Source organism: Urocampus carinirostris, chromosome 12, assembly GCF_059441175.1.
Source record: "Urocampus carinirostris isolate Australia breed hairy pipefish chromosome 12, RoL_Ucar_1.0, whole genome shotgun sequence".
Taxonomy (NCBI): domain Eukaryota; kingdom Metazoa; phylum Chordata; class Actinopteri; order Syngnathiformes; family Syngnathidae; genus Urocampus; species Urocampus carinirostris.
In genome coordinates, this window is record NC_142360.1 from 34,425,984 (window position 1) to 34,668,144 (window position 242,161).

Genomic DNA, 242,161 nt, shown 5'->3' on the forward strand with positions numbered 1-242,161 from the left:
GTCCTTTTTTGAGAGTTAGTGTTCATATCCTGTGTGGTTTTTTTCTTGTTCAGTTGAAATAAGTTAGTGTTCCGACATATGTGCATGTTTTATTTGGTTAGCGATAATGTTCCTACATATTCAGTGTTGTCTTTCTTTGATATTTTTTTCAGTATCCATGCATACCCTGCATTTTATTCCATGTTTTGTTCAGTTAGAGCTAGTTTGTATTGGTGCCGGGTCTCTTTGTCATGGCATTCTCATTGTTGTTCCCTTCATGTGTAAGTATGTTCACGGTGTCCTCCTCTTTCATGTTTTGTTCATTGTCCCTGTTCTTTTTCTGTTTAGTTAGAGGCCCATCAGATGCTATCTTCTATCTCGTTTTTATTTTGTTCAGTTAGTTTGTGTTTGACCGTGTCCTGTTTTGTCTTATGTTTTGTTATGTTGGAACACTAATGAGCTATAACTTATTTTGTTTGCCTGTTTCATGCTTTGTTCAGTTTTTGTTTAGAAGTTTGGGGCCTGGCAGTATCAGTGTCTTGCTCAACAGCCTAACGGCCATGCGGTCTGATAAAGACAGAAATATAAGCAAGTAAGATCAACAAGTCATTGCCGATTGTGCTAGTCTTGCATCTTCTCCATTCAGCTCTGTTTTGAATAAAATAACTTGTTGCAGACTGAGGCCATAAATCATCGTTTTGTGTAACTGTCTCCGTATTACATAACTGATTGCTTATGGCACTAAGACAAAATTTGCAGCAACCACACAGCAAGACACACTTCGTGTTTGTGTGTTAGCGCTTACTATTGAAACAGACGCATCCCACAAATAACAGACTAGTGAACGCTCTGGTTCCTGGCACCTTGACGAGAGGGCAAGTCAATTAACAATTTTGACATAGCAATTAGTAATGGTGAATTAAATTCTTTATTCTCTTCTTAATTATTTGGTTGTTTTTTTTTGTAACCAAAGAGGACCGGTTCGACATCAGGAGTCCAACAACTAACCCCTGAATTGGACCGAAATATTAACCAACAAACTGGTTCAGAATCGACTAAGACTAGCAATAAGCCCACCTAACTTAGGCATGAGTTAAGTCATGAACTAATAACACAACTGACCTTTCACCTCACCCAAACCTGATGACATGCCAATTGTAGGTGGACCCATATACCGAAAGGCAGGAATCAAGGCAGGTGATGCTAAAATAAGCATCACGTTTAATGTCAAACCGAGGAACAAAGAATCAAACAAGTGGTTATAATACAACAAAAATATTCAAACAAGAAATTAAAAAACAATGGAAAATACCTAAAAACTAGAGGCTGTTGGGTACAGGCAATATCAAGGCTAGGGATATATAGAATGAGGTGAATGTGAGTCTACGCAGGTAAGTGCAGTTCAGCCACTCCCCCTTGGTTGGCAGAACACTTGGGGAAGGTGGCGTGCAGGGTTGGGTTGGGTTACTTTAATTGGATTACTTTCAATTACTTTTGGATTACTCCAATACCAAACATGCTAATTAAAGACAAACTAAATATGAATAAAATGATGACTCACAACACGTGGTAAGCTTTCTCTCCTGGCTTTAATTTCTTTGATCTCCGGCAAAATTAACATAAAATGCGACAGAAACAAAATGAAAATAAATCCAAACAGCTTGCCAACATCATTTTTGCCGTTCTATGTATTCTGTTACTCCCCAAGCCTGCACTAAATTTAGTAATTTTATTCATATTTAGTTTCTTTTGTCTTTATTAGCATATTTGGTTTTGGAGTAATCCAAAAGTAATTAAAAGTAATCAAGTTAAAGTAACCCTACCCAACCCTGGTGGCGTGCCAGATCTGGACAGATGACAGAGTTAAAAAAGACAAACTGTCTGAGCGTCCTACCTAACAAGTTTCTAAACAACTTACAGAAACAAGCTTTGAACATATCCCGTTATCTTACTGAACTTTAGTGTAACAATAATCAAACTGTTCTTGTTGGTGGCTACGGACTCAAGCGCAGATACAATAAGTAAAGATCATTGCAAGGATTTATTTGGGGAACAGGGGCAACAAAAAGCACTCTGTAATGAAGGGGAAAAACGTTCAGCGAAAAAACATGTTTCTGGAAAAATCCCAGCAGGCAGGATCAATAAACACAAACATAGTCCGAAAGCACTCACGCCTGGCAAATTCCAAAGGCACAAGGGAACCGTAAAACAGTCCTTAAGGGAAGTGAGACGATGCAACAATCTGACAGTGTTGGATCAAGTCATTAAGTGTGACTGGTAATCATCATATTCATGTGTGTGATGTCCAGCCACTCCCCCCGGGATTGAGAGAGTGCACCAGATTCTGACACATGCTGAACTGTGTTTTTTTCAACCTCTGAAATCATTTAAATGCAGAAAACAGAACTTCTTGTGGACCAGCAGTTTTGCATCATCCAAGGAAACAGTAATCCTACCCATCCCATAATATTCCTCAGCAACCGTCTGCAAGATCCAAGACTGTGTTAGGCGGACACGATGGCGTCCCGGTCTCCTCCCCCGTACCTCCCCATCCCACCCTGTGTTCTCAGACATCTGGACCTGGTGTAGCTCTGGAGACGGACGTTGGTGCTATGGGAGCTGCCGCGTCTGGACGGGAATATTCTCGAGAGTTTTTCTGACGAGACTTGCACTTCTGCTGCTGGTCAGTGGCTCGTCTTTTTTCGGCTGTCCTGCATGTGTCCTGCATGTTTCTTATTTGCGAGACTGGCTGTGTCCAATGAACCGAGTCCACAACTACGAGACTGCACGTCAAATGGTTCAGTCAAGCATATTGTCAGGTTTGGCCTGGAAGGCGACCCTCTGTCCCTGCTTCCCTAGACATGGAGTATGCAAAGGAATCTTGGATCAATGACTGTAGTGGCTTTACTGTTATCGCTGCATGTTACATACCCTAAACAGTAACCTGGAAATTCTATCCCTTAGCATTAAGTATGACCTAACCCTAAAACTAAACCTAACCTAACCTAGACATAACCCAAATCCTTAAACATGTTAACGCAGGTCAACAGTTAGCCAAACGAGGTTTTCGAAAGCCAGAGAGCTGAGCAACTAGTGACTCCAAACACCTGTAAATAGCACCAGAATAATAAGCAGACATGCTAATGACAGCTGCTACAAAGGAATTATTGTCATCTTTTCAAATGCTAGTTGTCTCAAGGGGTGATTTTAGGTTCAGAGCCTTGGGGGCGCTGAGCAACCTGTGGGTATGAAAGCCTGAACCAGCCGAACCCCGACTGGTTAACCTTATTTGAGGGATCGAGCTCAAAGTAAACCCCAAATTTCCCATTTTATTTCTAAGGAATATGGGTGATTTTCGACAACAATTTCAGGCCAGGTTCGGACCAAAGCTCTTACCTCTAACCCTGAGTGTCTGGTTGTTTTTTTATTTCACTTAAAGTGATTTACGATTATTCAAACTCTTCAGGAGTGTCACTTTCCATTATTGACCATCACATTAAACTTTGTAGTTAGACTACGCCATGTCAGGTTTTTCGTCATTTATTAGTTGTGATTGCGCCAGCAAGGCACGACTACATTGCCAAGTGCTGTAACGACTTCATATTGAGTGGAGTCCCCCCCACAGAACCAAGTAAAAAATGACAGAAACATCTCTCTGAGTTAAAAACCTAATGCCAACTCATAATGCTAACAATTAAGCGCAACCGGTTCTCTACCAACATCTGCCAGATCAATCACAACTCTTACAATTGCCGCGGGAATTGTCTAGTTTCTAATAGAGTACACACACTCACACACACATACAGAAGAAAAAGCATCAAACTTATTAGTCAATGATGCATTCTATTCAACGCTTTATAATTCCACCCTACACTTTATGGAATAAGCTGTTTCGCCTGACCTTGAGGCTTGCAAACCTGTCAATAACTTTATGGTGTTGCACTTGGTCAAGCACAAATTTTTCAATTGCCGTCACAGCCGTGTGCAAGAGTTTGTTTTGACCAGTGGTCCTTCTAAGCCAAGTATGGAGCTGGACAAATCTGAATAACTGCCTTTGGAGTTGGAAACATTGCCATATCCAGGTGATTGTATACTGATAGTGTGTCTTCAATGGCACCAGACGCCCTCTTGCTCTTCAGACCACTTCTGCTGACTCAAATTCAATACCATGATGTCCAGACAGTGTTAGCAACTGAGGCACAGACGAAAAATGGCAGAAGTAAGATTGCAAACATGAATCCCATTAAGCAAGTCCTGATTCAATAGAACATGTTGTTTTTTTGCAGAAAAAAAAACTGTGAATGGTGCTATGAGGATGACCACAGAAATAGCTTACACACACGCAGCAATTAAGCTAGGCTGATCATTTTTGCATTCAATTCAATGCAGCTAAAATGAGGACTAATATCTGTTAATGTGACAAAGTCATGGTATTGGCTGTTAAAATAGTTGTTTAACATAATAACCCTAATACATGGGATCCTCTACAGACACTGCTGCTATGCCACAAGTGATACTAGCCGAGCAAAAGAGGAGCGGGAAGGAAGGCAAGAACGGTGCTATGAATCAAATTGACTGAACCAATTCAAGGCAGTCAAGTAATTTTGGCGCTGCATTGTTCTCATTTTTTGTTTTACTTGTTTTTATTTTTATCTAGCATTTTTCATCATATTCAAGCCTATCCTGTCCTTTATTAAGGAAAACAGTTTGTGGGGCTCTTGGGTTGAATTTACGTCCATGGTTCTATCGTTAGCACATACTGATGCTAATTCACTGATCACAGTCAGCTACATAGAGTGTTAGGTTGAAAAAGTTAATAACAAACAAACTTACTGTTGTTGCTTTTGAACAAAATGAGAACTCAGGGGTGGCAGTGACAGTAGTTTTACAGCAAGAGGTCAATGCCTGAAACAAAAATGGCTTCCACTACATAGACCGCACAGCAGCTATAAAGATGCTTTCAAAATAAAATATCTTCAAGATGGCCTGACTAAAAAATGCGTAGCGCAAAAGATGACCTTTTTACAAACAATAATGAATCAAAAGTATCAATCATAAAATCGAATAGTTTTTGAACAGTCCTGCTGCAGAGGAAGAGTTAGGTAAGTTTAAGGTCAGAGGGGTAAGGGTTTGTGAAAAAGTGGTCCCAATTTAATGGTTTGTGGTCAAGTATTCAGGACCAAATATTTAGACTCTAAAAAAAATGTTAAAACGTTCTGGGTTTGAAATGAGTCAAGAAAAACTCCCTCAATCAGTTATTCTCTAATGACAAGGCCAAGAATATTTGTTTTCAGATAAAGAAACGATTCCTTGATTTAATGTTTACTGATCCAGTGGTCCATAAAAATCCCCTGGCCTGCCTGCCAGCCTGCAGTCAGTGAGCGAGAACGGGAACAGGGATGGGGATAACTGCATACCGCAGATGATTCACATCAGCACTTAGCCACTGGAGTCTTGTTCAACTTTTATGTCTTCAAATAACAACGGTTTCCAGGAAATTCTGTTTTGATTTAAGATGCGGCGGTTCTTGAGTCACAGGATCCTCGGAGCGAGAATGGCCTCAACCTCATCCAGCTTTCTGCTGACCCTGGCTGGACTGCTGGTCCTTGGCCAGATCCCAGAAGGCACTCAAGGGGAGATGCCCACCGAAAGCCCTGAAACAATTCCCGCCAAGACTGACACCAGTGGCTGCCCAGCGGACTGCAGCTGCACGGCTGAAGGTGCGGTGGACTGCGCTGGAGTGGACCTGACTGAGTTTCCCCCGGGAGTGCCAGCAACAACAAGGCAGCTTGCGTTGCAGGTACGCGCATGCGCTGCAGATATCTGCTCGGTTTAAGATCATGGGATGTTGTATCCACCATTATTTTGGCCTGTGCAGCCTTTTGAAACTCTTTGACAAAGAAAAGTGGGACTTGACCTGACTTGTGGGGGCGGGGCTAGTGACCTTTGTCTGTCCACGGCAGAATAACAAAATCGAGGAGATCCGAGTGGAGGACCTGTCCCACCTGCATCTGCTGGAGACCCTCAACCTGCAGAACAACTTGCTCACCACAGAGGGTCAGGACTTTACTATGAAAGGACGACTTCCTGTTCCTCCCTGCCTCCCAAATGACTTGTGAAGTAACAGGCCTTTTTCTTTCAATACTGCGCCAGTTTTTTGTTTCCTGCTTGCCATTTTGGGTTTTGTCCAGGTCTTTTGAGCTTCCTTATATGTCCTGGAGGAGTACACTTCTGGTCTCTGTCTGCTTTGGAGTTGACAGCCAAACAGTGCTAGGGTGCACGACCATCCCTGACTAAAAGCCAATTACACTGGCCTTCAGCTCACCACAACCCGAACAAGCAATACTGTGATGCAAACCAATGAAGTTAAAAAGTTGAAGGCAATGTCTCAATGTTCTCTATCCAGGCCTGGAAGAGGAGGGTTTAGAGATGTTGGAGGAATTGGCTTACCTGTACCTGGCCAACAACCAGGTAGTCACAGTTTCTTTCAATTGATGCGCCTCTGACTTTCTGTTTTGGAGTTCTGGCTTGTACCTCATTTTTTTTTCCAGGTGTGGTTCCTTTTTTGTTGAAAACCTTCTATTTAGGTGTCCTCTTGTCCTTCCAGCTTACCTCAGCACCCAAAGCCTTACCGCCTTCGTTAGTCAGCGCCGACTTTGCCGCCAATCAGCTCACAAAAGTCTTCCCGTACACATTTGGTTACAAACCAAACCTGAAGTACGACTACACTCGTGTGTTTTTTTCCATTTCAGTCCAATTGTTTTCCTGACATCTATCAAATGTTTTTAGGTCCGTCTATCTCCATAACAACAAGTTGACGGACAACGGACTCCCTGACAATATGTTCAATGCTTCCAACAACATTGAGATCCTCACCCTGTCCAGTAACCTCCTGCAGATCGTACCTAAAAACCTGCCTGCCAGCCTGCATCGTCTTCACCTAAAGGTCGGAAACTAACGGATGCTTTTTGTCCCGACCATAGATTGATGTCGCTGCATCTGTCAACAGAGCAACAAACTGGAGAAAATCCCCGCCGGAGCATTGGACAGCTTGGAGAACTTGCGAGAACTTCACCTGCAAAACAACTTCCTGACCAACGAGGGCATAGACAACGAGACCTTCAGGTAGGTGGAGCTCGCAGCACCAGTGTCCACAGATGCTGTCTGATTTCTTGATCTCTCCCAGCCAACTGAACAGCCTGGAGTGCCTGGACTTGTCCAATAACAATCTGACGGTGGTGCCCAAAGGTCTTCCTCGCAACCTGGTGTTGCTGCACCTAGAAAAGAACTCCATCCGCAGCATCCCTGCTGATGCCCTCAACTCAGTGCGCAACCTCGAGTACCTTCTCCTGCACAACAACAAGCTGCGCTCACGCTTCATCCATCCTGCCGCCTTCCAGGTAACCTTCAAATGGCCACTCGGTCCCAGAATCACAATTACCAACCGGTTTATGGCAGACTTGAGACTTGCGTTGGCACCAACTCTTGACTGGTCGCTCTGCCTTCCTCAAGGGCTTGAAGAAACTGCACACGCTCCACATGTACAACAACCACTTAGAGCGCATTCCCAGGGGCCTCCCCCGGCGGGCCAAAACCCTGATGTTGCTCCACAACGCCATCACAGAGATCGGCCGCAATGATCTGTCGCTGGTCTACACGCTGACTGAGCTCAACCTAAACTACAACCAGCTGAGCAATGCCAAACTTCACCGCGACGCCTTCCGCAAGCTTCGCTTCCTGGAGACGCTGCACCTGTCAGGGAACGCCCTGCATGCGCTGCCCGTGGGCCTGCCTCGCAGCCTGAAGGTGCTTGAGGTGAAGAACAACCAGCTGGCTTCTGTACCAGATGGCGCCCTGACTGGCATGGACAAGCTGGAAAAGCTCATCCTCAGCCATAACCAGCTCCGGCTAAACTCTGTCTACCAAGGGGCTTGGATGGAGCTCAGTGTGCTCACGGTAAGTGTCCATGAGAGGCGGCAGGAGACTAGGACTAGAAACGGGGGTAATTGTTGGTCCTAAGACAGGTCAGGCGCCATTCAACCTGAAACGCTTCATTTTTTCTGCTAACCATCTTCGAACAAACCAAAAAAAACGGTTTTATCCGTCTTGCAGACATTGGACCTGTCCAGCAACCTGCTGTCCCACGTCCCATCCGACTTGCCGGAGTCCTTGGAGTACCTGTACCTCGAGAGGAACCGCATCACCAGCATTCCTATCTCCGCCTTTGAGGGCACCCCCAACATCAGAGGAATATTCCTGCGGTAAGGCCGCGCCCACCTCAGGTGGCTTAGCACGGAGATTAGCAGAAACTATTTGCGACTGGGTTTTCCAGGGGGCGCAGAGATGTCTGGCTAATGGGAAAGAGGAACATGGGCAACCATCTAGGATGGGGAGTGTGGGGGTCCAGAACATCATTTTAAAGCTCTCACACGATGACTTGGGAGCTAACATCTCATCTAACATCATCGTTAGCATTTACCCGGTGGAAAAGAAACAAATGTATTGGGACAGCTCGTGCAAGCAGAAGCTAAAGAACTGCATTGATGAAGAGGGCTGCGTCGCAACACTTTTTGTCTGAGGTCAAATCCATTTTTGAACTTCTAACGTGTCTCCAGGTACAACCGCATACCGGCGTCGGCGCTGGATGAGAGCTCGCTGGCCCACCTGAGCCAGCTGCAGGTGCTGGACATCGGCGGCACCGGCGTGGGAGCAAGCACGGGCGAAGACGAAGAGAATGACGAAGAATAACGTGCGAGGACGTTCCATTCCTGGCCTGGTTGTGGAAGGTGGATATTTGCAAAAAAACTATTGCCACATTTTTTGTATATATATTTTTTTTTTTTACAAGCAACCAATCAGAAGATCAAAAAAAGTTGTAGTGAATAAGAGGCGTATAATATTCACTCAAAAAACAGCAGAAAATATTTAAAGACCATTTTTATTTTTTTTAAACAAGAAATATGGATGACGGCTTGTCAAAATGTGAAAAACTGACCAATGGGCAAACAGAAATATGAATATCTTAATCAATGACTGCACACGTTATACAAACAATGCTTGAAGGGGTGTGTTCTACCTTCAGCAGTGTGAATGTGAGCAATGGTCCACAGCAGTACTTTTTTTTTGTTGAAAACACTGATAGCTTAACAAAGTGTACAAGAATAAAAATATTAAACGCACGATACATATGCTTACTTTTCACTAAGCGTAAATGAACATTTCTGCTGATGGGATAATACATTACTTCAAAAATGTTTTTTGCAATGAAATTTTGGATCATATGCAGATGACAGCGATATCATAAAAATTAGCATCAGCTCTCTCTCTCTCTCTCTCTCTCTCTCTCTCTCTCTCTCTCTCTCTCTCTCTCAATTTGCAAAGAACCAGCAGTAGTGTGTTTATTTTCAGACCCTTACTGAGGGCTACCTGATGCCTGCGGGCCCCACCTTGGGGATCCCTGAAAAATGGATTGAACTCAACGGACAAAGCAACGTTTTGGTTGCCATGGATGCATGGCAGGAGTTCATCAATCTCCAGAAATCTTAAGGCAGAATAAACCCGTGATTTTGCTGCTCATAGACCCCAAAACTGGTCCGGTTCCAGTTCTAGTCCCAGTCTAAAGTTCTGCTTGACCTCAGTGGAAACCACAAGAGAGACGTGGACAGCGCACGTCACACGTTGGTCTCTAGGCCATTGGCATCCACCACCCGCCGGTCCTTCTTCTTCTTAGGTTGGCGCGAGGGCATGCGGGGCTTCCGTCGGTCGGGTTCTGGTCGCAAGCCTTCCTCCAGTTGCACCAAACGAGCCACGTCGGGCGGTAGCAGTCGGCAGTTGCCGTTACTGCTCGAGCAGTTTAGGAGTGTCGGTGCCGTGACGCTGATGCCCGGCTGGCTTTCGCAGAGGAGCGGCACCTGCCCAGACCAGAATGACCACAACGAAATAATCAAAACAAACTAGCATTAAAGGGAATCCTTAAACATGCAAAATGTGAGGAAATAAAAATGTTTTTGCATAATTCTATTTACAGTGGGACCTCAGTTATCGCGGTTAATGGGGACCAAAACCACCCGCGATAAGTGAAAATCCGTGAAGTAGCGACGACCCTTCAAAAAGAAAAAAATCTCATCTCATTATCTGCACCGCTTATCCTTTTTAGGGTTGCGTGGGGACTGGAGCCCATCCCAGCCATCTCCGGGCAGTGGGCAGGGGACACCCTGAACTGGTTGCCAGCCAATCGCAGCTGCAAATCACATTAGTTCTCGCAGCTAGCTGCGTTCTTCATCGACGCACGAGCCGAGTGATCCATCGCTAAGAGTCGTACAGCTGGGCGATTTTACGTCCGCCCGGGACGATCGGAGACAAATTCATGACAGGGTTTTTACTTGCGCCGCACTGCGGGTGCCGCTCGGTTGCTCCCACGAGCGAGCCCCTAACCCGCGGCGCGGGTACTTTTGGGCGCGATACGCACGACACCGACACAGTTACGGGGGTCCCGCGCACGTCCGCCGCCTTTCGTCCGCCGCGCGTCGACGCCGGCTGTCGTCGCCGGCTGTCGTCGCCGGCTGTCGTCGCGCCGCGCTACTGGGGTCGTCGAACGAGCGGGCTCCCCCCAGTTACGGGGTAACCCGATCACGCCCGCCGCCTTTTCTCGCGTCGCGCCGTGTGACGCCGCGTCCGCCGAACTCGCTCCGTTGCGCGGCCCGGGAGTGACCCCCGCCGCCCCCCCCATCTCCCAAACCACATTACAGACCGCGAAGCTCTGAAGCCGCGAACGTCGAACCGCGAAGTAGCGAGGTCCCACTGTAATAGGTATATTCCATTCACTCTCCGAATTAATGCATTTTGAAAAGATGTCTTGTCTTTGTCATCCTGACCTATGACGACAGGCACTCTAGCAAGCCTGCCGCGATGCTGTTCTATGTGTTAGTCCAGGGGTGGCGAACACGCGGCTCTAGAGCCGCATGCGGCTCTTCACCAATAAGAATGCGGCTCTTTGCCTCATCATATTTTCTATATACTGTGGCTCTTTGCCTTGTTTCATGTTTAGTTTTTTTTCCTCTCTTAAAACACACTTAAATCCATCAGAGTTAATAACAAATAATAAATAATATTTTGAAATTAATTTGGCAGATTTGTTTTTTTTATGCTGCTCCGGACACTACTGACTGCCAATCATCTGTGTAGGTTACGTCTAATGCGGGTCATTCAGTAATTTTGGCTCTTTGTGTCAAACTTGTTCGCCACCCTTGTGTTAGTCAGATTCAGAATAGTTATTGTAATAGTGGGACTGATAAGCATAACAATTGTGCACAAAATGAAAAAAACATGAAACTTTCATGGTTGGTTCTTGAAAGCATAAGCTTTATTTGAGATGTCTACTAGTTCGACCTCTTGGGTCAGATAGAGGTAACGACCTCCAGAATATGACATTAAATTAGAAAAGTCAAGTCATGTTTATTTGTATAGCCCTTCATCACAAGGAGTCTCGAAGGGCTGCACAGACCACAGATTATTATTATTACTATTATGACACTATCCCTCATGTTGGTTTTAGATCAGGGGATGGTGTCATAATAGTCTGTGGTTTGCAATAATCTGTGGTCTGTTCAGCCCTTTGAGACTCTTTGTGATGAAGGGCTATACAAATAAACATGACTTGACCTGACTCGACTATCCCCCAAAACCTACATAAGGGCAAGTAAAAACTCAAAAACCTCAACATGAAGAAAATGAAGAACTTTGAGAAGGGACATGAGGTAATCCCTCTTCCAGGATGACTAGGCTGCAACGGATGTTGCAATAACAAATAATCCACGAATATTGTCAACATGAAATATAGGTCATTCATAAGCTATAGTACAGTAAGTGTGTTTTAAGCGTAGATTTGAACAGTTCCACTGAGGTTGCAGGTCAAATCTCAGGGGGCAGAGCATTCCACAGCACTGGGGTCCGAATGGAAAACGCTCTTCAACCTGTAGATCATTTCTCGGCTCTTTGGATCACTAGTAGACCATAATTTTCAGAGCGAAGGCTCCGGACAGGAACATAGGGGGAAATTTGAAAGATATGAGGGAGCAAGTCCATGGATGATTTGGTATAATACCAACAGAACCTTAAAATCACATCTTAAGCTAACAGGGAGTCAATGCAGGTTACCCAAAATCAGGGTAATGTGATCAAACTTTGTCTTAGTTAAGGGCCTCGCTGCAGCATTTTGTACCAGCTGCAGGCTCTTAATTTTGGACTTTGGGAGACCGGAGAGTAGTACATTACAGTAATTGAGATGGAAGGTAAGAAGCGCATTAATTATAATCCCTCCATCAGACTGGGACTGGGATTTTTTTCAATGTTGCAAAGATGGAAAATAACTGTTTTAGTAATATTCTTAACGTATTTTGGAAGCACCGATTGGGGTCAAATGTGACACCTAGCTTTTTGACTGAGTCACTCTGGGTGATATTACATTTGTCAATATTCGGGGCGTCATAGCTAGAGATGGACCAATAATTAACATTTCGTTCTTTTCAGGGTTGACATGCAAAAAGTTAAATGGCATCCATCTTTTTATCTCAGTGAGGCAGACCTCCAAATTTCCACAGTTTAGCGGGATGGATTCCTCCATCGGAAGATATAGTTGAGTGTCATCTTCGTAGCAATAGAAACTGATATTTTACTTGCGAATTATATCACTTAACGGAAGCGTGGACATGCTGATAAAGAAGGGGGCCAAGAACTGAACCCTGCGGAAAACCACAGGTAATACTAAAGGGCTCAGATGTCATTTCACCATATTTAACACAATGCGTCCTGTCCGAGAGGCAGGATCTGAATAGACAGATAGATAGATAGATAGATACTTTATTCATCCCCGCAGGGAAATTCACATTTCCAGCAGCATCCCTTCGAGAACAATACAATAATAAAGCAAAAGGAATACAATATACAAATACCCAATGTGACGTGCTAATACCCACTGTAGCGTGTTGTATAGAGTATTTAAATAGTGCTACATAAAAGTACGATAATATGCAATGTAGGGGGTGTGGTTTAATGTGGGCCTTTACTCCGCCGGGTGGAGTTAAAGAGCCTCATGAGATGAGGAAGAAAAGATCTCTTCTGTCTGTCCGTGGTACAAGACAGTGACAGCAGTCCGTCGCTGAAGCTGCTCTTCTGTCTAGATATAATGCTGTGTAGTGGATGTGATGATCTGTCCATGATTGACCGCAGCTTTTTCAGTGCCCGTCTCTCGGCTACTGTTGTCAGGCTGTCGAGTCCTGTGCCCACAACAGAGCTCGCTTTCCTCGCCAGTTTATTGAGAGGAGAGGCATCCTTCTTCATGACGCTGCCTCCCCAACACGCTGCCGCATAGAAGAGGGCGCTTGCCACGACTGTCTCGTAGAATATTTTCAGGAGCTTTTTGCAGATGTTGAAGGAGGCCAGCCTTCTGAGGAAGTAAAGTCGGTTTTGACCTTTCCTACATAGAGCTTCTGTGTTGGCAGTCCAGTCCAGTTTGTTGTCCAGCTGCACACCCAGGTATTTGTAGGTCTGGACAAATTCTACACCTTCTCCTTTGATGGTTACAGGAACCGGGTGAGTTTTAGTTCTCCTGAAGTCCACCACCATCTCCCCGGTCTTGGTGGTGTTCAGGTGCAGGTGGTTTGCGTCGCTCCATTGGACAAAGTCTTTAATCAATTTCCTGTACTCCTCCTCCTGCCCACTTCTGATACATCCCACGATCGCACTCTGAACTATAAGATGATGGTTCCTGAGAGACCTATCCATTTTTCCTGCCGATCTAGTAAGATATTATAGTCCACAGTGTCAAAGGCAGCACTAAGGTCCTGCAGCCGCAACAGTGATGAAGCGCCGGAGTCCATTGCCAGTAGAAGATCATTGGTTACCTTAACCAGGGCTGTTTCAGTAGAGTGATTCACCCTGGATCTTGATTGCATCGATTCAAAAAGATTATTCTCAGATATAAAATCATTCATGCCACTTTTTTTTCAAGTACTTTAGAAAGAAACAGTAGGTTTGACACAGGTCTGTAATGACATAAGTTTTCTGGATCAAGGTTGGATCGTTTAAGTGTAGGTTTAATAACAGCTGACCTAAAAGCCGCTGAAACAACACCTGAGGAGAGTGATATGTTTATAATATTCAGAACTGAAGGTACAAGGACCCCAAAGAGATATTTAATCAGCGAACCCAGAACCAGGTCAAACAGGCAAGTAGCCGGTTTGGCCGTATTCACCACCTGTTTAAGATTATCAAGTGACAGATCACTAAATCGGGAAAGAATCACTGGACAGCCAACATGTTGCGCATCTATGACTTTCAGACCTTTGACATGTGATGTATTTACATGGTCTTTAGAAATCTCTTCCCGTATGCGTTAAATCTTCTTGTTAAAGAAGACCATAAAGTCATGGGCTGAATGGGTGGAACTATCTGGAATAATCTGTTGCCCCGTTAGCAATGATACAGTGTCGAAAAGGATTTGGGGGTTATTCTTTTGTACCGCAATTGCCTTTGAAAAATAGGCTGATTTTGCAGAGGTAAGGGCTTAATTGCCATTATAAGGATACAAAGAAAGCAAATGCAGACTCTCAACAAATTTTCAGCAGTTGTTTTTCAACAGAGCGAACAGGGGAATCCGTGTTTTCAAGGTAAAGTATTCCTGCGCAATGTTGATTATCCACTTTGCCACCCAGAAAGATATTCATTTATGGAACGATTTAGATAAGCCATGTCAAACATTCGACCCACAGGCCAGATTAATTCGGCCGACCACACATTTCTGAGTATGTCAAAAAAGAAGCGACTTGCCACGTAATTTCTCTCAAAAAATATGATATTTAAATTAAATTCAAATCTAATTCTCTCTCTCTAGATGCTATAAATTAGTAAAAAAGCTGACGTTCGTCACTGCGAAAACTTCTATTGTGTATTTCATTATTATTCATTTCAAACCAGTCCGACAATTAAGACAAAAAATACCAAATTTAGTTTGTATAGCGTGGTGAGTTGGTGTAGGTTTAAAACTGATTTCACATAACTGTCAATAGACTAGTTAACACATTCAATGTCAAACGTGAAAATCATTTTTGTACAATTGCTTGTGAATGAATTTGTTTCGTTTAGTAACGAAAACTTATTGACCGTGATCATAAAATGTACCGTAGGCTACTAATGTAGGCTGAATGACAAAGCCTAGTACTGAAAAACAAACCTAAAGACAGGTATTTACAGTAAAGTTAATATCATTTAGCTGATCAAGCCTGCCAGAGAACAGAAAGTCTCGATCCGGCCCTAGAGCCAAATTGAATTTGACGTCCCTGATTTGAATGATGACTTTAAAATGATCCTAATAAACACCAATTTGAAAAATCATATCCTACAGTGGAACCTCGGTTCTCGACCATAATCCGTTCCGTTTCTTTGTACGAAAATCGATTTGTACGATCACCGAAGCCGTTTTTTCCCATTAAAAGTAATGTAAAATTGTTTTAATCCGTTTTAACACCCTGAATGTTTATCTTGAATATTTAACGTAAAGCTAACCCAGGTTAATCGTACGTTCGCGTTAGCGTAATCTTCCGTACGAAAGATATACGCTAACATAAACGTGTAAAAATAAAAAAATCAGGTCGTTTACACGCCATTTAGCACCCGGGTCTCCACAAGTGGTGAGCGGTTAAAGGATAAAGAAAAGAATTTGAATAGGATTTCTTACCGGTCGGCAGAAGCCATGCTGTATTCCTGAAAGAAACTCGCACGCCTTCTTCATATTTTGCTATTATTTCTTTCTTAAATGCAATAATCGTACGCACAACTCCTCTTTTTTCACCTGTAGCAACTTTGCTGCTTGCACCAACCTTCTTCCGAGGCATAATTAGGGGTTAAAACACTCCCTTCACCGCTTTTGAAAAACGAAAACAGAAAAAGAGTGCGCGTTGCCGTGACAACAGTTCTTCACGAGGGGTGGGGGCAATCTACACTCGTACGCCGCTCAGCGTCGCCCCTAGCGTACCGGCGTTCGAACTCCGATTTTTTGAACGAAAAGCGAAGCAAGAATTTCTTGAAATTTTTGGTCGAGTATATGGGTATATGTTATAGGAGTCACTAGCGAAAATCTTTTACCACTATGAACGATACTATTAGTTTGAAATGGCATTTCTTTGTTTTGTGTAAGGGGCTTTTTTTTGTTGTTTTAATTTCAAATATGTCCTTCCTGCATGGAAAAAAAGGAAAAGGGATAGGTACTTAAAAGCTTTGGCTTTAGCTTACTCCCTTAGAGCACATGTATATGTACTATTTTATTGTATTGTACTGCTGTTTTTTTCTGCAAATACTTTATTGTTTCCATTTGTTAATTAATGATTGAAGTTGTTTTTTGTGTGCTGTGCGTAAATAAAACGTCACAAACAATGTTCCCTGTAATTTTCGATGGGTCTGAGCGTTCACACAAAGTCGGTGAGGAAGGCTTGAAACAACAATGAGCAACAGCAATCCCAAGTGTGGCAACTAAGTCATTATCAAACATGTCCAAAACTTGACATCAAGTTACATTTTTAATGCAAAACATTTTTTCACTTTTGAATGAATTGACTAATGTATTATTGCAAAGGTTGTACGGCCTACAAACGTCATTTGTTTTTACAACAATTCTTTCACAAGATTTCCATTTCTTTTTTTCCCTAGTATCTTTTGTGGCATAATACTAACATTTTTGGGGGATTATTTAGTCGGTTGCACGATACACAACTGTATTTAACCACATATCTTAGTGGAAGTACAATGCTGGTTGGTATGATTGGAAATTATTTGAATGCAACACAAACTTTTTCTTATTTTTCCCTGTTTTTTTTTCTACTTTTTTAATTCATTTAAAAAAATCTCATTGTAATTATTTTCCCATGCTGTTACTTTTTTCTTTTTGTTCTTTATTTATTTTTTTCCCTTTGTTTCTATCTTTTCTTTTTTCCTGGCTTTTTTCTGAATTTTTTCCTTTTCTTTCTCTTCCTTTTGTTTCTTTTTTTTCTCTCAGCTTTTCACTACTTTTTCATTTTGGTATTCTTTTTTTTTTATTTCCCCTTCCTTTAAGTCATTTTGTGCATAATTTTACATAATATTTGGTCATATAGGGATGAAAGAAGCAAAAACAACCTGAAGAGCCGTTTAGGACCCGAAAGAGCCGGTTCCTTTTAGTGAGCCGAGCCGAAGAAGCCGGTTCTCGAAAAACTCTACTGACTTTACTCAACTTCGTTCTACTTCGACCTTGACTTCAAAATACCGAATTTAGAACACAGTGTCAGGGGAACCCGTGTATTTTTACCTTCATGCACTGTAACTTTGACTTGATTCACTTTTTAATTAGCAATTTCGAGCCCTGATTTTTGTGAGCTGGCTAGATTTTCTTGTGCGCGGAAAAGCTCTGGGTAGTGCGCAATTGCGCACACACGCAGCTTAGAGGGAACATTGTTCACAAACAAGAAGTAGATGAGAAAGTGGCATATGCAGAAGTGCAAAACTGACCCCGTCACCCTCCTTGACGAAGTCCTTCCTGCAAATGTGTGCCATGATGCCTGTGGCCAGGGCGTCCCCCATCACGTTGACCATGGTGCGGAATCGGTCGCTGGCAAAAGGGGAAGCGGGTGTCACCAGGGAGGCCAGCAGGGGATCTTTGGGGTGACGGACACTTACAGCGCCCAATCCACGGCAATGATTAGGCTGATGTCGTCCGTAGGCAGGCCCACCGAGGTCAGCACGATCACCATGGTGACCAGGCCCGCTTGGGGGATGCCCGCTGCGCCGATGCTGGCCGCTGTTGCCGTGATACTGGGGAAGACGGACGAACAAACGGTCAGCAGGTGGCACGAGCCTGAAGTTTGCACACTTCAGCATCAGACTCTCTACCTCTCCTTCTCCCCCTTCTCTTTTCTCCTCTCTAGCTTCCCTTTCTTTTTCTAAATCACTTCCTTCCCTTCTACATACAGAGACACCTCGCTACTTCGCACTTTGGTTATTGCCGGTTCACTGCTTTATTGATTTTCATCGTGCATTTGGTTCTGCATGCTGATTGGCTAAAAAGAGGAAGATGCTTTCTATCGCCAACCAAGTAGGACCTCTCCACCGCTAAACCTGCTCACAAGCCACATATTTGTCTTTGGTGCTCTTTAGTGGCTCCCTGGCGCTTCTTTAAAAAAGTTAATCAACGAAAAGATAAATGGTTTCTGTAGGACAGAACCGTAAGGTAAATGCAGTTTTCCACAATGTCCACATGATGGGGGAAGGAATCATGTAACGTGGGGTGTATTTGGTCCTTAACTAGTAAAGTTGTGCAATTAAATAGCAAAATTATTTTTAAAATAATAATTGGACAGTACAGAAGTTATTTGGACTGAAAAAACTTTATAACGTACAGTGTTTTTATTTGTTAAATTAATACTTGAGCCTGTCAATTGGGATTTTTCTTTAGTAGTATAATAAGTAAATACATGAATTTAAAAAAATATATACAGTGCAAATTTTCATGTTTCGTCAGGGGGTTCTGCCCCAAATAACCGCAACAACTGAGGTAATGATATCTTAAAAACACTTAAAACCCCTATGATGAAGCCTAAGAACTAGTTTGTAACCCTACCTGGAAAACCTAGGAACACTTTAAACGCCCTACTTAAGCTTAAAAACTAGTTTGAAACACTATCTGGAAACCCTAGAATTGCTTTAAATCCTTCATTAAGCCTGGACAATGGTTTGAAACCCTAGAAAAGGCTCTAACCGTAACACTAACCCTAACTCTAACCCAAACCCTAACCCTTAATTAGGCTGAAAAATTAGTTTGAAGCATTAGCTGGAATCCCTAGAAACACTTTTAAACCCTATCACTTAGCCCTATGAAAAATTTAAATCCCTATCTGTAAACCCTCGAAACAATTTAAAACCCCCAATTAAGTCTAAGTAATAGTTTGAAACTCTATCTAGAAACCCTAGAAACTTTTAAACTCTATTAGGAAGCTTGAAGACTAATTTAAAACCCTATTTGGAAACCCTAAATTGGTTTTAAAACCCTTCATTAAACCTAAAAACTAGTTTAAAACCCTACATGGAAACCCTAGAAACGCTTAAAAACCCAATACTAAGCCTAAAAACTAGTTTAAAAACTAGTTTAAAACCTTAGCTGGAGACCCTAGAAACACTTTAAAATCTTATAATAAAGCCTAAAAACTAATTCAAAACCCTTTCTGGAAATCCGAGAAATGCTTTAAAACCTTCATTAAGCCTAAAAACTAGTTTGAAACCTTAGCTGGAAATCCTAAAAATACCTAGAACCCCGATCATGAAGCCTCAGAACTAGCTTGAAACCTTATCTGGAAACCCTAGGGACACTTTTAACGCCCTATTTAAGCTTAAAAACTAGTTAAAAACTATATCTGGAAACCCTATGAACGCTTTAATCGCACTAGTTTGAAACACTATCTGGAAACCCTAGAGTTGATTTAATATAATAATAATAATAATAATAATTTCCTTGTTTTGTCATTCTGTGTAACAATGTACACAGAACGAAATGTCGATTGCACCTGACCCGTTGTAGCGAGCCGATGCAGCCGCAGCCAACAGAGGGCGCCGCCGACCACTTTTTAAGTCTTAGGAATGACTCGGCCGGGGCGCGAACCACCGACCTCCCAGTCTCAAAGCGGGCGCCTTACCATCTAGGCTACTGAAACCCTTCATTAAGCCTGAACAATGGTTTGAAACCCTACAAAAGGCTCTAACCCTAACCCTAACCGGAACCCTAACTTTAACCATAACCATAACCTAACCCTAAGCCTAACCTTTAACCCTTACCCTAACCCCAACCCTAACCCTAATTAGGCAAAAAAAAGTTTAAAACCCTAGCTGGAATCCCTAGAAATACTTTCAAACCCTATCACTGAGAATTATGAATAATTTGAATCCATATCTGGAAACCCTAGAAACAATTCAAAACCCCCAAATAAGCCTAATTAATAGTTTGAAACTCTACCTGGAAAACCTAGAAACACTTTAAGACCCTATCAGGAAGTCTGAAGACTAATTTACAACCCTATTTGGAAACCCTAAATTGGTTTTAAAACCCTTCATTAAGCCTAAAAACTAGTTTAAAACCCTACCTGTAAACCCTAGAAACTCTTTAAAACCCATTATTATGCCTAAAAACTAGTTTAAAAGCCATGCTGGAAACCCTAGAAATACTTTAAAATCCTATCATAAAGCCTAAAAACTCATTTAAAACCCTTTCTGAAACCCTAGTAATGCTTTAAAACCTTCATTAAGCCTAAAAACTAGTTTGAAACCTTAGCTAGAAAACCTAAAAACACTTAAAATCCCTATCATGAAGCCTAAGAACTAGTTTGAAACACTATCTGGAAACCCTTGAATCCTATCTGGAAACCTTTTCATATAGATAGCCATATCCCCCTAGTGGGAGGTGGCTAGAGTCTTTTCTGATTCTTTCTGGGAGATTGATACAGAGGAGGGGATTCCCAGCCCCCCCCGCTCAACCCAACGGATGTGTTGGGTCATTAGGTGACCAAATCCCCCAATTCCAACCCCTAATGCCGAGCGCTAAGCAAGGAGGCAATGAGTACCAATGGTGTAAGCCTTTGGTATGGCCCGGCCGAGGCTTGAACCAGCAACCTCCAAGTCTCGGAGCGGGCGCCCTACCCCCAAGGCCACCAAGCTGGTTATAAACCCTTTCATAAAACCTAAAAAATTATCTGAAACCCTAGAAAAGGCCCTTACCCTATCCCTAACTGTAACCCTTACCCTAATCATACTATATACCGTCAATTGTGGACTACAGAGTGCATTTGATAGCCGGTGACTAGTTGCCTAGTAAAATAGGAAGAGGGAAATCTCGGTGGGTCGTCATCTACCGACCTGATGGTGATGATCTGTCCGAAGTCAAGCTCGTAGTTGTTGACCTGCGCGATAAAGATGGCGGCTACGGCCTCGTAGAGGGCCGTCCCATCCATGTTGATTGTGGCGCCCACCGGCAGCACGAAGCGGATGATGCGCCTGTCAATGTGGTTGTTCTCCAGGAGGCACTTGAAGGTGATAGGCAATGTGGCCGAGCTGGACAAGGCGGGAGGGTGAGATCACGGCCTCCACCGGTGGCGCTGCACTCACCTGGAGGATGTTGCCAAGGCGATGAGAAGCGCCTGCAGGATCCCGCGGATGTAGACAACGGGACTCTTCTTGGTGATGAGGAAGTACATTGCAGGTAGGATGAAGAGGCCATGCAGTACCAAGCCCAAGACCACCGTCACCGCGTAGAAGCCCAACTTCTTGCCCATGGCTGAAGGGTCGCTCATCTCCAGGATCTTGCCCGCCACCAGGAACACGATCCCGAAGGGGAAGTACCTGCCGGAATCAGGGGAAATGTCCCATTGTCCAATAGTCCCTTTCGAAGGCCACTCTCTATCTTCTCTACGTTTGAAAGACCATCTTGCTTTTGACTTCCTGAGTTGTGTCGTCATGCGAGGAAAAAAGGCACCCTAGCAAGCCGTATTGGTCTACAAGTTAACCAGTCAAGGTCATAAGTGTTTTCAACCAAGATTTGGTAGTTTTTGTGGCGAATGCCAAGGCTTTATGTCGCAGGTGGATAGTAATGGCATAACAAAGGGCGAGCGGCCAAAAAGGGGCTAACTGTCAAAAATATCACGTGGAGACTTAACGGCAGCTAACCGGGATGACCAATGAAAGGCGGAAGCCTGCGTAGAAAAAAGAGAAGCTGGTCAACCAAAAAAAAATCGCAGGGAGCAGCCTGTCACAAGCCAGAAACGGAGACAGGACCCAGTAGCATTCGTTTACTCAGTTTTATTGATAAAGAGGGAGAGCAGGGCTTACTTCCACGATCCGAGGGTCGACGGACACGGGTAACAGGTGGCGGGAACGCGAAAGTGGCACTTCCGTGTCGAGTGAGGATAATCGTAGACTTGCAGGAATACTAGTCGTTAGCTGGGACGGGAGAGCAAGGGCGGTATCGAGTTCAGAAACAAGGTCGGCAACAGGTATCAGGCAGGAAGCGGGGCAAAACAGGTCAGATGTTGGGATGGCAGAACAGGGCAGATTTGGGTCCAGAAACAGGTCGGCAACGGGTATCAGGCAGAGGAAAACAGGGCAGGATAAATGTCTGAAAGTGTGAGCTTGCCTAGCTGGGAGCATCGGTTCGCAACGATCTGACGGCGTCCTCTTGAAAGCCGGGGGTTTAAAAAGAGTCTCTTAGCCAATCTGCTTTCAGGGCTGTTGGCGTCATTTGGGCAGTCACATGTGCCCTGAATCAGCAATCATGACACAGCCAGGCTAATCAGGAACCATCTATGAAATATGGCTACGGTAGCAAACACTAAACCAGCCAGGAATAAACCAAGGGACACAGCAAAATCAATGTTAACACCAGGCATGCAACACGCTGTGTCCAACTAACGAGCACCAACCAGGATCAAACAAAACAGGAACGGCAGGTAATGGGAAACTATCCGGAAAATACTATCCCAACTGCGACACATTGCATAAACACCAGCTAAAAGCCACAATCACCTCCCTTAGAGGAGAAGAAACACAAGGAGTGCACGCTGTAAAGTGACAAGTAAACTTACCAAACTCAGCTTTTGGGGGTTGAAGGATTTTATACAATTTACTATAAAGGATTTTATACGATAAAATACAAGTTTCATTTATCGAGTGCAATGAAGATTTTCACTGAGTGGGCTTCAGGTCACGCCGTTCCAAATGCGGAATGTTTTGGCTGGGGAATTTTGATAACATAACTCTGAGGAAGGACGTCAGGCATTGTTTTGATAAACGCTCGGTGTTGTTTTGAGTTTCTCTAGACATCGAAGCGAGGGGGTGGACCTCACGTGGGGGCTTTCATGGGCACGCCCATAGGAGGAGCCGGCACAACAGCTTGCGGAAAAAACATGGGGAGAGGAAAGAAGGCAGAAGATTGAGAGAGGAGGCTTGGCGGAGACTCGAGCGACACTTATTCGGCTAATTCGTCCATAAATACGATGGAGTCCACTTAGCTAAAATATTTTTAAAAATTAAATCTGCCCCCGTGTGGAAATTCCGGTCTCTTGTCCATATTTTCCCATCAAGAAACGAGCGCGCATTGTTAGGAGAATGCAGGTTGTGTTTGGTTAATGGAGTCAGATAACTCATTCGAACAATTTGGTAAACAATGCATTTATAATATTAAATTCCCAGCAGGGTTGAAGCACGCAACTCTGATAAACCAGGCACAAGGCCCCCAGCGACAGAGTAAGCAAAGTTTCAATTCTACCAAGCAGAAAAACCTGGGAATTGTACTTGATTTTCAACATAGATTTGACAACTATGTTAAAAAAATTGCAGCTGCCAAAGAAAACGTGCGTACATTTTAGACTGATCAGAGATTACCTGCCTTTCCATGCTGCACACACTTTCATGCACTGCATGATCTTCTCACACATAAACTATTGCATCTGCTCCCGGTCACAGGCCGCGGTCACGGTTACTACAATAAAGCCACTACAAATGATTTACAATAGAGAGGTTAAAATTCTTGATAAGAAGTCCATTCATTGTGTGAGTTTGGAGAACCTAAAATATTTTGAGAACATAAATGTGCACAGTTGAAGCTTATTTATAAAAGCTTGCATCAACAGGCACCTCAGGTTCTTAGAGAGAGCATAGTTCCCTTCAGGGCTGTGGGCTCCAGAACCAGAGGAGCTTAGAGCGGGAACTGTCAAGTCCCGAGGCGGAAAACTACTTATGGACAATCAGCTTTTACTGTACATGGAGCTAAAGCGTGGAATTATTTACCCACTGAACTAAAGGAAGAGTCAAACTGTGGCCTTTTTAAACATAAACTTTTTAATCATAGGTCAGATACGTGACCACCTGTAGCCTCTGCAATTGTCCTATTTTATAATATTGTGTTTTTATGTATGTTTTTGTTCTGTAAAAGCCCTTCTGGGGACAGACATTGAGAATTAGCCTTGGCTAAAATGTTATAGTATGTGACATGAGTTTATGGAGCATAGTTTTCCCTTTTAAAATAAACAAAACATAAATGGGCAATATGTAATCGCTGTACACTACAATCTCGGATTGTTTTGGAACTGCCTCACATGTTGTGTTAACAGGATTCGCCAGTTTAAAAGTGTGTTCCTCTATTGACATCACATTTCAAAACAAGGTAGATGGAACAACTTTCAGACTTAATTTCTCAAGTCCCCCGGGGAGTATTTTGCAACACATTCGCATAATTGTGGGGAGGAACCCTACATGATCTGTGCCTAATAGAAAAAAAGATCTTTGGAAATACCTTTAAACCTTCCTCTATGACTGATTAATCCAAATGAAAATCCGAACTCACCAAATGACAATGGCTACAATTTTAAGCACAGCCTCGTTCAGACTCTGGCAGAAGTTGACCAGGGCGCTGCCGTTGGGACCCATCCGGCCTAGCATGATGCCTGCAAGTAGACGGCAACACATTGCAGACGTTTGCATATGTTTGCAGCCAATAAGAGAAAGACAGGAGTGCTACCCATGGTGGCAGAAAAAATGACAATGCCCAGGACGTTCATGCCATCGCTGGTGCCCTCCTTGGTCTTGACCAGCACATCGGGGGGCGGCGTCAGGTCCAGGGAGAAACTCTGGACATCGCTCCCGTTGTCGTCTCGGATTCCGTAGATGAGCGGTCGCCGGGTGACAGATTGGGCCAACATCTCCGCCTTGTTCTGGACCGTGTACTGGCTGCTGGTTCGGTACTGACCAAAAGCAAATGACAATCTCACGTGGTTGAGATTTTCCAGAAGAGTATGAAGGACAAGATGGTGGATGAGATAAACCAATGACAGGAAAATCAATCAACTGGACAATGGACAAGAGTCTGGACAGTTTGCCAATGACAGTTGTGGACCAGATTACTGACATAACCAAAGCAGGACGATGGTTTGTGAAGATGATGACAATAAGGAGAAGTTAGACGATGTGAACCAACGGCATTCAGTCAACAGGAAAGATGATCATTTGGACAGGATCTGGAAAGTTTGCCAAAGACGATTGTGGACCTAAAGACAAGACTGGTGTTTGGTGAAGAAGGTGGACATAGCCAGATGTTTGACAATGTGAATCGATTACATTCAGTCAAGGGACAAAAAAACAATAAACTGGACGGCTGGACAAGATACTGGACGGTCTGCCAAAGACGTTTGTAGGAGCTGATGTCTGACAAAATGGAAGGCGTGAAGTTGATTGGTGAAGATGGTTGCCAAGACGGATGGACAAGATGCTGGACGGTTTCCAAAAGACAATTGTGGACCAGGTGGTTGACAAAACTGAAGACATGATGGTGTTTGGTTAAGAGGGACAACGACCAGATGGTGGACAATGTGAACCAATAATATTCAGTCAACAGGAAAGATGATCAGTTGGACAAAATGCTGGATGGTTTGCCAAAGATGATTGTGGACCTGATGGTTGAGAAACTGAAGACAGGACGGAGGTTGGTGAAGATGATGGACAATGTGGCTCTCAAGAAGTCTGTTTATGTTGTCACCTGTTGGAAGGTCGCCTGCACCAGATTGGCAGGGAACATGTTTCTGCAGGACAGAATCTATTGGTTAGAAACTCAAATATGATTCGATGAAAAGAAAACGCGAGGACTTAAGAAGGACATTGTTTTTGTAAGACACACAAATAAAGCTAGCAGATGACAAAAAATAATGGGATGAAGAACAAGAGTCCCTTAATGGAACTCCCTAGGTCTTAGAAGTTGACTTGAAAACACAACAAAAGTCTCACCGAATGAGGTCCAGCAGAGCATCAGCCGAGCTCATGATTGGCTTGCCGCTGTCCTCAGAATCCTCTTTTTGGGCAGCAATGCCCGGGTGGATGACGGAAACCATGACGATGCCCACAATGACAGCCACGAAGGTGGTCCACAAATAGTAAGACACGGTGATCAGGCCCAGACGGCTGGAGCACTTGGCGTCCAACGCTGCCAGACCTGACATCAAACTGTCCGGAACCAAAGTCAGGGTCGCAAAAATATGGAACGGGGGTCAAATCTGGCCTGAAGGCCACACAGAGTCAACATGATTGTGAAAAAGAATAGAAGTGTATCTATCAATCTATCTATCAGGCCATCAAATGTTTCCAACCGGTCTCGAACCGGGGTCCTAACTGCCTCTAGAGCACAGGTGTCAAACAGGCGGCCCGCGGGCCAGATCAGGCCCGCTAAGGGATTGAATCCGGCCCGTGAGACAACACTCAGAGAAGCGCAAGAGAATAACAAGCTGCAGGTTGAAATATGTCAACTTGATGTTGCCAAAGCCAGGTGCCTCGAACAAAGACACTGTATTTCTTTTTTTTTCTCTCTCTCTCTCTGTCTGTCTCTCTCTTTTCCACCCCTTTTCTCCCACTCTCTGTCTCTGTCTCTTTCACTCTCTGTGTCTTTTTTAACTTCTTTTGCTCTAACTTCCTTTTTTGTCTCTTTTCTCTTCCTCTCTTCTTACCCTTCGCGCTTTCTTTTCTCTTTCTTCTCCTTCTGTCTTTCTATATCTCTGGATTTCTTTCTTCCTCTCGCTTTCTTTTTCCCCTATCTCACGACTTTTTCTCTCCATTGTTTCTCACGCTCTCTCCCCCTCTCTCTCTTTCTTTCTCCTTTTCCCTCCCTCTTTCTCTTATTTCTTTATCTCTCTTTTTCTTTCTCTTTAATTTACTAGTCTGGCCCCCGACAGAACGTTTGTTCTATCGTGTGGCCCCCGAGTTAAAATGAGTTTGACACGCCTGCTCTAGAGAACAGCAGACTTTGACTGGATATGTACCCCCCTTGTATTTTATTTTGACACAAATGAAGGTCACAAAAGGCAGCTTGAAAGCAGGATGGTGGGGAAATGCAACCTGAAAATATCAAATCGAAATGACTAGAACACCTTCGTGTGTGAACTACCGCTCCTTGTCAGCAACCTCAAAGCATTGAGTAAAAATACTGTTAAGGTAGCAAGCAGGGTTGTGCAGGGTTACTTTAACTTGATTACTTTCAATGACTTTTGGATTACTTTAATACCAAATATGCTAATAAAAGACAAGAGAAATTAAATATGAATAAAATTACTAAATTTTGTGCAGGCTTGGGGAGTAACGGAATACATGGAACGGCAAAAATGATGTTGGCAAGCTGTTTGGATTTATTTTAATTTTGTTTCTGTCGCGTTTTATGTTAGTTTTGCCGGAGATCAAAGAGATCAAAGCCAGGAGAGAAAGCTTACCACGTGTTGTGAGTCATAATTTTATTCATATTTAGTTTCTTTTGTCTTTTATTAGCATATTTGGTAATGGAGTAATCCAAAAGTAATTGAAAGTAATCAAGTTAAAGTAACCCTACCCAACCCTGGTAGTAAGTTGGTTACATTCTACCTTTTTGTGACAGCAACTTGTATACGTCAAATAAAAATGACAGCACGATCTTCACACTTCTTCGTGTGTGAGCTAGTGCTCCATGTTGCGACTTCAAAACTTGAGGTAGAAATGCCGGAATGGCCTTCCCGCTCCCTTTGCGTGTGGGCTACTGCTCTGTCTAGGAAACGTGAAGGCATCAAGCTGACCTCATTCTACCTTCGTGTGTGAGCAAATGCTCCTCGTCGGTGATCTAAGGGTAGCAAGTTGGTGGCATTCGGCCTTCACACTTCACACTGCCTTTGCATACCTGTCAACCTCCATGCCCGTACAAACTGTCGTATTTTCCCTTACAAAATACAAAATAATCTTACAATATATTTTTTTTTTCTCAGAATGATGCATGATGGGAAATCCCCAGGTGGCAGACGCATGCGCACAGTAGCATCAAACCGCTTGCTTCGTTTGCAACGAAAAAAACGATACTGTCACAAGCCAGAAATGGAGACAGGACCCAGTAGCGTTCGTTTACTCAGTTTTATTGATAAAAATGGAGAGCAGGGCTTGCTTCCACGATCTGATCGACGGACAAGGGTAGCAGGTGGCGGGAAACGCGGAAGTGGCACTTCCGTGTCGAGCCAGGATAATCGTAGACTGCAGAGATACTGGTTACAAGCCGGGACGGGAGAGCAAGGGCGGTTTCGAGTTCAGAAAAGAGGCCAGCAACAGGTATCAGGCAGGAAACAGGGCAAAACAGATTAGTGGTCGGGATGGCAGATCAGGGCAGAAACGGGGCAGAACAGGTCCAGAAACAGGTCGGCAACAGGTAATCAGGCAGGAGAAAACAGAGCAGGAGATTGTCGGACGGAATGAGCTTGCCTAGCTGGAAGCAAAGGTTCGCAACGATCTGACACTGGTAACAGGGAGCTGGGGGGTTTGAAAAGTGGCAGGGAGCCAATCAGCGACCAGGGCTGTTGGCAGCAGTAATCATGACAGACACCGAGATAGAGCCTACCGCGGCGAACTGGTTCGACTTGATTGATTTGCCGTTTCGTGATAGTCGGTGTATACCGGATGGTACCCATAATTGACAAATTTGCGTTTTTTCGGTACAGATTTTCTTGTACATCGTACACGTCTTGAAATGCATAATAAACGTACTTTGTACGGAAAAAACGTACAGGTTGACAGGTATGCCTTTGTGTAGAACTTGAAAACATTGAATGAAAATTAGGGGATGACCTTTACGCTGCCTTAGTGCGTGGGCTACTTCTTTATGTCGGCAACTTCAAAACATGAGTTGGTAATGACAAGAATGCCTTCAAGCTGCCTTCGTGCGTGAGCTAATGCTCCATGTCGGTGTTGTAAAGGCACGTGAAGGCTATTCTGCCTTCACGCTGCCTTAGTGTGTGAGCTACTGTCCTGGACTGGACTGCCAACACAGAAGCTCTATGTAGGAAAGGGCAAAGCCGACTTTACTTCCTCAGAAGGATGGTGTCCTTCAACATCTGCAAAAAGCTCCTGCAAATGTTCTATGAGACTGTTGTGGCAAGCGCCCTCTTCTATGCGGCAGCGTGTTGGGGAGGCAGCGCCAAGAAGAAGGATGCCTCTTGTCTTAATAAACTGGTGAAGAAAGCGAACTCTGTTGTGGGCACAGAGCTGGACAGCCTGACAACTGTAGCTGAGTGACGGGCACTGAAAAAGCTGCGGTCAATCATGGACAATTCATCACATCCACTACACAGCATCATCTCCAAACGGAAGAGCAGTTTCAGCGACAAACTACTGTCACAGTCTTGCTCCACGGACAGACTGAGGAGATCATTTCTTCCTCATGCCATGAGGCTCTTTAACTCCACCCGGGGGAGTAAAAGCCCACATTAAACCACACCACCACGTTTGCATATTACCCTATTTTTATTACAGTGTGTATTTTATGTAGCACTATCTATCTATCTATCTATCTATCTATCTATCTATCTATCTATCTATCTATCTATCTATCTATCTATCTATCTATCTATCTATCTATCTATCTATCTATCTATCTATCTATCTATCTATCTATCTATCTATCTATCTATCTATCTATCTATGTTGACAACGTGAAGGCAGCTTTACAGTGTGTGGTGTAAATGTCACTTTTTAATCTTGTTTCCGCCCTTGCACAGAACAGAGTTTGAGCACCTGGACACCACCAAAGGCAGGATAAGCATCTTCAGCATCCTCATCAGCAACTCGCCAGGAAACTGGAAATATTTCACTTCCTGTAGGAAGGAGAGAATAGATGAAAAGCAAAATCCTCCTTTTCTTTTTCATCTGGCAAACAAGTTTATTTTTTGTCGCAATGCTGACATGTGAGTTATCTGCCCTTGTGCTATCTAAGGAATGGGTTTGGTGGCAATACGAGGGGAGAAATGGGGGGGATGATGAATGGTCAGTGGGGGGGCAGGAGGCATAATGGACGTGCGGTAAAGAGCTTTTCTGCTGGCTATTAAGCAGCCTCGGCTTACTTTTGCTGCGAGACGGCCGGTGGGATAAGCGGCTGGCCAAAACACGCACACGGTTTCCGATGGTACGGGAAAAAAATATGCATACTGAATATATATATATATATATATATATATATATATATATATATATATATATATATATATATATATATATATATATATATATATATATGAGTTTGTCTGATGTGTCATAGGAAATTGCTCAATTTTATCTTTGCAAGAGAAGAGGACAAAAATATAATGAAATTCGGGGAAAAATGTAAAAAATAAATTAAAATCCTAAAGACCAGCAAAATTATGAATCAAAATAAATAGGTTCTATACGATCCTGAGCCACAAATGTTAAAAAGAACTCTGTACAGTCAAATTAGACCAAAAAAAATAAAAATAATAACAACTGGATAACAACCCTTACGATATCAGACTGTTTGTAACATCCTACATGCCGACATTTCTTGTGTAAATTTTGTGTAAATTATAACTATAATCTTATCCTCCTTGTTTCATAACCTTATCTTCTCTGTTCCTTTATCTTCTTGGGTTTTTTACCTCACTGTGAAAGAGTGAAACTGGAGTGTCATGCCCAATTTCGTTGTCACAATATGTTAACCCATTTTGTAACAATGACAATAAAGGTATATTCTATTCTATTCTATTCTATTGTATTGTATTCTATTCTATTCTATGGATGAAACCCGGTGCTTGAAATTAAATTGTAATCATTTTCGACAGACGCTGTGGTTTGAGATTTTTTTTAAACGAAACAAGTGAGCTTTGGCTCAATGAGGTTGAGAAACAGTCATTGATCAAAAAATGCAAATTTCCTTTTTTTATACCGTAGTTCAACAACCATACAAAAATCTACATTTATTCCTGTATTCTTAAACACAGGGTTGGGTAGGGTTACTTTAACTTGATTACTTTCAATTACTTTTGGATTACTCCAATACCAAATATGCTAATTAAAGACAAAAGAAACTAAATATGAATAAAATTACTACATTTTGTGCAGGCTTGGGGAATACATGGAACGGCAAAAATGATGTTGGCAAGCTGTTTGGATTTATTTTCATTTTGTTTCTGTCGCATTTTATGTTCGTTTTGCCGGAGATCAAAGAGATCAAAGCCAGGAGAGAAAGCTTACCACGTTTTGTGAGTCATAATTTTATTCATATTTAGATTATTTTGTCTTTTATTAGCATATTTGGTATTGGAGTAATCCAAAAGTAACTGAAAGTAATCCAGTTAAAGTAACCCTACCCAACCCTGGTTAAACAGACGCCTACGCATCTTTCTGTAAAAGGGCTCTCCAACATGATACCCTCAGGCCCCGAGTAGCCCTCTAAAGACAGCTATGGATCATTTAGTCATCTACTCATTTAAAAACATACATAATTTGAATATATAAATTAACGAAACAAACTCCTTACTGGACAAAGTGCCTTTAATATGTCAGTAAAGCAAAGGATGCAATGTCATCACTACAAAGTTTGTTTTTCAACAAAAATGTGAAAGACACAAGTGATGCAACGCATATTTTAAAATGCCATACCCAGAATCTCGGAACAAAATCGTTTTTCCATAGAGTTTTGGATCTTGTATCAGTATTATCATGCGCCATAACCTGTCAATGTCCAGGTCCGGCTCATATCTGAACAGCGGGATGACTTTTTACGCCGAAAAAAAACACATTGATGAGATGATGAAGGTGTTGTATCTGAGTCAGATCAGTGGGCTCCTCCTGCTACTGCTAACCATTGAATCCAGTACTGTTTCAAGTTGGAGAGTAAACCCCTACCAAAAATAAGTGGGACGGGCGCTTAAGGATTTTATACATTTTACTATAAAGGATTTTATACGATTAAATACAAGTTACATTTATCGAGTTTTCACCGAGTAGGCTTAAGTTCAATGACGGGTCACGCTGATCCGAATGCGGAATGTTTTGACTAGTTCTGTTGATAACAGGACTCTGACGCAGGACGGCAGGCATTGTTTGGAGAAGTTGTTTTGAGTTTTTCCAGACATTGAAGCGAGGTGGTGGAGCTGTGGAGCCCACGTGGGGGCTTTCCTGGCACGCCCATGGGAGGAGCCGGCACGCCAGCTTGCAGAAAAACCGTGGGCCGAGAAGAGAAGGCGGGAGATCGAGAGAGGAGGCTTGACAGAGACTCGAGCGACACTACTTCGGCTAATTCGGCCATATTGGATGGAGTTCACTTCGTTAAATTGTTTAAGAAATCAAATCTGCCCCCGTGTGGAAATGCTGGTCTCTTGTCCATCTTTTCCATCAAGAAACGAGCGCGCATAGTTAGGTGAATGTAGGTTGTGTTCAGTTAATAGAGTCAGATAACTAATTCGAACAATTTGGTAAACGGTACATTTTAATAATTAAAACCTAACAGCGCCTCCAGGCTGTACAGGTACTTGTCCAAAACACACCACAAGAAGTGATGCCCAGGAGACTAGTGTTTAATGGATCCATGAACTGTTTGTTAGAAAGAGTGAAACAAAATTCGATACCAATTTTTAATAAAATAAAAATTAAGAGCGCACGTTATCCACAAATAAACAGTTAGTTTTTTTTTCTTTTTTTTTGGTTTATGCTGCAGGCCACTAAAAGTTGTAGAGCCACAAATGGCCTCCGATTCCTATTTTGGATACACCAGTGTTACCTAAATTGTAATAAATTTGATATTTATAACGTCACCTGCTCGGAGAGGCGCCGGGTCCTCAGAAAAAATCCCAGCAGGCATCCGACAACAACAGCCAGCACAGACATGATGAGGAGGCCGTTTTGCTTGCAGACGTTCTTGACCCGCAACCAAACGGCCTCCAGGGCCACCGCCATGGTGGAGGCCGCCACCCTCCCCCTGACCTCCCTCAGCACGCCATTCCAAGGGGATGCGAATGCCGACTTTTTGCTGGTGACTTCCTCCGCTTCTACGGCATCCGCCTCGCTATCCTACCGGACCAGTTTTGCTCTAAAGCGCCACTGAAAGGGGGGTAGGTCGTCAGCCAGCATAGACTAATGGGTGAGCGGCGGCATCAAAGGCCCGCCCCTTCGCCTCGCACCCCTCCTCCCCTGCCCCTCTCCTCATCTGCCATCCCCCTCCTCCCCCTAGGCCAGTCCTTGCATGGACAGCTGGCAATCGCGTTGGCGCCGGTTGGCACATCCAATCCTGTTAGGCAGCTTCTGTAGTCAACGCTCTGGAGACGGATTAACGCGGCCTGGCACAAAAATAAGTGAATGAACGAATAATAAAAATATATTCAATTTAAAAAAAGAAAGAAAATAATCATAATAAAGATAAATATATGTAGATTAAAGGAATCTTGTGTATGATTTAGCACCACCTGGTGGTAAAATAAACTTAATTTGAAAAAATAAAAGCATACATCCATCTATTATCTGCACCGCTTATCCTCAGTAGGGTCGCGGGGGTGCTGGAGCCCATCTCAGCTGTTTTCGGGCAGTGAACTAAAGCAATATTGTTTAAAGAACAGGCAAAAATATATGAGCTATATTGAAACATTTTTTTAAATACTTGGCGGTCGAGAAATTAGCATTTATTTGACCTAAGATGATCCTCATCGAGAGGGAGCTGACATGATTAGCAGCCACCGCTACCCTTAAAATCTGTCTTTTCAAAATTATTTTCTTTCTCATCTCATTATCTCATATCATTAGCTGCACCGCTTATCCTCAGTAGGGTCGCGGGGGTGCTGGAGCCCATCCCAGCAATCATCGGGCAGTGGGCAGGGGACACCCTGAACTGGTTGCCAGCCAATCGCAGGGCACACAGGGACAGACAACTCACTCGCTCATTCACACCTAGGGACAATTTGGACCGGCCAATTCACCTGAAATGCATGTTTTTGGAATGTGGGAGGAAACCGGAGTGCCCGGAGGAACCCCACGCAAGCACGGGAGAACATACAAACTCCGCACAGGAAGTCTGGAGCTGGATTTGAACCCACGCAGGAGGTTCCCAAGACATGAACTGTGCCGCACATGCGCGAACCACTGCGCCGCCGTGCTGCCCTATTTTCTTCCTTTCTAAGATAATTTCAATTATTTCTTTTTTTTACAAAAAAAAAGAAAAAAAAACAGATTGTTCCAGTGTAAGATAATTTTTGCTCTTTTAAAGTATTATTTTTGCTATTTCTCCCTTTTCTCGTCTTTTTCATATATTCCTTTTGTTTCTTTTGTTTTTTTCCCTTTTTATTCTTCTTTCACTTTTTTTTCCTGGCGTTTTCTAATTTATTTTCTTTTATACCTTTTCCTTGTTTCTACTTTCTTCCGTTTTCCTCCTTCGCTCTAAAAATGCTGGTCTACTAGTGATCCCAAGAGCCAAGAAGAGATCCGCAGGTTCGAGAGCGGTGCTATGGAATGCTCTTCCCCCTGAGATTCGATCTGCAACCCCAGTGAAAATGTTTAAATCTAAACTTAAAACACACTTCTTTTCTATAGCACAGGGGTAGGGAACCTATGGCTCGGGAGCCATATATGGCTCTTTTCATGAGTACATATGGCTCCGAAATAAAATGGAACTATTGCACATCTCTCTGTGACGTTCCAAAGTCAAGTGATTTCATCCCGATTTTGGTCCATATAAAACTGAAGCAACTTCATGCAGAAATTCTATAAGAAACCATTTAAACTGATAAATAAAAACGCTGGCAAATGACTTTGATTGGGTGAGCAGTACAGGTGGGTGGATCCCTGCACACAGCGCAAGGCACTTCCTTCTCTCTCTCTCGCTCAGTGCAGTCTACATCAAAAGTGAATATGACGATATGCTTATCGTTTGCAGTAATTTGTGACATTTTTACAAAAAGAACTTTGCATGCACATTGTTTTGAACCGTTATTAAGGACAAATTTCATTGCCTCAACACTCTTAACTGAAGGTTGAAGACAAATTGTAAATGGCATATTTGCATTGATTTGGGACACAGGATTTGGCATTATTATCATTTCATACATGTGATTAAATTATCAAATGACACAGTGAAATAAAATGTGCTGAAGAATTAGCTTTTGTCTAGAGAGTGTGTTTGGCTGTTTTTTCAATTTTGATTGAAAATATATGATGTGGCTCTCTCAATTTCTTTTAAAAACATTTTTTGCTTTTATGGCTCTTAGAGTCAAAACGGTTCCTGACCCCTGGAATAATTTATATTTTATGTTGACAATATCTGTGTATTATTTGCCCTCATGTAGGTTTTAGATCATAGTATGGTGTAATAATAGTCTGCAGTTTGGAATAATCTGTGGTCTGTGCAGCCCTTTGAGACTCTTTGTGATTAAGGGCTATACAAATAAACATCACTTGACTTGGCTCGTTTATTAATATAACTTGGACGAGTTTTTCTAAGCACTACGTTATAATTATTCTTTGCCTATTCATCCTGATAGTCTTTCATCTTTGTGGTCTTGAAAGTCTTTATAATACATGTTTTACCCTGGAGTGTCATGTCTAATCTCGTTGCATACACTGTTTCACAAAGCTGGTATAAATGATAATAAAGACAATTGTAATTCTAAATTATTCTAAATCTAATTCTAATCACTCAACTAATTCCACTCAATTCTGGATTACATTGAATTCCAAATTTTGTTGCCTGATATATGAACCAAGTCTCATAGTAATCTTGAAGTAAGTCTTTGAAAATTACAAAGAGTGCAACAATAAGAAATATCGGCCTTTGATGAGAATTTCCTATGAAATTTTTGAGCAAGTGTCCATCTCTACGTCATCCATGACGAAAATCTTATCAATAATGGTGGTGATTTTGTTGACACTCGACAGAGAAACAAAATAATGCATGAGGCAAATATTCTTTTATTTTCCCTTCACTGCTAACTTCTGCAAACTGCACATTTTAATCCATGTCTCATGCACGCACACGCACCCAACACGATAATCCTGCCCATTTTGCCAATATTTCCCCCGGGCAGACCCGAGATTACACGGGATTAGATTAGCAGCAACATGACATGACAGGCTGCACTCGTTCATGTTCCAAAATACACGTGCACTCTCAATTGCGCACACGAAAAAATTCAGGTGGCGAATTCAGCAAGTGGCTACGCAAATTGACGAGGGAGCCAACAATATTGTCCGCCATATTGATTACTACAGGTAGCACAAAAGAAGAGCCGGCTCAAGGCACTTGTGAACTAAGCGGCCATTTAGGGCAAAGGAAGTCCCCTAAGAATATCGAAGTACAGTGCGCTGGGTGGTTTGCGCGCATCCCCACTGTGCAAAGGTAGGGATCAAGTCCAGCTCCTGCAGCCTCCCTGTGTGGAGTTTGCATGTTCTCCCTGTGCTTGTGTGGGTTTTCTCCTGGCATTTATCCTTCAATATATATATATATTGAAGGATTTTATTCATTTCACTATAAAGGATTTTATACGATTAAATACAACTTACATTTATCGAGTGCAATGAAGATTTTCACTGAATGGGCGTCAGGTCACGCTGTTCCAAATGCGGAATGTTTTGGCAGGGGAATTTTGATAACAGGACTTTGACGGGACGGCAGGCGATGTTTGGAGAACAAGGCCCCGATGACGTAGAAACGCTCTGCTGTTATGAGTTTTTCAGACATCGGGACACTCTTCTCCGAGATGGTGGGGCCACATGGGGGCTTTCATTGGCACGCCCATGGGATGAGCCGGCACACCAGCTTGCGGAAAAAAACCTGGGCCGAGGAGAGAAGCAAGAGATCGAGAGAGGAGGCTGGACAGAGATTCAAGCGACATTAATTCGGCTAATACGGCCATATATTCAATGGAGTTCACTTAGTTAAATTGTTTAAGAAATTAAATCTGCCTCCGTGTGCAAATGCCGGTTGATATATATATATATATATATATATATATATATATATATATATATATATATATATATATATATATATATATATATATATATATATATATATATATATATATATATATATATATATACAATAATAATTTACCATTGATCCAGACCCTAACTCTTGCACAGAGGTGGGTAGTAACGAGTTACATTTACCTGAGAACATTTTGGGACAGTTTGTACTTCTAGGTCGGAGTATTTTTAAATCACTCTGCTTTCACTCTTTTGTTTGTTTTTGTTTTTGTTGTTGTTATATCATAACTGTTATTATTAATATTATTACAATTGTTGTTAAATAATTGGTGTATTTAATAGGGAAGATGAAGGGGTAGGGAATATAAGAATTTGCTTCTGACTACCCCTTTTCGAACAAATCATGTAATATTATTTTGCTGTTGAGTTATTGTTTTTGTTCTGTTTTCATTTTAATGTTAAAGTTTTCATTCAATTATTCATTCATTCATAAGTACATTTGTGAAGAAGAAACAGTACTCTTACTCCGCTACATTAGGCTTCATTTGTGCCATTACTTAGTAACTTTAATTTTATGTGTTGCGTTTATTTTGGGGCGCATGTAAGACTTTTTTTGTTTTTTGCTGCTCCTGATGTTGTGATTACCTAACTGGAGCCACCTGAGGTAATCAGCTGGCGTGCTGGAACGCGCTTTCCTGATTAGTGGAAGCTTTCTACTTAAGCTGTCAGCGTCCAGAGATGGACGTTCGAGTGTACTCCTCGTTTCCATGAGTGAGCCTCCAACATTCAAGGTACCCACGATCCCTTTGTGTATTCCAAGCCTGCTTCTCGTTGCCTGACCCTTTTCTGTTACAAGTTTACGACCTACTCTCCCGCCCCGGCCACCGACTTACCTGCTACGTTACTCGTCACGCGTTTCACCACGGAGCTGCCATTCCGTCCAAAGAGACTTTCTGCCACCAAGAGACGACGTCCCAAGCCTGCTCCACCGAACCTTGTCCAAATAAATCCTTTAACTGACGCTATTGGATCCGAGTGCTTGTTCTGGTCTCTGACACCTGATTTTGTCCAATATGGCACTTTTAACATTTTGGGTTGCTGACCCCTGGGCTAGGGCAGCACGGCGGGGCAGTGGTTAGCGCTTGTGCGGCACAGTTCATGTCATGGGAACCTGTCGTGGGTTCAAATCCAGCTCCAGACTTCCTGTGCGGAGTTTGTATGTTCTCCCCGTGCTTACGTGGGTTTCCTCCGGGCACTCTGGTTTCCTCCCACGTTCCAAAAACATGCATTTCAGGTGGATTGGCCGGTTCAAATTCTCCCTAGGTGTGAATGAGCGAATGAGTTGTCTGTCCCTGTGTGCCCTGCGATTGGCTGGCAACCAGTTCAGGGTGTCCCCTGCCCACTGCCCGGAGATGGCTGGGATGGGCTCCAGCCCCCCCGCGACCCTAATAAGGATAAGCGGTACGGCTAATGAGATGAGATGAGATGAGACCCCTGGGCTAGTTTGTTGTTCTGCCTGCAGAGCCTGTTAAAAATAGTACTAGGGCTTTAAATGTGCTAATTGTGGTTAATTTATTATTTACTGTTATAATTTTATTGTTTATTAAAGTACTTAAATTCACCTTGCTTATTTTAACTTCTTTTTAATTAAAATATAATTTATTGTTGATTGGATGAATTTTGATGTCTTTATGATCTGATTGAATAGTTGTTTCAAAAATAAAATAAAAAAATAAAACAGTTACTCAGTACTTGAGTATTTTTTTATCAAGTACTTTTTTTTAGCTTTTACTCAAGTAATTTTTTGAACGACTAATTTTTCTTTCTATTTGAGTAACATAATTCTGAAGTAACAGTACTTTTACTTGAGTAAAATCATACCTGTCAACCTGTACGTTTTTGTCGTACAAAGTACGTTTATTATGCATTTTAAGACGTGTACGACGTACAAGAAAATCGAAGAAAAACGCAAATTTGTCAATTATGGGTACCATCCGGTATACACCGACCAGCACGAAACAGCAAATCAATCAAGTCAAATGAGTTCGCCGCGGAAGCTTCCATCTCGGTATCGGTTTTTTCGTTGCAAACGAAGCGAGCGGTTTGATGTAGTGAAAGGAAGTCCATCTCTTTTTAGAGAACCGGCTTTTTTGGCTCAACTCATTAAAGAGATCCGTCTCTCAAACGGCTCACTTGCTTTGATGCATTATATTATAAAATAATTAGTATGTTGTATAAAGACGTTAAGAAAAAAAGGAAGTAGAAAACCAGAAAATGAAAAAAGACAGGTTTGTGGTTATCCCTTTAATCAGTATATTACCAACAATAATTTAATGCAGAAAATAAAAAAATGTATTATTCGACTTAATTATATTTGCATGTATGTTTTTCCTTCTACAGTGAACGTCCAAGCTACTTCATTTTTGAACATTTTTTTATAATAAACATTATTCATGTCGAGCAACTCAGTATCTCACAACAAAATGTTAATTAACAATATATATGATATAATGAAACACATGTACAATATAACATGTTAAACTACATAAATAAACACGTTTGAAAAAAAATATGGTGTAAGATTAGTTTGTATTTTGTAAGGGAAAATACGACAGTTTGTAAGGGCATGGAGCCGTGGAGGTTGACAGGTATGTTATTTGGATGACTAATTTTTCTTTCTATTTGAGTAATATTATTCTGAAGTAACAATACTTTTACTTGAGTAAAATTTTGGCTACTCTACCCACCTCTGCTCTTGCGGTCCCCATGTTTGATACCCAGATTAGTGCAATACACTCCTGAGCAGAGAGGGCAGTAACGCACTAATTAGATCAACAGACAACAAAATCAACAGGTCGGCTTGCCGACGAGGAAGAACATATCCATGGCGACGTGGGAAGCAAGAATTTAAAATCTTTTTCTGTCACTTTCTTAGTTTATTTTTAAATTCTATGTTCTTAATTTCTTCTTAATTTAGTAAAAATGTGGCGACGAGGTGGGACCAGTGACGCCCTCGACGCAGCTCAGGCGATTCTGGCCGCCAAGAAGAACAAAAAACAGATAACTGGTCCCGATTCGGTAAGTCAGTTTCCAGTTCAGAACCAAAATAATTATTTTGAATGATGAGCTTCCACTTTTTCATAAATGGAAAATGTTTGTGATTAGGTTTTCGCTTTCTTTTTTCCAATGAGAGTGTTGAGGCAAGACACTGAATCCCTAATGCCCCCAATAAGCAGGTCGGCGCCTTGCATGGCTGCATGGCCGCTATTGGTGTGTGAGTGTGTGTGTGAATGGGTAACTGTGAAGCACATTGTAAAGCGCTTTGGGAGGTTTTCATTGACTTGAAAAGCGCTATATAAATGCAGACCATTTACCATTTTTGAGTCATTTTATTTTGACATTATTTTTGTTGTCATCAGGATGCAAAAAACAAAGATGTTCCTCCGGACGGGAGCGATATATCGTCAGAATTAGGGGAATTATCCTCTTCGGAGGGAGAAGACGGAAAAGGAAAATGCTTCCTGAAGAAGCCGCATAACTTAAGGTGTGTAGAAGTGGTCGGGGCTTCCTGCCCTAAAACGTACTCTACATTTTCTTATTGTGTTCTCCATTGTTTTCCTTCTCTCTTTATCTCATTGCCATGCTTTTTTTTGGTCTATTTCCTCTTTTCGAGCCAACAAAATGGGCAAGCATTCAAGCCTAGTCACACGTATTTGTATCGCCTGTATGTCCTAAAGGACTGCACGGGCCACAATTACAGTAAAGCATACCTGTTAACCTCCACGGCTCCATGCCCTTACAAACTGTCGTATTTTCCCTTACAAAATACAAAAAAATCTTACAAACATGTATTTATGTAGTTTAACATGTTATATTGTGCATGTGTTTCGTTATATCATATATATTGTTAATTAACATTTTGTTGTGAGATACTGAGTTGCTCGACATGAATGAGGTTTATTATAAAAAAAAGTTCAAAAATGAAGTAGCTTGGACGTTCACTGTAGAAGGAAAAAATACATGCAAATATAATTAAGTAGAATAATACATGTTCTTATTCAAATTATGAATTCATTTTCTGCCTGTAATTATTGTTGGTAATATACTGATTAAAATTGAATCTTTTCTTCCGGCGCCGTCACGAATGGCAGCCACTCCAGCAGCTCCCGTGTTATTTTCGATTGTTCTCGATTGTTCTCAGCTCAGGGATGCTGCTGGAAATGTGAATTTCCCTTCGGGGATGAACAAAGTATCTATCTATCTATCTATCTATCTATCTAAAGGAATAACCACAAACCTGTCTTTTTTTCATTTTCTCCTTTTATACTTCCTTTTTTTCTTAACTTCTTTATTCAACATCATAATTCGTAATGTAATGCATCAAAGCAAGTGAGCCATTTGAGAGCCGGCTCTCTTTAATGAGTTGAGCCGAAAAAGCCGGTTCTTTAAAAAGAGATGGACTTCCTTTCACTACATAACTACCACATGAAATCCGAGACGGCCGACGCATGCGCACAGTAGTATCAAACCGCTCGCTTTGTTTGCAACGGAAAAAAAACATACCGAGATAGAGGCTACCGCAGCGAACTCGTTTGACTTTGATTTTCATTTTCGTCACAGTCTTTGTGTAACGGATGGTACACATAATTGACAAATTTGCGTTTTTCCGTACAGATTTTCTTGTACGTCGTACACGTCTTGAAATGCATAATAAACGTACTTTGTACGGCAAAAACGTACAGGTTGACAGGTATGGTAATGCACCATGTTGTAATGACAGTTGAGTTTCAAAATGTTACTAATAACACGTTACTGTACTCGTTACCGAAAAAAGTTCCTTTGTAATGTGTTAGTCCCAAAACTGGTCACCATCCACTCTATTCTTCTAATTCTTCTTTAGGCTGACCCTGTCGTCCAAGCAGGACTCAGAAGCGTCCCCTTTGAAGAAGTCCACCCAGATAGAGAGTCGCGTCCTCGGCAGTCGGCAAGAACCGGATCCAGGGAACCGGACCCCAAGCCTGAGTGTCGAAATGTCCTTGGCCTCAGAAGGCCCAAAGAAGACGCTGGGGTCTCAGGAGGAACCCCTAGTGGACCCGGGCCACATGCTAGACAGTGACGAAGAGGAGGTGATGAAGATGCTGGGGGACGGCAAGTCCAGCAGGTCATCCCGTCGGAGTACGCCGGGCCGGGTAGCGCTTCTTTTTCTGGTCCAAAATTGTTTTTTTCAGCATACAACTTAAATAAAGCTTTGATGATTTTAGGCACAGAACATTTAGTCTCGAAGTTGGCCCATCCGTCTTGTTTCCTCTAGAGCTGTGACTCTATGTCACTTTAAAAATGGTGAATCCTATTAACACCATATGTGAGGCAGCTCTGAAACAGACAGTGATTGTAGTAACCAGCCTCTAGTTTCTGCTTTAAGAAATTGGAACTTTGCTTACTGTGTTGCTGGGGGCCTCGTGACTGTTTAATTGGAGTTGTGTACCTGGGGTAAATCTACCTGCCACTGTTACAGCGGGGCGTTCCTTGTTTGCCTTCTCCTCCTTTTAGGTAGGTGATTGTGGCTTTTCATTTGTGTTTTCCTGTCTGTTGCGGTTGGCATAATTTTGTCCGGTTAACTCCCCATTAGCATGCTTTCCGGTTTTGTTTGCTTCCGTTTGACACTCGTTGGCTGCCCACCGTGTGTTGTTTGGCCGGGTAGCCTATTGTTAGCGCTGGTTTTGCTGTGTCCCTTGGTTTGTTCCCTGCCGTCTTCAAGTCAAGTCAAATTTATTTATATAGCCCTTAATCACAAAAATGTCTCAAATGACTGCACAGGATTACAATGACACAATTACCTGATCTTAAATCAACATGCGGGCAAGGAACAACTCAAAAACCTCAGCGTGAGGAAAAAGAGAAACCTTGAGAAGGGACCTCACAAGTGGTATCCCCCTTTCAGGGTGACCAGGGTGAATTACATTTAGCATTACAGTACACAAACATAGTAAACACTTGGTAACATGTTGAAAATTTGTCCGGAAAGTGCATGACAGCAGCGACGCCCCCAGCCTGTAAACTAGTCCATAAAGTCTATGACGGCCACGACGCAGCTTCCCATCTCTGCCAGCTGGTCCATGCAGGCGTTCACATGCTTCAGGTCAAACGCTGGTCCGCTTCGAGTTTATTGCTGTAGCCGTTGCCGCTTTTTGTTGTTAGCCTGGCTGCTCACTGCTTGTATTTTTTTTCCCTCCATTGGCTGTTATTTTTGCCAGTTAGCTCCTTTTTAGCTCTTGCCCTTTGTTGTATACCATTACTGCATCCACCTGCCACCCAATGCCTTGGCATTCTCCACAAAAACTAACAAAACTTCACTACGAACACTCGTAAGCTCTTTGAATAATTAACACCTAAAACCAAATGGCGACTGGCTTGCAAGCATGCTGGTGTTCCTCCGATGACGTCACCTCTCAAGAAGTCAAAGGACAAGACATGCTATCTCTAAAATACATTATCTCGGAAAATAATTTAAACCTACCAATGAAATATATTAAGATTTAATGCAAAAAACATACTATTTCTTCACATTTTGCATGGTTAGGTAATTATAGATACCTTTAAGTGACAATATGTCTATCATAAAACAGTCACATTGTTTTGAGATTCATTTTTATCGATGAATTGTTTCCTCTCATTTTCAACGTTTTCCTTTTTTTCTTCAAATAGATAATCAGCGTGAAAAAAAGCACCCCGCCTTCCATAAACAGTCTCGCCATCTCTTGCTCGGACCATGGAACCTCCCCACCTGGAACACCCCCACGTGGAAGCCCCCCGACTCCCTTGGGGCGTGGCCCTCCCTCTAGCTCCGCAGCCGAGGAGATTCTCTCGCTGGAAGAACTTTTTCCGCTGGGATGTGATCCCGTGTCCTCGCTGGGTAAGTTGCAAATAGACAAAATAAAAAAATGTGGAAAATGACATGCCCCCATAACTGCGACAATAGAGGTAAGATTGGGCCTGAATTAAATCCAGCCTGACCCGATCTGGCCACCGAGTACAAACCAGGCCCAAACCAGCCCGAGCCTGACCAATTAACTTGGGAACCTAGCTTGAAACAAACCCGAGTTTTCATATTTGATTTGTGAGGACTCGGGAGGAGTAAGGAAGGTTAGTTTGGCCAACTCTGCCCACTCCTCTGCGTACATGAGCATGCGTGCTAGGATGCGGATTCTCCACAAAGAAAAAGAAACAAAACAGTGTCCTGGAGAATATTTTTTTTAGTCAGCAAGAGAGAAGCCTGGCCCGAACCCAAACGTAATGATTGATATTTTAGGCCGGATCAGAATTTCGGGTCGTTTTTTTGCTCACGGCTAAAATACTTCTAGGGCAGAATAGCTAGACTAGCAAACAGTCTGTATCCACAGGCTGTGGGGCTATTGAACTCTGCCCTCCCGCTCTCTACTCCTCACCACACACGTTTATGAAAACAATCACACAGCACCGACGAACAAGTGAACTGGTTGCATTGCTACAGTATATCATCTTTATTCAACCAAGTCTGGCACAATTGCACTTAAAAATTAAATTAAAATAAATGTTTTGCATTTTGATAGTGCTTTTCAAGTCACTGAAGACCAAAGCGCCTCACATTTACCCATTCACACACTCACACCAGGAGCTTATCGGCGGATCAGGAGTTCAGTGTCTTGCCAGGGTCACTTTGACATTTAACACAGAGGCTGGGAATTGAAATTGCCACGTCAAGCGCTGTTAGATCCTGACCCCCAAAATAACTTACGACGAGGATGGGATTCGAACCCACGCGTGCAGAGCACAATGGATTAGCAGTCCATCGCCTTAACCACTCGGCCACCTCGTCTACTGTCATAAATTAACACAACTCTGATCTCCTCTCCAAAGTACCCTGGCATCCTAAATATCCTGTAAAATTTTCAGCGGAATTCTGCGTGAGCGTGAAAACATTGGAGGATGGCGATCCCCTCGAATACAGCGGGACGGAAGAAGACGAAATACAAACTCAGGTTCTTGTTTTTTTTGGCACCTGATATTAGAGGGACACAGTGTAATATGGAGCCTTTTTGGTGATTAAAAAGCCTCATTGAAGAAAAATAATACTGTATAATGTTGGGAATTAAATCTCAAAATGTACCGTTTACCAAATAGTTCGAATTAGTTATCTGACTCCATTAACCAAACACAACCTACATTCACCCAGCAATTTATGCGCGCTCGTTTCTTGAGGGAAAAGATGAACAAGAAAGTCGACATTTTCACTCGGGGGCAGATTTAATTTCATCAACAATTTAACTAAGTGAACTCCATCGTAAAGGGCCGAATTTGTGACGTTGGAGTCTGTGTGAAGCCTTCTTCTCAAGTCCTTTACCTTTTTTCCTATTGGCCATCTCCTCCCCGCATAATGGCGTGCCGGCTCCTCCCATGGGCGTGCCAAGGAAGCTCCCCCCTGGGCTTCTACATCTCGTCGAAGAGCGTCGCGATGTCTGGAATACTCAAAACAACACCGAGCGTTTCTACGTCATCAGGGCTTTTCTGCGTCTGGATGTGCTGATTATCTTAATCAGCCTTACATCCCGTTCCCGCCGTTCCTGTAAACAACATTTTCTACCAGGGTGCCCTGACCTCGCACCACAGCCCAGTCAGTGAATATCTTTTACATTAAATGTAATTTGTATTCAATCGTATAAAATCCTTTATAGTCCAATGTATAAAATCTTTCAATAAAAACAAGCAAGTATACATAAACTATTGCATAAACATGCATTTTTTTAAAACTTACTCATGGGTTGAGGTATTTGCGTTTATTTTATGTATCAAGCACCTCACCGACACGGAACTGACATGATTGACATCTTGCTGCTACGGGCAAGCGAAAACTAAAAACATCATAAAAGTCTGGGACAAAAAAATGAAAAAAGGCGCGGTTTGGTCACTTTGAGTCATCGATGATTGCAATCTTCCTCGTGTATCGTTGGCACTCGTTTTTGGTTGGAGCACAAAATACAGCGACATCTAGTGGTCAAATAATACACACTGTCCCTTTAAAATGAAGTACTGGTATATAAAAAGCCGTAACACATTCTTTGTAGGCGCCGGACTACGAAAGCGACTTTGAAAGCACAGACGGGACCGTGACGGGTCACCATGGCAACAGCGACAAGGTTTCACACACACACACACACACACACATAAAGTGGGGGGGACTAAAAAAATTAGCAGAGGGGCGCGGCCAGAAGGGAAAAAGTTATTGATTTATTGCAAGCAGGGATGTCAAACAAGAGACGCTGAGAGAAGTGCAAGAGAAAAACACAGTATTAAATATGTCCAGTGGATGTCACCAAAGCCAGGCTACCCAAGCTACTCACAAAACTGTTGTTGTGTTTCTTGCTCTCCCTTTCTGTGCAGCCCTTTGAGACTTCTTGTGATTAAGGGCGTCACAAATAAAGATGACTTGACTTGAATTACTTTCTTTTTCCCTTTTTCTCCATTTCTCTCTCTCTTTCATTCTCTCAAGTCAAGTCATTTTTACTTTTATAGCCACATGAGGTAATACCCCGTTCCAGGATGGCCAGACTGAACTTTTTTCTCTTTCTCTATGTCTTTGACTTTAAATGTTTCTCTCTTTTCTTTCTCTCCTGTTTTTTCTCTCTCTTTCTCTCTCATTTTTTATCTTGCTCTTTGTCTACCTCTTTCTTTTGCTAGTTGTCTTTTTCTCATTCTTTTTCCCACATCCTCCATCTAATTATCTTGCTCTCTCTGTTTTGCTTTTTCTCTATTTCATCTTCTCCCTCTATTTCTTCCCGTTTTTTGCCATCTTTCTTCTCGTTCTGTCTTTCCTTTCTTTTTTTCTCCCTCTCTCTATCACTTTCTCTCTTGTTCTCTCACCCTTTCTCTTACTCATTCTATCTTTATCTCCCTCTCTCTCTTTTTCTTTTGCTTTCATCTGCTAGTCAAACCCCAGTGAGAATGTTTTTTTCTACCATGTGACCCCTGAGCAAAAATAAGTTTGACACCCATGATATAGCCTTGAATCCCATCTGTTGCTGATGAAGATAAAAATAATTTTAAACAAGGGTTCCATTGCTTATTCCTTCATCTTCTGACATTGTTTGCATGCTATCCTCAAATAAATACGGGCAGCTAGAACTATTTGGGTGCTCTTAGCTAAAGCAAACACTGTTTTTTGACCAAGATTAGATCACATAGTTTCTAAATAACAGAGTTGCTCGACATGAATGAGGTTTATTATAAAAAAAAAGTTCAAAAATAAAGTCGCTTGGACGTTCACTGTAGAAGGAAAAAAATACATGCAAATATAAGTAGAAAAATACATTTTCTTATTCAAAATTTTAATTCATTTTCTGCATTGAATTATTGTTGGTAATATACTGATTAAAGGGATAACCACAAACCTGTCTTTTTTCATTTTCTCCTTTTGTACTTCCTTTTTTTCTTAACTTCTTTATACAACAATAATGATTCGTAATATAATGCATCAAAGCAAGTGAGCCGTTTGAGAGCCGGCTCTCTTTAATGAGTTGAGCCGAAAAAGCCGGTTCTCTAAAAAGAGACGGACTTCCTTTCACTATATAACTACCACATGAAATCCGAGGCGGCAGACGCATGCGCACAGTAGCATCAAACCGCTCGCTTCGTTTGCAACGGAAAAAAAACATACCGAGATAGAGGCTACAGCGGCGAACTTGTTTGACTTGATCGATTTGCCGTTTGGTGATAGTCGGTGTATACCGGATGGCACACAAAATTGACAAATTAGCGTTTTTCCGTACAGATTTTTTCTTGTTCGTCGTACACGTCCTAAAATGCATAATAATGTAATAATGTACGGCAAAAACGTACAGGTTGACAGGTTTGGTTATTTCACCAGTTTGATTTTGACAAAGAGCAGATCACATTCAGTTACTCATTCTTCCCCCTTCTATCATTATTTGTATGCTCTCCCCATTCAAATATGCCAAACTGTAAATGTTTGGTTAAAATGGGTCTCAAATTGTCTTTGAGTCTTCAGAGTGTTCCATGACTTTTTCCTCCCCATTCTGTAATTGATTGCATGCTTTCCTCAATAAAATATGGAACATGCTAGAAATTGTTTTTTTCATCTGATGGATTTTGACACAGATCAGATCACATTGCTCACTTCTTTTCTTTTGTTTCCTCATGCTCACTCTTTTCCTCTCTCTGTCTTTTTAAAACTCTTCTCTCATTCTTTAAATATTTCTCTCGCTCTTTGTCTCTTTCTCTTTCTCATATTTTCTCTCTCTATTTCTCCCTTTATCGCACTATTGTGCTCTCTCTATTTTTCTCACTCTGTTCTCATTTTCCTGTCTATTACCTTCTCTCTCTCTCTTTTACTCTGTCTCCCTTGTCTCATCTTTTTAACCCTCACTCTTTCTTTTTCTCTGTCTTTCTTTTCTTCCTTGCATGGCTGACTCCCGATTGGTGTGTGAGTGTGTGCGCGAATGGGTACGTGTGAAGCACATTGTAAAGCGCTTTGGGATGTCTTCATTGACTCAAAAAGCGCTATAGAAATGCAGATCATTTCATTTCACTCTAAAACCAGGAAGCCTGAAGACTAATTTACAATCCTATTTGAAAACCCTAAATTGGTTTTAAAACCCTTCATAAAGCCTAAAAACTAGTTTAAAACACTACCTGGAAACCCTAGAAACGCTTTAAAACCCATGATTATTCCTAAAAACTAGTTTAAAAGCCATGCTAGAAACCCTAGAAATACTTTAAAATCCTTTCATAAAGCCTAAAAAGTAGTTTAAAACCGTTTCTGAAACCCCAGAAAGGCTTTAAAACCTTCATTAAGCCTAAAAACTAGTTTACCACTTACCATTTAATGCAGGGGTGTCAAACTCATTTGAACTCGGGGGCCACACGATAGAACAAACATTCTGTCGGGGCCGGACTAATAGATCAAATAGAAAGAAAAAGAGAGATAAATAAATAAGAGAATGAGTGAGGGAAAAGGAGCGAGGGTGGGACAAAGAAAGAAAAAGAGAGAGAGGGAAAGAGCGTGTGAAACAAAAGATAAAAAGTCATGAGAGAGGGGGAAGAGAAAGGGAGAGGAAGAAAGAAATTCAAAGAGAAATAGAAAGACAGAAGGAGAGAAAAGAGAAAAGAAAGTGCAAAGGGTATGAAGAGAGAAAGAGAAAAGAGAGAAAAGGAAAAAGGAAATTAGAGCAAAAGAGGTTAAAAGACACAGAGAGAGAAAGAGACAAAGAGCAACAAAGGAATAGAAAAGGAGACACACAGAGAGTAAAAGAGACGGAGACCGAGTGGGAGAAAAGGGGTGGAAAAGAAAGAGAGAGAGAAAAAGAGAGAAATAAATACAAGTACAGTGTCTTTGTGTTGACAAATTTCAACCTTGTTTTTCTCTTGCGCCTCTCTGACTGTTGTCTCGCGGGCCGGATTCAATCCCTTAGCGGGCCTGATCTGGGCCGCGGGCCGCCTGATTGACACCTGTGATTTAATGGGAACCGTAGGGGGAAAATTAAGCATCAGACTGGCCTAATTCTCACAGCAGAGATATTATACATCGACTCTCTCACTCAGGTGTCGGAGCGCTCACCTGGCAGCGATGAAGACAAGGATGTGTCTCCATCGCCCCCCCACGAATGTCTTTTTTCTCCTTCCAGCCAAGAGAACAGAGACGCCACGTCGCCGTCGTCCTCGCTCCGGCAGGCATCCCGCACTTCCTCTTTGCCGCATTTGAAAGAGGCAGCCGCGCAGACAGACGGTGAGGGGTGGGGCCTTTGGCCGGCCACGCCCACTTTGGCCTTCACCGAGCTGAGGCGACAGCTCGTCGAAGTGCGACGCTCTGCCGAAAACAGTCGCAGAGAACGCGACCACGTCGTCCGCAACTTGGGCCCGCCCGCCCACAACTACACCACGCTGCATCACACCTTGCAGGTGAGAAAGGCCCCGCCTCCTACAGAGTCATTAGTTCTGTTGGGAATTAAATATCAAAATGTACCGTTTACCAAATTATTCGAATTAGTTATCTGACTCCATTAACCAAACACAACCTACATTCACACAGCAATTGATGCGCGCTCGTTTCTTGATGGAAAAGATGAACAAGGAAGCCGACATTTTCACACGGGGGCAGATTTTATTTCATTATCAATTCAACCACGTCTTCCCGCAAGATGGTGTGCCGGCTCCTCCCATGGGCGTGCCATTGAAGCCCAACGTGAGCTTCACAATCTCAGAGACGAGCGTCCCGATGTCGGTGGTTCCTCAAAACAACGGAGAGCATTTCTCAAAACAATGCCTGCCGTCCTCCGTCATCAGGGCCTTTCTGCTTTTGGATGTGCTGATTATCTTATGATGTGAAATGAAATGATCTGCATTTATATAGCACTTTTCAAGTCAATGAAGACTCCCCAAAGCGCTTTACAATGTGCTTCACATTTACCCATTCACACACACACACCAATAGCGGCCGTGCAGCCATGCAAGGCGCCAACCTACTTGTTGGGGGCATTAGGCGTTCAGTGTCTTACCCAAGGACACTTATCAGCCTTTTGTCCCGTTCCCGCCATTCCTGTAAATAATATTTCCTACCAGGGTGCCCTGAACATTCACAGGTCATTGAATAAAGGCACAGTGAGTAAATAACTACAGCATTAAACTTAATAAATGTAACTTGTATTCAATTGTATAAAATCCTTTATAGTCAAATGTATAAAATCCTTCAGGTCACTCACTTGCTTTTTTATTTTTTTCCTCCACAGGTCATCAATAAAACCAAGGCAGCGAGAGCCAACGCCGCTCGCACGTGATTTGTGCTCCTGGATGTGGTTTTATGGAATAAAAACTCTACCAGGCCACGGGTCATTATATACTGTACCACACAGAAAGAAAAAAAGTTGCCTTTTTTTGGTTATACTGGATTTATTTGTGTAGACAGACATTTTTTATTTACCCAGAAAAAGCCTAAATGTGGGTGCGCGTGATATATGAGGTTTTTCGGTGGTATATTACAGTACTTGGCCGATATTTTTTGATCAGTTGACAAATTCCGCTGACAAGATTTGCTCGGGCATCGAATGCAACTGGAAACGAACACGGATCACAGTCGTGAGAGTGCAGATGACAAAGGGAAAGTCATTATTACATATGATCTCAATATCACTCTATTTTTTACTCTCAGTGCGACGTTGTCCAACATTTTAATGGAGCATTATGGGAAGGAGTTCAGCCAAAACATAATTAAAAGAAAAGTTTGTGAACCAATGCACTACACAATGAACTTTTTTTTTTAAATGCTCAACGGTCTAAAAATGTTTCATTAATATTTCATGGGGGCAGCACGGCGGCGCAGTGGTTAGCGCATGTGCGGCACAGTTCAAGTCATGGGAACCTCCTGCGTGGGTTCAAATCCAGCTCCAGACTTCCTGTGCGGAGTTTGTATGTTCTCCCCGTGCTTGCATGGGTTTCTCCGGGCACTCCGGTTTCCTCCCACATTCCAAAAACATGCATTTCAGGTGAATTGGCCGGTCCAAATTGTCCCTAGGTGTGAATGAGCGAGTGAGTTTGTCCCCGTGTGTCCTGCAATTGGCTGGCAACCAGTTCAGGGTGTCCACTGCCCGATGATTGCTGGGATGGGCTCCAGCACCCCCGCGACCCTACTGAGGATAAGCGGTGCAGCTAATGAGATGAGATGAGATAATATTTCATGGTGTCAGTCCCCTTTTTAAAATATTGTCATGTTTTGTTGCAAAAGATGTAGTAGTAAGCTAGCACAAATGTCCTTTGAGCTTCCGTCAGGCAATTTATTTCCATGGAGACGATTAAGCTAGTGCTAAAAATATGAGAAACTGTCCCTAAAGTGTTCCACAAATCTAATGCAGTGTAGCCATTTAAAGTGGTATGAAAAAATATGTGAACCCTTTTGAATTCTTCACATTTCTGAATTGAAATATGAAATGTAACGGTTACTTATTCCTCCCCTTTTTGTCATTGTTTGGATGATATCTTCATTCAAATGTGGAAAGATAGAAATTGTTTGGTTGAATACGTTTTAATTGCTTTTTGAGCAACCTTAGATAAAGGGTTCGGTTACTTATTCCTCACACTTCCATCTTTTTTTTGTGTGCATGATATTCTCATTCAATTATGGAAAACTAATTGTTTGGTTAAAATGGTTTTCAATTGTTCTTTGAGTCTCTGTAGGTCAGGGGTGTCAAACTCAGTTATACAGAGGGCCAGAACTTAAACCACACCTTTGGTCGCGAGCCGAACAGGATAGATATTTATTGAATACACTAAAACTTAAAAAAAACATTAAAAAATATGAATTTAAAACAGTCAGGAATATTATTACTGAATACACAAACTTAAAAATTAAATGAATTAAAAATTGTTGCTCTCCATGAAAATACAGGACTGTCTCAGAAAATTAGAATATAGTGATAAAGTTCTTTATTTTCTGTAATGCAATTAAAAAAACAAAAATGTCATACATTCTGGATTCATTACACATCAACTGAACTATTTCAAGCCTTTTATTATTTTAATATTGCTGAATTTGGCTTACAGCTTAAGAAAACTCAAAAATCCTATCTCAAAATATTAGAATATCATGAAAAAGTATACAAGTAGGCTATTCAACTAATCACCTGAATCATCTAATTAACTCGAAACACCTTGCGAGGGTTTCCTGAGCCTTAAAAACACTCAGCTTGGTTCAGTAAACTAAATCACAAGTATGGGGAAGACTGCTGATCTGACTGCTGTCCAGAGGACCATCATTGATACCCTCCATCAGGAGGGTAAGACACAAAAAGACATTTCTCAAAGAGCAGGCTGTTCACAGAGTGCAGTTTCAAAGCATATCCACAAAAAGTCTGTTGGAAGGGAAAAATGTGGCCGGAAACGCTGCACAACCAAGAGAGATGATCGCAGCCTTAACAAAATTGTGAAGAAGAGCCGTTTCCAGAATTTGGGGGAGCTTCAAAGACAGTGGGCTGAAGCTGGAGTCAAAAGCCACAGTTCACAGACGTGTCCGGGAAATGGGCTACAATAGCCGTATTCCCATGGTCAAGCCACTTCTGAACTCAAGACAACGGAAGAAGCGTCTGACTTGGGCTATGGAGAAGAAGCACTGGACAGTTGCAGAGTGGTCCAAAGTCCTCTTTTCAGACGAAAGCAAGTTTTGCATTTCATTTGGAAGTCAAGGCGCCAGAGTCTGGAGAAAGGCTGGAGAGGAGCAAAATCCAAGTTGCTTGAAATCCAGTGTGAAGTTCCCACAGTCAGCAATGGTTTGGGGAGCCATGTCAGCTGCTGGTGTTGGTCCACTGTGTTTCATCAAGTCCAGAGTAAATGCAACTGTGTACCAAGAGATTTTAGAGCACTACATGCTTCCATCTGCTGAAAAGCTCTATGGAGATGAGGATTTCATTTTCCAGCATGATCTGGCACCTGCCCACAGTGCCAAAACCACCAGTAACTGGTGCACTGACCATGGCATCACTGTCCTTGATTGGCCTGCTAATTCCCCTGACCTGAACCCCATCGAGAATTTGTGGGGTAGAGTTAAGAAGAAGATGAAAGACACCAGACCTACAAATGCAAATGAGCTGAAGGCCGCTATCGAAGCATCCTGGGCATCAATAACACCTCAGCAATGCCACAGGCTGATTGCCTCCATGCCACGCCGGATTGATGCAGTAATCCGTGCAAAAGGATTCCCAACCAAGTACTGAGTGCATCAATGGACATTTTCAAATGTTTGATTTAGTTTTGCTGTTATAAAATTATTTTTTTTACTTGGTCTGAGGAAGTATTCTAATATTTTGGGATAGGATTTTTGAGATTTTTTTCAGCTGTAAGCCAAAATCAGCAATATTCAAATAATAAAAGGCTTGAAATAGTTCAGTTGATGTGTAATGAATCCAGAATGTATGACATTTTTGTTTTTTTAATTGCATTACAGAAAATAAAGAACTTTATCACAATATTCTAATTTTCTGAGACAGTCCTGTATATCCTGTCAAAACCATACAAATTCAAAATATGAAAAAACAGAAATATAAATAAAATGTGTGCTTTTCGCTTTGGGAATTTGCTTTAGTGAAAAACATCTTCATATTCTTCTTTAACTCTTCAACTTTCTGTATCTTTTCTCTGGATTCAAGTTTTTCAGCTTACTCTGAAGTTTTGTCTTGTGGTGCCGTTTTACATTAAATTCCTTCATTACGGCCACAAAATCTCCACAAATAAGACACACGGGTTTACTGGCAATGTCAGTTAACATAATTGTCTCAGCCATTGTGGTTTTTAGCATCAGAGTATAGTTTGAAAGTTATTAGCGTTTCATAGACCCGGGCCATTATAGTAGATGTATATAAAATTATTTCACGGGCCGGATATAATTCTATGCCGGGCCGGATAAGAAGACCATGGTTACGTATCATTATTGAACGTGATGGCTGCAAGAGAACTTAGGTGAGCTATGCGGCTTTATATTTTCCCGGTATCTTGTTTGAGAACGATCTTGATGTTTCTGTGATGAGTCTATTTTTAAACTAAATTTCAAAGTGTTTATTGTCATATGCACAGTAAAGAACCCCCGTTTCCCTGCACAATAAAATTATTACTTTGCTGTCCACACAGTTGCCAGCAAAAAATAAAATGGAAACTAAGAAATGTTTGGCATTACTTGAATCCCAAGACTTTAACCTTCCGAATGATATCTGGAACGATGCATTTGAGTGATTGGTGACATCAGACACTGTTTCCGTACATGTCTGAGACACGTATTTGCTTCTTTGCAAGCTTTGGGAATGTTAAGGGGGTAATAAGTTTGACTGAACTATCTGACTGTTTTGTCGACGTTCCCATTGTAGCGCCTTATAATCCGGTGCGCCTTATGTATGGAAATTATAGGACCAAAAACTATTTTTGAGGGGTGCGCCCTATAACCCGGTGCGCCTTATAGTGCGGAAAATACGGTAAGTGAACCGTCACATTTAATATTTTTTATACATACAGTTTATACGTATGTATTTATATATTCATACAACTGTACATCATCCTAGCCCTTAACATTTATGAGAGTCGATGAGTGAGCAGACTCGACAAAAAAGCGGGACACAGAACTAAGGCCATGCGTGCTTTTAATTTGAAAAATGGAAATGACATAGCCTCTTCATGTGATCAGTAGGGGTCGCTAAAGGGGTAATGGGGATGACCTGCGTCTCTGGGAACAGACTTGCCGTCCACCTGAAAAACAAAAACAGGACTGGAGATTTTTTTTTTCTTTCTAACCCCAAAATATTTCCTTAAAAGGTTTGTAACTTTGGAACAGAAAATGAAGTAAAAATAGAAACCGCTGACTCAGTCAACCAATCAAAAATCATTATACTACGACCCAGTTCTTGTAAGCTATTTTCAGAACGGGTCCAGGCACCCCACCTCTCTTTAGGGGGCCCACGGGTACCACGTTGGAGACCCTTGTTTTATTACATGCTTTGGCGACACCACGTGGACCGATTAAAAACTGCAGGTTATTGCTTGACTAAAAAGCATCTTTTTTTCTTATACTTCTCCCAACATCGTCCCGTGAGCCAGATTTAGTCCGTTAGCGGGCATGATCCAGCCCACGAGCCTCAGTTTGGTTTAGTTTTTAAGGGAAACCAACAAAGGCACAGGAAATAAAAGCCACTTACCTGGATGACTGGCAGGATGTAACGCCAGTTTTTGTTGAGTGCTGTCACGCTGGTCATCTCCTCCGCAGACAGCGTGAAATCGAAAACCTGCAAAAATGGTCGGTGCGTTATGGATGACGGTTTTTTAGTCTAGATATTCTTTTGTGATATTGTTAGTTTTTGCAACGTACCTGCAGGTTTTCTTTTATACGCGATGGTGTGACGCTCTTGGGGACTGTGACCACGCCGCGCTGCGTCTGCCACCTGCGCAGAGTAGAATCAAACTCGGGTACCGCCAGTTTTGCACTTTTTTGTGATTTATTGTTTTAAGTGTCTGCTTCTATCTTCGGTGTTTTCGTCCCATTTGACAGTGAAGGCTTTTATATATTTTTGACTATAAAGGATTTTGTACGATCAAATACAAATTACATTTAAATGCAAAAGATATTCACTGGCTGAGCTGTGGGGCGAGGTCATTGTAACCTAGTAAAGAATGATGTTTACAGAAAACAGCAGGAACTGGGACAAGGGCTGACGCAAAAGGAGGCTCTGTGGCGCATTTCGGGGCAGCACGGCGGCGCAGTGGTTAGCCCGTGTGCGGCACAATTCTAAGGTCTTGGGAACCTCCTGTGTGGGTTCAAATCCAGCTACCAGACTTCCTGTTTGTATGTTCTCGCCGTGCTTGCGTGGGTTTCCTCCGGGCACTCCGGTTTCCTCCCACATTCCAAAGACATGCATTTCAGGTGTATTGGCCGGTCCAAATTGTCCCTAGGTGTGAATGAGCGAGCGAGTTGTCTCTCCTGGTGTGCCCTGCGATTGGCTGGCAACCAGTTCAGGGTGTCCCCTGCCCACTGCCCGATGATGGCAGTGGGCATGGGCTCCAGCACCCCCGCGACCCTACTGAGGATAAGCGGTGCAGCTAATGAGATGCGATGAGACATTTTATTTCGGAGCCATATATGTCTCCTGACTAATATGGTGTAATGATAGTCTGCAGTTTGGAATAATCCGGGGTCTGTGCAGCCCTTTGAGACTCTTTATGATTAAGGGCTATAGAAATAAACATGACTTGACTTTAAAACAAGGTGCAAGCAGGGCGCTTTGTAAAAAATGTCACAGAATACTGCAAATGAAGATACGAATTTGCTACTGTTAGCTGCTCCTGCTACGGGAAACCACTTTGTCCCCTAAAAGTAACAATGCCCACCTGAGGAGAATCTGAGCAGGTGACTTTTGGTATTTCTGTGCCAGCGCGGCCACGGTAGGCTCCTCCATCAGCGTCGGCTCGTCGGGGCGTTTCCAAGCGCGGTCGGGCGAGCCTAGGGGGCTGTAGGCCGTCATCTGCACGCCCAGATGCTGGCAGTGCGTCAGCAACTCTGACTGCGCCAAGTATGGGTGGCTTTCCACCTGCCGGGCAGAAAAAAACCATCATCAGGTCCCTGAAAAGCTGTGTTGAGACAGTGAAGGGCATCACCTGCAGGACGGCGGGCTTGACGCGGGCAGAGGCCATGACATCATCCAGTTGGCGCTTGTTGAAATTGGATAGGCCGATGGAGCGCACCAATCCTTTGTCCAACATCTTCTCCATAGTGCCCCAAGTCACTCGGTAGTCCACCACGTCGTAAATAAGCGAGCCGCCCTCGGAGCGGGGGAAGGTCTCTTCCCCCCGCCTGTGCACCAAAAAATACAAATGAAAAAAGGGCCAAAATGTTTTTCTCAAATTCCACCCTGCTCAAAAATAAATCGAGAGTCGTACGCCTTTTTTGTGGCCAAATTTAATTAATTACTCCAGCACCATTGAAAGAAAAAAAAATCGGTGTGAATCATGTATTTGGCGGAGCCACACAATTTATCAGCAATATAGCTATGCTGTTTTTAATCTTGCATATGCATTTAACGACATGAAATTTAGATTTAGAGTAAATCACGAATATATCTGGACAATACAGTATGTCATACCTGTCAACCAGTACGTTTTTGCCGTACAAAGTATGTTTATTATGCATTTAAAGACGTGTACGACGTACAAGAAAATCTGTACGGAAATACGCAAATTTGTCAATTATGGGTACCATCCGGTATACACAGACTATCACGAAACGGCAAATCAATCGAGTCAAACGAGTTTGCCGCGGTAGCCTCTATCTCTGTATCATTTTTTTTCGTTGCAAACGAAGCGAGCGGTTTGACGCTACTGTGCGCATGCGTCTGCTGCCTGGGGATTTCCCATCATGCATCATTCCGTGGTAGTTGTGTAGTGAAAGAAGTCCGTCTCTTTTTACAGAACGGGCTTTTTCGGCTCAGCTCATTAAAGAGAGCCGGCTCTCAAACGGCTCATTTACTTGGATGCATTCTATTACAAATTATTATGTTGTATAAAGAAGTTAAGAAAAAAAAGAAGGATAAAAGGAGAAAATGAAAAAAGACAGGTTTGTGGTTATCCCTTTAATCAGTATATTACCGACAATAATTTAATGCAGAAAATGAATTCATAATTTAAATAAGATAATGTATTATTCTACTTAATTATATTTGCATGTATTTTTTCCTTCTACAGTGAACATCCAAGCTACTTAATTTTCGAACTTTTTTGATAATAAACCTCATTCATATCGAGCAACTCAGGATCTCACAACAAAATGTTTATATATATATATATATATATATATATATATATATATATATATATATGTATGTGATAACAAAAACACATGTACAATATTATATGTTAAACTACATGAATAAACACATTTGGAAAAAAATGGTGTAAGATTATTTTATGTTTTGTAAGGGAAAATACGACAGTTTGTAAAGGCATGGAGCCATGGAGGTTGACAGGTATGGTATCTGTGTAAATATTCTTGAGACAAATCTCCCCCCATATACTGTAGGTGTTGGGTAAAAATGACAGTAATGTGTATTCCCATTATAATTTACCACTGGGAAACGCAACCATATTTTTTTGGATGGCCCATAATAAATGTCCACAGTTGATATGTCACATTAGGTTTTGGATCGGGGAATGGTGTCATAATAGTCTGTGGTTTGTAATAGTCTGTGCAGCCCTTTGAGACTCTTTGATTAAGGACTATACAAATAAACATGACTTGACCTGGAATTTATTTATTTGAAATTCTAAAATAAAAATGCATCATGTTATTACTATGTTATTAAATATAAGGTTAAAGAGACTCAGCTTACCAATAAAAAAATCATTTTACTTGAAAATCACAATAACCCAGCATTAGTGAGCTATTTTCAGGAAAAGTCCTTAGGGGGCACCCTGGTGCTTAAAACACTGAAATAAAACTAAAAATATAAATTCTAATAAAGAAAATGCTATGAAGACTGCTAAAAAATGACATACAGTCTGCAAAATGTAAAAAAAAAATAATAACTTTTTGCCCACCACAATTTACATTCAACTGGCGCACTTTTGCATATTTTATGATTATTATTTTTTCTATTTTGGTTTTAATTGATGTTTTCATTATTACTTGTCATTTTTAAAATTGAATATTAAATTGTTGTAGACATTTTTCAGTCATTTCAATATAGACTTTTTTATTCCCGTTTTATTTATTTTATGTCTTCCTGTTCTGGGGTTAAGAAAAGTTGGCCCTTTTTTTAGAACACTATTGCTGTTCCTTTTTTTGTTTGTTTTACCCGGAAAAAGTGTTCCTTTCCACAAATTCCGAGACGTCATGGAATTTTGCTAAAATGTCTTAATTTGGGTTGATTGAATGATGGCCGGTCCTCCTCCCTGCCATCTTGCCGAAACCCCTCCTCCTCCTCGTTTCTGAGCTCTGAACTGTGACACGAAGAGCATGCTGGGAGCACATTTGCTGGGGTTGCTAGGCAGATATTAAGCGATTGCCAGTTTTCTCAACATGTATTCTTATGTTTTAAAGGAGGGCTGAATGACATTTTTGTCTGTTTTGCCGCCCATGTGGATTTGGCGAGTGTTTGGGGGCGTGTCCTACCTGAAGGAGTAGGGCCAGTGAATGAGGAAAAGGTCAAGGTAGTCTAACTGAAGGTCCCGGAGGGTCCGCATGAGGGCGGGCTCTACGTCTTCAGGGTGATGGTGCGTGTTCCACAGTTTGGAGGTCACAAAGACGTCTTGGCGCCGCGGGCCCTGCATAAAAACACAACTGCTGTCGAAAAGTCAAGTCCCATTTCTTTGTCGAAGCCAGGGGTTGGCAACCCAAAATGTTGAAATAGCCGTATCGGACCAAAGTAACCCAAATGGGTCTGGAGCTGCAAAATATTAAAAGCCTTAGATAAGCCTTATAGTCTATGCAATACATGCTGAATGCATGCGTGACTACTCAGTTGTAGGATACAGACTCAAGATCAGGGTTGGGTAGGGTTACTTTAACTGGATTACTTTCAATTAGTTTTGGATTACTTTAGTTTCTTTTGTCTTTGATTAGCATATTTGGTATTGGAGTAATCCAAAAGTAATTGAAAGTACCGGTAATCCAGTTAAAGTAACCCTACCCAACCCTGCTCAAGATTGACTTCATTACAATATTAACGAATTACAGTATGTTTTATTACTTTGATAAAATTAAAGAGATGCAATAAATACATAGGGTAGCACGGCGACGCAGTGGTTAGCGCGTGTGCGGCACTGTTCTGAGGTCATGAGATCGGACCTCCTGTGTGGAGCTTGCATGTTCTCCCCGTGCTTGTGTGGGTTTCCTCCGGGCGCTCCGGTTTCCTCCCACATTACAAAAACATGTATGTCAGGTTGATTAGCCGGACCTAATTGTCCCTGGGTGTGAATGAGCGAGTGAGCTGTCTGTCTCTGTGTGCCCTGCCACTGGCTTGCAACCAGTCCAGGGTGTCCCCTGCCCACTGCCCGAAAATAGCTGGGATGGGCTCCAGCACCTCCGCGACCCTACTGAGGATAAGCGGTGCAGATAATGGATGGATAATAAATACATCCTATTTTTCATGTCATTTTTATTTTGAGGATTAAAAAAATAAATGGAACATGCATAACGTGCAGCTTATCTGGCCAACAAAAAAAAGTGTAATAAAACGCGGCTTGCATTTATAAAAATTAAACTGTAGCATTTTGAAAAGGTTGATAAAAACAAATGAATACAGTTTAAGTTTGATTATCCGTGCAAATGTCAAACAATTCAGTGTGTGGGTAAAACGCAGCAGCATCCTCTTATCTCTCTTTTGATACCAAATCAGTGCAGCCATCCTCGGGCCTGAGCAACAAAACACAATAATCCCTGAATGTCATTCCAATTATCCATCCATTATCTTTTGGAACCTACTCATGTATCATCAGGCAGGGGGAACCCTGAACTGGTTGCCAACTAGTCACCAATTAACCTGACACGCATGTTTTTTGAATGTGGGAGGAACCGGAGTGCCCAGAGGAAACCCACGCAAGCACGGGGAGAACATGCAAACTCTTCACAGGAAGCCTGGTAGCTAGATTTGAACCCAAGAACTCAGAAACATGCCGCAGATGCACTAACCACTCAGCTGCCATGCCGCACCGTTTCAATTATATACAAACAAATATAGCTACTCAATCACTAAATAAATAAGTGCCTTTGACAGAATTGTGTTCTTATCAGTTTAATGTGTTTAAATTAGGGGTGTAGGGAAATGCTGAGTTAAATTGTCACGCTGTGCTTTTAAGGGGTAAAGCTTGGGCCCACACAGCTCGGCTCTAACAGAGGGGTAAGGAGAGAAAGAGGAAAACAAGTGAAGTTTTGCATTGCATCTAAGTTCTCCAGGCAGGAGTTCAAGCCTGAGAGCCACAACTTCACGCCCTAACATATGACGTTGTTGCGTTTGAGGCGACAACCTGTATCCCGTCTTTTTACCACCTGATACAATTGAGAGCAAAACAGAAGATATATATTTCCTTCCCCATCTTTTTCAATTTGAAAACATATTTGGAAAAGCTTTTTTTAAATGCTTTTCACGCTGAAAAAAATAGTTTTTAAAAAAAATGCCCGCTACAAGGTCAAATGAAAAAAATATTTTGGACGCTCTTATAAAAAAGATAAAATGGGAGCTAGATAGCATGCAAAATATGCACTAAGCTAGCTAGATAGCTTGCTAAGTAGCTAGAAATATAGGAACATAGTTAGGTACAAAGCTAAAACGGTAACCAGATAGCCCGCTATAAAAAGCCTGCACATTTTTTGCTCATTTCCTTTATAAAACCCATAAATTGGAATTTAGTTAGTTGTATTTCCTGTAAAATATACCAAAGTAAAAAGATGAATAAATACATTTGTTTAATACTGAATACATTTTCATTCAACACTGTGGACCATAATATCTTACTGGAATGGTTGGAAAAATGGATTGGTCTCTCAGGAACTGTCCTCTTCTGGTTCAGATCCTACCTCTCAGCTAGGACGCACTGTGTTAAATATGGTGAAATGACATCTGAGCCCTTTAGTGTTACCTGTGGTGTTCCACAGGGTTTAGTACTTGGCCCCCTTCTTTTCAGCATTTACATGCTTCTATATTTGAAAAAGCGCAAAGGAGCTGCATGCAGCTCCAGAGCCACAGGTTGCCGACCCCTGGTGTAAGCCATCATCCCATGAAATTTCAAAGAGCTGCAAAAGTTCTGGTATCTCACAAGCTCCTCACCTGGGGCAAGGCGAAGGCCTCAGCCAGCCCTTGTCCGATCTCGGCCTCGTTGCCGTAGACGGCAGCGCAATCGATGTGGCGGTAGCCGGCGGCCAGCGCGCATTTGATTGCGTCTTTCACCTAAAAAAAAAACAACCTGTCAACATGTATGTTTTCGCCGTACAAAGTACGTTTATTATACATTTTAAGACGTGTACAACGTACAAGAAAATCTGTACGGGAAAACGCAAATTTGTCAATTGTGGGTACCGTCCGCTATACACCGACTATCAAGAAACTGCAAATCAATCAAGTCAAACGAGTTCGCCGCTGTAGCCTCTATCTCGGTATCGTTCTTTTTCGTTTGCGGACGAAGCGCGCGGTTTGATGCTACTGTGCGCATGCATCTGCCGCCTCTGATTTTGTGTGGTAGTTATGTAGTGAAAGGAAGTCCGTCTCTTTTTAGAGAACCGGCTTTTTCGGCTCAACTCATTAAAGAGAGCCGGCTCTCAAACGGCTCACTTGCTTTGATGCATTATATTACGAATCATTATTGTTGTATAAAGAAATTAAGAAAAAAAGGAAGTATAAAAGGAGAAAATGAAAAAAGACAGGTTTATGGTTATCCCTTTTAATCAGTATATTACCAACAATAATTTAATGCAGAAAATGAATAATTTGAATTAGAAAATGTATTATTCTACTTAATTATATTTGCATGTATTTTTTCCTTCTACAGTGAACGTCCAAGCTACTTAGTTTATAATAAACCTCACTCATGTCGAGCAACTCAGTATCTAACAATTAACAATATATATGATATAACGAAACACATGTACAATATAACATGTTAAACTACATAAATAAACACGTTTGAAAAAAAAATTATGGCGTAAGATTATTTTGTATTTTGTAAGGGAAAATACAACATTTTGTAAGGGCATGGAGACATGGAGGTTGACAGGTAAGAAAACATCATCACTTCCTATAGTCTTTTCCAATAAGTTTTTTCAAGCCTTATCTAAGTATCAAAGCCTCATTTTACAGCTGGTATTTATCTCCGTCATTTGAATTATTATATTTCAAAAGGGACACTTTGTAATATATGACCTGAAGGATTTTATATTTTATTTATTTGACTATAAGGGATTTTACACTATTTTATACAAGTTACATTTATTGAATGCTTTGAAGATTTTTCACAGAGAAGGCTTAAGGTCAATGACAGGTTGCGCTGATGTTTTGTTTAGTTCTGTTGATAACAGAGGTCTGACGCAGGTGGTAGGCGATGTTTAGAGAACAAAGTCCTGATGACGTGGAAGCGCGCGGGGATGTTTTGACCGGTCCAGACGAGGTGGCGACGAGGTGGAGCCCACGAGACGTGGGCAGACGTGGGCAGAAGAACTTCAGAAGTTCCAGACTAATTCGACTAATTCGATGGAATTCACTTAGTTAATTTACTTTAAGAAAATAAATCTGCCCCCGTGTGGAAATGCCGGTCTCTTGCCCATATTTTCCCGAAAAGAAAAGAGCGTGCATTGTTGGGTGAATGAAGGTTATGTTTGGTAAATGGAGTCAAATAACTAATTCGAATAATTTGGTAAACGATACATTTTGTAATATTAAATCCTAACAGACCCCATGATGGCACTGTATTGTGCCATGCAACCGAAAACAAAAGCTACAAATTGCGTTAGCTTGAAATCAAAAGATTGGTGATTTGTCATTCAAGATGAATGTGTACATCGCCAGGAATCAGTAATTCTTACTATTTTATTATGGCGTGTTGGATAAAATTGGCCCCATGTTGGCATCGACATGAGAACTTTAATAAAGAAAGATTCAAGTCAGACTTCAGGTTAGAATGACAGGCTTCTAGGGGTTGCTGCTATCACAGATTTACCGTAAATTCCGGACTATAAGCCGCTACTTTTTTCCCAAACGTTCAACCCTGCGGCTTATTCAGTGATGCGGCCAATTTATGTCATTTTTCTAACGACCGCCAGCGGCGCTAGAGTACAAAAGGTAAGATTTGGACCGGTGGAATATATGCACCAAGGAAGACTGACACTTCTTGGCTTGTGCATAAATTAAATTAGCGTAAACATACCCTCATCATCTCATTTCATTAGCTGTACCGCTTATCCTTATTAGGGTCGCGGGGACCCTCATCATGCAAAATGCAAAAAGAAAGGCACATGACGCAGCTTTCAAGCTAAAAGCAATCGAGCAGTCCGATAAAGAAGGAGCGAGCGTGTTGCCAGCGTGTTTTGGAATAAGGGAGCGTGGGACGACGTCTATATGACGAAGTTTCTTTCCGACACTGAGGAAGACGACTTTGATGGCTTCACTTCTAAGGAGGAAGATGAGGACGGTTTACAGTGATTTTTACAAGTACGGTATGTTTTTTTACCAGACCCACTTACTGTGTTGCGAGCGTGTTGCTACCATTAACTGCCCATTGTTTATTTGCTGTTAATAGTGTCAATAAAATTGTTCAAACCAAAAAAAAAAAACTATTAACTGCCCTGTCACAGCCAACCGTTTGGGATGAAAGTTATATTATTATTATAATTATTATTAAAGCTTTGAAAACCTTCTCGGTGTACCGTCTTTCTTTGTAAATATGAGTGTTTTACCACACTAATATGCATTTGCAACTGTATATTTTTGTAATGTATTTATTTCAGACACTTATTCTGATACGTTTTGCACGGGCGAATCAAAAAGAAGGGGCGAAAAAAATGCGGGCTGACGGGAAGCGGGGACCGGTAAAGGTAAGTGTTTGTGGATGCGGCAGACAATAGTGGATATATATTCTTCCCACCCTTACCTTTGGAAATATACACTTTTTTCCTTGGATTACTTTCAACGGGATCCGGACTCTGCAGGTCTGCATCAAACCTTAAGTCCCGGTATCATTTTCCGTTCATTTTGCCGGCTGTGATTTTTGGACTGTGTACTTTAATGAAGGACATTTAGTTTCAATCGCGGGACTTAAAGTCAGGTTTGGGTTAATTTTGTGTTTGTGTTACACTTTTTAATGTGGGCGCATGCGGCTTATATACAGGTGCGGCTTGTGTAAGTACAAAATCGGTTTTCCTCCTAAAATGTGGTGGGTGCGCTCTATATTCCGGAATTTACGGTCATTTGTTTTGGGAGTAACTCGGTAACCTGAAAACCTCATAAGTAGAGACGCATTTTGAATGGAAATGCACTAATCTGTTCCAAGCCCTGCAAAAGTACGATATTTTTTAAGGAATTATAAAAAAGCATCAGAACATGAATAAAATGCGAGTTAAAATTAGATTACCGCACAATTAACATCGAACAAAAGGCACATAATGTTAAAAAAATAAAGGATAAAGGAAACAATACAAATCTTCATTTACCTACTTGCTTCGCATTTCCTAAAAAACTGATCCAATGACGTCTGCGTTTTCCGGCTTTTGACATTCGATCGGAAGTGCGGGACACAGATATCATAATAAACGATAGCCCATCTTGTCAACACTTTTTCCGTTTAATTTCTTTCCACAAATTCCGAGACGTCATGGAATCTTGCTAAAATGTCTTAATTTGGGTTGATTGAATGATGGCCGATCCTCCTCCCTCCCATCTTGCCAAAACCCCTCCTCCTCCTCGTCTCTGAGCTCTGAACTGTGACACGAAGAGCATGCTGGGAGCACATTTGCTAGGGTTGCTAGGCAGGTATTAAGCGATTGCTAGTTTGCTTACGTTTGGGAAACTCCGGGCGCCGCTAATAGCAACGCATAAAGTGTTGTATTTTGGACTTTGTAACAAAAGGCAATATTTTCCTGTTCAGGTACTTCGTAACCTGAAACTTTAGTATGTGGAGAAATTCGTAAGTGGAGGTACCACTGTACTTGGACCCCAGCACCAAATAGTTTTTTTGGTGTTGCGTACAACGCTTTAAACCTGCCAAAGATTCTAACTCACATCTTGTTGAAATGTTTTAATGACTTAAGCTTGAATATGTAGTGTTTAGTGATTATTTATCAACCAAGGTGTGTTTGTTTTTGCCAAATGAGTCATTAATCGTCAAATCAATGAACCGCAAATTAATAAATATGAAGCTCTTTCAAAACTATGAGACTGATCATCGTTTAATAATTCATCTTCAGCGTCCTCTTCTGGCTCATCTGCAGTTTCTGGAATCGGCACTCGAAATTTCTGAAAACTACTTCAGTGTTCATTTTACCGCTGAAAAGTGATGAGTCCCGGGGACTCGCATGCTCAAAAATCTATGGGTCCCAATAGAAATCTATCGGTCCCCAAAATTTAGTGCACTCCATCCCCTTACAAACTGTCGTATTTTCCCTTACAAAATTAAAAAAATATCTTTTTTTTTTTAAACATGTTTATTTATGTAGTTTAACATGTTATATTGTACATGTGTTTCCTTATAACATATATATTGTTAATGAACATTTTGTTGTGAGACACTGAGTTGCTCGACATGAATGAGGTGTATTATAAAAAAAGTTCAAAAATGAAGTCGCTTGGACGTTCACTGTAGAAGGACAAAAAACATGCAAATATAATTAAGTAGAATAATGCATTTTCTTATTCAAATTATGAATTCATTTTCTGCATTAAATTATTGTTGGTAATATACTGATTAAAGGGATAACCAATAACCTGTCTTTTTTTCATTTTCTCCTTTTATACTTCCTTTTTTCTTAACTTCTTTATACAACATAATCATTCGTAATATAATGCATCTAAGCAAGTGAGCCGTTTGAGAGCCGGCTCTTTGATGAGTTGAGCCGAAAAAGCCGGTTCTCTAAAAAGAGACGGACTTTCACTACACAACTCGAACTCGAGATCGCGTGCAGACGAAAACTCGACCCGCGAGACCAAAACAACAATGGCAGATTAGCCTGACGAAAAGTTTGGAATGCGGTAAATCTTTGTTAAAATATGATAATGACAATTTCATGTCAAAAAAAGTTGCGTCCCGGGGACGCACGTTGATTTGACACGATGCGTCCCCAGCAAAAATAATGCGTCTAGGACGCAGGGACGCGGCAAACGAGAACACTGCTACATGTTCCTAAAAACTAAATAAAAGCGCTACACTCATTTGCATAGGCCCCCCCCTCTTCTCACCTGTCCCGGCGAGCTTTTCCAGGTGCCCAGGCCGATGAGCGGCATCTTGTGGCCCGTGCGCAGTATGGCGAATTCGCTCATCACCTGGTGGCAGGGAGAAAAAAAATTACAAGCCTCACCATCATCTGCCACACTTTTGCAATAGAAAATAAAATATTCTTTCTTAAATGCTCAATAAATCCATCCATCCATTATCTGCACCGTTTATCCTCAGTAGGGTCGCGGGGGTGCTGGAGCCCATCCCAGCTATCTCCGGGCAGTGGGCAGGGGACACCCTCAACTGTATGCCAGCAAATCACAGGGCACAGAGACAACCAACTAACTCGAAAACAAATATGGACAATTTGGACCGGCCAATTAACCTGACATGCATCTTTTTGGAATGTGGGAGGAAAAACCGGAGTGCCCGGAGGAAACCCACGCAAGCACGGGGAGAACATGCAAAACTCCACACTGGAGGTTCAATCTCAAAACTCTCAAAGTGAACAAAATGCACCTTATTACTTTTTGAATGAAAAGAAAAGGAAAAACAGCAAAGAAAAAAAGAAAAGGAAAAAGTACAAGAAAAGGAAAATTGAAAAAAAGAAATAGGACACAAAGTAAAGCTGAAGGAGAAAGGAAAAGAAAAAGAAAAACCATGAAAGATGATAAAAAATGAAAAGAAAAAGGATAAAAATTCATTTTTTTTTTCGTTTTTGTCTTTTAATTTCTTTCTTTTCTAACTTTCTTTTTTTCTTCTTTTCCTTTTTCCCTGTTTTTCTTTCTACTCCCCTAGTTTTCTTTTCATTCCCATTTTCGTTTTTACTCTTTTTGTATTTCTTTCTCCCTATTTATATATATATATATATATATATATATATATTCCTTTTACAGTGGAACCTCGGTTCTCGACCATAATCCGTTCCAGAACCCTGTTCGAAGACCGATTTGTTCGATCACCAAAATCATTTTTCCCATTAAAAATAATGTAAATCGTTTTAATCCGTTCTAACACCCTGAATGTTTACCTTGAATGTTTAACGTAAACATAAAGCTAACCCAGGCTAATCGTACGTCCGCGTTATCGTAATCTTCCGTACGAAAGATAACGCTTACATGAACGTGTAAAAATAAAAAAATCAGGTCGTTTACACGTCATTTAGCACCCGGGTCTCCACAACAAGTGGTGAGCGGTTCATTGGAAAGGGGGCTCCGTTCCAACACCCTGAATGTTTACCTTGAATGTTTAACCCAGGCTAATCGTACATTCGCGTTTTTGTAATCTTCCGTACGAAGGATTACGCTAACTTCAACGTGTAAAAATAAAAAAAAAGGGCTAAAACACTTGGTACAGCTATATTAAAAGCGAAAGCAAAACGAAGCACGTCCGCATGCAATAACAGTTGGTCACGAAATGAAATGATCTGCAATTATAGTGCTTTTCAAGTCAATGACTTCCCAAAGCACTTTACAATGTGCTCCACATTTCCCAATAGCGGCCTTGCAGCCATGTAAGGCGCTCACCTGCTTATTGGAGGTATTAGGGGTTCAGTGTCTTACCCAAGGACACTTCGACATGTAACACGGACGAGCCGGGATTCGAACTGGGATCCCTTGATCCCAAGACGAGCGCCCTACCTCCTGAGCTACTGCCGCCCAGAGCGATCTACACCCGTACGCCGCTCAGCATCGCACCCTAGCGTACGCACTCACGCATTACCGGCGTTCGAACTCCGATTTTTTTGACCGAACAGCGAAGCAAGAATTTCTCGAAATTTTTGGTCGGACTCCGATTTGTTCGAACTGAGAGGCGTTCGAAAACCGAGGTTCCACTGTATATATGTATATATTCATGCCTCTGAGCTCCAAACTCGCAGCGCTCCGCCAATAAGCATCTTCTGCATCTTGTGGACTATTTGAATATGTGTTCTGTCTTAGATCTCGTGGAATATATTAAAGCACAGACCTGTATTTCCTCCTCCGCACTCAGCATTGTTGCAATACTGTACCGGGAAAACCTTTACTTCCGATCCGACAAATTTTCTGGTGTGACGAAGTCGAACGGCACCGGAGGAGAAAACGTTGCCATGGCAATGCATTCGACTCTTCAAATATATCCGTTTAAAATATTCAGTTTCTCTTCTCTCTTACTATCAAACTGGTTTGGCAATTTCTGACAGTTATGTTTTCGTAAACATCAGAATAGTTTGGAAACTACAGATAATATTTAGAGACGCACTTTTTGGGATCCTAACTCTGTTTACTATCGTTTTTTCCACACTCACATGCGCAAATCAAACAAGCATCACTACCCATGACGATTAACACTAGTCAAGTGGGCATTGTTACTTTGTGGGGACAAAGTGGTACCCAGTATTTCCCGTAGCAGGAGCAGCTAACTGTAGCAAATTCGTATCTTCGTTTGCAGCATTCCGTGACATTTTTTACAAAAGCGCTCTGCTTGCACCTTGTTTTAAAGTCAAGTTGTGTTTATTTGTATTGCCCTTAATCACAAAGAGTCTCAAAGGACTGCACAGACCACAGATTATTGCAAACCACGGACTAGTATTACACCATCCCCTGATCTAAAACTTACATGAGGGCAAGGAAAACTCAAAAACCTCAACATGAGGAAAATAAAGAAACCTTGAGAAGGGACCACACGTGAAGTAATCCCCCTTCCAGGATGACCAGGCTGCAATGGATGTTGTAAGAACAAATAATACACAGCTATTGTCAACATAAAATATAGGTTATTCATATGGTACAGAATAAAAGTGTGTTTTAAGCCTAGATTTAAATAGTTCCTCCGAGGCTGCAGATCGAATATCAGGGGGAAGAGCATTCCACAGCACAGGGGCCCGAATGGAGACTATTGAAATAGAAATATGGGCATTCCTTGCAATTTGTGCCTATATTTACTCATTTCATGACTAAATAATCACAAAGTGCCTCCAAATAATTGGAATGTCAATAGGCTAAAACAATTTCGCATAAAAATATATTTAAATTAATAAGAAATTATGTAAATAGCAAAATAATTATACATTTTTACAATCGATGGCATTCTTTACGCCACAGAAGGATACAAAAACCGGAAGTCATGCTGACTTTCGTTTTTGTCCCAAAAGTCAGCAAACGGAAGGAAAAAAAACGATAACACAATCAAGGTGACGAAACATTTTAACAAGTTCAACAAGGAAGGGTTTTCTTTTTGATTTTTGATTTGATTTTTTTAAAGTATATAAGAAAATTTGAGATAAAAGTCAAGCTCGTGACGTCATTGGTGAAAAAAAATCTCACCTATAGAGTGATTGATGGCGAGCAGAAAAACAGGAAAGGAGGTGAGTGAGCGTGGGAAAGTCACGTGACTCACGTGAGATTTTCCTTGGCGGAGGTTGTGCAGCTTTCTTTATCTTCCGTTGCGCAACAACTTGAGCGTCTCGACGTTTTTTCAGTGTCGGCACGAGACGCGGAGCTACTTCCGCTTTCAAACCAGGACACGCCTTATCCGGTCAAGACCCATCAAAATAAGAGATTTTCGAGTCCTGAATAGTGAGAGCCTTCTATAAGGGCTTTCTCAACTCAAATGTGTAAATCAGGGGTGTCAAACGTGCGGCCCGGGTGCCAGATCAGGCCTGCTAAGGGATTGAATCCGGCCCGCGAGACAACGCTCAGAGAAGCGCAAGAGAAAAACGAGCAGGTTGAAATATGTCCACTTGATGTTGCCAAAGCCAGGTGCCTCTCACAAAGACGGTGGACTTGTATTTCTCTCTCTCTCTCTCTCTCTCTCTCTCTCTCTCTCTCTCTCTCTCTCTCTCTCTCGCTCTTTTTCCCCTCCCTTTTTCTCTCTCGCTGTCTCTCTCTTTCACCTTCTGTGTCTCTCTTTTTCTCTTTCTTTGTTTCTCTTTGTCTCTTTCTCTCTCTCTTTGTCTTTTTACCTTATTTTGCTCTCTCTTCCATTTTTCCTTCTCTCTCTCTTGTCTCTTTCTCTCTCTCTCTTGCTTTCCCATTCTCTCCTTCTCCCATTATCTCTTTCTCTCCATTTTTCCTCTCCTTCTCTTTTTTTTTTCTCTTTGCATATCTTTCTTTCTCTCTCTTTCTTTCCCCCTCTCTCATTATTTGTCTTTATCTCTTGTTTCTCACGTTTCACGTTCTCTCTCTCCATTTCTCTCTTTGTCCTACCCTCTTTTTCTCTCCTTCACTTTGTCTTATTTCTTTCTCTCTTTCTTTCTCTCTAATCTACTAGTCCGGCCCCCGAGAGAATGTTTGTTCTATCCTGTGGCCCCCGAGGTAAATTGAGTTCCACACCCCTGGTGTAAATCCTCTCAGACAAATTTCAAAATAAAGTGCTGTTTAAAAACCTTTTCTCGACAATAGGAATATTAAATCAGCTTCGTTTGTTAAATATCTTTGAAATGAGATGTTTGGGTACTATTTTTGGAGTGACGATTGGATAGGTTAAGGAATGATGAAAAAAGGAAAAGAAATGGTGTGGTGAGAGCTTTCTGAAATGGTTGATGAAAATGTTCTGAGATGTTTTGGACATATTGAAAGAATGGATGAAGGCCGTTTGACTAGGAGAGCATGTAGTGCAGAAGTAGTGGGAAATCGATAAGAGTAGGGCCAAAATATGGTTGGGTGGATGGAGCGAAACATGCTTTGGATGTGAAGTCGCCTATTTAAATGGATGCAAGAGTGTATGCTAGGGATGGATGTGAATGGCGAAGGATAGTTGAGAATGACTGATATTGACTCATATGATGCAGTAGGGGTAAACCAGTGTATGCGGTCAAGCCTAACCTGCTGATGAAGGGTTGTATGGCACAGGAACTCACCCCTGTTGTGCTGTGGGCTTAATGTTCCGTGTCCGGTTGGGAAGAGCAAAGGGGAATGAAAATTTGGTAAATGTGTGTTGACTCTAGCCACCTTCCTGGGCAGGGGTCCTTGAATACAAATCTTAAAGGTCCACAATTGGTTTATTTTAATCAAGCATTGGTCCATTTATTATGACAGTCAGGTGCAAGGCATGACCATACTTTATTCACTTCAAAAGCTATTGCTTTATTAAGTAAGCGATAATAGTATATTAGTACTTCTAACTAAATAAAGCCCATTGAGGGTAATACGAGTTTACACAGAATGTTGTGGCTTTATGATTGCCATTCAGAACCAATAATACTCGAACCAGAAAATCTATAGTTTTTAAATGTGGCACGTCATTAGTTTGGAAAGATGAAAGCCATCATCAGCAAATCTATTTTACAGCTGCAACTGCATTTCTCGTTGTGCACTTGAAATTGAGAGTATCTTTCCAGCTGGTGATCCCAAGAGCCAAGAAGTGTTCCGCTGGTTCGAGAGCGTTCTCCATCCGGGCATCGGTGCTGTGGAATGCTCTTCCCAGAGATCCGTTCTGCAACCTCAGTGGAAATGTTTAAATCCAAGCTTAAGCGTCACTTCTACTCTATAGCATATGAACAACCTATACTTTTCTTGGACAATATTTCTGTATTATTTGTGATTGCAACATCCTTTGATGTCTGGCAATCCTGAAAGGGGGATGCTACATGTGCGGTCCCTTCAAGGTTCCTTCATTTTCCTCATGTTGAGGTTTTTGAGTTTTTCCTTGCCCTCATGTTGGTTCCAGATCAGAGGATGGTGTAATAGTCTGTGATAATCTGTGAAGCCCTTTGAGACTCTTTGTGATTAAGGGATATACAAATAAAATGACTTGACATGCAAATTAATTTCTTTCTGGGGCCCCCTAGGTGCATACTGGCATTTACTTTAAAAGTGATGTTTTACCTTCAAATTGATTGTACTTGAAGGAAAAAAAATTAAAAATAAAAATAAAAAAATAAAAAAATCACAAAAAACACTTCCACAAGAGCAAACGTTTAATTTTGGTGACAAGTGTTGCAAAACAAAATTTCTTGCTTCAACCTTTGATCTCCTCTTCTTCCTGCTTGAAATGTGCCAGCTGCCCCACCACCTCCACTGGGTAAGGGCAAATGGGCAGGACGGCTGGGTGAGGTCGTCCCTGCCCCAGCTTGACCAGCTGCCGCAGGCAGGACTTCATCTCGGGACTATCATGGAATAACTTGGCACAGGTAGGCTCTGGCACACCAGCTGTCAGCTGCTTCCGATCCTGCAGGGACCCGAAAGCACCGTGGGGGATGTCACCATTGCTGCAAGCTTGTTTTGTGGTCCACTTACCTTGGGGGGGTACATCTCACACTCCAGTGTCAAACCCGCCTTCTTGTTGCTGTAAAGGGTCACTGTGCAAAAGGCGTGATGCTGCAAATGAAAACAAGCATATCATTGCAGCATTGAAGCTCACAGCTTGTTGAAGGTGCAAAAGGCATTAGTGTCTCAGCAGTGGGTTAGCATTAGCATCGAGGCAACTTGATATACAGTCGTACGCAAAACTTTGGGCACCCCTGACCATTTAAAATTTTCCTTTATAAATCATTCTACTAAGAATTCATGCAGAGGAACAAGTACAATGTTCTGGAATGGCCATCTCAGTCCCCAGACCTGAATATTATTGGAAATCTGCAGTGTGATTTGAAGCAGACTGTCCATGCTCTGAAACCATCAAACCTGACTGAAGTGGAGAGGTTTTGTAAAGAATGGTCAAAAATACCTTCACCCAGAACCTCATTGGAAGCCTGCTGGTGCTCAGAGCCAGGACTAAACAGGGTGAAGCTGCGTTTCAGTTCCATGCAGCTAAACTCTGGAATAGTCTTCCTGATGACGTCGGACAGGCGTCTACTCTGACAATGTTTAAGTCCAGGCTGAAAACAGCTCTGTTCAACTGTGCATACAACTGAAAGGGTTCTATCTGCACTTTTACCTTATTTTAATTCATTGATTTTATTATGTTTTATCTGTGGTTTTAACCTCTGCCATTTCTGTAAAGCACTTTGAATTGCAGGCAGCACGGCGGAGCAGTGGTTAGCGCTTGTGCGGCACAGTTCATGTCATGGGAACCTGTCGTGGGTGAAATGACTTTGAATTGCCTTGTGCTATACAAATAAACTTGCCATGCCTTGCCTAGAGGCTGTTATTTCTGCAAAAGGAGGATCTACTTAATATTGATGTAATTTTTCTGTTGGGGTGCCCAAATTTAGGCACCTTCCTACTTTTATTTCAGCAATTATTGCACATGTTCTGTAAATCCTATAAACTTAATTTCACTTCTCAGATATCACTTGGTCTATTTGATATATTTAACTGAAATTGCTGAACTGAACAACCGATGATTTATAAAGGAAAATCTTGAAAATGATCAGGGGTGCCCAATTTTTTGCATACGACTGTATTTAGCATTAACGTCAAGGCTCCCTTACAGAAGGAAAACAGAATTACCAGTTATACTCATTCACAGCAGGAAATTAGTATTCGAACATTAACATCAATGCCAACTCATGGTGCAACCATTAGCATTAAGATAGAGGGCAACTCAAGGCAGGACTGTTAGTCATTGCATTGAGGCTAGCTCATAGCCGGAAAGTTAGCATTTTCATTAAGCTTACTCAAAGCATACTGTTAGAATTAGCACAAGGGCTAACTCCTAGCCTAAAATTTAGCATCGACATTGAAGCACACTCAGTATGACTTAGCATTTGCATTGCGGTCAACTCCGAGCTTGTAAGCATCAAGGCTTCCTTTCAGCAGGAAAGTTAGTACAAGTATCAATGCTAACCACCTCTTGTTGCAGGTAAAACTGGACGGTTAGCGTTTTCATTTAAGCCAACTCACGGCACGTTGTGGGCAAAGCGGCACACATGGCACCAGAGTATTGCGGGCATCCCTGGGGCAGTCCGTCTCCACCAGTGCCACCTGCAAGCGTATGACGCGAACCTTCCAGGGAACAGTCTACAAAATACAAACGCTTGTTTTGAGAGGAGAGGGGGAAAAAGAAATCAGGGAAAAGGGGATAATAGAAAAATAAAAACTAAAAAAGGTGGTGCTGCCCCACCCAAGTGACGGCACGCGCCACCTCCAGCAGCGTCATGAAGGGCCCGTGTCGGCCCTCGCGGTTAAACTTTATGGTAGCCGCGTGCGCTGCAGCCACCACCACTGCATCGCCCAGTGCCAACATGCCCGGGCACTGGGGGCACGTAGCAGGAAGTTCAGCCTTGCTCAGTTCTGCAAAGACAGCATTATATAGGCCACGGTTAGTCTTTTTTTGGTACTTTTCAGCCATAAAAATAAACATGTAAAGTAACATTTTGTTCTGGAATGAAAAAGCCATTTAAATAAAAAAAAAAAACTATTCATTTACCTTGGTCATATCCCTCAAGAGGGGTGAGCGACGGCAAGACACACACATACAAATTACAAAAATAAAAGGGAAATAAGTAGCAAAAAAAAAATTACAAAAATGTTTGGACCATGGCTAACCCAAATGCCCAAAAACCCAAACAAGTCAGGCACCTCGGCACCAAAGTTGGTGATGCTTTCGTCCCTCCAGATGAAACAAGACACAAGTAAGCGGCCATGTCACTCGGGTCAGGGTGACACACTCTTTTCAACAGCAGGGCCTGTCAGCCTTCACTGGTTTACCCCTGCCGCATCATACAGGTGCCTTGCCCATCTCTTAGAACACGCTCAAACATCCCACTAACCTTTTACAACACCTATAGATAAAAAAATTAAAAAAAATTAAAAATTGAATAAAAAAACAAGCAAATCAGCAAATAAAAAAAAAAACTCAAAAAGGGTAAAAACTCGGGAAAATACACAAAAATTAGAAAAAGGAAAATCTTGCTCTTGGAAAATAAAATGTAATTGCACAAAGGGCTGTTGTGAATATGACATTCGTCTAATGGCGAATATGGTCTTTTTGACCTCGTTTTACTGTGTGCCAGTCTCTTTTCAAAGCCTAAGAACCGAAGCAATTTGTTGTTAGCTGCAGTCCCTTTAAATGTGTTAAAATCTTAAAACTTGAAGTGAAACGAAGACCTATATCTGCTCTATTCACCTAAGTGTGTGTGTTGAAATTTGAGTATTTTTTCCCCGTCTGCACTTCATTTTTGCACGCAATTACTAAAAAGTTGAGTAAAAGACCTTACGACCCGTTACCTCAACTGTGCATTGTTCCTCAAAAGGTTTTAACCAAACAGGCTGAAATGTCACTGTAGCAGTTTTACCAAAAGGATTAGAATGTTAAGTTGCTGTTAATAGAGTCAATAAAATTGTTCAAATAAAAAAAAATAATTTGATTATTTCTTGACAATTACATTTCCCTTATGTTGTACAGTATTCGCAATATCAAGCTCATATTGAGTTCATGGTGTCCCCTGCCCGATGATTGCTGGGATGGGCTCCAGCACCCCCGCGACCCTACTGAGGATAAGTGGTGCAGCTAATGAGATGAGATTATATTATCATATCATATAATTATAACCTTTATCTTTATTTTCTTTTATCCTCACTGTTAAATGTGAACTGGAGTGCCAAGTCCTATTTCGTTGTCACAATATGTTCAACCCATTTTGTAACGATGACAATAAAAGGTATATTCTGTATCATAACAGTAGCAAATAATGCACATGGGGGGGGAAATGACAAATGTATACATTATATACTGTACATTTTTTGTGTGACAATTGTCTTCAGAAATTCCTGATCATGACAGCTATATATGTATATATATATATATATAAAAAAAACAAAAAACACACGTAATATGGCCTAATAAAAAGGTTAAGAACGAGTAATAGATTTAAAACAAGGGTAAAATTTGCTCCAAGAGGTGAAAGGGTTTTTTTTGAGCACTTTGGGGCTTCTGTAACAACCTGGTCTGGTGACGCAATCCCGTTTGGTGACGGTGGCCGCGCCCCACGTGACCCACAGCTTGACGTCACAAATGGCCACCACGCCCTGAAAACAAAGTCAAGTCAAGTTATGTTTATTTTTATAGCCCTTAATCACAAAGAGTTAAAGGGCTGCACAGACCACAGATTATTGCAAACCAAAGACTATGATTACACCATCCCTTGATCTAAAACCTACATGAGGGCAAATAATACACAGATATTGTCAACATAAAATATAGGTTATTCATATTCTATAGAATAGAAGTGTGTTTTAAGCTTCGATTTCAATTCAAAATACATGAATAAAATAAACAGTTTTTTAAAAAAACAGTCGTAAAACGCATACCTGAAAAACACTAAAAACAAAATATTTAAAAATATATAAAAATTTAATACAGTAAATGTTTTACCTTTTATATACACACTCAACAAATTCAACCTCCATACCCTTACAAACTGTCATATTTTCCCTTACAAAATAATCTTACACCATATTTTTTTCCCAAACGTGTTTATGTAGTTTAACATATACATATACATATATACATATATACATATATACATATATATACATATACATATACATATACACATATATACACATATATATATATATATATATATATTGTTAATTAACATTTTGTTGTGAGAAACTGAGTTGCTCGACATGAATGAGGTTTATTATAAAAAAAAAAAGTTTAAAAATTAAGTAGCTTGGATGTTCATTGTAGGAGGAAAAAATACATGCAAGTATAATTAACTAGAATTTTCTTATTCAAATTATGAATTCATTTTCTGCATTAAATTATTGTTGGTAATATACTGGTTAAAGGGATAACCAAAAACCTTCTCATTTTCTCCTTTTATACTTCCTTTTCTTCTTAACTTCTTTATACAACATAATAATTCATAATATAATGCATCAAAGTAAGTGAGCTGTTTGAGAGCCGGCTTTCTTTAATGAGTTGAGCCGAAAAAGCCGGTTCTCTAAAAAGTGACGGACTTCCTATCACTATACAACTCGAACTCATTTGACTTGATTGATTTGCCGATTCGTGATAGTCTGTGTATACCGGATGGTACCCATAATTTACAAATTCGCGTTTTTTCTGTACAGATTATCTTGTACGTTGTACACGTCTTAAAATGCATAATAAACGTACTTTGTACGGCAAAAACGTACAGGATGACAGGTATTAAAACACCCATCGATCAATCACAAGGGTAAACGACGCGTCTCGAAGGGAGCTGGCAGTCGATTGAATTATGAAACTAAGCTGATGCTGCATGTGCAGTTGGTCATGTTTAATGCACAGGGTTGGGTAGGGTTACTTTAACAGGATTACTGTCAATTACTTTTGGATTACTCCAATACCAAATATGCCAATAAAAGACAAAAGAAACTAAATATGAATCAAATGATGACTCACAACACGTGGTAAGCTTTCTCTCCTGGCTTTGATCTCCGGCAAAACTGACATCAAATGCGACAAACAAAATGAAAATAAATCCAAACAGCTTGCCAAAATCATTTTTGCCGTTCCATGTATTCCGTTACTCCCCAAGCCTGTACAAAATTTAGTCATTTTATTCATATTTAGTTTCTTTTGTCTTTTATTAGCATATTTGGTATTGGAGTAATCCAAAAGTAATTGAAAGTAATCCAGTTAAAGTAACCCTACCCAACCCTGTTAACGCACATTAAGTGTTATGCAAATTTTGCTTCCCCTGCCCCCATTTTTAAAGAATAATATGCCGACCCGTTCGTCCCGTTCGAACGTGGGACATTGATCCACAGGCTTCGGGTTGCTGAAGTGACATTTGGTCTGCAACAGCGACACCTGCAGGTCTAGATGGCATCCGCCGGGCACCTGCGTATACAAAAGAGGTAAATCAAAGGAGGGGTGGGTTGAAAGAGGAAGCTATGGCGATTTGGACCTTCTTCTGGCTGCTTCCGAGAACTTCATGGAGCTTGAACTTGTATCCCAGCTTCTGCTTGCGGTTAACGTGTTCCACGACGAGTTTCGTGGCCTCCTGGGTTCGGTCCTCCTCGCAGGTCATCGGGGGAGGGGGTTCCTTTGTAAGAACCGCTGAGACAAAAACAAGCAGAACCGCCCACAGAACCGACAACATGCTTGCCAGAAAAAGCCGCAAAATGCAAACCGGTACGGATGGCCTTTAAATACCTGTTGATGAGTGGGGGCGGGGCCTACACCCATCGTCAATTAGTCACCATGACAACAGCCCGGATTAAAAAAACGGAAACAGGAAGTCGAAAAGTGGGAGATTATTTAAAATAGAAAAGATTAATAATTTATTGCTTGACAATAAGAAAACTACAAGTAAAAAAAATACTCTTCGGCCTCATAGATTTAATATAAAAAAATGGAAAAATTGATAGCATACCTGTCATTCATGCCCTTACAAACTGTCGTATTTTCCCTTTCAAAATACAAAATAATCTTACACCATATTTGTTCTTCAAACTTGTTTATTTATGTAGTTAAACATGTTATATTGTACATGTGTTCCCTTATATCATATATATTGTTAATTAACATTTTGTTGTGAGATCCTGAGTTGCTCGACATGAATAAGGTTTATTATAGAAAAAAAAGTTCAAAAATGAAGTAGCTGGGACGTTCACTGTAGAAGGAAAAATACATGCAAATATAATTCAGTAGAATAATACATTTTCTTATTCAAATTATGAATTCATTTTCTGCATTAAATTATTGTTGGTAATATAGTGATTAAAGGGATAACCACAAACCTGTCTTTTTTCATTTTCTCCTTTTATAATTCCTTTTTTTCTTAACTTCTTTATACAACATAATAATTTGTATTATAATGCATCAAAGCAAGTGAGCCGTTTGAGAGCCGGTTCTCTTTAAAAGTTGAGCCGAAAAAGCCGGTTCTTCAAAAAGAGACGGACTTTCTTTCACTACATCAAACCGCTCGCTTCGTTTGCAACGGAAAAAACGATACCGAGATAGCGGCTACCGCGGTGAACTTGTTTGACTTGATTAATTTGCCGTTTTGTGATAGTCGTGTATACCGGATGGTACCTATCATTGACAAATTTGCCTTTTTCCGTACAGATTTTCTCGTACGTCGTACACGTCTTAAAATGCTTAATAAACGTACTTTGTACGTCAAAACCGTACAGGTTCACAGGTATGTGATAGCAAGGAAAAAAAGTTAGCATTAGCATCAAAGCTGGTGTGGGAAAAAATGCTTGATTTTTCGGGTCCTCCTTTGTTTTCGGGGGGCTTTATTTCACTGTTTAAAATATAAACAGTTCAATGTTATTATTGCAATGATTAAAAAAATACCTATTCCTCTAAACATTGCTGGATTGTTTATCAATTTATCAACACATAGCCCGTTTTTTGTCATTTTTCCAAGACTGGAAATTCAAAATTCTAATAAAAAAGTTTAAAAAAGGGAAACATTTATTTTTTATGGACAACTGGGCATTTTTCTTCCCTACGTATTCTGGTCATTTTTAACTTGACAACAGAGACAATTCGATTGTATTTTAGTTCTTTAAGAACAGCAAGAAATAACCATTATAAAATTGCTTTATCCGAGGAAAAACATTGTTTAATAAATGAAAACTTATTGGAAAAACACATAAGTTCAAGTATTTGTATACCTATGCATCACCGAATTGAAAAAAACAAAACACCCATAACCTTTTCCATTGGCCCTGTGCAATCCTTTGAGACGTCTTGTGATTAAGGGCTATAGAAATAAATGTGACTTGACTTGAAATGTGATTTGTAAACTGGAGCAAAAATATGAAAAAATACCTCCCACATGGGGTTTCCTCCGGGCACTCCAGTTTTCTCCCACATTCCAAAAACATGCATTTCAGGTGAATTGGCCGGTCCAAATTGTCCCTAGGTGTGAATGAGCGAATGCGTTGTCTGTCCCTGTGTGCCCTGGGACTGGCTGGCAACCAGTTCAGGGTGTCCCCTGCCCACTGTCCGATGATTGCTGGGATGGGCTCCAGCCTCCCCGCGACCCTAATGAGGATAAGCGGTACGGCTAATGAGATGAGATGAGATGAGACCTCCCACATGACTAAATCAAATTATTGGAAGATGCCGTTTCATATTGTGAAGCATCAACTAAATAAAAAAAAACGCATTGAGACTTTAGAAATACTCTTCGGCTAGCAGTCGGCGCTGTCATATAGGAAGACTAGCGTCGTAGCGCAGGAAGATGTAGGGGGCGCTGTGGTTGCAAAATCAGTAAGGAAAGGAAGTACCGTATTTTCCGCACTATAAGGCGCACCTAAAAGCCTTTATTTTTTTTTCAAAAGCTGACCATGCGCCTTATAATACAGTGCGCCTTATTTATGGATCAACATTAAATCACAAGGTCTCGCAACTAAAGCAAGCAGCCGCCGACTAGATTTTCCACCGAAGGTGAAGTCGTCCGCGGTGTATGCTGGGATTTATATACCGGCGTTTCATTTCCTAACCAATGTGTCAATCATCATTTGAATCAGTCACTATTGGCTAAAGTTATTCGGAGGTAAAGCGGGCGGATCATTTTTATCATTTACAGGCTCGCATAGGCTAAAGGCGCGAAACAAAGCCTGCAATTGGCCGAAAAAGATGAATGTGAGTCACACATTGGGTTGCACTACGGCATAGAGAAAACATTTTTTACTATTCTGTATTTGTAAATATTTGACTCTCCTGGATTTACTACACTCACGGTTGTAAGAAGACCATGGTTGCATATCATTATTGAACGTGAAGGTTGCAAGAGAACTTAGGTGAGCTATGCGGCTTTATATTTTCCCGGTATCTTGTTTTAGAACGATCTTGATGTTTCTGTCATGAGTCTATTTTTAAACTAAATTCAATTCAAAGTGTTTATTGTCATATGCACAGTAAAGAACCCCGTTTCCCTGCACAGTAAAATTCTTACTTTGCTGTCCACAGAGTTGCAAGCAAAAAATAAAATGGAAACTAAGAAATGTTTGGCATTTCTTGAATCCCAAGACTTTAACCTTCCGAATGATATTTGGAACGATGCATTTGAGTGATTTGTACTGAGACACGTATTTGCTTCTTTGAAAGCTTTCGGAGTGTTAAGGGGGTAAAAAGTTTGACTGAACTATCTGACAGTTTTGTCGACGTTCCCATTGTAGCGCCTTATAATCCGGTGCGCCTTATGTATGGAAAATATAGGACCAAAAACAATTTTTGGGGGGTACGCCCTATAACCCGGTGCGCCTTATATTGCGGAAAATACGGTAAGTGTAAATGTGACGTTTTCGTATCTTGCCCTTTTCACTTTTCATTTTGTAGGTGACCCCACCCACCTGTGGTCATTCAGGCATAGTATCCCCAGAGGAAGACGTTGATAGCCAGCAGCAGCAAAGCGTTGATGTTGCACACGTTCCTCCACAAGCGGACCTCCTTCAGGGAGTTCAGCTTGGACCCATCCAACACAGGAACGCAACGCGAGCTGCTGCTCATGCCGCATAGGCGCAGTAATGTCTGACGCCACCGGCCGACAAACGGTCGCTCAGCAGGCTCAGAAACAACACCGCTCGGTGATTCGGCGCTGAGATCCACGCGAGGCGACGTGCTGTATCTGGACCACCAGGTCAACCGGTGCAACTGACGCACGAAAGTCAAATCAACATGCGTGTGGAGGTGTGTGTGTGCTTGCGTGTGCGCTCACGTGTTTGGCAGGTATGGCAGGTGTGGCCAAGCTGACGGCGACCATCACCATAGTGCTGAGCGCCATCAGGAGGATGGCAAAGTGAAGGTAGTGCACCTGAGTCAGCACCGAGGGACGGAGGTCTGGCTGGCCACATGGCGGAACCTCGTGGGTGAACTCTAGAATCATCCGGATCAGGCCCACCACCAGGCCCGACATCAGGCCCCAGAACGCACCCTGAGATGACATGAACATCTATTACACTCATTCCAACAAGGAAAGAAGAAGAAGACAGACCAACCGGCTCGTTGAGACGCGGCCAGAAGATGGCCAGAACAAAGACGGACGTGATGGGCGGAGCCAGAAAGCTGACCACCGATTGGGCATATTCAAAGAGTTTCCCGCTATTGGCTGATTGGATGATGGGAATCCACAGGATGCTGAAGACCACCAGCACCAGGATGAAGACCCTGCAGGGAAGGGACATTCTGTAAGCTTGATGTGAGCACAGATGGCAGTGGGCGGTGAGGGGCACCTGCCCACGATCATCAGCTCCATCTCAGAGGCGGTGGGTCGGGCTCGGCGGTACAAGTCCAGTGTGAAGAGGGTGGAACTGCTGTTGAAGATAGACGTCAGCGACGATAGCAGGCTGGCAAACATCACTGCCAGCATCAGACCACGGACACCTACGCAAAACACACGCCTGTCAGCAATGTGTATGTTGAAGGATTTTATACATTTTACTATAAAGGATTTTATTAAATACATGTTACATTTATTGAGTGCAATGAAGATTTTCACTGAGTGAGCTTCAGGTCACGCCGTTCCAAATGCGGAATGTTTTGGCTGGGGAATTTTGATAACAGAACTCTGGCGCAGGAAGGCAGGCATTGTTTGGAGAAGTTGTTCTGATAAGTGCTCTGATGTTTTGACCATTTCAGACATCAAGGCGAGGGTTTTTTCCTGGCGTGCCCATGGGAGGAGCCGGCTCACCAGCTGGCGGAAAAAGGCGTGGGCCGGGAGAACTTTGAGAAGATCGAGGAAGAAACGAGAGAGGAGGCTCGACGGAGACTCGAGCGACACTAATTCGGCTAATTCAATGGAGTTCACTTAGTTAATTTTCATCCATCCAACCATTATCTGCACCGCTTATCCTCAGTAGGGTCGCGGGGTTGCCAGCCATCTCCGGGCAGTGGGCAGGGGACACCCTAAACTGGTTGCCGGCCAGTCGCAGGGCACACAGGGACAGACAATTCGCTCGCTCATTCACACCTAGTGACAATTTGGACCGGCCAATTAACCTGACATGCATGTTTTTGGAATGTGGGAGGAAACCGGAGTGCCCGGAGGAAACCCACACAAGCACGGGGAGAACATGCAAACTCAGCACAGGAAGGTTGTTAGCTGGATTTGAACCCATGACCTCAGAACTGTGCCGCACACACGCCAACCACCGCGCCGCTGTGCTGCCCTAGTTAATTTTAAATCTGCCCCCGTGTGGAAATGCCTGTCTCTTGTCCATATTTTCCCAGAAAGAAACGAGCACGCATTGTTAGGTGAATGAGGGTTATGATTGGTTAATGGAGTGAGATAACTAATTCGTAAAATTTCGTACGGTACATTTTAATAGTTTAATTCCAAACAATGTGTTAGGGGAGGGGGCCTTGCACCTACTCACCAATCGGCATCAGCTCCACCACCAGTTTGGGGTACGCGATGTTGGAACATCCCGCTGGAGTTCCGCACACTCGCTGACACACTTCGGGATCCACGCAAGCCACCTCGTCTACACACACATACAAAATCAGAACACACGTGTGTATGTGTCGTTTGCGTCTCGATTGCATATTGGCAGGGTTGGGTAGGGTTACTTTAACTGGATTACTTTCAATTACTTTTGGATTACTCCAATACCAAATATGCTAATAAAAGACTAAACAAACTAAATATGAATAAAATTATGACTCACAACACGCGGTAAGCTTCCTCTCCTGGCTTTGATGAAATGTGAAATGAAATGATCTGCATTTATATAGCGCTTTTCAAGTCAATGACTTCCCAAAGCGCTTTACATTGTGCTTCACATTTCCCAATAGCGGCCGAGATCTGTGCAGCCATGTAAGGTGCTAACCTGCATATTGGGGGTATTGGGGGTTCAGTGTCTTACCCAAGGACACTTCGGCATGTAACACGGACAAGCCGGGATTCGAACTGGGATCCCTTAATCCTAAAACGATCGCTCTACCTCCTGAGCTACTGCCGCCCATTATCTCTTTGATCTCCGGCAAAACTAACATCAAATGCGACAGAAACAAAATGAAAATAAATCCAAAGAGCTTGCCAACATCATTTTTGCCGTTCCATGTGTTCTGTTACTCCCCAAGCCTGCACAAAATTTAGTCATTTTATTCATATTTAGTTTCTTTTGTCTTTTATTAGCATATTTGGTATTGGAGTAATCCAAAAGTAATTGAAAGTAATCAAGTCAAAGTAACCCTACCCAACCCTGCATATTGGTCCCACCTGGGAACAGTGCTCTGCTGATCATGCCAGGCATGACGATGAAGAACATGGGCAAGACTTTGAGGTAACCTCCAAAAACGCTCCCTCCTTTAGCGTGACTCAGTGAACGAGCTGCCAGGGACCTCTGGACCATCACCTACACAAACGCACACAGTTTATAAAATCACAACTGTTAACCTCCAAGGCTCCATGGCATTAAAAAACTGTTTTTCATTACAAAATACAAGTTTTTATTGAAGATCGGCATCCAGACAGCGGACAGATTGAACCTCTTCTGCCACTTTGCTTTGGAGCCTTCAATATCAAAGATTTGGTTTATTTTTTTGCTTTGACTCATATTTTTACATATAGACGCAGTACTTTTTCTTTTTGTCCTCTGAATTGAACTCCAGGGTTTTCGAATAAGTTTTCTGCTAGACCGTGCATGTTTTAAATGTATGAAAAGCACTAGCTAAAGGGCAAAAATATAAATATGGTTGACAGGTATGTAAAATCCTAATTGAGCTGTTATTTCTAGCCCCTAACCTTAACTCTCACAACCCAGTGACTGAGCCACCAGGAGCAAGGGTGTGGCTATGTTTGGACGCTCTTCCTATGACAGCAACTTTCCTGAGGTCCTTTTAGTTTTTTGGGTGGAGAGAATACTTAAGATCATGAGTTGTGGAAGGTGGATGGACTTGAGCAAGGGTCCTACGCAGGTTTTGGAAGATAAGAGTCCACCTATCCCAACAGAACATCTGCTCTAGGCCAACCAAGACATGGAGGACCAGAGAATCTCAGGGAATACTGAAATCTGTCTCGGGTTTCTTTTCCGCCTTTTCTGAGTGGCTTTGAAGGACACCATTTATTTTCTTCAGGACATTGTGACCTGATCAGTACAAAACCCAGCTGGAAACACATCAACAATCAGATCTAGGAGACCAGGCTTAAGTGATGCGACAGTTCTCGTGCTCCCTCCCTCTCCCCCAGGCATCATGGTCTTCAAATCATTAAAAGTGAAGACTGGATTGAGTTTCAAGTCACCTGGTCGGTGCACCAGACCCAAGTAGCGATGACGGTAAGTCCGAACACGAGTCCCGGCCAGGGAAGGTCCGAGGTCAGCGGGTCTCGGAGCATATGGAAGGCGTCGGGGCGAGGGAGGTGGCAGGTGGTGTTTGGCACCGTCACCGTAGGAACAGACGACATGTAAAGCTCTGTCAGACCCTCGTACCAGCCGACCTTGGAGAATGCTGTCAAAGAAACACAATTTTCAATTCCTGTTTATGTTTTCAGTGTGTGTGAGACTTACCGATGAACATGAGCGTAAACGCTCCGGCCACCATGACCACGGTCTGGAAGGCATCGGTATAGATGACTGCCGACAGACCTCCTGCAAGAGGTTAGCATAAATTATTCTGGACCCAAGGCTTTGATGCTAGGTCCTTAGCTTGGCCTTTAGCCCAAGGCTTTGATATGGCCTTTTGGCTTTGATTTTTGCAATCCGGAGATGGAATAAGAGCTTGCTCTGTCCACTCCACGCATCGGCCTGGTATTGCAGTACCTCCGGGAACGGTGCATTCGCAATGATCGCAGCAAGGCTTTAGGGCTAGGACCTTAGCTTGGCCTTTTGGCTGAGAGTAAGTGTCCCGGCTCCTAGGCTTTGTAGCGTATTATGAACTGACCGATAACGGATAATGGATAATGAATAACGAAGATAGAACAATAACCCTTAAAAACCCCATCCACTTTAGTTTAGTTTCCAGCTGCACAAATGGTGACCAAATGATCAGACCCAATCGTGTCGCTTGAACAGAATGTTTTCTCACAAAGATTCTCTTCGTATGTTCTCAAGCAGACCAAAAAATGTTAAAATGGACGACGCACCAACAAGATTTGAGGGTTACCCGAACGATCATGAAGGTAATTGGTAACTGTAACTTCAAATAAATGCTAAATGAGAGCTAATGTCATAAATCACTTGTGATAATGTTGATGAAAGAAATATTGTGTCCACATAAACGATGTGCCACGCTTGTCCCTGATGTTCCTTTGTTCACCCAAATTTTAGAATTTTAGTTTGACCCCCGCCTTGTATTTGGCCCAATTGCAGAATTCTGACTATGGTCATGGGGGCCAGTAGTTCTTGTTAATATGTTTGGGTTGTCCTATTGTGTCTGGAAGCCTATTTGAGGCAACCATTTTGATGATCTTGACTTTAATATATATATATATATTTTTTTTTTTTGAGTATTTCTTTAGTGTTGCTGTACTTTTATCTTGAAGTATTTTGTAGTATATCTTTAGTAGTATATATTTATAGATATAGAGTTTCTAACAGTATCGTGTAGACCCTTCTATCTACCGAGAGAGCTAACTGTGGTCATTGTGCTTGCTGTTTACGTTCCACCGGATGCTAACGTCCCACCGGATGCCAACGTTAGCATAGCACTAAATCTCCTGCCCGCTGCTATCAATAAACAGCAGCTTGCACACCCCAACGGAGCTTTTATCGTCGCCGGCGACTTTAATCGGGCATGTTTATGGACTGTACTTCCCAAATCCATTCAATACGTGGACTGAGCAATTAGGGAAAAAACACTGGACCGTGTGTACAGTAAGATCAAACATCTTGTTGGATCCGCCCATCTCTGTCTGTCCCTCACCCCCTCATACAATCTCCCTCTGGAGGAAAACAAAGCCTATACAACAAGGACAGTACAAACATCTTCTTTGTTCCTTTATCTCTTTGTTTTCCTTATATCCTCACTGTAAAATGTGGGACTGGAGTGCCACGTCCAATTTCGTTGTCACAATATATCCCATGTTGTAACAATGACAATAAAGGTATATTCTATTCTATTCTATTTATTTTGATGGGCAACAGCAAGTGCTGACCCTTAAAATTTCAGGGTCAGCACTTGCTACGATCATGTCTCAGCTCCTGCATCATTCTAATTGTAAAAAATGTTTGCTTCAAAGCCACTTGAGCTGAGTTAACAAAGCCTATTTTTATCCCCGGAAAGCATGTCATTTTTCTTGACCAACTTTTGCCACATATCACAATACACTACAGTGGAACCTCAGTTTTCGAACGCCTCTCAGTTCGAACAAATCGGAGTCCGACCAAAAATTTCGAGAAATTCTTGCTTCGCTGTTCGGTCAAAAAAATCGGAGTTCGAACGCCGGTAATGCATGAGTGCGTACGGGTGTAGATCGCTCTTTTCGTGACCAACTGTTATCGCATGCAGACGTGCTTCGTTTTGCTTTCGCTTTTAATATAGGTGTACGAAGTGTTTTAGCCCCTAATTATGCCTCCTAAGAAAGTCAGTGCAAGCAGCAAAGTTGCTACAGGTGAAAAAAGAAAAGTAGTGCGTACAACTATTGCATTTAAGAAAGAAATAATAGCAAAAGATGAAGGAGGTGTGCGAGTGTCTGATATTGCTAGGGAATACAGCATGGCTAAATCTACGATCAGGTAAGAAATCCTATTCATAACTCTTTTCTTTTTTATCCTTTTTTATTATTTTTACACGTTCATGTTAGCGTAATCTTTCGTACGGAAGATTACGATAACGCGAACGTACGATTAGCTTGGGTTAGCTTCATGTTTACGTTAAACATTCAAGGTAAACATTCAGGGTGTTGGAACGGAGCCCAACTTTCAGGGTGTTGGAACGGAGCCCCCTTTCCAATGAACCGCTCACCACTTGTGGTGGAGACCCGGGTGCTAAATGACTTGTAAACAACCTGATTTTTTTATTTTTACACGTTCATGTTAGCGTAATCTTTCGTACGGAAGATTACGATAACGCGAACGTACGATTAGCCTGGGTTAGCTTTATGTTTACGTTAAACATTCAAGGTAAACATTCAGGGTGTTGGAACAGATTAAAACGATTTACATTATTTTTAATGGGAAAAATGATTTCGGTGATCGAACAAATTGGTTTTCGAACAGGGTTCTGGAACGGATTATGGTCGAGAACCGAGGTTCCACTGTATGTGATTTCAGTTGGACTTTGGTTGAAGTTGCCTACCTGCCACTGTGTACACACATGTGATGATCAGCAGAATGGCAACGGAGACATACAGGTTCCATCCAAAGGCAACTTTGATGAAGAGAGCGCCGGAAAACAAGTCCGTCTGCCACGCACGGGCACAAATGGTGACAACATGCACATGCCAGGGGGAAAGCAACGGCGTCCTACAGAAAGTTTGGTGAAGATGTAGAGGACCAAGGACAGGACCGACATGTACATCTGGATCCGCCGGCCCCCGAAGCGCTTGGCCAGGTACTCCGGCATGGTCACCACCCCCGACGCTACGTACACCGGGATGAAGATCCAGCCGAGGGCCACCAGGACCCAGGCCGCCTAGGAATCAGGAGTGCTGATTGGGGAGGAGCACGCTCAATTGGGTTGTGTGTTCTTTTTCCCTACGTTTAATTCGAATCCGCCCACCGCAATTCCACCCGCCGCCGCTGTTCCCGCCAAGCCGATGAAGGCTCCACTTCCGATGTTACTGGACATCAAAGACGCGCCGATCTGAAGCGAGCAAAAGTTGGTCATCAATGGATGCAAGGACAGACGGAGTGTCACGGAAGGCATCACCCCGCCTTCAGGGTGCCGGCACTCACTGGCCACCAGGTCATGGAGCGCCCGGCCAGGAAGTAGCCGCCCACCGTGCCGCCATTGGCCCTCATGGACGCCTGAGGACCACACGGACACAACATATTAGGACACAACATTCAGGTTCATTTTTTCCAACCAAATGGACTAAAGGTGAGTGTGCTGCATTGGCTCACCATGCATTTCAGGATTTAAGGTGCTTTTACTTGTTTTTAGATGTCTTAACGGTTTTGGGCCATCTTATACAGCAGGGGTAGGGAACCTATGGCTCGGGAGCCATATGTGGCTCTTTTCATGAGTACGTATGGTTCCGAAATAAAATGTAACTATTGCACATCTCTCTGTGGCGTTCCAAAGTCAAGTGATTTCATCCTGATTTTGGTCCATATAAAGCCGAGGCAACTTAATGCAGAAGTTCGATAAGAAACCATTTAAACTGATAAAACGCGGGCAAACGACTTTGATTGGGCGAGCAGTACAGGGGGGCGGATCCTTGCACACAGCGCAAGGCACTTCCTTCTCTCTTTCTCGCTCAGTGCAGTCTACACCGAAAGTGAATATGACGATATGCTTATTGTTTGCAGTAATTTGTGACATTTTTACAAAAGAACTTTGCATGCACATTGTTTGGAAACCATTATTAAGGACAAATTTAACTGCAAAAATTAGCCTCAATACTCTTAACTGAAGGTGAAAGACAAATTTTAAATGGCACATTTACATTGATTTGGGACACAGGATTTGGCAATATTTGTCATGATTGCTAACTCGAGTCACCTGGAGCAATCACGTGGACGCCTTCTGATTGGCTTATGTTCCCTTCTTAAGCACGCTACGACCAGACCTTTTCGTCTGAGGATTACGTTTGTACCCTGTATGACTCTCCCGATTACCTGTTCCATCTTGATCTGTTTACCTGATTCTGCCTGCCTCCGATCCGACCTGCTTCCGTCCCACGCTACGATCTTCTCTCCAGCCCCGGTAAACTTGACCTGCTAGACTTCCGCACTCCGATTGGCTGCGGGTTCCGAAGCTACCTTCACGGCTTCGCTGCTGACGTCCGACAGCCATCGCGTCTCCCGCTAGCCCTGTACGCTTCCCTAAATAAAGAACTGTAACGAACGCTCTGGGGTTTCCTGTTCTGTTCTGGTCCTTCTGTCATTATTTTCATTTCATACATTTGATTAAATCATCAAATGACACACAGTGAAATCAAATGTGCTGAAGAATTAGCTTTTGTCTAGAGAGAGTGTTTGGCAGTTTTTTCAATTTTGTCTGAAAATATATGATGTGGCTCTCTCAATTTCTTTTTAAAACATGTTTTTGCTTTTTTGGCTCTTTGGGTCAAAAAGGTTCCTGACCCCTGTTGTACAGAATGTTCCATCTGCTTTGATTTTTATCAACCCTCGCGGTCCCTGTAGTGCTCTGGCAGCATTGTCTTTTCCAAGGGTGAGTACAAAAACCCATGGTGAGGTAGAATTCAGCCACTTTGGTCCTCGCCTATGGAATGGTCTGAAAGCACCCTGGATATTTTTAAGAGGAGTCTCAAGACCCACTTTTTAAATATGGCTTTTAATTGATCATTTTCATTTAGTTGGATTTATTGACTTTTACTGTAATTTTTTATAGATTTCTCGTTATTAAGTTTTTGTTATGCATTAGTTCTTACTTTTAATGTTTTAATTTTTCCTTGTTTCGGGGGGGTGACCCACACTGGTCGGGTGTGGTTTGATACATAAAAATTCTTTCCCGAGACCATCTGCTGCCATCCTCATCAGTATGGATGAGCCCCAATCAGGTCCCTTTCCTCACATGGTTAGTCTGTGCATTGCAAGAGTTGTATTCATTTCATAAATCTTTTTTGTATTTTTAAATTTTTTTATTTCATTTCAATGTTTCTGTGTATTTGGTGTTTTGAGGTATTGGGTGGGGAAAAGGAGGTGATTTAATTTTCTTATTGTACATTGAATTTTTTTATACAGCACTTTGAGTGGCCGTTCATTGACTGGATTTATTTTTTATCAGAGTCATTTGGTAATCAAATCCCCTGTGGTATTCAAGTATTACTTCTATAGTATTTTTATTACAATATCCGTAGTATTACTGTAGTTGTATTTTTGTAGTATTTCTGTCATCATAATTGTTTATTATTACTCAAATTTTATTTTTGTAATATTTTTGCAGTTGTATTTTTGTGGCATTTCCACAGTAGAACACCTGTAGTATATTTGTAGTATTACTTTAGTTGTACTTTTGTAGTAAATCTGCAATCAGATTTTTTGAGTATTTCTTTAATGTTGCTGTACTTTTATTTTGAAGTATTTTGCAGTATATCTTTAGTAGTATTTTTGTGGTATTTCCATCATCAAATTTTGTAGTAATAATGCAGTTGAATTTTTGTAGTTTTTCAGTCGTAATATTTCTATAGAAGTATTTTTTGTGGTATTTCATAATATTTCTGTCATATTTTTGTATTATAGTGTTATTGGCGTGGTTTTTCTGAATAAAGTGTTATGAAATTAGTATTTTCTTGATATTACTGTTGGGTTATTTTGTAGTATTTCTGTTGTAATATTTCTGTAACAGTGTTTTTATATCGTAGTATCACTGTAGTAGTATTTTTGCAGTATTTTTATCAAAGTCAAGAAAGATAATATTTTAAGTCCCTGTTTTTAAACACCAAATTCAATATTTAGTTTTGTAGTCATTTTTGTATACTCCTCCTTAGATAGGATCTAGCATTGGCATGTATCATGATTTTTTATTTCAGGGGAATTCTGTTTATCCATTTACGCTCACCATTTTGCAGAATGTTTGCATTAATTTTGTTGCAGGCACACAAAAAGACAATGTTGGCAACCAAAAAAAGGTTTTATTGCCAGTAGGCTACTATATTTACTAATGTATATATCTTGATTATATTTGGACAATTTTTGATTGGCGGGCGGGCAGTCTAGGTATGACTCAGCCAGAGATCGAACCTCTGACCTACCAGTTTCAGGGATGGCCTTCAACCGTAAGGCCACCGAGCTGGAGGATTTTGATTGAATGACATGTGAAAACCAACCCAGATTCCGACGGCCATGACCAGGAACAGGTAGACAACAACCACGGCGATGTCGGCCGTCTCCATGTAAACCAGCTGGGGGGGCGTGGCTGTGGTGCTGCCGCCTGCATCGCTTGCTGCCCAGTCACAGACCGGCAAGGAGTAAAAGGGTAAAGTAAAAGAAAATTAAATAATGCTTGCAGAAGTGATAAATAAGTTCATGTGGCGATGGGCTCTCTTTGGTGGTAGGTAGAGGAATTGCTGCGTAGAAAGCAAACAGCCACATTTCCAAAACTGAAAGTTTATTAATATCACAAGAGGTTGCAGAAGGTGGCCTTGGCCATAATTGAGAAGAACTGGGATGAAAACATGACAGAGCCACTAACATATTGTAGTTTGCAAATTGGTAAGGGTAGCGAATTAGATCATTAGATTCTACAATTTATGCATATATTCTGATGATACAAGAAAAAAAAAACAAAGGCTGACTAAGGGAATGCAAAGCATGTGTCTAGCTTTTTATGAGTGCCAAACAAGCATCGGCACATTTATTTTACAACGGTTTGGACTTCGTAACTCTTAGAAAAGCATGTAGCAACAGCACAGTCAGCAGTCAGTTTTTCTTAACTTGAATTGTGATGTTGAAAGCAACAAGAAAAAAAAAAGAAAGATAATAAGATAAATCAAAGAAGATAAAACATAATAAAAAGGGTAAGGGAAAGTAATGAAACCAATAGCTAATATAGAAAGTGAATGACAAGATGCAAAAAATTAAGACAAAAAAATGCTAAATCAAATCGGAAATGAACATTATAATGAAAACACATAATCTAAATAAAACAATATAAAGGGTATTATAACAAAACAAATAAATCAGGGACAAGAGAGAAAATCATGCAAACTGAAAAAAAACCCTCCAGCAAAACATTTTATCTCCTTATATTTTTAAACCTGAAAAACGTGCAATAGAAATTAATAGAGCAGTAATAACTTTCAACTAGTAAAAATGATTGAAATAAAGAAGATTGCAATGTTAACTCGCAATAACAGAGAAAAAGACAAAAGAAAAATTATCACTTTTTTGTATGTAGATGTCATTTGTACCCGGACAGTTTTTCCCCAGAGACATTACCCCCCTAAACAAACACAAAAACGGAATAAAATCTTGTATTCATATACTATTAAAATCATACCTGTCAACCTGTACGGTTTTGCCATACAAAGTACGTTTATTTTGCATTTTAAGACGTGTAAGACGTACAAGAAAATCTGTAGGGAAAAACGCAAATTTGTCAATTATGGGTACCATCCGGTATACAACGACTATCACGAAACGGCAAATCAAGTCAAATGAGTTATTTCGGCATCGTTTTTTTCGTTGCAAACGAAGCGAGCGGTTTGATGTAGTGAAAGGAAGTCCGTCTCTTTTTAGAGAACCGTTTCTTTTCGGCTCAACTTATTAAAGAGAGCCGGCTCTCAAACGGCTCACTTGCTTTGATGCATTATATTAAGAATTATTATGTTGTATAAAGAAGTTAAGAAAAAAAGGAAGTATAAAATGAGAAAATTAAAAAAGACAGTGTCATGTCCTGCACGGTCGTCATGGCACCCAGCTGGCCCCGCCCCTTGACACCGGCTGATACGCATTGAACTGATTGCTTGTGGAGTACTTAAATGATCCTTTTGGGACTGCCCGTTGCCAGACCATTGCTTTACTTTGAGGAAAACCTGTTCATGCCTGTTTGTTCTGAGTAAATGCCTAGTTTGTAATTTTGATTGCCTTTAAGCCTGTTTTGTTTTGTCTTTGGTCCCTTTGTGTTGGACAACTTCTCTTTCTTTCTTTTCTAAATTAAAGTGACACAGTTCTGACTTCCTGCTTCCTGGTCCTTTTCTTGACAGACAGGTTTGTGTTTATCCCTTTAATCAGTCTATTAGCAACAATAATTTAATGCAGAAAACGAATTCATAATTTAAATAAGAAAATGTATTATTCAACTTAATTACATTTGCATGTATTTTTTTCCTTCTGCAGTGAACGTGCAAGCTACTTCATTTTTGAATTTTCTCTATAATAAACCTCATTCATGTCGAGCAACTCAGGATCTCACAACAAAATTTAATTCACAATATATGTGATATAAGGAAACACATGTACAATATAAGATGTTAAATTACATAAATAAACACGTTTGAAAAAAAGTTAGGGTGTAAGATTATTTTGTATTTTGTAAGGGAAAATACAACAGTTTGTAAGAGCATGGAGCCCTGGAGGTTAACAGGTATGTAATATTCTTGCACGTTTCCCCTTACTGTATATCATTTCACTATTTTCTCATGCATCAAAAACTTGTGCCAGTCTACAAACACTATCTTGTCAATATTGCCTTTTATCTAATTTATGACACTCCTAATCTCGTTGCAAACAATGTACATTACACTGTGTTCAATGACAATAAAACCAACTCTATTCCAAACATGCAAAAGAGTGCAAGAAAAATATCTAGAGAGCATTAAAAAGTAAAAAGACCTTCTGGTTTTTCCCTGTGGTTTTATTCTAGGAATCTTCCATAGAATCCGGATGCTGTGCCAAAAGGCAAAAATGAAGGAAGTAAACTGACCTTGCGTAGTGCTGCGCATGTTGCCGCGACGCTCTTCACTTTCTTCTGGCAGCGGCTCAATCATTTGCAGCGTCAAGGTGCGAGCGTGCAGGTGACGTTACCTGACATCAGTTGATGCCAGGGTTGGGTAGGGTTACTTTAACTGGATTACTATCAATTACTTTTGGATTCCTCCAATACCAAATATGTTAATTAAAGACAAAAGAAACTAAATATGAATAAAATGAGTCAATTTTGTGCAGGCTTGGGGAGTAACGGAATACATGGAACGGCAAAAATGATGTTGATGATTACTGGACAGCAAAGGATGTTGGAATCACAAATAATACAGAGATATTGTCCAAGAAAAGTTTATTTTTTAGATTCGGTTCATGGGGTCCAAAACCACCGAAAAGTGAAAATCTGCAAAGTAGCGATGCCCCTTCAAAAAAAAATTTTTTAGACGTGGAACCGCGAAGTAGCGAGGTCCCACTGTACCATCTCTTCCAATTTCGCATGTTTAAGAATTTAGGAATACAGTCGATGCTAACCCCTAGCAGGTATGCACTAGTTGGGATCGACCAGGGTTGGGTAGGGTTACTTTAACTGGATTACTTTCAATTACTTTTGGATTACTCCAATACCAAATATGCTAATAAAAGACAAAATGAACAAAATATGAATAAAATGATGACTCACAACACGTGGTAAGCTTTCTCTCCTGGCTTTGATCTCCAGCAAAACTAACATGAAATGCGACAGAAACAAAATGAAAATAATTCCAAACAGCTTGCCAACATCATTTTTTGCCGTTCCATGTATTCCGTTACTCCCCAAGCCTGCACAAAATGTAGTCATTTTATTAATATTTAGTTTATTTTGTCTTTAATAAGCATATCTGGTATTGGAGTAATGCAAAAGTAATTGAAAGTATTTAAGTTTAAGTAACCCTACCCATCCCTATTTACCGTACATGTTAATCAGAAAGGTTACAAGTGGTTTAAGCCAAGTTTTGGTAGTTTTTGTAAAGAATGCAGAGGCACTGAGTCACTGGTGGATGCAGTAATGGTGCGATAAAGGTTGAGTAGCCAAAAAGGGGCTAGCTGGTGTTAGGAAATAAACTATTAAAAATGTAAAAATGAAATGATCTGCATTTATATAGCGCTTTTCAAGTCAATGAAGACTTCCCAAAGCGCTTTACAATGTGCTTCACATTTACATTTGGGGTGGCAGTAGCTCAGGAGGTAGAGCGCTCGTCTTGGGATCAAGGGATCCCAGTTCGAATCCTGGCTTGTCCGTGTTACATGTCGAAGTAAGACACCGAACCCCTAATACCCCCAATAAGCAGGTTAGCGCCTTACATGGCTGCAATATACGGCCGCTATTGGGAAATGTGAAGCACACTGTAAAGCGCTTTGTGAAGTCATTGACTTGAAAAGCGCTATATAAATGCAGATCATTTCATTTCATTTACCCATTCACACACACACCAATAGCGTCCGTGCAGCCATGCAAGGCGCCAACCTGCTTATTGGGGGCATTAGGGGTTCAGTGTCTTACCCAAGGACACTTCGACACGGAGGGATTTGAAGCTGTGATCTCTTGACCCCCAGACGAGGACTCTACCTCCTTAACTACTGCGGCCCCGTTTTCTAAACTGTTCGAATTAGTTATCTGACTCCATTAACCAAACACAAGTTACATTCGCCTAACAATGCATGCTCGTTTCTTTATGGAAAAATGAAGAAGAGACCGGCATTTCCACAAGGGGGCAGATTTAAGTTCTTAAATAATAAACTAAGTGAATTCCAACGAATTAGCCGAATTAGTGTCATTCTTCGTTGAGCCTCTCTCTCTCGATTGTCCTTCAATCAATCTTCTCCAGTCTTCTGAAGTTCTTTTCACCAGCTGGCGTGCCAGCTCCTCCCATGGGCGTGTTGACTCCTCCAATAGGTGGGCCAGAAAAAAAAAACAACATGTGGACTCCACGGCTCCTCGATGTCTGAAGAAACTCAAAACTAATTCATTATCAAACATGTTCAAAACTTGACATCAAGTTACATTTTGCTGATTTTCCGGCAATGCAAAATCATTTTTCACTTTTGAATGAATTGACTAATGTATGATTGCAAAGGTTGTACGGCCTGCACACGTCATTTGTTTTTACAATTCTTTCACAAGATTTCCATTTTTTTTCCCCTGTATTTTTTGTCGCATAATACTAACATTTTTGGGGGCTTATTTAGTCGGCTGCACAATATTTTACATTTTTTGTGGAAGTACAATGCTGGCAACAAGATTGACTTGATATAATTGGAAATTATTTTAACGCAACACAAACTTTTTCTTCTTTTTGACAGTTTTTTAAAATTCCTTTTAAAAAAAATCTCTCAATTTTTTCCAGTTGTTACTTTTTTCTTGCTTTTTTGTTCTCTATTTCCTTTTATTTGTTTCTTTTTCTTTTTTCAGATTTTTTTCCTGCTCTTTTTGTCTCTCCTTTTGTTTTTTTCCCAGCTCTTCACTACTTTTTCATCTTGGTATTTTTTTTATTTTTTGTTCTATTCCCCCCTTCCTTTAAGTCATTTTGTGCGTAATTTTGCATAATATTTGGTCATGTTGGGATGAAAGAAGCAAAAACAACCTGAAGAGCCGTTTAGGACCCGAAAGAGCCGGTTCCTTTTAGTGAGCAGAGCCGAAGAAGCCGGTTCTCGACAAACTCTACTGACTTTACTCAACTTCGTTCTACTTCGACCTTGACTTCAAAATACCGCATTTAGAACACAGCGTCAGGGGAACCCGTGTATTTTTACCTTCATGCACTGTAACTTTGACTTAATTCGCTTCTTAATTAGCAATTTTGAGCCCTTATTTTTGTGAGCTGGCTAGATTTTCTTGTGGCTGGCTAGATTTTCTTGTGAGCTGAAAAGCTCTGGGCAGTGCGCGATTGCGCACACGCGCAGCTTAGAAGGAACATTGCCTATAAGGGCTTTAAAAAATATATATATGACTTGACAAAAGTGGCAACGAAAACTCCTTCGGCGACAAACAGGAAAACGGGTGACAGGTGGACAACTTTATTACTTTACAAGACACATTTTTACAAAATCCGCTTAGAGTTCAGGGGGGCCAATAATCTTCCAGTTCTCCATCTTGGCCACTTTGCCGAAGAAAGCCAGAACTCCCAGGCCCAGACACGCCGACGTCCCCGTTGCCGCACTATGGGCTGCGTGCGCACACACACGAAAAAAGTAAAATAAATAAATAAATAAAATAAAATACTTGACTTTTAAGGAGGAGGCGGGTCAAGTCACTTACTCCTAGCACCCAAGAAGATACCGGAAGCACAACCGCCCACAAAGTAGTTAAGGGGTTCATCAGGCGCCTCTCGGACCTGAGCGGTCAGGCAGGTGGTCATACCGAAGATGGCCCCCATGGCGGCTACGGGGGAGGGGAGAGAAAAGGCATCTTGGTTAGTCACATACTTGCATTATTCTTCTATAGTTCACTTGATGACAACATATTTGGAGGACAAGTACTGCCAAAATAACAAAAATGGATGCGTGGGTTCAAATCCAGCTCCAGACTTCCTGTGCGGAGTTTGTATAATCTCCCCGTGCTTGCGTGGGTTTCCTCCGGGCACTACGGTTTCCTCCCACATTCCAAAAAACATGCATTTCAGATGAATTGGCCGGTCCAAATTGTCCCTAGGTGTGAATGAGCGAGTGAGTTGTCTGTCCCCGTATGCCCTGCGATTGGCTGGCAACCAGTTCAGGGTGTCCCCTGCCCACTGCCCGATGATTGCTGGGAAGGGCTCCAGCACCCCCGCGACCCTACTGAAGATAAGCGGTGCAGCTAATAAGATGATATATATATATATATCATCATGAATATACATATAACATGAATAAAAAAATTGTGTCAAAAAATAACATAATATTCAAAACAATAATTATTCAAAAAGAATGAATAGAAAAATATATACAAAAACAAAAACCAAAATTAAATACAAAACTAAAAATTATACAAATAACTCAAAATCAAAAATATATAATAAAAAAATTACAATACAATTCAAAATTAAATACAAATAAATGCAAAAAAAATTACAAAAATAAAAACAATTTAAAATAAAAATATGAATAAATGAAAAACAATATTCATGCAATATACAAAAATACAAAAAAATACAAAAATAATTTAAAGATAAATGAAGAACAATATTTAATTGGAATGAAAAATGTATAAAAATAACCATATAAAATAAATTTCGAATAAATAAGAAAAAATATGAATATTAACATAAAAATACCTAAGTAAAACAATACAAAATAATTCGAGAATTAAACTAAAATTAATGAAAAAATATATATGACTACATCAGAAAAAATATATTTTTAAAAAATTGAACTCAAATAAAAAATATATAATTATGTATGCAAAATTCAATAGAAATAAACAAAACATTTTCAAATGTTAAAAATAAAGCGGAAAAAAACAACAACAAAATTATCAAATCAAATTAAATATTACCTGCATGCCACAAGTACGAAATATTATTCACTTGAATTGTGTTGAACTATTCAACAATTGCAGAGGTCGGTAACCTTTTTGACCCAAAGAGCCATAAAAGCAAAAATATTAATATTAAGACAAAATTCTACAAAACCACCAAACCCACTTTCAAGACTAATTCTCCAGCATATTTTATTTCACTGTGTGATATTTGTTAAAATCTTTGTAATAATAATAATAATGGCAAAGCCTGTGTCCCGTATCAATATACCACATAAAATTAGTCTTCATCCCAGTTACTTAAAAGTGTTGAGGCTCATATTGACTGACATTATTGTTCCTAATCAATAGTTTCAAAAGAAGGTGCGAGCATAGGTTTTTTGTAAAAATGTGACAAAATACTGCTAACGAAACTACCAACGTAGTATTGGGTATTTTTGTATTCTATAGCTCTTATTTTATTGATTTATTTTAACAAGAGGATACAGCTGGAAATGTGATTTTCCCATCGTTGATGAATAAAGTATTTATCTAACCTTTAGTGCAGACACCGCTGGGCGAGGAAAGGGACTCCGCGTGACCTGTGTATATCTCCACGCATTCCTACCGCTCACCAAATAAAAATTACTGGAGGTGCTTTGCAAGAGTGTATTGGTATTTAAAGTTTGTTCTGTGTATTCATCATAAAGTGTCTCAACGATGAACATAGACTGTTTATTGAGCTTTCATAGAAAGGATTTTTTAACGATTTAACTGTAAACTGTTGTTAAAATTGTGTCCTATACAGTATCTACTGGGCCAAACCCTTGCGCAATTTCTATTTTGATCTCCGAGTCATATCTCATCATAAAAAGAGCCTTAGGTTCCTGACCCATGGACCTATTGGTTGATTGCCTGGCGAAGACCTAAGATATTATTGATATGTTCTCATGTACATGGATTCATTTATGAATCATTTCGTCAGTTTTGGTACTCCATATTCATAAGCGTGACCATGGCAAGATACGTGTGGGTGACGTGGTAACCACAGCAACATACCCATGGTAACCGTGACGTTTCCGACCCGCTGCAAAGCTTCCATGGGGCTGTTAGGCTGGACGGCCACCAAGTGGTAGGCTGTGCCCGCCAGGCCTAAAAGATCAGATAAAAACAACAGAAAATTAAAAGTATTGCCCTGAAAGGCAATTGATTCTTCATCTTCTTCCTTGTCTCCTGACTTTGATCTTGTTTACACCGATGAGAATAAGTTCTGAGATCGACTTCAGCCAAAAGAAACTTGATTAGTAAAATGAGCATGACGGTTGTTAAGGACTTTAATTGAGTCTTTGATATCTGTGAGAAAGCAAACAAGCTGGCAAACAAGGTTTGTGTAACTTTGGGTGGAGGGAACCAACTGTATTCATGTCATTGTGGGCGTAATAAGTCACATTAAGGCTGCACGATTAATTGGACAGTGTAACCGCAAACCACTTTCAAGGATTCATGGTTCCAGGTTCTTATTTGATTGACGGGAATGTTTGGCCAAAAAGAATGGTCACATTTCGTGGTTTATGTAAAGTAGGCTACTTTTAGTTGTGTATTTCTCAGACTCCTATGCTATGGAATCAACTTGTTTAACCCGTTTTTCTATTTTCAATATGCAAGTAATCATCACACACACACCCATAGTCACATCCAATGTTCCCTCTAAGCTGCGCGCGTGCGCAATTGTGCACTGCCAGCACATTCTCAGCGTACAAGAAAATCTAGCCAGCGCACAAAAATCAGGGCTCGAAATTGCTAATTAAGATGCGCATTAAGTCAAAGTTACAATGCATGAAGGTAAAAATACACAGGTTCCCCTGACGCTGTTTTCTAAGTGCGGTATATTGAAGTCAATGTCGAACGAAGTTGAAAAGTAAAGTCAGTAGAGTTTTTCGAGAACGGGCTTCTTCGGCTCGGCTCACTAAAGAGAACCGGCTCTTTAGGTTGTTTTTGCTTCTTTAATCCGGATTAAAACGATTTACATTTTTTTAAGGGAAAAATGATTTCGGTGATCGAACAAATCGGTTTTCGAACAGGGTTCTGGAACAGATTATGGTCGTGAACCGAGGTTCCACTGTACTTTTGTATAATGACAATAAAAACTATCTAACTGCAATTCTGTTTTAATTTGTAGATATTATTACAGTCGTATACTCTCAGTCTAGGACATCAACTCGAAGTAAGTTTGCATGTCACTACGCTAAAACACAACAAGCACAAAAAAAATTCTTGTAAAATCGATAATCGCATCGAAATTGTAATAGTGATCTGAAAAATCGTAATTAGGTTTTTTCCCAAAATCCCGCGGCCCTATGTCACATCATTTATAATGAAAATTGTAAAGGACACTTTCCACCCATTTCAACAGTTGCCCTCAATTAAGCGATACGGGAGGGTCAAGAAATATTAGATTCCAAAATAACTTATTTTAAAAGTAAGTGTGTATTATGTGGTGTCTCTTGTGGTTAAACAAACTTTGTTCATCCAAAAGGACTATATGTATTTAAATAGTTGATTGGATCCCTTAACCGCTAGGGGCAGAGGGGTACCATTTCCTGTAGTGTGCCTTGGGCAAGTATAGCCTGGTGGCGCCCACCCCTATCGAGACCAAAATATGTTGCAAAAAATCATTAACTATCTTATAAACATGCCTTTCTAAAATAAGTTGATAAATGTGTGTTTTGACATAAAATAAGGCCCACTTAAAGGAAGCTAACATAATATTGCGCCATTTCTATTCTTCTAAGCGAGCGGTTTGATGTTACTGTGCGCATGCGTCTGCAGCCACAGATTTCATGTGGTAGTTATGTAGTGAAAGGAAGTCCGTCTCTTTTTAGAGAACCGGCTTTTTCGGCTCAACTCATTAAAGAGAGCCGGCTCTCAAACGGCTCACTTGCCTTGATGCATTATATTACGAATTATTATGTTGTATAAACAAGTTAAGAAAAAAAGAAAGTATAAAAGGACAAAATGAAAAAAGACCGGTTTGTGGTTATCCCTTTAAACAGTATATTACCAACAATAATTTAATGCAGAAAATGAATTCATAATTTGAACAAGAAAATGTATTAATCTACTTTATTATATTTGCAGGTATTTTTTCCTTCTACAGTGAAAGTCCAAGCTACTTCATTTTTGAACTTTTTTTTAATAATAAACCTCATTCATGTCGAGCAACTCAGGATCTCACAACAAAATGTTAATTAACAATATATATGATATCACGAAACACATGTACAATACAATATGTTAAACTACATAAATAAACACGTTTGAAAAAATTATGGTGTAAGATTATTTTGTATTTAGTAAGGGAAAATACAACATTTTGTAAGGGCATGGAGCCCTGGAGCTTGACTGGTATGTAGTAGTGGCTGTCAGCTAGCTTTAGCATTAGCAATGTTTCCAAAAAGGCGTCCACGGCTCAGCAACAATATCCGTTTTGCGCATTTAACAGACGCAGTGTTTGGAAAATGTTTCTTTTTCACCTATTGTGGTGGCCAGTTTGGTCGTTATCCATGTTTTCTGCACGCAGTCGGTGCCCTCTGGAGCGTCCCAGTAGCCCATTGCGAACACTGGTGCTAGCAAGGACAAGCTCGCCGGTTCTCGCGAGACTTTGCGTAAAAATAGCAACGGTGTACTCGGCCTTACTGCCATCTACCGGATTGGAGATCAGTCCGCAAGTGTCTTTTGCTATTTATTTAGTTTTTGTATTATGTTTGTCATTGTTATTTTTACCTTGCATTTAGGGAAAACTTGCTACTGATTTCTCCACAAAGAACAGAGAATGCCTGGGATACATTAAAACCAGGGTTGGGTAGGGTTACTTTAACTTGATTACTTTCAATTACTTTTGGATTACTCCAATACCAAATATGCTAATAAAAGACAAAAGAAACTAAATGTGAATAAAATGACTACATTTTGTGCAGGCTTGGGGAGTAACGGAATACATGGAACGGGAAAAATGATGTTGGCAAGCTGTTGGAATTTATTTTCATTTTGTTTCTGTCGCATTTTATGTTAGTTTTGCCGGAGATCAAAGCCAGGAGAGAAAGCTTACCACGTGTTGTGAGTCATAAATGTATTCATATTTAGTTTCTTTTGTCTTTTATTAGCATATTTGGTATTGGAGTAATCCAAAAGTAATTGAAAGTAATCTAGTTAAAGTAACCCTACCCAACCCTGATTAAAACGTTCTGAGTGATGGGGAATGCTGTGAATTTTCCGTATAGCGGGAGGAAAAAACTTTTCTAATAGATCCGAAGCCCTAGTTCTCTAGATAAAAACATTCAAATATCAAAATAAGTAATATTAATAAGGTCTACTACGTGTACTATAAGTGCATAATATCAAATACCGGTAATAAATGTAAGAAAGTGACGTTAGATTTACCTTTGCTGTGACATGACTTCTTGAGCTGGTAGAGTGGAGTAGCAGGTGGATGCAGGTGAAAAATACGGCGACTGCAGATTAAAACTTACGCAGGGCACACAGGGACAGACAACTCATTCGCTCATTATATTTAATCATTTTCCCAATTGCCCATTGGTTACGGCCATATTCTTTAGTGAGGACAACAATATGTTACAATGATGTAAGCTTTGATAATTTGTTATACCTAAATGATTAGTATAAGACACATCCAAAGCTATTTTGGCTTCTTTCATCCCTTTTTATTTTAAAAGGCGTTTTTTTGTTTTTGTGATGTGATGTTTGTTGCGACATGTTTGAAAAGAAAAAAATGAACGAGAAATTCAAATCCAGTGAAAAAAAAACAAACAAATCAGAGTTGTATCGCACTAACTAAAGTTTCTATAAAGCACACAGTCCGATGAGACAGAGAGGCATTGCTGGAAGTAGTTCGGTCAAAAACATATCTGCATTACATGATGCTGTGCCACAATCCAATTGCAGACAGGCATCTTAGAGACACTAAAACCACAAAGTTTGGATTTTAGAATTGGTTGTTCAAGTGGAAAATGCCATAAAGGGGGGCCAAAAAAACCATTCCACACAATAAAGTGAAAACGTCTTAAGCAGGGTTGGGTAGGGTTACTTTAACTTGATTACTTTCAATTACTTTTGGATTACTCAAATACCAAATATGCTAATAAAAGACAAAAGAAACTAAATATGAATAAAATGACTACATTTTGTGCAGGCTTGGGGAGTAACGGAATACATGGAACGGCAAAAATGATGTTGGCAAGCTGTTTGGATTTATTTTCATTTTGTTTCTGTCGCATTCTATGTTAGTTTTGCCGGAGATCAAAGCCAGGAGAGAAAGCTTACCACGTGTTGTGAGTCATCATTTTATTCATATTTAGTTTCTTTTGTCTTTTATTAGCATATTTGGTATTGGAGTAATCCAAAAGTAATTGAAAGTAATCCAGTTAAAGTAACCCTACCCAACCCTGAATATCATTGAAAAACAAGAAGTTAAACAAATGAAAGTATGATGTCTGTGTTAAGGCAGGGACACTGTATCCCGGGGCTCTTCCGTACATGTTTATTTAAATATCATTGAAAAACAAGAAGTTAAACAAATAAAAGTATGATGTTTGTGTTTAAAAATGGACACATACAAAGCATATGCACAATCAAGCAAAAATAAGCAAACAATTCACTATCTGAACCGCACTTATTCTCTTCTTTATTTCTTCTTTTTCCAAAATTGGCTGTATTTGTCCACCTGGAAGTCGTCCTCATAATGGACGGTTGTCTCTTTCACCGTCTTCTTGACTTCCCGCTTCTTCAGCCGTCCACGCCGTTCCTCTTCCGTCAACGTGGTCAGATCCAGCGGCATCTTGGCGGGAATCAATGTTACAAACAGGGGAAAACCATAAAGTCAGCACAGGTTGCTCACCATGAGGATGCGTCGAGGTTCTTTGTAGCGGATGTTTACGGTGGAGCCGTCAGGCCGCACCAGCATCACCGGGTACAAGCGTTCATATTTCAGGCGACTGCAGCGGACCACAGACGTCCTGTTGGAGTTTGTGCGAGCGGGAAGGTTCAGCGCCGGTGAAGTTGGCCTCAAAAAACACCTAGCAAAAAAACTCAACATTAGGAGATGATTTAAGCAAGGGAAACTTCTAAGGGCATGACAATCCTCGTTAGTTTTGAAATCTGCTTAATTTTATATTCAGCGTGAAGGATTTTATACATTTGACTATAAAAGATTTTATACGATTGAATACAAGTTACTTTTATTGAGTTTAATGCAAGATATTCACTGACTGTTTTTCTTCAAGGTACATTAAAAGGTTAGGCTTCTTCCCTGGCACACCCATGGGAGGAGCCTGCACACCAGCTAGCGGAAAAACGAGGGCCGAGAGAAGAAAGCAAGAGAACGAGAGAAGAGACTTGATAGAGACTCGCGCAACATTAATTTGGCTAATTCAGCCATATCCGATGGAGTTGTTTATTGTTCATTGTTAGGTGAATGTAGATTGTGTTTGGTTAATGGAGTCAGATAACTAATTCGAACAATTTGGTAAACGCTACATTTTCATATTATTATTTATTATTTCCTAACCATCGTCACCTCCCTCCTCTGCATCCACGCGCTAATGCCACAGTAACAGCTCAAGTCATGTCACACCTAAGGTAAAAAAATTTTTTTTACATGTATAATTATTTGCCAAATTTAATCGTATACATGTATATTATACCTAAGTAGTGCCTATACTATTTGGTAATTTGAATTGTTTGATCTGGGGATTCGTAGCCCATAAGCATAAATGTATATCCCCGCTATACTCTGAACGGAATCATGTCGTACCCCGTAGGTCTACTTAATACACACATACCTGTCAACCTGTACGTTTTTGCCGTAAAAAGTACGTTTATTATGCATTTTAAGACGTGTACGACGTACTAGAAAATCTGTACTTAAAAACGCAAATTTGTCAATTATGGGTATGATCCAGTAAACTATCACGAAACGGCAAATCAATCAAGTCTAACGAGTTCGCCGCGGAATCCTCTATCTCGGTATCGTTTTTTTCGTTGCAAACGAGGCGAGCGGTTTGATGCTACTGTGCGCATGCGTCTCCCGCCTGGGGATTTCCCATCATGCATCATTCCAGAAAAAAAATATGGTGTACGATTATTTTGTATTTTGTACGGGAAAATACGAGCTTGTACGGGCATGGAGTTGTGGAGGTTGACAGGTATGTACACATTTAAATCAAATCTACAAAATCCAAACCACTTTACATCATTTATGAAGCAGCTTAAAACTCCATCATTGCACAAAGTGCATTTATGGATTTCTTTAACTTTGCAAGAATAAAGCTTTGCTTGACTATTATTTATTGTTATATACTGTGTTGGTTCGGTCGTGGATGTTAGATTGCTAGTGACCCCAAACTCCCATTTATCCCAAATCCTTTTTGCTTTGTACTTTTGTCAGGACACTTACTATCACATAATAATCAAAATAAAACATACTACAACAAACAAAAAAAAAAACATTACCAGGCGATCAAGCGATGTGTTTTAATCATCAATGACATGTTAGCGACGAGCGAAGGCGACTCGTTCGCTTTAGGAAGGACGCTAATGTGACCCGGAAGCTGAACTGATAACCCACAATCCAGCCGACAAAATATTTTAACATTTTAACTTTTCTTCATTCAAATAAACCAGTGATTACATTAATAATACACCACGTCACGGACAGTTAAATAATATTTTTGGATGTTTTTTTTTTACCTCTGAGTTTTAAATTCTAAAAGTACAGTCTCTTAGTTATGAAAGTGCTTATTTGCAATGTGTACATGGCGGCCATGTTAGTAAGGGCAATTTTCAGATAAGATGTGCAAATGCTTGTATGAGTACGCAACTTTCTGATTTTCAAAACCGATTTTCCTAAAAGTATTCCAGTTTCTCGGTTACAAAACGTTCTCTTTAAACACAAAATGAAAAAAAGTGTAAATCAAATGTTATGTCTAGTTAATTTATTTTTAATTTTGCTTCTTCTCATAAAAAGAAAATGATGTGCATTACTGTGAATAGGTCATTTTACTGTTTGTTTATCCGGCATCCTTTCTCGCTTTAAGTAAAATTACTGACGGTTTTGCCCCGACTAGCGCACGCAGCTACAATTTTGCTTAGCTATAATATTTCTTATCTATGGCTGAATACACTCCTTCAATACAGTACACTTTTTGTTTATTACAAGTTGTCATGTGATCGGCGATGCAGAGAGGCGCATCTTCCCTGAGGTGAGTTCTTTCTGTAAGAGAATTAAATGATACAATTTAAAAAAATAGACATATATATACTTGATCAGAACAGATGCCTGTGCAGCATCAAACGTTCCGATCTGCTGCGTCCATGGAGCCGTCAAAACCTGACCTTCGATCTTTGGACTTGATCTCTTGAGTCGATGTTATCATGTTCGAATGTTAAGCAATCAAGTTCGTTCGATTTGGGAATTACATACGTTTTTTTCTTGACTGTGATGACAACATTGTTTTACAACAAGATAAGACGTGGCTCAAACTTAAAGGGACAGTGTGTATTAGATCACTAGACCCAGCTCTATTTCGTCGTGCAATAAAAAACAAGTGCTACAAAACACAAAGGCGATTCCAAATTACGGAGACCAAAGCGCACCGTTTTTATTCATTTTTCGCCAAGCATTAGGCAACGTTTTTTTAGTTTCCTGGTCCATCAGCTCATGCTATGTACGATTATTGCAAGTATTTCAACCTAATAGTGTTAAAAACGCACGTTTATATGACAGTTCACATTTTTTTGCTTAGTATTTGAAATATGAAATTGTTTTACCTCTAGGAGGTGCTAAATAATGCACACTGTCCCTTTAAGACGTTTGAGCCCTCAGCCTTAATATAAAAGTTTAAAGGGGAAATGTTTAGTACTTAGCGCCTCTGGAAAACAATATTTTCAATTAAAAACATTTATTTAAATAACAATATTGAATTAAAAAAAAGCAAAACTTTATAGATTATTATAAATGTGCATGTTTTGAAACACTTGTGGATTTTGCTTTTTGTTTGACACAAGATGAGGCTCACCAAGAGGGAGCTGACTCGACCATCTTGCGGCTACTTCCAAAAACCTTTATTTTTCCTGCTTTTTTGTCCTGCTTTTCACCCTTTTTATTTTCGTTCTTTTTTTCTTCTTTGTTCTTCATTTCCTTTCTTTCGGTTTTTCTTTTCTTTTTTTGTCACCACCACCCCCCATTTCTTTCCCTTTTCCCCTTTTTTGCAAAAGGCCGGGCAGCACGGTGGTGCAGTGGTTAGCGCGTGTGTGGCACAGTTTTGAGGTCATGAGATCGAACCTCCTGTGTGGAGTTTGCATGTTCTCCCCTCGCTTGCGTGGGTTTCCTCCGGGCACTCCGGTTTCCTCCCACATTCCAAAAAAACATGCATATCAGGTAAATTGGCCAGTCCAAATTGTCCCTAGGTATAAATGAGCGAGCGAATTGTCTTTCCCTATGTGCCCTGCGACTGGCTGGCAACCAGTTCAGGGTGTCCCCTGCCCACTGCCCAAAGATAGCTGGGATGGGTTCCAGCACCCCCGCGGCCCTACTGAGGGTAAGCGGCACAGATAATGGATAGATGGATGGATGCAAAATGCTGGGCATAAAAAAGACAAAAGAAAAATGTTGAGTGTTGGTCCATTTGAGTCTCTGTAGTTTGTATTGTTCCTTGTGCTTAATAGCACTCGTTTTCGATTGCACGATACAATATAGCGACATCTATTGGTCAAATAATATGCACTGTCCCTTTCATGTAAGTGCAGCCGACGCAAAATATAGATTTATTTATCACTAATTTTTTGATTTTCATATCCATTATTAAAGTTTTTTTTTTTAGATCTTATTACGCATATACATTTTAAAATGTACATATTTGAGAATAGTGGAATGTTTTTTATCAGATCTTTTTTTGTGAAAAACACCATTTGTCCCAACATCAACCAGATCCTTTCTCCAGTGGCCCCCAAGTCAATTGAGTTGCTAAAGAAGTAAAAGCACCAAGCAAGTTGCAAGATGTTGATGGTCAATTCCATTTTTTTTAAAATATTGTGATATGGAAATCTAATATGATATTTAAAATTGTAAAATGTTTAGCATTTATTTTCTTGATGTGTGCAGTACAGGGATGTGGCAAACTCGGCAGAAGCTGCAGCTTCTGCTGCTCTTGTGGATGCTGGCCAAGATGACAGGTGACTTTGCAGTGGAAATCTATAAAAAAAATAATAAGAAGAACAATAATGCTAAAAAGAAAACAAATAAAAAACACTTGACAACATTGTGTACTCTCATTTTCGCGACAGAGTCTCAAGAGCTGCTGTCGGCACCTGAGGAGGTGACTCTCCAAGAAGGCGGCAGCGTCAATGTCACCATCAGTGCCAGGTGAGCCGCTTTTGCCAACTGTCTTGCTCAAAGCCAGGGTTGGGTAAGGTTACTTTAACTTGATTACTTTCAATTCCTTTTGGATTACTCCGATACCAAATATGCTAATAAAAGACAAAAGAAACTAAATATGAATAAAATTATGACTCGCAACACGTGGTAAGCTTTCTCTCCTGGCTTTGATCTCTTTGATCTCCGGCAAAACTAACATAAAATGCGACAGAAACAAAATGAAAATAAATCCAAACAGCTTGCCAACATCATTTTTGCCGTTCCATGTATTCCGTTACTCCCCAAGCCTGCACAAAATGTAGTCATTTTATTCATACTTAGTTCCTTTTGTCTTTTATTAGCATATTTGGTATTGGAGTAATCCAAAAGTAATTGAAAGTAATCAAGTTAAAGTAACCCTATCCAATCCTGCTCAAGGCTAATGGAATTTTTCCTTCTTTTTTTTCTCTTCCTTTCGTTTCTTTTTTTCTCAGCTTTTCACTACTTTTTCATTTTGGTATTTTTTTCTTTTTTGTTCTATTTCCCCCATCCTTTAAGTCATTATGTGCATAATTTTACATAATATTTGATCATGTTGGGATTAAAGAAGCAAAAACAACAAACAGAGCCTATAGGACCCAAAAGAGCCGGTTCCTTTTAGTGAGCCGAGCCGAAGAGGCCGGTTCTAACTTTACTCATCTTCGTTCTACTTCGACTCGACTTCAAAATACCGCATTTAGGACACAACTTCAGGGGAACCCGTGTATTTTTACCTTCATGCGATGTAACTTTGACTTAAGTCGCTTCTTAGTTAGGAATTTTGAGCCCTGATTTTTGTGCGCTGGCTAGATTTTCTTGTGCGCTGAGAATGTGCGAGCAGTGCACAATTGCGCATGCGCGCAGCTTAGAGGGAACACTGCTTATGGGTGAAAATCAGTTTGACACCTGTGCTTTAATACTAGCTTATTTATTAGCATTCATTGCTAACTACGCTCTGCTTGCAGTGAGGCCCTACGGCAAGTGCTGGTGATCCGGCTCAATGTCACCTACAGTTCCAAAAGCAACTCTTCGGCCGTCGTCATCTTACCGGAGCAGGTGAGGCCACGACCCCTCTTCCAATTAGTCCACTTAGATTTCGCCTCAGGTGTAGAGATAGATAGATAGATAGATAGATAGATACTTTATTCATCCCCAAAGGTAAGATTGGGCCTGAAAAACACAGCCCGACCTGACCCCGGCCCGTTGGTATTAAAGCCTGACTCAGCTTGAGCCCACCAATTAACTTGATGTGCAGGAACGAGGTTGAAGCAAACCCAAAATTTTCTACTTTATTTGTGGGGATGCGGGAGGAGGAGAGGTGATTTATGGTGTTAAATATCAGAATGTACCGTTTACCAAAGTGTTCGAATTAGTTATCTGACTCCATTAACCAAACACAGACTACATTCACACAACAATTTATGCGCGCTCGTTTCTTGTTGGAAAAGATGAAGAGGAAAGCCGACATTTCCACACGGGGCAGATTTAATTTCGTTAGAAATTTAACTAAGTGTACTCCATCGAAAAGGGCCGAATTAGTGTTGTTGGAGTCTCTGGGAAGCCTTCTTCTGAAGTCCTTTAGCTCTCTTCTCCTTGGCCCACGTCTCCCTGCAAGATGGCGTCTCGGCTCCTCCCATGGGCGTGCCAAGGAATTGTTTGCGCCCATCGTTCTCCCAACACAGCGCTTTGATCTCAAAACAACGCCGAGCATTTCTACGTCATTAAGTCCTTTCTGCGTCTGGGTGTGCTGATTATCTTATCAGCATTACGTCCCGTTCCCACCGTTCCAGTAAACAACATTTCCTACCAGGGTGCCCTGAACTTTCACTGCTTGTTGAATAAAGGCACAGTCATTAAATATCTTCCATTAAACTCAATAAATGTAACTTGTATTCAATCGTATAAAATCCTTTATAGTCAAATGTATAAAATCCTTCAATGGCAACAAATTAAAGCCTGTCTTTTGTAACGAACTCCAAGTTAGACAAACATTTTATATTCTTGTGTCGGCAGAGGTTACATAAACCGCCAGTTTTATATCATTGACGGATTTTTTTTAAGAGTTGACAGGAGTGTTTCAAGGCCGTCCATCATTTTGACTGGTCGAAAATTGGGGTATGAACCACAGCAGGAGTACGAGCTTAGGAATCTAGCATGGCACCTTGAGATAGAAAGGCAGAGAGACAAAGAAGAACAACAAAGGCCTGCGAGATGCATTTTTTCTAGTTTTTGTTTAGTTTCGTGTCCTCTCATGGTTTTAGTATACATTTTTAAGCATACATTTCCTTATTGTTTTAAAAATTCAGGGAGAGAAAGAAACCAGGTCTGACCGGACATCATGATTGACATTTAAGGCCCAACCTGGCCCAAAATTCAGGTCGGGCTCGGGTTAAAGGGACAGATTGTAATAGTTAGTACTTCCTTGTGGGGCAAAAAAACTTTAATTCAGTAAAAAAAAAATAAAAAAAAAATGTTTAGAATGCCAAGCAAAAATACAATAACTATCATACCAATGTTATTTTTTATTAAAAAAAATCATTGGTTGAGAAATGTGTATTTCTTTCCCTACCAAGTCACCGCCATGTTTGTTTGGCATCATGCTGCATTTGGCAATGTTTTTTCCTTGGCATTAGACAATACAGTGCCATCTAGTGGTCATAAATTACACACTGGGGCTTAACAATCTTACCCCTACTCAGGTGACGTTGCCGGCAGGAGCCACGTCAGTGGATTTCGGCGCCACAGCGGGCGTGGCCGGCCAACTGACGACGTATCTGCAGAGCAATGGCACAGTGGGCGGGGCTTGGCGCCTGCGCTTCCTGGTAGTGCGCAGTCACGCGGTGGCGCTGCTGAGCCAGGTGATGGGCTGGATTTATTTCCTAGCCTGGTCCGTGTCCTTTTATCCGCAGGCGTGGGAAAACTGGCGGCGGAAGAGGTGGGCGTCGGCGGTGATACGATGCCCCTTGCTAACCTTGGAGTGACCTTTGACCTGTGACTTTAACCTTCCAGCGTGGTGGGCCTGAATTTTGACTTCTTGGCGCTCAACCTGACCGGCTTCTTTGCGTACAGCGTCTTCAACGTGGGCCTCTTCTGGGTCACGCCTATCAAGGTGGTGCCACCCGAGTTGGGTGATGTTGTAGTGTAATGTGACACGCCCACTTATGCCCCGCCCCCTAGGAGGAGTTTCTGCACAGGAACCCTAACGGCATCAACCCGGTCCAGGCCAACGACGTCTTCTTCAGCCTACACGCCTTCGTGCTGTGCCTGTTCTACGTGGGTCAGGCCATCGTCTACGAGGTAGGGGCCGCTCGCTCTCATTCCATTGCCAAATAAAAATTTGTCTTTGCTGGATCTCTGTGCGAAACAATTTCCTTGAAAAGCTTGTTGCAACTTTCTCGCCTGTTTCTCAGCTTCTGCACACAAGTGACTTGCATAGAACTGTGTGTTATCTGTAAAAAATTGCAGATAGTTTTTTCACAGAACATGATTAATAAGGCTGGGGGCTCAAATGCTTCTAATGCTTTTTATCCACAAGAACATTCTATGCAGGTTTCTGTTTAACAGGCAAAGAACAGAGGGTTATTTTCTGTGCTGGTGTCTGTGTGGAATATAAGCAGGGTTGGGTAGGGTTACTTTAACTTGATTACTTTCAATTACTATTATATTACTTCAATACCAAATTTGCTAATAAAAGACAAAATAAACTAAATATGAATAAAACTATGACTCACAACACGTGGTAAGCTTTCTCTTCTAGCTTTGATCTCTTTGATCTCCGGCAAAACTAACATAAAATGCCCAGAAAGTCAAGTCGGGCAGCACGGCGGCGAAGTGGTGAGCGTGTGTGCGCCACAGTTCTAAGGTCTCGGGAACCTCCTGTGTGGGTTCAAATCCAGCTACCGGACTTCCTGTGCAGAGTTTGCATGTTCTCCCCGTGCTTGCTTGGGTTTCCTCCGGGCACTCCGGTTTCCTCCCACATTCCAAAGACATGCATTTCAGGTGGATTGGCCCGTCCAAATTGTCCCTAGGTGTGAATGAGCGAGCGGGTTATTTGTCCCTGTGTGCCCTGCAATTGGCTGGCAACCAGTTCAGGGTGTCCCCTGCCCACTGCCCGATGATTGCTGGGATGGGCTCCAGCACCCCCGCGACCCTACTGAGGATAAGCGGTGCAGCTAATGAGATGAGATTAGAAAGTCAAGTCAAGTCATTTTTATTTGTATAGCCCTTAATCTCAAAGAGTCTCAAAGGGCTTCACAGGATTACGCAGACTATTTTTTCAGACTATTATAACATCCCCTGATCTGGAACCAACATGAGGGCAAGGAAAAACTCAAAAAACCTCAACATGAGGAAAATGAAGAAACCTTGAGAAGAGACCGCACATCCAGGATTACCAGACAGCAGAGGATGTTGCAATCACAAATAATAGAGACAAAATGAAAATAAATCCAAACAGCTTGCCAACATCATTTTTGCCGTTCCATGTATTCCGTTACGCTCCAAGCCTGCACAAAATTTAGTAATTTTATTCATATTTAGTTTATTTTGTCTTTTATTAGCATATTTGGTATTGGAGTAATCCAAAAGTAATTGAAAGTAATCAAGTTAAAAGTAACCCTACCCAACCCTGAATATAAGGATAGATCAGTAGTTTCTTTGAAATTGAACAAAGTACAATGCTGTGGACTTTGAGAAAAGCCAGGGCACATCTACTGCAATAGAGCAGGGGTGCCCTGTTTTTGTGGCTTTCTTAGTTGTTGTTTAGGTTCTGCATAGGATTTGGAACGCCATGGTGGTGACTTGTGCATTATATCTGTGTGAAATTTCAGGTTCTTCAAAGGATTTTTGTGTCAAATGCAACAATTGATAAGATACTGGGTGGGGGCTCAGATGCGGCCATTGTTTGTGATCCGTGTGAATGTTCTATGCAGGATTTTGTGTGAAATATAATGAGCAGATGAATCAGCAGTCTCTTTAAAATTGAACACTGTTTTCACTGTGAACTGCGAAAAGGTCTAGGGCGGATTTTGTTATGGTTCTGTTCTCAAGGACTCTCTCGGGCTGGTGCGTAAACACAGATTAGTTCAGCAATCGATGTCTTTCTTTTGGACAGGAATCGCTATACAGGAAATCAAGGTGTAAGGCAATAATCGTGGTCTCAGATGCAGCTTAGTGTCGGTGGTCCTGTAAACTCATTCAGTAAAGGAGACAGTGAAAGGGCGGACAAGGTTTTGGTACACTGGGAACAAGAAGGCTGTAAGGAGAAGGCTTAGGCCATGACAAGATAGGCAACGAACGAGGACTGAGCCAAGGAAACAGTTTTTAAATAGTAAGGATGGAGGAGTGTGGTTGGAGGGTAATCAGGACAAGGCACCAAGTGTGTGGTGAAAATGGGATCTAGGAGTTGAGTGGCCAGATAAGGTAGGGGCTAGTGAGATGAAGGGAGAGGAAACCAAACCCGAGTGCAGGACATGGTTTGTGTGAGAAGAAAGTTTAGTGTTTAAAAAAAGGAACACAGTTGTCCAGCTCTTTGCTGTGGATTTCCCTGCGGGGATGAATAAAGTGTCTGTCTGTCTGTCCGTCCGTCCGTCCGTCCGTCCGTCCGTCCGTCCGTCCGTCCGTCCGTCCGTCCGTCCGTCCGTCCGTCCGTCCGTCCGTCCGTCCGTCCGTCCGTCCGTCCGTCCGTCCGTCCGTCCGTCCGTCCGTCCGTCTGTCTATCTATCTATCTATCTATCTATCTATCTATCTATCTATCTATCTATCTATCTATCTATCTATCTATCTATCTATCTATCTATCTATCTATCTATCTATCTATCTATCTATCTATCTATCTATCTATCTATCTATCTATCTATCTATCTATCTATCTATCTATCTATCTATCTTTGCTGCCCTCTGTTTGAAAGGCATTCATGCTGATGTCGTACATGACAGTTAGAATAAGGCAAAAAGGAACAAATGCAGGTTGTTTGCTAAGAAGGTTTGAACAATTTTATTGACACTTTTAACAGCAATTAAACACATTCACAATTTCATTATATCATATGCTAACAATATGAGGTTTGAACAATTTTCATCGACACTTTTAACAGCAATTAAACACATTCACAATTTCACCATATCATATTCTAACAAGGTTTCTGGAGGTCCAGATGGCGTCTTTGATGGCGGCGAAAGTGAAAGTGTGACATTCTGCCTTTGCTCTTTATTTCCGCCAAAGCTTTTAGTTCTTGTTTGATCTCTCTGTTTTCATCATTAAATTCGATCCCCTTTTGTGTTAGGGTAAAATAGCGTTGGAGTCTTCTTTGTAGTCCCAACATGTATTTCATCTCTTTAGGTTTTTTATTTTTTTCCTGCATTTTTAAAGAAAATCTGCGTTCGTTTCTTTGTTATCTCCCACCATTGTGCTCGTGAATCATACGAGTCCTGAAGGGTCTGCCAGTCCTTGTACCGCTCCCTGTATTGCGAGGCCAAGACTTCATCCTCCAGCAGGGAGCAGTTTAACTTCCACAATAAGATTGCGCGTCCGTCTTTCATCACAGTGCTCCTCTTTATGATGAGTCGAGGGTTGTTTATTAAAATGGCCACCCCATCGTCACGGTCCTCACCCAAGCCACTCCACAATGAAGGGCACGGCCAAATCTCTTCCCACTGTTCATAACCTTCCAAAAAGGGGGTGCAGCATTCATTGATAGTAGAGACAGTAAAGTTCATAGGTGTTGTTGAAGTATACAAATTACTTAATCAAAACCGGGGGGGTCCAAGTCCATTTTCTGGGGGTCATTGAGAGCGTTACCTGTGTCTGACTCCGGTATCTCATTTGGAGACCCACTGGAGAAAACTCTGGAGTCCTCTGACTCTCTGTCTCTGATTCCAGGCCTTCCCCTTTTTTCTGGGTTAGGGGGGGGGGCAGATTACCTGTCGAGGGCAAGTCTCTTGTTGCCTTGCCCACAAGAAGAAGGAATCGGATTTTTTTCTTCCCCCGCTTCCTCCGGCTCAACTTCATACAATTCCCTTGTGGGCTTTTTCATCGGCAATCGGTTTTCCTCTAAATCTCTAATCTTTAAAGGCACATTTGTTTGTGATGCAGTATTATCCTGTGAAAGAGTATTCTGTTTCTGTTTTGCTTACTAGAGGGGGGACCAGAGAGTGTCATGGACAGCCCGTCTCCTGCTGCTGATAGGCTGGTCCTTCGCCGCCATCACCTTGCTATTGGCTGTTCTGGGCCGCCTCAGTTGGCTGGACTACCTTTACTTCTTCTCCTACATCAAGCTGGCTGTCACATTAGTCAAGTACACGCCACAGGTAGGCTGGGCCAATCAGGGGAGGGTGCAGCCTTGTGATTGTCTGCTTACATTTTTTTCTGGCCCTCAGGCTTTCATGAACTACCGGCGCAAGAGCACAGACGGTTGGAGCATTGGTACGGTGCTGCTGGACTTCAGCGGTGGCCTGCTCAGCATCTGGCAGATGATTCTGGACTCCTACAACAATGGTAGCTTCCACTAGCCGGGAGCCATCCTGCCATATGTAGAAATAAATAAATAGCTACAAATATATGTCACATAAATCAATTAAGTCATACCTAAATAGATGACATAAATAGAATTTGTCTATTTATTTATACGTTTTGTCTTTTATTACCGTAAATTCCGGACTATAGAGCGCACCTGATTATAAGCCGCACCCACCACATTTTAAGAGGAAAACTGCTTTTATACTTACACAAGCCGCACCTGTATATAAGCCGCATGCGCCCACATTAAAACATGTAACACAATCACAAAATTAACCCGAACCCGACTTGAAGTCCCGCGATTGAAACTAAATGTCCTTCATCAAAGTCCACGGTCCAAAAATCACAGCCGGCAAGATGAACCCGACTTTATGTCCTGCGATTGTAACTGAATATAAAGTACACAGTCCAAAAAAACCACAGCCGGCTAAATGAACGGAAAATGATACCGGTACTTAAGGTTTGATGCAGACCTGCAGAGTCCGGGTCCCGTTGAAAGTAATCCAAGGAAAAAAAAGTCTATATTTCCAAAGGTAAGGGTGGGAAAAATATATATCCACTATTGTCTACTGCGTCCACAAACACGTCTCACCTTTACTCCACTTCCCGTCAGCCCCCGTTGTTTTCGCCCCTTCTTTTTGATTCGCCCGTGGAAAACATATCAGAATAAGTCTCTAAAATAAATACATTACAAAAATATACAATTGCAAATACATATTATACATGGTTACACATATTTACAAAGAAAGACGGTACACACGCTACTAGGAACACGCTCGCAAAACAGCAAGCGGGTCTGTTAAAAAAATATACCGTACTTTTAAAAATCACGGTAAACCGTCTTCATCTTCCTCCTTATAACTGACGCCATCAAAGTCGCCTTTCTCAGTATCGGAAAGAAACTTTGTCATATAGACGTCGTCCCACGCTCCCTAATTCCAAAACATATTCCAAAACACGCTAGCAATACGCTCGCAAAGTAAAGTTTACGTGCAATAGCTCTGTTTCCTTCTTTATCGGATTGCTCGATTGCTTTTAGCTTGAAAGCTGCGTCATGTGCCTTTCTTTTTGCAATTTGCATGATGAGGATATGTCTACGCTAATTTAATTTGTGCACAAGCTAAGAAGTTGCAGTCTTCCTCAGCGCATATATTCCAGCGGTCTAAATCTTACCTTTTGTACTCGAGCGCCGCTGGCGGCGTTAGAAAAATGACATAAATTGGCCGCATCACTGAATAAGCCGCAGGGTTGAACATTTGGGAAAAAAGTGGCGGCTTATAGTCCGGAATTTACGGTATGTTGTGCATTTTTTTGTGTATTTTGTCGGGGGTTTTTTTTCACAACAAAATGTTAACCCAAGTATTTAACCTATTGGTGGATCAGTGACGAACAAATCGGCTACTAATGTCTTGCCTGCTTCTAGCCGAAAGAAGAGAGGCATTGCAGTTGATGGGTGCACTCATCGATCCACCAATAGGTTAAAAGCTCGGCCCGTTTGACCTTACCTCTCATTTAAATAACATTTTGTTGTGACAAAATACGCTAAAAAACACAACAAAATGGACAACAAAGTTCTCGACCGAATATGTGTTTAAATATACAAAAAAATACACGGCTGAGTGCATGTCAAAGTACACTACAAAACACACGACAGTGTACACAACAAAATGGACCAAAAATATTTACCAAAATAGATAAACGACATAATAGACCAAGATATACACAACAAAATACACGACAAAATACATGCTAGAGTTCATGACAAAATAGGCGACAAAGTACACGACCAAAACGATAAATATTGAAATAAATACATGACAAAAAATACATAAATGTTTGAATAAATTTACATCATATTTAGGTATTTTATGATTTATTCAAGAGTTCATTTAATTACAGTGGAACCTCGGTTCTCGACCATAGTCCGTTCCAGAACCCTGTTTGAAAACCGATTTGTTCGATCACCGAAATCATTTTTCCCATTAAAAATGATGTAAATCGTTTTAATCCGTTCCAACACCCTGAATGTTTACCTTGAATGTTTAACGTAATCATAAAGCTAACCCAGGCTAATCGTACGTTCCGCGTTATCATAATCTTCCGTACGAAAGATTACGCTAACTTGAACGTGTAAAAATAAAAAAATCAGGTCGTTTACAAGTCATTTAGCACATGGGTCTCCACGACAAGTGGTGAGCGGTTCATTGGAAAGGGGGCTCCGTTCCAACACCCTGAATTATGGGCTCAGTTCCAATACCCTGAATGTTTACCTCGAATTATAAAGCTAACCCAGGCTAATCGTACGTTCGCGTTATCGTAATATCGTAATCTTTCGTACGTAACATGAACGTGTAAAGATAAAAAAAAGGATAAAGAAAAGAATTATGAATAGGATTTCTTACCTTTGCGGTGGTCAGCAGAAGGCACAAGTGGACGGTGGGGCTATTATTTCTTTCTTAAATGCAATAGTTGTACGCACTACTTTTCTTTTTTCACCTGTAGCAACTTTGCCGCTTGCACTGACTTTCTTCGGAGGCATAATTAGGGGCTAAAACACTTCGTACACCTATATTAAAAGCGAAAGCAAAACGAAGCACGTCCGCACGCGATAACAGTTGGTCACGAAAAGAGCTATCTACACCCGTACGGCGCTCAGCATCGCACCCTAGCGTACGCACTCAAGCATTACCGGCGTTCGAACTCCGATTTTTTGACCGAACAGCGAAGCAAGAATTTCTCAAAATCTTTGGTCGGACTCCGATTTGTTCGAACTGAGAGGCGTTCGAAAACCGAGGTTCCACTGTACTTGGCATATATTTGTAGCTATTTATTTAACTCTATACAATGCAGGATTTGTCCTCCATATCCCTCCCCCTCCGTGCTAATTGGATGGATTTGTGTTCACAGACGAATGGCACCTAATCTTCGGCGACCCGACAAAGTTCGGCCTTGGCCTCTTCTCGGTGCTCTTTGACGTGGTCTTCATCTTCCAGCACTACTGCTTGTATCGCTCCAACTATCGGCAACTTGGACAAAGCCAGGATGATGCAAGCGACCAAATCCAATGGACCAGAGAAAACTAAAACACTTTATGGCTGGGGACCTTCTTTCAAATAAAATCCCGAATGAGGATTACAATTTTTATTAATCTTTATCATTTTTCCTGGAGCAAATCAGATTTTTTGTTGTTGTAATGATTTTATTCAAAAGAAAAATACATTCCCAGACTGTAACCTTTTTCTTTCAAATGCCTCAGTTAGTCGTGGGAAGTCCAGCTCTTTTTACAGAACTGGCTCTTTGGGTTTTTGTTGTCTCCTTAATCGAGTGGTTCTAAACTCGTCTGACTTGAGGATGCATCATTCTACCCTAATAACAAGCTGCAAGCCGATTCAAGAAAATAATTCTACTTCTATAATTTATCGGATGAAAGGGTTTTGCAATTTAAAGTAGATAGTTTAGAACAGGGGTGTCAAACTCATTTGAACTCGGGGGCCACACGATAGAACAAACATTCTGTCTGGGGCCGGACTAGTAGATGAAAGAGAAAGAAAAAGAGAGATAAAGAAAAAAGAGAAAGCGGGACGGAAAAGGAGAGAGGGCGGGACAAAGAAAGAGAGAGAGGGAGAAACAAAAGATAAAAAGTCGTGAGAGGGGAAAAAGAAAGGGAGAGGTAGAAAGAAATCCAAAGAGAAATAGAAAAACAGAAGGACAGAAAAGAGAAAAAGTGCAAAAGGCAGGAAGAGAGAAAGAGAAAAGAGAAGAAAAAATGGAAATTAGAGCAAAATAATTTAAAAAGACACAGAGAAAGAAATAGACAAAGAGCAACAAAGGAAGAGAAAAAGAGAGACAGAGAGTGAAAGAGACAGAGACAGAGTGGCAGAAAAGGGTGGAAAAGAAAGAGAGAGAGAGAGAGAGAGAGAGAGAAATAAATACAAGTAGAGTGTCCTTGTGAGAGGCACCTGGCTTTGGCAACATCAAGTGGACATATTTCAACCTGCAGCTTGTTTTTCTCTTGCGCTTCTCTGGTTGTTGTCTCGCGGGCCGGATTCAATCCCTTAGCGGGCCTGATCTGGCCCGCGGGCCGCCTGTTTGACACCTGTGGTTTAGAATAAACTGGAGTTCAAAATTAAAGAACATTTTACAAACAACTGAAATATTCTGAAAAAATAGCACCATTATGTTGTGTCTATCAGTGTTCATTTTACCTCTGAAAAGTGATGGGTCCCGGGGACTCGCGTGCTGAAAAATCTACGGGTCCCAACAGAGATCTATGAGTCCCCAAAATTTAGTGTTATCGAGGTTGAAATTATAAATCAGCGACAAATATATAATATAAATCTATATATTCATTCAGTTTTAATCATCACAGTTTATTGGTAATACAAATTAGTTATCACTTCAAAATTTTTCAGTTCTCAACAATATTGTACATTATTTAAGCAATATTATTTTGTATAATTATATTAATCTATATTTTCATTCAGTTTTAATCACAGTTAATTGGTAATACAAAGCAGTTATCACTTCAGATTTTTCAGTTCATATATTCTTCATGGTTTGCTGTCCCGCCACAGTTGTAATGCCTTCTCAAGGTCCAATCCATTATCATCCTCCTCATAGCGTCACGAGGAATATCATTTAGTCCATTTTGGCAGAAAAGTTCTTTTCTTGCTAGGAGTATTCTTTTGTTTATTTTCTTTCGTCGAATCGTTCGCTTCAACACATGTGTTTTCCTTGCCTCCGCGAATTTCTCCGCTGTTTTTTCATGCCGGAATTATTGCCGTTGTTATCACTTTCTGCATTATGTTTCGACTTATTGCAGATTTTCTTGTACGTCGTACACGTCTTAAAATGCATAATAAACGTACTTTGTACGGCAAAAACGTACAGGTTGACAGGTATGCATACTTAACCTTCACCCAACGACGACCACCACAACAATGATGTAATCTTGAAGCAACGAGATCTCGTTTTCCGAGATCGGCGTGCACGTGCAGACGAAAACTCGAACCGCGAGACCAAAACAACAATGGCGGATCTGCCTGACGAAAAGTTTGGAGAGCGGTAAATCTTTGTTAAAAAAAAAGGAATCGGGTAATAATGACAATTTTGTGTCAAAAGAGTTGCATCCCCAGCAAAAATAATGCGCCCAGGACGCGGGGACGCTGGCAAACGAGAACACTGCTCTAAACAATTCTACTACACATTTTTACAAAATATACAAGGTATTTTAAAAAAACGTACATTGCCAAAAATACACAGATCAAAATTAGAAAAAACGTTGAGGTGCCTCCCAGTTCACGGCGCTAATCTAGCGCATGGTGCTAATTTTCCTGATTATCAGTCAAACCATCATTCTAAGTGACTGAAAGCCTCAGGCAGCAAGTTGTCATGATGAAAACGAAAGGGACGACCCTGTCAGCCATCACAAGACAGGTTGATCGTTCCAAATGATTTCAAAAATATTGAATCTTTACAAAACTCATTTAAGTTGACCAAAAAGGCTAGGTGTCCACAGAAGACAAATGCAAAAAAGACTTGGTCACTGTGGGGGGATGTCATTGGTTATTTGTTCCCACTCTGCAGCTGGAATTGCTCGCCAGTTCAGTGGTGTACATGGTAAGGATCTGTCTTGGCCAGGCTTGGGTAGGGTTACTTTAACATGATTACTTTCAATTACTTTTGGATTACTCCAATACCAAATATGCTAATAAAAGACAAAATAAACTAAATATGAATAAAATGATGACTCACAACACGTGGTAAGCTTTCTCTCCTGGCTTTGATCTCTTTGATCTCCGGCAAAACTAACATAAAAATCGACAGAGACAAAATGAAAATAAATCCAAACAGCTTGCCAACATCATTTTTGCCGTTCCATGTATTCCGTTACTCCCAAAGCCTGCAGAAAACTTATTTTCATATTTAGTTTCTTTTGTCTTTTATTAGCATATTTGGTATTGGAGTAATCCAAAAGTAATTGAAAGTAATCAAGTTAAAGTAACCCGACCCAACCCTGGAATATGCCACACATTTCAGCTATCACATGGATTTCAGCCAGCGTTTGTTATCGCAGTGCACCAAACAGAAAAACAAAAACAGTCCATCATAATGCTTGGAGAACAAAAGTAACCAATTTTTTGTCTTAAAAGTTTTTTGTTTTCCACATAAATATTTTCAAAGTATCCTTCAAGGCTCGTGTTGAGGATGTTTATCCCCGCAGTTTAAAAAATGGCCTTCCACTGAGGGAAGACCGCCGGATCAAACAAAGAAGCGACGCCCTCATCTTTCGCGGCGTCACTGAATCCGATGCCGGAAACTACACGGTTGTCCTGAGCAACAAAATCACCAAAGACGAGCAGAGGAGATCCTTTGAGCTCCTGGTTAATGGCACGTCATTGTTACGAACTTAAGCTTAAAGTCCCGTTTCCACTACACAATTCTGGCCTTCCTCGCCTCACCTGGCCTCTCATGGCCTCTCATGGCCTTTCCCAGCCTCTCCCCGCGTACCATTTACATTATAGGTTGGTGCTGCGTCTTGACGTCATTTCACCTTTAGCTCAAATCTTTGGCTCAAATCATTGGCGCAAACCAGAAGCACAATCATACTCAGACAAGCGGCAATGGATGAATAGGGCAGAAGAGCTGTAAGTTAGCAAACACTGGATCTTGTCAAAAGACGACGGGGCTGAACCTCTCTGAACAACAAAATGAAAATAAATCCAAACAGCTTGCCAACATCATTTTTGCTGTTCCATGTATAGTTTCTTTTGTCTTTTATTAGCATATTTGGTATTGGAGTAATCCAAAAGTAATTGAAAGTAATCAAGTTAAAGTAACCCTACCCAACCCTGGTCTTGGCATACAGTGTCTCGCTGTTTAAGATCATTTGGACTCAAGGCCCACACTGCAGTGAGCGAACCTCTCATTAAAACAATCACTTCAGTGATGAAAGCAAATTTGATTTACTTGGGTCTATTGGGAAGCATTATGATTGGTGACACATTGAAGAATGACTAAACCCAAAGTGTGTAAAAAAGTCAGTTAAAGGTGGAGAAAGAAGAGTCATGGTTTGGGGAATGTTTTCTGCAGCAGGAATTGGGCCTCTTGTCCAGCTCCATGGCCGAGTGAATACAATTGTGTATCAGAACCTTCTTCAACACCACGTGAATCCTTACATGCGTTCATCGCCCAATCAGCTTTCAGTTTTCATGCAGGAAAATGCTTCTTGACAGCAAAACGAGTAATGAATTTCTTGAATGTAAGAGTTGGAATTGGGCGGCATTAGCTCACACTTGTTAAGTCTCCCGATATGGTCAAAAAACTACCGCTTTGGCTACGATTCTCCCGCCTTCCGATCTGAGAGCAACATCTACCGATTTCTAAAAATTATTATTTATTTTTTTGGGTCGCCGAAATGCTTATGTAAACAAAGTTTTGCCGATTAAAATGTAGCCAAATTATCCATAGTCTTTATCATCGTCTTGTTTGCCGTTCTGCACCGGAAAAAGCTTTTATCGAGACTCGGCAATCATAATCTCGAACTCCACGTGATCTAATTCCTTCGAGAGCAGCAGACGAATAAGAGTGCTACATATGACTCTGTAAAAGAACACCAGAAAATTTGGAATAATTAAACATTGTAATAATCAAATGTAAACATAAAATAACAATAAAGTAGATTGAAAAACGAATTTTATTGTTGTCTTTTCAAATAATAATAATAATAATAATAATGATGATAATAATAATCGCGTCGGAAAAAAAATATATCCCGATTTCCCATTTCTGAAACTTAACATGTATGTTACCTCGTCTTGGGATCAAAAGGTCGCAGGTTCGATTCCCGGCACCTCTGTGTTACATGTGTTATATGTTGAAGTGTCCTTGGGCAAGACACTGAATCCCTAATAGCAGGTAGTTGCCTTGCATGGCTGACGCTGCTATTGGTTAGTTATTGTGTAAAGGGGAAAAGTGTGAAGCTCTTTGGGAGTGCTTTCTTCATTGACTTGAAAAGAGCGATATAAATGCAGACCAATCCATCAGATTTCAATTGCATGTAGAATTAACTGCAAGGCCTGCCCAGAGTCCTGATCTCAATCCAATAGTGAACCTCTGTAAAATCCTTGGTTACAAAGTTATGGTCAAGATACCCACTACAATCACAGAACTGTGTAGGTGGCTGGAAGAAGAATGGACCAAAATCACACGAGAGCAGTGTGTGAGATGGGTGCTATCCTCTGTTTAAGTCATTCAAAGAAGCCTGTACACTTCTTACTTATTGCTGACTGTTGTAACCTTCAGATTTTTTTTCCCTTGCTTAAGTCATTTTTGTTCTCTAATGTTGTACAGCACGTTTTCTGAAAAACAATTTTTTTGTGCGAAATCTCTTTAGTCGTCTTATTAAAAAAAGCGTTGTAGTACCATGATATAGATGCAATAAAATGACATTTAACTGTGAAACAATGCTAATGTTATCATTTAAAAAATGTTCAAAATTTTATAAGGTGTTTTGCATTCCAGTGTATATTCTCATTTCTTTTTCAAAACACAAAATGATCAGCAAAACCAAAATGACTGCAATTAACATACATATTCATATATAAGCCTAGATCACAAATAAGTAACCCCGAATATGGCTTTATAAAGTAATAGCCACAATCCGTAAGACCCAGTTTTTGGACGAGGACAAAAAGGAAAAATAAAGGGAGCAGTTCAGCCGAGAACTTTTATTACAAAGTTACAATATGAAATTAAACAGAGTGAACCCCTGACCAAAGGAATCAGGAGAGCGTTCTCCCCCGAAACGTCAAGTCAAGTCAAGTCATGTTTATTTGCATAGCCCTTAATCACGAAGAGTCTCAAAGGGCTGCACAGATTATTGCAAACCACAGACTATTAGTACACCATCCCCTGATCCAAAACTTACATGACAACGAAAGGGAAAAAACTTTGAAAGAGGGACACAAAATAACCAGCAGTCTGACATGGAGGGAATGGAATGTAAAAATGTGATTCTTCTATACACCCTCTATCACTTCAAAATATGAAAATACCTCAAATCTATGATGGCGTAACTGTGGGATCGTCGGAGACTTTGAGCATATTTTCTGGAATTGCCCTGTAATATTACATTTTTGGAGACGTATTCAGACAGAAATAAAATTAATTATTGGTTGGGAGTTGCGGTTGGACCCAGTGACCTATGTATTAGGAATTTTGCCAGAAGAATTATTGACTGGTCAACATACCAGCTCAGTAGCCTAGATGGTAGTGTGCCCGCTTTGAGACTGGGAGGTCGCTGGTTCGCGCCTCGGCCGAGTCATACCTAATTGGTATAATGGCGGCGCCCTCTGTTGGCTGCGGCTGCATCGGCTCGCTACAACGGGTCAGGTGTATCGACATTTCGTTCTGTGTACATTGTTACAAAGAATGACAATACAAAAAGGAAATTATTAAATGAAATAAATATATACTAAAGGTTATGCTTCTGGTAGCAAAGAAAATGATCACAGTGTCCTGGCTGAAACCACAACCTCCTGACATAAAACAATGGAGACTTGCACTGCAAGACTTCAACTGGCACTTGATCCATTCGAAAAAGGTGGAAGCTTATCACACAATTTTTACTTGATGTCTAAACACCTCACTTTTTATTGACATTTTTGTTGTTGTTGTTGTTGTTTCTTCTGTTATTTATGGGTATGTCAAGTGTATATATTTTGTGTTTGTGTTGATGTATGATGGTGGAATCAAACCTCTGTCAAAATGTGTGTGAGAAATAAAAAGTTATAATAAATAAATAAATAAATAAATAAATAAATAAATAAATAAAATAAAACTTACATGAGGGTAAGGAAAAACTCAAAAACCTCAACATGAGGAAAATGAAGAAACCTTGAGAAGGGACCGCACGTGAGGTAATCCCCCTTCCAGGATGACTAGGCTGCAACAGATGTTGCAATATCAAATAATACACAGATATTGTCAACCTGAATCATATGTCATTCAAAAGCTATAGAATAGAAGAGTCTTTTAAGCCTGGATTTAAACAGTTCCACTGAGGTTGCCGTTTTTGAAATAATATTTTGCAAAGATATTCTTGATAAGGCATCAATAAAGACAAGGAAAAGGTCTCTTTCGGAAAAGGGATCAAAAAAATGTCCCGCCCCTCTCTTATAGGAAAATGGCGTGGGTTTGACGAAATGGAAAATGAAATTTACTAGGATGGGATTTTCCTGGAAAGTCACATGTTCACAAGAGCCCTTTGTTAAAACTGAACACAGCTGTATTTTGAAGGTTGTATGATAAGATAAGGCTAATGCATCAGAAGACCATTGTTGGGAAAATACTGATATGAAAACTTCTAAACTTTAAATGAATACAGAAAGTATGTACTTCATTCACTTATGTGGATTAGAAGAAAGTACATTTATAACAACTAAGTTAATAATGTAATTATCAAAGTAACGATGTGCTGATTAGATAATAATACTAATATAGCTGAAAACTCACGGGATTGTCACGGTTGCCATGGCACCCAACTGGCCCCGCCCGTGGGCGCCAGCTGGGGCTCGTTGACAAATTGCTCCCTGTCAGTATTTAAACTCTGCCCTGTCAGTCGTTTTTTGTCGGTTCGTCTCCGAATCTCCGTTTTGACTCAGCAAGCTTTGTTTTTGTCTGTCCTGTGTTTTTGTTCTTGTTTTCCTCCCGGCCATTGATCAGTTTTTCCCCCGCTCTCGACTCTGCCTTCGCTCACCACGGAAATACCACTTCCGCGTTTCGAGCAATCTACTCCCTGCGACCAACGATCTCCGGATCGAGTGTGCGCTCCTATCTTTCTCCCCCAATTAATCTGTGAGTAATGTTACGCGAGTGGGTCCTGTTTCCTGTTCTGGTCCTTGACAGCGACAGTGACAACATACTCAGTGACACATTTGAATCATCAAACACCACATAATAAAAAAGTTTGTACCCCAAAAATTGTGTACCAAAACAACAATAAGTCCATAATTGTGAAGATAAAAATTAATTACAAACTGATAAGAAAGCTAGAAATATAACTTTTAAAGCAATTTACTTAACCTTCAAACAGTGCTTTCATGGCAGACACGCAAACAATATTTACATATTTTGCAACAATTTTCTTAAAAAATATTGACTTTCCAGAGCAACAACTGATCCATTATGAAATACAAGAATAACTTTAACTTTAACTTAACCCATGGACACCGGCTGAAACGCGTTGACAGATTGCTCACTGGGAGTACTTAAACACGGTCCTTTGAGCCGTTAGTTGTCAGAGCGTCTGCAAGACTCCTGTTAAACTCTGTGTGAAATGCCTAGTTCTGTGAACTTGCCTGCGTTTGATCCTGCGCATTCCCCCTCTCCCTAATAAACTGTGAGTATGTTACGCTATTGGGTTCTCCATTCCTGTTTCCTGACCTGGTTCGTGATATGAAGATGGGTGTTTGACCTCCAATTTGTTCGACTGTGTTCAGCGTAATTCGACTTCCGTTTTTTTTAATTAAAATACTGAAGCAAAAATGACTTGAACTTTTGGGTCCAACACCAATTCATTCCGATGTAGGGTCGTTCATGTACCACGTTACCACTCTACTTGTACAATTCGATTCTTTCAGTTCTGATTAGAAAAATAAAAGATCTTATTAAAGGATATCTGTCATGATTTCCGATTCAGAGCACCTGCGACTGCTGAATTGACGCCAACAGCCCGGACAGCTGATTGGCTGATGTACTCCTTTTAAACCCCCAACTTCCAAGAGATCCCTGTCAGATCGTTATGCGAACCGTTTCTCCCAGCTCAGCAAGCTCTTACGTCAGACTCTGTTCCTGCCCTGTCTTTCTTTGCCTGATCCTCGTTGCCAACCTGTTTCCGGACCTGACTCTGCCGCGTTCTGCCTGCCCGTTGTCCGATCTGTTTTGCCCCGCTACCTGCCTGCCCCTAGTTGCCGACCGCGTTTCCGAACTTGACACTGCCCTTGCTCTCCAGTCCCGGCTAACGACTTGTAATTCCTGCCCTTCTTTGACCCTCCTCGCTAGACACGGAAGTGCCACTTCTGCATCTCCTGCTCCCCTTGTCCGTCAACCATCGGATCGTGGAAGCAAGCCCTGCTCTCCCTCTTTATTAAGAAAAACTGAGAAAATGATCGCTATTGGGTCCAGTGTCTGTTTCTGGTCTGTGACAATATCAGCTCATAAAAAACATCAATATTATCCGTGACCTTACTTGTTGAAAGTATTGTCGTATTATTGTAAACAAATCTAGAATGATCCAAGAGAGGCCAATAACGTTGACGTTACAAGAAAAGCTTTGCAAAAAAAAATTATACTTAATTGTTCCCTTTGTCGCTCGTCGAGTCGCTTTAACTGGTAAGAATGTGAACGGACTGGAAGTGAACGTTCGGAAAGGCTCACCTGATTCTTTGCTCATTCTCCCCAACGGAACCCAAAACCACTGCTGTGGAAGATGGCCACTGCCACGGAGGGTCAGTTGAGATTTCAACAGGCAATTTATTCGTTTTTTGCATTTTGGAAGCTACCTTTTAACTTTTTGTCCTGGAAATGCCATTGACGGACAGGCGCTGTTGCAGATAACGTCACCATGGTGACACCCGACAGCCACCTTGTCATGGCGCCCGCCGACATTGCCGCCGTGGTGATTTACCTGCTCCTGGTTTTGGCTGTGGGAATCTGGGTGAGTACAGTATACTTACTCTAGTCCAGTATTTTCCAAGCAGTGTGCCGGGGTACACTAGTGTGGCCAAGTAAACTAGAAGTAAACACTGAGTGAGGCAAGTGCTTTAAAATTAAGCCTCTCCCGCATGTGCCACTGTCAATTAATGGTAATGAGGTGGAACTGGTCCATTCATTCAAGTTTCTGGGTACTTACTTGTCAGCTGACCTCACATGGACTGTCAATGCTACTGATATTCTAAAGACAGCCAGACAAAGGCTCTACTTCCTTCGTCAACTCAAATCATCCGGAGTCCGTCAATCCATTCTAGTCAATTTTTTATCGTGCTATTATTGAATCCGTTTTAACTAGGTCAATCACAGTTTGTTTTGGTCGCGTCAATCAGAAAGAATTGTCAAAGATGGAATCAGTAGTGAGGACGGCAGAGGAAATAATAGGTACTGGCCTCCCGTCCCTGCAAAGTATCTACATCGATCGAACTAGAAAACGGACACAGGTACTTTGATTACCTGCCGTCAGGTCGCCGTCTTCGCTTCATTGCGAGCATGACTTCCCGTCTTAAAGAGAGTTTTTACCCTTCCGCTATCCGTATGTTCAACGGGAATTGATTTAGGTTATTATGTATGATATTATTATGCCAACGGCGTTCCTCCGACCTATTCTACTCTAGTCTTGTTATTTACATATTCTTTCTTTTTAAACGTTTCTATACAATTACCTTATATTATACACTACAATATCTTTTTTACTCTATTCTTTTTATTCTTTTGAATCTATTGTTTTATCATTATTGAGTGTTCGCGTGTCAAATGATTTCTTGTATATATCATGTTTATGGTTTATACTGGCTGAATAAATAAATACAATAATACAATGTATTTGGTAGTTACCAATTCAGCCAGAAGATGGTGCTTATGGTTTCCCACACAAATTAGTTCCCAAAATAGCCTCTTCTAATCTCCAGCATCATTTATCATTGAGGAAGAAATACTATAAACATATTGGATTTTAGCTTTAAATGATTGATTTTGCAGTTCATAAATAATGCAACATTATGTGATTCTAACACATTTATTTACATGGCTAGTAAAATCAAATGAAAGAACAAAGGACATTGTCTAAAGATAAACTCGCATTTCTAATTAACAAAAGAAAAGGAAAAGGAGTGGGGAAAGGCAGTTGGAGTTGAATGGAGGTGACAACGTTGTAATTTCTTAGAGGAACACAGGATTCTATATGGTTGTGCTTAATTTGAGAAATTTACCTAACCAGTGCGAAAATAGCCGAATTAGTTTGATTCTTTGGGGAGCGTTTACTGAAGTCCTCCAGCCTTCTTCTCTCGGCCCACGTCCCCCTACAAGATGGCGTGCCGGCTCCTCCCATGGGTGTGCCAATCAAGCCCAACGTGAGCTTCACAATCTCAAAGACGAGCGTCCCGATGTCTGTGGTTCCTCAAAACAACAGAGAGCGTTTCTCAAAACAATGCCTGCCGTCCTCCCTCATCAGGGCCTTTCTGCATCTGGATGTGCTGATTATCTTATCAGCCTCACGTCCCGTTCCTGCCATTCCTGTAAAGAATATTTCCTACCAGACCAGGGTGCCCTGAACTTTTCACTGTTCATTGAACTTAAGCCTAATCTTCATTGCACCTAATATATATAACTTGTATTCAATCGTATAAAATCCTTTATAGTCAAATGTATAAAGTCCTTCACTACTTAACATAAAATTGATCGGAAATACATCAAACATACCTCGTAAAAAATACTTTAAATCCTGGAATAATTTGATGGCAGCATGTCCCTCCGTGTGATTTGCAGACAAACATTACCCTTTTCTTTCTTCATCAAATCAGGCTTAGAACCTTGTCAGCTGCCACCGCACTAAATCTCCATTGTAAAAAGTTGTGGTTATATTCGTCCGTGGTGGTTGAAGGATTTTATACATTTGACTATAAAGGATTTTATACATTTGACTTTAAAGCAATTATTCAGCTGATTTCAATTATTAGTTCGTGGTTTTACTAGAAAAGAGAGAAAAACTGAAAAAAATCAGGATGCAGTAAAAATAATTGTTCGTCTGTTGGATAATTACTTAAGTTGAGCAGTTTTATGTATGTGTATCTAAATAAATAAAAAAAATACTGTAAAACTTGTTTAGAAATGAAGTACAGTTGGACTTCGCTACTTCGCGGTTCAAGGTTCGCGGGTTCAGAGCTTTGCAGGTCTAAAAAATAATAATCTCATCTCATTAGCCGTACCGCTTATCCTCATTAGGGTCGCGGGGGGGCTGGAGCCCATCCCAGCCATCTCTGGGCAGTGGGCAGGGGACACCCTGAACTGGTTGCCAGCCAAAACGAGGGCACACGGGGACAGACAATTCACTCGCTCATACACACCTAGAGACAATATGGACTGGCCAATTCACCTGAAATGCATGTCTTTGGAATGTGGGAGGAGACCGGAGTGCCCGGAGGAAACCCACGCAAGCACGGGGAGAACATACAAACTCCGCACAGGAAGTCTGGAGCTGGATTTGAACCCACGCAGGAGGTTCCCATGACATGAACTGTGCCGCACAAGCGCTAACCTATGGCAAAATGACAGCAGTATTATGAACCACTTTTTAATGAAAAAAAAGGGTGTCTCACTTCAAACAAATGTTTAAAAAAGCAAAAACGCTCAAATCTGGTCCACAATTCCCGGCTGTTGTCCTAACTTGGTCCAGAAGACACATGATGTCACATTATCCCAAACATTGTGTCCTAACATGGTCTTCAATGTGGTCCGCAGGCATCCATGAGGGCCAATGGTGGCACGGTGGGCGGCTACTTCCTGGCCGGGCGCTCCATGAGCTGGTGGCCCGTAAGTAGCCTGGAAGGTGACGTGATGCTTCCAGGGCATGACTATTCCCATCTGCCTCTCTTTTAAGCAATTCTTTCACAGACGGTTCCTTGATTTTGTCTTCAGATTGGAGCGTCGCTAATGTCCAGCAACATCGGTAGCGGCACCTTCATCGGCTTGGCTGGGGCAGGGGCTTCGGGCGGCGTCGCCGTCAGCGCCTTCGAGTTAAACGTAAACAAAGTGGAATCAGTCTTTGGAATAATTCTCTCCTGTGCGTTGTTGCCAGTGTTGGATGCGTCACTGAAAAAAATCAATTACCGTAAATTCCGGACTATAGAGCGCACCTGATTATAAGCCGCACCCACCACATTTTGAGAGGAAAACCGATTTTGTACATACATAAGCCGCACCTGTATATAAGCCGCATGCGCCCACATTTAAACATGTAACCCAAACACAAAATTAACCCAAACCCGACTTGAAGTCCCGCGATTGAAACTAAATGTCCTTTATCAAAGTCCACGGTCCAAAAATCACAGCTGGCAAGATGAACGGAAAATGATACTGGTACTTAAGGTTTGATGCAGACCTGCAGAGTCCAGGTCCTGTTGAAAGTAATCCAAGGAAAAAAGTGTATATTTCCAAAGGTAAGGGTGGGAAAAATATATCAGATGAACACATTTACTCAAGCAACTCCTTTTTCTTTAACCAACTTTTTACCCCCTCTTCTTTCCTTGTCTGTCCTTCACCTTTAGCGGTCCCCACTTAAACTCGGCACCCCGCGTTTGTTCCGCCCCTCGTTTTTCGTTCACAGTTGCGAAACATATCAGAATAAGTGTCTAAAATAAATAGAAATAAATACATTACAAAAATATACAGTTGCAAATACATATTATACATGGGTTACACATATTTACAAAGAAAGACGGTGCACCGAGAGAGTTTTCAAATCTTTAATAATAATAATATAGCTTTGACAGGGCAGTTAATGGTAGCAACACTCGAGCGCCGCTAGCGGCCGTTAGAAAAATTACATAAATTGGCCGCATCACTGAATAAGCCGCAGGGTTGAAAGTTAGGGAAAAAAGTAGCGGCTTATAGTCCGGACTTTACGGTAAACAGTTACTTCTAACTCCATTTAGAAAGTAATTTTGTTATCCCCCAGATGACATGACTAATAAAAAAAAAGTAGCGCGTGACTATCATATTAACTATCTCGTTACAAATTACAATATACTGTATACTCGTAAATTACAGGGTTGGGTTGGGTTACTTTACCTTGATTACTTTCAATTACTTTTAGATTACTCCAATTCCAAATATGCTGATATAAGACAAAAATACCTAAATATGAATAAAATGATGACTCACAACACGTGGTAAGCTTTCTCTCCTGGCTTTGATCTCTTTGATCTCCGGCAAAACTAACATAAAATGTGACAGAAACAAAATGAAAATAAATCCAAACAGCTGGCCAGCATTATTTTTGCCGTTCCATGTATTCCGTTACTCCCCAAGCCTGCACAAAATTTAGTCATTTCATTCATATTTAGTTTCTCATCTCATCTCATCTCATCTCATTAGCCGTACCGCTTATCCTCATTAGAGTCGCGGGGGGGCTGGAGCCCATCCCAGCCATCTCCGGGCAGTGGGCAGGGGACACCCTGAACTGGTTGCCAGCCAATCGCAGGGTACACAGGGACAGACAACTCATTCGCTCATTCACACCTATGGACAATTTGGACCAGCCAATTCACCTGAAATGTATGTTTTTGGAACGTGGGAGGAAACCGGAGTGCCCGGAGGAAACCCACGCAAGCACGGGGAGAACATACAAACTCCGCACAGGAAGTCTGGAGCTGGATTTGAACCCACGACAGGTTCCCATGACATGAACTGTGCCGCACAAGCGCTAACCACTGCGCCGCCGTGCTGCCCTATTTAGTTTCTTTTGTCTTTTATTAGCATATTTGGTATTGGAGTAATCCAAAAGTAATTGAAAGTAATCAAGTTAAAGTAACCCTACCCAACCCTGCTCGTAATGACGCCGACCCCTTAAAACTGCAAAAAACAGCCACATAGTAAAAGAAATAGAAGAGAACATGTGCACCAACCAGTCGAAGCTTTCATATTTCTTGGGTAGTGTCATCTTGAGTGCTTGCAAATAAACACTAAGCCGAGCAACTCCATATCCATTTTGTCTCTGGGCTACAAACCCCTCGAAGATCTGTCTCTGGGCTACAAACCACTCAGGGATCTCCTCCATTTCAGGGGTTCTGTCCAATACGTTTTATTTTTATTCCAGGCGGCGTGTATTGAAATAAAATACTTTACAAGTGGAAACCAAAAATTCGGCACTCTTTTACCGTAAAAATCTGTGCTCAGGTTTGCCCTATTGATTTCGTTGTTTCTGTATGAGCCACAACTATTCCCCACGCGGTGCCTCCCATTCGTTCCTGGTGACACACAACCAAATATGTGCATGTGAACTGACCCCTATTTTCAGTATTTTATTTTATAGTTGTAAATACTTATTATATATGTATATATATGGTAAAGAAAATATCAAAACTGGGCAGCTCGGCGGCGCAGTGGTTAGCGCGTGTGCGGCACAGTTCTAAGGTCTTGGGAACCTCCTGTGTGGGTTCAAATCCAGCTACCGGACTTACTTTGCGGAGTTTGTATGTTCTCCCCGTGCTTGCGTGGGTTTCCCCCGGGCACTCCGGTTTCCTCCCACATTCCAAATTTCAGGTGAATTGGCCGGTCCAAATTGTCCTTAGGTGTGAATGAACGAGCAAGTTGTCTGTCCCAGTGTGCCCTGCGATTGGCTGGCAACCAGTTCAGGGTGTCCCCTACCCACTGCCTGATGATTGCTGAGATGGGCTCCTGTACCCCCTACTGAGGATAAGCGGTGCAGCTGATGAGATGAGATGAAATATCAAAATATCACTGAGGAGAAATTCAGTGCCCTCGTACTGTGTATGAGACGGCGCCACTGTAACTGTATATAGTTCTTGGTAGGTATAAACAAACACGTCCAACCTTTCCTGCCATTGAAGTCAGTGTTGGGTTGCTGGTGAATTGAATTTTGAATGTAATATTGTATGTGAAGAAGGAACATTTACCGACAAGAGGACATCATTATTTAACGCTTGCTTTTAATAAGTCAAGTCATGTTTATTTGTATAGCCCTTTATCAGGAGTCTCAAAGGGCTACACAAACCACAGATTATTGCAAACCACAGACTACTATTACACCATCCCCTGATCTAAAACCTACATGAAGGCAAGGAAAAACTCAAAAACCTCAGCATGAGGACAATGAAGAAACCTTGAGAAAAGGATCGCACATGAGGTAATCCCCCTTCCAGGATTACGAGGCTGCAACGGATGATGCAAGAACAAACTATACACAGATATTATCAACATGAAATATAGGTCATTCATGAGCTATACAATAGCATGAAGAACACTCTCGAACCTAGTAACTAATAGATCAGCATTTTCAGAGCAAAGGCTCCAGACCAGAACATAGAGGGAAATTAAATCTAAAAGATATTATTTGTATACTACCAACAGAACCTAAAATCCCATCTTAAGTTAACAGGGAGCCAATGCAAGTTAGCTAAAAACACAAAGTTATGAACCATGTTTTAACGTGTTACTCCCAACACTGGTTGTTTCTCACACAGTTCTTCTGTGCCTCTCTTTTTCCCACAACCCTCAATTTCTATGTGCAAATAGAACAATGTAAATCAATATAATTTTGTAGGCGGCCTGGGTCCTGGTGGCCCTGGGCTGGATCTTCATCCCAGTGTACGTGGCATCCGGGGTGGTGACCATGCCGGAGTACCTGGCCAAGCGCTTTGGGGGCCGGCGGATCCAGATGTACATGTCCGTCCTGTCGCTGCTTCTTTATATCTTCACCAGAATATCGGTACGTGGAGAGAATGAGGATGTACCTCGAGATGTCGAAATGAACGCATGTGCTTCTCTCAGACGGACCTGTTTTCCGGAGCTTTGTTCATCAAAATGTCCTTCGGTTGGAATCTCTACGCCTCCACCGCCATTCTGCTTCTTATCTCGGGTTTTTACACTGTAACAGGTACACACTACAGTAATACAGTGTTGGAATTTATTATTCTGTGGACAGTCAATTTTGGACCTCAACAGGCAGGGTCTCACTTCAAAAGGATGTTGAAAACAAGTCAAGTAAAGTCAGACCGTTTTTACACGGGCCTGGTTAGTAAATTCAGTGTTCTCGTTGCCCGCGTCCCTGCGTCCTAGACGCTTCATTTTTTCTGGGGACGCATAGTCTCAAATCAGCGTGCGTCCCCTGGACGCAACCTTTTTACACAAAATTGTCATTATTACCCGATTCCTTTTTTTTTTTACAAAGATTTACCGCACTCCAAAGTTTTCGTCAGGCAGATTCGCCATTGTTGTTTTGGTCTCGCGGTTTGAGTTTTCGTCTGCGCGCCGATCTCGGCAAACGAGATCTCGTTCCTTCGAGATGACGTCATTGTTGTGGTGCTTGTCGTCGAGGAAAGGTGAAAATCAACACAAAATTGGTAATTTCTTCCGTGTCAGTATTAAGTCGAAACATAATGCAGAAAGTGATAACAACGGCAATAATTCCAGCTTGAAAAAAACTGCGGAGAAATTCTTCGGAAGATCGCGGAGGCAAGGAAAACACATGTGTTGAAGCGAACGATTCGACGAAAGAAAATAAACAAAAGAATACTCCTAGCAAGAATAGGACTTTTCTGCCAAAATGGACTAAATTGACGCTATGAGGAGGATGATAATGGATTGGTCCTTGAGAAGGCATTACAACTATGGCGGGACAGCAAACCACAAAGAATATATGAACTGCAAAATCTTGAAGTGATAAGTGATTTGTATTACCAATGAATATTTGTCGCCGATTTACATTTTCAACCCCGATAACACTAAATTTTGGGGACCCATAGATCTCTGTTGGGACCCATAGATTTTTGAGCATGCGAGTCCCCGGGACCCATCACTTTTCAGAGGTAAAATTAACACTGAATCTAATGGCATATAAAGTGTGCCTTGGCTAGAGTGCTGGGTGTCTTTTCAGAGGGAAAAAAAAGAAAAGAGAAATAGAAGGAAAAAAGGGGGAAAATGAAATAAAAAATAATTAGGAAAAAAGAAAGAAAAAAGAGGAAAAAAAGATAGTAAAAGACATGCCAAAACACATGACAAAAAACTGACAGGGGAGTCAAACTCATTTTAACTCAGGGGCCACACGATAGAACAAACATTTTGTCTAGGGCCGGACTAGTAGATTAAAGAGAAAGAAAAAGAGAAATAAGAGAAAGTGGGAGGGAAAAGGAGAGAGGGCAGGACAAAGAAAGAAAAAGAGAGAGAGGGAGAGAGCGTGAGAAACAAAAGATAAAAAGTTGTCAGAGAGGGGGAAAAGAAAGGGAGAGGAAGAAAGAAATCCAAAGAGAAATAGAAAGACAGAAGGAGAGAAAAGAGAAAACAGAGCGCGAAGGGTAGGAAGAGAGAAAGGGAAAAGAGAGAAAAGGAAAAAAGGAAGTTAGAGCAAAAGAGGTTAAAAGACACAGAGAGAGAAAGAGACAAAGAGCAACAAAGGAAGAGAAAAAGACAGACACAGAGTGAACGAGACAGAGACAGAGTGGGAGAAAAGGGGTGGAAAAGAAAGCGAGAGAGAAAGAGAGAGAGGAATAAATACAAGTACAGTGTCTTTGTTCGAGGCACTTGGCTTTGGCAACATCAAATTGACCTATTTCAACCTGCAGCTTGTTTTTCTCTTGCGCTTCTCTGACTGTTGTCTCGCGGGCCGGATTCAATCCCTTAGCGGGCCTGATCTGGCCCGCGGGCCGCCTGTTTGACACCTGTGAACTGATGTAGTAAATAGCAAAATAAATAAATGACAAATACTAGAAAAAAATACACAGCAAAATAGAGGATAAATACACACACACAAAAAAAAAGAGAAAAAAAAGATTGTATCCGTCATTTTCTTCCTCATGCCATGAGGCTCTTTAACTCTACCCGGCAGAGTAAAAGCCCACAGTAAACCACACCACCTACATTGCATATTACCGAATCTTATTGCAATATGTATTCTGTGTAGCACTATTTAGTTATTCTATATAACACGCTACAGTGGGCATTTGCACGTCACACTGGGTATTTGTATATTGTATTCTTTTTGTTTTATTATTGTATTGTTCTCAGCTCAGGGATGCTGCTGGAAATGGGAATTTCCCTTCGGGGATGAAGAAAGTATCTATCTATCTATCTATTTTGTAGCAAAACTTTGATTTCTGTTCATTTGAATTTACAGGAGGTTTGACCACTGTCATGTACACAGAGGTTTTCCAGACCGTGGTCATGGTGGGCGGAGCCTTCCTGCTTATGTTAATCGGTATGGCAGACGGACATTCATTCCCACAAAAAAACAGGAATTGAAAAGCATGTTTTGTTTCAGCATTCTCCAAGGTGGGCTGGTACGAAGGTCTGACAAAGCTTTACATGTCATCTGTTCCCACGGCGACGGTGCCCAACACTACCTGCCACCTGCCACGCCCCGATGCCTTCCACATCTTTCGAGACCCGCTGACCTCCGACCTGCCCTGGCCAGGACTCATTTTCGGACTCACCATCATTGCCACTTGGGTCTGGTGCACTGACCAGGTACAGACTACTTTTGAATGGTCTTGATCAGGGGTGTCAAACTCATTTTGACCCGGGGGCCACACCATAGAACAAACATTCTCTCGGGGGCCGGAGTAGTAGATTGAAGAGAAAGAGAAAGAGAGATAAAAAAATAAGAGAAAGAGAGGGAGATAAAAAAAGAGAGGGTGGTACAAAAAAAGTAAGAAAGGGAGAGAGGGAATGTGAAAAACAAAAAAAGATAAAAGGAGAAATAGTGAGAGAGGGTGAAAGACATAAATCCAAAGTGAAATAGAAAGACAAAAGGAGAGAAAGAGAGAAGGGGAGAAAAAGAGAAGAGGAAAGTGGGAGAGAAAGAGAGAAGTGAGAAAAGAAAAAAAGAAGAAAAGAAGGGATGAGAGAGAGAGAATGTGAGAAGCAAAAAAGGATAAAAAGAGAAATAGTGAGAGAGGGTGAAAGACATAAATCCAAAGTGAAATAGAAAGACAAAAGGAGAGAAAGAGAGAAGGGGAGAAAAGGAGAAGAGGAAAGTGGGAGAGAAAGAGAGAAGTGAGAAAAGAAAAAAAGAAGAAAAGAAGGGACGGAGAGAGAGAGAATGTGAGAAGCAAAAAAGATAAAAAGAGAAATAGTGAGAGAGGGTGAAAGACATGAATCCAAGGAGAAATAGAAAGAGAATAGGAGAAAAAGAGAGAAGGAGGGAAAAGGAGAAGAGGAAAGGGAGAGAGAAAGAGAAAAATGAGAGAGAGAGAAAAGAAAAAAAAGAAGAAAGCAAAAGAAGGTAAAAAGACAGATAGAGAGAGAGGGGGATTTAAAATTGGAGAAAAGGGGAGAAAGAGAGTGAAAGAGAGAGAGAGAAAGAGAGAGAGTGCTAGAGAGTGAGAGAAAAAGGGAGGAAGAAAGACAGAGAGACAGAGAGAGAATTACAAGTACAGCGTCTTTGTCAGAGGCACCTGGCTTCGGCAACATCAAGCGGACATATTCCAACCTGCAGCTTGTTTTTCTCTTGCGCTTCTCTGAGTGTTGTCTCACGGGCCGAATTCAAACCCTTGGGGGGCCTGATCCGGCCTGCGGGCCACCTGTTTGACACCCCCGGTCTTGATGGACGAGCAATCCCGCCATTGGTTGAAATTAATATATAAGTATATAAAGAGTAACAAATATATGCCATAGAAATAAATGAACACATAAACAAATTGTCACGAACCAGGTCAGAAAACAGGTATGGAGAACCCAATCGCGTAACGTACTCACAGTTTATTAGGGAGAGGAGGAATGCGCACGCACTCGATCCGGGGATCGATGGTCGCGGAGGTGAATGGAAATCCAAACAAAAGAGTGGTCAAAATCAAACGGATCAGGCCGAAAATTAAACAGGATCAAACACAGGCAAATTCACAGAACTAGGCATTTCAGAGTTTTACAGGAGTTTTGCAGACGCTCTGACAACTAACGGCTCAAAGGACCGCGTTTAAGTACTCCCAGTGAGCAATCTGTGAACGCGTTTCAGCCGGTGTCCATGGGCCGGGCCAATTGGGCGCCGTGGCAACCGTGACAGAACCTGGTGCCACACGGCGGAGACCAATTGGGCACCATGGCAACCGTGACACAAATCACATAATATGTAAAAGTACCTAATCGCAGTGTTCATTTGACCTGTGAAAAGTGATGGGTCCCGGGGACTCGCATGCTCAAAAATCTATGGGTCCCAACAGAGATCTATGGGTCCCCAAAATTTCGTATTATCGAGGTTGAAATTGTAAATCGGCGACAAATATACAATATAAATCTATATATTTATTCAGTTTTAAGCATCACAGTTTATTGGTAATACAAATCAGTTATCACTTCAATTTTTTTCAGTTCACAACAATATTTTACATCATACAAAATAATATTGCTGAAAAAATTATATTAATCTAGATTTTCATTCAGTTGTAATCATCACAGTTAATTGGTTATACAAAGCCGTTACCACTTCGGATTTTTCAGTTCACAAAAATATTGTACATTATACAAAATAATATTGCTGAAATATGATTCTATATATTGATGCAGTTTTAATCATCACAGTTAATTGCTAATACAAAGCAGTTATCATTTAAGATTTTCCAGTTCATAAATTCTTCGTGGTTTGCTGTCCCGCCACAGTAATGCCTTCTCAAGGTCCAATCCATTATCATCCTCCTCATAGCGTAACCAGGAATATAATTTAGTCCATTTTGGCAGAAAAGTCCTTTTCTTGCTAATTTTCTTTTGTTTATTTTCTTTCGTCGTTTTGCTTGCCCCGGCGATCTTCCGAAGAATTTCTCCGCCGTTTTTTCGTGCCGGAATTATTGCCGTTGTTATCACTTTCTGCATTATGTTTCGACTTATTACTGACCCTAAAGAAATGTCCAATTTTGTGTTGATTTTCACCTAATACTAACTTTTTTTCAGAGGCATACTTAACCTTCGCTCGACGACAAGCACCACAACAATGACGTCATCTCGAAGCAACGAGATCTCGTTTGCCGAGATCGGCGTGCAGACGAAAAAACTCGAACCGCGATACCAAAACAACAATGGCGGATCTGTCTGACGAAAAGTTAGGAGTGCGCTAAATCTTTGTTAAAAAAAAAAAGTAATCGGGTAATAATGACAATTTTGTGTCAAAAAAAGTTGCGTCCAGGGGACGCACGTTGATTTGACACGATGCGTCCCCGGCAAAAATGATGCATCTAGGACGCGGGCAAACGAGCACACTGATTACACCTCTATCCTCCAGTTCTTCCCTCATGTGATTGGATCAGCCCTGCAATGCTATAGTAGCACAAATTAAAACAACATTTTTGCTTTCTTCTGGTTTACTTTGTGTTTCTATGTGCGTTTGTGCATAGGTGATCGTTCAAAAGTCGCTTGCAGCTCGTTCGCTCAGTCACGCCAAAGGAGGAAGCGTGCTCGCAGGTTACCTCAAAATCTTGCCCATGTTCTTCATCGTCATGCCAGGCATGATCAGCCGAGCGCTGTTCCCAGGTTGGACCGACACGCAAATGACACGCAAATAACATGCAATTGACTTGCAGACCACACACACAACAGGCACGCAAAGGACACGCAAAGGACACACAAAAGACGCAAATGATACACAAACAACATGCAAACGACATGCAAACAACATGTAAATGATATGCAAAAAAACACACAACAGACACGCAACAACCCAAAACAGTCAGGCAATCGATACACAACAGACACACAAACGACACACAACAGACTCAAACAACACTCAAATGACACATCATGCAAACGACACACAACAGACATGCAAACGGCACACAACAGACGCAAATGGCATGCAAATGACACACAAAGAACACACACATGGCACACAAACGACACGGAAGATACATGGAAACGACATGTAGACAAGACACAACACACACACAAAAACAAAAAACAGACATGCAATCGATACACAACAGACATGCAAATTACACTCAACGGAAAAAAACGAAAGGCAAATGACACGCAAACTACACACAACAGACACGCAAATGACATACAACAGATGCAAACAACCTGCAAAAACACTCAAACGACACGCAAAGGACATGCAAACGACACACGACAGACACGTAATGGATAAACAACAAACACGTAAAACGACACAAAATAGATGCAAAGGACACGCAAACGACTTGCAAACAACATGCAAATGACACACAATAGATCACAAAAACACACAGCAGACACACATCCGATACACAACAGGCACGCAGTGTACACACCAGACGCAAAAGATAGGCAAACAACATGTAAATGACATGCAAACAACACACAACAGACACACAACAACCCAAAACAGTCATGCAACCGATACACAACAGACACACAAACGACACACAACCGACTCAAACAACACTCAAATGACACAACATGCAAACGACACACAATAGACACGCAATTGATACACAACAGACATGCAAACGGCACACAACAGACGCAAATGACATGCAAATGACACACAAACAACACATACATGGCACACAAAATTCCCCGGGAACTACATGCAAACGGCATGTAGATAAGACACAACACACAGACAAAAACAAACAACAGATATGCAATCGATACACAACAGACATGCAAATTACACACAACGCAAAAAAACGAAAGGCAAATGACACGCAAACGACACACAACAGGCACGCAAATGACATACAACAGATGCAAACAACCTGAAAAACACTCAAACAACACGCAAAGGACATGCAAACGACATGCAAATGATACACAACAGACACGCAATAGATAAACAACAGACACATAAACGACACAAAATAGATGCAAACGACACGTAAATGACACACAATAGATAACAAAAACACACAGCAGACACACAACCGATACACAACCGGCACGCAATGTACACACCAGACGCAAACGACAGGCAAACGACATGCAATTGATACATAACAGACATGCAAACGACACACAAGAGACGCAAACGGCATGCGAAAAACATACAAATGACATGGAATTGACATGCAAATGACACAGAAAAGACACACAAACAAGATGCAAACAAGATGCAAACAACACACAAACAACACGCAAACAACATGCAAACAACACGCAAACAACACGCAAACAACATGCAAATGGCATGCAATCGACATGCAAATGACACACAACAGACACACAGAACACACAATAGACACGCAAACGACACGCAACAGACACAAACGTCACACAGACAACACGCAAATGACACACAAGAGACACACAATCGATAAACAACAGTCACACAAACGAACTAACCCTAACCCTAAATTACATGCAAACAACACACAACAGACACGCAACAAGACACAGCAGACACGCAATCGATACACAACAGGCATGCAAACAACACGCAACAGACACAAATGACATGCAAATAACACACAACAGACACGCAATCGATACACAATAAATTGTTAAAATGTGAGCACTTTTTTGTTGGACGACAAGCAACTACGTGATCTCTGTTACATTGTTCATTTATCTAAAACACATTTTTTATTTTTTTGGATATATTTGTTTAATTTAATTGTTTTTTTATTAGCATATTTGGTTTTGGAGTAATACAAAATTAATTTTAAAAAATTGGGTGCTTGGATTATATGACTGATTGCGTTTTTTAACAGGTAACTAGGAACTGTATCAGATTACATTTTTAAGTAACCCTGCCAACCCTGTGGGCTAATTTTGTGTGTGCGTAGACGAGGTAGCTTGCGTGGATCCCGAAGTGTGTCAGCGAGTGTGCGGAACTCCAGCGGGATGTTCCAACATCGCGTACCCCAAACTGGTGGTGGAGCTGATGCCGATTGGTGAGTAGGTGCAAGGCCCTGCCCCCGCCACAAACACCAACACCTTTCCGACAGGTGTGTATTTTGCAGGCGTTCGCGGTCTGATGCTGGCTGTGATGTTCGCTAGCTTGCTGTCATCACTCACGTCTATCTTCAACAGCAGCTCCACCCTTTTCACGCTGGACTTGTACCGCCGAGCCCGACCCGCCGCCTCCGAAATGGAGCTAATGATCGTGGGCAGGTGGTGCTCGCCGCCCGCTGCCATTTGTGCACACATAAACATGACATGCGTCTATTACAGGGGTCAGCAACCTTTTCGGTGCGGAGTGCCACTTTCAAATTTCCTTGTCCATCAGTGTGCCACACCAAGATCAATGACCAGCAGAACATTTTTTTCATATCCCAACAGAGCTGTCATTTTACACCAGTCCAAATATACAACATGGATAGACATTTTAATTGTATAACTCAGTGTTTTTTTAACCCTTTTTGAACCAAGGCACACTTTTATTTATAAAAAAGTTCCGAGGCACACCGTCCGTCGAAAATGTTTGAAAATGAAGTTACAGTGGAACCTCGGTTTTCGAACGCCTCTCAGTTCAAACAAATCAGAGTCCGACCAAAAATTTCGAGAAATTCGCTGTTCGGTCAAAAAATCGGAGTTCGAACACCGGTAATGCGTGAGTGGGTACGCTAGGGTGTGATGCTGAGCGGCGTACGGGTGTTTTAGCCCCTTATTATGCCTCCGAAGAAAGTCAGTGCAAGCAGCAAAGTTGCTACAGGTGAAAAAAGAAAAGTAGTGCGTACAACTATTGCTGATCTTGCCTGCGCCTTCTGCTGACCACCACAAAGGTAAGAAATCCTATTCATAATTCTTTTCTTTATCCTTTTTTTTATTTTTACACGTTTATGTTAGCGTAATCTTTCGAACGGAAGATTACGAAAACGCGGACATACGATTAGCCTGGGTTAGCTTTATGTTTACGTTAAACATTCAAGGTAAACATTCAGGGTGTTGGAACGGATTAAAACGATTTACATTATTTTTAATGGGAAAAATGATTTCTGTGATCGAACAAATCGGTTTTCGAACAGGGTCCTGGAACGGATTATGGTCGAGAACCGAGGTTCCACTGTACATCGTATTTCCGGGGTGGTCAGTTCATGAATACTCTAGAGCCGTGTTTTTCAAGCACACCTGAAATTTAAAATGTTATCTTTGCAAAAAAGTGCACCATTCTTCAGTATATTTGCCTCTTATCATTGATCAGCCGGCTATCCGTAACATTCGTCCATATCAATAGGTGGCAGCATATTACTTTTTCTTTTTACACACTAATTATATGCCCATTAGTCAGAACAGTATATTCAATCAATTATTTTGTCTGATTATGCTCCTAAGAACAAATCGGTTTTCGAACAGAGTTCTGGAACGGATTATGGTCGAGAACCGAGGTTCCACTGTATGTCAAATATTTCACTGTACTACCTCATAAGCATATAATTAGTATATAAATAAGAAAATAATACTTCAAATAAAAAAAGAATGATGTGCTTCATGTTTTTATTTTTTACAGTGCAATCTAAAACCGCTTTGTTAAACAAATAAAGTTATTAAATGTACTGTGCTACCTCAGGAGCAGATAATTAGTACATAAAAAGTACATAAAAATCTACTGCCACCTACTGATATGGATGACTATTACAGTTCGCCGTCTGAATATAGAAAAAATACTGAATAATGGCCTGATATTTTGGTAAGATAAAATTGGGCAAATTCCAGCGGCCCACTAGACAAGGTCTCATGGCACACTAGTGTGCCCTGGCACTTTGGTTGAAAAACACTGGTATACCTGACCAATTTATCTTCCACTATTCTTGTTCATCAATCAACTAAAAAATGAATGTGAATATCAAGTGGAAAGGCCTGTAGCCATCCATGACTTCAACTTTTTGCCACAAGAATTAACCAGAATCAACCATTTTTCATAATCAAATGAATTCCATTCAAAAACAAGTGATATGGACAGCTACCATACCATTCATCAATGACATCTTGTTGCAGAAAATATCAAAACTCCGCCTTGAATTCATGTTCATGTTTCGTCTCATAATAACATTCAACCCTTGATGCGCGAGGTACAACGCTCTCGAGGCATAATGCACAAAACAGCACGGTCATTTTTTGCACAAAGCCTCATTCGTCTGTCCAGGCTGGCTGGAAAGAACGTGATGTTTTCGCTCGAGGAGCCGTCATGATTCTTTAATTTATCGCGCGTGTGTGTTTCGTTGGCAGCGTTAAAACACTGCAAGGCGCGGCGCAGACACGCACTCACACACGAAACGGAATAGGAGGGGCGCGACCGTAAACACGGCACGCAACTGAAAAAGCCTAAATTTCAGGTAAAAATGCGCATTTTTAAAGTATAATTATTATTATTTGGCCGTGGCCGTGTGCTCGCGTGCTACTGTTTAACCCCTCGCGTGCCAGCACTGTCATAGGTTGCCGACCCCTGGTCTATTATATCTGCCCTTGCGGTCCTAAGGTCCTCTAGCAGCAGTTTGCCAACTGTTGCCAGGGTGAGAACAAAAACCTATGGTGATGCAGCGTTCAACCACTTTGGTCCTCACCTATGGAACGTCTGCCGGAGGACATGAGGTCTGCAGGGACCAATGTTCCCTCTAAGCTGCGTGTGTGTGCAATTGCGCACTACCCAGAGCTTTTCCGCGCACAAGAAAATCTAGCCAGCTCACAAAAATCAGGGCTCGAAATTGCTAATTAAAAAGCGAATTAAGTCAAAGTTACAGTACATGAAGGTAAAAATACACGGGTTCCCGTGACGCAGTATTAAATGCGGTATCTTGAGGTTAATGTCGAAGTAGAACGAAGTTAAGTAGTCAGTAAAGTTTTTTCGAGAACCGGCTTCTTCGGCTCAGCTCACTATAAAGAAACAACCCGGCTTTTTCGGGTCTCAAACGGCTCTTCAGGTTGTTTTTGCTTCTTTAATCCCTACAAGACCAAATATTATGTAAAATTGTGCACAAAATGAGGAAGGGGGAAATAGAACAAAAAAGAAAAAAAAACAAAAATGAAAAAGTAGTGAAAAGCTGAGGAAAAAACGAAACAAAAGGAGAGAAAAAGAAAAAAAAAAGAGTGGGAAAAATTCAGAAAAAAAAAGCCAGAAGAAAAGAAAGAAGCAAATAAAGGGGAAAATGGTAATAGAGAACAAAAAAGCAAGAAAAAAGTAACAGCTAGGAAAAAATAAACACAATGAGATTTTTTTTAAAAGGAATTTTATTAAAAAAAAGGAGAAAAAAAACAGGGAAAAAGAGGAAAATGTTTGTGTTGCATTTAAATAATTATATCAAGTGAATCTTGTTGCCAACATTGTACTTCCACTAAAAAAATGTAATTAAATACAGTTGTGTATGGTGCGACCGACTAAATAAGCCCCCAAAAATGTTAGTATTACGCGACAAAAGATACCAGGAATAGAATAAATGGAAATCTTGTGAAAGAATTGTAAAAACAAATGACGTTTGTAGGCCCTGCAACCTTAGCAATAGTACATGAGTCAATTCATTCAAAAGGGAAAAATAATTTTGCATTGGAGGAAACTCAGCAAAATGTAACGTGATGTCAAGTTTTGGACACGTTTGATAATGATTTAGTTGCCACACTTGGGGTTGCTGTTGCTCACTGTTGTTTCAAGCGTTGCTCACCGACTTTGTGTGAACGCTCAGACCCGTGGAAAATTACAGGGAACATTGGCAAGGACCCTTGATATTTTTAAGAGGAGGCTCAAGACCCAGGTTTAATCGATCATTTTCGAGCATTGGGCGCCCTGAACTGGATGTGCCAGTCGCAGTATACACAGATTCACAGGCTCACTCATACTTAGGGCCAATTCGGAGTCACATATTAGTCAGCCATGCATGTTTTTGGAACGTGGGAAGAAACCAGAGTGCCCGGGGGAAACCCACACAGGCTCTGGGGAGAACATGAAAACTAGTATTGAGGCCAGGACCTCAATACTGTGCCGCGGACGTGCTAACCACACCGCTGCCGTGCCTCTCGATTAATGCAGTTTGATTGATTTCACTTCTAAATTTTTGCTGTAGCATTTTTACTTTCTTTTTTTCATTTTATTTTTTTTAATTATTTTTTGACGCTGTCTCATGTGCGGAGGGTTGAGGCATGCTGGTAGGGTGTGGTTTAATCCATCAGTGTGGATGAGTGTGGATGAGCCCCTTTCCTCACATGGTTAGTCTGTGCCTTGGCCTAAATGTATTCATTTTATGAATTGTATATCTATAAATGTTCATTTTGTTTATATTGTCACAAACCAGAAACGGAGACAGGACCCAGTAGCGTTCGTTAACTCAGTTTATTGATAAAGAGGGAGAGCAAGGCTTGCTTCCACGATCCGAGGGTCGACGGACACGGGTAGCAGGGAGCGGGAACACGGAAGTGGCACTTCCTTGTCGAGCGAGGATAATCGTAGGCAGCAGGGATACTGGTCAGTAGCCGGGACGGGAGAGCAGGGCGGTATCGAGTTCAGAAACAAGGTCGGCAACAGGTATCAGGCAGGAAGCGGGGCAAAACAGGTCGGATGCTGGGAAGGCAGAACAGGGCAGAATCAGGTCCAAAACAGGTCGGCAACAGGTATCAGGCAGAGGAAAACAGGGCAGGAGAATGTCGGAACGTACAGAGCTTGCCTAGCGGAAAGCATAGGTTCGCAGAACGGTCTGACGCCGGTAACAAGGAGCCAGGGGGTTTAAAAAGTGGCAGGGAGCCAATCAGCGACCAGGGCTGTTGGCGCCAAAGGGGCAGCCGCAGGTGCCCTGAATCAGTAATCATGGCATTTATTCTATTTTAACCATCGTGTGTGTCCGTGTATTCGGTGTTCCGAGTTGTTGGGTGGGAAAAAAGTTACAACTCAGTCACCGTGCTGTATGAGTGGCAATTCATTGGCTGAAAAATGCTTAGGAATAGTATAATAAATTTAGATTTGAGTTTTGATGACAGTGTGTACCACTTCCTCAGGGTCTTCATCCTGGTGCTGGTGGTCTTCAGCATCTTGTGGATTCCCATCATCCAATCGGCCAATAGCGGACGACTGTTTGATTATGTCCAAACGGTGGTCAGCTTTTTGGCTCCTCCCATCACGGCCGTCTTCGTCCTGGCCATATTCTGGCCCCGCCTCAATGAGCCGGTTGGTCTGTCGTCTTTTTTCCATGCTTGTATTGAGGACCAGTCCTGCCTAATGTAGAAATAATTGTAGAAATTAAAAAAAGCTACAAATATCCTTCATATAAATCAACACATAAATAAATTACCAAATACCTTTATATATTATATCAATGCAAATTTTTCAATTCTCTATGCATTTTATTTGTCAGTTATCTATTTCGAAATGTATTTTGTTGCTTATGTTGTCATCAGGGTTGGGTAGGGTTACTTTAACTTGATTACTTTCAATTACTTTTGGATTACTCCAATACCAAATATGCTAATAAAAGACAAAATAAACTAAATATGAATAAAATGACTAAATTTTGTGCAGGCTTGGGGAGTAACGGAATACATGGAACGGCAAAAATGATGTTGGCAAGCTGTTTGGATTTATTTTCATTTTGTTTCTGTCGCATTCTATGTTAGTTTTGCCGGAGATCAAAGAGATCAAAGCCAGGAGAGAAAGCTTACCACGTGTTGTGAGTCATCATTTTATTCATATTTAGTTTCTTTTGTCTTTTATTAGCATATTTGGTATTGGAGTAATCCAAAAGTAATTGAAAGTAATCAAGTTAAAGTAACACTACCCAACCCTGTTCATTTCTCTATGCATTTTTTTTGTCAGTTATTTATTTCGAAATGTATTTTGTTGCTTATGTTGTCATGCATTTTGACGTGTATTTTATCACAATAAGATGATATTCAAATGAGGGGGCGGGTCAAACTGGCTGAACTTTTCACCTATTGCGGAATTGTTTGTTACTGATCAGCTCTGACAACTGGACCCCTTCCTCAGTTGAAAAACATCCTGGTGGGTCAAAATCAGGGTTGGGTAGGGTTACTTTAACTTGATTACTTTCAATTACTTTTCGATTACTCCAATACCAAATATGTTAATAAAAGACAAAAGAAACTCAATATGAATAAAATGATGACTCACAACACGTGGTAAGCTGTCTCTCCTGGCTTTGATCTCTTTGATCTCCGGCAAAACGAACATAAAATGCGACAGAAACAAAATGAAAATAAATCCAAACAGCTTGCCAACATCGTTTTGGGCGTTCCATGTATTCCGTTACTCTACAAGCCTGCACAAAATTTAGTAATTTTATTCATATTTAGTTTCTTTTGTCTTTTATTAGCATATTTGGTATTGGAGTAATCCAAAAGTAATTGAAAGTAATCCAGTTAAAGTAACCCTACCCAACACTGGTCAAAATACAGGATTAAATACCCTACAAAATGCATGACAAAATAAATGAAAAAAATAGACGAAAGAACACATGACAAAATACATGACCTAACACACAATAAATTACACAATAAAATACTTGACAAAATAAAACCACTAAATTCATGAGAAAACACATGACAAAATAAACGACAACAACAAAAAGCATGACAAATCAAATGAAAAAATACATGACAAAATACACAAAAAATTCAAGACGAAATTAATGACAAAGACACAACAAAATACAGGACGAAATAAAAGGCAAAATACACAAAACAATACACGACAAAATGAATGTCAAAATACATGACGAAATACGCGAAGACAAAACACAGTACACGATACAACAGATAACAAAATACATGAAAAAATACACAACAATATACCCGACACAATAAAAAGCAAAATAAATGACAAAATACATGACAAAACATACAACAAAATACATTTAAAAAATGCACGCACGACAAAATATGTGACAGCATACATTGAAAAAAAATACATGAAAATTAAGCAATAAAACACGCAATAAATTACATTACAAAATAATCTGCAAAATACACGATCAAATACACAACAAAAGACATAACAAAATAAATGACAAAATACATTAAATAATACACAGACAAAAACACAAAAATAATACATGAAAAAATAAACAGCAAAAAACACACTGAAATTTATAACAAAATAATTCTAGAAATACATGGCAAAGTGCATGGCAAAATACATGACTAATAAATTATAAAATACATGAAAAAACACATGAAAAAACATGAGAAAGTACATGACAAAATACGCGAAAAAAATACATAACAAAAAAACAAAAAATTATTACCAAAATAATAACAAAATACATAAAAAATACACACAAAAGAAGTTTCAAAATACATAAAATAAATGACAAAGTACACGACAAAACACATAACAAAATACATGATACCAGCTCAGTAGCCTAGATGGTAAGGCGCCCGCTTTGAGACTGGGAGGTTCGGGTTCGCGCCCCGGCCGAGTCATTCCTAAGACTTAAAAAGTGGTCGGCGGCGCCCTCTGTTGGCTGCGGCTGCATCGGCTCGCTACAACGGGTCAGGTGCAATCGACATTTCGTTCTGTGTACATTGTTACACAGAATGACAATACAAGGAAATTATTATATTATTATTATTATGATACAATACATGACAAATAAATGATAAAAAAAACATGTAAAAATACACAAAAATAAACACAACTTACATGAAAAATTACACAATGAAATACTTGACAAAATAAACAACAAAACACATAAATAAATGAAGAAATGGCATTGATGTCATATATTTAGGTATTTATGTATGTGTTTTTTAAATTTCCATGGCATATATTTGCAGTTTTTTATTCATTTATTTCTGTATATGGCAGAGTCGTTCCTCATTATTCTCAAATGTGTGTTTTATGTTCTTGTGCATGTCAGGGTGCCTTTTGGGGCCTGATGTCGGGCCTTGCGGTGGGCCTGATCCGAATGGCTCTGGAGTTCTCCCAAGAGGCTCCACTATGCGGCCAGCCGGACCTACGACCTTGGATTCTGACTCGAGTGCATTACCTTCACTTTGCCATCTTCTTGATGGTGTTTAGCTCTTTGGTAATGGTCGCCATCAGCTTGGCCACGGCCACCATACCTGCTGAACATGTGAGTTGCACTTACACAAACACAAAAACATGCATGTGAACTGTTGGGGATTAAGTATCAAAATGTACTGTTTACCAAATTGTTCGAATTAGTTATCTGACTCCGTTAACCAAACACAATCTACATTCACCCAACATTTAATGCGCGCTTGTTTCTTGACGGAGAAGATGAAAAGGAAAGCCGACATTTCCACACGGGGGCAGATTTAATTTCTTTAACAATTTGACTAAGTGTACTCCGTCGAAAACGGCCAAATTAGTGTTGTTGGAGTCTCTGGGAAGCCCTCTTCTGAAGTCCTTTAGCTCTCTCCTATTGGCCATCTTGTCCCCGCACAATGGCGTGCCGATTCCTCCCATGGGCGTGCCAACGAAGCCCCCCTGGGCTTCACCATCTCGGAGAAGAGCGTCGCGATGTTTGGAATGCTCAAAACAACACCGAGCGTTTCTACGTCATCAGGGCCTTGTTCTCAAAACAACGCCTGCCGTCCTTCGTTTGGATGTGCTGATTATTTTATCACACACATGCTTTTACTGGTGGTTCTCACCTTTGGGATTATGAATTTACTACAGCCCCTTAAGTTATAATTTCCCTCTTTCCGAATGAATAATTTCCGAATGTTTTCTGGCACTATGTTTTTGTTGACCTTAAATACCGGTTGTGCAGTGAAAATTTTTACTAAATCATCTAATTTTAATTAGAAATAAAGGTTGGAAATAGTTCTGTTAAACACATGATTCATACCAGAACAATTGCAAAATTGGCTTTGAAAGTCCTTAAAAGTGCTTGGATTTGACCATGACAAAGGTGTAAAGAAGCTGTAGATCCGATCTGCAACCTCAGTGGATGTCATGAAACGGACCAGGAAGCAGGAAGTCGGAACTCATATGCGTAGACGATCTGTCACTTTAATTAGGAAATAAAAGTTGTCCAACACACAAACGGACCAAGGACAAAACAAAACAGGTTCAAAGGTAATCACAATTACAAACTAGGCATTACTCAGAACAAACAGGCATGAACAGGTTTTCCTCAAGGTTAAGCAATGGCCTGGCAACGGGCAGTCCCAAAAGGAGCGTTTAAGTACTCCACGAGCAATCAGTTCAACGCGTCTCAGCCGGTGTCAAGGGGCGGGGCTAGCTGGATGCCATGACAACCGTGCCGGACATGACAGTGGAAATGTTTAAATCTAAGCTTAAAACACACTTCTACTCTATAGCATATGAATAACCTATACTTTTCGTGGACAATATCTCTGTATTATTTGTGATTGCAACATCCTTTGCTGTCTGGTAATCCTGAAAGGGGAATGCCACATGTGCGGTCCCTTCTCAAGGTTTCTTCATTTGCCTCATGTTGAGGTTTTTTGAGTTTTTTCCTTGCCCTCATGTTGGTTCCAGAACAGGGGATGATGTAATAATAGTCTGAAAAATAGTCTGTGTAATAACCTGTGCAGCCCTTTGAGACTCTTTGGTGATTAAGGGCTATACAAATAAAAATGACTTGACTTGACTGTATTATTGAGTTTATCGTTGCAGCCCTAACGTCTACTGGACTTTGTGTTACAGTTGCACCGGTTGACCTGGCGATCCAGACACAGCACATTGCCTCGCGTGGATCTCAGCACCGACCCGACTAGCTACGCGGTTTTCGACGAGGACGCCAACCCTACCGAGCGTCCGGCGGGCCCCAGGTGGCAGCAGACAGTACTACGCCTTTGCGGCATGAGCGATACCTCGCAACGGGTTCCGGTGCAAGACGGCTCCAATCTGAACTCACTGAAGGAAGTCCGCTTGTGGAGGAACGTCTGCAACGTCAACGCTTTGCTGCTGCTGGCTGTCAATGTCTTCCTCTGGGGCTACTATGCCTGAAGAACCCCACAAAAAGACCACATAAGGGGGGCCAGGCTAGACCAGGACCCCCTGAAAAGTTATTCTCGACCTTCAGCTTGGACGAGCCCGAACTGAATGTTTGTTTTTTTTCAAAGAAGAGCTCACAAAATCTTAACTTTACGAAAATATAAGAATTCCTTCATTTGAATTACCTAGCTCCTCCTAGTGGTAAAAAACTCAATTTATTAAAAAAAAAAACAATAGTGTTTTAAATGATAAACAAAAATACATGAACTATCATATAAATATGGATTCATTTGAGTTAAGATAAAGCTCAGCGAGAGTGAGCTGAACTAATTGTCCACCCTTTTTTTTCTTGCTATTTTCTCATTGGAGAAATGGACAATGTAATTCATTTTAGACTACTTTTACGTTTAATATTTACATTTTCGTCTTTCTTTTTTCCCTTTTTCATTTTTTATTTTCCTTTTCTTCCTTTCTTTTCTTTTGTATTATTTCCTTTCTTGCCTTATTATTCCCTTTTCCTTTTTGTTTTCTTGCCTTTTCTCCATTTTTCCTTTCTTTTTGCTTTTACTATGTTTATTTTTCATTTTCTTCTTGGTTTTTTTATTCTTTTTTCCATTTTTTTCCATTTTCATTCTTTCAATTTTTACCTAACCTTTTATTTTCTTTCCCTATTTTTCTTTTTATTATTTTCTCCTCTTATTTTCGTTTTTCTTCTATTTTCCCCTATTTTCTTTTTTTCTTCTCTTTTTTCCTTTTTTACTCTTGGATTTGATTTCATTTTCTAATTTTTTTTAAGCATAAAATAAAAAAACTTAGGGCGGCAGTAGCTCAGGAGGTACAGCGCTCGTCTAGGGATCAAGGGATCCCAGTTCGAATCCCGGCTCGTCCGTGTTACATGTCTAAGTGTCCTTGGGTAAGACACTGAACCCCTAATACCCCCAATAGGCAGGTTAGCGCCTTACATGGCTGCAAGGCCGCTATTGGGAAATGTGGAGCACATTGTAAAGCGCTTTGAGAAGTCATTGACTTGAAAAGCGCTATATAAATGCAGATCATTTCATATCATTTCATTAGTAGAAATATTTAAAATATTTTGGGGGAGGCATTTGTGAAAAAAAATTTTTGTGAACTAATAAAATCGTACTTTTGAGTTAAAAAGAATAAAACTTATGTTGAAAAGCAAAGTTATTATGTTCACACACATTTTTTAATGATGGAATTAAAACATTGTATAAATAATATTTATATTTCTTTTTATAATATAATAAAAAAATGCAACTTTAACGGAAATTTTTTATGTTCAAAAGATTTACTAAAAAAATTAGGGCTATTTTTCCAACATAAAAGAAAGATATTTTGTAAACAAAAAAACACATTTTAATTTCTGAAAACTAAAACGTTGTTGTCGGGAAAAAAACAATTTACCGTTCAAAGATTTTTTTCTTTATGATATGTTAAAAAACATTGAGTAAATAAAAGTGATGTTTCTAGAATGTAATAAAAATACTTTAAATATGAGGTTTCACAAAAAGTTTTACATTAAATAATACGGACTGCAAAAAATATATATATTATCAAAATTTCTTTTGAAAAAGTTCACCTTTTCTTTTTTTAAATGTAAAACTTTGTGTCAATTTTTGTACCCGTATGCAGATTAGTTTTTTTAATAACACTCCTTTAAAAAAATACTTAATTATATTTAAATGTAAAATTAATTAATTTAATTCACGCTTCCACAGATTTCTTTTTTTTTTATAATAGAACAAAAAAATTGCATAAATAATATTTATTCCTTTAGAATATGAAATAATAATAATTTGACTGAAAAGTTTTACATTCATTACAGAAAATATATTTTTTTATTTCAGAACAAAGAAAATTGAGAAAAAGGTTTTAATTTCCGTGAAATAATAATCATTAAATACCTTGTTTTAACTGTGTTGATTTTTTTTTATTCAAGCTTTTAATTCAGATTTGTTTGTTTTTTATAATAGAACAAAAACATTGCATAAATAATATTTATTCCATTAGAATATAAAATAATAATAATTTGACTGAAAAGTTTTACATTCATTACAGAAAATATATTTTTTATTTTCTCAACAAAGAACATTTTGGAAAAGGTTTTAATTTCTGTGAAATAATAATCATTAAATACCTTGTTTTATCTGTGTTGATTTTTTTTTTATTCAAGCTTTTAATTCAGATTTGTTTGTTTTTTATAATAGAACAAAAACATTGCATAAATAATATTTATTCCATTAGAATATAAAATAATAATAATTTGACTGAAAAGTTTTACATTCATTACAGAAAATATATTTCTTATTTCTCAACAAAGAACATTGAGAAAATGGTTTTAATTTCTGTGAAATAATAATCATTAAATACCTTGTTTTTAATGTTCATTTCCTGCTAATTGTGGGCGAGTGTCGCTTGTTCGAAGTAGCCATGGCAACGATGGCCTCCTAATAGGTTACTAATGAGCTAACTCAAGTCAGTTGAGTGTGCAGCTTCACCATTGGCCGCCAAAATGTACCCGCCTGCTTTAAAAATGCTCAAGCAAATCAAATGTAGATCTTCTGTTTCCTGCAACTCCATCACCATGCTGCTGACGCCATTGATTCTTGGGGTTCTTTTTTGCGCCGTTGCTGCTGCATTGGTCCCGGGCAAGAAGTTGCCGGTTCCCCATTGTGGCGAGGGTGACCTGCCATCGTTAGCTAACACCGCCGTGAAAAGAATTAACCATGAGCACAAGCACGGCTTCAAGTTCCGGCTAGCCAAGATCCTTGGGAAAAATTACCAGCATGTTAGCAATAGCATCACAATCAAATTTGGAGGTCAGGCGAAATGGTAACTGTTTATGTCGACAGGTGCCAGGCGGTTGCCATGTGGACTTGACGCTCAAGATGGTGCAGACCAGATGCCACATCACCAACCCCAAACCGGCCGAGCATTGCGCCCCCTTCAGGCTGCACGAACGTGTAAGTGTGCAGCCACGCCTAAATCATTTGGCTTGGTTAGAACCGGGGTTTCAACTGTTCAGGTCCTGAGCTCCCTTAACATAAAATAGTCCATGCAATTTTTTTTTTTAATGTAAGTCTCATTGCTTCTTAGAGGTAGAGTGCGCCATTTGAGGTGTCTTTAAAAAGTTAATCATTTTCTCTAGTATGCGTCAACTATTTTGCATATCTGGTTAGCTGCTCCTCTTGCACTCTTTGCACTACTGTATAATACTATACATAGCTATAATTATTTAGTATATTATTAGTACTTCAATACTCCAACTCAATACAGCATTTTATATATATCTGTACATTCAAGGAAACTGTGCGGGTCAGATGGATCGACATTTCGTTCTGTATACACGTGTAAAAGAATGAAAATACAGTATATCTGAACTAGGGTAGATTTTAGGTTCAGTTTTTGGGGTGCTAGAGCACGCAGTGTCTGGTTTAGTATTAATTCACTTGAGGTGAAATAACATTTTTAATTAAGCTGTTTTGCAAAAGGCTTTTTATTTTAAGATGTTTTTATTAGTACAGTGGGACCTCGATACTTGGCGGGTTCAGAGCTTCGCAGGTCTAAAAAAAAAAAAAAATAAAATTAGTAAAAAATAAATGAATAAAATAAAATCTTTCTTTTTCTTAAGCATTTTTAAAGGGGCGTCACTACTTCGCGGATTTTCACTTTTCGCTGGTTTTGGTCCCCAATTAACCACGATAACCGAGGGATTACTGTAGTTTATTTTTTTTAATTATGGAAGTTTGGGATTTCCATAATGAAATGCTCCACTGTAATACACCAGAACCTCCAGACTCTGCATCAATGCCGCAAAAGAGGAGCTGGGAGGGGGGCATTTCAAGGCAGTGGAATCATACTGTCAATGCGTTGTTCATTTTGTATTTGTTTTTAATATCGTTTTATTTAAGGCCATCCTGTCCTTTATTAAAGGAAAGGAGTTTTTAAATGCTTCAGTAAGAAAATATCTGCTCCTGCTAAAACCCTGAGATTTGAGTGTCTTAGAAATGTAGAAATCATGGACTGGCTGCAATCAAGGATTCTGATAAAGGTGATTATGACTTAACGCCAGAAGCTGGTGGCAGATAGTAAAAATTCAAATACCGTACCCCACCTTTAGAAGTGCTGTGCAGAATTTGGACCTTAATTCTGTCATCTCCTGGCTTAATCATGATTGCAGCTTTGGGAAGCTCATCAATGATGCGCGTGTGAATTTCGAAGACGCGCTTGAATACATTTATCTTTGGGCTTAGGTTGGCTTTTGGACACTACTTGAAGGCCTTTTTATTAAGGCCTTTTTATTAAGACATTTTTAAGCTACACTTACAAATGCAAACACGTGGAGATGAACATGACTTCACATACCAGTTTTCTTTGCTCAGGAGTGTCTGCAGGGATCGTGTAAATCTTCAAGTTACGATCACTAACTAGTTTTTCTCAGATTCTGAAACGGAATATGACATTTTTAAAAGAAAGCTGGGTTTCTTCAGCTTGTTGACCAGTGCAGAGCATTTTTCCACCAGCTTCAGCTGTGAGGTCATGGGTGATGTGGGCTCTATAGAGAATATTTAGCTTAGAACTTTTGTAGGTTTTAAGGTTTCAGATATTTGGGAAGTTTTTTTTTTTGTTTTCTTCCAAAATCTGATTTGCCCTGACTTCACCCAGAATCCAGCTCTGGTGGCTCCTCGGTAAACTGAGTTTGGGACCCTTGGTATTGGAGCAAATGTTAGGATTCCATAGTGAACTGATGGCAATTACCTCAGATTTCCATGATGGGATGCTCACTCCCTAAAATGTAACTTTCTCAAATCCGAAGGAGCTACACTTTGTTTTGGTGTGTATTTGACGAATGTTAATTTTGTCAAACGCAGACGTTGATAAAACTAAGTTTATTCAAAAGTCTATAATTACAACATGGAAATCTGCAAGCTTTTATTCCAGGGGTAGGCAAACTACAGGCCACATAATCAAATATTTAACTAGTTGGCTACATTTCTCTTAAAGCTTTTTATAATGTGCATTAAATTCAAGAGTGAAATTAATTTGCGCTATTTTTAGTCTCAATGGGCATTTTTTTTTTTTTTTTCTTAAAGGGGCAGCATTACTTCTGCTCGGGTCAACACCAACTGAATGGTTTCTAGACAAATAACGTGTGCATGTTCAAAAATGCACATTGTTGCTGCTAATTAAAAGATTGTAATTTCTGCCTGACTGTGCACGAAATGGCAGCGATGATTTGAGAAAGTGAATAGGCCAATATAATCTTTACCTCGTGCATTGCTGAGGTATCAGATTCAAAATGGAGACGATATTCATTATTTTTACTTCAGTACTTTTGCTATTTTTAACACGATGCGGCCCACCACGCTTCTATTCTAAAGTTAAATGGAGCAATTTGGAAACAGGTTTATAAAGTTTACTGGATTGGGAAAAGACAAAGACAGGAAGTACGACTATAGTTTCTATCATGTTTGAAAATACTTGGATTTAACCATACTGTGGTATCTGCTTAATCCACCAGACCGTTTCAGTGTGCGTACAATACTTGGGAGGCATGCAATCCCTATTTTTGTATATCCCAGTAGCAAGGTACTCTACTCAACACGCCAAACCTTTTTTTCAGGGTGCGGTAGCTACATGCAGTGTGAGCCTGGTGGTGACCTCTAGTAGGCCCATGGTTCACAGGCACCTTTGCACCACCAGACCAGGTGAGCCTGAGACACTAAAATTCATAAACTCTGATTTATGACCTTATGTCATCAAATGTAACCTGCAGAACACACCAACGCAGAGATGTCAAGGATTTGTCCGGGATGCCCCATCCTGGTGCCCCTGGATGACCCTACAGCCCTGAAGGCAGCCCACCAAGTGGTGCACAAATACAACTTGGAGGGCTCGCACTCCAGTTTCTTTGACTTGATGGAGGTTTCTCAGGTTACAATCGGGGTAAGGCCTGACTCCTTATATGGTGGGCACTATTTTTCAGTCTTACTAAACTTTTTAGCTTGTGCCAACTAGGAAATCCCATCTGTCGGCCCACTGATGTGGCTGAAGCTGGCCCTGGTGCAGACGGACTGTCCCCGAAACACCAAGTACACCTTTGCACCCTGCATACCCCGCTGCCCCCATCTGGCTGTGAGTAAGCTCTCATGCTAATCATGTATGTATATTTTGACACTGTTGTCCCCTTTTCCTTCAGCTTCATGTCTTCTGTGAAGCAACCTACAGCCACCGTCAGGACAAGATCCAAGACCTAGCATGCGAAATGTACTCACTGCAAGTAAGTTGTCATGCAGCTGACTTGTATCTGTATGGCACCTCCCTGACTTTGTTTTTGTTTTAAATTCTGCAGGCTGCTGCAAAGACACAAGATTGCAGACCATTCCTTCAAAGCCCGCAATACTCGGCCTGCAAAGCGCAGCTGAAAATCCACAAACCAGCTGTCCACCACATCTGTCCCTTCCCGCTTGTTGTGGAACAGCCATACCGGCAAAGAGGCTGACCATTTCAATAAAAAATTGTGCCCAATTTTTGTCCATTTGGTTCCAATCACTTGCCAATTCGGGCTGTTCAAGCCATTTGTTAAATTGCACTGTTTTAACCACAGTACATTATTGCTGAGAGGGGGAGTGCAAAAAAAACTGGTGCTGGCAGTTTTTTTTTTTTTTTTTTTTTTTTTTTTTCCCCCCTCATTGAACTGCACTCACACAGCCATAACCAGTTATTACTAATCTGTGATGTGGGCTTGGGTGTCATCAGTCTTACCTAAGATAAAATATTTGGTTGGCTACAATATCATCCCTCGTCAACTATTGCTTTGAGCAGGGTCTGGCAGAACTTCTTCTTTTCAGGTTGCTGAAGCGACTTACTGTCGCCTCGTTAGAATGAACTGCACTGTTCTATGATCCATTATACCCAGTCAACTATTGCAGGGGTCAAGAGGAATTTTAGTCAGAACTGGTGGCTTCCCCCTATTGTGTCCGCTTTAAATGAACAGTACTTGTGCTTCCATTATCCTCTGGTCGACAGCTTATATTAAATGGGAGATGGGCTTATTTGCTGGGTTTTGCATATCATGGGGTGGGCTGGTTCTCATTAACTGCAATAAACTGGAGGTCACAGTATTGTCTATTTCACCATATGAGAATTCTGACTGGCACAGAACCTTTTACTGTCATAACATTTTCAGGTGGTAAAACGTCACTATGTTTGTCACTTGGGTGACTTTGTATACAGAGCTGTTCCATTCTATACTGTCTCAGTCTGATGCGGAAATTATAATTCATGCATTTGTTACCTCCCGTCTCGATTACTGTAATGCACTACTCTCTGGTCTCCCGAAGTCTAGAATAAAGTCTCTTCAGCTGGTACAAAATGCCGCAGCGAGGCTTTTAACTAGGACAAAAAAGTACGATCACATAACACCGATTTTGGCTAACCTGCATTGGCTCCCAGTTAGCCATAAATGTGATTTCAAGGTTCTCTTAGTATTATACAAAATCATACATGGACTTGCTCCCTCTTATCTTTCAGATCTGATTTGCCCCTATGTCCCGGTCCGAAGCCTAGGATCTGAGAGTGCCGGTCTTCTGGTGATCCCAAGAGCAAAGAAGTGTTCTGCTGGTTCGAGAGCGTTCTCCATCCGGGCACCGGTTCTGTGGAATGCTCTTCCCCCTGAGATCCGATCTGCAACCTCAGTGGAAATGTTTAAATCTAAACTTAAAACTCACTTCTACTCCATAGCATATGAATAACCTACTCTTCTCGTCGGCTGAAAAATAGTCTGTGTAATATAGTGTAATAATCTGTGAAGCCCTTTGAGACTCTTTGTGATTTAGGGCTATACAAATAAAAATGACTTGACTTGAAGGAATTAAAACATGCATGTTTTCGATATATGCAGTGACCATTTGGAATAAATGTATTTTGATTGAAAATTGAAGTTAATATTTGGATTATTCAAATGATTCTTTGATAAATGGAATATAAAAATAATCTGGATGTGGCCATTCAAGTTGGCACCATTACTTTGGTGCCTTACTGCCCATTATCATCACAGATTCTTGTCTCTGTTCCACTGCTCAAATTCTTCAAAAGTCCCATACTCCTAAAAACTTGTAAAGGAATCCTTGGTTGAGGTTTATTATTTGAGCACAGTACAACAATCCTTTCAAGTGCTCCTTTAGGCTAACCAAAACAACGGAAGGACAGGAGCATAAGCTTCCCAAATGAACTCTGTCTCCACAACTTTGAGGTCACTGGCACTCCTATCTATGTGCAAACAATAAACTGCTGTGATGTAACATTTATTATGCTCTCACACTATCTACTGATCAACATTATACACTGCATTTGAATATGTGATTTCTTCCTATATCAATCAGAATGCGCTTAGTGCCTGTGTTTTACGCCATCCTCCAATGAGAAATCTATGAAACAGTATAAAAAGGTCCTGGAATTATTTCATCTGAGCTCAAGAACACAATTATGCTTTGTTTCAATGTACTTGCTTTTCTTTAATAAACATGTATTGTTACTCAAAAGTTTCTTTTTTTCATCCGGACATTGTTTTGAACCTGACACTCTTCTTCATCCTCTCCCTATGCATGCATGTCATACCTCCTGCTTTCCATTATTACATGCTCCACCGAGCCTTCCTTTAGTCATTCTTCGCTCACTCCAGTGTTATGTATAATTATCAGTTTTAATGTTTAGTTCAAGGCACTGTGTCCAATCTTTACTCTTGTCAATACAGTCTCCGCAGCACGGCGGCGCAGTGGTTAGCGCTTGTGCGGCACAGTTTATGTCATGGGAACCTCCTGCGTGGGTTCAAATCCAGCTCCAAACTTCCTGTGCGGAGTTTGTATGTTCTCCCCGTGCTTGCGTGGGTTTCCTCCGGGCACTCCGGTTTCCTCCCACATTCCGAAAACATGCATTTCAGGTGAATTGGTCGGTCCAAATTGTCCCTAGGTGTGAATGGGCGAGTGAGTTGTCTGTCCCCGTGTGCCCTGCGATTGGCTGGCAACCAGTTCAGGGTGTCCCCTGCCCACTGCCCGGAGATGGCTGGGATGGGCTCCAGCCCCCCCGTGACCTTAATGAGGATAAGCGGTACGGCTAATGAGAGAGAATACAGTCTCCGCTCTTCTGTTTTGGCCATCAACCCTTGCTGTCCTAAAATTTTGTTGAATTTTATACAGGTGTTGCCCTTTGCCCGCTTTGTCCCACATAATCTTCCATTTCTGAATAATTCTACCTCTAATTATTCATTTAGTTTCTGCCCTACTAATGCTTATTTGCATTCCAACCCCTTTAGCTTGGTTACAGCCCTAATCTGACAGCTCAAATTTCCCTGTGTTCAGCAATCACTATAGCAATTGATTGCCAACCTGTTGGCCACTAATAAGCTAACCTGGTTCAGCTGAGCATGCTGCCTTGCCATTGGCCGCCCCGAAGTGCAGCCAGCTTCAAATATGGTCGAACAACCAAAGTCTTGACCAACAATCTCCTGCAATTTCTTCATTATGGTGTTAGTGCAACTGGTTCACGTGGTTATTTTGTGCTCTGCAGCCACTGCATTGCTCCCGGGCAAGAAGTTGCCGTTACCAGGGCCCAATTGCGGCCAGGGAGGCCTACGGACGCTAGCGGAAACCGCTGTGCGGCACATCAACCAGGAACAGAAGCATGGTTTCAAGTTCCAACTGACCAAGATCCTCAGTAGAAACTACCAACAGGTTAGCTCTGGTGTCACAATCAAATCTGGGGGGGGCTAGCTAAATGTCCTTTACATTGACAGCTGCCAGGTGGGTGCCATGTGGACTTGTCACTCAAGTTAGTGCAGACGACATGCCACTTCACTAACCCCAAACCAGAAGACCAATGCGTCCCCTTCCGGATGGATGAACGAGTATGAGTGCAGCTATGCCTAAATAATTTGAGTGGTTTGGTGCAGGAATTGTATTTTATTTGTTCAGGGTGCGGTAGCAACATGCAGTGTAAGCCTGGCGGTGGGGTCTGGTAGGGCTTCTGTTAGTGTGCACCTTTGTGCCACCAGACCAGGTGAGCCAAATGAGTCATTTCTTTAGCCCTTAAAGGGTGGCCTCGACCACCATAACCCACAAGGTTTGTTAACTCGGACTTGTGATTTAAAATCTAAATGTAAGAACACACAAATGCGGAGATGGCGTGGATTTGTCCCGACTGCCCCATTCTGCTGCCCTTGGAGGACCCAACAGGCCTGAAGGCCGCACACCAAGTAGTGCACAAGTTCAACTTGGAGGGCTCTCACCCCAGTTTCTTTGACCTGATGGAGGTTTCACAGGTCACAATTGGGGTAAGAACTTTCTGACTGAATTTATTTTTTGAAAACTGAATTTGGCTGTGCCTGCTAGCATATACCGGCTCTCGGCACGCTGACATGGCTGAAGCTGGCTCTGGTGCAGACGGACTGTCCTCGAAACGCCAAGTACACATTTGCTCCTTGCATACCCCGCTGCCCCCATCTGGCTGTGAGTTAACTCTCATGGAAATGCAAAATTTTATTTATTCATTCATTTAAAATTCCCTTGCATTTTTCTTCAAGACTCATGTCTTCTGCGAAGCAACTTACATCCACATGCAGGATAAGATTGAAGACCTGACATGCCAATTGTATCCACCACAAGTAAGTTGTCAGGTATCCAACTCGTATTCGTGAGGTATTTGCCTAACCATTGTTTCTTGTTCTGCAGGCTGCAGCGAAGACTCAAGATTGTCAACCTTTCCTTCAAAGTCCACAATACTGGGCCTGCAAGATGCAACTGAGAATAAGCAAACCAACTGTCCACCACATCTGCCCCTTCCCACTTATTGTGGCGCAGCCCTACAGGCAATAAATCTGTGTCAATTTTTTTGTTACAGTTTTCATGACTTTGCCCTAATAAAATTGAGATGCAGTCATTGAAACTATTGCAAGTTATCTTTTAACGGGACAATGTGGAAAAAAATAACCGCTTAATATATCATACATATAGAAAAAGACTCATAATTTGTTAAAAATTCTTCAGGGCTGTCCTAATCTTAAAAGTCGTGATTAAAAGCTATTCTTGTAACTAAATGTGGGTGTGCACAAATGGCGTGACAAATCTTACTATAATATTAAGCAGTTTAATTTTGCAGCATGAAAACATTAAATATATTCAACCTACATTTGTTAAAACACTTGCCATCTACTTGGTTGATACTGATGCAGCTCAAGTCTTAACTATAAACAATTGGCATTTTTATTTTGACTGCAGCAAGGGTGAGATGAAGAATATAAACTGGGATGGTCTTGCACAGCAGTGTAATTAAAGAATTGTAGCTCACACATTCAAATTATACTGGTTATAATTATGCCCTAGTCACGAGGTGATTTCAATAAGTTTCCTTTTGAACAAAGGTATGTGTCAAGATGGGGAATAAGATTGGCTGTTTTAGTTTAATTGAATTTGGAATTTTGAAAATGTAACCTTGCTTCTGGAATAATGTTAGTTCGGATAACCATGCTCACCAACACTTCTGTTGTATTCATTACACTACTGCTGTTCTTAATATTCTGAATAAAAAAATCTACAATTTTATTTCTAATTTGAACAAAAAATCTTGACAAGTATTCGTCTACAGCTGCTTTTTCTTGAAGCTACATCAACCTGTGTGGGTCAGATGTATCGACATTTCGTTCTGTATACACGTGTACACGAATGACAAAGTGAATCTGAATCAAGTCTTTGCATTTATATACCACTCCAATGATTGAATTAGATTTCCATTTTAGCAAATTTGCCACTTCTGGTTTTAAAAATGTTTTGCCAACATTCTGAAGACTGATTATGTTACGCGCATGAAAACTGTATTGAATTGAATGTCATTTGAATCTTACCAAGCCGAGTCAGACTGTTTCGTTCAACTGTCCAATGTGCAACTATTCAGTCTGCTTTGCAAATTTTATAAGTAGTTCTATTTGTCGTATACAGGCTAAAATGCTCCCACATTCCAAAAATATGCATGTCAGGTTAATTGGCTGGTCCAAATTCTCCCTAGGTGTGAATGAGCAAGTCAGATGTCTGTCTCTGTGTGCCCTGCGACTGGCTGGCAACCAGTTCAAGGTGTCCCCTGCCCACTGCCCGGAGATGGCTGGGATGGGCTCCAGCACCCCCACGACCCTATTGGGGCTAAGGATGGAGTTTTAGTTTCTTTAAACTTCTACAAAGCTATCTATTTTTAAAATAGTGTATTTTTTATATTGTCTTAAACAGCGCGTCTGGGACTTTTAAGTAGCATACCATCAGGGTCAGATTCCTCAATGTTTTCTGGTTGATTATGGTGGAAAGCAAATACAGTTATTTTCGTTGCTTTGTGAGTGGCGCGTGGCTTTGGCGACATTCAGTTGACATATTTAAAAGTGCAAGGCATTGACGTGATGCTAATTTTTTCTTGTGCTTTTCTCAGCATTATCTTGTGGCAAACCAAATTTGGCCCACGGGCCATGAGTTTGACACATGTGTCTTAAACGGACACTAGATGTCACTGTATTGTCTTGTACAACAAAAAACAAGTGCTAAACAGCACAAGGAAAAATATAACCTGGAGATTCATGTCAAATAAAAACAACTTCCTTTTTAAAAAGAAAACCATGTTCATATGATATTTCATGTATTTATGTTTACTATTCAAATCTACATTACATATATATATATATATATATATATATATATATATATATATATATATATATATATATATATATATATATATTTGAATGAATTAAGTTATACCATGAGGAGGCACCAAATAATACACAATATCCTTTTAAAGAGTCATACTTTGTAAATACACTCTAGAATGTATTACATGGACCTTCTTAAAAGACAGTACTACAGGATTTAAAGAAAAAAATATTTGAACCAACAACCCACAGACCTTACTACTCTATCTCTGAATCCATGACCACGGCATTTTCTGGCACTTAATCAAGTAAAGTCATGTTTATTTGTCTAGCCCTTAATCACAAAGAGTCTCAAAGGGCTGCACAGACCACATATTATTGCAAACCACGGACTATTATTACATTTAAACAGGGTTAGGTAGGGTTACTTTAACTTGATTACTTTCAATTACTTTTGGATTACTCCAATACCAAATATGCTAATAAAAAACAAAAGAAACTAAATATGAATCAAATGATGGCTCACAACACGAGGTAAGTTTTCTCTCCTGGCTTTGATCTCTTTGATCTCCGGCAAAACTGACATAAAATGCGACAGAAACAAAATGAAAATAAATCCAAACAGCTTGCCAACATTATTTTTGCCGTTCCATGTATTCCATTACTCCCCAATCCTGCACAAAATTTAGTAATTTTATTCATATTTTGTTTCTTTTGTCTTTTATTAGCATATTTGATATTGGAGTAATCCAAAAATAATTGAAAGTAATCAAGTTAAAGTAACCCTACCCAACCCTGCATTTAAAACATGCAAGCTTGCACAATTGGAGAAAAATATCCTAATTGTGGCTGCTCAAAGGTTTTCCTTTGCCCGCCATTGGCAGCCAATGAGCGGTCACCATGGCAATTGCTTGGAAGGCCACTCACCACTAAATTTCCATCAGGTGTCATCCTGTTCAGATTGGTCATCAGCCAGCTTAAATTCAGTGATCGGTCACCTATGCCATAGATTTGACAGGCTCTCTTTCTCAAGATGGCAGTACACCTGATTGCAGTCCTGCTGTGGTGCACCCTGGCACTGCAATCCTCAGTGGCACAACAATCTGTGCCTTCGGTGACGTGCAGTAAAAATAGTGTGAAAACAGCAGCCGATATGGCCGTTAACCACATCAATGCCAGGCATGAGCACGGTTACAAGTTCAAGTTGCAGGAGGTGCAGGGCAGTCATTACCAACAGGTGAGACATTAGCATAGCATGTTAGCCATATTTTGTGAGTGACTGTGGAAAATTTGTGGTGTAGTTCTCAGGAGGTTGCCACATTGATGTGAATGTTAAGTTGGTGCAGACCAAATGTCACTTCACCAACCCCAAACCTGTGCAAGAGTGTGAAATGTGGCTACAAAATGAGCGGGTAAGTATTATTGTCTAAATTAACCAAGGGTTCTATTGAGTATCAAATATTTTATTTTTCCTTAGGGTGCCATTGCTACCTGCAGCATTGAGTTCTGGGTCATGTTGGGTGTAGCTAAACTCACCAAATATGACTGCACAACCAGACCAGGTGAGTGCAGTCTAGCTTCTGCATTTTTATATTTTGGGAATTGAATTAGATTAGACATTGTTATTGGTATTGTTGTAGACTTGCTAAAGGAGTATCGGGGTAAATGGGCACAATATGGCTGCCTTAAGTTCTTTGTGCATTGGAATAGTGCGGCAACAGAATTCCTAAATGAGCATTTTAAAGGAGATGCTGTAATTGTTTCCTTCTATGTTGAATTTCAGGTGATTTGTTGATTCAAAGGCTGGTTGTCAACTTTTTTTTTTTTTTTTTTTTTTAAATGGCAGAATATTCTGGACACTTGTAATGTAGAAAAAGGCTACATTAACAATTTGTCAAGTCATTTTTATTTGTATAGCCCTAAATCACGAAGAGTCTCAAAGGGCTTCGCAGAATATTACACAGACTATTTTTCAGCCGACGAGAAGAGTAGGTTATTCATATGCTATGGAGTAGAAGTGAGTTTAAGCTTAGATTTAAACATTTCCACTGAGGTTGCAGATCGGATCTCAGGGGGAAGAGAATTCCACAGCACCGGTGCCCGGATGGAGAACGCTCTCGAACCAGCAGAACACTTCTTTGCTCTTGGGATCACCAGAAGACCGGCACTCTCAGATCGTAGACTTCGGACCGGGACATGGGGGCAAATCAGATCTGAAAGATAAGAGGGAGCAAGTCCATGTTTGATTTTGTATAATACTAAGAGAACCTTGAAATCACATCTAAGGCTAACTGGGAGCCAATGCAGGTTAGCCAAAATCGGTGTTATGTGATCGTACTTTTGTAATTTGTATAGCTGTCTATCGGATAACTGAGTATACTTTGGCGTCCCCTTGAAGCTTAATGGTAAAATATTCTGTGCCACGAATGTGGATAAGTGTTGCGTTCTGGGGAAAAAATATTGCCTCGCTGTAAGGCGCCATTTGCCGCTTCCAGAGTTTCCCGATTAATACACTGTAAAGGCCCACCCCCTAGTAACCCTTCTCTCTGACTGCCCTACATTAACAAACTGGCTGTCGCTTAATCTTCCTGGCAACCAGGCTCGTTGCGTCACAGATGAGGTTTGCAGCAAGATTCGGCCATCAATCAGTCCGGACTAGTTTATCAAAATTTCATGAAGCCTCAGAATTGGGAAATGGTTCATTGGAGTAGTTTTTTCAATATAGAGGGTAGATTTATGTTTTTATCCATTATTCTACATGTGACTATGTTTTGTGGTTCTTTAACATGTATTGTATGTTCTGATGCTGTTTTATTGAAGAAAAAAAATGTACTTTTCCGGTGCTAGGAACAAATTGGCATGTTTACGTGCAAGGCTACTACCAGAAATCTTAAGATGTAAAATTGCGATGAAGTGTGCCTTTTTTATGTTCTGAGGGTTTAACACAGAACCATAACTGCAGTGTTGCCTGATTAGCCAAATATCCTACCTGGACTTCTGATTTTAGACCACACAAAGGAAGAGATGCAGACTCTTTGCCCCAAGTGTCCTAAATTGTTGCCTTTGACCGACCCAACGGGCGTCTCAGCAGTACAGGATGCGCTGACCCGCTTCAACCAGCAGAGCAAACATCAGCATTACTTTGGCCTGCTGGAAGTGGCTCAGCTGACGCAGGAGGTGAGCACATCTTGACCCATTTAACCCTATTTGAGCTCATTTTTGGTGCTCTTGTCAGGACGTGGCAACCATCGGCACAATCACATGGCTCAAGTTTGCCCTGGTGGAAACAATCTGCCCCCGAGAAAGTACAAAAGACTTTGATGCCTGCAGGCCTCTCTGCCCTGATAGAGCTGTGAGTTTTGAGCATAAAGATGAGGCCGCAAATAGATATGCAATGACCGGTTGTCTTTTGCAGCATCATGTCTACTGCCAAGCTTCCTACTACAACTCTCACAGACAAGTGGGAGAGCTAGACTGTGAGACCTACCCCCCAAAAGTGAGTCTGCAGTAAGCCAAAAATGTCAACTAGTTCCTCATTGTCTTAATCTCCTCAGAATGTGGAGCCCCTCCCAGCTGGTGTACCGGAACCCGTCTGCAAGCCGCTGTTCCACGAAAGCGCAGAAGATTGTCACTGCAAAATGCAGCTGGGCACCACTGTGCCATCCCTCCACCACATCTGCCCATACCCGCTTAGTGATGTGAAATAAACTAATCAAAATGTGCTTCTGCTCTTGTTTTCAATGGTAAACATCTTAAAATCGAAAGTGAGGGAACATATGCTATCCCGATGGCATAATTCAATATTTGTCAGATGGCTAGCATAGACTCTTCTGTGTCCTAAAAGCACTTTGCTCAGCCCCCATGGTATAAGATTTCAGTGTCCTCACAATTGAGCACGCATTTCATAACTTTAATCTGAGTGTCTTAGCGGTCTCATGTAATGGCTATATGCAAGTGCCTTTAATCACTTTACTCAGTCACCAGCCAAGAAAAGGGGGTTAAAAGTGCTTTAACTGGAGAACAGTGCTACATCCCCTCTGAGTAAGGGTCACGTAAAAATTGGCAATTCAAAAAAAAAAAAAAAGGGGGGGCGGAAAGAGACGCAAAAGGTAACTAGTTGGATGAGAATTTTTTTTTTTTTTTTTTTTTTTTTTTTTTTTTTTTTTGGGATCAGTGTGGGATTAATAAAAAAATGCACTATTTTCCACCTATAAAATTTCAAATCTTTTTATACTGGGTGTCTTTAAAGTAACGCCATTGGAGTATTTTTGACACATTAAAATGTCTTTCAGATATTGACAAGTGCAAACTTTTTTGGCAAATTGTAAAAACACGAAACGGAATACAAATCTGATAGTTTTTAACCTGTTTAACATTTAAATTCAGCAACGTGGAATCCATGAAAGAAAAGGCGTATTGACCAATCACAAAAGGAAAATGAGTGCACTGACTTTGTTTTAAATAACCGTGATGTAAAATGTTGCAGGTGCTATAGGTTATGTTTAATGTCCCTATAAACAGTAAATACATCAATTTTCTCAAGGTCGCAGTGCTGGCGCCCATACTAGTTAATTTTGGGTAGGGGACACTGAACTGGTTGCCAGCCAGTCCCAGGGTACACAATTGCATACACTTGAAGCCAATTGGACATGTTTTTGGAATGTGGGAGAAAACTGGAGTAAATCTACGTAGACATGGGGAGACATGAAATTGAATACTGAAATTCTACAGCATTGGGCTGAGCGTCAAGCATTTGATTCTGAGAGGATGGTATTCCCAGCCTCCTCGCTAAACGTCAACTCAGCCGGTGTGTTGTTGGGAGTCATTAGGTGACCAAACCCCCGAACCAAGTCCACCCCCTAATGCTGTGCGCCAAGCAGGGAGGCATGGGTACCAATGTTGTATCTTTTAGGGATGACTCAGCCGAGGCTCAAACCTCCTAGTCTCTGGGCAGGCATCTAACCCCCAAGTCCACCAAGCTGGTGCAGTAAAAACATGTTGGGTACAATAAGCTTAGTTAATCCGTTGAGGCTGATTGACACCATGGTGATTAATTAAGGCCACACCCACAATTGCTTTACAAAGCTAATTTGTTTGTCTTCCTTTCTGATTGGTTATCATTCATCTTAAAATGGGAGCGTGTCCACATGTTATCAGTTGTGCATGATGATGGCAGCTCCCCTTGTTTCAATCTTCCTGTTTTGTACTGTGACGTTTCCTGGCTTGGCGTCCGCACAATCTTTGCTGGTGGTGTCGTGCAGTCAAAACAGTGTCAAGGCGGTGGCTGGACTTGCTGTTCAACACATCAATGCCAGGCACAAGCACGGTTACAAATTTCAGCTGCAGGAAGTGCAGGGCAGCCATTACCAACAGGTGAGGAGTTAGCTTTAGCATGTTATTCATTCTTTACTGCCCTTTAACAAGTGGAGAATGTGCGGTGCAGTTTTCAGGGGGTTGCCACATTGATGTCAAGGTCAAGCTGGTGCAGACCAAATGTCACTTCACGGACCCTAAACCTGCGCAAAAATGCAAATTATGGCATCAGAATGAACGGGTAACTCTTCTTCCTGGCCTGATAATTAATAAAACCTCTGTTTTGTATCAATAAATCCTTAAATGTTTCCTCCTCCCCCACCCCCAGGGAGCAACTGCCACTTGCAGCATCGTGTTTTGGGTCATGTGGGGCGTGGCCAAAATCACCAAATACGAATGTACTACCAGACCAGGTCCTGGCATGTTTATTTTATTTCAGAATACTGCTGTCCCTTTTACATAAAGGACTAATTTCATACCTGTCAACCTCCACAGCTCCATGCCCTTACAAAATGGCGTATTTTCCCTTACAAAATACACTATATATTTTTTTCCAAACGTGAATATTTATGTAGTTTAACATGTTATATTGTACATGTGTTTCGTTATATCATTCTGTACATATTCTTAATAATATTCCCTGCAAAATCCTCCCTGCGAACGTGCATTCTGCTGCGCTTCCGACAACAGCTTCATTGTTTTAATAAGCTTATAATATAGAATACGATTGCTATTGTCTGAAGCGCAGGAGAATGCGCGTTTACGCGAGGGGGGGAGGATTTTGCAGGGGAGTCGAAATTAGGCACTACAGCGGCAGACGCATGCGCACAGTGGCATCAAACGCTTGCTTCGTTTGCAACGAAGAAAAAAACGATATTGAGATGGAGTGTACCGCAGCGAACTCGTTTGACTTGATTTGCCGTTTCGTGATAGTCGGTGTATACCGGATGGTACCCATAATTGACAAATTTGGGTTTATCCGTACAGATTTTCTTGTACGTCGTACACGTCTTAAAATGCATAATAAACATACTTTGCACGGCAAAAACCTACAGGTTGACAGGTATGTAATTTATTCTCGACTGTAACTTGTTTGTTAAGTTTTCCCGTAAGAAACACTGCGACCCAATTAATCCGTTCCTGGCTTTCCAAAATCTTCCATGTTAACCTATCAGTCTATAAAATATGATCATTTTTAAAAAACAGTGCTCGAGCAATGTGATATTAAAGAAACTGCGTTTACAAGCACTTAGTCGGCATTCTCTCATGGAGGTGTATGTGTCAGGGTGCATGAGGCGGCAGTAGCTCAGGAGATCGCAGTTCGAATTCCGGCTCCTCCGTGTTACGTGTCAAAGTGTCCCTGGGTAAGACACTGAACCCCTAATACCCCCAAAGAGCAAGTCAGCGCCTTACATGGCTGCACGGCCGCTATTGGGAAATGTGAAGCACACTGTAAGGCGCTTTGGGAAGTCTTGACTTGAAAAGCACTATATAAATGCAGATCATTTCATTTCATTTTCATTTCATGAGATTGTTGATGAGATGGAGTCACTAACTGAAGACTTAAAAGTTAGTTTAAATGAACTGCACTTTTACTGTTTTTTTCTTTTTTTTCCCAGGTTTTTTCGCTTTCGCTTTATGATTCAGCGTAACGGGTAAAAAGGGCAACTGTCCTTTAAAAAATGCCATAGTACAACTAGTTACCACTTTTTCTAAGTGTCTGTTACCGAAAGCAGCAACTTCTTCACTCAGCCCTCTAGTGATAGCGTTGGAAAAATTTTATAACCTTGGATTTTTTTTTTTTTTCTTATGTTGAATGACATGGGCTCATTTTGAATTTCTCGTAACTCAGATTCTTGTCTGTAGATGGGCCGCTGTTATTGTTTCCATTCAATGTTCCCTCTAATTTTCCACGGGTCTGAGCGTTCACACAAAGTTGGCGAGCAACGCTTAAAACAACAGTGAGCAACCATAATCCCAAGTGTGGCAAGATGATTAATTATCAAACATGTCCAAAACTTGACATCAAGTTACATTTTGCTGAGTTTCCGGCGATGCAAAATTATTTTTCACTTTTGAATGAATTGACTCATGTACTATTGCAAAGGTTGTACGGCCTAGAAACGTTGTTTGTTCTTACAATTCTTTCACAAGATATCCATCTTTTTATTTATTGACATATTTTGTCGCATAATATTAACATTTTTGGGGGCTTATTTAGTCGGTTGTAAGATACAGAACTGTACTTAATCACATTTTTTTAGTGGAAGTAAAATGTTGGCAACAAGATTCACTTGATATAATTGGAAATTATTTGAATGCAACACAAACTTTTTCTTCTTTTTTCTGTGTTTTTTAAAATTCCTTTAAAAAAAATCTCATTGTGTTTATTTTTTCCGAGCTGTTACATTTTTTCTTTTTGTTCTTTATTTACTTTTTTCCTACATTTCTTTCTTTTATTTTTTTCTGGCTTTTTTCTAAATGTTTCCTTTTTTCTCTTCCTTTTGTTTCTTTTTTTCCTCAGCTTTTCACTACTTTTTCATTTTGGTATTTTTTTTCTTTTTTGTTCTATTCCCCCACTTCCTTTGTAATTTTGCGCATAATTTTACATAATATTTGGTCATGTTGGGATTAAAGAAGCAAAAAGAACCGTTTAGGACCCGAAAGAGCCAGTTTCTTTTAGTGAGCCGAGCCGAAGAAGCCGGTTCTCGACAAACTCTACTAACTTTACTCAACTTCGTTCTACTTCGACTCGACTTCAAAATACCGCATTTAGGACACAACGTCAGGGGAACACGTGTATGCACTGTAACTTTGACTGAAGTCGCTTCTTAATTAGTAATTTTGAGCCCTCATTTTTGTGCGCTGGCTAGATTTTCTTGTGCGCTGAGAATATGCGAGCAGTGCGCAATTGCGCACACCGCGCAGCTTAGAGGCAACACTGTTTACATTCCGTTTTGATTTCAGACCACACGAGGGAAGAAATGCTAACCCTTTGCCCCACCTGCCCCAAGTTGCTGTCCTTGAACGACCCGACGGGTGTCTCTGCAGTGCAAGATGCGCTTACCCGCTTTAACCAGCAGAGCAAACATGAACACTACTTTGGCCTGCAGGACGTGGCTCAGCTGACGGAGGAGGTAAGCAAATTTGAAAGATTCTGACTTGATTTGAACAAATTTTGTGGCTCTTGCCAGTATGTGGGGGCAATTGGCAGAATCACGTGGCTCAAATTTGCCCTTGTGGAGACTACATGCCCCCGAGAGGCTACACACACCTTTGCTGCTTGCACGCCTCGCTGCCCTGACAGAGCTGTGAGTTCAGTCTGTGATTCAGATTGTGACCTCATCTCAACAGTTATTTTATTTTATTTTTTTCCTCGAAGCATCATGTCTACTGCCAAGCTCCCTACTTCAACTCCCACAAACAAGTGGGAGATCTGGATTGTGAGACTTACCCCCCTAAAGTAAGTCTGCAGCAGGCTAAGAATATAACTAGATCAATAAGTTGTCAGAAAATGGATCTTGTGCTCACTCCTACTTCTTTGAAGGAAATCTTCTCCTTGGCTCTTGTTTATTTCCGTCTCATTACACATGCTGAAGCAGAGTAGTTAAGTTGAATTCTTTAATTGAATTCAAACAAGATGTAAATATCTGTGTTCTTCAGAAGCACATGGGAGCTCATGAGGTAGGTTTTTCATTTAATTTATTTATTTCTCCCTTTTAAGACATGGTTGGAAAGTGAAGTCCCTGAGCATTGTGTAAGTTTACAGAAATAACCCTATGTTCAACCTTGGGAAGATGAGCCGACTGAGTGCTTTACCCAACATATTAAGATTGTTTAACATATAATTGTAAAAGTTGAATATCACTATGGATGCAGTTGCATTTTATAATTTTGGTACTCAACTGGTATGACATCAGGACTCATCCCACCAGAATTGATGTAATTGCTATTGTCTTTTTTAACGTAAGCAGATCAAACTTAAAGTAATCAGTGTTTTATTGGCAAGTTCTAATGGTATAAAAGTTTGATAGCTTTTATCTGGCATAAGATGAGCCTCACTAAAATAGTGCCTCATTGTCTTTGAATTTGCCCAGAATACAGATCCACTCCCAGCTGGTAAACCAGAACCAGTCTGCAGGCCGCTGTTCCACCAAAGCGCCGAAGCTTGCCGCTGCAAAGCTCAGCTGGGCAACACCGAGCCGTCCCTTCACCACATCTGCCCCTTCCCACTTAAGTCGCAACTCCTGTAAATTTCAAAATAAAAACTTCTTAATTTGTTATCCTGTTGTAAAATCACGTGAGTAAAGACAATTGACCAATGTTTGCTTCAAAGGGGGGGGTTTCTCTATTAAATGAGTTTGTTAGCAAGGGTTTTGGAAAAGGTAGAGATGGTGAAAAACTTGCCTTGCTAAAATTTGAATTAGAATTGGAAAAACCACTGCATAAAGCCGTAATATTTGGTGACATTAAAAAGTGTGTATTTAACATCTTTATAAGGTTGGGGAAAATGCATTAATTAAAAAAAATGCCAGAAAATCTCATCTCATATTTCAAAAGAACCTCTTAATATTAGCATGTATTTGACATATTATGTGTCTGGACCAGAAGGAGGACCCTGTTGCGTAACGTTACAAATTTATTGAAAGATAGAGGAAAGTTGGCTGATGCTCGCTGGATGCGGGAAGCAAGCTACTCACGAGATCGAAGTGTGTTCTTAATGCGGAAGTGGATCATTGGGAGCGGGAGATTGTAGTGTAGTTAGATGGAAAAACCGGTCGTTAGCCGGGAGGGGAGATCAAAACGTGGTTGGTCAAAAAAAACGGGTCGTAGCAGGAGACAAACGGGAAAACAGGACAGATGGGAGTCAAAGTAAAAAATGCTTGCCTTGTGAAAACAGAGGTTCGCTGACCCTAGAGGTGTCTTGACCTTCACAAACAAAACTGTTCTAATTGGACTCCTGAGCAATGGGGATATTTCCAAAAATACTGACTAAATCGCTTACTATTTTTTTGCCACTGAAATGTTTTTTTTTAAATGTGTGTGTGTGTGTGTGTGTGTGATATAAGGTATGATCTTTTCCTTGTATTCATATTCACATTGTATTTCTAATCCCATAAATGACTTAATCTAAGCAATCAATGAGAGTAAAATTGTCTAACAGGATATTTGGTTGTCAACTTAAATCTAGTGATGTGGATAATATAATTTACTCCTGACTCATTTACATGCTTGACTGTGATAATACGCATGCCTGGAAAACAATTCATATTTAACAATTGAAAAAAACTTTTAGGAAGAGTGCAATCTTAACAATGACTTAGTCATTGTTATATTCAGTGTAAAATGTCTTCACAATTTTTTGATTTTCATTTTCTATCTACCTTGGTCATATCCCTCAAGAGAGGTGACTGACAGCAAGACAAATACATACAATAACAAAGAAAATAAAAGGGAAAAAAATGGCAAAAAAACACACAAAAAATATTTTGGACTATGGCCAATCCAATTGCCCAAACACCCAAACAAGTTAGGCACCTCGGCACCTAAGTTGGTCATGCTTTCGTCCCTCAAAATGAAACGGGACACAACAAAGTGGCCATGTCACTCGGGTTAGGGTGGCACAACACACTCTTTTGTTCAACAGCATGGCCCGACAGCTTTCACTGGTTTACCCCTGCCGCATCATACGGGTGCCCAGCCCATCCTTAAGAACGCGTCCACAATCCCACTATCCTTTCACAACACCTCTTCACTCCTTTATATCACCAACAAGAGCTCTAGCTTCCATTATATTTAGACCTCTTTCCTGCAGTGCACTCATAACACCATCCATCCATGTCAATCGCGGCCTTCTTCTTGGTCTCCTTCCATTGACTTGTGCTCTGTAGATCCTCTTCAACATTCGCTCCTCATCCATCCTCTCCATGCTAAATAGCATTTTCAAAATGGCTATATTTTCAAATATGAATAAAGTAACTTATTACGGTGCTAAACAGATGCAAAGTGAGGCAAACAATTATCTTGCCTCATGGCATAGGCCAATGGTGAGACCAAGGATTTGGTTTTGGTGCATATCTCTGCCCCAAACAATGGAATTAGTGATAGTATTAGCAGGCTAACATCAAGTCAAGCCATACAGTAATTTTTATTCACAATTAAGGATTAGCTACACAGAATCTATTCATGCTTTTATTCAAAAGGAGCAGTGCATGGCTTTATTTTACAAGAAACCGGTTACAACTGCGTAGTGTTTACCACAAGTTTTATTGAAGATGAAAGAGGAAGGGCTGCGCCCACGATCAGGTGTTCGCTGGACGCGGGAAGCAAGTCGCTCTCGTACTCTGATTGTGATCTGAACACGGAAGTGGATCTTCCGTAGCGAGCGATGGCGGTGTCAGGGATGGAAAAACTGGTCGGTAGTCGGGACTGGGAGAGCAAGGCGTGGTCGGAAACGAGTCATAAGCCAGAACGGGAAAGTATACGTAGTCGGGAACAAAAAGGGGTCGTAAGCCGGGACAGGACAGCAGACGTGGTCAGAATCAAAACAGGTCGTAGCCGGAGACGAACAAGAGCAAAAAAACAGGACAGGCGGGAGTCAGGGTCGAAAAAGACCTACCTAGTATACACTGAGGTTCGCAGACGGACTGACAACAGGGGATTGACAGGACTGAGTTTAAGTAGGGACAGGGAACCAATCAGAACCCGCGGCGGTTGGCACCAAATGAGCGGGCACAGGTGAATCACATCAGTAATCATGACAGATCTAAGAAAATAAAATGTTTTTCTATGCTACAGTTTATATATCTTTCTCGCTTAGCCAATTCAATGTTGAATAAGATGCAAGTTTATTCCTATGTGCCTCTAAAGACGCCAACCTTGGCACATCACTTCCTTCAAAGTAAGTCTAGCTGTGTAATGAGGCTGCAAATGAGTTACCTAACAAGTAGCTTTATGATACATGCAAGAATAACATATCATTGACCCTTGCCCACCACTATCAAACTCAAGTCTTGTGGGCCACGTCGGCCGAACATTTGTGTTTGTTTGCGCCTTAGATGTTTCCGAAATGTTATGTGTTTTATTTTTGGTGGTGTCTGCTCTCAACGCTGCAGCCTCCAGTTCACCTCACAAAGGTAAGTTTCCCCTCCTTTCAAAATTGTCACATAAAATCCTTCCTCTTATAGTTTAGTCACAGTAGATCACTCGTTGGCAGCATTCATGATTAGAAAAAGAATAAAAGGTACAATTCAAGACAAAATATGCATTATTTCTATTTGGAACTATAGTAGTTGGTAATCTATGGTTTACAGTTTTAGACATTTAGAACACACAGCTCATTTGACAGACATTGCCTTTTTTGTGAAAAATAGTTACAGTATGTGGCCCATAAAAACAAGTTTGTGAGTGTTTCTTATTTTTTGTTAGCTTAATACCATGTTATTTTTACTGTCACTCATTATCCCTTATTAGTGTCTTTTTTTCACAATATTAAATATGCATGGTATTCTAATTTCGTGTGTGTGTATGTGTGTGAGAGAGAGAGAGAACTAAAATCCCATGAAACTAAAACAGTAAATTATTTTGGGAATTTTGTTGCTGTTAAATGTTATTGCACTAATTTTCAGTGCACTACTGTTACTTAGGCCAGTCTCCAAGCACTACCTTGTAAATAGTTCACCTAATGCTCTGGCATTATTCTTTTCTCTCTCTCTTTTGAGTCTTATGAGTTTATTCTGGAGTGACATGTCTCATCTCATTGGAAACGATGTTCACTGTGTTATTAATGACATTAGAGACTATTCTATATTTTTCAAACTCAGTTACTTTTTGTTACCTAATAGAGCCAAGGGCTATCAGTTCAATATATGGTTTGAAAATAACATATGTAACTACTATGTTATTACATATCCTGTCCAATTGCAAGACAGCACTGGGGCAGGGTAGGTATAGCAGGGTAGGTATAGGTAGTGGCAGAATCTGGCTTGCAGAAGTCCTTGTAGAATGGAAGCTTCCAAAGACTGTTCTTCTAGGACGCAAAAACACATTTGCTTCTTTGGACAAGGGGCCAGAGCTCAGAACATCAGACATGAGGACAGCCTACCACAACTGGAACTTAAGGGTTGACCTTGGTAGGCAGCTACCAGAGATAAGTATCAGCTCTCTGAGGCCAGACGTCATCCTGTGGTCCCATGCAAGCAAGGTGGCCATCCAGGCAGAGTAAACCATCACCTGGGAAGGAGGACTAAAGACTGCATACGAAAGAGAGACAAATACACAGGTTTCGTAGCCAAAAGAGGTGTCAGGCAGAAAAGCCATGCAGGTATTTCTGACCTGTGCTCTAAGCTAATCCAGTTTCTAATCGTTGTATAGAAAAATGGGTATGCATATTTTATTGTAGCACTACTTTTCATTGCACTATTATCAAAAAAGAAAATTGCTCTTCAAATTTAAGTGTCTCATAGTAAATATTTTGCCTAGGTATGTTGAAATTCTCTTGATTCATTTTTTTTCCTTTCAAAAATATGTGTTTTTCTTGTTTATTCTGGAGTGTCATGTTTAATTTTGCTGCAAACAATGTACACTACATTGTAGCCAATGATATAAAGACTGTTTTCATTCTAATTCTACTGTACTTATATTTTAGATTATAAAAATGGATTGTTTTGATTTTTTTTTTTAAATATTTTCTCTGATGCTGTGCTCCCAAAAAGCATAACCATCTTGATAGAAATATGAAACTAGTCTCTTCAGATTAATTTATCATTAAATTATTTATTCAAATTATTTATAGAACACTCCTCTATTATCTGCCACCCTACCATGGTGTCTCAATGATCTTAGGAGCTACGTTGTCTGGGGGCTTCAAGCCCCTGGTAGGGTTACCCATGACAAACAGGTTCTAGGTGAGGGGCCGGACAAAACCCAGATCAAGCACCCATCATGAAGGAAAAAAAAATGTTAACACACAATTTCCCATGCCTGGACGTGTGTTACCGGGGTCCCACTTTGGAGCCAGGCCTGGAAATGGGGTCAGCTGGCTAGCGCCTGGTGGCTGGGCCTTTGCTCACGGGGTCAGGCTATGCACAGCCCGGAGGGACAACATGGGTCCCTCTTCCCATGGGCTCGCCACCTGTGGGAGGGGCAAAAGGGGTCAGGTGCAAAGAAAAGCTGGGTTGCGGCCGATTCCCGGCTACAGAAACTGGCTTTTGGGACATGGAATGCTACTTCTCTGGCAGGGAAGGAGCCCGAGTTGGTGTGTGAGGTTGAGAAGTTCCAACTAGATATAGTCCGACTCACCTCTGTAGCCTCCCTCTGCCTTCGGGTAGAGAAACGGGTCCTGACTGTTGTTTGTGCATATGCACCAATAGCAGTTCAGAGTACCCACCCTTCTTGGAGGGTGTGCTTGAAAGCGCGCCCCCTGGGGACTCCCTTGTACTGCTGGGGGACTTCAAGAACCCCCCCTGACCTTAACCCTAGGTGTATCGTTATTAGACTTCGGTGCCCGTCATGGCTTGTCCGTAAAGAACACCATGTTCAGACATAAAGGTGTCCAAATGTGCACTTGGCACCAGAACAACCTAGGCCGTAATTCGGTGATCGACTTTGTAGTCGTTTCATCGGACCTGCGGTCGCATGTTTTGGATACTCGGGCGAAGAGAGTGGCGGATCTGTCAACTGATCACCACCTGGTGGGGAGTTTGCTCCGATAGTGGTGGAAGATGTTGGTCTGACCCTGCAGGCCCAAGCGTGTTGTGAGGGTTCGTTGGGAACAGCTAGCAGAATCTCCCGTCAAGAGTTTCAATTCACACCTCCAGCAGAACTTTGCTCATGTTTCGAGGGAGGCGGGGGACATTGAGTCCGAGTGAACCATGTTCCGTGTCTCCATCGTCGAGGCCGGCTGATCAAAGCTGTGGCCGTACGGTAGTCCGTGCCTGCCGTGGCGGCAAACTTCAGGCCCGTTGGTGATCACCGGTGGTAAGGGATGCTGTCAAGCTGAAGAACGAGTCTGGCCTGTGGAACTCTGGAAGCAACTAGCAGGCAGTGTAGACCAGCTCTACACACATTGCAGGGTCCTTGAGGGTGCTTCTCCGCATTGAGAGGAGTCAGTTGAGGTGGCCCGGGTATCTGTTAATTAGGCCACCTAGACGCCTTCCTCTGGAGGTGTTCTGGGCATGTCCCACCAGCAGGAGGCCCCGGGGACGACCCAGGACACGCTGGAGAAAAACGTCTCAAAGCTCCCCTGGGAACGCTTCAGGATGGAAGTGGCTAGGGATAGGGAGGTCATGGTTTCCCTGCTTAAGCTGCTGCCCCTGTGCCCAGGATAAGCGGAAGATAATGGATGGATGGATTTACAGAACACTAAAGTAATACTAATGGATTTTATGTTTATGAAATCGTTGCAGCAGCCCAGCCGGCAAGGCTTCAGCCGTGGCTGACGGGATTGACGGCAGTGGTGGTCTTCCTCTTCGTCGTTTTTGTCTTCCTTGTCCTTAGACGGGTCTTTGGGAACGACAGGTGGTTTTCTCACGCAACCATGCATACACATACATATTTACAGTGTATATACTTATAAATATGCAGTGAAGAAAATAAGTATTTCAACACCCTGCTATTTTGCTATTTCTCCCACTTAGGAATCATGGAGGGGTCTGAAATTTTAAATCGTAGGTGCACGTCCAATGTGATATGGATAAACTAAAAAGAAAAATCCATTCATCACAATGCATGATTGTTATATTGGCATATGGTATTGATCATTTTATCAAAAAAAAGAAAATTATTATATTTAAATCAGTTGTAAAATAACTACATTAATTACCAAAATAATAACATTATCATAATAGGACAAAAAGCTAAAAATGTAGGTTATGAACAGTTCTACCGGCAGATATGTTTAAGGTTTTTTTATCTGCCAAAAGATAAAAATGTGTTAAATTTTAAAAAAAATTAAAATGGAAATTACACTGGTTAACAAAATTATTTTACCATTCTACTTCCTGGGCCACAACAGTTAAAAAAAGTTGTACAGTATATGAAAGAGACTTTGTTAATATGTATTATTTTCATTATATTATTCAAAATATTTTGTTAATTTTGGCCACAATTTTTTAAGGTACCAGTGCTTAATATTTGACCACTATACTGTATGTGCATGGTGTTGTGCAACCAAAAACCAATGTTAAAAAGCACAAGGAAAAATAAAAACTACAGAAACTTAGTGACCAAAACGCATTATTTCTGCTCCCTTTTTTGCTCAGCTTTCCGCGCGGAAAGAAAAAAAGAGGAAATGTAAAAGAAAAAATGAAATAAAGAAACAAGTATAAAAGATGCAAAAAGGGGAAAAAAAGAAAATAAATACGGACAAGGAAGGTGCGGGGGGGATGAAAAAGTAAAAAGACAGAAAGAAGGGGGAAATGAAAAGCAAAAATGACATGAAAGGAAAATAAAAGATAAACATGGAATATAAAAGAGAAAGAAGGAAAAATAACAAAATTATCGTAAGGTATCTGTGTTACACCACCCTCTAGCGGCGAACTTACGCAGTGCATTAACAACGGCTCATTAAAGGTTAAATGAAAAGAGGACGTCAATCAGCGCAGATCTAAAACCTATTTGTGCATATTCACCAACACTCGCGTTTTATGCATAAGACAACCACTTTCTCCCTTTAAGACACAAACCGATTGAAAAAAAAATGGTTTTTTTTAATCAAAACAACAACTTTGACTCCAGACTAGTATTTGAGTCTAAAGCTGCTTACTCTTGTTTTTAAATGTACAAGTTTGAAAGGTAGTAGGAAGAAGCACATGCTTGTTAAAACCTATCTATTTGACTTTATTAATAATTGTATCTCACAGTTAGCTCTTCTGAGTATTTACATGTAAAAGTAACTTATAAATATACATATTTACATTGGCTCTGTGGATACACAGTCTCTTCATTATCATCACCATCATTAATTCCATCCCCCTTTTTACCATCATCATCATAATTGCTGTCTCCATACCATACCTGTCAACCTCCAGGGCTCCATGCCCTTAAAAACTGTCGTATTTTCCCTTACAAAATAATCTTACAGCGTATTTTTTTTCCAAACGTGTTTATTTATGTAGTTTAACATGTTATATTGTACATGTGTTTCGTTATATCATATATATTGTTAATTAACATTTTGTTGTGAGGTACTGAGTTGCTCGACATGAATGAGGTTTATTATAAAAAAAGTTCAAAAATTAAGTAGGTTGGACGTTCACTGTAGAAGGAAAAAAATACATGCAAATATAATTAAGTAGAATTGTAATTATTGTTGGTAATATACTGATTAAAGGGATAACCTTAAACCTGTCTTTTTTCATTTTCTCCTTTTATACTTACTTTTTTTCTTAACTTCTTTATACAACATATCTATCTACCTACCTACCAACCTAACTACCTATCTACCTACCTAGGTCATATCCCTCAAGAGGGGTGACCGACAGCAAGACAAACACATAGACACAAAAACCAGTGAAAGCTTAATACAACATAATAATTTGTAACATAATGTATCAAAGCAAGTGAGCCGTTTGAGAGCCGGCTCTCTTTAATGAGTTGAGCCGAAAAAGCCGGTTCTCTAAAAAGAGACGGACTTCCTTTCACTACACAACTACCACGGAATGATGCATGATGGGAAACCCCCAGGCGAACTCGTTCACTTGATTGATTTGCCGTTTCGCGATAGTCGGTGTATACCGGATGGTACCCATAATTGACAAATTTGCGTTTTTCCGTACAGATTTCCTTGTACGTCGTACACTTCTTAAAATGCATGATAAACGTACTTTGTACGGTAAAAACGTACAGGTTGACAGGTATGCAATACATTTTCAGCATACAGTATTGTATAATTAGAGTATCTTTTATGTTAACATAGTTCTCTTGGGTGCTCATGGTGAAACTGACTGTGGTATGTGATTTCTATCATACAAATATCTTTGGACCTATTTACCAATTATCAACTCAAGAGATAGTACAAGGAATTAGATCCAATAACTTTTTTTGTTTGATGAAGATGTTTAAAGGTGCTGTCCGCCATCTCCTGGCTTAAAGTCATTATCACTGACTCAGCCAGCTCACTAATCAAGACACACTCGAAAAGATTCTTCTTTTTTCCTCTTTTCATGTTACACTAACAAAAAAACTTCGATAACAAGCATAAAGTCACCCTTCAACCTTCCCCCTTCCTTCTACCAAATGTGTTGAGCGTCCTGGAACAGAGTTGATAAAAGTAAAAAAAAAAAAAACTGATACCGTAAGTGCAAAAGAAAAAAACATAAATAATAAAAGCTATTTAAACTCAGTTGTGTCTAGTTAACACATAAAGAAAATATTTTACTAATACGTTTTTAAGGACAACTCAAACGACGCACTCCTTCTTTAAGGTTGCACCGAAAAAGATCAAATCAAATGCTTTGCACATTATTTGCTGTTTTTAATTGCTATTTTACACTAAAAAACAGTTTGAAGCGGTTTTAGAGAAGCACGTTGTTGATGTCTTTGATTTGAGTATTCTGGAAACGGATTGTGTTTTGCTCGTAAACATAGAGTGCGTGATAATATCTACTGTTTGATTAATGTCAATAGGTTGGCATGTATGTTTGTGTCATGTGTGAATACCACAAAAAAAAACGCGTGACGTATTTTTTGTGCGACAGGGAGGGCGACGACGACGATGACGTCACAGCCGGATACAACGACAAAGTGGTGGAGTTGCGTCAAGAAGTGAATGAAACACACTTGTAGCGAGCGCCAAACTTTGCAAAGCTTTCAGAATTTTCCAATTGTTTTAAAATAAAATCTTTATTTAATAATCATCCGATGTAAAGTAAATCAATATTGTGTGGCTATGCAATTACTCCATGTCCATTGAGGTTTTTAGTGCATTTGTTTTACAGAACCATAAACACACTCTAATTTCCACCCATCTAAACGGTCTTATATTTGGCTCACTTAGAAACTCCACTTTTAATTTATATCAAAATTGGGATTTTTTTAAATAAATGCAGACAACCCGTTCCCTCTGGCCACTAGAGAGCAGTAAAGGGTATACCCTCAGCTTTAGTAGGCCCAACCTAGTATTGTAGTTTTACATGATGTAGTCTGATATAATTGCCTATGCTCTTCTAAAACGTTTATTTTGTATTTTTTGTATCATTTTCAAACCAGAACGACAATTAAGGCAAACATTTTCTTTAGTTAAAGTTCCAACTTGAGTTTGTATAGCGTGGTGAGTTGGTACAGGTGTAAAACTGTATTTACCCAACTGTTAAAATGCCAATTCCAAACATGAAAATATTTTTCCTATTGTTTGAGAATAAATATTACGCTAAGAAAATATCTCTCATCATCCATGATTATAATATATGGTCAGAACCACTTAATGATCATGACTATTGTTTTAAGAACAAAGAGGCTATTAAAGCTAGTTTTAATTTCAATCTATTGTCTTGTCTCCCTTCTGCATCCACCCACTAATTCCAAAGTACCCGTTCAATTTATATTCCAAGGTGAATCAAATGTCAAGTTTTCTTATTTACGTTATGTTATTTAGTCCCTTACACACATATTAAAGATAAGCAGTATTTATTATTATTATTATTATTCTTTTCTCTGTATCTCACACTTTACTGTATGTCTTTTTTCTCATTTACTCTCTCTCTCTCACTTTTTTGCTCTCTTTCACTCTGTCTCTTCTCTTTCTCTCCCTTTGTCTTTTCTCCTCTTTCTCTTTCTTTCTCTCTTTTTCTTTCTTTGTTTCTCTCTTTCTTTATCTCTGTCTCTCTTTCCCTCTATTTGTCTCTCTATCTCTCTTTCCCTTTCTGTCTTGATATATTTCTCTCTTTTTTTCTCCTTTTCTCACCATTTCTTTTTTCTCTCTTTCCCACTTTCTTGCTCTCATGCTCTTTCTTACTTTCTCACTTTCTTGCTCTCTTTTGTCTTTCTTACTTTTTGACTTTCTCTCCGGACTGGAACATAGGGGGATATTAAATCTTAAAGATAAGAGGAAGCAAATCCATGCATGATTTTGTATGATACTAACAGAACCTTAAAATCACATCTTAAGCTAACAGGGAGCCAATGCAGGTTAGCTAAAATCGGGGTAATGTGATCAAACTTTCTTGTCTTAGTTAAAGCCTCGCTGCAGCATTTTGTACCTGCTAAAGGCTCTTGAATATTTACTATTACCTCTGCTTTAAAATTACATTTTTCCATTCAATAAATTTGAAAAGTCATTTATGTCGAAGTGTCCTTGGGCAAGACACTGAATCCCTAATGGCCCCAATAAGCAGGTAGGCGCCTTTCATGGCTGACTCCCTATGGGTGTGTGTGTGTGTGTGTGTGTGTGTGTGTGTGTGTGTGTGTGTGTGTGTGTGTGTGTGTGTGTGAATGGGTAAGTGTGAAGCACATTGTAAAGCGCTTTGGGAGGTCATCAATGACTTAAAAAGCGCTATATAAATGCAGACCATTTACCATCTAATTAGCATACATTTATTTCTCCCGCTATACACATACGTGTCAACCTGTACGGTTTTGCCGTACAAAGTACGTTTATTATGCATTTGAAGACGTGTACGACATACAAGAAAATCCGTACAGAAAAACGAAAAATTTTTCAATGATGGGTACCATCCGGTATACACCGACCAAATCAATCAAACAAGTTCGCTGCGGAAGCCTCTTTCTAGGTATCGTTTTTTTTTGTTGCAAGCGAAGCGAGCGGTTTGATGTAGTGAAAGGAAGTCTGTCTCTTTTTAGTGAACCGGCTTTTTCGGCTGAACTCATCAAAGAGAGCCGGCTCTCAAACGGCTCACTTGCTTTGATGCATTATATTACGAATTATTATGTTGTATAAATAAGTTAATGAAAAAAGGAAGTATAAAAGGAGAAAATGAGAAAAGACAGGTTTGTGGTTATCCCTTTAATCAGTATATTACCAACAATAATGTAATGCAGAAAATGAATTAATAATTTTATTAAGAAAATGTATTATTCTACTTAATCATATTTGCATGTATTTTTTCTTTCTACAGTGTTCGTCCAGGCTACTTAATTTTTGAACTTTTTTATAATAAACCTCATTCATGTCGAGCAACTCAGTATCTCGCAACAAAATGTTGATTAACAATATATATGATACAATGAAACACATATACAATATAACATGTTAAACTACATAAATAAACACGTTTGAAAAAAAATATGGTGTAAGATTATTTTGTATTTTGTAAGGAAAATACAACATTTGTAAGGGCATGGAGCACTTGGAGGTTGACAGGTATGTATCGCTGATGAGCTTTGGGGGCGGGGCTAATGCAGTTTTTCGCCGTTTGTCCTTATTTGACTCTTGTCTATTGCTTCCTTTTGAAATGAGTTGATTGGTTGGTTGATCATGACGTCACTTTAATGGGGTTTCGGTCACTTTGAGGGCGCCGCTGCCAAAAATGAGGTCAAAATGCTAATATGCTAACTGTGGGATTCCCTTGCAGAGCTGGGGAGGGTATTCCACTCCCCCCTCCCATCATGCAACGCGGCCGGTTAATTATCGTTATTCGGTAAAGTTCCTTGACGGGGGCAACGCGGAAAGGCGACTGTGCTCTGCCGCAGCCTGCCGGGAGGGGGAGAGCGGCGAGTAGGAACGGGAGGTGGGCTGGCCAGGGCTCGTCGCGGGACCTTCGTGGATTTCCCGCCCCCCCTCCGCCGATGGCGTGGGCCGCCAAGATGGAATGAAAAGCGAAGGCGAGGCGGCAGCTAATGGGCCGCCCCTGACATCCAAAAAGAATCCCGGTTCGGTTCGGAAATGGTAGGACAACAAGACATTAAATTCGGTTTTTAGTTCTTAACCACCACCATCCCCTCCCGAAAAGGAACATAGTTGGGGTAAACAAATCTGACGAAACTGCTCGGTTTGTCCGGTCCAAATGTCCCGTATCGGGTTAGTGACGAACTTCATTGAAATTTTAGCACATTTCCACTCCATGTGCGCTTTGACAAACACTTGCCGTTGTTACAAAATAACCGCCGACCCTTATTAAAACTTGGCACTTTTAGCTAAAATTCGGATTTGAAAAGATAAGCAACAAACGATGATTAATCGTCATTATTATTGTTTTTAACTTTAGAGTTCCGTCACTGTCGGTTGGAAGGCTTCTCTGAGGCGGAAGTGAGCCTCCGAAATAAAGATACAATTCACTCTAAAATCCGAACCGGGCTTTTGGATCAACTGACGCTGACGCCGAATTTGTCCTGAGACTCGGTTCTTGCGCCTTTTTTATGCGCAACGCCGGACTTTTGTGCCTCGGACGTGGGTCTGTTTGTTTTTGTTTTATTTTGAAGGAATTTAAGCTGCGGAAATGAATCTAGTCCGGCCTAGCGGGCTGCCAGGCCCAGTTCGAGTGGTTCGGCACCAGCGGAGGAGTTTGCGCGTGCGCGGACTCATGCGTGCAAGTGACGTTACTCAGCAGAAAATGGCCGCAGTCGGACTGACACTGTGGTCCGGATCAGCGGTTCTGGTTCGCTACTGATGTATCGACACATTTGTGACTGCAAAAAAAGTACAATATAAAGTTCAAATCAAGCAGAAAACACGTTCTCAATTTTGTGGTCCGAGAGAGAAATTAGGATCGGTGCCTTTTAAGCATACCAGTCAACCCCTTGAGCGTTTGTAAACAAGCGTTGGGTGCGCATTGTTGGGGCAGGAAAAAAATTACCGTACTAGCTTATTGAAAGAAGTCTAGTCAAGTCATTTTTATTTGTATAGCCCTTAATCACAAAGAGTCTCAAAGGGCTGCACAGGTTATTGCAAACCACAGACTATTATTACAGACTATTATTGCACCATCCCCTGGTCTAAAACCTACATGAGGGCAAGGAAAAACTCAAAAACCTCAACATGAGGAAAATGAAGAAACCTTGAGAAGAGACCGCACATGTGGTAATCCCCCTTGCAGGATGACCAGGCTGCAATGGATGTTGCAATAACAGACAATACACAGACACTGCCAACTGCCAAAAAATATAGGTTATTCATATGCTATAGAAGAAAGCAAAAATGACAAGAGAACAGTAATAAATAGAAAATTAGCTGAAGTGCTGCTACCCGCTGCGTCCGTGCGCCCCGCCATGTTGCTCGTCATCCAGAAAAAGATCATAGATGGTAACATCTATAATAAGCGCAAGTAGCTACATTGAACTCAGTGATTGAAGTCTACAACAACAAAATAAACTTTTTTTTTTTTTTTTTTTATCAGCGCTACACATATATTGTGTGAGCCACTTTAAGGCTTTTGTTTGGGACTTTTTTACTTCGTATACTACGCCGGTCCAATTTGGGTAAGGAACATGTAAAATACAGTAATACCACGGTTATTGCGACTAATGGGGGGGGGGGTGCAGAACCCCACGTAAAACATGAAAATCCACCAAGTAGAATCCTTTAATTACTTATTTATTGGTTAATTTATTACTAGAGAACAAATCCAATTGAAAGGCTCAAGTATTTGTTTCATAAATAAAAGTACCGTACTATATAAACCTTTTTCTTTTTTTCTGTTGAATTATAATTTTGCTGTTTTATTCTGGAATTTTATGGATTAATAGCTGGAGCCACTTTACATGATACCCAAAAATGGAAAATCAATTTTACCTTCCGTTTCTGTCCTACAGAAATCAAATGTTTTTTAAAAGCGCCAGGGAACCACTAGGGAGCAGATTTTGTGGGTGGAGTGGTCCAAATTTGTTGGCAGTGGAAAACATCTTCCTCTGTTCAACCAATCAGAAATTGGAACACAATGCACAGTGAAATTTCGCAAAGTAGTGAACCAGCTATATCCGAAACGCAAAGTGGAAGGTGTGTCTATACCCTTTTTTGCCATCAAGTTAAATGGATGAAATAAGTGGCCCAGATAGAGGGAAGATCGGGCCTAAAATTTTCAGCCGGGCGCAAACCTAGTCCCAGGTTTATAAACCCGAACCCGACGGATTAACTTCATTGGGGCGGCAGTGGTTCAGGAGGTAGAGCGCTCGTCCTGGGATCAAGAGATCGCAGTTCGGCTCCTCTGTGTTACATGTTGAAGTTTCCTTGGGTAAGACACTGAACCCCTAATACCCTCAATAAGCAGGTTAGCGCCTTACATGGCTGCACGGCCGCTATTGGGAAATGTGAGGCATACTGTAAGGCGCTTTGGGAAGTCTTGACTTGAAAAGCGCTATAGAAATGCAGATCATTTCATTTCATTTGATTAACGAGCCCGAAATAAACCTGAAGCTTTAGTTTGCCCACCAAAGGAAACACGAGCTTCACTCTGTCTGTGTGTACTTTAGCACCGAACTATGCGTTTCGGTTGAACTACGTAGCTTGGGGTTTATTTAGGGCCGAGTCCCTCAAATCATGTGTGTACTGCGAGTGCAGCTACTAAATAAACGTTTTGGCGCCGAAGTGCGCATCTTGGCGACGTGCAGCGAACGAAAGTGAAACTGTACAAAATGGCACCAAAAAGAAAATCAAATTCTGCACATTAAAAGCTGCAAATAGTGAAAGATTTGGCCAAAATGCAGAAAGTCTGTAAAGCTTGTAAGCTATTGGCAAAAAGCGGAAATGACGTCTGACTTGAGGTGGCTGTGCGTCTTTTAGCCCAACACAACGGGTTAAATGTATTTGGAATTTGTGATTTTGTGTTAAACTGATAGTTAGGCAAATATATTATTTATCAAAATAATTATTTGAGTAAAAGTAAGTGCTTGCTGGTCAGATCCTCTGCGAAGGGAAAAAAAACGGCGAGAGAGAGAAGCCCGACCGGCCCGACTTAATGATTGAAGTTTTATAACCAGTTCATATTAACAGTAACTTAGTTCAGGCATAAGTTTAACTTTAGGATTGACTTTCCTTGGCCTGCAGCGATCATTCGTGTTGATGGAACAACACATAATAATGTTAGCATTATTGATATGTATATTATTATAAAAGATCTACTAGCTAGCACCAGCACATTGGTACCTCCACTTACGAATTGAATTTGTTCTGGGAGTAGCTTCGTAACATGAAAACTTGGTAAGGAGAAACGCATCTTGTATCTAAATGCATTAATCCATTCCAAACCCCGCAAAATCACAGTAATTTTTTTTAATAAATCATAAAAGAGCATCTGTACATGAAACAAATGCAAAGGCCCATTTCCTCTTGGAATTGTAAAAACTATCTTGTTCCTTAAAATTGCATTATGTGACCCCGTACATACATGAGCTATGTTTATATCAGAATTTTTCTTGCAGTAAATCCATTGGCCCCTAAATAATTTGAGTTTGAGACCCTTGTTCCTGGAGGAGCAAAATTGTGGTTTATTTTTCTTTTTATGTTTCTTTCTTTGTTAGGACGAGTTCCATCCGTTCATTGAGGCGCTGCTGCCGCAGGTACGCGCCTTTGCCTACACCTGGTTCAATTTGCAGGCCAGGAAAAGGAAGTACTTTAAGAAGCACGAGAAGAGGATGAGCAAAGAAGAAGAGAGGGCCGTCAAGGACGAGCTCCTGGGGGAGAAGGCCGAGGTGCGTCAACAAAAAAAAAAAAACAATCACGACATTAAAACAAATCTGAATCAAACACAATGTGGTTGAAATAAACACATATTTCTCCTTCAAAACAAGGGCATATGTCTCATTGAAAGTGAGATGATAGATCTTTAAAATCAGCCAATATGTATCCTAATTATGTAACTGCAGCTGACCGGCTAGCACGTCTGTGTCGCAGCTCTGAGGTCATTGGTTCAAACCAGCTACCAGCCTTCCTGTGCAGAGTTTTCATGTTCTCCCCATGCTTTCGTGGGTTTCCTCCGGGCACTACTGTTTCATCCCACATTCCTAAAAAAACATCCATGTCAAGGTGTGAATGAGCAAGTGAGTTTATCTGTGTGTCCTGCAAACTGGCTGGCAACCCGTTCAGAGTGTCCCCTGTACACTGCCCGAAGATGACTGGGATGGGCTCCAGCACCCCCACAACCCTACTGAGGATAAGCGGTGCAGATAATTGATGAATGGATGTATCGTATAAAAACATTATCTAAAGGCGTACTGAAAAACATTTGCATGTTGCAAGATAAAAAAACTAGATAATTCATTGTTTTTGATTTTTTTATTATTATGTTAAAAATAGTCCAAAAGTAGTCCAAATAATTTCTCATTTATTCTTTTAAATAAATGGGCCGTTCATCTGTTAAAAATGAACTTTTTGAGTTTTTTAAAAATGTATTTCTTGTTTTATTTGACCTAATGAGATAATGTTTTTAAAATCTAGGGATTACAAGTCAACGTGAGTAGTTCAGATTGAGAACTAATCTCTAATTGAGATTTGCTTTTTTGGACTATGTATAAAACCTCAGTAATTTTTTCCTATGAAATCAGTTGATATTTATGTCCCCTTTTAAATGAGTAGATGACATCTGTCCTTTGAAATTACCCATAGCAAAGTTTAGAAAATATAAAATAATCAATTGCAATTAGTTTTTAGCTAGTCCAAAAGCCGTCCAAATATTTAGTTTATTTTGTCAAATACATAGAAAATCATTTGTTTTAATTGGTCCCTTGTTATTTTAATCTAGGCATTATTAATCATATTCTAAAGTCAAATAACAGAGTAAATTTATTAAATGGCATCATAGTTGCTTTATTGTCCTATATATACAAAAATACGAGAGAATAAATTGACTTAAATATCAGGATATTCCATTTGTCTCAATATAAATGACATAATACATAAATAAATAAATAAGTTGTGTTTGCACATTCGCCTATCAAGGGTCCCAGTTTGAGACTGGGTGGAAACATACAATCGCCCCCCTACTTACGACCATTCGACTTACGCAAAACTAGATGCACGCATTTTTTGGGGGGGATGTCGAAAAATATCCGTATATTGCTTTAGTTAGATTTTGTATTGTGTGCACCTTTTTCCAAGTAAAGGACATTACTGTAGTGCTTCTTTCCGCCGCGTGGCGCTGTGAGAGGTCACCCAGCATCCACCCCGAAGAAGAAATCCGGTTTCTACTTACCGGTTTGTGTGTATACACACTGTACTGTATCGCTAGCATGCCAAGAATTTTGACGTATTATTGTTTAATATCTTGTGCATCCATTCAATAAGAAGAGACGAGCTTTTTCTTTTGAAACGAAAGTGGAATAAAAAAGCTTGATGCAGTTGAGAAAATGGTCCACTTTTTCCCACGCAGGAAGAAGTTGCCCAACTCTCCCAAAAGTTAAACTTAACTCCATCTTTATTGTCAAGTCATCTTTATTTGCAATTGCCTTAATCACAAAAGGCTTCACAGACCACAGAATGTCAACGCCTAATGTGTAGCTTTGTTTTTCAGTACTATGCCTTATCATTCAGTCTGTTTTGTAATGTTATAGAGCATATTATTTTATCAAACGTTTATTTTTCAGTTTCAAAACAATCCAGGTTACTTATACAAGCCTTAAAAATACTTTAATATGGGATGTATGTTTAAATATAAGATTTAAACATACATCCCATACATAATATAACACTGGAGCAACTTACGAACGATCGTCCGAGAACCGAGATAGGTTCCGGACGATAGTTGGTAAGTTGCATTTGTTCATGAGTTGCTTCAGTGCTATATTTTGTATGTTTATGGTTTATATAAGTATGTTTAAGGCTTGTATAAGTAAGCTGTATTGTATTGTACTAAAAAAATAAACATTTAATCCAATAATACACTCTATAAAGATAAAAAAAAGTGAGGTTTAACTTACTTTTAGAAAATTGGCTTCAAGAGTTAGGCGCCTTCCTCTTTTATGGTAAAAAGTGGCCGAAAAAAAGTGATCCAACCATTTTCTCTCAACCGCATCAAGCTTTCTTATTCCACTTTAATTTCAAAAGAAACTGCTCGCCTCTTCTTTACACTTTACATTAACCATATTAAATGGATGCATGAGATATTAAACAATTAAAAAGCTCAAAGTTTTTAGCCCCTTGAGATACAGTACTGTATGTTTACACACGCACTAGGAAGAGGAAGCGGATATTTTTTTCTTCGGGATGAATGCTGGGTGACCTCTCGCAGAGCCACATGCCGGTAGAGGCGAAGAGAAGCACTACATAACTGTCCTCTACTCTGAAAAAGGTGCACACGATCCCAAAAAAATTCGTATCTCCTGTTTTTCGTAAGTAGTCGAATGGTTGTAAGTAGGGGGAGCGTGCGTGTGTAAAATGTTCCTTTATTTCGATGGCGTATATTTGTTGGTCTTTATCTATTCTAGCTTTATTTCCACATGGCAGGATTGCTCAGAGGAAGCTAGAGCTCTTGTTGGTGATAGGAATGAGTGGAGAGGTGTTGTTAATGCATAGTGGGATGTTGGACACGCGTTCTAAAGGATGGGCAGGGCACCTGTATGATGCGGCAGGGGTAAACCATTGAAAACTGTCGGGCCCTGCTATTGAACAAAAGAGTGTGTTGTGTCACTCTGACCCGAGTGACATGGTCGCTTTCTTGTGTCCCGTTTCATCTGGAGGGACAAAAGCATGACCAACCCTGGTTGACGAGGTGCTTAACTTGTTTGGGTGTTTGGGTATTTGGGTTGGCCTTGGTCCCAAAAAAATTCGTGTGTGTTTTTTGCCACTTGTTCCCTTTTTTTATTTTCTTTGTTTTTGTATGTGTCTGTTTTGCTGTCGGTCACCCGTCTCGAGGGATATGACCAGGGTAGATAGATAGATTGGATTGCTCAGACGAGATCCCAGTTTTCAGCCTGTTTTTTGTTTGTTGGTGTTTTTATCAGGTAAAGCAGAAGTGGGCCAGCCGTCTGCTGGCCAAACTGCGCAAGGACATCCGTCCCGAATGCCGGGAGGACTTTGTCATGTCTGTGACGGGCAAGAAGGCGGCCTGTTGCGTTCTGTCCAACCCTGACCAGAAAGGGAAAATGCGACGCATCGACTGCCTGCGCCAGGCCGACAAGGTGAAGTGGGTGGGCAGGGCCAGCCAGGCGGGCAGGACTCACATGCCTTCCTCCCCAGGTTTGGCGTTTGGACCTGGTCATGGTGATCCTGTTCAAGGGCATCCCGCTAGAGAGCACAGATGGCGAGCGGCTGGTCAAGGGTGGGCGCTGTGCACACCCGCTGCTCTGTGTGCAGCCGAGACACATTTCTGTCTCCGTCAAGGAGCTGGACCTTTACCTGGCCTACTACGTCCGGAATAGAGGTAAGATCTAAAAATTCCAGCCTGAAATCCATGCCTAAAAGGTCAATCATTAAATTCAGGTCAGGCTGGGCTTCTCTTTTGCAGAGTATTTTTTTTTTTAGAATTGTTATTATCCACCCATAAGAAGCAAGGGGTCTTTTTCAACTCACCGGTGGATTATCTGAACGCCTGCTTTCTTTTCTTTTTTTTTTTTTTTAATAGATCAAGTCTTACTTCTAGTCCCGAACAGGGGCTAGTCCGCTTCTTTCAGTACCGCCACCACACGTTCTATGGCTCACGTGGTGTTTTTATGCAGAGGCCGAGGGGGGCGGCAGTCCGGCTAGGGTGGCAGCTGACCAGGAAGATGGCGGCAGCAAAGCTGGCATAGGTAACTCGTGCAGTATTTCCCAAACTTTTTTGAGCAAAGGTATTTTTTAAATAAAGGACTTTCCAGGTACACCATCTGTCAAAAATGTTTGAAAGTTATTTTTGGCACCAGATTCATTTGGTTATCTGTTTAGTTATGATTTTCTCCCTTATGCTTAAAGGGACAGTGTTATATTTGACTACTAGATGTCGCTGAATTGTGGCAGGCAACCGAAAACAAGTGCTACATAGCACAAGATAAAATACAAACTAAGGCAGGGTTCAGTCCTTTTTTCTTTAAAGCTAAAAGCTAGTTTTTGTTACTGATTAGCACGAAGAGCTACTATTTTGATATGCATTTCTGATTTTTTTTTTTTACCACAAGCTACTCTGGTGTTCTTACCTATGTACTTACGTTGTATTGACTCATTTTTTTAGGTTTTCACAAGGTTTTAGCTTTTTTGGGGTACCCGCAGCAGCAAAATAGCGGGCAATCGTGTCTGTTCACTCTAAATGAGGCGAATATGTAAAAAAAATATAAATTTCTCAAACTACTAGTATTTTGAAAAATGCATATTTATGTGGTTGTTTACTGCATGCATTTTTGCTAATTATTCAATCAACATTGTTTATTTTCATAAATTAAGTTTTTACCACTAGCTACTTTATTTCTCTCACTGTGGACATGCACCTACAGTGAAAATTTCGGACCCCTCCATGATTTCTAAATGGGAGAAATGGCAAAAGAGCATGGTGTCCAAATGCTTATTGACTTCACTGTATGTATATTTGTGTATATAATATATATTATAAAGTCATCTTCTTCCACTCACTTATATAAAATATTTTTTTTTATTTGAACAATCTTTATTGACACAAACACACTACATCACACGCCAACAACATGGTCCATTACGGAAATGGGACTTGCTGGAAAATAAAAACGACCAATGTGTACAAGAACAGATTTTTTTTTGTTACTATGCTGTTAGAAAGCAACTATACTGGCCAATGGCATGCCTTTTTTGCAAGAATGAAATTGGGCAATTTCCTGCGACACGCTGCTTGAAAAACCCTTTCTTAGCATGTATAGTATGGCACCATGCGTGCTGTATTGTCCTTGACTATTCCCGTTCATATTGCAGACACTCCTGAGTTCCAAGATGCGTTTGTAACATCGGGAGTTTTCAGCGTCACTGAGTTGGTGCAGGTCTCTAGAAGTAAGTCGCTCTTTTACCGGGCTCTCTGCGTTCTTGTAGATGCTTCTGACTCGGATCATTGTTGCTTCATTTTCTCCTGCTTTTCTTATCATTGCTCTCATGCAATGAAAATATCTTCATCGTTTTACCTTTGTGGAATATTTAAAAAAACAAAAGAAAACGAAATATATTTTCAAGACCTATAATCCACCTGTACGCACCACGAGATGATTTTATATTTACGTCTTCGTTTGCAGCCCCGGTGGTGACGGGGGCGTCCGGCCATTTTTCTATGGGGGAGCTGCAGGGTCACCTGGCCTATGACCTCAACCAGGCACTGCCGCAGGCAATCAACATCCGTCGTACTCTTGCTAGCACATCGTCCAGCGGGTAAGTGCACACCCCCAAAAAACACATCAAAACATTGAGATGGTCGTTTACGGCAGGAGCAAGCGGCACAAGTCAAGCTCCATGGAGGACGACGCAGCCAGTCCGGGTGCCGCCGATTATTACCATTCGCCGTCTTCCCCGGGCAGCAGCTCCAGGAATTGGACCGACGACATGGATAGCGGTAATACGATTAGGAAAGAGGAGTGTTGGTGGCCACACTTGTGTTTTATCGCTCTTTGTGTGTCAGGTTCGTCTCCTCCAGTGAAAAAGGCGGAGCTCGATAGCCCCTCTGCCCCTGATGGCTCGCCCAGGTTGTCCTCCTTCACTCAGCATCATCGGCCCGTCATCGCCGTGCACAGCGGTCAGTGACACAGTAAAGAAAAAAAGCCAGGCACAAATCTTGACTCACAAAATAAAAACAAAGTAGAAAAAAAGTGGAGCCATGTGAGGCAGTTGATGATGGATAGGCAAGAGTTTTGAGTCTGGATTGGAAGATGGACAGAGTGGCAGAATTCTGGAGGTCAGTTAGCAAAGCAATACGCCATTTGATAAATCTACTGGCTTGGCTTTAAAAAACATGATTTGTAATACCAGAATTTTAAATTCATAATTTTATTTCCTAAAAGTAACTAAAACAAACGAATTATAATATACATTAGGAGCAAAAGTAGTCTCATTATTTTTTCTTCATTTAGTTAAATAAACTGGCCCTTTGTCTATTGAAAAAAAATAAACAGCCTTTTTTTAAATCAAAAATGTCTTGTTTTTTTTTTCATTTTTATTTTCTTTCTAGACTGCTTCGTGTAATTTAAGTTCAGATTCAGATTCAGATCTACTTTATTGTCATTCTAGTACACGTGTATACAGAACGAAATGTCGATGCATCTGACCCCCACAGTTTCCTTGAATGTACAGATATAAATAATGTTGTATTGTATTTTGGCTACGTATAGTATTTTACCATAGTGCCGATAGTGCAAGAAGAGTAGCTAACCAGATGTGCAAAATGGGCAGTCAGGTTAACAAGTCAGGTACACAGTAACATTAACACTGTAACAATAACGCTGTAATTACAATAGTGCAGAGAGCAATGTGCAAGGAGTGGCAAGCTATAAAAAAAAAACTGCCAGTAGTGCAAAAGTCAGATTAGCAGCCGTTTAGATTTAAGTTAACTATATGTTAGATTGACCATTTAACAGTCTAATGGCCAGGGGGACTAGACTATTGCGGAGCCTGGTGGTCCTGCACCGCACACTGCAGTACCTCTTCCCAGAGGCTAGCAGAGTGAACAGTCCATGATGGGGGTGAGAGGGGTCCCCGGTAATGTTTTTAGCATGGGATAGGCAGTGCTTCTGGCCAATGTCCTGAATGGAGGGAAGTGTAGTCCCGATTATTTTCTCTGCTGTCCTCGTTACCCTCCTCACACTACCCCAGTCGGTAGCGCTGTATAGATATAAGTATAAGTATAAGTATAGATATTCTTAGATTTTTAAAGGAGACGTGATTAAAATGAGTCAACCTCAAATTTTGGGGGGAATATTTACCCTCATTCAGTGGAAACATATCCTCGGGTTTTTAAAAGGAGACTTATGCTCTTTTTTTAAAGAAGAAATTGTCTGACACATTTCCTCTGATTTTTAAAGGTGACACATCCTTAAATTTTAAAAGGAGACATCCTGTGGTTTCAGTATTTATTCGTGCATAGTGCCACCTCTAATTCTCGACAAAAAAAATGATTTGTTTAACTTTTTCTCAGCTCAAACTAAGCAATGTAAGTGACAAACATTTCTTGACAATGTAAACTATGAAACCAATATCAACATAAAATTTACAACGTATTTACCGTATTTTCACGACCATTGGGCGCACCGTGTTAAAAGGTCCATTCTGCGTATCTGGTTCTATTTTTCCATTTAACACATACACAGGGCGCACCCCACAATTTGGCGTGGGAGCCCTTTACTTGCTGCAGCTTTACAACCAGGGTTGGGTAGGGTTACTTTAACTTGATTACTTTCAATTACTTTTGGATTACTCCAATACCAAATATGCTAATAAAAGATGAAAGAAACTAAATATAATAATAATAATTTCCTTTGTATTGTCATTCTTTGTAACAATGTACACAGAACGAAATGTCGATACACCTGACCCGTTGTAGCGAGCCGATGCAGCCGCAGCCAACAGAGGGCGCCGCCATTTTACCAATGTTATAAGTCTTAGGTATGACTCGGCCGAGGCGCGAACCAGCGACCTCCCAGTCTCAAAGCGGGCGCCCTACCATCTAGGCTACTGAGCTGGTATATGAATAAAATAATGACTCAACACGTGGTAAGCTTTCTCTCCTGGCTTTGATCTCAGGCAAAACTAACATAAAATGCGACAGAAACCAAATGAAAATAAATCCAAACAGCTTGCCAACATCATTTTTGCCGTTCCATGTATTCCGTTACTCCCCAAGCCTGCACAAAATTTAGTCATTCTTTGCTTTTTTTCGTTTATCTTTCAGGACCACTTCCTTTTTTCTCAATTCTCTAACATTTGTTTCTGGTACTGTGTGGAAAAATAGTATGATAGTGAGAAAAATGTCAACTCGAATGGCTTTTTTTATGTCATCTATATCAATAGGGGTTAGGATCCGGCGCTCTCGTCGTCACGATTAATGTTCTATTTTCTTATCTTTTTCTTTTGCAGTTCATTCGTTGTTTAGCGATTGGTAATATTTTACTGTAAAACCTCTTATATAATGCGCACCCAAACTTTAAGTTCTTTTTTTTTCCGGTAAAAAAGAAGTGCATTATACAAAAATAAATACCGTTTATTGGAGACATCTCTCATTTGAAGGAAACACTCCCTCTGATTTTATAAGGGCCATATCCTCTCATTTCAAAGGAGATATCTCGTCTGATCCAAATATCTCGTCCTGATTTCACCCTGGTCATCCTGGAAGGGGGATTACCACTTGTGAGGCCCCTTCTCAAGGTTTCTTTTTTCCTCACGCTGAGGTTTTGAGTTTTTCCTTGCCTGCATGTTGACTGAAGATCAGGTAATGGTGTAATTGTAATCGTCTGCAGTCCTTTGAGACATTTTTGTGATTAAGGACTATATAAATAAATGTGACTTGACTTGACTTGTCTGACCCAAAGGAGACAACCTCTGATTTCAACCAAGACAGTGGTTGTGCTTATTTTCCCGGTGTGTTTTTTGTCCAGGAGTGTCCCGCCCTCACCCGTCGCCCTCGTTGCACTTTGCCCCGTCGTCCTACTTCCCGCACGGCGCCATACGCTACCCCCCCCATCTGGGCCAGGACCCCCTGAAGGACCTCGTGTCCTTGGCCTGCGACCCCGCCCACCAGAGCTCGGTGAGTCCCTGTCGCGTGCTCCCTCTTCGGTGCTGATTGTCTCTTTGTCTCCCCAGCTCAACGGCGGCAACCAGCTCAAGGTGGGCGGCGGCCATTACCTGTCCCCGCCCATGCTTGGCCCCTCCCTGGGGCCGCCCCCTTCGCCTCTGCCGAGGCCCGCCCTTCCTGCCGACGTCAAGCCCCCAAGCACCTCCTCCGACGGGGGTGCACGCTCCCCCTCCTCGCCCAGTGAGTACTTTGGCCATCTCCATACAGCAAAAAAATTAACTTAAAATGATATTTTAAACATACAATGGCAAATAAATTTTTTAGTATTAGTGCTGCATGTTTTCATCTCTATGCAGCAAAAAGTTAATCACCATATTTTATTGTGTATAATGCGCACTCATAATTTTTTAGTTAAATTGGCATTGAATGATCTTTCCCTTTTTTTAAGTTCAAACTTTGCGGATAGATGCAACGAGTTTCAAATTCTGGTTGCTGCTCTGAGAGTGCCTAACCTTAGCCACTGTAGTATTAGTAGGTTAGTAGTAGGTTACAGATGACTTACAAAAAGGCAGTAGATTTTATCACATTATCCAGGGCTTGTACGGTTGGTTAAAATATTTGAAAATGCTTGAATTTTAATGTTAGGTTTTTTAAGGATTGAAAAATGCCTACATTTTATGTAAAGTGCTTGTAAATCCTTGAAATATTTGGCTTGTTTTTTAACAAGTCTGCTTAGAAATTAGGCCTACTCTCTGATGGCTTGGATTGCTATTGCATTTCTTTTCCCCTTGTGATTACCAGGTGCATGTTTTAGACATTTGGGTGAGTAGAGTGGCAGAGCTGTCAACTGACCTTCACGTGGTGATAAGTTGGCTCCCATGGTGGGGGAAGATTCAGGTCCGACCTGGCAGACGCAAGTGCGTTGTGAGGGTCTGTTGGGAATTTCTAGCAGGATCTCCTGTCAGAAAGTGTTTAAAATCCCGGAGGGTGTGTTCCAACTACAAGAGAATCATACTGGCAAGGTCTATTCGAGGGTACTGGAGAAGATGGTGCAGCAGGAGCTCGAAAGTAAGATTCAGGAGGAGTGTGGAGCTGCTGCTCCACTACGTTGATAGGAACCAGCTGAGGTGGCTCGGGCATCTAAAACATCAAGATGGAGAGAAATAATCCATTTGTATCGTAAACGATAATAACAAATTTAAAAAATTGTCTCTACAATAACAAAATAATAACGCTAAATATTGTAATTATACCTAAAATCAGAAGATGTAACTTTTTTTGGTCCTAAATTTGGAACTTTTGATTGACTTGTGATGTCATTTCCACAGCGTATTCAGCTCCCGGGACGCCAGGGACGCCCCCCTCTAGCCGCTCCTCTTTTGTGGGTGTGGCCGCCCGAGATCCTGCTGGACTCTACCAAGCCCAGGTGCGTCCTGATCTCGGTCCTCAATTCCAATATGATCCAAATTTCTGCATGATAAGATGGATGCATCCCCAAAAAATATTCTTTAGTGATATATTTCCAAATTTAACGCGCACTGCATGATAAGGCGCATGTACTTAAAGCTACAGTAAGTTAGGATTGCATAAAAATAAATACACACATTTAAATTGAAATAATTTTTTTCACATAACATAAATCAACATTGTGACCTCTGGTTTCACCTCTACAACTAAAGAATCCATAAATGGTTACTGTGCTGTAATCACCTCCAAGTATGATTTTTTTTGCCAATTAGACACCTATTGAACGACGTCCAGAATCACTAGACTTTTTCTTTGTTTTTCTCTTTCTCTCTGTTTCTCTCTTCCTCTCTCTCTTTCTTGTTTTCTCTTCCTTTGGTTCCCTTTTTACCTCTGTTACTCTTAATTTATTTATTTTTGTTTATTTTCTCTTTCAATCTCCCTTTCTTTCACCATCACATTCTCCCTTTCTGTCTCTGTCTTATCTTCCTCCCGCCTTCTCTCTTGTTTTCTCTTTCTCTCTTTATCTCTCATTCTTTCTCTTTTATCTTTGTCTTTCTTTCTTCCTCCTTTTTCTTTTTCTTTCTCTCTTTATGATCTACTAGTGTGGCCCCCGCAGGACTGCATTTTCCACCATGTGACCCCTGAGCTCAAAACGATTTGACACCCCTGCTCTAAACCTAAAATGCTCATTAACTGCATTCGAACCTTGAATAAAACAAAAAAGAGTATTGTGCGATACTGTGAGGGTTTATTGTATTGTGCATCCCTAGTAGATATATTTACATTGTGGCCAGCAGAAACACAATGGACCATTTTAAGCTGTGCCTCTTGCATACTAGTTGCAGCTTGCAGCATAAACGTGCGTAATGTGCAATTTGAAGAGAATATTAAGTGTGTGAACGTGTGCGTGTCTATGCGCGCGTGTGTGCTGTCGTCTGCTCCATGTAGGTCAGTGTGCACTTTGCTGCATTGCAGTAAACCTCATCTCAAAAACTTGTCTGGAAAAAGGCCGAGCCTGCAAAAAAAAGGACAATGAAGCCGACGCTTTCTCAGACTTTATGTCTTCACCTTTTATTTGAACTTGTTTTGGAATGTAGGCATTTACAGTTGAGTGGCGGGATACAGCTTCCCCACCTTTCGACATTTTAACTTTACGGTGTGAAATAAGATGTTTTGAAGCATCACTTAACAGCATTTCGCCGACTAGACTACTTCTACAACAAATTATTTGAAAATTCAAGGTTTGCGGTGTTGGTGCATATGACGAGTCACGTCTCCGATGCCTGTCTGCTCTTGGTCGACGTCATGTTAAATGTTTTACTTCTTTGGGTTTGTGTCACTGCATTATGAATTTACCAATATGCTTTTGACTGCACCTCCTCCCACAATGCCATTCTCTTGCTTTGTTCATAATTCCGTATACCAAACCTGAATTTGTTTAACTATATATTCCAAAGCTTGGAGTGATGCTAAAGGGAAAAGCAAAAACATGAATAGCATGGAAAGAAAGTTTGCAATGATCAAGTAATACAAAAAAAAGGCAAACAGCTACTTTCCCTAAGAAATATGGCCATAACCAATCATCGATCAGGACTTTTAAGAAAAAGGAGGCTATTAAAGCTAGGAAATCTTCCAAGGGCATGACAATCATCCGAAGAATTTTGATCTGCTTTCTCCTCCCTCCACTACTCCATTCTACCAACTCGGTTATCATATTTATGCGTTTTCCTTTAGCATTGCTGCAAGTCTCAGGACCCATAGTAAATTAATAAAGAACCAAATACAGCACTTTCAAATTATTTTCTAAGCACAACAGATTGGGAATTGAGAGAAAAGGGCATTGTGGGAGGGACTTCTGCCTATGACATATCTGTATTTTCACCATGCCATAACGCAAACAAATAGCAGACCACCATCCTATGACGTTGACCAATAGCAGACAGGTATCTTGGAGACATAACACTTTTTAGCCAGACAAATAAATGTTGATGTGGTATCTTGGGAAAAATGTCATAAAGAGGTTATGAAAAAACATCCCACACTGTAAAATGAAAATTTTGCTTGGCAGAGTTGCTGTATCCCTGAGTTCTGTAGATGAGAAAAATGATTGTGTATTATACAGTGATGGACACCAAATATTTGTGTGTTTCAGTCTTGGTATCTGGGCAACTGATAGTGGCCTTGATTTCATCAACCCAGTTGGACCGGGACAGACCGCGGCAATCGGTCGGATTTCCCCCGAAAGGACGTCAATCAAGCCTTTAAGCCCGCCCCTCCCTGCAGGTGCTGCTTTTCGTATATGCAAATAAGCCTTGCTCTTTCCCCCCCCCCCTCCCGAAAGACTTGAGCAAAGGGGGGACTCTTATTCATTCATTCTTGATTTATTTTAAAATTTTCTTATTGACTCCTTTTTTTGCAACATAAAGAGAAACATGACTTTGCAGGCCACACAGTGACAGAGACCCAATGTGGGCTTGGTTTTGGACTAAAGCCTGCTCTAGTGGGCATGGCTTCAGCCTAACATCAGCTCTAGTCGAAATAGGCTGAATGGGGCCTGGCTTTGGCCCAATAAGTGCCCTAGTTGGCGTGGCTTTCGCCTAAAATCTGTCCTCGTCGACATACTCTGTACGGGGGTGTGGTTTTAGCCTAATGTCTGCTTGAGAGGGCGTGGTTGTGGGATAATATCTGCTTGAGTGGTCAGGGCTTTATCTTTGTCTGCCCCAGTGAGTGGCTTCGGCTTAATGCCTGCTCTGTTGGGCTTGGCCCTGGGCTAATGTCTGCTTGAGTGGGCGTGGATTTAACCATATGCCTGCATGATTTCGGCGTGGCTTCCGTCTGCCCAAGTGGGTTCGGCCTAACGGCTGCTCGGGTGGGCGAAGCTTCGACCCAATGTCTACACTAGTGGGCGTGGCTTTGTCCTAATGCCTACTTCAGTGTGCGTGTCTTCGGCTCAGAGTCGGCGTGGCTACATCCTAATGTCTAATCTGGTGGGCGTGGCTACCCCCTAATGTCTAATCTTGTGGGCGTGACTTCCGTCCAATGTCTGCTCTAGGGCTGCACGATTTTGGAAAAATACAGATTTTTAGACCAGTATTGTAATTTCAATGCAATTTTCGATTTTAAAAGAAAAGCGCATTTTTCTGAGCTTGTTTGTTTTTTTTGAAAGAACTCAACCTTCGTGTCAATATGACTCACCACTGTGTTGTCAAAAACGCAGAAAAATCCCTTGTGAATAATATTTTATTCAACTTTAAATGTTATGGCTTTTCCTAAATTTGTTCCTACTGTAGAAAAAAATATTTTATAGTTTTTATTCACATTTCCAGTAAGCTGTATTGAAAAAGTACCAAAATGGTCCTTGAAATGAAGACAACACGAGGTTTAAACATAATGACATGCGTTAACCTTAAGAAAACAGCGCCCTCTCCTGTGGAGGTTGGTTATGTTGCTGTCTGCTCACACGAGGGTGGATGTGTGGCATAGTGTGCTTGCACACTTTGCCTCACCTTTTATTGGCTTGTACCGGCAAAACTTGCCTCTAATTGGCTAGCGCCCTTAAAACCCGAACTGACAATTCTGGTGGCCAACCACTCCATCACTCACAAACGTGGAACTATAAATCCACGAAAAAAACCCGCAGTGTCTTGAGATTGCACAATCACGCTACTTCACATTGCAAACTCAGATTTCGGTTTAACGTGCAGCCCTAGTCTGCTCTAATTGATGTAGCCTCGGTGTGGGCGTGGCTTTGTCCCAATGAGTGCTTTAGTGGGCGTAGCTTCGCCCCAATGTCTGATTCAGTCCACCGAGCCTGAATGTGGGCAGGACTAACGCAATGAGTGGAAATGAGCAAAAACTTTGGAGGTCACTGTCTACGAAAGAAATAAGGGATGCCCTGCCCCTGTACCTCCTGCCCCCTTGATCCAAAGAATTCCACCAGGAATCGGATTTTTCTTTTTTGCACGATTTGTTGGGACAACCACAGTATGTGCCTTGCTTTGAGTTCAACCGCCAGAATGAAAGGGACAAGGAGAATGACGACAATTTTTGGAAATAGAACTTTTCATGGTACCGCTTGTAGAAAACAAAGGAAAAAGTTGCATGATAGCCGGCAGCCTCGGCTACACGTTTGTATCATAATTACTTTCGTAAATGATTCGGATGCTAACCTAAAGACGTGTTGGATAGTGTTGCAATTAAATCCCGCCCACTTTCCCTTTCTGACTTTTTTTTTTTGCATGCACCTTCGGGAAGTGGGCGGGAACACACACTCGCGTGTGTCTAAATCCTCTGAATGTACTTTGAAGGTCCTGATGCTAATCATGCTAAAGCTAACCTCGGCCGGGAGGAAAAATCTTTAGTTTGCACAGCGGAAAAGATCAAGCCATGCAAAGGTGGTCCCAGGGACCTTAGTAAGGCCTTTCCTTTCCCTACGAGGACTTCTTGTCCACCAACCCCCCAAAAAAATCAAAAATATAAGAGAGATTTGGGGGTTTATTTGGAAATCACATTTATGAAATGTGCTAACAAAGGAAGCTGTTCTGCAAAAAATGGTGCATTATTTTTTAAAATGGCTGAAAGCTGCTTTTTTTTTCCTGCTATGACATCTTTTAGAAAAATAACTTGTGTGCTAGCTTGCTTGTAGTATGGAAACAATGCTATTTGGAGTGCATTGCTGTAATGACTCCTATTTAAATTTGTTTTTAGATTTTTATTATACATACATATTTTTGTGGTAACTCTCAGGCTTTTGTTAGTCCTTTCAACAAGTGTTTTGTGAGTTAGCATAAATAATTAGCACTTAACACATTGACAGCATTTAGCATTGTTCACATGCTGCTATGTCTTAACTAAAATACTTTTTATTCCACAATGAAATCTTTTAGGAAAATATTTCATGTGCTAGTAGCATGGAATCAATGCTAACAAAATCCAGACAGAAAAGTTGTTTTCCTGGTAAGACATCATCTTATAGAAATATGCTCGTGTGCTAGCTGGCTAGTATAGAAACAATGACTCGATTCAGAAAGGTGGACTGCTTTTTTTGTTTTGTTTACCGCAGACTCACTTATTTAATTATGTTTTCAAATGTTCATATAGAGTGGTAAAGGTCTGACCTTTATTAATTCCATGCAACTAGAGATTTGTAAATTGGCATCAGTTTTAAGCGCTTAAAAGATTGACAGCACTTAGCATTGTTCACACGCTGCTAACGTCTTAGCTAAACCTTTTTTTCTGCTTCGACATCATCTTATGGAAAAAAAGCACTCCTGTGCTAGCAGGCTAATAGCATGGAATCAATACTAATAGAATCCAGACAGAAAAGTGTACTACAGTATTGCAAAGATGTTTTGTTTTAAATTCTTTTAATTTGGAGGGTAACTCTCAGACTTGGAAGTCCAAGAAACAAGCGGTTTGTGAGTTATCATCAGTAGTTGGTGAAAAAAGGATTGACAGCATTTGGCATTGTTAACACACTGCTAGCATCTTAGCTAAAAGCCTTTTTTCTCATATGACATTCTTTGGAAAAAAATAACTCATGTGCTAGCTAGCTGGTAACGTGAACTAAATGCTAACGAAATTGAAACAGGTCAGCAAAGACTCGAAAAATGTCAACAGCATTAAACATTGTCTACAAGCTGCTAGCATCTGAGCCTGAAAGCTTTATTTTCCTGCTATGACATCTTTTAGAAAAAGAACACATGTGTTAGTCAAGTCATTTTTATTTGTATAGCCCTAAATCACGAAGAGTCTCAAAGGGCTAGCTGGCTAGTTGCAAAGAAACAATGCTAACCGAATCAAGACAGAAAAGGACTGCTGCAAAAATAATTTGTTTTCAATAGTTTTTTGTGGCATCTCCTACTTTTGTAACTCCAGGGAAGTTAGGATTAGTAGTTGGAAAAAAAAAATTGGCATTTAGCATTGTTCACATGCTACTAATGTCATGCTGCGCTAAGTGTTTTACTGGGTGATGTTTATTTTCTCCTCTTTTTTCCTTTTGAATGTCTGGCTAAGCCACCAAAACGCTTTTTTAGTACACTTTGGCGCTTTTTATCCCAAGGCCTTCCTTTTTAGCGTTAGCATCGCTACAAGTCACATGGAAAGCAGAAACAAAGTTGAGGGTGAAGAAAACTGACTTGGCATTTGAGCTAATTCCATGCTAGCATGAAATGTATCACATTTAAGAATATTTTATTTGTGTTTTTTTTGTGGCAGCAATAAGCAATTTTTGGAAAAGGGCTGCTGCTTTTTTAATTTTTTTTTCAAACACTTTTTGGAAAGTATATGCAAAATGTTGAATCTAAACTATAATTTGCATGCTAATTGTGTGACTTCTGGTCACGCGTAGTGACGTCACAATGACATCATCGCAACTTGTACAGTGTTCAATACGACACTGGATGCTGATGGATTCTTTTTACTTTGATTGCCTATGCAAAAAATATATGTAGACATCAATAAAGAAGCTATATCACCACAGCGCATATTCAGAATTATTGTTGTGACATTCTATTGATCGGTTTAGCTGTGCTCACCCGGCTACACGTCATTTCTGTTTAAGTGGCGCCATCTGGGGGCAAGCAGAGTTCATTTACAGTACAGTGGAACCTCGGTTCTCGACCATAATCCGTTCCAGAACCCTGTTCGAAAACCGATTTGTTCCATCACCGAAATCGTTTTTCCCATTAAAAGTAATGTAAAATTGTTTTAATCCGTTCCAACACCCTGAATGTTTACCATGAACGTAAACATGAAGCTAACCCAGGCTAATCGTACGTTCGCGTTAGCGTAATCTTTTGTACGAAAGATTACGCTAACATGAACGTGTAAAAATAAAAAAATCAGGTCGTTTACACGTCATTTAGCACCCGGGTCTCCACAACAAGTGGCTAGCGCTTCATTGGAAAGGGAGCTCCGTTCCAACACCCTGAATGTTTTACGTAAACAAAGCTAACCCAGGCTAATCGTACGTTCGCGTTATCGTAATCTTCGGTACGAAAGATTACGCTGACATGAATGTGTAAAAATAAAAAAAGGATTGTGAATAGGATTTCTTACCTTTGTGGTGGACGGTGGGAGAGAAAAATCATCCAAAGTCTTTCAACCTCTTCCAAAACTTGCGACAGTTGCTTGCTTATAGCGCTAACTTCCTTAGCCGCATCACTCGATTTCACAGCCTCCTTATTCTTTACTATCGTACTGATAGTAGATTTAGCCATGCTGTATTCACTAGCAAGATCGGTAATTCGTACACCTCTTTCATATTTAGCTATTATGTCCTTCTTAAAGGCAATAGTTTTATGAACAACTTGTCTTTTTTCACCTGTCCTGCTTGCACCGACCTTCTTCGGAGGCATAATTAGGGGCTAAAACACCCGTACGCTGCTCAGCATCGCACCCTAGCGTACCGGCGTTCGAACTGCGATTTTTTTTGACCGAACAGCGAAGCAAGAATTTCTCGAAATTTTTGGTCGAACACCGATTTGTCCGAACTGAGAGGCGTTCGAAAACCTAGGTTCCACTGTATTTGATTAAAAAGTCAAGTCAAGTCATTTTTATTTGTATAGCCCTTAATCACAAAGAGTCTCAAAAGGCCTCACAGGATTACGCAGACTATTTTTTCAGACTATTATTACAACATCCCCTGATCTGGAACCAACATGAGGGCAAGGAAAAACTCAAAAAACCTCAACATGAGGAAAATGAAGAAACCTTGAGAAGGGACCGCACATGAGGTAACCCCCTTCCAGGAATACCAGACAGCAGAGGATGTTGCAATCGCAAATAATACAGAGATATTGTCCACGACAAGTTTAGATAATTCATACTATTTTTATTTCATTTAGAAATTATACGGTGAATTATTTTAGTGTTTCATCTTCTTTTTTTAATTTTTTTAAATTGAAGCACAATTCATTTCAAACACTTGATGTATTTTCCCTTTTCTATGAATTGTGGGATGGCAATCGTTTGACTTTTTTTTTCTTAAAAACTCTAAATAAAAAGGGTTTGTACGGGTGCTTGAAAACCTTGTAAATGCTCAGATTTAATATTGTGTTTTCAAAGACTCAACAGCGCTTGTATTTATGGTGAAATGCTTGAAATGTTTCTCAACGAGTCTGTTTAAAAATGACACAGCTTTTTTGGAGTTGGCTTTGAATGTCTTTAAAACGGCTTAATTTTTGTCCATGGAAAAGCTGTACGAACCCTGAAAAAACAAAATAATTTCATAGTTTATTTTACTTAGAAAAAAAAGAAAAGGTAGAGTGAGAAAAGAGAGAACAAGAGTGAGCATTAGGAAGAGAGTGAGACAAAGTGAGAAAAAAGAAGGAAAAAGTAAAAAAGAGAGAAATAGAAAAAGAGGGAAAGAGCGAGTGAGAAGGAAAGAGAAAAAAAAAGAGAGAGAGAAAGTTAGAGAGAAAGAGAAAAACAAAGAGAGCAAGACAGAGAAAGAAAACAGAAAAAAAATGAGCGAGAGAGACTGACAGAGAGAGAGTCTACGAGTACTACTACAGATGCTTTGCTATTTAAACTACAGCTCATTTTCCTCTTGCGCTTCGCTCAGTGTTGCCTAGCGGGCCGGATCAAAATCCTCGGCGGGCCTCCTGTTTGACACATGTGCCTTAAGGGAACCTTTATGTATTTTTGCTTGTTATTCAATCAATATTGTTTTTATTGAATGGTGGTGTTGTTGTTTTTACCACCAGGAGGCAATACATATTGCACACTGTCTCTTTAAAGTCTAGACAAAGACATGAAACTTAACTAAAGAGCTAGACAACAAAATTGGGCTTGACTTAAGGGGGCATTTATGTATGTTTGCTTGTTATTCGAATCAATATTGTTTTTGCTTTTTTGTGTATCCCTAGGAGGCGCTAAATAATACACAATGTCCCTTTAATGATGAAGAAAAAATATTTAGAAAATTACTTCAAATGAAAGAAAATAAATCTTGCCTGGGAAGAGAAAAAAAACGTGATCCTTTGCTTACATTTTTATTAATAATAAGATGTGTTCTGCAGCCTCTAGTGCCCGTGGTGGTGCACGTGATCGTCTGTGTGCGGTGGCACCGGAAACTGGCAAATTTCGTGAATTTGCGGTTGGGGGTCCAGGCCAGTTGTGCAGGCGGCGCCTTCGTGGCTGTGGTGGAAAATGGGGCCACAATCGGGCTCCTGCTCGCCCTCTGCCAGCTCACGGGTGTCCTAAGGGCCACACAAAATCATTGTCAAGCGCATGTGCATTTAGGGTGGTCAAGATTATCGATACTGAGCTAGTACTTGGATCTGTTTGATAAGATCGTCTTGGGATTGATAGGTTGTTCAGGGTTGGGTAGGGTTACTTTAACTGGATTACTTTCAATTACTTTTGGATTACTCCAATACCAAATATGCTAATCAAAGACAAAAGAAACTAAATATGAATAAAATGACTAAATTTTGTGCAGGCTTGGGGAGTAACGGAATACATGGAACGGCAAAAATGATGTTGGCAAGCTGTTTGGATTTATTTTCATTTTGTTTCTGTCGCATTTTATGTTAGTTTTGCCGGAGATCAAAGCCAGGAGAGAAAGCTTACCATGTGTTGTGAGTCATCATTTTATTCATATTTAGTTTCTTTTCTTTTATTAGCATATTTGGTATTGCAGTAATCCAAAAGTAATTGAAAGTAATCCAGTTAAAGTAACCCTACCCAACCCTGCTGGTGTGACTGACAGGCAACTCTCACTACCTGGCCTGCTGCTGCATCTTGCCTGGCAGGCAGAAGAGAAGGCCAAATCGATCCATCAGCAGTGTTAGGAATAACCCTGTTTTTTTTTTTTCAGTAACGGGGTAATTTAACTCATTTTTCCTGCCGTTACAACGCTGTTACATTACTGAAGGTCAAAAGCAGTTTGTTACTTTAAATAAAGCGTTCTTTTGCTCTTTTTGGGATGATGTAACCATTCAAAATAGCGAAAATTTATAAATAGTTTAATTTTTGTTTTCTGTGTTTTTCATAGTTAACGTTTAAGCAGGGTTGGGTAGGGTTACTTTGACTTGATTACTTTCAATTACTTTTTAATTACTCCAATACCAAATATGCTAATAAAAGACAAAAAAAAACTAAATATTAATAAAATGACAACATTTTGTGCAGGCTTGGGGAGTAACGGAATCCATGGAACAGCAAAAATGATGTTGGCAAGCTGTTTGGATTTATTTTCATTTTGTTTCTGTCACATTTTATGTTGGTTTTGCCGGAGATCAAAGCCAGGAGAGAAAGCTTACCACGTGTTGCGAGTCATCATTTTATTCATATTTAGTTTCTTTTGTCTTTTATTGGCATATTTGGTATTGGAGTAATCCAAAAGTAATTGATACAACATTACAACTAGGGGAGGGTTCAATTATTCAGTGATCATGACATTGCTTTCATCCATTTATCCATTATCTGCACTGCTTATCCTTAGTAGGGTTGCGGGGTACTGGAGCCAATCCCAGCGATCTTAAGGCAGTGGGCAGGGGACACCCTGGACTGGTTGCCAGCCAGTCGCAGGGCACACAGGGACAGACAACTCACTCGCTCATTCACACCTGGGGACAATTCGGACCGGCCAATTAAACTCACATGATTGTTTTTGGAATGTGGGAGGTGCCCGGAGAAAACCCACTCAAGCACAAGGAGAACATGCAAACTCCATACAGGAGGGATTAATCCCATGACCTCAGAACTGTGCCGCACACGCGCTAACCACGGCGCTGCCATGCCTCATGTTGCTTTAATCGATATATTAATAAATATTTTGTAACATTATACACATCCATCCATTATCTGCACCGCTTATCCTCAGTAGGGTCGCGGGGGTGCTGGAGCCCATCCCAGCTATCTTCGGGCAGTGGGCAGGGGACACCCTGAACTGGTTCCCAGCCAGTCGCAGGGCACACAGGGACAGACAACTCACTAGCTTATTTACACCTAGGGACAATTTGGCCGACCAATCAACCTAACATGCATGTTTTAGGAATGTGGGAGGAAACCCACGCAAGCACGGGGAGAACATGCAAGCTCCACACAGGAAGTTCTATCTCACGACCTCAGAACTGTGCCGCATACGCGCTAAGCACTGCGTCACCTTGCTGCCACATTATACACATAATAACTTGAACTGGGACAAATATATGAAAAAGAAAAAGACAAAATTTTATACAGAAACAAGGTAAACATAAAACGAGAAAAAGGAGAAGTAAAAAGCTAGGGGAAATCAAGCAAAAGAATAAAAAAATAAAAGTAAAAAAGAGGAAAATGGAAGAAAACAGAAAAAGTAAGAAAAACAATAAGAAAATAGATAGGAAAAAAACAAAACAAAAAAGAAGACTTTAAAACAAAGAAACAAGAGAAAAAAAGTTGAGAAAAACTAAAAATAATCATAGTATAAAAGAAACAAGATGTAAAAAGGTAGAAAGCTAGGAGGAAAAGAAACAAAAAAAGAAAAAGAGGAATAATCAGAAGAAATACGGCAAGAAAAGGGAAGTAAAACCCAAAGATGGAAAAATGTTAAGTCGACAGCACAAAATCCTTGTAAAAAAAATCTATATTGACCAATTGCGAAAGGAAAAAGTCTCTTAGGAAACGGCTCCCGTCGCTCACTTTAAAGAGCCAGCTCTTTAAGCCGTTTTGTTCAGGAACGACTCATCACTAAATGGTAAATGGTCTGCATTTATATAGCGCTTTTCAAGTCAATGAATACATCCCTAAGCGCTTTACAATGTGCTTCACACTTACCCATTCACACACACACACTCACACACCAATGGCGGCCATTAATCTCACCTTGGGCAGGTAAAGTTCGCACTGGAGATCTCCCACCTGGCTGTCGCTATACGTAGTTTTGCAGAAGACGTGATGCTTAACAGAAAAACAACAAACAAGACTTACTTTCACAAACACTAATAAACAAAACAAATGCTCGCTCCTATTTTTTCTTTTTTATCCCTAAAACATTCTACAACGTTTATTTCCTTCGAAAGTACATTTTAATAATTTTTTTTAAATGCTAGAAATCATATTTTCCCATTTTAACTAACACTATAATAAGTTGTTAGTAGAAGGTACATACACAATAACGTTTAAATTCCATACAATTGTGGTTGTTGGGTTACATTGATGCTGTTTTCGCCATGACTCTTGCTCTGAAAGCATTATTCTCGTAGAAGTATTTTATTTTTTACACTGCTAAAGGTTTTTAACGGTGACTCATTGACACAATTTGCACTTTGATTTCATTTTCAAAACATCGTGCAATGAAAGGTATTCATACCTGTCAACCTGTACATTTTTGCCGTACAAAGTACGTTTATTATGCAATTTTAAGACGTGTACAACGTACAAGAAAATCTGTACGGAAAAACTCAAATTTGTCAATTATGAGTACCATCCGGTATACACAGACTATCACAAAACGGCAAATCAAGTCAAGCGAGTTCGCCGCGGTAGCCTCTATCTCGGTATTGTTTTTTTCCGATAACGAAGCGAGCGGTTTGATGCTACTGTGCGCATGCGTCTGCCGCCTGGGGATTTCCTATCATGCATCATTCCGTGGTAGTTGTGTAGTGAAAGGAAGTCCGTCTCTTTTTAGAGAACCGGCTTTTTCGGCTCAACTCATTAAAGAGAGTCGGCTCTCAAACGGCTCACTTGCTTTGATGCATTATATTACGAATAATTATTGTTGTATAAAGACGTTAAGTTATCCCTTTAATCAGTATATTACCAACAATAATTTAATGCAGACATCACATGTGTCAAACTCATGGCCCGGGGGCCAAATGTGGCCCGCCACTTTTTTTTATGTGGCTCGCTGAGGATTATATTGTCTAATTGTCTCTGAATAAATGGTTCAAGATTGCTTTGACCGGAAACTATATTTCCCAAACTGCTCGTTGACTTTGATAACCGTGAATTGACAGCCAATGCAAAAAAAGGTGTAATTAAGAAATGTTTTCAAAAAGGTGTCCAAGAAGATTTTTTAATGGGTACTAACATATAGATGTGTAGCTATATTTTTTTAATACAACTGTAATATTTTGAATAAATCATAACTTCAAGTGTCGGCTGTAGGAAACAAACATCTATTTTGAATTCAGTGGCATTAATGTATTTGAATGTAAATCCTACATTTTCCAACGTTGTATAAAAATGTGTCACTGCATACAGTATATAGTCTTTATATGCATATACTGAATAGTCTACACCAGGGGTGTCAAACTCATTTCAACTCGGGGGCCACACGATAGAACAAACAGTAGATTAAAGAGAAAGAAAAAGAGAGATAAAGAAATAAGAGAAAGAGGGAGGGAAAAGGAGAGAGGGCGGGACAAAGAAAGAGAGAGAGGGAGAGAGCGTGAGAAACAAAGGAGATAAAAAGAAGTCGTGAGAGAGGGGGAAAGAAAGGGAGCGGAAGAAAGAAATCCAAAGAGAAATAGAAAGACAGAAGGAGAGAAAAGAAAGCGCGAAGGGTAGGAAGAGAAAATAGAAAAGGATAAAAAGAAGTTAGAGCAAATAAAGTTAAAAAGACACAGAGAGAGAAAGAGACAAAGAGCAACAAAGGAAGAGAAAAATAGAGAGTGAAAGAGACGGCGACAGAGAGTGGGAGAAAATGGGTGGAAAAGAGAGAGAGAGAGAGAAATAAATACAAGTACAGTGTCTTTGTTCGAGGCACCTTTGTTTGGCAACATCAAGTTGACCTATTTCAACCTGCAGCTTGTTTTTCTCTTGTGCTTCTCTGAGCGTTGTCTCGCGGGCCGGATTCCATCCCTTAGCGGGCCTGACCTGGCCCGCGGGCCGCCTGTTTGACACCTGTCGTCTACACCTCATGATTATCCATATGTTTGCAAATGCATTTTTACTTCTTGTTTTATTCACTTGAAGCCTCTATGTATCATTCATCTATTTCTTATACAGTCTTTACATTTTTCTACTTGGGTTCTGATTTACTCTTTTGGGAATTTTCCACTCACTTAAGTTTCATTTTTCTTATAATGCACTCTGATCAGCCCCTATGATATACAAAGGATTTTCAGCATTTTTGAAAGTGCAATTAGATTTTTGTTATGTAATTAGAATCCCGGGATAGTATCTTTTTTTCTTTTAGTGTTTTAAAAAATTGAACTGCTTCACCCTATATTTGTTATTATTGACGTGTTTCGCAACCCAAAAGGTAAACGGACATGGAAAGAAGTAAAGTCAGTCCTCTTTTAATATATAATTACACTGGCAGTGAGTTAAGGAGTAGTATTAATTGTAAGTTACATCAGGACAGCTAATTTGGCTGATGTGACGCTCGGTGAAAATTGAGTTTGACACCCCCTGCTGTTTATAAATAATATCTGTATCTAAAGATTATATATATATATATATATATATACCAGAGCCATATCCCCCTAGTGCAAAGGTGTCAAACAGGCGGCCCGGGGGCCAGATCAGGCTCGCTAAGGGATTGAATCCGGCCCGTGAGACGACACTCAGAGAAGCGCAAGAGAAAAACAAGCTGCAGGTTGAAATATGTCAACTTGATGTTGCCAAAACCAGGTGTCTCACAAAGACACTGTACTTGTATTTATTTCTCTCGCTCTCTTTCTTTTCCACTCCTTTTCTCCCACTCTGTCTTTTTCACTCTCTGTGCCTCTCTTTTTCTCTTCCTTTGTGCTCTTTGTCTCTTTCTCTAACTTTCTTTTTTCCTTTTCTCTCTTTTCTCTTTCTCTCTTCATACCCTTTGCGCTTTCTTTTTCTCCTTCTGTCTTTCTATTTCTCTCCTCTTCCTTTCTTTTCCCCCTCTCTCACGACTTTTTACCTTTTGTTTCTCACGCTCTCCCTCTCTCTATCTCTTTTTCTTTCTTTGTCCCGCCCTCTCTCCTTTTCCCTCCCTCTTTCTCTTATTCTTTCTCTTTAATCTACTAGTTCGGCCACAGACAGATTGTTTGTTCTATCGTGTGGCCCCCGAGTTAAAATGAGTTTGACACCCCTGCCCTTGTGGGAGGTGGCTAGAGTCAAGAACACATTCCTGACTCCTTCTGGGAGTTTGATACAGAGGAGGGGGTTCCCAGCCCCTTCGCTTAACCCAACTGATGTGTTGGGAGTCATTAGGTGGCCAAGCAGGGAGGCAATGAGTACCAATGTTGTCTTAGGTATGACTCGACCGAGGCTTGAACCAGCAACCTCCGAGCCTCGGAGCGGGCGCCCTACCCCCAAGGCCACCGAGCTGGTTTAATCTAAAGATACTACCCTGTATATACTCTGATAGGAACGATACCACAAATCCCAGTATCGACTGACTTACTGCTCTGTCCGGGCATTTGGGCCTGCATGCGTCAAGCATGATCCTAGAATTCTTGGGGCAGATGGTCTCCACCAGGGCAAACTTGGGCCACGTCATGGTGCCCATGGACATGATGTACTGCAAGCGCGGATAAAAAGATGACAAAAATGAAGTGAGAGGTAACGGAAGGGGGGCGGGGCGGTCTACTGGACATGTCACCCACCCCGCCAGTCAGCTGTCCGATTTCCAAGAGTGCAAAGTAATGCTGGTGGTTGCTTTCTCGGTTGAATTTTTCCACGGCCTGGCGAACTGCCGCCACGCCCTCCTGGCTGTTCAGTGGCAACAGCGTCGGGCAGTCGGGGCACCTGGTCAGCATCTCCTCATTGGTCAGTTCTGAAAAGAGGGTGGAGTCAGCATGCAAGCGTTGTCATTAAACAAAAATGCGGAAATCGTTTGCATTTGGCTCACTCGGGTTGGCAAAGCAAAATGTCGAAGGAGCCATATCAGTCCAATGTTCCCTCTAAGCTGCGTGTGTGCACAATTGCGCACTACCCAGAGCTTTTCCGCGCACAAGAAAATCTAGCCAGCTCACAAAAATCAGGAAATTACTAATTAAGAAGCGAATTAAGTCAAAGTTACAGTGCATGGAGGTAAAAATACACGGGTTCCCCTGACGCTGTGTTCTAAATGCAGTATTTTGAAGTCAAGGTCGAAATAGAACAAAGTTGAGTAAAGTCAGTAGAGTTTTTCGAGAACCGGCTTCTTCGGCTCGGCTCACTAAAAAGAACCGGCTCTTTCGGGTCCCAAACGGCTCTTCAGGTTGTTTTTGCTTCTTTAATCCCTGCACAACCAAATATTATGTAAAATTGTGCACAAAATGACTTAAAGGAAGGGGGGTGGGGAGATCAAAAAATTAAAAAAAATACCAAAATGAAAAAGTAGTGAAAAGCTGAGAAAAAAAAACTAAACAAAAGGAGAGAAAAGAGAAAAAAAGAGCAGAAAAAAATTAGAAAAAAGCCAGAAGAAAAGAAAGAGGCAAATAAAGCGAAAAAAGGTAATAGAGAACACAAAAGCAAGAAAAAAGTAACAGCTAGGAAAAAATAAACACAATGAAAAAAAAATGTAAAGGAATTTTTGAAAAAAAGGAGAAAAAACAGGGAAAAGAGGAAAAAGTTTGTGTTGCATTCAAATAATTTCCAATTATATCAAGTTAATCTCTTTGCCAACCTTGTACTTCCACTAAAAAATGTAATAAAATACAGTTCTGTATCGTGCAACCGACTCAATAAGCCCCCAAAAATGTTAGTATTATGCAACAAAAGATATCAGGAATAAAAAATATTGAAATCTGGTGAAAGAATTGTAAAATCAAATGACGTTTGTAGGCCCTGCAACCTTTGCAATCGTACATTAGTCAATTTATTCAAAAGTGAAAAATAATATTGCATTGCCGAAAACTCACTAAAATGTAACTTGATGTCACGTTTTGGACATGTTTGATAATGAATTATCTTGCCACACTTGGGATTATGGTGGCTCACTGTTGTTTCAAGCGTTGCTCACCGACTTTGTGCGAACGCTCAGACCCGTGGAACATTACAGGAAACATTGTATCAGTCCCCCCAAGAAATAGAATAAAACATATGAGCTGAAAAAAGGGAAAACTTTGAAGTCCTATAAACTTATAAGGAAGGCAACACATACTGCATTTGTCTATATTTAATGGAAAACGTTAAGAATGTTTGAGTCATGTTGTTTCTCTTTCAGAAATCCTTTATTTTGCCATTATGTAATAGTAGTGTAATAATAGTGTAATAATAGTCTAGTTTGCAATAATCTGTGGTCTGTGCAGCCCTTTGAGACTCTTTGTAATTAAGGGCTATACAAATAAACATGACGTGACTTTTATGAAAAAGCGCCAGGGAGACACTTGGGATTGGTTGGTGACCCCCGGGATAACTGCTGGCATTTTTTCCTTGCACTGTCAACACTTTCTTTCATTAAGTTATTTGAAAATATTACAACATATTGTTGTTTGTAGTGGGGGATATATCATACCTGTCAAGCTCCAGGGCTCCATGCCCTTATAAACTGTCATATTTTCCCTTACAAAATACAAAATAATCTTACACCATTTTTTTTGTTTCAAACGTGTTTATTTATGTAGTTTAACATGTTATATTGTACATGTGTTTTGTTATATATGTATTGTTAATTAACATTTTGTTGTGAGATACTGAGTTGCTCGACATGAATGAGGTTTATTTAAAAAAAAAGTTCGAAAATGAAGTAGCTTGGATGTTCACTGTAGAAGGAAAAAATACATGCAAATATAATTAAGTAGAATTTTCTTATTCAAATTATGAATTCATTTTCTGCATTAAATTATTGTTGGTAATATATTGATTAAAGGGATAACCACAAACCTTTTTCATTTTCTCCTTTTATCCTTCCTTTTTTTCTTAACTTCTTTATACAACATAATAATTTGTAATATAATGCATCAAAGCAAGTGAGCCGTTTGAGAGCCGGCTCTCTTTAATGACTTGAGCCGAAAAAGCCAGTTCTCTAAAAAGAGACGGACTTCCTTTCACTACACAATTCGAACTCGTTTGACTTGATTGATTTGCCGTTTCGTAATAGTCGGTGTATACCGGACGGTACCCATAATTGACAAATTTGCGTTTTTCCGTACAGATTTTCTTGTACGTCGTACACGTCTTGAAATGCAAAATAAACGTACTTTCTACGGCAAAAGCGTACAGGTTGACAGGTATGGATATATGAACAAAATCATGACCAAGCCAGTTTACCTCTAATGTTCTTTATTTTATTTTATTTCTATCTTTGCTTTATTTTGTAATATTTTCTTTCAATCAAATGAAATACACCGTTATTTGTATTTGTCTTTCTAGAGGGAAAACACTCTAAAATGATCTTCATCTTATAATTTCTGATTGAAATAAAAATAATCATATATAAATGATCAATCATATTTTTAAAGCCCCATTGTGTAATATTTGACCACTAGATGGCATTTCATTGTCTAATGCAGACAAAACCCAGTGTCACAGAGCACAACGTAGCAGCAAAATGCCAGACATACATGGTGTTGACTTCGAGGTATTCCACTATGTAAAAGAAATACTAATTTCTCGACCTATGATTTTTTTTTCCCCCCACTATACCACATCAACATTCTTTCGTGTACCCCAAAACTTATGTCTCTAGACGCCCCTCAGCTATTGGTCACTGTTATATAAAATGCCAGCCTGCTATTGGTTTACGTTGAGGCATCATGAAAATACCAATTTGCTATAGGCTGAAAGACCTCCCAGAATGCCTTTCTTTCTCTTCATTAAGTTCAGAATCTTGTGTAACAAATAATAATTGGTTCAGCTATGGGACCCAAAACTTGCAGTTATGCTAAAGGGAGAATCAAGAAGATGATAACCATAAAATCAAAGATTGTGATGATCAAAAGATATGAAGAAAGGCACACGAATCATTACCTGTGCTAGGAAATATGGCCGTAACCAATCAACAAAAGGGACAATTCTAAAAAATAAGGAAGCAAATAATCAAATGATATTTTATAAGGCGGGGTCAGCAACCTGAGGCCTTAGGGCTGCATGCGGCTCGGTATTGCATCCTGGTGGTTAACTGGAGATTTTTTGGAGAATGCTTGTAAACAAGTAAATAAGAGGAAGGGAAATACATTTTCTTAAATATGTTTCCTATTTGAGGACAAACACAAATCAAACCTTCTTAACGTTTTTCAAGGTTGTAAAATGTTTTCAATATATATTAAATGAATAACTTTGATGTATGATTATATGTATGATTATTTTATTTGGTTGCTGACCCCTGTTCTAAGGACATGACTCTCCTCATTAGCAAAATTTTAAAATCAGTTTTAGTTTTGAATCCGCAATTTACTACCCCCTTTGCATCCACCCACTACACCACTGTACCAGCTCAAGTCACGTCACACCAAAAGTAAATGAAATGTCACTTATATTTATTTGTAATGTTTTTTTAATAGTATTTACTATATCCTATGTTTACCTGGTTTGGTGATGCAGTTGTGACTCCTGACCTCTGGGTCGGCGCCATTTGCCACGTACAATGTGCTGGTGCAGGTGGCCACCGCCCCCTAAAATATAAATACATGCTTAGCTTGCTAGCAGTACTTGGTGGTCGAAAGTTTTTAATTGTTTTCTTTCTTTATTTACCCGCTCGGCCTCCATCATGAATTCACATTCGTCCACAGGTTTGGGGTTGGTCACATGACATTGTGTCTGCATCAGGGCCAAGGTCAGCTCAATGGCACATCCGCCTTCTTCCTGGTGGGAGTGGGGCCAACACAAATACAGAGAAACAAATGATCAAGTAAGAATGGGGAAAAAATAGATCATGTTCCAAATGTGATTAAAAAAATAAACATGAGTGCTAAAGTTGAGTAAAGTCAGTAGAGTTTTTTGAGAACCGGCTTCTTCGGCTCGGCTCACTAAAAAGAACCGTCTCTTTCGGGTCCCAAACGGCTCTTCAGGTTGTTTTTGCTCCTTTAATCCCTACACGACCAAATATTATGTAGAATTGTGCACAACATGACTTAAAGGAAGGGGGGCAATAGAACAAAAAATAGAAAAATACCAAAATGAAAAAGTAGTGAAAAGCTGAGAAAAAAAAACGAAACAAAAGGAGAGAAAAAGAGAAAAAAAGAGCAGGAAAAAATCTGAAAAAATGCCAGAAGAAAAGAAAGAAGCAAATAAACACAAACACAGAGAAACAAATGATCAAGTAAGAATGGGGGGAAAAAATATCATGTTCCAAATGTGATTAAAAAAATAAACATGAGTGCTAAAGTGCTCATGTGATAAAGTAATAAGCAAAAAAGTAGATTGTTTTTTTTTTTTTTTTGCTGGCGTGGCCTCCTCCTCAATTTCACAAGCCAAAAATAGTTGAATATGAATAACTGTCCATGTTGAGGTAAGGTTAAAAGGACACTGTGCAGTGTTTGACCACTAGATGTCGCTGAATATTGCACTAATACGATCCCAAAACTGTATGTAACATCCTACATGCCCACACTTTCTTGTCTAAATATTGTGTAAATTATAACCTTTATCTACTTTGTTCCTTTATCTTCTTTTATCCTCACTGTAAAATGTGAACCTGGAGTGCTACGTCCAATTTCGTTGTCACAATACTTTCAACCCATTTTGTAACAATGAAAATAAAGGTAGATTATATTCTATTCTGAATTGTTACATTGCTGAAAAATAAGCCCTACCAAGCACAAGGATGAATAAAAATTACAGACTGAAAGTAACGCTGCTGCACCATTCTTTGCCTTTTATTTGGCGAAGAAAAGAAAGAGAAAAAAAAGAATATATCAAAGATAAAAGAAAAAAGGGGGAAAATAAATAAAAAAGCTGAAAAAAGAAAAGATAAAATGGGAAAAGAAACAGTAGAAAAAGAAGAAAATGGTAACAAAAAAGAAAAAAAAGTAAAAAAAGAAGGGAAAAAGAGTAAAATGGGAAACCCAGCCTTGTAGTGAAATGAAATAAAATAAAATGATCTGCATTTATATAGCGCTTTTCAAGTCAATGACTTCCCAAAGCGCTTTACAGTGTGCTTCACATTTCCCAATAGCGGCCGTGCAGCCATGTAAGGCGCTAACCTGCTTATTGGGGGGCATTAGGGGTTCAGTGTCTTACCCAAGGACACTTCGACATGTAACACGGTATAGTCCTTAGAAAAGATACCTTATTATCTGTGAGCATAATTTGTAGGGTAGGCTATGAATTTAGGCTGAATGGTTTATAAAGCATAGTACTGACAAAGGTAGATATTTGGCGTTGATGTGTTTTCACTGGTCCGGCCCACTTCAGGACGTAAAATCTGGATCGGGCCCCTGAGCCAAACTAAGTTTTACATGCCTGCCATAATCTGTACAGTAGTGCAGTAAAGAAACAAGATCATTTTTAGAATTATAAAACGACAGTACAGAAGTTATTTACAAACAAAATTTTTTTTATACAGTACAGTATTTTTATTTGTTAAACATATTCTTGAGCCTGTAAATCGGGTTTGTTCTTTGGTTTAAATGTATAAAAGAGTATTTAAAAAAAAACTAAATGAATGCGCTATATACAGGGTTGGGTAGGGTTACTTTAACTGGATTACTTTCAATTACTTTTGGATTACTCCAATACCAAATATGCTAATAAAAGACAAAAGAAACTAAATCAATAAAATTATTAAAGGCTTGGGGAGTAACGGAATACATGGAACGGCAAAAAATGATGTTGGCAAGCTGTTTGGATTTTTTTTCATTTTGTTTCTGTCGCATTTGATGTTAGTTTTGCCGGAGATCAAAGAGATCAAAGCCAGGAGAGAAAGCTTACCACGTGTTGTGAGTCATCATTTTATTCATCATCTCATCTCATTAGCCGTACCGCTTATCCTCATTAGGGTCGCGGGGGGGCTGGAGCCCATCCCAGCCATCTCCGGGCAGTGGGCAGGAGACACCCTGAACTGGTTGCCAGCCAATCGCAGGGCACACAGGGACAGACAACTCATTCGCTCATTCACACCTAGGGACAATTTGGACCGGCCAATTCACCTGAAATGCATGTTTTTTGGAATGTGGGAGGAAACCGGAGTGCCCGGAGGAAACCCACGCAAGCACGGGGAGAACATACAAACTCCGCACAGGAAGTCTGGAGCTGGATTTGAACCCACGACAGGTTCCCATTCATATTTAGTTTCTTTTGTCTTTTATTAGCATATTTGGTATTGGAGTAATCCAAAACTAATTGAAAGTAATCCAGTTAAAGTAACCCTACCCAACCCCGGCTATATACATGCAGATTATTTACCATTTAAAGGTTCCCACTTTATGGGTTTTGACCAAGGCGGGACCTTTTTGGTAAACAACCCCCGCAAAAAATGAGGGATGACTGTATTTAAAATTTTTGGGGGTATATGTAATTTTCCCTACCTGCTGATATTTGCTGCCCAGCAGCCCCTTCAGCTTGAACTTGAAGCCGTGATGGTGAGTTCTTTCGATGTGTCGGACGGCGAAGGCGGCGGCGTCCTGTGCGCTGTCTTCGCCGCAAGTCACCACCGGCGCCCCCAACAGACCTGGCACCGCCACCGCGGCGCAACACAGAAGAACAGCCAACAGGTGAGGAGCCATGACTAGAAGCAAAGACAGGCCCCGACGTCTCGCTTTTATGGCCCTGCGGGGGATAAAACAAACACGGACTTGAGTCCAGGGGGGATGAAGCGAAGGGCTGCAGTGGCATTGAACCCGTGACATAAACATTATCGCCTGCAAATCAATGGCCTTACTGAGAATTCTGTTGACTTCACTCCCCCAAAAAAAGATAAAAATTGAGCAAAATGTCCAAAGTGCAAGAGGACGCTTTCAATGGATTTTAACTCCTGATTTGTCCAATTTTCAGAATATATGATTGATGAATTTCTAGTTTAACTGTCAGTTAGGTCAGCAACCGCCGGGTCGCAGACCAATACTGGGCCATGGGTCGTTTGGTACTGGGCAGCACAGAAAGCGGTTCTAGTAATTTTCTTCACATGTGTTTGAAAGGACAGATCGGGGTCAAATATGACACCTAAATTTTTAACTGAGTCACTCTGTGTGATGTGACATTTGTAAAAGTTCACAGCAGCTTTTGAGAATAAGTCACGGCATTTAGATGGACCAATAACTAACATTTCGGTCTTTTCAGAGTTAAGACGCAAGAAATTGAGTGACATCCACTCTTTTATCTCAGTGAGGCAGGCCTCCAAATTTCCACAATTTAGTGTGGCAGATTCCTCCAACGGAAGATATAGTTGAGTGTCACCTGCGTAGCAGTGGAAATTGATATTGTACTTGCGAATAATATCACCTAATGGAAGCATGTAGATGCTGAAAAGAAGGGGGCCAAGCACTGAACCCTGCGGAACACCACAGGTAACACAACCACGCTCAGATGTCATTTCGCCATATTTAACACAGTGCCTCCTATCTGAGAGGTAGGATCTGAACCATGAGAGGACGGTTCCTGAGAGACCAATCCAAAAGCAAGTAGCCTTATTTTTTTTTTGCATATTTATTCCTGTATACACGCATTTTTTAAGTTCAGGTGTGCATTTCACTAAGAATTGAAGGTAGTACATCATCGTAATTGGATATGGGTTGATCAGTCGAAAAATCTCGCTGACAACGTTTCCACAACATTGGATGCCAGCCAATGTTCCCTCTAAGCTGCGCGCGTGCGCAATTGCGCACTACCCAGAGCTTTTCCGCGCACAAGAAAATCTAGCCAGCTCAAAAAAAATGAGGGCTCGAAATTGCTAATTAAGAAGCAAATTAAGTTGCCAGAACAACATGGCAGTGACCTCTAGGTAGGGATTCCACTATAAAAAAATAAAAGACACATTTCTCTATCTATGATTTTTTATGATTTACTAAAAATAACATTGGTATGATGGTACAGATATTTTCCCTGGTATTCAAATCAATATTTTTTTTGCTGAAATCAAGTTTTTAAAGGGACAAGGGTAATATTAGGGCCTCTTAGTGGTACAAAAACTTCATTTAGTAAAAAAATCAAAATGGGTTTGAATACTAGGCAGAAATGCATAAACTATTACACCAATACTAATTTTTATGAAAAGAAAACATAAGTCGCGAAATGTGTATTATTTTTGCTGAGTGAAACGCCTCCTAAGGTCGCGGTCATGTTTCTCTGTGGCACTGGCCCTCGCTCGCAGCAGACAACACAGTGCCATCTAGTGGTCAAATATTGCACACTAGGGTGCTAAGTTAAATGAAAAAGAAAAAAGCCTGACACTGCGTGCTAATTATCTCTGAACCTAAAATTGCCCACGGCCATATTTATATATATGCCTATTAAAAAAAAAAAAACACTTCGAAGAGCCGTTTGCATACCCGTCAAGCTCCAGGGCTCCATGCCCTTACAAACTGTCGTATTTTCCCTTTCAAAATACAAAATAATCTTACACCATATTTATTTTTAAAACGTGTTTATTTATGTAGTTTAACATGTTATATCTTACATCTGTTTCGTTGTATCATTATATATATATATATATATATATATATATATATATATATATATATATATATATATATATGTATATATATATTCTCATTAGCTGCAGCGCTTATCCTCAGTAGGGTCATGGGGGTGCTGGAGCCCATCCCAGCAATCAGTGGGCAGGGGACACCCTGAACTGGTTGCCAGCCAATTGCAGGGTAATATATATCTCATCTCATTAGCTGCACCGCTTATCCTCAGTAGGGTCGCGGGTGTGCTGGAGCCCATCCCAGCAATCATCGGGCAGTGGGCAGGGGACACCCTGGACTAGTTGCCAGCCAATCGCAGGGCACACGGGGACAGACAACTCACTCGCCCATTCACACCTAGGGACAATTTGGACCGGCCAATTCACCTGAAATGCATGTTTTTGGAATGTGGGAGGAAACCGGAGTGCCCGGAGGAAACCCACGCAAGCACGGGGAGAACATACAAACTCCGCACAGTAAGGCCGGGAGCTGGATTTGAACCCACGCAGGGGGTTCCCACGACCTCAGAACTGCGCCGCCGTGCTGCCTGGTAATATATATATTATATTTCATTTAATTTCATAATATATATATATATATATATATATATATATAAATGAAGTAGCTTGGACGTTCACTCTAGAAGGAAAGAATACAGGCAAATATGATTAAGTAGAATTTTCTTATTCAATTTATGAATTCATTTTCTTCATTAAATTATTGTTGGTAATACACTGATTAAAGGGATAACCACAGACCTGTCTTCTTTCATTTTCTCCTTTTATACTTCCTTTTTTTCTTAACTTCTTGATACAACATAATAATTTGTAATATAATGCGTCAAAGCAAGTGAGCCGTTTGAGAGCCGGCTCTCTTTAATGAGTTGAGCCGAAAAAGACGGTTCTCTAAAAAGAGACGGACTTCCTTTTACACAACCACCACATGAAATCCGATGTTTTTTAAGACCACATGTATTTCAAATTTACTCACTCAAACGGCTCACTTGCTTTGATGCATTATATTACGAATTATTATGTTGTATAAAGAAGTTAAGAAAAAAATGAAGTATAAAAGGAGAAAATGAAAAAGTAGCTCAGGAGGTAGAGCGATCGTTTTAGGATTAAGGGATCCAAGTTCGAATCCCGGCTTGTCCGTGTTACATGCCGAAGTGTCCTTGGGTAAGACACTGAACCCCCATTACCCCCAATAAGCAGGTTAGCGCCTTACATGGCTGCACAGATCACGGCCGCTATTGGGAAATGTGAAGCACATTGTAAAGAGCTTTGGGAAGTCATTGACTTGAAAAGCGCTATAGAAATGCAGATCATTTCATTAATTAACAATATATATGATATAATGAAACACATGTAGAATATAACATGTTAAACGACATAAATAAACACGTTTGAAAAAAAATATGGTGTAAGGTTATTTTGTATTTTGTAAGATTAATACGACAATTTGTAAGGGCATGGAGCCCTGGAGCTTGACAGGTATGAAGTTACATGCACCTGATTGGTTAATTGAAAAATGGTTTGACATGGAACCACGCCCACTCATCCACACAGCGGCCGACGGTTAGTCGTTTGCCGGCCTAAATCCGGTTCCGCTCGCTAATGACACTTTTGAAACGGACATCGCAGTCCGGTTCCGATTCGTAGCCATGTGCACTCGGCTGGTCTTGATTCTAGGTATATTGGGCTACGTTCCGGATTTTTTCGGGTTCTCTTTGCCGCCGACGGTGACGTGCGACGAGGACCAGGTGGCGGTAACGGCGGCAGCCCGGTTCGGAGTCCGGGTCATCGACGAGAACCGCCGCCACGGCTTCAAATTTCGTTTGCAAGAAGTTCGAAGCAGCTTACATCAGCAGGTGGGCACCGGATCGAATCTGGTCCACTTTGCGTCTTTCACTGGATGAATTGTGTTGACTGCGCATGTGCAGTTGCCCGACGGATTCGATCTGGACGTGGACGTGGAATTGGTGCAGACCAAATGTCACTTCAGCAACCCCAAACCTGAAGACCAGTGTGACCAGTTTCCGCAGGACGAACGGGTAAAGAATCTAGTTGCACACCTGTCAACCTCTACGACTCCATGCCTTTACAAACTGTCGTATTTTCCCTTTCAAAATACAAAATAATCTTACATCATATTTTTCTCTCAAACGTGTTTATTTATGTAGTTTAACATGTTATATTGTACATGTGTTTCGTTATATCATATATATTGTTAATTAGCATTTTGTTGTGAGATACTGAGTTGCTCGACATGAATGAGGTTTATTATGAAAGAAAAAAGTTCAAAAATGAAGTCGCTTGGACGTTTACTGTAGAAGGAAAAAGTACATGCAAATATAATTAAGTACAATTTTCTTATTCAAATTATTTAGTCATTTTCTGCATGAAATTGTTGTTGGTAATATAGTGATTAAAGGGATAACCTCAAACCTGTCTTTTTTCATTTTCTCCTTTTAGATAGATAGATAGATACTTTATTCATCCCCGAAGGGAAATTCACATCTCCAGCAGCATCCCTGAGCTGAGAACAATCGAAAATAACACAGGAGCTGCTGGAGTGGCTGCCATTCGTGACGGCGCCGGAAGAAACGATTCAATTTGAATCATGTACAAACAAACAAACAATTGAATCATGTACAAACAAACAAACAAACAAAATATTTATGTTTGAGAGAGAGAGAGAGAGAGAGAGAGGAACAGGAACAATGACGGCCAGTTAACCGCATTTGTTTTTTGGTTGTATCCACACATTTCTTTAATATACATATTTTTAAACATTTATTTATTGTTTTTAAAAGTCAGCGAGACCCAAATGCAATAATTGACATATTAGGCCCGACCCAGCTTGAAATTTAAGTTGGGCTCAGACTTAAAATCATGCCTCTGGTATAAAACGCATGTTTGTAAAGTAAATTATTTTTCTTTGTTGAATTAAAAACTCCTGCAATAAATTCAAGTCCTCTCAAAAACTTCATTGTCCTGAGTCTTATACTTTTTTCTTAACCTCTTTTATACAACATAATTATTCGTAATATAATGCATCAAAGCAAGTGAGCAGTTTGACAGCCGGCTCTCTTTAATGAGTTGAGCCGAAAAAGCCTGTTCTCTAAAAAGAGACGAACTTCCTTTCACTACATAACTACCACATGAAATCCGAAGCAGCAGACGCATGCGCACAGTAGCATCAAACTTAGAAGTTACTAAAAAGGTTTTTATTCTTTTTAAGAACTTACCCCAAATTGGGTTGTTGAAAGAAGCAATACAGAATCTGGAACCCTCTTACTCATGGCCCCCATCTTTTGGCTTGTCTCATCATAGCACTCTCTCAAACTTATGTTGTGTGTGCAAGTATGTGAATTACTTGAAAGCAATTAAATGAAGTCTTATTTTTGTCATCTTTTTGTGGGGTTTGGGTTGGCATTTTGATTGTACTATAAGCAGAGCTTTTCTTTCGCCATTTTTGTACTGGATTGACAAATAATAAATTCTTAAAACCTGGAGCTCAACATCAATCTCCAGCATCCCTCTTTCACCTAATGTGTTCCACCCCAAACTGATCTGATCAAAGCAGATAAGCACAATGGAAAATAATCCATACAGGCTCTTTGAACTCTGTTGGAGATTGTTAACATACTTAATAGAGAAATCATGTAGCTTCTAACTCCTAAAATGACGCACCCCACCTTTAACACCTACTTAACAGAGGAAATAATCTATTTTCAATTTAAAGGAGACAAACGAAGCACCTTATCTTTTTAAGAAAAAAGCACTGTGTATGAAATGACTCCTAACTCTGCTTTTAACTCAACAAGTTGTTTTTCGTTCCTATTTGCAAACACTAAAAACTACTCCTTTTCATTCAAAAAAAAAAGGTTGGATATTTTCTTTACAAAACCTTCCCTAAATTTATTTTTTTTCTGCCTGCGTCATTTGGTCTTTAATTATATTTGGATTGAAATTATCAGAGTAATAATTTGGTCAGTTTTGAGCAAAGTGATTTTAAAGTTTGCTAAAACAAGTCTACTTGATGCCCCCCCAGCAACACTTCTTCTGCCAAACGATATACTACATCCTGCAAGACAAAGTGGGTGATCTCGATTGCGAATTATACCTCCCAAAAGTAAGTCTGGTTTGTTTCTGCACATGTGACTGTCAAAACCCTAAATCCTGTCTGGTTCTGACCCTCTTCCAGGATCCGTCCCCGCTCCCGGAAGGCCTAGCAGAGCCTGACTGTGGCCCTTTGTTCCAGGAAAGTGCGGAAGGCGTTGCTTGCAGAGCGCAGCTCAGCCACCCGCTTCCGTCCGTCCACAACATTTGCCCCTTCCCACTCAAAGTGCCCCTCATCTGACAATAAAAACTGTGAAAGTCTTTGCTGTGCTCGTGCAACGCAAGTTTGCATTGATACACAGATCGCTTAAGCACTAGGGGTCGTAGGGGCACCATTTCCTGTTGTGTGTCTTGGGCGCAAGTACAGCCTGCTGGGGCCCACCCCTCTCCAGGTCATTTTTTGGTTGGGGTTTGCTCCCCTACCATTACCACCGATGTCCATGGTTACTAGCAGCAGCCTCCTGATATTAGATACAGCACCTTTATCGTATGGTATTTGATTTATTTTGGTCTATAGCGACATTCCATTATTCAGAGATGAGCTGGACCTAGATATTGATTGGCACCAGCGTGTAAAAATGCTGATCCTAAATCCCGGGTATAAAAACTTTTATTCCAAAATGTTGAGTATCACATCGTAAAGTACATGTTGCGTCACTTGTGGCTTTCATTTTTATTGAAAAACAAGTTTGTGGTGATGACTTCACGTAAATCTTTTGCTTTTGTGTCATATTGAAGGGCAAAGGACTGAGTTTTGCATTTCTGTGCTGTATCTTTATATCAATACATTATAAATTCAAAATGAAATGGTTCCTTTTAAAATAAAGACTTAAGTTGCATAAATTATGTATCTGTAATAGAACCATTCCATTTAATATCTCTTAACTCATAATCCAAATAAATACATCTTTTCACATTTAGATAAGTGTTTACTATACTTCAGAACTAAATTGTGATTGAACTCAAGTTTCTTATACTCAACCCTTTTGACATGCAGGTAGATTATGTACAGTTCCATGCTTTGTTTTCAAAAAGAGCATCGAAAAGTTAACACTTTGAGCTCAAATTACCCATGGGTTATATCAACCATGTACCTGTAGATGTTAAAAATGTCATTGTGCTGTGATTAATGCATCGCATTCAGCAGCCAACCATACTATAAACAGCGTGCTATGTATGCATTAAATAGACAAGAGTGTGCGCTTTTTAACAATGCTAAAGCACTTGGCATGTTCACCCTGCGCTCCTTCAAAGAGACAATTAGTTGAATACCTTTCCCACCAAACAATTCCAATAAAAATGTGTTGACTCAACTACCATAAGTTCGCCGTTTGAATCAAAGTAGATCATGACCTTTTCTGCAAAATTTATGGGGCCAACTCAACCCAGTGATCATGACCTTCTAATGGCTGACAGGATGGAAAGGAATTACTTAGCAAATGAAGCACTGCATTAGTTTAGACAGAAAAATTAACCGTAAGGTTTGTTTTAACACCTCAGACTAATCCAATAAGGATTTAAACCTATTTGCTTGGCAAAAGGGAGAGAAACAAGGTTTATTATGATTCAGGAGCTCCGATAAGAATGTGGGAGAAGTAGATGGGGGGGTTAAATGAAGTGGATGGCTGCTTTATGCTTCCGTCACTGCCAGACCCTGGAACAACTTTGTACACCATTGCCTGCATCAGTAACCCTGTCACCACTCAATTCATTTTTTTTTTTTTTTACAGAGGAAATTATTGACCAAATAGTCACAACGACTAATTTACAAGGGGATGGCATGATAATGCATTAACCATTTAGATATACATAATGGTATACATTTCAAATATTCCTGATTTGAATGAGGCACTATAACAAGCAAACTTGAGTCAAACACTACATGAAAACAGCAAGTTAATGTAACAATTTTATTTCTGGTTCAAGCACAAAGGGGCAAATGTGATGGAGGGACGGTACAGTAGTGCCCAGCTGCATTTTGCATCGGCAAGCTTCAGCACTTTGGTGGAACAGCGGCTTGCAGACTGGCTCCGGCTCCCCAGCTGGAAGAGGCTCAGAATTCTGGGGCGAGCAGAACAATTAGGCACTCTAACTGGAGTTTAAGCCGACATGGACTTACTTGTGGGGGATAGGTCTCACAGTCCAGCTCTCCCACTTGTTTGTGGGTGTTGTAGTAGGAAGCCTGACAGTATACGTGATGCTGCCAAAGACAAACAAGTCATTGGCTATCCAATTGTGGCCTCATCTTCAGCCACAATACTTACAGCGCGATCAGGGCACAGGGGCCTGCAGGCATCCAATTCATTGGTGGTTTCTCGAAGGCATATAGTCTCCACCAGGCTGAACTTAAGCCATGTGATTGTGCCAATGGTCGCCACGGTCTGATAAAAACCATAAATGGTCAATATTTCTGGAAACGTGGCAAGACACTCACCTCCTCTGTCAGTTGAGCCACTTCCTGCAGCCTGAAAAAGTGCTTCTGTTTGCTCTGCTGGTTAAAGCGGGTCAGTGCATCGGTCACTGCAGCGACACCCGTCGGGTCATTCAAAGGCAACAACTTGGGGCAGGTGGGGCAAAGGGTAAGCATCTCTTCCTCGGTGTGGTCTGAAACCAGAAAATCAAAAAGTTCAGTGTACAATTGACTATGATAACCAGCTAGGTAAAAAGTCGAACTAAACGGTAACTTGCATTGACCTGGTCTGGTGGTACAGTCATATTTAGTGATTTTGGCCACACCCCACATGACCCAGAACTCAATGCTGCAGGTGGCTGTGGCACCCTAAGAAACAAAAAAGCCATGTCATAAATCAGGGGTGGGCAAACAGAGTCACAGGCTGTAGCATGTTAAATTTTGGTGGTGCAGCAGCAAATTACTTGCATCAAGTCCAGCATTTGCAATACAGGAGGAAAATTTAATATACTTTCAGTTCTGTACATGTTACATCATTTCACATTTGTTAAGACCATCTTCATAATTGATTAGAAACTCAGAATTAAGACATTGTAATTAGTCTAGAAAAATAATGTCTTGTGGATGGAATATCCAAAATAGTAAATTATAATTACAGTAAAAATACTTGATTATCTCATCAGGCGGGATCCTAAACAGCCCAGGTCTTACACCTTACGGAAAATAGCCATCAATATTCTGCTCTTGCAGATAGCAAAAATTCATGTTGGGGAGGAAAAAAATAATTTAAATAGAGCTTCATAGGAATCGTTCATGATAGCGGTCCAACCCATGAGGCCAAGAATAACTGCACCATGATAAGGCACTTCCGAAACAAGAATTCCAATTTTTATCCAACCGATTTTTAATGATTCAACAATGTAGGATACATGCAATTCGCTCATTACCTTTCCAATTACAAAGGCTCAAAAAGGAAAAGTAATAAGACAACTTAAAAATGGGAGATATGCACTCATTTTAGTATTAATGATTTAATACATTACCATCGGTTTGAAGGATTCAGGTTACCAAAGCCTGTCATAGAAAGCACATCACAACTCAAACTTAAATATTTACCCTTTCATTCTGTCTCCACAATTCACATTCTTGCACAGGTTTGGGGTTAGTGAAGTGACATTTGGTTTGCACCAGCTTGACGTTCACATCGACGTGGCAACCTCCTGAGAACTGCACCACACATAGTACACTTTATTACCCCAGCCACATGCAGAACATGCTATGCACAGAACATACTTGTTGGTAAAGACTGCTCTGCACTTCTGCCAGCTTGAACTTGTATCCATGCTCATGCTTAGCATTGATATGCTGCACAGCCATACCTGCTGCCACCTTCACACTGTCCTCATCACAGGTCACAGATGGTAGCGTTTGTGACAATGTTGCCAAGCCGGGAAGCTCCAAAGTGCACCACAGAAGAACCACAAACAGGTAAGCTGCCATCGTGAAAACCAGGCCACATGCACTACCAGAGTAAAGGGTCACAGTCCTGTTTTAAGCTGCCTGGCAAACACCTGACACCTGTGAGCAAATTAACAGTGGGCTGGCCTTTAATCAATCAGCAATGATTGGCTATTTGAGTAATTAGCAGCTCAGGATTGCACTTTGACCTGTTCTATGCCACTGTCGCTTAAAGAAGTTATGATAGTCTGAGATTGTGGGATGAAAAAAATGTAGCTTTTTACTAGAAAGTTTTGTTAAAGAATATTCAGAATCTCATTGATATGACGGAAACAGGGTGATTGGCGCATCCGAGGCACAGTTCTGAGGTCATGGGTTCAAACTCAGCTACCAGCCTTCCTGTGCAGACTTTGCATGTTCTCCCTCTCCGCTTTCTCCCACATTCCCAAAACATGCGTGGCAGGTTAATTGGCCGGTCCAAATTGTCCCTAAGTATGGGTGATTTGTAATTGTGTACCCCTGTGACTGGCTGGCAACCAATTCAAGGTGTCCACTGCCCATTTTCCGAAGTCGTCTGGAATGGGCTCCACCACCCCCGCACTCTTGAGGATAAGCAGTGCAGAAAATGGATGGATCATGAAAACCAATATTTTATAGAAATCTTTCATCGAACAATTGTATAATGTAACAGACCTACCAAATTCCATTGAGATTAGTTGGTCTGTTTAATTTATGCTCTTACACTGAAGGAAAAAAGTTCAGAATTTGTACACTTCTCGTCTCCAGTTGTGTGAAAAATTTCAGTAAATGAGATAGTGTAAGAAATTAAGGGACTGTATGTATTTAGCAACGCATAGCGGTAAAAACAACTTAAATTCATGATCACGTTATCCTTTAGTATGTAGAGATGATTGCATTTTACTTAGAAAATAACTTTTGCAAATTTTCTAGGAGGAACCAGAAAAGCCCATGAGAGTTTGGCTAAAAATAGATCCAATGGAGTTATTTTAGTCTTGTGATTTATGGTGTGTGTTTAACTACACAATGACATTTGAGCAAATACTTGCTTTACATTATGCACTTTTCTAGTTTAGACTAATCAAGTGCAATGGCCAAAGTTATTTATATATACACCACAGCCATATCCCCCTAGTGGGAGGTGGCTAGAGTAATTTCTCTTTTTGGGAGACTGATTCAGAGGAGAGGATTCCCTGCCCCCTCGCTCAACCCAACTGAGGTGTTGGGAGTTATTGAGTGACCAAGCCCCCCAATTCCAACCCCTAATGATGAACACCAAGCAGAGAGGCAACGGGTACCAATGTTTAAGTCTTGGGTATGACTCGGCCGAGACTTGAACCACAACCTCCCAGTCTCGGGGCAAGCGCCATGACCCATGGCCACAGAGCTGGTTTACTAAATTACAAAATGGCCAACTTTGAAGATAATGTATAATTTCCAGTCTCAAAAACTTCGTTATAAATGCACTCAAAACAGATTACATGAAGGTTTTTTATTTTATTTTGAGTGCAATTACACTCATATTTCATGAAGAGCCATACAAATGTGCCTTGACTTTGGAAAAAGGTACTGGTAAATAAAGCCATAATTAGCAGCCAAGAGTCAAATTTGTCTTAAACAGGAAAAGCACATTCTAAATCATTTTATTTGTAAGCGGGTATGGGCAGATGTGGTGGAGGGATGGCACAGTAGTGCCCAGCTGCATTTTGCAGTGACAATCTTCAGCGCTTTCGTGGAACAGCGGCTTGCAGACGGGTTCCGGTACACCAGCTGGGAGGGGCTCCAAATTCTGAGGAGATTAAGACAATGAGGAACTCTAGTTGACATTTTTGGCTTACTGCAGACTCACTTTTGGGGGGTAGGTCTCACAGTCCAGCTCTCCCACTTGTCTGTGAGAGTTGTAGTAGGAAGCTTGGCAGTAGACATGATGCTGCAACAGACAAACGGTCATTGCATATCCATTTGTGGCCTCATCTTCCCGCTCAAAACTCACAGCTCTGTCAGGGCAGAGAGGCCTGCAGGCATCCAAGTCTTTCGTAGTTTCTCGGGGGCAGGTGGTCTCCACCAGGGCGAACTTGAGCCATGTGATGGTGCCGATGGTTGCCATGTCCTGACAAGAGCACCAAAAATGAACTCAAATAGGGTTAAATGGGTCAAGATGTGCTCACCTCCTGCGTCAGCTGAGCCACTTCCAGCAGGCCAAAGTAATGCTGATGTTTGTTCTGCTGGTTGAAGCGGGTCAGCGCATCCTGTACTGCTGAAACGCCCGTTGGGTCGGTCAAAGGCAACAATTTAGGACACTTGGGGCAAAGAGTCTGCATCTCTTCCTTTGTGTGGTCTTTATATAAAAAAAAATGTCCAAGGGGTTTAAGATGCTAGTCAAGTCTCAAAGTCTTAAATATATTTGGACCTGGTCTGGTGGTGCACTCATATTTGGTGATTTTGGCCACACCCCACATGACCCAGAACTCAATGCTGCAGGTGGCTGTGGCACCCTAAGGGAAACAAAATTAATCACGTCACAGTGTAGGCAAGAGCTTGCCTTTAAAAATATCCAGCCTGACCGATAAATCACAATTTGAGGACTGAGGAAGAGGTGATCAACGAAAAAAAATTCAAACTAGTCTTGACATAATCCAAAGGCTGCACAAACATTATACAGCATTTTTTGCTTTCCAGGAGGTTACATTAACCAACATTTATCATTGACGGGAAAACTAAGGCAGACTTGGCGCATTGAAAATTAGGCCATAAACTGCAGCAGCGAGTCTTTAATCTAGCACAGCACTTGAGGGAGAGACTAAACTATGAGCCTTGAAAGAGGGGAAGAAAAAAAAAAAAAAAATAAGACATTGCTTGGAGAGAGAAAAAAAAAAAAAACTACCTCTTGGAACTGAAAAGCACTACTTTTTTAAGAGGATGCAATATGTGAACAAAAGAGTTTACCAAGTAAAATTAACTATTCCTTGTTAAAATTTTATGAGGCATTTTATTTAGATGTTTCACAGCAGTAAATATTTTATAATAAATTGTTTCAGCCAATTCAGCCAACTGAAGGCCTAGGTGCAGAGTGCACAGCCAATCACTATGCTAGTGTTGAGAAAGGATACAGATTTGTTTCTTGCATGTCACTGCCCACACCATTACCTACAACACTGGCAGGGCATCAAATGCCTTTTTAAAAAAAAAAATTGATTATACACAGTCAGCAAGAAAATCCCATCCCAATTTAAATGGTTCAGTTCATTCTTTAACACACTTTAAGCAAGATCGGGGCGGAAATTCGGGTCAGTTTAATGCATTTTATTTAAAAAAAAAAAAAAAAAAAAAGTTTAAGAGCTTACCTCTGCAGCAGTTTTAGTTCTAGCAACTCTGGACTAGCTTACCCGCTCATTCTGTCGCCACATCTCACACTCTTGCACCGGTTTGGGGTTAGTGAAGTGACATTTAGTCTGAACCAGCTTGACATTGACATCAATATGGCAACCTCCTGAGAACTGAACCACACATTTTGCTTGATACCACAGCCACTCTTAAAAAGATGCTTAACATGCCATGTAAAGGCCTCACTTGTTGATAAAGGCTGCTCTGCACCTCCTGCAGCTGGAACTTGTAACCGTGCTCATGCCTGCCATTGATATACCGCACTGCCATGCCAGCTGCCGCCTTCGCACTGTCCTTATTGCAAGTCACGGATGGCAACGATTGTGCAGCCGCTGCAACATTTGCAAGCGCCGTGATGCACCACAGAAGACTCATAACCAAGCAAGCAGCCATCATGACCTACAATCCAAATGCATGTGTGGAAGACAATACGTTTTCGCTTTTTAAACTATCTGATGATCAATCACGGAGGATAACCAATACCTGACACCTGTGAGGCCATTAGCAGCGGGCGGGTCTTCAATCTATCGCCATGGTGGCCACTCTTCTTTGCTTTGAGTTACATTTTGATTTGTCTGTGGCTTTCATTTAGGCACAGCAAGTAAAATATCAATAATTAATTAACAGAAGGAAATAAAATAAACTATTTGCACAAAAAACAGCAGTACAAAAAAAAAACTTAAATATTTTCCCAGAGGGAGTAGCTTTTAAGAGCCTACCCCTGTTCCCCTATACTCCCAGGGTTGGGTAGGTTTACTTTAACTGGATTACTTTCAATTACTTTTGGATTACTCCAATACCAAATATGCTAATAAAAGACAAAAGAAACTAAATATGAATTCATTTATGACTCACAACACGTGGTAAGCTTTCTCTCCTGGCTTTGATCTCTTTGATCTCCGGCAAAACTAACATAAATGTGACAGAAACAGAATGAAAATAAATCCAAAGAGCTTGCCAACATCATTTTTGCTGTTCCATGTATTCCGTTACTCCCCAAGCCTGCACAATATTTAGTAATTTTATTCATATTTAGTTTCTTTTGTCTTTTATTAGCATATTTGGTTTTGGAGTAATCCAAAAGTAATTGAAAGTAATCAAGTTAAAGTAACCCTACCCAACCCTGTATACTCCATAGTATTCCCTGCGCAGAAGACATATTCAAAATCAAAACAAGAAAAGAGTGCCTTACTCCGTAAACGAAAATTAGAAAACAAAGAAATGACATTTCAAACCTGTAATAGTATCACAAGTGACTCCTATAAAATGTAATACCCAAAGAAACTCTTAATATATAAATTTTCTTTTGTATATTAATCCAATATTGTATAGTAATTTTTTAATTGACGTCACTTAGGTACATTTGTAAAGTCATCATCTAAACTGTTCCATAAATGAATAGCTTTTGGGGTGACGCAATGGCTTTTCAATGTTGTGCGATCATATTGGACCCCGAAGTTATGATTCTCTCAAGATGATGAGTCTGCTTTGTAGAGAAACAACTGTTGAATATTTCTTGAGAGTTGGTGCTTACTTGCTTTTTATACTACTACGAGGGACACAAGTTTTTCTATATCTACACATTTTAACATGGGATTTTATCAACACTTTGTATGTTTTTTTTGTACCCAACATGATGCACAATCCTAATACCTTTCTTCTGTAATCACATAAGCGGTTCAATATTGCTCTTACATATATTTCTCCAAATCTGGTTGCATGGTAGTTGTGTAGGGAAAGGAAGTCCGTCTCTTTTTAGAGAACCGGCTTTTTCGGCTCAACTCATTAAAGAGAGCCGGCTCTCAAACGGCTCGCTTGCTTTGATGCAT

General features: G+C 40.7%; 20 protein-coding genes, 1 non-coding gene and 2 pseudogenes across 26 annotated transcripts; 12 read left to right on the forward strand and 11 right to left on the reverse strand.

The window, feature by feature from the left end:
- The first annotated feature begins 2,499 nt into the window (after positions 1-2,499).
- Positions 2,500-9,158, forward strand: podn (podocan). 2 transcript variants are annotated; one of them, XM_088350041.1, is made up of 11 exons: positions 2,500-2,662; positions 5,518-5,779; positions 5,943-6,036; positions 6,386-6,450; positions 6,587-6,696; positions 6,769-6,925; positions 6,989-7,104; positions 7,166-7,379; positions 7,492-7,935; positions 8,092-8,240; positions 8,595-9,158. In XM_088350041.1, exons 2-11 carry the CDS (start codon positions 5,534-5,536, stop codon positions 8,725-8,727), a joined length of 1,728 nt encoding a protein of 575 aa, XP_088206167.1. In that variant the 5' UTR covers positions 2,500-2,662; positions 5,518-5,533; the 3' UTR covers positions 8,728-9,158. The 2 variants fall into 2 exon arrangements, with proteins under 2 accessions (XP_088206167.1, XP_088206166.1); XM_088350040.1 differs by having other exon boundaries at positions 2,522-2,662; positions 5,495-5,779.
- Positions 8,902-32,958, reverse strand: LOC148355687 (excitatory amino acid transporter 5-like). Of its 2 annotated transcripts, XM_088350042.1 has the most exons (11): positions 32,635-32,958; positions 29,602-29,681; positions 25,819-26,034; positions 25,574-25,616; positions 24,560-24,782; positions 24,386-24,485; positions 21,154-21,387; positions 20,905-21,099; positions 17,683-17,817; positions 17,515-17,614; positions 8,902-9,890 (listed from the first exon to the last, which is right to left on the reverse strand). In XM_088350042.1, exons 1-11 carry the CDS (start codon positions 32,773-32,775, stop codon positions 9,651-9,653), a joined length of 1,707 nt encoding a protein of 568 aa, XP_088206168.1. In that variant the 5' UTR covers positions 32,776-32,958; the 3' UTR covers positions 8,902-9,650. The 2 variants fall into 2 exon arrangements, with proteins under 2 accessions (XP_088206168.1, XP_088206169.1); XM_088350043.1 differs by lacking the exon at positions 32,635-32,958 and having other exon boundaries at positions 25,819-26,023; positions 29,602-29,671.
- Positions 10,151-10,296, reverse strand: LOC148355688 (5.8S ribosomal RNA; annotated as a pseudogene).
- Positions 32,959-39,659: 6,701 nt separating the features above from the next.
- On the forward strand, positions 39,660-51,132 carry LOC148355689 (uncharacterized). Its single transcript, XM_088350240.1, has 8 exons — positions 39,660-39,867; positions 40,209-40,333; positions 41,690-41,978; positions 43,495-43,702; positions 44,722-44,807; positions 45,891-45,962; positions 49,384-49,740; positions 50,568-51,132. Exons 1-8 carry the CDS (start codon positions 39,772-39,774, stop codon positions 50,613-50,615), a joined length of 1,281 nt encoding a protein of 426 aa, XP_088206366.1. The 5' UTR covers positions 39,660-39,771; the 3' UTR covers positions 50,616-51,132.
- trnas-gcu (transfer RNA serine (anticodon GCU)) lies at positions 44,563-44,644 on the reverse strand. Its single transcript has one exon. It is a non-coding gene; the product is annotated as a tRNA-Ser (tRNA).
- Positions 51,133-54,936: 3,804 nt separating the features above from the next.
- Positions 54,937-70,718, reverse strand: akr1a1b (aldo-keto reductase family 1, member A1b (aldehyde reductase)). 2 transcript variants are annotated; one of them, XM_088348981.1, is made up of 9 exons: positions 70,588-70,718; positions 67,233-67,316; positions 62,121-62,240; positions 59,468-59,619; positions 56,959-57,154; positions 56,692-56,891; positions 55,676-55,748; positions 55,506-55,592; positions 54,937-55,059 (listed from the first exon to the last, which is right to left on the reverse strand). In XM_088348981.1, exons 2-9 carry the CDS (start codon positions 67,311-67,313, stop codon positions 54,994-54,996), a joined length of 975 nt encoding a protein of 324 aa, XP_088205107.1. In that variant the 5' UTR covers positions 67,314-67,316; positions 70,588-70,718; the 3' UTR covers positions 54,937-54,993. The 2 variants fall into 2 exon arrangements, with proteins under 2 accessions (XP_088205107.1, XP_088205106.1); XM_088348980.1 differs by having other exon boundaries at positions 70,515-70,718.
- Positions 70,719-73,090: 2,372 nt separating this feature from the next.
- Positions 73,091-79,195, reverse strand: LOC148355692 (alpha-2-HS-glycoprotein-like). The gene is made up of 7 exons (XM_088349737.1): positions 78,977-79,195; positions 78,799-78,909; positions 77,018-77,102; positions 75,196-75,365; positions 74,976-75,092; positions 73,428-73,508; positions 73,091-73,359 (listed from the first exon to the last, which is right to left on the reverse strand). Exons 1-7 carry the CDS (start codon positions 79,169-79,171, stop codon positions 73,150-73,152), a joined length of 969 nt encoding a protein of 322 aa, XP_088205863.1. The 5' UTR covers positions 79,172-79,195; the 3' UTR covers positions 73,091-73,149.
- A 3,197-nt stretch (positions 79,196-82,392) lies between these two features.
- slc5a9 (solute carrier family 5 member 9) lies at positions 82,393-93,013 on the reverse strand. The gene is made up of 13 exons (XM_088349038.1): positions 92,924-93,013; positions 89,865-89,936; positions 89,668-89,772; positions 89,437-89,601; positions 89,266-89,371; positions 86,538-86,618; positions 86,273-86,478; positions 85,250-85,385; positions 84,405-84,512; positions 83,262-83,412; positions 83,028-83,196; positions 82,748-82,963; positions 82,393-82,683 (listed from the first exon to the last, which is right to left on the reverse strand). The coding sequence occupies exons 1-13, from the start codon at positions 92,987-92,989 to the stop codon at positions 82,393-82,395; spliced, it is 1,872 nt and encodes a 623-aa protein (XP_088205164.1). The 5' UTR covers positions 92,990-93,013.
- On the forward strand, positions 86,672-86,811 carry LOC148355694 (U2 spliceosomal RNA; annotated as a pseudogene).
- A 5,544-nt stretch (positions 93,014-98,557) lies between the features above and the next one.
- On the reverse strand, positions 98,558-103,684 carry ndufa11 (NADH:ubiquinone oxidoreductase subunit A11). The gene is made up of 4 exons (XM_088349772.1): positions 103,524-103,684; positions 101,050-101,142; positions 98,815-98,937; positions 98,558-98,722 (listed from the first exon to the last, which is right to left on the reverse strand). Exons 1-4 carry the CDS (start codon positions 103,600-103,602, stop codon positions 98,610-98,612), a joined length of 408 nt encoding a protein of 135 aa, XP_088205898.1. The 5' UTR covers positions 103,603-103,684; the 3' UTR covers positions 98,558-98,609.
- A 1,849-nt stretch (positions 103,685-105,533) lies between these two features.
- mrpl55 (mitochondrial ribosomal protein L55) lies at positions 105,534-108,544 on the reverse strand. 2 transcript variants are annotated; one of them, XM_088350248.1, is made up of 3 exons: positions 108,400-108,544; positions 105,905-106,082; positions 105,534-105,844 (listed from the first exon to the last, which is right to left on the reverse strand). In XM_088350248.1, the coding sequence occupies exons 1-3, from the start codon at positions 108,438-108,440 to the stop codon at positions 105,692-105,694; spliced, it is 372 nt and encodes a 123-aa protein (XP_088206374.1). In that variant the 5' UTR covers positions 108,441-108,544; the 3' UTR covers positions 105,534-105,691. The 2 variants fall into 2 exon arrangements, with proteins under 2 accessions (XP_088206374.1, XP_088206375.1); XM_088350249.1 differs by lacking the exon at positions 108,400-108,544 and adding an exon at positions 107,518-107,649.
- Positions 108,168-121,205, forward strand: ctns (cystinosin, lysosomal cystine transporter). Of its 2 annotated transcripts, none has more exons than XM_088350245.1 (10): positions 108,168-108,266; positions 110,168-110,238; positions 110,350-110,428; positions 111,424-111,514; positions 113,158-113,393; positions 113,468-113,567; positions 113,636-113,755; positions 117,596-117,766; positions 117,836-117,953; positions 120,882-121,205. In XM_088350245.1, the coding sequence occupies exons 1-10, from the start codon at positions 108,241-108,243 to the stop codon at positions 121,055-121,057; spliced, it is 1,188 nt and encodes a 395-aa protein (XP_088206371.1). In that variant the 5' UTR covers positions 108,168-108,240; the 3' UTR covers positions 121,058-121,205. The 2 variants fall into 2 exon arrangements, with proteins under 2 accessions (XP_088206371.1, XP_088206373.1); XM_088350247.1 differs by lacking the exon at positions 108,168-108,266 and adding an exon at positions 108,699-108,731.
- Positions 121,206-130,464: 9,259 nt separating this feature from the next.
- LOC148355698 (sodium/glucose cotransporter 4-like) lies at positions 130,465-155,541 on the forward strand. The gene is made up of 14 exons (XM_088350241.1): positions 130,465-130,483; positions 130,577-130,692; positions 133,485-133,556; positions 133,662-133,766; positions 137,308-137,472; positions 137,535-137,640; positions 139,876-139,956; positions 140,020-140,225; positions 143,081-143,216; positions 145,448-145,555; positions 145,625-145,853; positions 150,582-150,750; positions 153,458-153,673; positions 155,239-155,541. The coding sequence occupies exons 1-14, from the start codon at positions 130,465-130,467 to the stop codon at positions 155,539-155,541; spliced, it is 2,031 nt and encodes a 676-aa protein (XP_088206367.1).
- A 2,509-nt stretch (positions 155,542-158,050) lies between these two features.
- LOC148355699 (alpha-2-HS-glycoprotein-like) lies at positions 158,051-162,078 on the forward strand. Its single transcript, XM_088349894.1, has 7 exons — positions 158,051-158,338; positions 158,403-158,513; positions 161,174-161,258; positions 161,327-161,496; positions 161,569-161,685; positions 161,750-161,830; positions 161,903-162,078. The coding sequence occupies exons 1-7, from the start codon at positions 158,063-158,065 to the stop codon at positions 162,050-162,052; spliced, it is 990 nt and encodes a 329-aa protein (XP_088206020.1). The 5' UTR covers positions 158,051-158,062; the 3' UTR covers positions 162,053-162,078.
- Positions 162,079-165,031: 2,953 nt separating this feature from the next.
- Positions 165,032-166,491, forward strand: LOC148355700 (alpha-2-HS-glycoprotein-like). Its single transcript, XM_088349271.1, has 7 exons — positions 165,032-165,281; positions 165,344-165,454; positions 165,522-165,606; positions 165,711-165,880; positions 165,939-166,055; positions 166,130-166,210; positions 166,278-166,491. Exons 1-7 carry the CDS (start codon positions 165,072-165,074, stop codon positions 166,419-166,421), a joined length of 918 nt encoding a protein of 305 aa, XP_088205397.1. The 5' UTR covers positions 165,032-165,071; the 3' UTR covers positions 166,422-166,491.
- A 2,734-nt stretch (positions 166,492-169,225) lies between these two features.
- Positions 169,226-171,954, forward strand: LOC148355701 (antihemorrhagic factor cHLP-B-like). Its single transcript, XM_088349895.1, has 7 exons — positions 169,226-169,469; positions 169,534-169,644; positions 169,710-169,794; positions 171,240-171,409; positions 171,468-171,584; positions 171,648-171,728; positions 171,787-171,954. Exons 1-7 carry the CDS (start codon positions 169,266-169,268, stop codon positions 171,937-171,939), a joined length of 921 nt encoding a protein of 306 aa, XP_088206021.1. The 5' UTR covers positions 169,226-169,265; the 3' UTR covers positions 171,940-171,954.
- A 1,402-nt stretch (positions 171,955-173,356) lies between these two features.
- LOC148355702 (antihemorrhagic factor cHLP-B-like) lies at positions 173,357-177,828 on the forward strand. Its single transcript, XM_088349371.1, has 7 exons — positions 173,357-173,605; positions 173,676-173,786; positions 173,874-173,958; positions 176,513-176,682; positions 176,740-176,856; positions 176,928-177,008; positions 177,643-177,828. The coding sequence occupies exons 1-7, from the start codon at positions 173,396-173,398 to the stop codon at positions 177,796-177,798; spliced, it is 930 nt and encodes a 309-aa protein (XP_088205497.1). The 5' UTR covers positions 173,357-173,395; the 3' UTR covers positions 177,799-177,828.
- A 2,730-nt stretch (positions 177,829-180,558) lies between these two features.
- Positions 180,559-187,330, forward strand: smim24 (small integral membrane protein 24). Its single transcript, XM_088350242.1, has 3 exons — positions 180,559-180,681; positions 183,952-184,066; positions 187,243-187,330. The coding sequence occupies exons 1-3, from the start codon at positions 180,615-180,617 to the stop codon at positions 187,328-187,330; spliced, it is 270 nt and encodes an 89-aa protein (XP_088206368.1). The 5' UTR covers positions 180,559-180,614.
- A 2,686-nt stretch (positions 187,331-190,016) lies between these two features.
- nfic (nuclear factor I/C) lies at positions 190,017-211,020 on the forward strand. The gene is made up of 13 exons (XM_088350017.1): positions 190,017-190,388; positions 193,955-194,125; positions 197,372-197,548; positions 197,607-197,790; positions 198,086-198,157; positions 199,281-199,355; positions 199,592-199,724; positions 199,781-199,905; positions 199,972-200,085; positions 202,937-203,085; positions 203,142-203,313; positions 204,402-204,499; positions 206,693-211,020. The coding sequence occupies exons 1-13, from the start codon at positions 190,386-190,388 to the stop codon at positions 206,711-206,713; spliced, it is 1,494 nt and encodes a 497-aa protein (XP_088206143.1). The 5' UTR covers positions 190,017-190,385; the 3' UTR covers positions 206,714-211,020.
- Positions 211,021-213,520: 2,500 nt separating this feature from the next.
- Positions 213,521-227,059, reverse strand: LOC148355705 (alpha-2-HS-glycoprotein-like). Its single transcript, XM_088350018.1, has 7 exons — positions 226,842-227,059; positions 224,068-224,178; positions 223,901-223,988; positions 220,056-220,225; positions 219,854-219,970; positions 216,352-216,426; positions 213,521-213,743 (listed from the first exon to the last, which is right to left on the reverse strand). Exons 1-7 carry the CDS (start codon positions 227,037-227,039, stop codon positions 213,567-213,569), a joined length of 936 nt encoding a protein of 311 aa, XP_088206144.1. The 5' UTR covers positions 227,040-227,059; the 3' UTR covers positions 213,521-213,566.
- Positions 227,060-230,461: 3,402 nt separating this feature from the next.
- Positions 230,462-233,323, forward strand: LOC148355706 (uncharacterized). Its single transcript, XM_088350019.1, has 4 exons — positions 230,462-230,808; positions 230,881-230,991; positions 232,995-233,075; positions 233,148-233,323. Exons 1-4 carry the CDS (start codon positions 230,602-230,604, stop codon positions 233,301-233,303), a joined length of 555 nt encoding a protein of 184 aa, XP_088206145.1. The 5' UTR covers positions 230,462-230,601; the 3' UTR covers positions 233,304-233,323.
- A 1,630-nt stretch (positions 233,324-234,953) lies between these two features.
- LOC148355707 (alpha-2-HS-glycoprotein-like) lies at positions 234,954-237,012 on the reverse strand. The gene is made up of 7 exons (XM_088349670.1): positions 236,766-237,012; positions 236,589-236,699; positions 235,757-235,841; positions 235,497-235,666; positions 235,327-235,443; positions 235,182-235,262; positions 234,954-235,123 (listed from the first exon to the last, which is right to left on the reverse strand). The coding sequence occupies exons 1-7, from the start codon at positions 236,970-236,972 to the stop codon at positions 234,959-234,961; spliced, it is 936 nt and encodes a 311-aa protein (XP_088205796.1). The 5' UTR covers positions 236,973-237,012; the 3' UTR covers positions 234,954-234,958.
- A 1,413-nt stretch (positions 237,013-238,425) lies between these two features.
- LOC148355708 (antihemorrhagic factor cHLP-B-like) lies at positions 238,426-240,763 on the reverse strand. The gene is made up of 7 exons (XM_088349671.1): positions 240,519-240,763; positions 240,335-240,445; positions 239,359-239,443; positions 239,117-239,286; positions 238,942-239,058; positions 238,798-238,878; positions 238,426-238,737 (listed from the first exon to the last, which is right to left on the reverse strand). The coding sequence occupies exons 1-7, from the start codon at positions 240,726-240,728 to the stop codon at positions 238,582-238,584; spliced, it is 930 nt and encodes a 309-aa protein (XP_088205797.1). The 5' UTR covers positions 240,729-240,763; the 3' UTR covers positions 238,426-238,581.
- Positions 240,764-242,161: the final 1,398 nt, after the last annotated feature.

Excerpts from the sequence above, each read along its gene's own strand:
- podn (XM_088350040.1), top strand. The coding sequence starts at position 5,495 with ATGCGGCGGTTCTTGAGTCACAGGATCCTCGGAGCGAGAATGGCCTCA. Across the intron at positions 7,105-7,165 it reads ATAGACAACGAGACCTTCAG|CCAACTGAACAGCCTGGAGT; the intron begins GTAGGTGGAGCT and ends GATCTCTCCCAG. Across the intron at positions 8,241-8,594 it reads ATCAGAGGAATATTCCTGCG|GTACAACCGCATACCGGCGT; the intron begins GTAAGGCCGCGC and ends ACGTGTCTCCAG.
- LOC148355687 (XM_088350042.1), bottom strand. The coding sequence starts at position 32,775 with ATGGCGGTGGCCCTGGAGGCCGTTTGGTTGCGGGTCAAGAACGTCTGC. Across the intron at positions 29,682-32,634 it reads CCCGGCGCCTCTCCGAGCAG|GAAGTGAAATATTTCCAGTT; the intron begins GTGACGTTATAA and ends TCCTTCCTACAG. Across the intron at positions 26,035-29,601 it reads CTGCCTTTGGTGGTGTCCAG|TTTGATGTCAGGTCTGGCAG; the intron begins GTGCTCAAACTC and ends GGTTCCGGACAG.
- LOC148355689 (XM_088350240.1), top strand. The coding sequence starts at position 39,772 with ATGTGGCGACGAGGTGGGACCAGTGACGCCCTCGACGCAGCTCAGGCG. Across the intron at positions 41,979-43,494 it reads GTCGGAGTACGCCGGGCCGG|ATAATCAGCGTGAAAAAAAG; the intron begins GTAGCGCTTCTT and ends TTCTTCAAATAG. Across the intron at positions 45,963-49,383 it reads ACCATGGCAACAGCGACAAG|GTGTCGGAGCGCTCACCTGG; the intron begins GTTTCACACACA and ends TCTCTCACTCAG.
- akr1a1b (XM_088348981.1), bottom strand. The coding sequence starts at position 67,313 with ATGAGCGAATTCGCCATACTGCGCACGGGCCACAAGATGCCGCTCATC. Across the intron at positions 55,593-55,675 it reads GTATAAAAGAAAACCTGCAG|GTTTTCGATTTCACGCTGTC; the intron begins GTACGTTGCAAA and ends CCATTTTTGCAG. Across the intron at positions 55,060-55,505 it reads ACATCCTGCCAGTCATCCAG|GTGGACGGCAAGTCTGTTCC; the intron begins GTAAGTGGCTTT and ends TTTGTTTTTCAG.
- LOC148355692 (XM_088349737.1), bottom strand. The coding sequence starts at position 79,171 with ATGTTGTCGGTTCTGTGGGCGGTTCTGCTTGTTTTTGTCTCAGCGGTT. Across the intron at positions 75,366-77,017 it reads GGATTGCGTCACCAGACCAG|AACTGAGCAAGGCTGAACTT; the intron begins GTTGTTACAGAA and ends CTGTCTTTGCAG. Across the intron at positions 75,093-75,195 it reads TGGCGCGTGCCGTCACTTGG|ACTGTTCCCTGGAAGGTTCG; the intron begins GTGGGGCAGCAC and ends TGTATTTTGTAG.
- slc5a9 (XM_088349038.1), bottom strand. The coding sequence starts at position 92,989 with ATGGAGACGGCCGACATCGCCGTGGTTGTTGTCTACCTGTTCCTGGTC. Across the intron at positions 89,372-89,436 it reads ACATCTTCACCAAACTTTCT|ACGGACTTGTTTTCCGGCGC; the intron begins GTAGGACGCCGT and ends CGTGCGTGGCAG. Across the intron at positions 82,964-83,027 it reads GGCCGCGTCTCAACGAGCCG|GGTGCGTTCTGGGGCCTGAT; the intron begins GTTGGTCTGTCT and ends ATGTCATCTCAG.
- ndufa11 (XM_088349772.1), bottom strand. The coding sequence starts at position 103,602 with ATGGGCTACTGGGACGCTCCAGAGGGCACCGACTGCGTGCAGAAAACA. Across the intron at positions 98,938-101,049 it reads AAACGTCACGGTTACCATGG|CCGCCATGGGGGCCATCTTC; the intron begins GTATGTTGCTGT and ends CCTCCCCCGTAG. Across the intron at positions 98,723-98,814 it reads TATCTTCTTGGGTGCTAGGA|CCCATAGTGCGGCAACGGGG; the intron begins GTAAGTGACTTG and ends GTGCGCACGCAG.
- ctns (XM_088350245.1), top strand. The coding sequence starts at position 108,241 with ATGCAGAGAGGCGCATCTTCCCTGAG. Across the intron at positions 110,239-110,349 it reads GATGCTGGCCAAGATGACAG|AGTCTCAAGAGCTGCTGTCG; the intron begins GTGACTTTGCAG and ends TTTTCGCGACAG. Across the intron at positions 113,568-113,635 it reads TCTGGGTCACGCCTATCAAG|GAGGAGTTTCTGCACAGGAA; the intron begins GTGGTGCCACCC and ends CCCGCCCCCTAG.
- mrpl55 (XM_088350248.1), bottom strand. The coding sequence starts at position 108,440 with ATGATAACATCGACTCAAGAGATCAAGTCCAAAGATCGAAG. Across the intron at positions 106,083-108,399 it reads ATCAAGTCCAAAGATCGAAG|GTGTTTTTTGAGGCCAACTT; the intron begins GTCAGGTTTTGA and ends TTTTTTTGCTAG. Across the intron at positions 105,845-105,904 it reads AACCTCGACGCATCCTCATG|ATGCCGCTGGATCTGACCAC; the intron begins GTGAGCAACCTG and ends ATTCCCGCCAAG.
- LOC148355698 (XM_088350241.1), top strand. Across the intron at positions 143,217-145,447 it reads CAGCCGAGCGCTGTTCCCAG|ACGAGGTAGCTTGCGTGGAT; the intron begins GTTGGACCGACA and ends GTGTGTGCGTAG. Across the intron at positions 153,674-155,238 it reads CCACCATACCTGCTGAACAT|TTGCACCGGTTGACCTGGCG; the intron begins GTGAGTTGCACT and ends TTTGTGTTACAG.
- LOC148355699 (XM_088349894.1), top strand. The coding sequence starts at position 158,063 with ATGTACCCGCCTGCTTTAAAAATGCTCAAGCAAATCAAATGTAGATCT. Across the intron at positions 158,339-158,402 it reads TTGGGAAAAATTACCAGCAT|GTGCCAGGCGGTTGCCATGT; the intron begins GTTAGCAATAGC and ends TTATGTCGACAG. Across the intron at positions 158,514-161,173 it reads CCTTCAGGCTGCACGAACGT|GGTGCGGTAGCTACATGCAG; the intron begins GTAAGTGTGCAG and ends CCTTTTTTTCAG.
- LOC148355700 (XM_088349271.1), top strand. The coding sequence starts at position 165,072 with ATGGTGTTAGTGCAACTGGTTCACGTGGTTATTTTGTGCTCTGCAGCC. Across the intron at positions 165,455-165,521 it reads CCTTCCGGATGGATGAACGA|GGTGCGGTAGCAACATGCAG; the intron begins GTATGAGTGCAG and ends TTATTTGTTCAG. Across the intron at positions 165,881-165,938 it reads TTTCACAGGTCACAATTGGG|CATATACCGGCTCTCGGCAC; the intron begins GTAAGAACTTTC and ends TGTGCCTGCTAG.
- LOC148355701 (XM_088349895.1), top strand. The coding sequence starts at position 169,266 with ATGGCAGTACACCTGATTGCAGTCCTGCTGTGGTGCACCCTGGCACTG. Across the intron at positions 169,795-171,239 it reads TGACTGCACAACCAGACCAG|ACCACACAAAGGAAGAGATG; the intron begins GTGAGTGCAGTC and ends TTCTGATTTTAG. Across the intron at positions 171,585-171,647 it reads CTCTCTGCCCTGATAGAGCT|CATCATGTCTACTGCCAAGC; the intron begins GTGAGTTTTGAG and ends TGTCTTTTGCAG.
- LOC148355702 (XM_088349371.1), top strand. The coding sequence starts at position 173,396 with ATGATGATGGCAGCTCCCCTTGTTTCAATCTTCCTGTTTTGTACTGTG. Across the intron at positions 176,683-176,739 it reads TGGCTCAGCTGACGGAGGAG|TATGTGGGGGCAATTGGCAG; the intron begins GTAAGCAAATTT and ends GGCTCTTGCCAG. Across the intron at positions 177,009-177,642 it reads GTGAGACTTACCCCCCTAAA|AATACAGATCCACTCCCAGC; the intron begins GTAAGTCTGCAG and ends GAATTTGCCCAG.
- smim24 (XM_088350242.1), top strand. The coding sequence starts at position 180,615 with ATGTTATGTGTTTTATTTTTGGTGGTGTCTGCTCTCAACGCTGCAGCC. Across the intron at positions 180,682-183,951 it reads CTCCAGTTCACCTCACAAAG|CAGCCCAGCCGGCAAGGCTT; the intron begins GTAAGTTTCCCC and ends AAATCGTTGCAG. Across the intron at positions 184,067-187,242 it reads GTCTTTGGGAACGACAGGTG|GGAGGGCGACGACGACGATG; the intron begins GTTTTCTCACGC and ends TTTGTGCGACAG.
- nfic (XM_088350017.1), top strand. Across the intron at positions 199,906-199,971 it reads GACCGACGACATGGATAGCG|GTTCGTCTCCTCCAGTGAAA; the intron begins GTAATACGATTA and ends TTTGTGTGTCAG. Across the intron at positions 200,086-202,936 it reads CGTCATCGCCGTGCACAGCG|GAGTGTCCCGCCCTCACCCG; the intron begins GTCAGTGACACA and ends TTTTTTGTCCAG.
- LOC148355705 (XM_088350018.1), bottom strand. The coding sequence starts at position 227,039 with ATGGCTCCTCACCTGTTGGCTGTTCTTCTGTGTTGCGCCGCGGTGGCG. Across the intron at positions 223,989-224,067 it reads TCATGATGGAGGCCGAGCGG|GGGGCGGTGGCCACCTGCAC; the intron begins GTAAATAAAGAA and ends TTTATATTTTAG. Across the intron at positions 219,971-220,055 it reads TCGGACAGCTGACTGGCGGG|TACATCATGTCCATGGGCAC; the intron begins GTGGGTGACATG and ends CCGCGCTTGCAG.
- LOC148355706 (XM_088350019.1), top strand. The coding sequence starts at position 230,602 with ATGTGCACTCGGCTGGTCTTGATTCTAGGTATATTGGGCTACGTTCCG. Across the intron at positions 230,992-232,994 it reads AGTTTCCGCAGGACGAACGG|CAACACTTCTTCTGCCAAAC; the intron begins GTAAAGAATCTA and ends ATGCCCCCCCAG. Across the intron at positions 233,076-233,147 it reads GCGAATTATACCTCCCAAAA|GATCCGTCCCCGCTCCCGGA; the intron begins GTAAGTCTGGTT and ends ACCCTCTTCCAG.
- LOC148355707 (XM_088349670.1), bottom strand. The coding sequence starts at position 236,972 with ATGGCAGCTTACCTGTTTGTGGTTCTTCTGTGGTGCACTTTGGAGCTT. Across the intron at positions 235,667-235,756 it reads TGACTGTACCACCAGACCAG|ACCACACCGAGGAAGAGATG; the intron begins GTCAATGCAAGT and ends TTCTGGTTTCAG. Across the intron at positions 235,263-235,326 it reads CCCTGTGCCCTGATCGCGCT|CATCACGTATACTGTCAGGC; the intron begins GTAAGTATTGTG and ends TGTCTTTGGCAG.
- LOC148355708 (XM_088349671.1), bottom strand. The coding sequence starts at position 240,728 with ATGATGGCTGCTTGCTTGGTTATGAGTCTTCTGTGGTGCATCACGGCG. Across the intron at positions 240,446-240,518 it reads AGAGCAGCCTTTATCAACAA|TTCTCAGGAGGTTGCCATAT; the intron begins GTGAGGCCTTTA and ends TGTGTGGTTCAG. Across the intron at positions 239,059-239,116 it reads TGGCTCAGCTGACGCAGGAG|GACATGGCAACCATCGGCAC; the intron begins GTGAGCACATCT and ends TGCTCTTGTCAG.